Raw genomic sequence first — 275021 nt, forward strand, 5'->3', positions numbered from 1 at the left:
ATGTTATTTATTGTGCTTAAGCAAAGAACCAATCGTGCTGGCATTAAGAATAAAACAAGACTAGTTAACTTGAAAAAAAATAAACGATGATTGTGCTCAGATAGAGTTCAAACAATGAGCGTACTCTAAGCCTTAACACTTTGACTAAAACTTCGATTCAAAAAAACGTATGCCCAGGCATATAGATTAATCAATTTAACAAACTATGAGAAAAAATCGTCTGTATGTGACGATTGGAAAGCACCAATCTCATGAATAAACAAATCGGACTTTGGTAAAGGAGAGGAATGGAAAAGATACAGAAAGCGTATTGCCTATTAAATGTTCATCAAAAAGTCCTAAGAAATGTACTTTATTTTCTAGACGTAGACTGAATTTAGACGAATATTCCGATACATCCATATTTAACTGCAATTGCCTTTCTCCCAACGGGTGATGCATATGGTTACCATTGTGCACCCCCATCTCCATACGCCTATATATTGCCTATAGCCCAAATCTTGCACACCCTTTTATTGATTTATCGTTAGGAGTATCAGAAAATTAACCTCTGGATAAAGTATAAAACCACCAAAACTCGATGTTTATGCTCAACGAAATCAAAGACATAAAAATTAAGCAAATTTACTTTTATAATACATCAATTTGTTAAAGATTTAATTAAATAGTTTTAAAGGTCCGAGGAATTGCCTTCACTGCGTCTCAGAGCTGAGATCAGATTTATAAATCGGTCTATAAGGGTATCACAGTGCCGTAGTATTTCGTTATGAGGAATTTGAAACTTTTTTTTAGCGCGGCTTTTTGTGTGGATTTTCGGGGAAAAGGAAATTATTTTCGCTATTTGCGGGACGTGCGCAGTCTGCGCGAATCGTTAACTTAGAAAGCACTGTTCGCTAAACATGGAGAATATATTTTGTGCTCGAGGTGAGTAAGCACCGCGAACCTTTTATAGTAAATGAGCTTGCAAATGCTTAATTCTTGTTTGGCGCCTTTTAAAGCTGAATTCAGTTCAACTGAACATACTGCTGACGTCACGAAACACAATTAAATTGTCCATCATTTGTATTTCATTTTTCGCACTTCTCTGCGTTAATGCCGAGCCCATAGAGTAATCATTGTCAATACAACATAACACATAGAATTCGATGTTCACTTAAATATCTATAAAATATATTATTAATATTAATGCGCATCGTATTAACGTGTCTGCTTAATAAATTAATTATGTGAGTCCCCGCAGATATCCTTTGATGACACTGTCATTTTCACGCTCTAGTAAATGAGTTTCCGTTAAGTAATTAACATTCGTTGCAGAACAATATATTTTCAATGTTATTTTTTAAAAAATATATTATTTTTTGGTATTTACAATGATTGTATACTCCGTTGTGTTATTGCCGCTTATTGGAGAAAAATGCAAACAACATGCAGGCCATAATAGCGGCTCAAAACAAAGAACATGTTCTGGTCTCAGTTTAAAGGAAACTCTCCATTACTTTAAACTTTTCCAGCACTGTAGAGTATATAAGCGTTTTAGCAATGTCCGTCCGCTTGTATGTCGCCTATTCCTTAACGATCTTGGGAACTATGAGATAGTTGGGATTTAGCATGTATGTAGGTTCTAGTATACCTGCATAGTTTAAGATCATTTTAACAGAAAAAACTTTGGTTTCGAGGTTAACGCTACTTTTAATCATAAAATTTTAATGTTTGTTAATATGAAACATTATTCACAATTTATTACCATGGATTAAGTGGTTTCAGAAACAGATGGCTCATTTTAAATATACATATTTGTTATAACCCGACGGGTTCAAATTTCATAATCAGAATGAAATTATATATCAAATGTAGCCGAAATGCTCATTCAGCCAGCAGAATGAGGGATAATAAGTATAAAGGGTTCAAATGCCGCTAACGGTTGTTTCTATTACAAAATGCAGAAACCAAAGCAAGCAAAAACTGATAGATGAGGGCGGAATTTGATCCGAAAACTTTTCCCAGCTCTACAAATTTCTGGCAAAAATATAAACTATGCGTAGGTTTGCGGTGAAGGCTCTGTGCACAACCATCCGCAGCGCATAGGAGCACAGCGCCTACTGGCCTCTTCATATACAGGCTATAAATAATACGCTTACGCGCTTTTGTGTTTTCCAGACCCTTTGTATCGGGGATGAGGGATCAGCTACCGAGCATTGGGAGCAGAATGGCCGAGAGCTGTATTCTGGGCGATGTGATATGGAAATTACACCAGGCAGGGAGTGCCAATTTAAGTTCGGGAAATGGGACAAATACCTAGGCTGTTTTGCGGACTGTCACGAAGTCGGCGCCCTGTAAACCTCGATACTAATGCCTTATTCTCAGGAAACTTGTACATATATTGTGTCTGACTATGACATTTTTGTTCACTTAAGCTAAAAGTAAAAGATTTAATATAAGGTTATTCCCAAATGAGTTATATGTTAAAAATTAAAATATTTTATATGCTTCATTATTGTATATATGTATTCAGAATCGGATAAAAAAAAAGTAAAAAAATATAAAAGACATCAATTTTCCAAAGACCCAAATAAACTTGGAATCAAACCATGGACCTTTCTCCCCTTTTAGGTTTCCCGATATGCGTGCCGAATGCCATCAATCGATTTGCATAAAAAGGAACAGCTTTTTAATTTGTTACAATTATTGGTCGATATGATGCGCAAGTCCCCTTGCCCCTTCGTGGCTACAATTATTTAAACTTTTATGTCACATTGCCAGAAGCGATGGCCCAGCACGAAACAAAATCCAAAGGTCCACATTTATTTCCCTTTAAGAAATTAATAAATACTATTGACATGCAATCATAAACACTTAAAGAAAAAACAAGAAGAAACGCTATAGTCGAGTGCCGTGACTATAGATACCCGTTACTAATTTTCACAATTTTAAAATATTCATTATGCCAGTGGAAATTCACAAAGCGCCACATTTTGTCAGAAAAAACATGTTTACTAACTAATGGGACGTCACTGCCCATGTGAGACCTTATAACCTAAATTTCTTCATAAATAGAGAAAGAATGTTCCGATTTGAAAAATCTTTGTAATACAAGGTCAAACGAAGACATACACTAAAATGTTATGGACGCCACAGTTTTCCACGGTTTGTGGGCGTTAGAGTTGGCGTGGCCTTGAGCACAACTTTCTAGCTCCTTATAGTTTGTGAGATATTTGCATTTTCGGTAAAAGTACATTATTTTCAGGAAGGTAACTTCAAGCTCCCCATACTAAACTTCGATGGTTAAATGCTATACCACTACGCTTTAAGAGCATTTTAAAAATTGAATTTTTGTATGCTTTTTGAAATCTGTTTGGATAATTCTACGTAACGGCTTTTGTTACTAACAACCCTGTATTTTCGAATGTTATATATTTTGTTTTGTTAAATTTCTTAAGGCAATAAGACAATCTTTTTGAGTCATCCCACTCGGCCCTTGCAATAATTTTGGCTCACTACTGCGTTTTTCAATTTTCATCTTATGACAGACAAAGCTTCTGCAGTTTGTTGTCACTGCTTTTGTGTTTCCCCCTGCTGCTTCCTATTGTGATGGTCTGTAGAATCTTTTGCATCGTTTTTCCTTTTTGTAGAGCGCTTTTCCACTTCAGCAGTGAGCTATTCTTTGGCAGCACTTAAACGGTGCCTCAATTCGCACTTCACCTACAGAAGAGCACTTGCCACGCCCCCATCTCGAAGCAGTCTATCCCGAGTGCTTTCTCAGATCGAGGGAACCGAATGACAATCAATGGGTCCGAAGGGTGGAACTTAACAAAAACATAGCATGCATTTCGGGGCCTTCGCCAATTAAAAGTGCTTCCCACTCCTAGCTTGCCTTTTTCATTCAAGCGCCTGTCTTATTTGTGTTTAATTAAAATTCTTGTCTTTCTTTTCTGTGCACTGTACATTGTTTATTGTTTTAATAGAATTTATGATGCTGTTTGATATTATATTAACTAAAAGGCTCATGACTGACTGACTGTTCAAATAAATAGCTAAACTATTGTTGGCTTGGCTTACTGCTTACTATTTTTTACCATTCCATAACTTTCCCCGTATTCGAATGTGAAGCTTTTATATCTCCTACTGGTGCAATGGGAATACCTCATTAGAAACTAATAAAATAAAACACTTGTTCGACTTATGCAAAATATATTTTTCTTTTCATACTTACCCGATCTGCCTAGTTGCTCTTTGCCTCAGGGCTACTAAAGTGTTCAGCTTCGTTAGGTTTGTTAAGTGCTAATAATTTGAAATAACCTGCACTTAGATCAGTATTTGGTCATTTACTTTTTGCACAGTTTATTCTCACATGCGATTGATCGTTTGTAAAATATAATATTTTTTACGCGGCAGCTTATTCGTTATTTTCCGAGAGGAACCGAAGATAAATATTGAATGGGACAGTCTGCGGAGAGCAAACCCCTTTTGCGATTATATGCCCATCACAATGCAGAACTATTATTATCCTCGTTAGTACCTTAATGGGAATCCGCAGAACTTCCAAGGTTCTGACACGTGCCAAAACTTTTCAACTGAGAAAGCAAATCCTGTTGAATTTTCAAAGTTAAATTTCTGCCCCGATTAAAAAAAAAATAATTAGAATTAAAGCTGATTAAAATCAAAATAAGTCTAAAATTATTAGCGAAAACCCAATGAAAAGCCCTACAGCGCTTATAGCACTTTAATGGCTTTCCCGAATAGGTGTTTTTTCTTATTTACTGGAATTCCTTTCATTTAGTATACGCACGCAAAACACACTGTCTAAATAACAGTTCCCGGGCACTAAACGGAGCCGACGAGTAGCACGGATAGAATCGGAGACGTGGTCGAACTGTCAAAAGCTGTCGGAGCCGGGACTTACCGCATTTAAGGCACTTTGGCCCGTGTATTTACGTTTCTTACTTATTCTAGACTGCAGCTTCAGCTTTTCACACAACCGAGCTTTGAACAGTTCGTCTGAATCGTCCGTTTGCAACTGAACGCAGTCGCTGGATGACGGAAAATGCATGTCTATCTGGAATCGGATTCGAGTTCTCCATCGAAGTCGGGCGGAAAGTCCAGAAGTCTTCCAATGAGAGACAAGGGCCGATGTATAAAGTAACTGATGCCGGACACTCCCAGCTCTAACGTTTGGCAACCCACTTCTGCGAATTATGTTCCGGAATATTAAGATTGAACATTGAAACGCATAAATTCGTCCATATTTTCCCGAAAGCTGCAAGGATTCCGGCGAAATGACAGCGAAATTGGCCAAAGTGCAGTTAGACTCTCTCAGCTCTTTTCAAATGCTGCACACTTCGGTTGATTGGAAAATTGGGAATGCCGTAGGTTCGTATAAGGGGACTGTATGGTCCCCGTGAACAAGGCCCCTCTTCGTCGACCTCTCAGTAAAGGAATGAGGAATATTCCCAGTTTTATATACGCTCTTAAGTAAACGTCAAGCACTCTTAAATAGGTTGCTGTACAACAAAAGCGCGACCTTCCAGCCAAAGAGCTTGCCATAAAGCTCTCAGTACGGTGCGTTTCGAGAGCCGTTCTCTCTCGGCTGCCGTGCCTCTCTCAAATGTGCTTCACATTTTAAATCCGCAACTGCTGACAACTGACGTTGTTCCTCGACGGGCTACGCACCTCGATTTGCACCCAGAATATAAGTGATAGAAAGGCCGAAATAAGCATGTAGGGTTTTTGATCCTACAAATGCGAATGGTTTTTTTTTCTATCTAGCCACAATTCCCACAAAACCCGGAAAACCAAAAATACAAAAATCTCGGGAACTATTAATGCTAGAAAATTGTGCTTATGAATACGTATTTAAGAGATGCCACTGCAACTTGCCACGGGCCACACCCACTCCGACGCCCACAAACCGCGAAAAACTGTGGCGTCCATAATATTATAGTGTGTGTTTTTGTATGACCTTGTATAATATATTTTTGTTAATATCAATTGATTTACCAAGGATTTTTCCAATCGGGACATTATTTCGCTATTTATGAAGAAATTAAGGTTATAAGGCCTCACTATCAGTTACTCAACATGCTTTCTCTGACAATAGGCGGCGCTTTGTGAATATTTAAAATTCATTTTTAATAAAATTTTTAACGAGTATCTTAAAGTCTCGGCACTCAACTATAGCGTTTCTTCTTGTTTTTGGCTTAGAACCAATCATGATTTTAAAAATAAGCGGGCATTGAGATTTTGGATAACGCCAAATATTAACAATCTTTGCCCCTGAAAACAATAAAAAGAAAAACAATTTATTCCGATGATTGAGGAAATTTTATATTTGGAGGAATGTTACTAGCAATGAGGCCGACAGGCTCTTCTGAGAGATACAGAGTCGCTTTTGACTGTCGCATCTGTCGCATTCGCGCCACCCTTCCCCACTACTGATTAATGAAACCAAAAAAATCGATTTATCTATATGTCGCTCCCACGCAAAACAGCGACTGGCATTACTGCCAGCAACCAAGCTTCGCCTTTCAATTTCCCTAAAACCTGATAAAGTTTTCATGCTCATCCGCTTACAAATGATGCACCTAGGCACTTGCTCCAAGCATGGAGCCACGTTACGCTGGTTCTCTGATCCGCCACACCCACTCCGACGCCCACAAACCGCGAAAAACTGTGGCGTCCATAATATTATAGTGTGTGTTTTTGTATGACCTTGTATAATATATTTTTGTTAATATCAATTGATTTACCAAGGATTTTTCCAATCGGGACATTATTTCGCTATTTATGAAGAAATTAAGGTTATAAGGCCTCACTATCAGTTACTCAACATGCTTTCTCTGACAATAGGCGGCGCTTTGTGAATATTTAAAATTCATTTTTAATAAAATTTTTAACGAGTATCTTAAAGTCTCGGCACTCAACTATAGCGTTTCTTCTTGTTTTTGGCTTAGAACCAATCATGATTTTAAAAATAAGCGGGCATTGAGATTTTGGATAACGCCAAATATTAACAATCTTTGCCCCTGAAAACAATAAAAAGAAAAACAATTTATTCCGATGATTGAGGAAATTTTATATTTGGAGGAATGTTACTAGCAATGAGGCCGACAGGCTCTTCTGAGAGATACAGAGTCGCTTTTGACTGTCGCATCTGTCGCATTCGCGCCACCCTTCCCCACTACTGATTAATGAAACCAAAAAAATCGATTTATCTATATGTCGCTCCCACGCAAAACAGCGACTGGCATTACTGCCAGCAACCAAGCTTCGCCTTTCAATTTCCCTAAAACCTGATAAAGTTTTCATGCTCATCCGCTTACAAATGATGCACCTAGGCACTTGCTCCAAGCATGGAGCCACGTTACGCTGGTTCTCTGATCCTCCAGTTCGGCATTTCCTCAAGGGCTTGCAGCAGACTTCTAGTCGTCTGAATCTGGTTGGGGACTTGACACGGCAAATCAATTGCTCGCGACACGACTAAATCTTTTGGATACACGAAAATATGGTTGGTGTGTTCTGCCCTTGAAGCCTTAGGCATTAATGTAGAGATATACTGATAGACACGACCATAGAAATAGACGCAAATGCAGAGCTGGCGATTAATGGATCGGTTGCCAGAAGGTTTAAGTGATGGTGGAAAGGGACTAGGGCAGGCATTCATTACAACAGGCAATTTTTAAGGTTGTTGCACAAGCTGCATGCTAGTGCTGCATACAACCGTCGAGCACACTACGCCGCAGAAACAAAGCTTTGTTATAGCCGTTTCTAGTAGAGTAAAAAGGTATATTGTATTCCTTAACGTCTTAGTCTCGGGAACTATACGAGCGAGAATGTTGGATCAACTTTCCAGAGCAGCCACAGCCACATAAATCACACGATCAGCGACAGCAAGTTTGAGCCGATTATATAAAAAAAAAAGTTGGGCTGGACTTTATTTCTTCCTTTTTGGCAATACCAATCTACACTCCGGGGCTTAGCAACAACTACTTATTTTAAAATGAACAGAGAACGATAATGTAGTAAAAGGTGCGTGGCCGTCGAGACACCTAACAATAGCCGTGCAGTTAACTAGTTAAGTCCGAATGTCAATGAATCAGATATTTTCCATTTCCTCTGCTATACCAAATTAATCTTACTGTGAATATGGATTCATCTACGAGTATGTTGCTTTAATTTAATACAACGACTGTTTAAAACCTATTTCATTTATTAGTGTTTTTTCCTTCCAACTTTTATTATATAAAAGTAGTCAGTCGAAAATATAATATGAAATGCAGTTTGGTATCAAGCTTGGAAATAAAACTATAGGTATTTATATTTATGTTGGTCCAATTCTTGTAGAAAAGACAAATCATTTAAATAACGCTATACTGGTAACGCTATAGTATCATATAAACATCCTATTACTCTGTTATGCACTGGGAAATAAATTTTCTACTAGCATCTGGTGGCTAATGTTTGTTTTTACGTAAGCCTTAATCAATTCAAAATTAATTAGGGAATGGAAATTGATTAAATTTAATATTACAAAAAACTTGTAAGACTAAGTCTAGAAGTGGACATTCTACTCCGACATTCCTGAATGATTTCTATTCTGACTCTGTGGGTTTGGCATTCCCAAGCATTGAGGAATATAAAACATAATGCCTAAAAGCAGGCACTGGTTTCTAAGCTGACTTACTTGACTGCGTCCAGTAATCAAGATGAATTAAGGTCCTATCCATATCGTTCTATATAGGCTATTGAAAATAAATATCAACATTAGATATGAAATAAATAAAAAACCAAAATTAATGATCTGAAATTAAAAAAAATATTTATATTTAGGAACTTAAAAGCCGAATTAAATATGTACATAGAAGATAAATGAGGAAGAATGTTACCTACTTGCAAAAATTAAAAAAGCACGAAATCCTAGTATTTGCCTTCACCAGTTAAAGCAAAAAGTTGAATATACTTGTATTTTTTATTTAAAGCGATTCTTTTACTATTTTTTGCTATTTTGAATTCGAATTTAAAAGAGTTCAAGGGACCCCTTAATAGGAATACAATGATAGCTTGATCTAGTCTCACACAATTGCATTTAGTAGAAGATAATGAAATCATATTTAAGTGATGGCTGTTTCTATGCGCAACAAAGTTTTAAGATTATAAGCTATCGATATCAGATACCTTGATCTACAACATTATCAGGAACTTTTTCGTATTTTAAAGGCGATATTAGTGTGACTATGTACTTTGCTTTGAATATCACTTTCAAAATAAACCTTTAGCTGTTATTTTAAATATTTACATTTTAGAAAAAGAATCTAGTCAATTTTAAGGGTTTCCACGAAATATGAATGGATATAATGATCAAGATATCGTTGCGTCCAACAAGAGAAGCTGCAATTTAACCATGCGTTCGAAGGCACCACTCGGAAAGGATCGACTTCATAGCGATCTTGACTCAGAAGGCCACTTAGTCCGCCGTGTTATGACAAAATATGAGTGCAAGCTCGAGGACGAAGTGGAGCAGCTGCAAGAGGCGCTTTTCAAAATCTCTTCTCACTATGCCAAAGTTCAGTTTGGACTGCGCCAAGTAATTTCGGCATCATCGTGGGAGAGAGACTTCCTGCTTAAGGACCTGGAAAGATTGACAGCTCAGGGACTGGATGGAACTGACCACAGACATGGGGAAACCCTCTCTACCGCAACTAATGTTCGCGCAAAACAAATCAATATACTCGGCGAGCTAAGAGGACATATCGACGACTTGGTCGAAGAAACTGGTTGCCTTCAGGAAGCAGGTCTATAAAGACATGTGAGAATTCCATGAACAAAGCTACATATTGTCACGTTAGTGAGCAATCCGAAAGCAATAACCAAGATCATAGAAATTATCAAAAACATGAAAAAATGTTTAGAAACTTACGAATTTTGTTCATTTCTGTTTTTCACATAATAAACAGGATATATATTTTAACTTAAATTTTTTTCTTTACCCTTTATTTTTATGTTAACTATTGTCATATCAAGTTACGTTATATCAAGTTTTAGTTTGGCAAATACTACCAATCATTTTTTAATGAAATTAATTAATAATATTCCAAACGTATTTTAATGCCGCCTCCGTATGTAGTCATGCTATCTATAGCACCCACAAAACGCGGATAACTAAAACGCAAAAATCTCGGGTACTATTAGCGCTAGACAGTTGGGATTAAGTGTAAGATTTCACAGCACCTAAGGGTGGTCAGGGACATTCTGCCATATCCCACAACTATTGTCATATCAAGTTACGTTATATCAATCGCAAAAATCTCGGGTACTATTAGCGCTAGACAGTTGGGATTAAGTGTAAGATTTCACAGCACCTAAGGGTGGTCAAGGACATTCTGCCATATCCCACAAGCCACGAGAAACAGTGGCTTTCATAATATTAAAATTTAATTTTTGACATTTGACAAATTTTTTCCTAATCAGAATTTTATTATTATTTCAAAATATATTAAAAAACGTAAGTTATAATGTCTCACAAGGTAAGAAAAGTCACATGCATTTTTCCTGCATGGGGTGGTAAAATTTTTCACTGCGTAAATTTTGCTAATGAATTTATTATTTTAAAATTGGATAACGCAGTTTTGTTATATGTAACTAGAGTTATTCTCAGTATGTAAATGTTGTTGTGGCCGTATAGTGGTAGTAGGCGGAAGATCATTTTTTTTTCGCGGGGCTCCCTTTGCTTTACGTGCAAGTGACCACCTCCCGCCCAACCGACCGAGGAGCGGAGCCGTCTGACGTACGGCTCGAAACACGGGAATAGATCCGAGTGAATTATTATAGTTACGAAGAAAAGTTAGTTTTGTGCTGAATAGAGTAGTAACGAAACTTTTAACGTGCTAAGAAAAGAGCTAGAGCCAATTTTAAAATGGGTATTGTAGCTCATACATAGTAATTATGCTTTGTGATTTCATTTCGGTGTGACAAAACCATTTCAGAGCAATCTTCAGCTTTTTATTGCTCTCCCTTAGAGCCCGAACGTAGTCAAAGACAGAAGCAAAAAACAAGAGGAAACTATATCCCATTACTGTTTTACACAATTTTAAAATATTCATTTTGCTTATGGAAATTCCCAAACCGCCACCTATTGTTGGAGAAAGCATATTGATTAACTGATGTGAGCCCATGTGATGCCTTATAACCTAAATTTCTTCATAAATAGCGAAATAATGTTGCGATTTAAAAAAAATCTTTGGTAAAACGAAGACATACACTATAATATTATAAACGCCACAGTTTTCCTGCGGTTTGTCGGCGTTAGAGTGAACGTGGCCGGATGAAAACTAGGGGCAAGTTGCAGTAGCATTTCTTAAAAACGTATTCTAAAGCACAACTTTTTTTTGTTTTTCGGCGTTAGAGTGGGCGTGGCTTGATCGGAAACAATTCGCAATTCGCAAAAACTACATGTTTAATCCGAACTATCTAGTACCTACAGTTACCGAGATATCAGCTTTTCTAGAAAATACGCTTGGTGGGCGTAAGAGGTGGTGTGGCCGGATAATGGTACCACCATAAGATTCCCTGGAATCTATGGATTATACATACTAAATTTCAACCTTCTAGCTTTAATAGTTTCTGAGATTTCAAAGATTTTAGTTTTTCGTTATTTGTGGGCGTTTGAGTGGGCGTCGCAGGATGAATAAACTTGCCTATAAACTGCGTATGAACCTAAAGAATCTTCATGCTTAATCTCAACTTTGTATCTCTTATAGTTTTTGAAATCTCATCGTTTATACGGACGGGCGGACGGACAGACGGACATGGACATTTAATAAATATTTCTTCCTTCTTACTTGAAAGGAGCATCGAAATTGTTTCCTGCTTGTAGAATCTAGACTGGACGTGACTTCCACTAACTTTTATAAAATATAATTAATTTCGACTATAACAGGGGACATTATACAAAGCCATATAAATCTTTTCAGTCCAGTAAAAGCAAATTTCTTCTTACCAAGCCTATTTTACCTTTCTTTTCCAATTTTAAAATGGATCATTTTTGGAAAATGTTGTCTATTGTAAAATTAGTTTTTGCAGAAAATAACAAATGGAAACTCGGCAGTCGAGTATCGCAACTGTCAAAGTATATATGTATAAAGATATAAGTGCCAAGGGACTAGAATAGTTGGAGTGTACGAATACGAAAATTTATAATATTATGCTTGAGTCGATTTAGAAAAGTAAATGTTTTGCATACAACTTTCTCTAAGTATCTCCCGCCAAACTTCGGCATTTCAAATATATAAGTGTTCAAGGGCCCTGATATTCCTGACATTTTGTTGAATGAAGTACTTATTTCTTTGGTCAATATCTTTCGACATATAAATAATTTTACCTAATATTAGGTAAAATATAATAATATAAATAAGCCAATCTAATTGTTTAGCCTCGACAGCCGACGATGGTCATTGAACCCAACTCCGGAAACTACATAGTCGAAATCCCAGGCAGCATCCCTTAAGCGGCAATAAAACACGGCTAACAATGAATTCATTCAGCCATCACTGAATGGAAAACCAGTTTTATGCTGATTTGTGGCCAAGGCAGATTTCTGCGCATGCGCGGCGCTATTTTTTCGGGCCTTGAGGGTTTGTTATCTGGTTTGGCCAAATCTGTTGATAAGGGTTGTTTACATTTAGGTATAGCTATGCCTCAGTCTGCCTGGGGTACCCTGAATTTCTTATGATATTCAAGTTTCATTAATGGCGGCGTAGCAGGGCTACCCAGACCCGATTTGGTCCAGTTCGCCTCAGCATGCCCACATCTGCGAAACCTGGGCCGTTCCAGTGTGCGAAGATCTCAGGCTGTGCCGCATGCGGTGTTCTTGTCTTTTGTTGGCTGCTTATATTATATGACGCCTTCTGTATCAATGACACGGCATCTCTGAAATTCACGTAAACAGGGTTTTACAGAGATGAATGAATATCATCTGGTCCTATGATTAAGGTTTCCGCGGGCAAATCAGGATAGCATGTTAAATATAATTTAAAATTAATTAATTAAAATAGAGATTACTAACTACGTTTTCTACCATATATATGGTATTTTATTGAATAACAAAAATAATTACAATTGTCGTTCGTATGGTTTCTAAAAAATTATAAATATATATTTCGTTGTAAAACTAACAGTAATATGATGGCTGGTTCACTATAGAAAAATAGTGAAATAGATATATTCAATTCTTAACTCTTCAATTTAAAAAGAAGAAGATATTAAAGGTGATCAGCGATCTGATTCTGATAGAATAATAGTTTCATGTGATGAGACGTTAGCGTCAGTGTGATTTACAGTTGATCGCTTAAAACAATATTAACATTTGAAATTTAATTACACTAAATTCCTATTTTACCTATTTTCTTTGTTTTCGTCTTTGTGTTGTCTTTTTATTCAGTTTTGTTCTTTGTAGTAAATGAGAGCGAAAAAATGGTATAATCTCTTTATAAAACCATTCTTATTTGTTTGATCTTTTTGGTATGGCACCGATTTGGCATTGGCAATTAAGTTAACATTTCTTATGGCAAGGGAAGTTGAAACGAATGTCAATAAATGCATCCGTTATGAGTGCTTTGAGCAGCTGCATTAATCTATAATGAGCTTTTTTTTTGATAATATAACTTCATATCTCTCATATCGTCTATTTGGTGGACCCATCGTTCTGCTGAACTTGAACCAGCAACAGAAGAATGCGGTTCATTAGATTGTCTGCTTCCGAGTCCTCCATGCTGTTAAGCTTAGCAGAAATAAAGCCGCAAAACTTAGAATTAAGAACCTCACGCACAGTTTGTGGCGGCGGCAGATCAAGCCCTCCAGTGGCAGATGAACCCTGCTGCTGCCGAAGATGACGGTGCTGCTGCAACATCTGCTCCTCATAGTCGTCGTCATCGATGACAGCATCGCCATCGCCATTACCATCATCCAGGGTGTCCTGATCGGCTATGCGGCGACGCTTGCGCAAAGAGGTTATTTCGTCCACGCCAGCATTGGTGCTCCCACGTGAGTTCGAGTCAAGGATCAGAGGATATGGAAAGTCAGCATCAATGGCATCCAACTCTTCAACAACGTCGTCATCTCCACTTCGAATCGAGCTGGCGTCCATGTCATCGTAGCTGTTCTGCAGGTGTTGGCGCTCGTTGCGTGTTGAGCTCACCCGGCTGTCGTTGTGAGCCGGGTGTTGATGAGCGGGCAGTGGAAGTGGTCCACCGCCAGAGCTACTGCCACTGCTACTACTTCCAGCTCCACCGCCCTCAGTAAGCTCTAGCTCGGGTTTCACGTAGTAATCGCAGTAGTAGTCATCGCCGCTGACATTCAACGAGGAGCACTTTGAGAGATTTAACACTGCGGCGGACTCGCTGAAGGACGAAGAAAGCTTCAGGGCCACCGCTTTTCCGGCTGCTCCCAGGCTGTTATTGTTGTTATTGTTGTTGTTGCTTATATGGGCATAAGCGTTCAGGCTGAGATCGGTTGCATGCGATGCGCCCCTGAAATATTTATAAACAAAGAAGGAAGCGTTACATTGGTATATCTATCAATTAAAAATAATCACTAATCGCTGAACGACTATTCAACATATTAGCCGCTAATATTAAAGTAAGAATATAATAATAAAAAAGTGGTTTTTGTTTTCTTTTTAATAAAAACAGAAGGACTCTATAGTAGACTGCCGCGACTACCATATACCCTTAACATTGTTAGCCAAATTCAAAATATTTATCTTAGAAGAAATTGGCAAGGTGTACAATTTTATTATTGCCATCTCTTACTAGAAGTATAGAAACGATCTACAACTATAATGCCTTCTATTTTACTTTATACTCAAACGACTCCTAATTGGCACATATACCTTAAAATCAGATGATACTAGCGTTTACAGATAAAGCCGATGCCCAGTCTATGCCTATAAAACTAAGAAACCTTCTAATCATTAAAAAAAATTTTAAACATAGCGGTAGTATTTGGCTATAGTACAACTTAGACATAATTTATAAGTTATACAAGTGGGTACATATGTGCCTTGAGACCATTTCAAAAGTCATATTTACAGCATAAAAACTTGTCAAATTTTTCACATTTTTAAGACCTCAAAAAAATCCAAACGACATTTCAACGCTATAATGAATGAATTTATAAATATAGGGAAAATAACTAGAAATTATTTTAATGTCCCAAGCTAGCAGTCTGGTTTCCTGTCTCAGCCCGCGTCTCAAGTTTCAAAAACATTTTCCCAGGCAATGCAGCTGCTTTTGCCGGGTGCTCGAAAACGCTGAACGTTTCTATTTTAGGCCTTCCCCAACTCTTGAGGCTTTTGCCAAATGCTGCGATCTGGGGGAGTTCTCTGAGTTCCTTTGAGTTCTGAGGAGTTCCCTGCCCGGTTGCAAGGTTGCTTATCACAAAAAAGAGCCGCAGGTAGTTGACAATTAAAAAATTTGAAAGTTGATACATGGTACACGACCAAAACCTCGCAGGACTAATCGCACCGGTACACATTTTCACATGTTCGACAATCGGGGCCGGCTATATTTGCTTGGGACTTTTAAGGTCTTGACTCTATTTTGGTTTGGTTTCTTTTCGGGTTTTGAAACGTTTGGCTTATCAATGTTTGCTTCCGCTCAGTCGCAGGTCCAATCCATTTATTCTAGTTTGTGGCGTATTTTGCTAGGTTTTTGAGCCTTGCGGTTTCTTATCTTAGATCTTATTAACTTGCACTTTAAAACCATTCAAAAAATCCATTTTTTTTATATAATGAATCATATTAAATTTTGTATACTGTCAGGTTTTAAGGACATCACAGCTTATAATAACCATCCTTAAAATATAAATCAACTGTAAACAGAGCCTTTTATAAACAAAAGTCTCACGATCCCGGGAACCAAAGGGCAAAAACAGACTAAATCCCACTATCCTTCCGTTACGTATTAGCTTAAGCATTCTAAGACAAAAAATAGCTGGACAGTGATTTCGGGACGTGGTTCGAGATTCATATGATGGGCATGACTGAGAGACAAACAATTTTAGTAATTTCGCAGCTCATTTGCTTATTAAATCATAAGTTTGACTCAGCCAGAGCTCGCCAGAACATTCATATCAATGTGGACACGAGTGTGTGAGTAGAAGAGATCCAGATCAAGAGAGGACTGAGCACAGAGTGAATGTGGGCATGGGCATGGGCATGGATCTGGGAGAGGGATCCAGACCTCGTTACCGGATCGGAGCAACCCCTTGGCCGGGACCGATCTGTCTGGCTAATGGCCGTGGGCATATTTTTTAACCCTGGTCGAAGCCAGTGCGAGCGATTCGTTCAATTGCTTACCCATACACCGATCCATATACACATATGCTCTGTATATATGTATGTATAGTCTGAGCCTCACATATTTTTCCCTCACCATCACCAACCCCTTTCTCGCTCGCGAGAAACTAACTTGGTCCACTCGCAATCCGTATTCTTCAGTACTGATTGTCATTTTCGTAGTGCTCTCATTAATTTAACGCTCTCTCGCCGCCTTCACATAGTCCCGAACCCCTCCCGCAGCACTTTTCATTGGGCTTGCGCCTGCAGCTTCCCTCAATTTATTTTTGGTTCAAGTAGGAACAAGTCTGCGCCGTTGTATAATTTTCACTCTTGCCGAGATCTGTTTTATGGCTATGGCTGGGGCTTTAGCTGCGGCTATAGCTCCAGCTCAAGCGCTGTTCGAATGGCCGGGCCCGTTAAGCTGTCTGTTATCAGCTCAAAATAATAAAAATTTAAATATATACACACACCATGGATGAGTGTGCGCGGGCATGGGTCGGGCCGTCGACTGCTTGTTGCCCATGTGGGTACAGTCAATTGAAAGGAAATGGCCTTATTTCATATAAATATGTACATAAAGTACAACACACATACACCCATACCCGCAGCTCGAGCACGGCTCCATATGAGCCAGAACATTGGACGGGGCAGACTCTTGACTGAGACCATTTGCGAGTCTCTGGCCCGGTCATTCCTTTGTTCGGGTTGGTTTTTTCCACATTACCGCTCCTTAGTGTATACCCATGCATGCTGTATTCGCTATTCTTTTTCCCCGGCAGATGTTTTCTCAGATACAAAACTGAGATTTGTTCGCCTGGATGGGAGTTTATGCAAGACCACAGGGCTAAGGAATAAGTGTTGTGTATGGAGGCTTAAAAGGAAATTATCTGTGACGCACGGAAATTTTAGATTTGGCATAAGTAGGTCAACTGCATTTTAATGTTTAAGGCTTGTCTGGTATATGGAATATTCTATTATGAAAATACCAATTTTAAAATTATCGGTTCAATTAAATTTGGTATGTGATGTATTGTAATTTTACAATAATGCTGGGATGTTTACAAAGGAAAGTGTTTATATTATTGCTTTATGGTATTAATTATTTTATCCTTTCACAATTTCGCGTGTATTTTTAAGAACTTATTAGCTCTAAGTAATGACTCACATGGTCATATCTACACTGAAGACTTTTATAGTGAACTTAAAAAGAAGTGGCTACTCCCATGAAATGATAAGCTTCTTGGAATTACCCTGCACTAATTTTTGATCGAGTCTGGCTAAGCTAGGTTCACGTTACTTATCAGAGAAGCAACTGAATTATTAGGGGGAAATGACAATTTTCAATCTATGAGGGCCCTTTCAACTTACATACATATATACAGGAGCGGTAGAAGGGAGGTTAGTCATATAGGGAGTGGGCCTGCTAGGCTCAAATTCGCAGCTCTCAGTTCAGCATGAATCAAGCCAAGTCTGACACACTAATAAAACAACAAAGAACGATACAAAACTGAAAGCCGTTATTCACAACGAGAGTTGCACTTTGACCCTCGCTCATGACTCGATATATTGGCCATGGCTTATCGATATCACTGAAATTCAAGTCAACGAATAGAATTTTGGTGCAAGTAACATTGACAATTTAAAACAATACGATTTACCGATATAAAAAAATTGAAATAATATACTTAAGAAGAAAACTAGATTGCCTCTGACGTATTAGATTTTTGTTTTTAAAGCCACTTTAATACAAAGGATGATATTTGTTTGTCATTAGAAAAAAAACAGATATGTATAATACAGATATAAAAAACTTAAAAACTTTCAACAAAATTTAAATGTTTTTTTTTTTAGATGTTGTTTCTTTTACATAGAAAAATTTAAAAGTCCCAAAAAAAAGAGACGCGGGTTTCATCACTAGTTTTCGGCTGGTCGATTCTGGTTTAATTAAAATATAACAAAATATAAAAACTGAAATCTATGAAGAAGTATTCGTCTCTTTAAAAGGAAGCCAAACTAAAATTCCTTTAATTCCTTTAGAGGTCTTCTAGTTCTAAACTAGAGTGATATTAGCTTTATCTTTTGAAGACAGTCAGCGGCATAACCAAGCCAATATTATTCGAGATCAACATCACCATGCACAGTGATATATAGAAAAGTGTCGTAAACCTAACAAATTAAAAATTCAGAAGATATATGTATACATATACATACTTTGAATTTGACTGTAGCACTTTATCGCTCTAAATGTGTCCGTTTTGCACTTACTTTCTCTCTCTGATGACGTCGCGCAGGAAGTCCATTGCCTCGTACAGGCTCCATTTGGGCTTAAAGCCGTTCCCCATAAGCTTGACGTGGGCCAATTCACGGCGATAGGATTCCCGCAGCGACTTAAAGGCCCGTGCTACGCGTCGGCCAGGAGCGTTGAACTCGTGACCTATGTGCTCCCAGGCCCGATTCTTCTCCTCCTCGGCGCCCTTAAAGTTGGGCAGTCGTGAGTCCCAGAGAATTGGATTGTCGTGGACCATTTGGATGAGCTTCAGCTTGTCGGAGGCGTTGCGGCGCACCACTGTCGAATATAGACATGAATGCATACACATATGTACATATGTATGTATAAAAGTTAAGAATTGTGGAATTGTCTCTACTTGTTTAGACTCCTAAAGAACTCGATTAAATAGACATAACTTAAAAAAACATTTTTTAAAAATGGTTGCCATATTAAACATTAAACAATTCATTATTTTTTCAGACCACTTTTACGGCACATATACAGTAAAACTTCTATAAATCGAAATTTTCTAGATTTAAGATTAATAAGTTGATTGAGCAACGAAAAGTTAAAATTAATTTTTCTGATAGTGATTTATGAACGATCAATGCACTTCGTCTTAAAAAAATTAGTGATATTGAGTGTTTACTGTGGGTAATAAATCTGGGTACACACGTTTCTTGATCTTCTGCGAGGGCATGACAGTGGCGGCGGAAAGGGGGTGGGGTTCCCCCTTAGGCTTCATGTCAAGGGCGATAGCCGCTGCGGCGGCACTCATGTCCTGCAGCGATTGGGTGGCGGTGGGCGAACAGCCACTCACGGGGGCCATCAGAATATGCTAGAGGATTTGGATCTGCAAGCTTGTGTTGGTACGGTTCTCACAGTACTCACAGTTTTAGGACGCGATCGCGAGCGGCTCGAAACAGGGCTGCTACCCTCTCACGACCAAGTTTAAACGGCAACTAAAAACCAAGACCAGAAAATAACAACCACCGCGGCGAGCGGGCTGCGCTGCCCCGCAGTCGACGTCAAGCCGGCGCAGTTGCCAGCAAGCCCGCATTTCAGAGCCAGAAAATCACGCGCGCTCGACATGAGAGCCAGCGCTCTAAACTCTCTCCCGCTCTTCAGTTGTGGCTTGCTGCCTCCGTTCCCGTTATCTGCGCCGGCGTCGCAGCCCCTCTACTAGCTGATCAAGCCATGTAGGTCTAAAGCGCTCTCTTGGCGCACAAGAGAGCGCGATTGGACTCTCCAAGTGGAAAACGCCGTTTAATCGCAATCACAATCGCAAGCCACGCCATGGAAAGTAAAAGCGAGCGAAAAGCAGAGACACACGCACACAAACAAACAACCGTGCGCAGCAAACAGAAAATGTGTGTAATCCAAAAATCCGTTGACGCGTTCGGCTTCGGTTTTTAGCGGACGAACACTATACATGTATAGTGTATGTATACTACATGTTTTCGATTGCCCTTCTTGGTGGCTGTTTACGGAATACCCTGCACTTTTAGCTTATCAGCTGTGGTTGGAATCTGAGGATTTCAGCCCAAATTGTGAAAAATTAACCTCTACCCCAACAATTCCCGCAGAACTCAAAAAAATTCTCAGAGGGAAATCTATTTATGTACATATGTAAGTATGTATGTATATGTATATGTTAAGTTCCTGCTGTCGAATTTCGATAACTCAATCTTAAGCTAGTCGCCAGAAAATTAGGATGCATGTTCTACATGCATACATGTGTATGTATGTATGTATGTATGTACACATGCATATAGAATACGTGTGCATAATTCCTATTTTTAAACAGTTTACATTTTTTAAACTACCTATGGCTGAATTATTTTATACATATGTACATACAAATGTTCATACTTTTTTTTTAAATATTTCTTAAAACAATTTTTTCTAAATATTGCGAGAATTTTTGTGCAAAAAACTATGAATTTATTTATAAATACATAAACATGAATATATCAAGCTTAAAAAATGGTTTTTGGCGAATATACATACATACATATACAGTGCCTTGCAGTTAGCTAAAAAAAGTTTGAGTCGTTATTCCCGCTACACTAAAAAAATTTGTTGTTGTTTCAAAGCTGTCCTGATCCAGAAAGTATGCATATGTACAAAATATTAGCTGTTAAATTACAAATAATAAGTTAAGTAGAATCTGCTGCACGAAATAAGCACGAAAAGGCTGAATATTTTGTTTTTGTTATATAAGTTTGTTTTATAAGTTTTTTGTTTCTATGATTATGAAAATCGTTTTAGTTTAATAAACATGCTAATATTCCCTATTAAAAAACTGGGTTTACATTTTTTTAAATATCTTTTTTAGTTTTTTAGTAACTGCACGAAATAAACTGCGAGCCACTGAATGTGCCTAAGTTGCTTAGCGCTACACTCCAACTTCACCTTGCTAGGAGTTTTTAAAATAGAACGTGTGATTCATGTAATTATGCCCGGAGATTTCTGAGGGCTAAAATGGATAAAGTTTATACATATGTACATCCATATGTTGAAATGTACATACATATGTATATGTATATATGTATAGCTAAACATATGTATAAGTATTTATTTACATCGAAAAACATAGGAGGAACGACTAATATACGAATGGTCCGATCATAACAAGTAATACCCCAATTGTGAAGAAAAATAAGTGTAATCGTACATCCACCTAAACAATACACTGTCCCAAAGTTTCTTATTAGAGCAATAGAAAATAAGCGGTATACAGAAGCTAAAATATTTTGTTAGTATTAAGCCAGTCCTATTGATCCTACCCTTTTATTGTTGAGCACGGGCAATACAATATGAAATCATACATTTTTATTATTATATATTAAGCATCAGATGCGTTATTTTATTACTAAGCCTCAAATATATGCTTGAACCGACATAAGAAGGGGACTTCGTTTTCGTCACAGTGTATTTTTGTGGCCTTTTTCTTTCGCTGCCTTCGTTCGCTGCAGTTGTAGAGTCCAAGTTCAGTTCATTATCGTATTTCCTCGTTTGTAGAATTTACAAACGAACATTCGGATCACACATGTTGGTCTTGCCAAAGAGCAACAGAGAGAGGAATAGAGCGCTGAAGAAGGACAGCAACTGAAGAAGTGCGTGTGTGTGAGAGAGTTGCAGCTCAGATAAGAATATGACCATCTGAGGTTGTCTATTTTGTCCCCCGATCATTTAAGCCGCTGAAATCCAGCAACTGAAATCAACAACTGAACCGTCGGGGAGGCAAATGGCGAACGAAAAGTCAGAGCAGAATGAAAACGCTTTGTCTGTAGGTAATTTATGCCTAATGAACTATTTCCGGCCAAGTGTCAATTAATGTATTCTGTTTTGGGGCAGCACAACGTGCCCGCACAAACGTTGTCACGATCATTTTTCTGGCAAAACTGTGCGATCCCCGCCCTTTGTCCGCCACCCCCACCCTCTTTCTTCTCGGCCAGGCGATAGCCCGCTTCCGTTGCAGTTTCCTTGTCTACCCCACTCTTTCTTGATCTGAAGATCTTCTTCAGCGTCGGACACACCCTTTTGGTCTTCGAATTCTTCAAGCCAAGTTGAAACTCTTGCAAGCGAAATTGATTCTATACGTCTTACGCCTTATTAAGTTTGTATGAAAATGGGTAAATATGCATATGGTCTAAATAGACTGAGTAGTTATTTCGGGGCACTGAAACCATCCATTTGCTTTAAAGAATTATGCATACAAATTTGAGTGACAAAGAGTTTTGGTCGGTGAATTTTCTACATTTGGGAATACCTCTAGTGCCAAAGTAATTAGTAAGTAAATTCAAAGTTCGATTAGAAAGACTTTTCTAGCTAAAAAGCACTTTTTAAATTACTCAAAATAGTCTAATTTTTTACAATATAATCTTGGAGTTACCCGGTCAAAGTTGAGAAATAAGATAAGATATTAAACTTGTACAATGGTTTTATAAGTACTAATATTCTGCATTTCTTTTAGCCCTTAGCCTTTGACGAATATCTTCAAAATATCCCACAGGTCAGACCTGTGTAATCACTACATGGGGTTAGGTCCCAAAATATTCCATGTTTTGGATCGTTGTCGCCTGCCAAGTTTACCGGTAGTTTGAAGAGCTTTAAGGCTTGTCAACATATGCTTGACTATAATATTTAAGTAGGTGTTTGTTTTTAACAGTAATTCATCTGATCCAAAAAGATTATACTTCCATTCGACCGCGAAAATGACATTATCTCAAAAGGATGTTGAATACAGAAGATGCTATTACATCATTTAAGAAAATTTAAATACATTTTTTTAGGTTAAGAACGTTTTTTTTCGCTACAAGGCCGTTAAAATTATTACAGTGCAACAGCCGACGCACTGTGTCTGCAATACAGTTTTTCGGAATTTCTCATTTTTCTAGCAATTTTATATCTATAAGTTGGCACCTTGACTTTTTATAAAATCCCGTCAAACTTCTTAATTTGGGGTAATCAAGCCCGGAAATTCAATATATATTTCTATACAAATTTTTACAAAAGTTGTGAAAATAACCTGCGGCACAAATTTTTATACAAATTTGTATACCTGTTACTCGTAGAGTAAAAGTGTTTACTAGATTCGTTAATAGAATGTATATAATATGTATGTATTATGATCAGTATAAATAGCGAAGTCGATTAAGCAATGTCCGTCTTTCCGTCCGTATGAACGCTGAGATCTCAGGAACTATAAGACATTCAAAGTTCAGATTAAGCAAACAGATTTTTGAGGTGCGTACGCAGCGCAAGTTTATTTCACCCAACCACGCCTACTCTAACGCCCACAAATCATTGAAAACTAAAATCGCTGAAATCTCAGGAACTATTAGAGCTAGAATGTTGAAATTAGGTATGTATAATCTTGAGATGCAAGCGCATCTTATAGTGGTACCATTATCCGGTCACACCCACTCTTACGCCCACCAAGCTCGAAAGACGGTTTTCGCATTTTGTAGAAAAGCTGATATCTCGGTAACTTTAAGTGATAGAAAGTTCCTATTAAGCATGTAGATTTAAATGATGCCCCAATTGTGAATTGGTTTTTTTCCATCTAGCCCGAAAACCCTGACGCCCACAAAACCCGTAAAACCAAAAATGCAAAAATCTCGGGTACTATAAAAGCTAGCTAGTTAGGCTTGGGAATGCGTATTTATCAGATACAAAAGCAACTCATTCGGTCACGCCCACTCTAACACCCACAAACCGCGAAAAACTGTGGCGTCTATAATATTACATAGTATGCCATCGTTTGACCTTGTATGACATATTTTTATCAATATCTATCGATTTACCAAAGATTTTTCAAATCGGAACATTATTTCGCTATTTATGAAGAAATGTAGGTTTTAAGGTCCCACATGGGCAGTGACGTCACCATCAGTTACTCAATATGGTTTCTCTGACAATAGGTGGCGTTCTGTGAATTTTCACTAGCAAAATGAATATTTTAAAATTGTGTAAAACAGTAACGGGTATCTTATAGTCGCGGTATCTTATAGTCCAAACTTTCTATCTCTTATAGTTACCGAGATATCATCTTTTCTAAAAAATGCAAATCCATCTTTTGAGCCTTGTCAGCGTATGAGTGGGTGTGGTCGGATAATGGTACCACTTTAAGAGGCGCTGGCATATAAAGATTATACATACTGAATTTCAACTTTCTAGCTCTAATAGTTCTAGAGATTTCAGCGCTTTATTTATTTATATTTTTTATATTTATTATATTTATTATATTTATTTTATAGTTCCTGAGATCTCAGCGTTCATACGGACAGAGAGACGAACATGGCTCAATCGTGTTCTCTACTGATCCTGATCAAGAATATAAATATAATTCTTTATAGGGTCGGAAACGCTTCCTTCTACCTGTTACATACTTCTCAACGAATCTAATATATAGTTGGCGCTTAAAGCGCGTAGTTCTTGTTTTATTCGTTGCATCAGGTCATACTATACCATTTTGGAAAGCTCATTTCACGCGCTAACACGTGTTTGATTGATTTTCTTTTCTTTTAAGTCGTTCGTGTGTTATAGCGTTGCAATCATGGAGCAAAATAAAGAGAAAATACGGCATATTTTACAGTACTACTACGATAAAGGCAAAAATGCATCTCAAGCCGCCAATAAAATTTGTGCGGTTTATGGACCCGATACAGTTTCCATTTCCAACGCACAACGATGGTATCAATGTTTTCATTCTGGTGTAGAGGTGGTCGAATATGCGCCACGCTCCGAGTTTTTGCCAATAGGGAAGCGAGCTTCTATGAGAGATGCATTATGAAGTTGGCATCTCGTTGGGAACGCGTCATCGAACAAAACGGCGCATATTTGACTTGAATCGCATTATTGTGACCAATTTTATACCGCAAGACTTTTTTGACAATTTAATATATAAAAAGGACACGTGTTCGCTCCTCTGACATGAGAAGGTTATAATGTCGAATTGTATGAAGAAAAATATTTTTTTATTGTAGTAAAAAATATAAATTCAAAGTAAACTAAAAGTATATCTTTCGTCATGGGATAAGTCCTATGCAATGCGATCTTTCCTACCTTTTATTTTTGTCAACTGTTTTTTTTATTGATATTAAATGTCCTCAGTATTAAAAGTATATCAATACTAAAAAAAACTAACGATTAACAATCTCATTTGTAAGTTAACATTTTTTACAAGCGAAATTATCTTATCGTGTTCGGTTAAGTATATCGAACCCCCTGGATATTTTCAAATAGCTTCATAAATATACATATGAAATTTTAGTCATACCCTACCGTCGGTTCTGTCTTATCGTTAGGGACAAGACTACCGTGGGTTTTGAGTATACATGATATGCGGTTCAATTAACATAAAGAGACAGGGAAAAGTGGAAAACAGGGAAATAAACAAACTATAAAGAGAGAATCACCTCTCTGAGAAACTTAAAACTCCATAGCCACACACAGCTGTAGATTACGCCACAATTGTATTTTGAATGGGGTTGGGTCAAAATTTAAATATTCCGACAAACAGACACCCATAACAACAGAGCATTAAAAGGCATCTGATTTTTCGCGCGAGCCGGATCGACTTCATTTCAGATTTGGATTCAGTTTCGACTCAAATTCAGATTTGTTTTTGACTTTGAGCTCGTTTTGCTTGAATTGCCAGGGGTTCAAACCATTTGCGTATTCCCGGCACCCAGCCATCAGAAATTTTTGTATATATTGTTGTAGCTGGTCTGGGCGACGACTCCATAGATTTTTCCACATAAAAAATGTTGGTTAAAAGTGATTTAAAAATGGTCTGGATTGTTCCCTCGCGCGGTTGACACAATTTTATGGCCCGATAGAGTTGATTTGGGTAGGGCTGGAAATGAAATGTGATCGCTTCATGATTTGTTTTTGGGCTTATCGAAATGATGAGCAAAATACAGTTGCCATCGTTCAGGCTCTTATTTATGCGCTCCCCCTACCAGTTCCCGTTTTCTATACCTTTTGACCTGAGTCAATATTTATAGCTTTCTGTTTGCAGCCAATTCTTTATTTGCATTAACGAAGTGATTATATTTTGTACTAAGCTGTAAAGGAGAAAGAGAAGTCAGCGACAGTTCATACGAAATTATCAAGCTTTAACACATTTATCTCTCTTTTGAATATTATATAAAATATAAGTATTAATGACAACGATACAAATTAGTTATAAGCCATCAATAACATTTTTACTCGTAATAATGCTTTATTTACAAAAGCACTGCATTTCGAAAGTGAAACAATTACTTAGAGCTATTCAAAATCTTCGAAGGCTAAGTTGCGATAAGACGAGCTTATATTCGAATTCAGCAATTTTTCAATATGTCAAATCTTTTACTCGCATACTATAATAAGACCAATATAAGAATTATATAATTTGCAACTTCGCTAATCAAAAGCTTAAGCAAAATAAAACTGAGGGAACAAATGTTGTCAATAAAAAGTATCAGCCTGTTGCGGTGAATTCAAAAATGATAAACTAATTATATGAGCTGGAAAAACAATGTTGTGGTGCATAATATTCCTAACTATTAATGAATTCAATGAATCCTTACTCCTTTATTTTCTAATTAAAAAAAATAATCTTATGTTATTAAAAATATAAAGGATCTCTATAGTGGAGTCCGACCACTAACTGACACTCCACTAACCAATTTAACGTCATCTGTACTTTTGATTGCGCCCTCTTTTGGTAGAACCTTCAACTGGCGGTGACGTCCCTGCCTACGTAAAGACCTTTAACAATACTTTGGGCGTTATCCTGTTTGATTCCGCAAAGCCCATATCTTTCAAGCTGAACTGATATACAAATCCCGTTACTCGTAAAGTTTCATGTCCGCCTGTTCGACTATCCGTCTCCGAAACCATAAGAGAGAGGAAGTTGCATTAATATCTTTTGATAATTCGATAGATATTAACAGAATTAAGTTATACAAGATCAAACGAAGGCATTCGTAATAATATTATAGGCGCCACAGTTTTCCGCGGTTTGTGGGCTTTAGAGTGGCCGGATGAAAACTCGTGGCAAGTTGCAGTGTCATCTCTTAAATACGCATTCTTAAGCACAACTTTGTATCTCTTATAGTTTCCTAGATTTTTGCATTTTTGGTTTTTCGGGTTTTGTGGGTTTTTGTCTTAATTCGCATTGGGAGCATCATTAAAACTTATATGCTAAATCCGAGATATCAGTTTTTCTAAAAAATGCGAAAACAGTCTTTTGAGCTTGGTGGGTATGGGTGGGTGTGGATAAAAATTGGTGCTTAATATCATCTTTGTATCTCTTGTTGCTCCTGAGAACTCAGCGTTCATACGGACAGACGGACAGGCGGGCATAGCTCCATTGACTTTGCTATTGATCCTGATCAAGAATATATATTCTTTAAAGGATAGGAAACTCTTCTTACTCCTTTTTACATACTTTTCAACGAACATACTTTGGTTAACCATAACGGTAAAACTGGTAGTCACGCTACAAGCCCATAGGTATTGTAACATTCCAGAAAAGTGTATAATACCTTTAAAAGAAAGTATTATACTTATAATATTTGGTCTGGAAACGAATTATTTTTAGCTTAATGCTACCCAGAAAAAGTCCGGTGCGCTTATGCTGTTGTAGTTCCAACATGTCCCTTTGGAGAATGAGAACACAACGCTTTAATTAACAATTTAGATCAACATTTGGGCCACCAAAAACAAAGACATGAAGCCGACCCCGCCGCGGTACTGATGTGACCTAAAAGTCATGTTGGGTGGGTATGCTGAAGTCGGGTTAGTTAGCAACCAGTAAACTAGGGAAGGGCGGGTTGTTTGGGGAAAGTGAAGGACCCTCCGTTCGGTAAAAGCTGTCATGTTCCGAGCAGGCATCAGACAACTGCAACAACAACTTATCACTCAACAATCGGAGGCAGGCCCCAGAGGAAGAAGGACCTTCCGGAGTCGACTATGCGAAGTGGACAAGTAATTACAAGAGGATATGCCAAGAAGGCGCACTCTCGTATAAAAGCTTTAGGGGAGCAATGGAAACTCTTGGAGTGGCCGGGCTAGTCTATTGCGGTTACCATCAACATTTAAATGGGGGAATTGGAAGAGGAAGTAACTAAGTAAAATCAAAATTTCCCGGCTTTCAGTTAAAATGCGAGTACGGTTATTATTGCTTAGTTGCGTTCTTGTAGAAGAGAAACGACGTAGACATGAGAGAAATTATAACTTTGACCAAGCTGTGGAAGCTGTGTTGCTCCTGACATGTAAGCCCGTCTGTCATAATGAAGACAAGTTGCCCGCGGGAACAAACAACAGCGACAAAAAGTTGAGCAGGAACTGTGCCAACATGTGCCGAATGTTTTTGTACGTTTAAATTGGGAGAAGCTTGAAAAGGAAAAGACAGACCTGTCTGCCGGCACCAGAACACGATGTTGAATTCTGAAGTCCCCGGGATGAAATTTACCTACAACTAAGGTATTAAGGATTCCCGTTCTACCTATTTAATGGTCATTCCCCAAGGAAAGCTGCAGAATGTCAGTAGATGCACCGGACTCATTTGTATCTTAATGAGAAAAGGTGTACTAAATTTAATCTAAAGACCTCGAAATAAAAATAAACAAGAGGAAACGCTATAGTCGAGTGCCGCGACTATAAGATACCCGTTACTGTTTTACAAAATTTTAAAATATTATTTTCCTAGTGGTAATTCACAAGGCGCCACCTATTGTCAGAGGAAGTATGTTGAGTATGCTTATAGTGACGTCACTGCCCATGTGAGGCCTTATAGCCTTAATTTCTTCATAAATAGCGAAATAATGTTCCGATTTGAAAAATCTTTGGTAAATCGATAGATATTAACAGAAATAAGTTATACAATGTCAAACAAAGGCATTCATACTAATATTATAGACGCCACAGTTTTCCGCGGTTTGTGGGCGTTAGAGTGGGCGTGGCCAAATGCATCTTCGTGGCAAGTTGCAGAGGCATCTCCTAAATATGTGTTTCTAAGCAAAATTGTCTAGCTCTTATAGTTTTCGAGAGTTTTGCATTTTTGGTTTTTCGGGTTTTGTGGGCGTTAGAGTGGGCGTGGCTTGATCGGAAAAAAATAATTCGCATTGGGAGCATCATAGAAACCTACATGCTTAATCCGAACTTTCTATCACTTATAGTTACCGAGATATCAGCTTTTCTAGAAAATCCGTAAACCCTCTTTTGAGCCTTGTGGGCGTATGGGTGGGTGCGGCCGGATAGTAGTACTACTATAAGATGCGCTGTCATCTAAGGATTATACTTTCTGATTTTCAACTTTCTAACTGTAATAGTTCCTGAGATTTCAGCAATTTTAGTTTTTTGCGATTTGTGGGCGTTAGAGTGGGCGTGGCAGGATGCTGTAATAAACTTGCGCTGTCCCGGGACCTCAGGAATCTTTATGCTTAATCTCAACTTTGTATCTGCTATAGTTCCTGAGATCTCAGCGTTCATACGGACGGACGGACGGACGGACGGACGGACGGACGGACGGACAGACGGACAGACGGACAGACGGACAGACGGACATGGCCCAATCGACTTCGCTATTGATCCTGATCAAGAATATATATACTTTATAGGGTCGCAAAAGCTTCCTTCTATCTGTTACATACTTTTCAACGAATCTAGTATACCCTTTTACTCTACGAGTAACGGGTATAATCACTTTTTTATCGAACAGTACATCCTCACATTCGTTGACATAAGTATCTCCTTATCTGCTTTTCCTTTAGCTGCGGGTCTTGTATCCTTATTTGTGCCCCTTGTTCTCAGTTGTCCATCTTCTTTAAGTTTTTTTTGCAACCCGCAAAAGTAAACATGCACCCAAAGCGCAATATAATTATGTGCAGTATAGGGAGGGCGGGAAGATGAAATGATAGACTCGGTGGAAAACGAAGTCCAACTTCCGTACTGGATTGTTTTTAATTCTTCCGTGCTCAGGATCTGTTGCTTGGATGTCTCCGAACGTCCTTGCCATGCTACTGCCTTTTCATTCTGGCCTTGGCTGGTAGACGCGGTTTTCTTGATTCTTCAGTTTGTCTATTTCACTGCCGTTGTATGCAGTTGCAGCTTGTTTGAACAACATTTAAATTGGCTAAATGGTTTTCCATTTGCTCAACCCTAACCCCCTCCTTTGGGTGGAGTCCAATTTAAAACTAACCGACACGCGATGAAAATGATGTAGGAAATAGGGAATTTCGTTTCCCTGCCACCATGTGGTTAGTGATTTCTTTGCTAAGCCCAGGCGCCGAAGCCTGGGCCTTATAAATTTTTAAACAAAAAAATTTTATGCTTAAATGGTTAGGTAAGAACTTTATTAGATTTACCATTCATGTTGGTATTTCCGGCTAGTACCCTTTGTAGCTTACGTCTCGAATGCGGCTTCTGGCGAATTCTTTGAGAATAAAATCCTGTCTCCATTATATAAACAAGCCCCTTTCCCAGTGCACTTTGTGAAATATTTCTGCTATCGAACTTAATCCCTTACGGTTAAATGACCATGTAAGGAAGTATTTACAAGCAAAACTATAGCCGACATGCTGATGATTTTCGTTCAACACAGTTCTTTCCAATTACTTGGAATTCATAAATTATGCATTTATTATATGACCCGTATAAAACAACATCACCGATGATTCTCAAGCAATAAAAAGATTGCGAAGTGCATTCCTTTTTAATGAATCCGGAGTAAACTTGTCTGACAAATATGTGCGTTTGGTGCTCTCATGCCAGTCCTTATTCAGAGACTGCCAATGGCCACCACTCGTGCCCATTGAAAAGGAATCAATTTATGAGACAAGCTTATTTACCTCAAATTGTTATAAATCGAATTTAAAGAAGATAAAAGTGCTTGGAATGGCGGAAAATGGAAATAAAAATGCGTGTAAAAATATGATAAATTGCGCATACGACGTGTATGCAAGTCTGAGAGAGTAAGTATGCATTTAATTGCCATTTTTATCAACATTTCGGTTAATAAAGTTGGCATCATCGCTATCATAATAACGCCGTTAATTTGTGATTACTCTACGCCCGAGTGTTTGCCGAACAGTTTCATTCAGTAGGTGGCAGTATCCACATAAAAAGGGTCGGGCCAAGTGGCTTGTGTATTACGACTATTGAACTTTATGCGTTGTAATTTGATGATAACGCTGCAAATAAAATAATGCTTTGGTGGCAGAAGATATATGGACACCAGAAAAGTTTGTAGTGGCTTCATCCCGTTGCTATAAATTATAGAAATATTCATGGATGGCAGGGAGAGGACTCCGCCGTGCTTGAGTAGGATTTACTACCCCATTTTGGCCTTTCATCGCACTACAACGAATTAAATTCAGCTCTTCATGGACCCGGGCTCCGCTTGCGGAAACTTCTCACCCAAAACTTCCCTGCTTTGGCAGCCATAAATTGTAAATTTAATGCGCCTACAGAGGCCTGCTAAGTTCATCTCCAAATCACAAAACCCTTCAACGAACAGATAAACACAGCTCAACCTGCGTGCCAGCCATTGGATTGTCAAACAATTTTATTGACTTTCTATACAAGTATACTTTATTCCCAACTGTCCAGACCCTGAAATTCTTTCCACCGGGAGAATAAACAGCTCTGCGATCCAGTTTCATTAGTGGGAAAGGAAACACTTGCGTGTCCGACCACAGGTTTTGGATCAATGGCCAGGGCCATTTAAAAATCACAATCGAAAATCAAACTCTGGCTTTCGCCCTTCTGCACATACAAGGAATATATTAGAAAACTTCCTTGTCTGACCGGGCGGGAAATAAGTTGTTTGAAAGTTTTCACTCTACTCACGGTTGAAGCCAGATCCGGGCATCTTTAAAATCGAGTAACCGAGTATTCACAAGCAGGCAAACTTCCGACTCCATGCGTTACTTGTCAGAGCCTCACTGAACAGCAAATTGACATATGGCCACCAAACTTGAGCTTGGCTCTCGCAACTTTGAAAACTTGCCGCCTTCCAGTTGTCAATGCTGATTTCTTCCACTTGTCTTCGTGTCTGTTTTGCTTATGGTAGTGGTCAACAGAAAAGCTGGATAAACTTTTCATCCGGATAAATCCCCATTTTTGCTGATCCTGATTCGTTTAATTTACGCTTTAAAGCCGAACCGTGTAGTCCTTAACTTTCAGTCTTCGCATAGTCCATGTTTTGGGGGAAAAGAGAATCGCCCCTTAAATTAAATTACGCATTTAACCACGTTAGTCTGGATTACTTAGACTAAAAGTGCCTGCTGGATTACGATTATTCCGGTTGCATGATGACGATAGCCGTTGAAAGTGGAGCAGTTGGATGCTGCTACCCTTCGATTTTCTTTATCATATGGAAAGGAGAATGCTAGACTCGCTTAGGTTGGCCAGACACATCGGAATCCGCGTACTTCGTAACATACTACAATAAAGGAAATTTATAGCCGCCAACGTAACAAATGCTTTGAAGTGGTTTTTACTGATTAGTCTGGTGAATTGGCTTAAAAACGTGTGGCTAACACAACCGAAGAAAGAAATGCAGAGTTGTAGACGTAAAAAGGGATATTGGCAGCTAAACCACTGCTCCCCTGGCGTTTGACGGCAGAACTGAAATTGTAAGAGTGATACGGGGAATGCACAGCTCTACCCACTTGCTTAGTTTATTGGCAATGCGCTGCTAATTGGCGGTTTAGTAGTTGCAGCTTGTAATGCCTTTGAAAATTTGGCGTTACAGTCACAGGTCACCGACCGACGATGATTACCACGTTCCCACCATGATCCCGAATGCAAAGGGGTAATCTTGTGCTTCCCCGCACATTCAGATCAACGCCGGCACGAATGATGATTGGCAACTGTTAAAATGATTAGAGGGAGCAAAAATGTTGGTTTTTCCGCGGGTCTATAAAAGTGGTGTTAGTGTGCGCAGGACGCACGGAAGTAAAGGTGCTGCTCCTATTTAGTGCAGCTCCTCGGAGTGTGAACATTTAAAAGTTTTGCCAAGAATTAACGTCGGGTCATACTCAGCAGGTTACCTCCACTAATGAATGTGCCTTTGGAAGGTAAGTAATTAAAAACGATGTATGTAATTAAAGTGAAATAAAAACTAGATAATTTGGGTTGTTTACGCTTTGAAATTTACCAATATATAAATAATAATAAATTAGATAAATATTTCCACATTTTCACATTATAAAGACTGCTTTTATAATCGTTTGACATAACCTAAAACATCTTAATGTTGTCTCAATAGCTGCCTTAATTTATTGTCTTGAACTAATTGTAACCCTAAACTATAATAGTTTTAGATGGAGTAGTATTTTATAGTTAAAAACAAGAAGAAACGCTATTGCCGCGACTATAAGTTACCCGTTACAGTTTTACACAAGTTTAAAATATTATGGGCAAAGCGCACCCTTTTGTGAAAACAGCAAAAATTTATAATACAAGATTAAGCGATGACATACGCAATTATATTATGGACGCCACAGTTTTCCGTTATAGTTGGCGTGGCAGGATGCTGAATAAACTTACGCTGCGTATGGACATGAAGGAACTGTCTGCTTAATCTCAACTTTGTATCTCTTATAGTTCCTGAGATCTCAGCGTTCATACGGACAGACGGGCGGACGGAAGGACAGAAGGACATGGCCTAATCGACTGCGCTATTGATACTGATCAAGGATAAATATACTTAATAGGGTTGGAAACGCATACTTATACCTGTTACATATTTTTTCAACGAATCGAATATACCCAAAATATTTTCTTTTCCTTTTGTACATTATTGACGAAAGGTTCAATCTTAATCTACATGGGGCAACAGCATTAATTACTCGGACTTTCGGTAAAAAGGCAGCGAGGACACAAAGGAGGATTACATATGAAATTTTTATTTTGAATGATTCCAGTTAAGCAGCGTTGGACCGAAATTCAGTTTTGTTTTTAATATAAACAGCACGTTCTTCGTGTGTTTGGTCATAGGTAAGACAAGGAAAGAGCCCGTAGTTTCACACATTTCAACATAAGAAAACTTTGAGCTTTATTAACAGCACCATTTTTGTTTAATAACAACATCTAAATCGCTAACAGCATATATACTATCTTAACCGCTATAATAATTTATTATGGCTGATTAAATGTCAGTTGTTGTTAACATTATTAAATCGGTAAGTTACAATTGGAATCAATTTAAGTAGTTAGCAGAAAGCTATCAGTGATAAACTCGACCGTGGAAGCTGTGGATAATATCTAAGTCTTTGTCATCGGAGTTTATGTGATAATAAAATAAATACAAATAGATAAAGGGATTTTTTCCCTTTTAAAATTTTATTTCGGACGTTCAATTTCAATCTTCTATGGCTCAACAAGATAGTGATATCCAGATACACATTAAAAAGATTTTTAAAATTATTGGAAATATTGTGGAGTTCAAAGTCTTTGCTAAAGTCTTTCTCAAGATAAATAAAATTAGACCACAATCTTAAAAACTGGTTGGGCACATATGTATAGTCGAGATATTTTGCGGGCATTGCTTTCTTTCTACCATCACTAGCAACCTCCATCATCTTTGGTTTTAAGCGAGAAGGTGAGAAATAAGACTGCTGATGTTGAGAAATAGGACTGCTGATGCTCGGCAGAGGTGGCCGAGATATCTGCCGGTAATAATCCATTAAAACTATTTCAATTTGGATTTGGGGTCGAAAACATTTCAGGAATAAATCGTAATGGACCACGGCATCTCGAAAGAAGTTTTTTCTACTTAATTGACCACGACGAACCCTTCAGTTCATATTTTGTTTTGAAAATCGAAAATAACTTAAACCCTACACTCATATAAATTAAATTTTTCTTGTATGATTAGATCAATATAATGTTTATATCTTTAAACCAATTCTGCACATGAAGCATACATATTTTAATCGCAGAGATAAAATTTCCGCATCCAGGCTAACTTCTCAGCGCTGGGTTTTCAGCCTTTATTTATATAACTTTTGACTTTAAGCACTAATACCAAAACTTACGCCAAGATACGGAAGACCAAACAAATGAAGTTTATAATATTTTTAAAATGGCAGAAAGAAACTGGCATACAAGATCCATCTGTTTGTAGAACCTGGATCTAAGGCATATATCTGACCCGTGTAATAACAAAGCTCTTTTACCATTTATATCTACATAAGCTGAAATGTAGCATTCCGGTGAAAAAATAAATATAAATATCAGAATATTTAATTATAGATCGATATGTTTTCTTTTTCTATATAAGGTCGTAATAAGGTCATATAGAATCTTCTGCACCCCAAAACAAGAAGAAACGCTATAGTCGAGTGTCGCGGCTATAAGATACCCGTTACTGTATTACACAATTTTAAAACATTCATATTGCATGTGGAAATTCATAAAGCGCCACCTATTGTCGGAGAAAGCGTGTTGAGTAACTGATGGTGACGTCACTGCCCATGTGAGACCTTATAACCTACATTTATTCATAAATAGCGAAATAATTTTCCGATTTAAAAAATCTTTCTTTAGATATTGACAAAAATATGTTATACAAGATCAAACGAAGACATACACTATAATATTAAGGAAGGGAAGGTAAGAGTGGGCGTGGCCGAATGAAAACTCGTTTCGAAATGCAGTGGCATCTCTTAAATACAAATTCCTAAGCCTAACTAGCTAGCTTTTATAGTTCCCGAGATTTTTGCCTTTTTGTTTTTACGGGTTTTGTGGGCGTCAGGGTGGGCTGGGCTAGATGGGAAAAATTAATTCGCATTTGGGGCATCATTGAAATCTACATGCTTAATCTGAACTTTCTGCCACTTATAGTTACCGAGATATCAACTTTTCTACAAAATGCAAAAACCGTCTTTCAAGCTTGGTGGGCGTAAGAGTGGGTGTGCCCGGACAATGGTACCAAAAAAGACCAAAAAAGTCTTGCGGATTTTTTTTATTGAATTTTCAATTGATCATAAAATTTGTTACAATAATGCGATTCAAGTCACATATGAGCCGTTTTGTTCGATGACGCGTTCCCAACGAGATGCCAACTTCATAATGCCCCTCTCATAGAAGCTCGCTTCCCTATTGGCAAAAAACTAGGAGCGTGGCGCATCTTCGACCACCAGAACGAAAACGTTGATACCATCGGTGTGCGGTGGAAATGGAAACTGTATCGGGTCCATAAATTGCACAAATTTGATTGGCGGCTTGAGATGTATTTTTGCCTTTATCGTAGTAGTACTGTAAAATATGCCGTATTTTCCCTTCATTTTGCTCCATAATTGCGACGCTATAACTCACGAACGACTTAAAAGAAAAGACAATCAATCAAAATCAATCCATGACAATTTTCAAAAAGGTATAGTATGACCTGATGCGACGAATAAAACAAAAACTACGCGCTTTCAGCGCCAAGTAGGGAAAATGCCGCAATACTTTTTTGACAAACTAATACATACTTAATTTTAACTTTCTAGATCTAGATTTTAGTTTTTTGTGATTTGTGGACGTTAGAGTGGGCGAGGCACAATGCTGAAGTAAACTTGCGCTGCGGAGGTACCTTAAAATGTGTTTGCTTAATCTTAATTCTGTATCTCTAAGTTCCTGAGATAGAGATTGCTGATTGATACTGATCAAGAATATATATATACTTTTAGGGTCGGAAACGCTTCCTTCTACCTGTTACATACTTTTCAAGGAATCTGGTATACCCTTTTACTCTAAATGTAACGGGTATGATTATAAGTATATAGGTATAAACTGTATAAAAAAAAAACAATAGTCTATAGGAAACTGGTTCGATTTTCACTTGACTGTTCGTTGGCTCTACGCATTTTTCCGTTCGGGATCAAGTCAAAAGAAGCCGAACACTTTGTCAGAACTTGATCACAAATAGAGTGTTGCACTTAACATCTTCATGGCCCTAATTCGAAGATTTTTGTGTGCTTTTTATACCCGTTACTCGTAGAGTAAAAGGGTATACTAGATTCGTTGAAAAGTATGTAACAGATAGAAGGAAGCGTTTACGACCCTATAAAGACCCTTAGGAACACGTATTCAAGAGATGCCTCTGCAACTTGCCACGAAGTTGCATCCGGCCACGCCCACTCTAACGCCCACAAACCGCGGAAAACTGTGGCGTCTATAATATTATTATGAATGCCTTCGTTTGACCTTGTATAACTTATTTCTGTTAATATCTATTGATTTACCCAAAATTTTTTAAATTTGAACATTATTTCGCTATTTATGAAGAAACTAAGGTTATAAGGCCTCACATGGGCAGTGACGTCACTATAAGCATACTCAACATACTTCCTCTGACAAGAGGTGGCGCCTTGTGAATTTCCACTAGCAAAATTAATATTTTAAAATTGTGTAAAATAGTAACGGGTATCTTAAAGTCGCGGCACTCGACTATAGCGTTTCCTCTTGTTTTTATTTTACTTGGTGTTAGATTTTGTGCGATACTTCCCGAATGATCTAGCCTCCAGTGTGGAATTACTTAACAACAAACGAGAAATGTATCCAAATTGATTTTAAATATAGACCTTATAGACGTTTCACGAAGCAAAATATGCTATATCGTATTCGTTGATACGTTAAAGGTAGAAGTAACCTTTTTGAACCATATCAGAATCAGATCAGAATCACTAGCCTAGTATGAGCTTATTACTATAATAAAGTTTTATTAAATCAAAATATTTTTTTTATCAGTACCTACTTTAACAGAAACCTAAATTGTTCATAATATAAGGTTTTTTTTAATCTGTTCTTTCTGTCTTTTACTAAAGGACCTATTTGAGCGCATTGTATAAATTGGTTTTTTGAGAATGGTTTCTATGAGAAAATCTTCTCCATTTATGATAATGATCTGGAAATAAAATTGGGGCGAAAAATGTAATGAAACAGGAATTTGGGTCTTGTTTTTTTGTTTTTGTGAATATTTTTGGAATTTATTCCTTGTTTCCATTTAATCACAGCGCGAATATCAATCTGCCTTTTTCATTCTCATTGATTAGCATTTCCATCTCGCCGAAGTAATAACGATTTGTTCCACCAATCGAGGTTTCGCCCCAGTCGTCGAATTTGCATGCCGCTGAAAAGCCGGAAGGCGTCAGGGAGAGCAGCTGGAAGTGCACCAATTTACTAGCAAGTCTTTTTTGCATGAGAAATTTTCAATTAATATGCGCAATTGCTATAGAGCAGCAGGCGAGTGCGGCCACGAGAGTTTTAGAATTTTTCGCATAGAAATTTGTTGCTTGGCAAGCCCCGAAATTCGCCCCACGACAGAACTCCCAACATCCCCAATAGCTATGTACGTTTCCGATTTAGGTTTATGTTTTCGTTTCCTTTTTTATGGCAGAAACACGCAACATTTCGTATTCAAGTGTAAATTGCATTGCGATGGAAATTTCAAGAGATTTTGCATGTTTAGTCCGCTGTCGAGGAGACAGAGAGAGAGACAGTGTTGTGCCAGGTGACACCACTGTGACACCATACGTGGCGAAGGAGCTACGAAAGTTGTTTGCCTCTTTTGACAGTCGCACCACCAAGCATCATTCATCTATCAACCCGTCAGCTTATTTTTTCGGCCATTCCTTCATTCCTTCGCGAGAAATTAAAGATGGCAAAGCCGGGCTCCATTTTTTTCACAGTTGTGGCTGTGAGATCCAGAAGTTACATTTTGGGTGAAAGTATCCTTTCCACAAACTTCATTTCGGAAACAAAACGACGTAAGTGCATTATGTACTGACGTATGGGCATTCGATTCTATCAGAATAATAGCAAAATAATAGAATGAAAGATTGAAATGATTCTTTTTCTTAAAATCTTGAAATAAAATATTATGGTATGTAGTTCAAGAAAATGAAAAATAAAATATGTTTTTTTATTAATTCAGATCTATAATGATGTTTCGAAACTATAATTAAAATTTTATCTTCTGTATATTGAAGGTGCGTATTGATGTTTAATTCAGAATGTTAAATTTAGTTCAATGGTCGAGACACATAAATTGTAATTAGACTTCAAACCAAAATAAAAAACACGAAATTCGTTTGAGTTCTTATTGACTCTCTTCCAAAGGCTATTAAAAATGTGTTTGTCTTTTCTGCTATCAGTTGCACTTTTCGTAAACATTCAATATTTCCACACAATTGACTCAGCCTTTAGGACACTTCGGTCCCCTGCTGCATCACCCGTCCACCATGATGCAATCACTGAATTCATGATTTATGCAGTGCACTTCCAAATAAATCGATACTGCGAAGTATATGTAATCAGCAGCTTTATTTTTTGCTAATTTAGCAGGACAATCACAAAACAACTGCTTACGCTGCATGCACAGATATCGATAGTAGAAACAAGATCAAATCATTGTAAAAGTCAAAAAATAATGCGACATGAAATTAGTGAGGAAATGGTATTCATACATCAGCTGCAGGAATATAATTTTTTATATATTTATATTCACTGGAATCTGTTCAGTGTCTTCTGAACTTAGCCTAGCGTAATTAACGGGAAACAAAATGTATGGTAACTACCAAGTAACACTTATTATGAGTTGCAAAATTACAAAACTAGTGTAAGGAATATTAAAAGGACTCGTTTTACTTTGCCGTCTTGGGCTTTACGGAGCGGTTGCCTATGTTTGGAAGCTGGTATATAATAATCTGTCCTTACTATTTAATTACAGTTAACTCTCTTTGTGCGCAACTTTTATAAACATTAGTTAGTCTATTGAAATAAAAAGTGTCAGTAATTCTGATTCAGTCCGATAGTAGTACTGCATCCCAAACACCCCAGAATCGTATAAATTCAATGAAAATAATACAACAATTTATTTTATTGATGACGATTTCTATGTGCCACTCGGCCATTTTTGTGCATATGGAATCATGTCGGCATCAGTATCAGCTACATCATCATCAATAGAGGGCCAACAATATCCTTACAATGGGCAACAACACCGACCCGCGACGTATGGCCAAGCATTTCAATTGCATTATGAAGCCGAATTTGATGCACAGCACACAAAAATCATTTGGGAGGGCAGCAAGTCACCTTACTGGTAGTAACCCAGGTAATATAATACACTATTTCGTTAAAGCTTAGCCATGGAGACTTCAGGCCGTCAAACAACAAATGTAGCCAGACACAAATTGCAGGGCATCAGACAAAGCCCATTCACAAATATGGTCATGTATACTTTGTACACAATAATTCGCCGAGGCTCTTTCAAGCGATGGGTACACAGCCGTTGTTGAAATTTACAATTGCGATTCATCAAAAATAGATTAGGTTTCCATTGCAACAATGCACATCCATGCCGACATGGCCAGGGAGGACACTCAACAGATACAAAAACACGGTCCGGGGCTCTGTTCCCCTCAGCTATTTCCTGAGCATGCATAGTGTATTTGTCATCGGTCGGCGGTCGGATTGCTCAAACAGAGTAATGTTTATTGTAAATCAAATATTCAGCCTGACTGCTTGATTGCGCTCGCAGCGGCTACATTGGAACTTTCTTTGGTAGCTACAAGTTTGATATTTTATCTGCGCGGATCTTGGTAACGGTTTCAATGTAGTCCCTAAGACATTTGTCGGGCGGACGAGGTTAAATATCCGAGCAGAGAGAGTACACCAAAGAGCCGTAAAATAAAATAAAAGGATAAAACTTTGAACTTTAAATAAATTTTTTGACTTTGCCATTGCTTTGAAAAAGTTCTTAAATAAAACAGAATACAAAAAAGCCAAAAAGGCGGTGTTGGCAGAGATGGCAGAGGAGCCGCAAATGGAAACAGCAGCAACTAGCACTCTTATAAGCAGCAGAAAATTCGCTGAAATAATGGGCCAGAAGCCTTGGCATTAACTTGGGCTAAAGCTAGCTCCAGGAGCATTCATCCAGATGCAAGTGTGTAAGCGGGATGGGTGAGAATGCGCATAAAATTTAAGGCTCCTGCCCGCCGCTTGCTGGCAAGTTTTAGCTGCATTTTCTGGATGAAATATGTCAAAGAGGATGGTACATCCTCGACTATGTTGCATTATGAATGCCGCATAACTTAAGCGCATTCACTGCATCATGGCGTAGCGTACGAAGTTTTCCCAAACTCGAATGGGGCATCTTAAGCTTTAAGGCCCGTGCTGTCGCATCTCGTAACGATCCCTTGGACCCGGTTGTTGGCAAGTTTTCCTGCCACTTGCCACAACAGGCGCTCATCGGAGTGTTTGCTCAACGCTTCGAAATCTCTGCCGTAGGAATTCCCTCCTCCTTGCCGGCTGCAACTTGAAGCCTTCTACTCATCGGCAAAGTTTACCATCTCAGGCGTCCGCAAGTGTCTTGCGTGCGTGCTGTGTCCTCTTCCGGTCAATCGCTTTGTAATGTCCTGGGCACTTGACCTGCAACTCGGGCACGAGTTCTGGAATTGAGTCCGCAGGACGTGCCCAGCCTCATGATATTACGTGAATAAGTGGGTGGATGGAAAGTAGTTACATCGCAAAGGCAATGGCTCGTGGGCGATCATAATGAGCTAAGAATTTTTTGTCCTGATTCCCCTTTACCTTCTAAGACTCGAGCCTGCATTTCCTGTACTCTATCACTAAAAGTGCTCAGTGGCTAACAGTTCCAATCATCTTCGCCTCATCATGCCGCTTTGATTGCTATAATACGTAAATCATAGATGCTGCATCTTAAAGTTCCTCAAAGCTACCTTGGCCACAAACCACCCCCCTCATCCAATCCGCTTTTCCGGATTGACAGTCTTCCTTTAGTTTTACGCGCTGTTGAAAGTCTTGAAAAAAAGAAAAAAAAGAGCCCAAGGACGCACGTCGTGGTCTCGGATTCAGCTAGAGTCATCTTTGCATTCTGGCATCCTTGGTGGGGACAACGCGTGCGCGTGCCACACGAAAATCCTGAGCATGCCACAGATGGTGGAGCATCAGCCAATCTCTTGGTAACTGCAACTGTTACTATCGATATCCAAGATGCCATTTGGGAATTCGTTCAGGTGCTTTTACCGTTACACACTCTGCATAATGGTGCTTTTTAGCCCTACCGACTGCGAGTCGTAGAGTTAGGTGGCACCTTGAGATTTTTAAGCCAAACTTCGAAATTAATATATGCTGTGCATTGGACCCACTCAGACCCGGAGAGTTGCCATCCTAAACTTTTCGCTAAAATGTTTCGCAAAGGGTATCCAAACTGCGTCGGCACTTGTGTTTTTGCATGGCCCTCTTGCACAGGTTACCATTGTAATTTACCAACTACATCCGCCGCACTGCCTGCCTCATGTTGTCTCCTGACTGTTACCGTCTCCAGTCCCTACACGAATCCTACTGCGCTCCGAGCAACTAGCAAGGAGCCACATGCGATGGCGGCAACCGGATGCATGCCATAAAAGTGGCATATTTGCCGCATCCTGATGACAATAACTGTTCCACGGCAATGTCGCTTACCTCTTTGCCCCGTTGCCAGCTGCAACAATGCGCAATTTTTTCGGCTTCGTAGAAACTAAGTTCTTCGTTCTATGGTGGCGTTAGTGCTGTTTAGCAGGGCTCGTCATCGTCAAATACGATACAAAATGAGCAAGGCTAAAAGGCCTCTTACCGAATGGTAATTCCTTATCTTAATGGGCCGTCATTAATAACGAAGGGAAATCAGATAGGAACAAGGAAAGCCAACTCTCAGAGAAACCTCCTTCTAATATACTTGCCTAATTGAATTAACTGCCCCAAAAATTGACGACAAGAACCCAAACGAGCCAGGCCTAGGTAATTAAACAAGAACGGGAGCAATGGTAAAATTTGTGTCGTAAATTTTCCGAGCTAGAGGGGACAAGGGGTAAAGATGACAAACAATTGAAACAATGAGAAGTGGGCAGACAAACGGTAAAGATCCCAAAGAGACAGGTGTGACCATCCTCAAGGACAAGCCCCAGGTGGGTGGGTGGTGGAGCCTGGAAGGACGTGCCAACTTCATTGCCTGGCAACGGCTGGCTGTCGGCACTTTATCAACTGCCGGTGGCATTTCTCAAGCAACTCGCCGACTTCCTCCTTTGCGCACTTTGCTGTTGTACTTTGCTTATTGTTATTTTTGATGGCGAGGAAAAGGTGGCCTTGGTTCCCGACCCTTGCACTCCCATCTTTCCTATCCCTATTGCGCCCGTGTGTTGGCTGCTTTCCCAGTGACGGCAGAAGGTTCTGTGAACAGGCGAGGAAAATTATTATTTATAAACTGTTGATTCTGCCTCTGTCTTACACGAGACAAAACCTGGCAGCGGGGAGCTCAGACCAGTTCCGCCCCTTACCCCATGAATAAAGTTGGCGCTGGTGATAGAACAACTACCCAAACCTGCCCAGCTCCCTTTGTGGCTACCCCTTCCATTACCGTTTCGGGCCTATTGTTTGATAGTTGAAAACATTTCGCACGCTTTTGGCATCTAACATGAAAATTATTGCGTCTGCACTGCCTTGACAGCTCAAGTGCACTGTACACAGCTACTCTGCAGCTGATGGGCAGGCAGACAGATTTTGCCTGCATTTTTAATTAAATTCAGGCCACTGGAGCTGTACAAATATATGGGAGGGCGATGAAAGCGCGAGCAGAGCAATTCAATTTTTTTCTCGCTCGTTTACGTTTCAATAAACAATTTTTATCTATGTACCTCGCAAATTACGCCACAGGGTTTTTTGTCTAGAACGCGCCAGTAAAGCTACGCAGTTTCAGGCGTTTTTTCAGTTTTTAGTTCTCAGTTTTTCGCTTCTTGAGACCCTCATTTTTGCTAACGAGTTTTCGCTTGATTAAGGCTGAATCTCCAACGAAATAATATTATTTCAGCAACTGAGAAATGAGAAATGGCTTTCTACAATTTTACTTAATGTCTGTCGTAGCTTATTATCTACTCCTGAACTCCATGAAATGTCTGTTTTATGTGGACGAACTCCACTTGAGCTTCCAAATTAAATGCACTGCAGTCCTCTGGACCCACGCATGAAATTCCATAATGAAATTGTGCAGAAGCAGAAGGGCACCCTATGGCCATAGGCCTGTCACGTGCCAGCCATGGTTCCTCGTCTGTCGCTCATCTCACATAGATTGTTCGGACTGGCAACAGCCATCCTTGTGATGTCAATTCTGTTTGCATTTTTCGCATGAAACTGACGTTCCATTTGTTATAATATGCATTGAGGCAACCTTTCGATACCTTTAAATATTTAAAAGGCATTCATACGTTGGGAGAACCGTTGAAGGAGCCAAAGGCTCGCCTGCATCGGCAGCAGCCCGGTGTCTTCTTTGGAGGGGAACTGCGAATGGCTGCTCGCCTCCGGAATGGGCTCAGGCTGGTAGTCGGCCGTATGTGCACATTATAGCCGTAAGAATGCCATCGCCGCCAAAAGGTTCCCCCAGACGAAAGTTCTGCATTGGTCATGGGCGTTGACACATGCAACAAAAACAAATATATCGAAAGCGAAGCTTAGTACCGGAAAGGAATGCAGAAATCGAGATCTCCTGCGATACCCACTTATATTTTGAATTAATACGATTCCGTGCTGCATACCAATACTACATCGGGTTTCCATCTCAATAGCAACAAAAGGATTTGGCTCCGTAGCCGGGTGTATTGGGGAGAATTATCTTGATATAAATAATACTTGCCTCGTAAACCTCTTCGCTGGTCGTTTTTCCCTTCGAAATGACTGTTTAGAGCCAAAAAAAATTAGAGCTTGTGTACAAAAAGCCTTTAAGACTGATACACACGTTCCGTTCGTTCCCGTTAAATTAAACAATCAGCACTAATTGGAATTTGAACATTTCATAAAAATGCGCGAATCATCTTCACAAGTGCAGCTCAGAGTGTAGACGCCACTGTTGACCCAAAAAGCGATTTAAGCTCGGGGGATGGCTTTGTCAAAGCCTGAGGCGGGTGTGAAAAGGGGTGAGCCCAGGCTTTTTGAGTGGAATAATACCAAATAAATTTTTTATGTTTTATAAAAATTATTTCAAATATTATAAGTTACCTGAGAGACGTGCAAAAAACCCCTTTGCGGAGCCAATGTCGCAGGCATTCACCTCGCTAAAGGTGGCAACTTTTAGCATGGTTTGGAGGACGTGGTCCTGATGAAGCACTTTTTGCGGGAGGTGTGGCATCTGCGCGTGGCTTTCATACATCAATAGATAAAAGCACGTATTAAAGAACTATCAGAGTGTGTTTTATTTTACTTTGGATCCGTATTCGCCCCCAGATCCGCGTTTCGTTGCTCACTGGGATAACACTAATTTCACACCACTAATTACTTTTTCAGCAAGCCTTTCTCCACCCCGGACATTATTCGTAATTATGAGAAGTCAGTTTTGCTACTTAACTCTGTTGGGAAATATTGCAATAAGAATAACACCATCTTTTTTTATTTATAGGGATTTCCAGAAGTGAAGGGAACTGAAGCTTTAACACAAACCAAGAAAGCTAAATTAAGTACACAAACTTTTGATGGAAACGAGGTTACCATCTTCAAACAGGAAAATTATGATATTAATTATCTTTCGTTGCATCTCAGCATTTAAGAAAATGTTTAATCCTAGCAAGCTATTCCAGTTCTTTACCTTTCTCCTTACGGCAGGTACACACACGCCATACAAAGGTTGCTACAAGCCATAACACAAACTTACTGCACCACTTACTTACTCATCAGCCGCATAACGATCTTCTTTCCTTGTCTCATCCCAAAAACGAGTAAAAACAAGAAGAAACGCTATAGTCGAGGGCTGCGACTATAAGATACCTGTTACTGTATTATACGATTTTAAAATATTCATTATGATAGTGGAAATTCACAAAGCGCCACCAATTGTCAGAGAAAGCATGTTAAGTAACTGATGGTGTAACTGATGGTTATGTAACTGATGGTCACTGTCCATGTGAGGCCTTTGATTTTAAAAAGCCTTGGGAAATCGATAGATATTGACAAAAATGTTTTACAAGGTCAAACGATGACATACACTACAATATTATGGATGCCACAGTTTTCCTCGGTTTGTGGGCGTAATAGAGCGTGGCAGGATGCTGAAATCAACTTGTGCTGGGTATGAACCTTTAAAATCTTCCTGCTTAATCTCAACTCTGTATCTCTTATAGTTCCTGAGATCTCAGCATTCATACGGAAACGCGGACGGACGGACAGACGGACAGACAGACGGACATGGCTCAATCGTCTTCGCTATTCGTCCTGATCAAGAATATATATGCTTTATAGGGTCGGAAACGCTTACTTATTCGTGTTACATACTTTTTAACGAGTGTAGTATACCCTTTTACTCTACGAGTAACGGTTATAATAACTTCTATGTGGAATACGAAACAGTTTTCGGCTCACCCCTTAGGCCTGGTAACAAAAGTCGAGCAGGAAAATAGAAAAAGTTGGAGGGATTTTAAATTGAAAATAAGCTGGCGGTCCCAAGAAGCATAGATTAAGCTCAGAGTTTAAGAGGGCACAAGAAAATGGAAGCAGGAATGGAGGAACTCAAAAAAGCGACAGTACACCGCCGTAATAATCGCTTTAATTACAATTAAAACCGGACTATAATCATTTTGCGATGTTGTTGTTACTTGTTACCGTGAAGATGAATGGCTGTCCATCCATCCAGACAGAAGGACGGCTGGTGAGTGGGCGAGACAGAGCAAAGCCAGGGCAAGGATCAGGAAGGCAGTCGCAGACGTGAAAGTTGAATGTTACTATAATGCTAATGACGTTTAATCGCTTTTTGGCTTAAGTCTCTGGAGAGCTCTACAATTTGCATAAAGCTGAACCATTTAGTGGCCATGCCAGTTGAATTTTCTCGACCTTGACTCAGGCCCGAAAGATGTAAGTCTTAAAGTAAGGTGATGTGCAGTTTTATTTATCGTTCTATTTAAACTGTTTTGATCTAAAAATTATTTAATACATTTTAATGATAAGCTATCGTACGCGTCAGAGTTGTTTTATATGGCACATAATACAGACTTGATTCATGCAACCCTCTTCATTATGTTCACGTGGGGTCACGCTGGGAAGGGAGCTGTAAAGAAACAAAAACTTAATAAATTAGATCGAAATTATCTTGACATGTCAGAAATGGCTTGAATGTCTAGGTAAGTTATTCGCCCATATAGCCCTTTACCCGTTGAAAAGTCCCCAATTAACAATTCCCATCATGGGCAATAAATCAATTTTTACGACCATTTCGCCTAATTAAAAGCCTCAGAAAATATTAGCCGTAAAAAGTTTATAGCTACACTCGAATAGCTCCAGAAACTCTCTCCAAAAGTGCTGCAAAGTATAGCAGGCAATTAGGCGCCGCATAAAAACCGGGCTGGAAGCAAATGACACAGGATGAAAAGCAAATATTATTCTGGGGGCAGATGAGAGCTAAAACGAAGAATCAGCCGGGGAAAGAGTGGAAAGTAGAAAGATTCGACGTAATGGCAAAAATGCACTGCATTGACAGTTTTCAAACACTTGGAAAAATAGCGGAATGGGTGGCACTGAAACACACCTGTTTCGGCATCATAGCCCATTTGACCCCGTACAACCCACCCATCGGCAAGTGGGTAGGATAAAGTTTGAGCTCCAATGGAATGATGTGGAGAGAAGACCTAACCGCTTGACACGTTGTTAACTTTGAGTCTAGAACTATGCAGGGTGGCAAAAAATTCATTGGGCAAGCGAAGGCAGAGAGAGGGAAAGAATGACAGAATGTGTGTGGTCTCCGTAAGAGGAGACCGGCAGGTCGGGCGCAAGATGAACTGGCAGAGGACTATGTGAAATTTACGCACTGCTAAATAAGCAATTTGCAAAATGTGGAAGCCAATAACATAACAAATGATAACACCATCGGACGGATTGTCACCTCTCTCAAAAGAAGGAAAATTAATACCAAGGCTGTCGCTTGAGGGGAGAACAATTGTAAAAATCTATTGTTGCTGAAAAATCATTTTGGTTTTGCCTCACCTTACTTGGAGATTTACTACATTATTAAGACGGGAAAACAACAGCAAAAAAAATTACATACCCAAACGACTGTCAAAACTGAAAAATATTTAAACTGAATACTAGCTAATCATATGGTGAAGTCTAGCACCTTCCACCTTTGTCCTCCGTGACAAGCCACTATGCAAACTGGGACCAAACTATGCCCATCGTACGATGCTCTCATTGTGAAAATCTTATTCATTGGCTGGGAACCGCAGAGCGAAGGACAATAACATGCCAAAGGTATAATGGACAAACTCAGGGCTAAAAGCGCCCTTTAAATATTAAAGCCAAGCATTTGGGAGGGCATTTCACTAGGCTGAGCATTTCTGGACCTAGGACAACGTAAACACAACCGCAAAACATCAAACTGCAAAGCAGGAGGTTGGGATCCACCAGAACCGGACCAGACTTCGTGGTTGGAGGATAAACACAAAAGCGTATAATTTTCATCACACCTTAGGGAAAAGGGGTGTGTGGGGTTCCTGGGGCACTACGAACGGAGGGTGGCCAACACCTACGGCCTGGAGGCTGAAGCTGATGATCATCATCCCAATGGGAGTGACAAGGGTGATGAGTGGAACGGCTACGGCATTGACAGCGGGGATAGCGTCTGTTTATGAAAATAACATAGACAGGGACATAAAGGGGTTGCAGTGGAGCTGGACGCATAATTGGCGTAGGACTTCTTTGGGCCCCTTGCACGGCTTGTGAGTCTGGGGCAGACGTGCCGGAAGTCAACTAAACACAACCGCAAAAGCGCAATCTCCTTTTTGGTGACCAACAGCAGCGGCCACATCCTCAGACCCTAAACTCTTATTGCGGGCTTGCTTTTGTGTGTTGGTATTTTCGGATAATTGATCGGCCCGTGTTGTTGTCCCAGGCGAGGCGTCCACTGTTGCACTCCCAAGTTGGACATTAAGTTGCGGCTTATGCTCTTACAACTTGACTTAATAACGCTATGGTGCAACTGAAATCATTCAACTGACCCCAGAGTCCCTGCGTATTTCCGCTGTTGTGGTGCCATTTTGTTCGCTCTTTGGTTTTACGCATTTGGATTCCGAAGGGGACGTGTCTGGTCGCCGTCTTCCTGACCGGAACTGCAGCTGCGGAGCCTTTTGGAGGTCAAGTCGGTCCTGCGGTCTCTTGCTGACCCCTTCGCATGCAAGACTTCCAACTGGTTTGCCAGTCTGGCGCCTTGAAGCACAGCATAAGAAATAATAAATTCCTCATGCTCACTAGGAAACGTGTCAATATGCAAAGTGAATATGCGGTTGACACACCACACTAGCAAAATAAAGATACTATGGTTGGGGCTCAGTTGAACAAAAAAAGGTACCAAATTGCGAAATCCGAAACGCATTATCGTTCTGAAGTATCTTTTTGAATTTACGAAACCAATAAAACCGAACAAATAGAAGCAAAAGCAATTGGGGAAATTTTGAATATTAAAAACCTTCAGCCTTCAACCGCTCACAATAACTGATCCAAATGTCGGCTGAGCCGTCCTCTCATTTTTTGTTAGCTATTAATCAAAGCAAATAGCTACTAGAAAGAACAAATATTTAATTATCACTCAGCCACAACGGCAACAACAAGTATATCCGACAATAGCACTTCTGAAACTTGCACTGCCTATTGCAAGAAGGATAGCTTGAGCTCACGGGACAGGACTGAAATATTGTTATGCTATGCCAGCTCGTTCTGGTTTCTTTGCATTTCATTAGGAAAATGCATAAACAGTGAGCTAGTTGCCCTCCTTCCTTCTCCGCCCTTCTCCTTTCGCTTCCTGCCCCTGGCTTACTCAAGAGTCGCTGCATACCGGCAGGACCAGTTTGTTAACGTGTGCTGTCAACATGTTCTGTTGTGATTTGTGGGACATATTTCCAAGCCTTCAGCACAAAGTGTCTAACACCGAAAAATCATTCATTTTGATTGAGACGAGAGACAAATCATTCTGGCAGATAATGTAATTAGTTTATTTTTGTCAGCCCTCTCTCCTGTCATAATGATGGTCCCTCTATTTAGTTGTAATTAATTGCAGGACCCTGAATAAGAAATCTTTCATGTCACTGTGGCAGCTTGAATTTCCAGCGGTTCATTTGCTATTTCGATTGGTTTCTGTTATTTATAACCGCTAGTATACTTAATTGAAAGAACATATTAATTGAAATAGCTTTTGTTCTTTTACTTTGGTGCTCAATTATTTCATCATCATTTCGTGTGAGTTTAGATTATTCCAATTCCCAAACCGATAATATTGTCTCTGAATACTCAACATGGAAAAACGTGTAGTAAACTTGAAAAGAAATCAGATTTACTTCATATCGCATATCATTTTTATATACTCGCATACTATACATGAAATTCTGCAGTCTGTATCTTAGTTAAAAACATTAATTGCAAGATGAACATTAAGCTGGCATAGCATATACAAAGGTCAAAATACTTTCTAAAAAATCACTAAATAACCTTATGTACCGACGACTGCTAGCCTAAAAAAGTGCTGAACGCTAAGATCGCTGTGAAATGAAAGTACTTTCATCGCATCTCAAGTTATTATATTCACAAAAACATGGTTAAAGCCAATCTTAGAGTGTTTTTTAATAAATAGTAAAAAAAGAAAAATGCTATTGTCTACATCACAGCCAATGTCAAGCCTTATAAAATAAATTTGTTAATAAATAATTTAAAAAATGTTCTCATTTGAAAAAGTTTCGGCAAATCGAAACCTATTGACCAATTTAATCCTTAACCTTTTATACCCGTTACTCGTAGAGTAAAAGAGTACATTAGATTCGTTGAAAAGTATGTAACAGGTTTCCGACCCTATAAAGTATATATATTCTTGATCAGGATCAATAGCGAAAACGATTAAGCCATGTCCGTCTGTCTGTCTGTATGAACGCTGAGATCTCAGGAACAATAAGAGATACAAAGTTCAGATAAAGCATGAAGAAGTTTACTACAGCATCTTGCCACGCCCACTGTAACGCCGACAAACCGCGGAAAACTGTGGCGTCTATAATATTATTATTATAATTTAAGGAAATTAATGGAAATTCACAAAGCGCCACCTATTGTCAGAGAACGCATGTTGAGTAACTGATAGTATCGTCACTGCCCATATGAGGCCTTAAAACCTACATTTCTTCATAAATAGCGAAATAATATTCCGATTTAAAAAAATCTTCGATAAATTGATAGATATTGACAAAAATATGTTATGCAAGGTCAAACGAAGACATACACTGTAATATTAAGGAATGAAAACTGGTGGCAAGTTGCTGTGGCATCTATTTAATATGTATTATTAAGCACAACTTTCTAGCTTTTCCCGAGATTTTTTGGTTTTTCGGGTTTAGTGGGCATTTAAGTGGGCGTGGCTAGATCGGAAAACAAATTCATATTTGGGGCATCATTAAAACCTACATGCTTAACCCTAGCTTTCTATCACTTACAGTTACCGAGATATCAGCTTTTTTGGTGGGCGTAAGAGTATGTGTGGCCAGATAATGGTATCCCCATAAAATGGTATCTCAAGATTATACATACTTAATTTCAACTTTCTATGCTTTATCTCAACTTTGTATCTCCTACAGTTCCTGAGATCTCAGCGTTCATACGGACAGACGGACTTCCATCGACTTCTCTATTGATCCTGATCAAGAATATATATACTTTATAGGGTCGAAATCGCTTCCATCTACCTGTTACATACTTTTCATCGAATCTAGTACACCCTTTTACTCTACGAGTAACGGGTAAAAGAACTATTATTTGTTGGACCTGAGATCCACATAGGTAATCTGCAGACAGTTGATTTCCCCTAATGTCAATCCATTTTGTTGTTGTTATGTACAAGCAAATGACTTGAGTCAACTCGTAGTCGAGCATCAATGCCGTTAAGGATTCGCATCGCTCTAAGAATTCGGAGGTCGTTTGAAAAATGGAAACAGAACACAAATAAAGGATATTAATTTAGTTAAAACATGTATTCGTTGTCTAAATGAACAAAACAAAGAGATCTCTGAGTTTTTTAATTTTCAACTTGATAACAAACTTTTGACTTTCATTTCTGGCACTGGAAACTTTTCAGCCAACGCCAAAAAAAAACCTGTGCACCCTTCACTCTAATTGTCAAAGTGCCGTCAAAAGGGGAATTTTCAGTCTAATGATGATACAATTTTGAGAAAACTCAAAGAAAGTTCTCTGCATATCCAAGAGGCAATCAAAATTATTAATTTAAAGTATCGCGTTGCCGCTGGGCAAATGGTAAAACGATAAAATACCTGCGAATATTTTGGCTCGTCCTTTGTGCAATCTGGCGCCAGCTGACGACGATTTTATGCCTGATTGATATGCAAGATAGTTCTAGTTCGAAATATGAGGAGGGGACAAGGCCCTGACCGGACAATAACTAGCTGGAAAACGCAACTACAGAGTTTTATGATTGCAGTCAAGGCACGTCGAGGTAGAGATGTAGTCCTGCATCAGTTCCTGTTCCTTTAAGATGCCCTGCGGCCATTAATACAAAGGAGTTTCGAGACATCGACGATGGGTCGTGTGTGACTCGGCGTTTCCGCTCTTCCGCTACTGCTCAAACCGTTCACTTCTGCGGGCTAGCAAATTTGAAATCGCAGAAGGAACCAATAGCAGTCATCAGCCAACAGCGGAAGAGGAAGCTAGAACGAGGCGCCTCCTGCACTGCTGCTTATTAAAAATACAGGACTATCAGGAGGAAGAGGCAAGTCCCAGACTGCCCTCAAACCCTCAACTTCGTGCCTGCCATTAGATGCCCCTTCTTACTGCATAAAATGCCATATTAATGGCTGTCAATATTGATACTGCTCATAGTTATAGCCATCGATATGTGCTTCGGCACAGGCATTGACAAAGGCACAGCATCCTTCTGTGTATCAGTCATGGTGTGGCCAGAGCAGTTGCATTTTCCAATTTCCCAGGGCCAACGGGTATTCCGGATTGGTCCAGTGCGTCTGACAGACGGAGGAAGCTGCCGGCCTATAAATTATGTATGTATATATGTACCTTCCTAATAAATGGAAGCTGAATAGATGCAGCTAAATATTGGGTATTTGACATTCGATCACCATTATGCACTTCCTGACCGACGCAGCTTCTGTTGCCAGATGTCGGATTTGCTTCGGAGCTTGTACATATGCTCGGGGTAACTGCCACTGGCAACTGCAGTTTCGGTGGTACTTGCTAATGTTATTGTTATTGGCTCTGTGGCTTGGGCCTCGGGCTTTCCCGTTTTTGTTGCCTTTTCAATTTGGGCGTGGCCCTACAGATGATTCACAGATATAATTATGTTGGTTGGCATATGCATTTCATTAGATGATGGAAAGGATTCTACCGGGATGTAATGCCTTCAACCACTGCGGAAATTAGTTTGCTATAGTATATGAAAGTCTTATACAGCTTACTTCGGTTTTAGCTTTCATAATTTGGCTATTCCAGTTTGCTTTCCTACGCTAATAAATTAGTTTTAGCACTAAATTGGAAACGTCTCTCCCAATGGCAAAGTCCGGCAGTGTCCGGCTCACATCCGTGTTTATCCGTTTCCCGTCATAAAATATTAGTACAACACAATCACTATATACCCGAAAATGCAAACCAGACAGGAAAAGTGCTAAAGTCAATAGGAAAACAAAGGCAAATCAAAATCAACAAAACTTACTCTATGTGAAAAAATTTGAAAGCGGGAAACGATGGCCGCATATTAATCAAATAAATTTATTCTGATTATAAAAGGAGCAAAAAACATTGGGTTCCAGTGACGAAATCCATTGCCGCATACACACAGACACAAACTCAGGCGCATACACGCACCCCTCGCTCCACTAAGTGTGGAAAAACTGATTTCGAAAGTTACGATCCTAAGCCGCCATTCGGCCCCTGACCCAGCCCACAGTGGCTGGCAAAATCCATTAAACTTTTACGACTATTGTAAACATTAACTTGCATATGCATTTTATGTGTGAAGAGGAACGCGCACCGCAGGGTATGCAATACTTTTTAGCGCCGCCAGTTAAAACTTGCCACATTGACTATGGCTCCGCAGGATTGGATGGGGTATGGAATTCGTATATCAGCATCCTCAGACATTGTAGCCAACAGAGATTTGATTTTTGAGCGGAAACTCTGGAAGGTCAGGGGAAGGGTGTAAAGTGTTTGGGAATCTGGCAGGCTGGCACTCTGAAAGTCAGGCCCACAGCCAGGGGGCAAGGGGCCAGGGTGCAGAAAAGTATACATCTATCTAGACAAGGAAATGTTAAGTTTATTCACTGTGAATTCCGCAGAGCCGAAATTGCAAAGCGTGGAACTGCAGTGATGGGATGCTTGGGGACGAAAAATATTGTGCAAAGAGATTTAAATTGTCTTAAGCTTTGCCTAATCCCTAAAAAATACTTCAATGTTGACTGTTGGTTTCTAAGGTTCGATTAACGTTCCATTCGGTCAAAACCAGTTTTGTAGCCCATCGTGATTTATGGCAAATTTATAATGTTGTAAGTGCCAACAAACTTGCAGTAACTATACATAAAGGTCTGACCAACCACCCACTGTGTCAGCGAACAATTGGTCAACTGCCTCTTTTACCGCTTATCTCGTAAAACGGTTCCGTTGGTATGAGAGGGAGAAAGGGCTTTGAAAGCAGTACATGGGGAAAGGGGGCAACCAGCAACGCCATCCAAAGGGCTGACACCAAAGGCGTTGCACCATAAATACTACGAAATCATAAATACACACGTCCCATGAATGTGATGCTTTGAAGTGCCGAGTGCAAAACTATTCGCACAAAGGCAGCGGCTGTATACAGATTCAGAAGCGAATTCGTGTTCAGATACAGATACAGTCGATGGAAGAGGGCTCGATCCTACAGTCTTCCTATCCAACCACAAACTTTTTGAGAATGTACACGGTCTTCCCACGTAATTGACAACTTGGCTGCTTTAACCATTCATTCAAAACTCAAGACCGCTCAATGCTCAATGGTTGATAAACCTTCGGAAGGGGCTAATTGCATATACCTCTTAGCCCCAATGTGCCAGGGTGTTAGGCAGTCGCATCTTTAGATTTTACCATCCGACGAAACTCTTCAACGGTCCATTGTTGTGAAGTCGGAATACGAGCATAAGTCTAAAAGCAATGCTGAGAGCTGTGCGAAATAGGTTGGTCGCTTTTTGTTCTAACTCAAATTCTGGCTCATTGTGCGTAGCCAGTTCGCTTTTGGCCCTCCATGCAATTGGTCATCCGAAGGGCGTGGGGAAAGACTTGGCTACTGTCATGTTGTACGGTCCTAGGCATTTTATTTATGGGTGAAATGCTCTCAAATCTCCAAACTTGCATCGTTCTACATTCTGTTCCGTAGTATGTGTCTACGTCTACGAGAGTCTGAAGCGCATTTCAGCTTTTAAACTTTTTTGTGACCCTAGAATTCTGAGTGTAAAAAAAGTCGAAATTTAAATGTGTGTGTTGCTAAATAAATCGGTCGGAGCAATAAATTTGTGCGGAACGCCAAGTAGTTCAAGAATTTCTGTACGCCCTTAAAAATGTAGTTTTTTCTGCCTCAACTTATCTAAATGCTTAGCTTATGGGATCGTGGTCCTGTTGTTTGATTTGCTGGAGCGCTCAAGCAAGGCTTCTGGTTACCAGATCAATTAAATACATTTTTTTGGTCAAAACACCAAACATTTTAAAAATCATACTGAATTAAACCTATTACTCCATTGTTTGAGTTTCTTAGCAGTATAACAGATATCTGATAACCGACGCAACCGATTGTTAGTGTCGTTGTTAATTTTTCAATTTTCACGAGGACCAAGGATACCAAAATGCAACATTATGCAATTGATGACCACATTCCTATCCGCAGAGTTAGTTAGTAACTAAACTAACTAACTAAAATGTTTGACCATTTTAAAAACTGTTCAAGCGATCTATGTAGACACTTCTTTCCAATCATTTCTGCCATCAGGCGACTTAGTGACCTAGCCAATGTCCCAGCTTTCACCAACGTGGGCTTATTGAAAAATTAACAACGACACTAACAATCGGTTGCGTCGGTTTTCATATATCTGTTACACTGCTAAGAAACTCAAACAAAGGAGTAATATGTTTAATTCTGTAAGCAAAGTATTCGAAGGCGTAGGAAATCCTTATCCTGATTAAGATTCCTCTACCTGTTACATACTTTTCATCGAATACATTTTACTGTTAATCTACAAATAACGGGAATAAATACAGTCCAGAAAGTCATTGCAGACAGAGAGACAAAAAATTGAAAACGAATACTTTCCTATTACCCACCTTCTATTAATTTTGTATGTAGTTTTGAAGGTTAATTTTTAACTGTCTTAAAAAACCGGGGTAACAAGAATTTAATTGTTTTGAAAAACTCACCGTTCCATATTAAATCATTTTGGAGTGGCATCTGACCACGATATTCTCACTTCTCAGCTATTAGAAGCAGCATCTTGTTCATCAGCTCGTTCGCTACAGTCTCATGCAAAGTGTTTAGTCTGGCGGCGAGGAAATCCCCGAACTTCATATAGAGAAGTTCCCTAGAGGTGGGTATGTGGCGCGCCTGGGAGTGAGATCGGCCCAGGCCCCTGACGCAACCACCGCCCTCTCCGATATAACTGCTTTCGGCCGATAGTCTACCATCGGTGCCCATCATTTCGCCCGGACCGACTACTGGAGAGCAGTGGGCAGTCATGTCATCATCCTCGTCGAAGTCGTCTAGATCCTCCTCCAAGTCCCCAGCATCCGCGTCGATAAGCTCGTTGTTGGCATTGATTATCAAATGGGGCGGCGAAGTGGCATACGATGATGAGTTTTTGGGCGTGGGTAGCTGCAGCCGAGACTTCAGTTGCTGTTTGGTCTGCGGGCGAATAGTGGCCAACTTCTTCCGAGTCGCTTCTGGGCCATTTTCGGATTTTCCTTCATCTGCACACCCCGTTTCCGGTGAGCCTGGCTCGTCCTTGATGTAGATGGATGGCGAAGAACTGCAGGAGCGTGAGCTGGACAACAACTGGGCGGGCGAGTTGTGGTGCACGGCTGTGGGCGTGGTCAGGGAAAGGGAAGTAGCCAGAGGCTGTTTTTGAAGCGAAGTCAACGTCACGTCTGGCTGTAACTGAAGGGCTTGAAGGTGCTGGGCCTGCTGCTGCAGAGCAGCTGGCAACTGGCTGAGACTAAGATTGGACATGCTAACTGCTGGAAGACTGCTCTTTAGCGCCGACTGCGGCTGGGGCTGATTGTTCGGGTTGTTGGGGTCACTGGGGGCAAAGTACTGGTACTCATCCAGAGCCGCGCTGCTGCTGTTGTTGTTGCTGCTATTACGGCTGTTGGTGTTAATATTGTTGGTGCTGCTGCATGTATTCACAGGGGTGGGATCCAGAGAGCCGTGTTTGATGCGTTCGCGGGATCTAAAAAGATAAGCGTCCAAATTATATTTCGGAAACACTTCTTTCTATACATAATGGCAAAGCCCGTTCTACATAATTAATTTTGTAAAGAAAGCTTTTCTTTTACTATTTTTCTCCTTTACAGAAATTGAAATTTTTTAAAATTATACCCCAAAATCAAGAGTATTTGAAATTTTTACTTAAATCTAAGAACTATTTCGGTGGATAGAATGAACTAAATCTTTGGAAGTGCTCTGCTCTTTAATTATTTTGTGATTTATTGACTAAAAAACTAACTTCTTTCTGTATAAGAAAAAACAGAAATCGTTGATGTTAACTATTTCCTATGATGAACTTGAGGAGCGCTTTGTATACTGAAGAAGCTTATTACACTTTATCTTAGGTTAACCTGAGACCTGAGACCACACATTTATATAATTAGGGAAATGTATGTCGATGTATTCTAGAGTTCTGGAGGTATTCTGGAGGTTCTTACTTTCGCTCTCGAATGACCTCCTTAAGGAAGGCCATCGCGTCGTAGTATTCCCACTTGGACTTAAAGCGCGTGGTGCCCAGCATCTTTTCGTGGTTAAGCTCGCGACGAAAGATCTCACGGAGGGAAGTGAACGTGCGTTGCACTCGCTCCCCGTTGACGTTAAAGAGCCGACCCAGCTCGTTCCATTTGATGGCCTTGCGCTTGTCGGAGCGCTTGTAATGGGGCAGGCGGCAATCCCAGAGGATTGGGTTCAGGCGGACTAGCTCGATGAGTCGGCGCTTCTCGATGTTGTGGCGGGAGAAGGCCATGGTCCTAAGCTCTTTGCTCTTTCAGTCGCTGTTGGCTAAACTGCAACTACCAAAGAGGCCACTGCGCATGACCCGTGTCGCTGATGCTGCGGAGTAAACAAGGAAATGATGTGAGAAAATCGTTAATATTACCTTACGTTAATGGTTGCAGAACCCGCACAGCTGCATACTTTTCGGCGCCTTCTTGAGCGGGGCTTAGGGGGCTCAAAGAGGCTAACGCACTTGGAGTGCAATGACCCCAACAGGTAGGGGTGATATTTGCTTTCGAAATCTCATCTGCACAATTAAATACAATTGATTTATGTGAGACTGAGACAATACAAAAACTCAAATATTGCTGTGTTGGCAGGGGGAAACTGCTGGTGGCAGACCCTCCCCGCCAATTAAAGTACGCACATACATATGTATTTTGGTTGTATACACGTGGAAGTTCACATAAGTGGCTGTTAGCTAAACAATAATCAAATAGTGTAAACAATTTCGTTCTGAGAATCTGACTCGGCGAGAAGGTATTTACATATCCACTTGCCGATCGAGGGGTTTCAAATATTACTGCAGATCTGTGTGCTAGCTTGTATTTCTACAGGAGCTGCTTAAATCACTCTCTCCCTGTTTTTAGTCGTAGTTTTCTATCAATTGAACTTGCAACGCGGACACTCATTAATGGGAACACACTGGCGACTATAAATAAATGTCTGTGCTCTTTTTTGTTACTGCCACGCATTGCCTGTGATACCAACATTGAGATGTTCACTTAATCACTTATTTCGCATCGACTTCTTTAGATTTTCGTGGAACTTTACACAAAGGTTCGACGCAATGACACTAAACCAAAAACATTTGCTCACTGTTTTGTTTACTGCCTCCGATTCCACTCTTGCTTTGCCCCGATTGCTCTTTATTAACAATATGAGCAGCAAAGTCGGGGAATTTATTTCAATTTATTTCAATTAACAATAAATGCGGCTGCTGTTGTGCGCTGTAGTTTCTGCCACTTATTGGGGATGTTGCCGTTGCTATTGCTGTTGCTGTTGTTTTGTGTTGCGAGTGGCTCGAGGGCCTTGCCACAACTATTGGCTGCCACAGATACAGATACATTTACAGATGTTCGGCAACACTGCAAAATGTACCACACTCATACACTAGCCGGGCCAATTTGTCAGTGTGTGAGTGCGTGTATATACACACATAACATAGACGGGCGGACGGAGAGAGGCTACAAAAGCAACTATAAAAGCGAAAGCAACCAAATGAAAACCGACGAAATCTAAGCTCAACGGGAGGCCGACTTGCGATTAGCACTAGTGGCACAGCCACATTTTGGTACATCTACTTGCCACTTTCCACTTGTCGTCTCTCACTTCGCCGTTCGTTGGCAGCTTCCTAGCGGAAAGTGCGCCGCTGCTCTCCTCGTCGATTTTCACAACTGCAGAAAATTGGCGGCGCAGCAGCCGCCGCACAAAGAGAGTAAGCCAGCGAGAGAGCGGAGAGCGCCAGCGCCTCGCTTTTCTTTTCTTCGAGACCAGAAGCACGTGAGAGAGACAAATGCAGTGAGAAAGAGGGCGGAGGATGCTTTTGTTGTTGTTCCGCCTTCGCTGATGTAAACAATCGGAGAATTACCGAGGACCTGCTGCCAATAAAATGGTTAGTTACACTACACAACAAACGATTTAAGTAACTAGAATTTTATAATTAAAATCTATATCACCATGAACAATTAACCAACAAATACAATTATTCATAGGAAAATAAATGTTCTCTTTATAACTTTATTTATTTGGTGGCAATTTTGATTGGATTTGCTTATTTGGATTTATCATGATGCTCCTACGTCAAAGTTCATTGTTTTTTCTTACATAGAATTTTGTTATCTTTAAAAACCTGTTACAAGTAGATCCAAATTGGATGCGTAAATCTCATAGTTAACTCATTGTTATTATATACCAAAACATTAGTTAAACGACATGTCTTTTCAAAATATTTATGGGGACTAGGTAACAGAACGTTCCTATTTTTATTTTTAAACAAGTAAATAATATATAATAATACATAGAAACTGTGTATAGAGTAGGTATAGTAGATAATGATACCAGAAGTTGTTTCTAATTTTGTAAGACAGTGTTATTTAATTTTGGAGAGCACTTATCGCCGCTGTGGTGCCGTTTGTGGCAGTAGCACGTTATCGTCTCTCCGTGGCGAGTGAGTAATCCAAAGAGTGATAGCAATAAGTGAATTGTGAACAGAATTTGCCAACGACAAGCGGGAAAAATAAAAATATCTAGAACCCTGGATTGGGAGAGCATCCGCAGAGCAACAATTGAGCTGAAGCAACAGCTTAGTGGGGAGAGCGACTCAGAGAGCAAGGGTTGCACTTCGATTTTGGTAGCAAATTGTGGGGAAGTGAGCGAGATGGGGTTGCCCGCTCACTGCCGTTAACAATGGTAGCCAGTTGTTCTCTCCTCTCTCTGTTTAGCATTTATCATCCTATTTTGCTTCTCTGCTGATGCGGACATTTAACAATGCGAACAAACACAAACACAAACGCTGCGCGCACACACACGCTGGCAAATATTCAATTTGCCACTGCTGCAATCAACTTTATTACCCGCTGTTGCTCTTGTTTACTCATTGTTGTCTCCGTTTGGTCATCTGAAAAAGAAGCTTTAAAACGAACAGGCATTTATCAACCGCACCAACACAGCATACCGCATTTTCGCTATCCCCTTCCCCTTTCCACTACCCTTGCCCCTTTAAAACGAAAACATAACACAGAGTCCAGAACGAACATCACATACACTCTGTTTGATTTGACTTATCAGTATGCGTTCTCTTCGCTGATGAATCTGCAATCAAGTCGAACACGGTACCCAGCCTAAATTAAATCAATTACTGCAATGTAAATCCCTGGTACACAAATATTTTCGGAGAGGTTGACATGACGTCACGGGCGTGGCAGATTGGCCTAGTCGATAAGATGTGGGAACCGAGGACAAGGCTCTGTATGAGTTTAAATATATCCGAAATACTCCATGGGAATGAGGAGATGGAATACTTAATTAACTCTATTTAAATCTTAAAAACTTAGATTTAGGAATTTAAAATAGTTTTGTAACCATTATTAGGAATAAATGTAAGTACATAATTTATATGAGTATATTAATAGTATTCCAATATTCCAAGAATTTAAAAACTTTTAAAACAGAATGAGGCCCACATTAATCCAAATATGTGAACATCTATTCTGGCGTAAATTCGAACTGCGTAGATCTTATATTTGACCTCCCATTACCAAATACCTACATTTTTCCGTTGTCCTTTCATTTATTTTGTTGATGACAAACAAAAACAAACAATTTTAGAGCTTAAATTGTTAAGCCAGATGTGTCGGATAACTGAGAGTGGATTACGAAATAATTATAAGTCATAAATGGCCATAAAATGGAGGGCGAAGATCGCAATAATATATTAATAATTAAATAAATGCAAATTAAAAAGTATACATAAGTATAGCTTATTATTTTTCTGATTACTCAATTTATTTTTCACAGTTAAAAGTGTTAATTTAATTATTCAAATTAGTAAATTTAATTTCCAATACTGTGATATATTTATTCTTATTATTTTTAAAGATGTAAACAATATTGATTACAAAAATCCTACTTTGTCGGCCCGCAAAGTTCTGCATAACCCCAGGCTTAGTTCGCTTTATTTCTATCTTTTTTTATTATTTTTTTATCAATGTATATCAAATACATTATTTTATAAAAATTCAGGTCTGAGGCCGACATGTTGATGCACTTTCCTGTCAATCATAAATCTATGGCATACCAATAATAAGCAGACATTTCCTTACAAAAAATTCATAAAATTGTTAAAATTTCTTTAATTGGTAGATGATGTATTAAGTTGCGGAACTTATATAAAATGCATAGATAAAGGGAGTGAGTGCCCTGTCATTGCTTAATTTCCGCCAGCCCATATTTCAGCATATATGATCCCAAGCAATTTATACGCTTCACTTGTTTTGGCAATCGAACAGATGATGGCAGAGGGCGGGACATTGTAAAAATTCCATAGGCATGTTAAATCAACGAAACATTCTCCTGCTAATTTAATTGCTGTCTATTGGAATCCGACAACGCCGTGTATCTAGGGGCCCCAAAAGGTTAATTGAGATATTCATCCAGTAAAACCTCAATTAATAAAATAAAACGAAAACAGCTCATTGATACAAACTGGCTCCATCGCAAGCTGGCAACTCATTTGCTTAAACGTCAATCTGGTGCCTCCCCACTCGTGAGTGGATTAGGTGGAGCAAGTCGATCAAGATATTGCCTAAATGGATTTTTAATGGAAGCAGTAGGCAAAATGATAGCAGTGGAAGTGGGAAAACGAAAAAGTCGGTGAGAAAATCTCTTGCAAAGCAGATAAAAACAAACTGTGAGCCCCTGCAGCCGAATTTCGACCTCCAGATGTTCTCTAAGTCCCCAGTGGCTCCAAATTCCTCATCTTTCAGAGCCCTATCGGCTTATGAGGCGGACGGACTCAAGCCGCTTTTGCCTTAAATACTTCACCTCAATTTGCTGCCTCAGCTTTGAACTGCTTTGCCCCAAACGGAAAGACCTGGGTCAAGCTACTAGCTCGGCTGCAGCCATAACTTTAAATATTTTATAAGTTTGCTTGCGAGTTCCTGCATTTGGCTCTTTGTGTGCTTGGCTTTTGACGGCTTCGTGTGCTCCTGTTGCTTCCGGTTTTTGGGCAATTGCTAATTGGGCCTGCCAAAAGAGCCGGCCAAACGAAATAAATTCCGAGACCAACCTGCGCATTAAATAACGAGCAACGTCAAAGGAAAAATCCTTTCTTTGGAGCCTAGGTGGCAATTATTACAATCAATTGGTAAATTTCACACAGTAAAATTCATATTTTTATTATCATCTATATCTTTTGTTTTTTTTTTCATTGCAAAGGGTTAATATGTCTATTTAATATAACGATTATAGCAGGGTTTATAATAATATAATTTTATAAAACTTCGCTTTGTGGGGTATTCAAACTGCTCTTAAATGATTTTTTATTATAAAGTTTTTAAGCCGCATTTCAGAATGTAATGAATTTTCAGTCAGCGAAATGTTTTAATTTTTTACTTAAATTTCACTTGTTCCTTTTCCACAGCATACTTTTTTGCTAAATATAATATTAAGCAACCTTAATTTCCTTAAACTGAAACAAACTGTCATTTTTATATTTTTAAATTAAACACTAGTAGAGAAAATGAATATATTAGATTCGTTTAAAAATATATATCACGAAGAAAAAATATTTTTAATAATCAAAAAACGATAGGTTGTCAAAAAATTCTGTATTTCGTGTTTAGAATGGTTAATGTCAATTAATATCATGTCGTCTAGAAATATAAATTATTTTGGAAAGGAAAATATATAACGTATATATCAGAAGAAAGGGCCAATATCTGTTTATATTGGATTTCATATCTTATAAGTATGTCAGTAGTATGAGACAAACCTTAAGGGATCTATTTCCTATCGAATATTCAGCTTGAACACCTTGATAATTATTTTGGCCTGGGCTAGCTACTAAAAGTCAAGAGCTCAATTACCTAACTTTATGTTTGGCGCACAAAAAATGTTTTATTTACTCTTTTCCAGATGCTTTTGGTCATTTTCCTGGTTTTCGACCAAGAGCCAAGAACCTAGAACATAGTGCAAGGAGCAACGACTGGAACCGCTACAATATTGTAATTTGGCCAGCAGTCCGCAAAGCCAACCAAAGAAAACAAAGAAATCAGAGGAAAAATCAACTTTGTGCAAATAAATGCAAAATTATATTACGAAAAGTTGACCGTAAAAAGATGCCAGCCCAGTCGACCGAGTGGAGCTGGCGGGAAGTCGTTGCACTCGGAGTTCTTGCTCCCGGCCTTCTGCTTTTTGCCTCCTGCTCCTACCCATCCCCCTTTCTCATCCTCTTCATTGTGCCTCCAAAAGAACACCCTTAATTTGAAAATAGAATTTGGTCCTCTTGGCGAGGGCCAAAAGTTTTTTCCGCTTGCCTTTCGCCCATTACTTGGCTATTGATTTCAATTCCATTTCCCCCATTGGGGCCAGCTCCTAGGCGAAGTCCGTTTTTTTTGTAAGGATATTATTTAAAGTGCCATTTTAATCCCGTTTTGTGGTTATAAGCTAACGAATTGCAAGGAAAGAGGTCTCAACTGATTTTCATGAATAAATTTTATTATTCCATATGCTGGGAGAACTGAAAGTCTACGTATATATTGGATAAAGGTAAAGGAGGGAAGCCATTCAGACGAGACAGGAATCCCTGTCCGGCTTAACTTCCCAAGAGTACTAAAAGGATCAATTTGGTTCAATGTGCCTAGGTTCGGGTCAAAATACTAGTGGCGGTAGCGGTATCGCAGGCGGCGCACCGTCTTGTACCGGTAACCGTCCTTGGCTAACTCGGTGCCCTCTTCAGCGGCTTTTGGCTCGGCCTCAGCAGGGGCAGCAGCTTCGGCGGGTGGCAGGTACTCTCCATTGGGAGCGGCATCGGCAGCAACCTCCCCTGCGGTGGCCTCACGGCGGTGGCGACGCAGCTTAAGCCGGCGCACGGTCTTGTAACGGTAACCATCATCTCCGAGAACGGTTTTCAGTTCAGGAGCCAACTCCACCTCCACAGGCGGCAAGTACTCGTTGCTGGGCTCCGCGATTTCGGAAACGTCGCGGCGGTGACGGGAACGGAACTTGAGCTTGCGTACGGTCTTATAACGGTAACCGTCGTCAGCCACTTTCGTGTCCCCGACGGCGACGGCGGCATCTACGGGAGGCAGATACTCCTGGCTAGGTGCGTTCTCGACTGGTGGAAGGTATTCCTGATTGGGTACCTCGCGGCGGTGTCGCAGCTTTAGGCGACGCACGGTCTTGTACTTGTAACCGCTTTCGGAGAGCTGTGCAGCCTCCGGTTCACCTACAGGAGGCAGGTATTCTGCGGAAGGCTCCACTGGATCTGCAGACTGGGCCGCGGCAAATGCTACCAGGCATAAGGCAAGGGCGATAAGGAGTTTCTGCACAGAAGATGGGATATAGAGTAATTGAAAGGGTATTCCTTACATGGTATTCTAAAGCCAAATTTAAAGACTATGATATGTTAAACGTGGAAGATGGTCTTTGAGGATAATCGGAGATATTATATTTAGCTGTCTGAATATAACTCACCATTCTGTGGCTATAGTTCTCTCGGAGATTGTCGAACTATTCGAACTGACTGAAGATGTTGCTTTGTCGCTAGTATTGAACCCAATGATGCTTTGCTCCAGTTCAGCCGGCGTCTTTATAGCCGACTATGACTTTGCTGTTGGCATAATGTTTTCATTACCATTTTCTTAGGTGGGTTGAACATGGCCGAGAAGAAATCATAGCCGGCGAGTCGAGGGCTCATCAAAACCACTTAAACGATGACGGTGATTTGGTCTTGGGTCGCTGAATTTGTCGATCCGCATTCGGCCACGCACTCAAGCACAATTATTTTTGGATCTGGTTTTCGATGTGAAGTGTCTCGCCCATTTGTGTGGCAGCAATGATGAAGCTAATATGGAAAAAACTCTGTTGGAGGCAGTAGCAAATGGATCTCCTGATTTACTTCTCTGCGTTCAGCCAGCGGCATGTTGACCAACAGTCTCTTCACAAATTCTACACCAGTTTATGATAGTACTCCGACAAATCTCTTGAAATCTGACCTTGAATTTGAATACATATTCGCCAAGATTGTTTCCTGAATCATTGAGAGCCTCTTGAGGTAAAAATGATCGAGCGCTCGCTTGCTATTCTTGTTCTGGCAAACTCTGCTCTTATGAGCTGGTACGTGCATCTGTCCGGCCACTAAGCAATAAAGCACATTATTTCGAATGGCTCTCGGCAAACACAAGCAACAGGCAAATATAAATGATGATAGCGGCAATCGAACATTACAAAAATATGCAACTCGTCCAAAAATAATGCACTGAACAGGCTTTTGGCATTTAATTGAACCTCTCCAATTGCCCTCTGCATCCCAATCATTTGATTGCTGAATAAAACGACTTTTGGCCAGTCGACCAGAACCCTTTGCCGGATATGTTTTGCATTAAAATGAAATTAAATGGATGCAGTAGCGATATTGTTATTGCAACAAGCGTTGCTTCTGAATATTTAATAGACATTGAGTATATGTATATATGCGACGGGGCACATTCATAATTTTTTCGCCAACTTGGACCGGCTACAAGTCAACCCAACCGAAAGTAAGTTATTTTGAGAAAGCTTACCATACAAGTCATATTAGGTTGTCAAAAAAGTCTTGCGGTATTTTTATTGAATTTTCAATTGTTCATAAAATTGGTTACAATAATGCGATTCAAGTCAAATATGAGCCGTTTTGTTCGATGACGCGTTCCCAGCGGGATGCCAACTTCATAATGCCCCTCTCATAGAAGCTCGCTTCCCTATTGGCAAGAAACTCGGAGCGTAGCGCATTTTCGACCACCTCTACACCAGAATGAAAACGTTGATACCATCGTTGTGCGTTGGAAATGGAAACTGTATCGGGTCCATAAACTGCACAAATTATATTGGCGGCTTGAGATGCATTTTTGCCTTTATCGTAGAAGTACTTTAAAATATGCCGCATTTTCTCTTTATTTTGCTCCATGATTGCGACGCTTTAACTTACGAACGACTTAAAAGAAAAGACAGTCAATCAAACACGTTTTAGCGCGTGAAATGAGCTTTCCAAAAAGGTATAGTATGACCTGATGCGATGAATAAAACAAGAACTACGCGTTTTCAGCGCCAACTAGCGAGAATACTGCTAGACTTTTTTGACAACCTAATATATATTCTTAATCGCCATTAAGAGCTGACTTATTCCTTTTTTAAACCTTTTTTGATCTAATCCAGTTATGGCATCGAAGTAGTAAGTCATATCAAAAAACTATAACATTTAGAAAAAATACTAAACTAATTTTGATACATTTGAGTATAAATAAAACTGCAGTTTTTCTGGTCCCATAAAATATATTCCTAATCAGACGCACTTTCCTAGGAAAACTAGCCATGTTCGCACGCATAAACAACGAGATTAGGAAAACATAAACTATTAAGCATTCAGAATAAAGTGAAAGTTTCTTCAAATGTTGGCCACGCCCATCTACTCACAATGCCCCAATGTCTGAGGCCGCTTTAATGTCAAACCTAGACTCTTTACCGACCGTAATTAAATTAGGATATAAAAGTGTGAAATACTTTCCATCTTAAGCGAGAATATATATCAGTTTATATTCTATTAATTTGTATGCTAAATTAGGCTGAAAAATTAAGAAATAATTTTTTTGAATTTTATCTTCTAGCTCAACAAAAATAATAGATTCCTTTTAAAAATCATTAGGTTAAAGCGAAGCTGAATCTCAAGCTTTAACGCGTTGATAAGTTTTCGGGTGTTATGCTTGAACTATTTCAATAATTTTTTTCAATTAAAGGAAATCTTGAAATTAAGCTATTAGCTGAGTGTTTATTTTACTGTTCTTACAAAACTGTTCACCAATTAAATTCAGAAGTAAGCTATAAAAATATTTAATTGACTTGAAATATCATAAATGAACTCGTCGGCCGAATTCCGGTTCACGGACCCAATGTGCTTCTCGAACCCTCAAACGAATTTTAAAGGAAGGTCGGTTTGCCGGCTCCTCGCGTTATCTGCTTGTGCGTGGGCTCACTTATCGTTGCAGGCGGCAATCTGCTGGAGTGAAGGGCTTAAATGGGCCCATGTGTGCATACTCCTTGCCTTTGACATCGCAGACTGCAATGATAATGTGTCATTAAATTAAAAGCTTTGCAAATATGCCACCTACCGGTCTTAGGTTGCGCAGTGGCGACCTCTCGGCCCAACTTGCCCCACACACGCGCACCACTCCCCTAACAAGCACTCCTAACAAGCTGAACCAAACACCACTGAGCCGCCTGGGCCGAAATTTCATTAGCGTTTCTACTTTGTGGCTGTGTTGAGTGTGCTCATAAAACCAAGATGCCATTGGGAATCCGCCGCAGGTTTGTTAGGGAGCTTGTTTGTGTGTCTCCTTCAGATGCAGTAAGCAAAGTAGGCAATTAATTTCTTAATTGGCGTGAATATTGTTATTCAAATTGATGGCAGCCGACACACAGAGCCGAGGACGAACTGCACAACGATCAATTTCCGGAGCAAATTGAGTTCGCACTGTGTGCCATGCAACGGACAAATTTGGTCAGTTGAGTGGATTTGGCACAGTCTGGGCCAGCATTATATTACTCAAGAGATGTGCCGTGCTTGGGGCCGAAGCTTTGAATTTTGATTTCCATTAAATATCCTCTGGGCAGTGACATTACATATATGTGATGAGATTTATTCCCCTGCTCCTTAACAACCCATTTTGATAACCCCTTTAATGGCGCCATTATTGTCCCTGTAATAGGCTTACCCTTTTACCTTGGCTTTTGGGCTGCGTATTTGCATTTGAAATTTTATATATCCTTTTAGTCTGAATGCGGCGCGCATTGTTTTTATGCTTTCCACATGTCGACGATATTTTTCTTATAGTCCAAACGGCCATTTTATGGCCTTTTGATCATTTCATTGCTGTCATCAAAAATCACAAAGTCCTTCCACGGTCCCACCATCCTGCTTTTTTGTCCGTCTCCCATCTCCATACCGCTGATTTGATTTACAAAAAAGGCCAAATGCGATTGCATAGACTCGTTGGTGGTACAGATATTGACTGGCGTGGCTGCAATAATCAAGAGGTGCGAGACGTGCAACAGTGCGTATTATAAATTTGGTTAAACGGCTCGATGCGTCGATGGTGTGGTCTAAATGAAAATACGCTTTCACCACATCTCCAACTGCATGCATGTGTCTTCGTGTTCGTGCTGTGTGTGCATTTGAATAGATCTCGATTTTCAGTTTATTTTTTCATCCTGCTACCATACCACCTGTGCGTAAAAAAATAGAGAAAATTGTGAATTTATTTAATAACTAAAGCCTTTTTTGGCGATACACGTGAAAAGCAATTTGTGTGAGCTTCTTGAAAATGTCAATTTAAAATATAAGACTAGTCATAGACAGGGATCTTTGTGGATGGAAATTATGGAAATGGAAAGACTACTACGACTTTTAGCACCTTTCATCGCAGTCATTTCTACCAACATCCGGAATGTCATCATCACGACCGCACAAAGGGTGGCCTGAACTGCTCTCCCTTCGCGCCTGCTTAGCACATGCTGAAAATGTACGCTTAATTCCCCAAATCCCTCGTCGCGACCATATTTTGCCCTGTTACTCTAGTCGGTGCCAAACCATATTTATATACTAGTGGCCTTCGCTTTCGCATTCGCATAATGCGCGGATCATTTTCTTAATTGATGGCGATCGGCTTATTATGCCCACATGCCCAACAGTTTGTACAGAAAATTCAATTTTTAAAAATGACGCCCGCGCTGCGGCTGTGTAAAATATATTCGCGATAAAAGTTAATTTGATTTTGTGACCGCATGTTAAATTTTCAACTATTTGACTTTGACAAAATTGCGGACTCAAATTGCATTGAACAGGCGTAGAACGTGGGCGGTCAAGGCGACCAGTGGACGGAGCAACCAGAATCATTAGCAATTTCGGTTTTCATTCTATTTTGCAAATTGAAATTTCTGTTAATTGGTCTGCAGAGTGCCAGAGAGGAGGAACAAACCATTCGAATGAGAAAAAAAATAAAATGGTTTCAAGGTTCGGAATGTATTTGAAATAAAAGAACAATCTGAAGGGCTTTCAAATAGCCTATATAATTAAAAACAAATAAATAATTGCAAGCCTTTAGTGCTTTCTCATCTAGCACTCCCAAATCGCCCAATTTCGTGACAGGCTTATGAAAAATGCATGCATGCAACTCAATATCCGGTCGGCTGTAGAGGCCAATCCTCTATGTCACGACTCGCTTGCTGTAACACTTTACAGGATTAAGCACTTAACAACAATTTTACGCACGCATTTTAAATTAATTATGCATTATTTATAAATAAATAAAATGCACACGCACCGAAAACTTTGCAAATGATGTGCAGTCATCCGCCGGATTCCTCTTGACCCCTTGTCCCTAACCGGCGCACACTCCCACTGGGTTTCCATGGGTTCCCACAGGATGCTGAGGGACATTGCTGTAGAAAGCCGCAGGACGAACATGTTGCGCTTAAAATACTTTGCTAATTTTTCGCTAATATTTACCAGGTGGACGGATGCCAAAGGGGACTTCTCCTGCGTTGCTGTTGCTGCTCTGGTCCCTTGGTTTGGTTTGCCTGCCTGTCGGAAATAACAAATATTTAAACGTATTTAATTAAAACTCACAAATGAAACCACAAACGCAGAGCGCGCTCAACGGGCGCCAAAAATGGCTGGAGCTCCTTTCTGTTTCCCCTAATCGTATTGCCCATTTCAGGCATTTATTGTTTATTTATATACCTTTTACCTTCCAATTGCATTGCATCAGATACTTTTAGTCCGAAATTTTATTTGAGTACCAGTGCAGCAAAAAAAATTTTGTGGCATTCTCCAAAGCGCTCATGTGAGATGGGTGTTTTATCGAATCGATACAACGAAAATTGCATCCGCAAAGGCAGCAGAATATGGCCATTAAATACCGCCATTTCTACAGACATATCATCCGTACCACAGCATTTTCACCCGACAGATTCATATCGGCCATGTAAAGTGCCAATCTCTGATAGATGCACCATGTTTACACTCAGGTTCCGGCTTGTTGGCGTAAAGCCGAGCTGCATACTTTTAGGCTTTCCTTTAAAGCGATCGCATTTGCGGTCCGTTATGGCGATTTCTTTAAAGCTTCTATTGATTACAAGCCAAGTGGGGGCGGAAGAACTAGGAATGAAAATTGTGCAGAGAGCTTATACTCGCCATTGCTCTAATGGTAGCGTGTGAAAAATTGCATTTTTCCGCATATGTGCGCAGGAAAGACACAAAAGTCAAATTACAATCCTCTCTTGCAATATTTTTTTTGCTTTCCGGCGACCCCTTCCATCCAACGTAAGCATTTGATATGCTTTTAAAGTGCATAAATTAGTGCTGGGAAAAGATTGAAATAGAAGGGGTGAAGGGAAAATCCAGGCAAAACAATTTTATTTTCTCAGTCGACGCCTTTGTGGACCATCCAACGATGGCAATCCTCCTCTTGGCTTATTCCGGACCGTCCCATTTATTCATATGTGATGCCTGTGTGTGTTTGTCTGCATTATCCAAACAACTTTTGTCTGGCTTTTTGGCTCTGAGCTGCGATTTTTTCGACCCGCGTCGGCTCTGGAAGGCTATCCAAAGGCTTAGAAATTAGAGAGAAGTGGAACAAGACATAGAACAAAGGTAGGGGACAGGGGTTAAATTCTTTGCCATTGAACTAACCAGGTTAGCAAACAGAGTGGATTCTGGTCTTGGGACTCTACGGGAAACCCAGTCCGAGTCGCCAAAAATGTAGAAAGATATACGCTTAGGAAGGACTTCAGGAGTTTTCACTCGGGGACTGAGTCCTTCCAAAGTAAGGAAGTAAGGAAGAAGCTCGGGGACCGGGCCAACATCAGCAGTTTCTGGATAAATATTTATGAGTCCCAAAGCTCATCCCGTCTCAGGACTCGAGGATTTGTCTGTGGGGTGCAAACCACATCTCAATTAAGAATACCAAACACGTTATGTTGAACATCATTGCATTTTTAATAAACAGGAAAGGGACAAATTCGTTTCTGTTTTGACTTATATTAACATAATAATGTTGGAAGCTTAGCAGCTAAAAGGCTTAAACACTATGTGCGACAACGGTTGTGCGGGTTGCCCGCCTATCTGCGATGACATACAATATTATGATACAATTGCATTTACATAACGACAGTAATTGTGACAAATATACAAATATGTGATCATTATTACTCTATATATAGTATATTTACAAATATCACAACAATTTGGGCATTGTGTCTGAATCGTTTGCGGTGATTTAAAATCGGTACGACGTTGGGTAAAATGGTGGGTAGAAGGGTGAAAAGTTAAAATAGAGTCTGTTCTGAGCTCTCTCTAGAAGTCCTGAGGCGCAGAGAAATAACAGATCCGCACGTCCGCAATAAGGGCAGGCAGTGCGGTATCCATTTAATTTCCATGCGCAATCTATTCATCTCTCTCACATAAACGTGTTAGCTAAGAAGGCAGAGGAGTCGTTGTTCTATTCAGAGGAGGATGTAAAATCGGATGAAGTTCAAGTAAGAGGAATACGAATGGGGTTATAATACTTGGCTAAAATGCTGTTGGCCCTTACAACTTCTCGGAGAACTCATAAGGTGGTGGCTGACGGCCGTTGTCTACCTTGAAGTCCGGTTCGAAGGCAGGGTTCTCGTGCTGACCCTGGTTCTGCATCGCATTGGCAACCCCCTCAGCATTGTTGCGAGACCTGGCTATCTGCGTAGAATTGCGCATGCCGTAACAAAAGTAGATCACGTAGCCGATCACTATCCAGATGAGGAAGCGAATCCAGGTGTTCAGGTCCAGCTGGAACATCAAGTACAGATTCGCAAAGACACTAAGGCAGGGAACAAACGGCACCAGTGGCACCTTGAATGTGAGCTCGATGGTCGATACCGGCTGCATGCCGATCACCACGCAGATTAGGATCAGTACAAAGCCTACCACGCTAAGGGCTACGATCCCGCCAGTGCTATCTAGGTCGAACACCTTCTGGAACGAGCACCACACTAGGCAGAAGATGGCAAACACCACGATGCCCACTTTGGTGATGGCCGAGGTCATAGAGTTGGGCTCCCGAAAGGAGTTACCATTAACGAATTGCTTGAACACGTTGGGAGCCTTTACAGACACCAGCTTGGTCATCTCCTCGTCCTGGTAGCGCAGCACAAGCACGCAAATGGCCACGATGGTGTAAGCGAGCAGTGTACCGATGGACATCATGTCCACCAGCTGGTCCAAGTTGAAGAGGAGGGCCATAATTGCTACGTAAGATTAGGAAGTTATATCAACTGAAGGAGGTTATTCCGCAAGCAGCCAACTTACATGCAAAAATGCCGGATACAATTGTGGCCAGAAGTGGGGTCTTTGTGTAGCTGTGGACCGTGGACAATTTTTTGAACAGGATGCCATCCTTTCCCATAGCGTAAAGGATTCGGGGCAGTGGGAACATGGCGCCCAACAAACTGGTGCAGAGCGCGAACACTGCTCCAATAGTAACAATCCATTTAATGGTGTACCATTCAACGGCATCGAAGGCGTGTGGAAAGGGAGCGTCCTTGTCCTGCAGATAGTAGGGTAGCATCATTGTCAGCACCGTTGACACGCCAAAGTAGGACAGGAAGATAATGATCAGTGAGACCACGATTGAGAGCGGAATATTCCGTTTCGGATTAATGGCCTCTTCACCTGTGGTGGCAATGCAGTCAAATCCCACAAAACCATAGAAGCACTTGGCCGCTCCAGCCATTACTCCGGCAATACCAAATGGCATGAAGCCACCAGTGCCGAAACCCTCGGGAACCTCCGTTTCCGGGATGCGCCAGTTGTCGGCGTTGGCATTCATGCCTCCGGCCACAAGGACAATGGCAATCGTTACTAAGTTGACAGTGGTGAAGATGTTGTTCAGAAAGCTGGACTCCTTGGCGCCAAAGGCCAAAATAGCCGCCAGCAACAGCACCATGCCGAAGGACAGGAAATCCGGATAGTCGCCCAGGAAATCCACGTCGATGTGCATAGATTCGTTCAGTGCCTTCGACATGTTATTGTCGATCAGTGAGTCGAAGTAGCCGCTAAGACCGCGCGCCACTGAAGCCGTGCCAATCACATACTCAAGAATCAGGTTCCATCCTATGGTGAAGGCCACGAATTCTCCAATGGTTACGTAACTGTATACATAAGCACTTCCCGCCTTCGGCACACGAGCGGCAAACTCCGCATAGCAGATGCCAGCGAACGCAGACGCGATGGCCGCAATCAGGAAGGAAATGGTTACCGCTGGTCCAGCAATGTTATAGGCAACCTGGCCGGCCAGAACATAGACGCCTAGTCCAAGAGTACTGCCCACTCCCAGTGCCGTTAGATCAAAGAGGTTCAGGACTCGCGCCAGCTGAGACTCCCCTTCGTTTACGTCCTCCGTCTTGCGACGTGTCAATGCCTTCCATAGATTGGTCATGGCTGGAAAGAAACGTATGTGGAAGAGATCGGTCAACCTTGTCAGCAATGACTTGAATATCTTATCTCAACTATTGCATTTTAAAGCATGTTGAGCACTCAAAGCATATTCCAAAAGTAATCTCAACCAAGATAAGTAGCTAACTATTGTCATTGTTTATTAAAATTTCTTTTGTACCAAAGTTAAACAAACCGGGAAAATCTTAAAAGGATTTAAAATCTCAATTAAAAGTGTTGCATAATCTATATTCTGTTCGGCTTTGCTTTAATTGGAGGGAGGAATTCGTTTCTCTAAACTGGTCCTGCCAAAGTGCAATAACTCGTGTTCAGATAAGTAATTCTCGATAAATAAAGTTCTGCGACTGTCGCTGACATTTTTCTTACTTTTCATGCTTGCTCGTCAATGTGCTTACGTACAAGCATTACATGGAAACACTCATTCTGATACTTCATTCATATATCCATTTTTTTTTAATTAAAGCAAATTTAATTTTAGCAAAATCGTTATTTCATAGCAGTAGAATATCACTGAAAAATTGTTGAATAGCTCAATTCAAAAATGCATGACTGAGTCTTCAACGGATAGTATAATCATAATTTATAAATAATTAAAAATGAACTTGTTGCGCACGTACCCCACCTATTTATGGGGTTTATAATTAAATTTAGCAATAACGATAATTTCTAGTTTTTGTGGTTTGCCAGTTGGTAACTCGGATCGGAAAACCGAGCCATAGAAATAATAATATTTACAGCATTGTCGTACTAATCGGCCTAATCAGCTAAGCATTCTATAACTTTTTTCACATTAGTCGGCTTTACCCAACCCCCATCGGGCGATAAGCCGCCTTAGGAGCTAGAGAAGCACGCGCCAGGTATTATCTTATCGTGCACGGTTCAATGAAGAAAAGGCAGTTTAACTCACGAAATCGGTGTAAAAGCGAGGACCACTTGTCGTGGAGATAGGATTGTCTAGATTTCAAGGGTGCCAAGCGAAAGTCGACCTCCTTTGTTCTGCGAATTGGTGATAAGCTTTCGGTGTTGCCAATTAAAAGGCGTAAGTACCCACAAAACCAATGGATTGGTTACAAGTTTATAGTGAAAACTAGCACTGATATCGCTAAACCTGTTTCTTCTGCCTTATCTATCGATCTAAGGCTGACAGGTAAAAACTGTAGAAACAAGTGTGTATCTCTGAGCTCCAGTCGCGAAATATAAATATCAATTAGTCTGTGAGAGGGTCCACTTGAACCAGTACGCTCAGTTTGAAATATCAAGGCAGTTAGGCCGAACGGCCAGAAAATCTTTCTCTATGCAATACACTAATCTTCCTAAATAGGAACAGCCTAAAACTATTCCTTGTACATGCCATGACTGCGTGTCAATTTTATTTTCATTTTTATAATTCACGTTCTTTATTTTGATATAAGGTCACGTTGGCTGCGTTGCAATTATAAATTACACAATTTTATTATCGCGCCATTAAGTTTACGATCATTCTCTTTACTTTCAGACGGATTGGGGATTTGCCATGAAGATAACAAATCTAAGGCCGAATCGCCAGATACTGAGCCTGTTTTTTTCACACGTCAAAACAAATAGTCCCTCGTCCCATATTTATTGTGAGGATTGAGTCCTGTCAAATCCTGAAAGACACATACTTTTCCCTCTTTATATTCCCGCGGACTTGAATCAAATGCGCACCGTTTCACTTCGGCCTCGCTAAAAACTTTCAAAAAGCTGACGAAAATAACTGCCGATCAAGTTACCGCGCGCGGCGCGCTGCAAAGTGCTTCTGATCGTCGTGTGCTGCTGGCGGATCGGTTAAAGCTTTGGCTTACGAATTGGCCGACGCGTCGCCAGATTGTTAACAACTTTTTCCCAACGAAACGAAAGCAGCGGCGCCCTGGGTTTCCGGTTCAATCCGATTTGCGTCCGAGGGCATTTTCGCATTTATATATCGATGCGATGGGGTCGACCGAGACTCGGCGACTCGGACTTGAAGCCGTATGTTGAACTCGGCCAACAACTCCAAATTACATAAATATGGCACCTGATAGTGGGTATTAGCAGCTGCAACTGCCTTACCGGCCTGACGTCACCCCGATAAGCTATTTTTGACCGACGCTCGTGCCATTTGATTAGCCATTGTCGAACGGTTCGGGCCCACATTTATTTGCGGTCTGTTCTACAGGCAGACGCAGCCCCTCCCGCCCCTCTGAAAGCCGCCGCGGGCCTTAAGCACACTTGTACGCCAAAAAATGCGAGTCGAGCTAGCTTTGCCACCGTTAGCCATGACTTTTGTCCGCGAACTCGGCGTAAACTAAATGCCTAGCTAGAATGCAAGACACTGAACGCTCGCGGCAATGGTCGACATGATCGCCTATAAATCGACCTTGACCCAGTTGGATAGCCATCCCCCTGCCTGCAGCTCACAGCTGGAAAGTCACTCATGTGTTCTGGAAACACATGGCACCTGATCTGTTCGTGCTCTCAGTTGGGCTGCCTTCGCGATAGAGAAACACTCTTCGGGTTTAGGAAACAGCTTTGCACACGCAGCCCGGTTATTTTCCACACCTCGACTTGGTCTAGACCGCTCTTTAGGCTAGTGCGACTCGGAAATCAAAACAAATTTATCAAGCTTGAGGGGGCTTTTACCAACCAATTTAAAATTCCAAGCTGCGACTGAAGCCCCATGACCAATGACTTGACAATACTTACTTGAAATATAATACTTATACTTCTTGACTGCAAAGTGTGGGCTGAAAAACAAACGAGACCGGCTCTTAAGGGGGCAGAGGTGGGAGATGCGGGCCAGTCAAACTCGAAAAACAAATCACGGAGCTGCAAACATCTCAAATCTCGTTTGAGTTCACAGTCCAACAGTAGGCCTACTTTTTTTTAAACTGAATCCCCAGCAAGACATGGATACCAATCTCGAAACTGCGATTACATGTGTGCCAATGCAATTCGATAAGGGGTGGGCGAGAATAAATTGAACTGCGAAATCACAGCCTCTCTGTTCGCTGTTGTCAGTACCACTCTTCTCACTTCCCGGCGAAACATTTTGACGTCAGATGGTCGTGTTGTGACGTCACAGCTGCCCGCTAAATGATGGTCAGTTATGGAGTAATTGATCGCTAATTCGATTGAATTGCCTGCAAATATGTGAACTGTCCATTGACTGTGGCTAGATATTTTCACACCTTCACCAGACCTCTTTGTCTGTGTCGTGGACTTGGGCACTCGAGCCATCGTCACCACGAGGGCACCACTCCGTGTCCGTTATGAAGCAGCTGTCAGCCGATATCATTGGGATTGTGGAATGCACAATCGCTTTATGATACGCAAAGTATATTTGCTCTTTAATTTATGACCCCCCAACTGGGGTCTAGCATTTACGACCCTGATACGATTGCGTTTAGACTGGCGACCTGCCCTTACTAGCTCACTTCTCAAACCACTTGGCTGGCTCGTTGAAAAAGAAAACTCCATAAACACTTCCTTTTCACCACTTTATGGCCTACAATTAGCAGAAAGGATTGTAAATATCTTCTCAATTTTATTTCATCTTTCCTTTGCGCTTGTTGGGATCGTAGCATGTTTATAGCGCTCCCCAGACGGATCATAAAAATTAGTCAAATTGTATAATCCCACATATGTACGTTATCATCCCCGGTGGCAAGATCTTGGCAGATTAATCGCTAGAGAATTTTCGGGACTGCGAAACTCCAAGAGGCTTGAAGAGTCAAAGTCGGCCTCTGGCGTTTCGGCGGGGCCATATAATTTCATTCGCCTAATATCTGATGCAATTAAAGTAGGCCCTCATTCATTTGACAAGACCTGCGATAAGAGATAACTGCACTCAAATAAGTAATGCCCATGTTGTATTTGTCCCACTTGGCCGCGAGCTGCCATGTTCTGCTGCCTCTATCTCAGCATTATCTAGCGTGGGTGCCTATCAATTCCTTAGGGCGTGTTCGGACTGTAGAAGAACCCAGCGAAAGTCATTAATGCGGGAATAGAGCCCTTCCCCCAGACTAATCTCCCGCCATTAGCGCTCCATTTTGATAGACATTTAATAAATTGCTCACTTTTAAGCAAATAAAAAAAGGCTGAACTGAACACTAAGGCAAAATTGGTTTCCCATTATCAACACTCTGTATTGACAGTTATGAATGAGAAATATGTAGACAGTTAACTTGAGTTTGATTGATTGGGCTTTTATGCGTCTTATCACCATAGTTCGATATTATTCGAAGTTATGTTTTTGTTAAGGTTTCTGGTTGCATGTACATCTCCTATTACCAAGATTGTCGTAGCCAACCACCTGGCTACTCTCAACCCCAAGGAGGAGCTTAATTACTCCAAAGTCAGTGAACTCGCCAAATTTTTATGCTGTTTCAAAAAGTTTCAAGGTGCCTGGGGAAGAACTTTTTGCATACTTCATATTTTGGCGAGTTTTCATTAGCCAAAGAGGGAGCTCGACTGGTGGGGAAGCCTACCTGCCTATAACAATGGGCTCCGTTTTAATGCGGCTTGTTGAGTGCTCAGTGTTGCTTACAAATTGTTTGTGACTTTGAAGCACCGCATGCTGCTGCCTTTTTAGTGGTCTGTTGAGCTAAGGGGAAAGGGGCCTTCAGTTGACTTGACATTCGCGGGGGCAACTGCAATTGCAGGGCGAAATAACTACAAGAATGGAAATTGCGGCTTATACGGGGGCGCTAGAAAGCAAGTCAAATGGAATTAAGTGAATGAAGAGTTTTAAGAATGAATCACAGCCTTCTAAGTACACACAAAGGCTTATATCCCATCACACTTATCGCACTAATACTCGCTATCACCACCAGATACGGCTCTTTGAAATTATTAGACTTTATATAAATATATTACAATGAATTTTAAGGCAAGGTTAGATTGTTGAAACTATTGATGGGATCTATGATTTCGGGGACAAGACCCAATCACTCCTAACCGCATTGTTTTATCAGTTCCGTTAATAAACTTCAGTTTTCACAGCCGTTGCCAAGTGGCGCTTAACGTTTTAATTATCATTACTAATCAGCGATACGAGGGATCCGTAAATCATCACAGCTCTACTGAGCCACTTTTAGAGTGAAGTCATTGCTAGTGACCTTGCCTCAATCCAGCGACAGCAATAACTAGCCCCTACCATAGTAATAACCAAATCATATCGCTTTTTAGTTCCGGAAACTAAACAAAGCTAGTTGTGCCAATAAAAAAATCATACTTTTAAGGTAGACAATGGAACACCCTTGTCAATACATTGAACCATTTGCCGTCGTTATTCCATCTACCGTAATAGCAACAGGTATCAAAATTAAGTAATATATATTTTTTAAATACACATTTTTACTGTCTGTCTAGATCCAAGAAGTTACAAAATATTTTAAAATTAAAAAAATATATATTTTTTAGAGTTTTAAAAGTACTATTGAAAAATATATTCCCCTTTAATTAGCGTATTACAATGATGTCATTAACGCCGAAAACTTTGCGGAACACAGAGACATAAAGAAAGTCCAAGTAGCAATCAAAATTAAGAATAATGGAATAAGGGTCAACTCTCCAAAACCGGAATTACCTTAGTTTAAGAAAACTTTCTGGGTTTCGGCTTTATAAGGTATGTACGAGTATGTAACTTTTGCGAGATTGAAAAGTAGCCCGTATTGAGATTGGAGCAATTGACAGTCAAACGACACTTTATTCGAAGTACTTTCCGTAAATCAATTGCGCTTTTATATTATACTTACTGCCTGCGATAAAAGCAGAAGAATAAAAATACCTTATTAATTCAACTCTCTCAACCCGCGCGCTTTTCTCCCGACTTGTATTAAGCTAAATGCGGCACAAAACAAACTGCAGTCGAAAATCTCAGCGTGTTAGCAAGTACGACAAGGCGAAAGGGAAAAGGGAATCTGATAATGAGGGAGCTGAAGATTCACAAAGAAAGAAACGGGACTATACAGTAGGAGTCAATTCGATTTATCACATTACATCTCTTTACATTAGTTTTTTTTAAATACTACTTCAAATCTTTTTCTTAAAAAAAACAACTTAAAAAAATACTGGCACAGTCACCATCATCACCGCTCTCCAGTTTTGGAATAAAACAGAAAATACAAATTTAGGAATAATTAGACAAATGAATAAATATGACATGGTTAAAATGTTTTACATTTGAACTGCCTAATTATAATCTTTGCACTGCGATTTTATGAATATTCTTTATAATTGTATATTATTACCCATTTTAGCAAAGAACAATTAGGTTTAGCGATACCTTCTTATTGGTGTATTAGCCTTTGTGATCGGACCTCCAGAAAGGGCTTTTATTATTTTGTCACATATTCGTCACTACTTGTTCTGCCATCCACAAAGATTAGAGGGTGAAAATCTAAAATTTCACTCAAAATGATAAGCATCCAGGCGTAAACGTTTAAAACGGAAGGCGCGAACCTCCATTAGCAAAGAGTTTATTTTGGTGGGATGTGTCCCTCGAGCTCACAGCGAGCCCATACATTTCTGGTTTAATTTTAAATATTGCTAAACGATTAAATTGATTAACAAATGTTCAGTGAAAATTGAATTCGGTTTCTTATATTGCTTCATAATTGAATTAGAGTTTCATCGGCAAGACCCTTTTTATTTGTCTTTGGCCGCGATAATTTTAGAAACAAATACAAATTATTCATTCTAGTTGCTTCTCGCTATGATAATAACCAGCAACGAGAATTCCTCTACCATTTCTCAAACACGACATAACAACAGACGCGAATGACTTCCGGCCATTTCAAATGAAAATAATAATCCCATTTCCCCACCCCGATTTGCGAATCCTACCTACACACATTAATTAATTATATAAAATCAAGGATTTAACAAAAAACTTACCGATTAATGTCGGTAAATTCTTTTTTTTTTTGCTGTGTTTTAAAAGCAATTATGCAATAAATACCTCAAAATGTTTGCACAACTTTTAATTATAAATGTTGAATTGCTAATTTAAAATATGGCGAATGGAAATCGGCGGGCGTCAGCCGCATGAAAGACTAACCCGCAACAACTCCCCTCATGGGGAGAGTTTTTATAAACGTTACTTGCTGAATGAAGTGGTATTTTGTACTCTTTGAAAGTTTTTAACTGCTAGAAGAAAAAGTTCCGACCCTATAAAGTATAATTGCAGTACAATCTCATTCAGAATCACTAGTCCATTTGGTTTAGCCCCGCTTTTCTGCATACTTAATTGTTACTTTTTTATCGAAATATTTTCGTATTTTCCTACATAACTTTTTGCTTTCAAATTGGTGATCAAAGTAACCGGTATCTTATTGTCGAGGCAGAAGTGCGCTAGTTTTTCACCCAGACTTCGGTGAATACAGTATGCCCCTGCACGTGACAGCCTTAACCTGTTTTCGATGGAGCGCGGGGTAATGCTAAAGCCCGGGAAAACCCCTTAATTATAGAATGTGGTTTTTATACATATGTAACCACGGCCAATTATATAAACGAGGAATTTGGTACGAGTCTGTTCCTTCACATTCATACCTAATTTTTTTTACTTTTCATCACTTAAGGCAGTCACAAAACGAAACATCTGCCAATGCACATAACCCCAACCGATTTGATAAAAAAAATAACTTGATATTTTGTCTCTTTACTTTTGGGGAAATCTATTATATTTATGCTTATTCCAGCTGTGTTATTTCTCTGTGGCTTCAAACGTGATTTCTATGCATTTGTTTTTGTTTGATTATCTATCTCTTTAGTTCATTGTCTTTGAAGTATGCCTGCAAACATCATATTTTAAACAAAGATTGGTATTTACAAGTCAATCCAAGCCATTTCAGCAATACTTTGCCGACGCCAACTAATCAATGGGTTGTCTATGAAGGAAAGTATATCTAGGGTTCCGTCCCAGGAGAACATGCCATGAGAACAAACTTAACAAGTGATTAGCCGCAGAAAACTTTTCAGCATTAAAGTCTCTTCCCCTTCCGCCGCCACTTAATCATTTTACCAACAGCACAGTGAAACTAGAGAACACACTTTAGAGGCTTTTTGCGCATAATTTATTATTACGCCTACATTTCGGTTAGTTATTCCTAGACAACTTTGAATAAATTAGCCAAGTAATTCTTCCTAGAATGCAATACCATTACAATGGAAGTAGAGCAGGCCCCGATTCTTTACTCCATCAACTTCCTTCATCGCATTTGGCCTTAAATTACAGCGAATTTCCATACAGACAAGCTTATGTACATACCACATACACTTCAGTGATATTTATTATCTGATTCATTCCACTTCAACATTTAATAATCACAAACGTTTTTTAATTTTTGCTGTTTTTGTGGGGTGCGATGCGGAAACGTCTTTATATTGCTCAAATTTATACGTTTGTACCGGTTAATTAATGTAAGCAGGCATGACGCTGGGCTAGTCAGTAATTAACGAGGTAGTCTGAGCTGTCTAAATGATGCTTAACTGGACGCGCTTATTGGTTGCGGGAGTCAATATGCCTTAGATGAACTGACCTCTCAAGGTTAACTTCCTATACCCAAAACATTATGTGATAAATACTGTATACAAAGGGTTAAAATGTTTTTTAAAGCGTAGATAGAAAGAATTTATAATCCTAATATTCTGTCGCCTGCCAAAATTACCTTTTCTGAAAAGTGAATCCTATTATCGTAAAATATTTAACAACAGACCTACAAACCCTAAGACCATAACTTCTGAATGCTAATTATAATATTAAGCTTATTTGATGAAACATACGTTGTTGCACTTTTTATACCTGTTACTCGTACAGTAAAAGGGTATACTTTATTCGTTAAAAATTATGTAAAAGATAGAAGGAAGCGTTTCCGACCCTATAAAGTATATAGATTCTTGATCAGGATCAATAGAGAAGTCGATCTCTATAAGAGATACAAAGTTGAGATTAAGCACGAAGATTCTTGATGTCCCCACTCAGCGCAAGTTGATTTCAGCACTCTAACTCTAGCACTCTCTTCAGCCCACTCTAACGCCCACAAATCACGGAAAACTAAGATCGCTGAAATCTTGGGAACTATGAGAGCTAGAAAGTTTAAATTAAGTATCTATAATCTTGAGATGCCAGCGCATCTTACGGTGGTACCATAATCGGCCACCAAGCTCGAAAGACGGTTTTCGCATTTCGTAGAAAAGCAACTATAACAGTAACTACAAGAGATAGAAAGTTTGGTATCTAACGCCCACAAAACCCGGGAAACCGAAAATGTGAAAATCTCGGGAACTATAAGAGCTAAAAAGTTGTACATTAGAATACGTATTTTAGAGATACCACTGCAACACGAGTTTTCATCCGGCCACGTCCACTCTAACGCGCACAAACCGCGGAAAACGGTGACGTCCATAATATAATAGTGTATGTCTTCGTTTGACCTTGCATAACAAATTTTTGTCAAAATCTATCGATTTATTAAAGATTTTTTAAATCGAACAATATTTTCCTATTTATTAACAAATGTTTGTTATGAGGCCTCACAGGCACAGTGAAGTTGCAATCAGTTAGTAAACAAGCTTTATCTGACAACAACATTTTAAAATTGTATAAAACAGTAACGGGTATCATATGGTCGGGGCACTCGACTATACCGTTTCTTCTTGTTTTAACTGTCGACAGTACAATATTTTTTAAATAAAATTAATATAGTATGTATAACATATAATTGCTTATATTTTTCAGAAATAAGTTAAATAATAATAACAAAGGCACAGACAGTGAAACTATCTGTACATTACTCTTTGTAACCAATTTTACGTGAAATGTATAAATTACTTCTCCAAATAAGTTTTCGTTTTGTAATTAAGATAATTTTGTTATTTCATTGTCAGTTAGCTAACATGTACAAATATAAAAACTACTCTTCGGTATCAACTCTACATTTTAAAGTTTTTTATGACTTCTTAAGTAATTATTATATATGTTAAGATGGCTGAAAATGAAATGTGGCAAAAACACACACTGCCGAAAATATTTGGTAAGATTGGTATTATTGGTATTGGTATAACTTTATGAAAGTCTATAACTCTTCAATCAATTGTTTAACATTTAATAAATTAATGGATTTTTGTGGCGGATTGGATGAGGTCTAACTAGTTTGATACTAGTGTAAACCAGCTTCTATGATCCCAAGCAATTTGTGTATCGCAAAGCAGTACCTCTACTTCTCGTCAGTCCCCGGCAAAACAGTGATCTCTCCGTGTAGATTCTTCAAAATTCACACACCAAAGCGAGGTTAATTTTATTCCAGCCAACCGTGCCAGCGAAAACACCTGTGGATCTAATCGAAACAAAACCCGACCGATTGCGACAAGCGCTGACGATCAACTCAAGCGAGCTATAGACAAAAGCCCGGCAAGCTCACATGGAGAGGTACTGAGAACCATCGACCAAGCAATTTGCTATGAGAGGGCTTGACAGCCGCGCAACGTCCATAATGATGCTACGCTCACCTTCACAATTATTAAGCATAACACCAGATCTTAATTGGTACAACTCACGAACACCGGTACAAATTGAACTGTATTGGTTGGTTTTAAGTACGTAGTTAAAGTTTGTTAAATATAATATCTACAGAAAGTCAGTTACATGCCAAACTGGTCGCGCTGCTTTGAGGTGTCTGCGCGCGTATCATCCTTGTCGGACTTGGCGCTCTGCTGGTAAACCAAACCGTCCACGCCAGGAATGGTATTGCATCCCACACAAGCGTGCAGGGTTTCATGGATAAAGATGTTACAGCAGGTGCAGAAAAACTGTTTACAGAAGCTGCATCTGAACACAATATTTTCGGAGATTGTGTCGGCGCAGGCGTAGCATTCCCTGATTCCGCCGTCAATATAGGAAGAGGACGCAGGCATCGCCTCCAGCGGCAGTTCCTCAAAGTTAGGCACCGGGAACAGGTGGTGGTATGATCGCGCCAAATGCGGCGCGGATACTAGGGTGAGGCCGCAGGATTGACACTCTACGGGCAATTCGCAGTACTTGCTGTTGCACTGCGGGCAGTGGTGGCCAGTAGTGCTCAGTTCACTGGGCTCATCCATGTTCTCTATGTGGCACATGCACATGGAAAGCGGCGCGTCCTTGCCCTCCACTTCGTTCTTAGTGCGTGGAAAGCCCATGCGAATAAGAGAGTTGTGTTGCGTTTTGGCGGCGGGTGGGGGATCTACCTGGGACATCAACTGGTCCCTGAAATGTGCGTAATCCAGAACAGCCCCGAAGGTACCCATCGTTTGCTGAGTAAGGTAGCGAGCCACATGAACATCGGCCGAAAGAGAAATGACCGAGCAGCGAATGCCCTCCCTCTTCAGCTCATCGATAGTGAAGCTTATATCCACAGGATCGCAGGTGGTAAGTGAGCCCATAATAATAACGATCTCGCGGGAGGCGTGAGAGGGCACTACTTTCAGCTTTTTCAAAGCCAGATCCAAACCATTCTGCAGCGATGGCTCGCTGCTAAGAGACACGTTTGCCAAGCTAAAACGGACGGCAAATAAGTCGGAAGTCGGGATTGGTACAATGAACTGTAACCCACCTCTCCAGCGCCTTAAGATGGACACGCGACGTGCCGGTGAGGTCCGTTACCTTCTCGGCCCGCTTTGCTTTCAGTGCTATTATCCCCAGCTGGCTGATGGGATTCTGGTCAAAGAACTCCTCGATGAAATCTTCTAGTAGCTTGACGGTACAACGTAGTCGCGTGGGCTTTAGGTCTGGCACACTCATGGACTCAGAACAATCAAGCACAATAAACATGTGGCGCATCATGCCTAGTCGGTTCTGCTTGGTCTTTTGTGCCTGCCGTTGGCGCTTGGCCTTCTGAATGATCTCCGCGATGGCTTCATCCAGCAGGCCATCCTCGTCGTCCTTGATTGCCTCCCTATAAAGATTATAAATGAAGCCGTACCACATAAATTTTAAAACCTTACCAAGTCTTCTCGTAGCCCGTCTCCCATCGGTACTCCTTCTGGTCCTCTTGCTCGTCATCGGCCATGTTTGCAGTCCTTTTGCGCTATCAGAATTTAATCGAATGAAGTAAAAAAAATTGCCCAAAAATGCATTGGCGCATTAAACAGTGTATACACACTGCCCATAATATAAATACAATCCGGTATGTTGCCACACGGGCTAAAGTCAGAATTCTGGAAATAATGATAACTCCAATTCCATATACTTAATACATAAATATATCATTTAAAAGTCTTTATATAAAACTCTTTCAATATTAGGTAAAAAATAATAAATATTTTCATAGATGAGAGCGCACAAAGTTACCCCATCGTTAAAAAATTTCACCATGCTTCGTCATTGGCTAACTAAGTGCACCGCCACGCGGGCGAACGGAAAAGAGCACTATCCTCAATGTCCGGGCATTTGAATTCGTGTGAGTATGGAAATTCGTGTATTTAAATGAAAAATATTCAAAAAACTAACAAAATTGAGAAATTTACTTAACGACAAAATCTTTGATAATTTGTACTTTGTCAATCCACTCATAATTTAACCAAGCAACATGAACATACAAAACTAAAGCGTATTCGGAGGCTCCGTTAGCCGAAACAAAATTATCACTAGAGCATTTTCATGCAGTCCAGCAAATTTAACGTTTGGCATTCAGAAATCGCGCGTACAATTGTGAGCAGCAGCGGCGCTGCTCGTGTTGAAAATCAGAAGTCAGTTAAATTAAAACTACCGTTTAAAAACTGAATTCAGTTTGATTTTGCAAACGAATATTGTTTATGAAGGTGCGTACGAAAGTGTTGTGGCCAAACCCCTTCTAAATATTTTATAAAACGGATGATCGGCTGACATACATACATATCCACTATCCACATAATTTGAGCGGGCAACTTGAAATTTAAAAGATTAATCAAAATTAAGATAAAAAACACTTTAAAAAAACCCCTTTTAATTCATCACAAGTGCGTATTAAGTATTTTATAAAGAATGTGATTTGCCTCCAGTGTTTAACTATAAATAAAAAACATTAAAATTTTTAAAAAAATTTATTCAAAACTTTGTATTGTAAACGGTGCCATAAAATGAATTTGGAAAGTTGTATAACAAGGATCTGAAAAACTTGATTTTATGCAGTTCTCAGTGTTTTCTTTTTGTTATTTCAAAGCGCCGCTGCATTTTGCTTCTGCCTATTGCAGATGTACATATGCTTAATCTTACCACACCGGGCACACACCGCAGACAGAGACCAATTGCGTTGCCACCCGGCCCAATTTCGCGCAAACACACCACGGCACTGTACTTTTTTCTTTGGCTGAAAACTTAGCAATAACAAATAATACAAATCTGCACTGTTTAAAAGATACAATCTTAATGCACTCCACAGAGGCTTGGGCGCAGGGGTCGTGAATAATGTTGGCACAGGAGATTGCACCCACTGAAATTGGAAAACACGCAAACATTATCAGAGGTGAGTGACCACAAGAAATTAGCGAGCCTTGCTAATTGTCGATTTTTTATTTTGGCATTTCAGCTGCCCAGGAGGAACTGGCAAATATGGACGTTCTTGTGTGCGGTCGTTGCCTGCGGGCTTACAACTTTGTAGAGGAATTTCAGGCCCACAAAGAAGATGCTTGCGAGAAGGAGAATGCAAACATGAAGGAGTCTCTCGACACCAAGCCCACCATCTGGGCATTTACCCTTTGGAAAGCCACACAGCTGAATACGCGCAAAGACGCTAACTCGGGCAGCTCGTGGGCTCTGTATCAGCATTGGGTAAAGCTAGAGGACAGCGTACGGGAGCCGTGGATCGTTGCCGGAAAGACTATACAGTCATTCGGAAAAATTGCCCACGGACAACTTCAGGACATGCCGGTGCGCATCACGAAGACGGTGGTCAACCCAAACAACAACAACACATCCAACAGCAATAACAACACGAGCGCCTCCCCTAATCGAAGTATTTTAAATTCTTTATAAAGTATGTAACAATATATATTAAACTGCATTTGTTTTGTCAGAATCACCGGCCGGTAAACTGCCCACGTTGGCCAATCAACTAAAGGACACGGAAAACGAAAGACCCAAGTCGAAACCGGGCACTCCAACTCTCCCCTCAGTGGCGTCCGTTGGAACAGTAAAGCCAAACAATCGCATAGCCATTCGCATCGATTCAAAGACAGAGCAACGCACTGAGGAGCCAGTGGAGAAAATAGTCGCCAAGCGGTTCAACCCGCGTCGCAAAACCCACGAGTATTTGGTAAAGTGGGTGGATCGATCGCATCATGAAAACACCTGGGAGGTGATGGCCAACCTTGAGCGAGTGCCGTACTTCCTACAGATGTTCGAAAAGCAACTTGCTCGACAAAAACTCACTAGAGAAAAGGGTCTGGATGTGCTGAAGCGTATGCAGCCGGCTAAAACAGATGTGGCTGCCCCACTCAGCCCGGTCCCAGTGCCGTCTCAAGTATCGCCATCCTCTCGCCCCTCGCGCACTTCTAAAACAAAGGCCATGGACTCGTTCAAGCAGTGGGTCAATGAAACTGGAGGCGGCGATGGTTCCTCCTCTCCCTCATCTGCCAACGAGGATGAATCCGCTACGGAACAAGAATGGCCGGCGTCGACGGGACCGGTTAAGCGCAAGCTTAACCATACCGACTCCAGCCTAGAGGGGAGCGGGCTAAATGACTCAATGGACCTAGAGGATCTCGAAGAGGATCTTCCGTCGCACACCGTGAAGCGTCTAAAAAACGGAGGGAGTTCTGTGCAGTTGAACAAGCCACGGGTTCAGTCCTCGGAAAAGCAACAAACTAAAATTAATGGCAATTCGGCTGTGTCTGTAACGGAACAAAGGATGGGTGAAATTATTTATACGGAGGACAGCACAAGCTCTGGCATGTTTCGCAAACCCGATATGCCCAACACCATACACCTGGTAAGAGTATAAATAATGTTTTTCCGCATCACGAGTTTACTAACGATCCACGTATCCCGTCTAGAAAAAGGAGAAGCCAGAGTGTCCCGTGCGGTATCTTTCGCGATCCGAGGTGGTTAGCAATTCAAGAGGTATCTTCCGTGTTGAAAATTCCGAAATACCAGGCACTGTTTCGTCTGCAGTCACGTCACCCCAGAAGATTAATACCGCGCCCATAGCTTCGGGCGTTGCCAAGCGCCTGCCGGTGTCCCGACCTGTACACTCTGGCACCAATTCTCCAATTACTGTGGGTCAGAGACAACAGGTGCTGCGTACTCCCGGCCAGGGTCTCTCAACATCAGCAGTCCATCGCCGTCCTGTGATGGGCGGAACCCCGCAGGTGCGTCAGAGTCTGCAGCAAGCTTCTCAGCGGACTCACCCGGGGGGGCGTGTCCTTCCACGCGCAGGTGTCGGGGCGCCGCAACAACGCCAACAGATACAGAGCTCTCAGGGCGCTAAAGCAGTAACGCCCGAGCAAAAGATTTTGCAGCTTTCGAAGTCGGGTGACTTGAAAGTTACCCGTAAAATGGTGACCCGGGAAGAGCTCTTAGCCCAGCGCTCCGCTCAGGCCCGACAGCGTCAGGTACTAGCTCAGCAACAGTCCTCCCAAATGCAGAAAGTAACTGCTAACCGGCAAAGAATAGCTCCCAAACCGGCGCTACAGCCAACGCCTTTGCAAATGGAGATAGAGGAGGAAGTAAATCAACATCAGGCTCAGCTGTGCCCAATCACAGGCAAGCTTATTGGCCAGGAGGAGACCCAGCTGCAAATGGAACAGGAGCAGCAGCAAGAGCAACAGCGTGAACAGTTGGAGGCCGCCGCACAAGCTCTTTTGGGTAGCGACCAACAAGTTCTCACCAACGAAGACGGCTCGGCTTTGTTGGTTCGAGGTGAGGATGGCACTGTCTATCAAGTGGCGGGGAAAAACGCAGAGGGGCAAACCATACTTGTCACCCAGGGGCCCGATGGAGAACAGCAATTTGCTTACGTGGCTGCCGCAGAGGGAGAAGACCAGGAGGTTCTCTCTCTTGATCACGCAGTGGCTGAGGCCGTTCAGGCCGGTGAGCAGGTTGAAACGCAGGGTGTCACTGCGGCGACAGCGGACGGCGAGCAAATTCTCGTGTCCATGACAGAGGAGGAGCTATCTCAGCATCAGATGCTTCAACAAGCGGAGACTTCTGCCCCAGGTACCGGAACTCCGGCCACGGCCCAGATCCATATCACGACCTCAGACAGTGATGGCACGGAAGCCCAGATACCGGCCGAGGTGGTCCAAGCAGATCTTCCATCACCGGGTAAGTTGTGCTGAAATGGCGTCTAAAGTCGATTTTTTTCTATAATTTTTTTTTTTTTAGGAGGCACTCGTCGCGTCGTTTTATTGCTGCAGGATGGCACCTTCATGATGACTGAAATGCACGAAGAACAGTTTAAGACGCTCAACATCCCGACGTAAACATTTGTTAATTGAATCCATACGTAGACCTAGGCGTAGTTCATAAGCCGGATAATATTGAAAGAACCTGATGTTGCTAGGTTACTCCCACCTTCAGGTCTGTTTGGTCCAAGCCATACCCATAATGCAGAACGCAAGTGAGCATGACAAATGGCTTTGGGCCGCGTTTGCCAGAGGTTTTAAAATCAGTATTTGGTTAACCGGAGAACGGGAACTTTTGCTGACCTTCTGAAAAAACTTAGTGCGTTAATACAGGGCAAACAGAGGACGACAGACGATGAAATAAATTATGCGAATTAATTACAACATTTTATCGTGGGGAAGCAGGTTTCTTCAACACGGGTCAACAATGCAATCTGTTTACTAAAATGATATTGGCCCAAGCCAGGTGATCAATGCGGTATTTTTGTACCAAACGTCGTGAAAGATGTTCTTATAATGCGTTATAGCAGGTTCGATTGTTTCTTCTTCCCCATGTAATAAATTGTTCATACTTAAAATGCATTTAGCTGACCCTAATACCCAATTCAATGATTGCGAAAAACTTGACTTCCTCATAATTTACAACTCGTAGTAACTTTAAGACAGGCAATTTAAGTTAATAAGTAATTTTCTCTATTGTATCCCGAAATGCAGTTCTTGCATTTTAGCAACAAACTATATAAGAAACCAGCCTTAGCTTTAGGGAAAATATTAATAGATATGAATTGTAAATTATTTAAGTACTTTTAATCTAGAAAACTAAAAGATCACCATGTTTATTCACTTATAACTTATACATAAGCAGATGAGTGTGAGCATAATGTTATCAGTCGGAATATTTGCAAAGCGTAGATTTTGGAATTTCCTTGATCATTGACATTAGTTAAGACCTTAAATGTATTTCTTCTGAAGCCGGCTTACATCCGCAAAGCCGCTTAACTAAAAAGTTAAAGCGAATATTTAAATTCACAAGCCCAATAAACAGAGAAATTATATCGAGTCAACTTTATTCACTATCTTTCTGAAACTTCGAAATAAAAAAGCCGACTGTGTCTGCATTTTCCCCGCTCGGTCCGAAGCGCTGCAGCAATTGCGACTGTGACGCATCCAAATCGGGAAGCGGAAGTCCTGGACCGCCCCACCGAGGAGTGGCATCCACCAAACGAAGATTAGAAAACTTCTTTAGCGCCCAGGCCACCATGCATTCACACTCGGTCTCTGTGACAGTGCAAGTGCTATACACGAGTATGCCGCCAGGGCGCAGGAGCTGTACTGCTTGACCGAATAGCCGGCGCTGGATATTAGGATACGACTGCAATACCTTAACGTGCTTTATGTTGCAGGATAGCTGAGGGCGGTTGCCCAGTCCACTGCATGGTGCGTCCAACAAAATTCGGTCGAAACTGGCAGAAGGAAACGGAGGCCTAGAGAATTTGTCAGTATGTGTAGCGTCAAATGCTACAGCCCTAGTGGAATCAAACACGTGCGCCGTAACGCTTTTGTAGTGTTTAAACTTTGGCAGCATGCTGCGAACGCGACTTGCTGAGTTGTCCAAGGCCACCACAATTCCATTGTCGCCCATTAATTCGATTATATGACTCGTCTTGTTGCCGGGAGCGGCGCACATATCCAAGATACATTCGCCAGACTGCGGATTCAATACGCGGACGCACACAATGGAGGGCAGATTCTGAAGGAGGGCCTCTTCGCTGCTCAGATCCCCCAGCGAGGGCACACCACTGACGTTTGTTTGCATTTCCACAGCAACACCTGTGGGCGGCTTGTCTGAGTTGTTGAACAACTGGTAGCGCTGCATAAGGACTTTTCCGGTCCCGAGAAAGATTTTTTCCGGGCTCTCGTAGCGAGTGATCGTTCCGCGCTTACATTTTCCTGTCAGATCTGCGTAAACGTTAACATTTTCTTGCAGCTGAGCGTTGGATTCCATGGCTAGGACGCCGGGAGCGTAAATGTGGGCACCTCGCAATAACGCAGCTCCGCAACTGGTGTCCACTACGATCTCCTTAAGTGTGGGATCGATGGAGGGCTTATTGAGCTGCATACTTAGCGGTTCAATGCACAAAACCTCAGGTAGGTTCGGCAATCCATAAACCTTTGGAGATTTCTGACCGTAGCGCGCCGCTATTTTTTCCTCCAATTTTTTTCGGAACGTATCAACGGAGCAACTAAGAGTATTCACGCGGTACGTAGTAACTTTGGGCGTATGGCAGAGCCACTCCAGTATTGGAGCAAGTGAAGCCGACTGGAAAAAAGGGAATCAACAGTTTAGAAATGTAAAGAACAGTATTGCCTATCAAGGCAAGCCATGTGCGCACGTGGTTTGTGGCTTACCTACATACATACATTCACGTTTAGAATTTCGCCCTCTATGAGGGGATTCCCCCAAAATGGAGTTTTCGGATGAAACATGTAAAACTGTGATATTCAGGTTCAAATCACAATGTAAGTTGGTAGTGGGGGTAATTTTCCAGATGTTTTTTTTCGTTGATGTCGATGCTTACCGATTCATCGATAATAAATGAATATATTTCCCTTCTATTTTATTTCAAATGCTAAAGAGGCAATTTAATACAAAGAGTACACAAATATATGATTTTTATTACCGCCGGCCTTAAAACTGATATGAATCTGGAATTTGAAAATTGGAATAAAAAATAAATTGCAAACAAAACCAAAATGAAATCCCCGAACATCACAAACTGACATCGAAATTTTTCAACTTCAATATACACAGTGTTTAGCTCATTATAAGCTAGTTCCAGCATATTTGAAACTGGAAAAGCTTGTAAAATTTGCATCTAGCTTACAGCTTTAAGCGATAGCATATTCTATTTAGAAATATAATACCCCACAAAACGTTTGCTTTGTAAAACAAAATATGCTTTCTTGAAAAGGGTGCTTGTTCTTTTTTTGGCGATATTTATGTGCATTTCATAAAGTCGTGAATTTATTTCCAATCGATATTTTGGGAGGCAAATGTGTGCGGAGACGTGAATTATTAACTAATTTAATTTAATGCAAACTTCAAGTTCATATTTATAAGCAAAGCTTTAATATAATATATATATAATAATAATAATAATAATATATATATATAAGAATATTGTTCACACATACTAAAAATTATTATAAATTCAACAATAAATCACCTCTGAATTAATGTCTTTCGGAAACTAACCCAATGGAAATTTAAAGACCTAATCCTAAATATAGCCGCCAATGATTTCTGCTACCCACATAAAAACATAATTAGTTTTTATGTTTTCTCTTATTTGGGTGTTGCTCGTTTTTTAGCATTTCTTTTTTTAACTTTAGATTTTTCTATTCTATATTAATCTAGCTTATACGGGCGTTCATCGCCTGGCATCATTGAATATACATCACATTAATACTAATATCGATTTCATTTTAGTGTGGTTCTACTTTCGATTAACCCACAGCGATGACGGCGCTATCTGAGGTAGTGGAGAAGAGACGTGGCAGCATTTCCTTATTTCCATATTTCACCACGGCGCTGTGAACTGTTGCCATCTCGTTCCGGCGCATTCATGTTGGTGAGTTTGCAGTTTTTTCAACGGCAAGTGTATTCTCGGTCCAGTTTTATTTTGCTCTGTGATTTTAGACATTTCCAAGCATAAGTTTTTAAAATTCCGCTACAATCCGCGTGCATTTTATTGAAGTAGTTGGTGCGTAAGTGTTTTCAATATGAAATCTGAGTTGTATGCGGAAGTGCTATTTTAATTTTTTTAAGAGCTTGCGTATCAATGTGGAGTACGTCGGTGTGCTCTCATTGGTGTGGCCACAGACCCTACACGCACACCCATACTTACGCAGCGATTGCGGCTGTGGTGAGTAATGGAGCATTTAGTATTGGAAGTCATCTGAACTTATCGTCGGCACTTTTCTTCCTGGTTTCCCGTATCTGGAGCCGGTGACTAAGATTTATTTAATATTAACTTGTCTAAAATAGCGTTGTTAATTATATAATAGCCAAGCATTTGCTGATTCCGCCCTCTGAAAACATTGAGAACAGAGGTCTCTGTTCATCGACTATCGAACGAGCCTTCTATCGATACATTACTTCCCATTATCTTTCTCTTCGCAATTCGGTGTGTGGTGTATTTGGCAGCAGAGAAAACTCAAGTCATAGGAAAATCCACTTAAAAGCTTCGTTATTCGGTAAATAAACGTGAATTGTGCTCCTAAAGAAATCGCATTCCAGTTAATTTATGCCCGTTTCATTTTTGTCGAGACTCAGTGATTAAAACTAATAAAACGAGGGACGCATTTCACCAACCTAGAAGAAAAAGCGTACGTCACTCACACAGACGCATACAGACACCCACGTATAAAGTTCAAAGTTGTCCGATCTCGATCCGAATCGGAACTAAGATTGGGATTAATCGCGAAAATACCATGAAATCAGAACCTGATGATAAAGTCGTCGCAGGAGTGTGATACGTCGGCTTAGTGCTTCCTTGAAGCTGAAATTAAAGGCAGTGCCAGGGCGACGCGACGCAGTTGGCAACCCTGGCGCCTGCGGGTGTGTGTGTTGGTGGGTTGCCCCGTTTCCCGCAGCTTGAAATTAAAAGCTGCTACGTGTAGTTTTTATTTTGGCTGCTTTCAGTTCAACTATCTTCAGCTGGCGTCAGCATCTCCGAATTGTAGAGCAACTATATTTCCGTAGTATCGGGGAGCGCCATTAACGTCATAAGATTTTAATTAAGCTGTTAAAACTTTGTTTTTAAACCTCCTGAGATTTTCATATGTTTCGTTGGCAACGCTTTGCTTTTTGCATGGGCGGAATGGGCGTATTCCTTGGGTTCGTCTATTAGAAAATTAATTGCAATGCAAAGCGGCAGCGATGACTCACCGCACAGTTTAAAACTTCCCCTCCGCCCAGTAAATTTAATGAAAACTGCAAGTTACCTGACCACTGGCCTTATCATTTACGCATCATTTAGCTTGCACGTTTATTTAATACGCCAAGCGAAGTGGGCGACGCAGGTTGGTAGGGAGCTGCCGAGCTTGACAGAGCCGTCATCATTCTATACTAAAAATCGATATCTTATCAGCGGCAGCCGTTAGCGAGCCATTCAGCAAGAGCTAGCGAATTGTGCTTTATGCATTCTCCCTTTCGGTCAATTAATAACTGAACTTAATTTTTTCTCGAACCTGGCACACTTACACACAATAATATAATAAAACAAAAACAAAAAAAAAATTTCGATAGCGCTTTACTGTGTAATATCAGGTTTATATCATGACTCGGGTTGGGTCTAATATCAACACGTCAGTGTTCGGGTAATATAAGAGATATTCAAAACATCACAACAGCTTTTCTACACTTTTCGTTCAAGCCAGTTAAAATAGCCTGACTTCTGCAGAACAGCTGTATAGTGCAGCAACGGATAGTGCCCTGCTACAACACATGATTTTATTGTCCTCTTTGCAGATTCTCCCAGTCTAAGCACACAAGTCCGCAGTTTGCATATTCTGATCGGTACTGCAACTCGGATTTGAACCTGTTATAATTCCAGCCAGCAAGCAGCGAGCAGGCCAACTAGAGATCCCTCTTCCTACTACTTCTGTTGCGCATCCAAAAGACAAACAGCAGCCATGGGAAACGTATTCGCGAACTTATTTAAAGGCCTCTTCGGCAAGAAGGAAATGAGGATATTGATGGTCGGTTTGGATGCCGCTGGTAAAACCACAATTCTGTACAAACTCAAATTAGGCGAAATTGTTACAACGATACCTACCATTGGTGAGTGTTTCAAAATTCATGTTTATTTTTTGTGTATCTAACCTGTTCCAATTTGACATAGGTTTCAATGTGGAGACTGTAGAATACAAGAATATTAGCTTTACAGTGTGGGATGTGGGCGGCCAAGACAAAATTCGTCCCTTGTGGAGGCATTATTTCCAGAATACGCAAGTAAGTGTATTTACGAGTTCACAAGAGATTCCAGTATATTCTAGATGATGTTAACAACTTGTAATGAATCATGCTGTGATTATTTAAAGTTTATTTTGTTTCAAGACGGGACTGAATTACTATCAGATATACAGAAGGTTTTACCTTGAGGTACGAAAATTTTAGTAACGGATGGTTCTTTCCTTCTTGCAGGGTCTTATCTTTGTCGTAGACAGCAATGACCGAGAACGTATTGGGGAGGCGAGAGAGGAGTTGATGCGCATGCTGGCGGAGGATGAACTGAGGGATGCAGTCTTACTAATCTTCGCCAACAAACAGGTAGGTTGTGTGTTACTTTAATTTATTGGTTGAATCTGGACCATTACGATACTTCTAATTCACCCCAATTGTCTTTTAAATCATTACAGGATCTGCCAAATGCAATGAACGCGGCCGAAATTACCGATAAGCTTGGCTTGCACTCACTCAGAAACCGCAACTGGTACATCCAGGCGACGTGTGCAACCAGTGGTGATGGGCTCTACGAGGGACTCGACTGGCTATCCAACCAATTGAAGAACGCTAATCGCTAATTAAACACACTACAACTAAAGCAACAATATGAATACAACTAACTCCGATTTCAAGCAAGCCGAAGCAGTTACCCAGCAACCACAACCACATAAAGAGCGGCTGAAGAACATCAAACAGACGGTAAACAGTGGAAATCGACATCAGAATTATCACAAAACAGCAGCGGCAAGAACACCAACAACAAGAGCAGCAGATCTTCGCATAACTTAATGGGCTCCTCTTGTCCGTATTTCCAAACAACTGAAATTGTTTATTGAATTGCAAAAAATAACCTTTCAAGCAGCATATAAAGAACGCTATAATTTAATTTAAATTCGTATACATAATTATTTGATGTTTAAAAGCAAAAAGAGAAACCCCAACCAATCACAAGAGAGAGGAAAACTATAGTATATGGTATAAAAATGTCTTTTTTAAGTTATTTTTGTCCCCTCCTTCCCCTCATCAATATATATTTCTTTTTAATTTTATAAATATAAAAGTAATATTAATGAGAAAAAACTGTAATTGTAATTGCTCTTTAAAAATACAACAAAACCATTTTAATTTTTAACCCTTTTGTTTCTTGTTGTCGCTTCGTTACGCAAAATCCATAAAAACTTATACTATATTTGAAAGGAAAGTACTATAACAGTTATTCAAAATAAAATTGAATATGAAAGAAAAGTGCCATGCTGAAGATTATTGCAATTCGTGCAGAATCGATTCTGCCTATCGATAATAAAATGCCATTCACCACAGTTGCTTATCAAAGTTGGGCAGCACTGCTTCGGAGACCAACGTTACACAACACTAATCGACCAATTGTCGAAAAATTTGTCATTAAATTCTGTAAATTAGCGAGATATTAAATAAAATAATAGCGCATCATGTCGGCCAAACAAAGTTCAAAAAAATTCAAATGGGCGCTGGATTTCAACGGGGGGTAAACGTGGCAGACATGCAAATTAGAACACAATTTACTATATTTGCCATTTTCTTTGCAGCAAAAACACTGATATTCCGTCGCCGTTGGGCTATAATCCTTCAGCCCTAGTGAACCAGAGCGAAGTGGTGCGCGATCAGCGTCTAGTCATCAAGAAATCCTGGGACCTCGCCCTGGGACCTTTAAAGAACGTGAGTACTCAGATCCAGGAGATAACTATATCTATAATTAAATAACCTTTGGATTTCGATTGGCCCAGATACCAATGAACTTGTTCATCATGTACATGTCCGGCAACTCAATATCCATTTTTCCCATAATGATGGTCGGCATGATGCTGATTCGACCCATTAAGGCCATCTTCACGACCCAGGTGACCTCAAAGATGGCCGAGGGTGCTCAGGGAACTGGACAGCGCATCGTATACTTCCTGGGCAACCTGGCCAACGTTGCTTTGGCTCTCTACAAGTGTCACAGCATGGGGCTACTACCCACCCACGCATCCGACTGGCTGGCCTTCGTCCAGCCCCAAACGCGCTTGGAATATTATGGTGGAGGCGTCTCCTTCGTCTAGTCATGTAGCTTTGCTTTATTTGATCATAGATAAATCTGTTTAAACTGAAAGTGTGGACCTATTTTTGCAGTCAGTCGTCTAGTATTTTCTTGGCTTCTTTTTTGATGTCATCCACTAGTTTCTCGCCGGGTGATCTGCGAAAAAAAGTATCATTGTATTTATTATTTGGTTTCAATTGAACAATTGGTTCAACATGGAATAAAAGTTATGGTGATTGTTAACGTATTCAAGCCATCTTAATTCGAACTTGGTCCCCACATTTACAATGGTAAACAATTGCAGCTATTTATAGGTATTATGTTTTCCTCTAGCTGGTTGACTTTTTATAAGCCGAAGCTTTATAATGAACAAAAACAAAACAGCTATTCAAATTCCTAATTAAGGTACATTAAAGATATTAAAGATTTCTTAGGAATCATAGGAATACGTTTTTTTTAATTATAGAAGACCGCTCAAAAGATTTATTTCAATTTAGTAACGCTCGCAATGAACAAATGTACACATGATTTTACTTGTTCTTGCTTTGGTCCACCAGTTCCTTTACTTTCTCGTTGAGACGCTGTATCAACTTCTGCGGATCATCTACCCGGGGAACCTGAACGAAATGGATGGATTAGAAAGATCCTTTTTAATTTAACGGTTCACCTTTAGCTTACCTCATAGTTTTGTGAGATGTAGATACCCGTATAAGCACCGGCGCCAAATGTTAACTGGAATAAAGACAATATAAATATTACAATGGGTGGTGGAGTGAGATCCTCATTATAGTTGTTCGAGGGAAAATGCGGATTGACCCTCTCGAGGGAGAGGACATCTCATGCTGACCGTAGAGAAGAACAGCACCCTTTTGATGGTCCAAAAGCGTTTCTTGGGGCAGCACGGCAAGGGAACCTCTACTTCAGGTGGGCAGCAGTTTTTTGCGGATCGGCTCTGCCCTCTGGTTTTTAACTTTAAAACTTGCGCCCCAATTCCTAATAGTTTCATTTTGGCTTCCATTAGAGTGCAAACAAGTAATTTTGAGAGGTTCGTGTTGATTTTCGAATTTTGATGGGTTTGGATTTGTGTACACCTGATGTAAGTTTTAGACTTGATTTTCAAGGAAGAGTTGATTGTTTTGGTTAATATAAGACTTATATAACCTTGAATATCATTAATGTCACAAATCCAAGCGAATACTTTGGCATATGTACACAGAAGTGTACCTGACCAACCACCGCACACTGAGCAAAGCAGACTCACATTCCATGAATTTTCATATTAAAAAAATGTTCTGATTTTTGATTATATGTACATATATATACAAAAACCCTGTTTAATCGCGCGAACTGTAAGATAAATTTGCAGTTTGCAGATTTACGATCTATTTAACATTACTAACATTAATTCTTTATGTTTACTAGGAATTTTTCATAGCTTTTAACTACAAAAATAATTGTTTCTTTTAGAAATATACTATTTCAGCCTACATTTTTATAATAGCGGGTTTGGAAGTTCTAGCCTGGATAAATATTTTTTGCGTGGCACTAGGAAAGGATGAACAAGTTATTTTAAACTTATTTTCGTATTATCATAATAATTGATTTTCGTTTGTTGGTTAAGATGTGCCCACTGTGCAGCAGCGAGTCATTGCCGCAAAAAGCTGACAGCTGTGTTTGTATCTTTAATCTCCAAAGAGTTATGTACGAACCTTATGTTTTTGGGGATATCCTATGCTCCACATAAAACAAAGGCTTGAAGCTCAAAAAAACTTACCAAAAACTTGAGCATCGTCGAATAGTTGAAGGAGCCCTTGTCGCCCGCACCCGCCAGTGTGAGAATCTTAGCAAAAATGAGAACGTGCAAAAGAAACGTCAGGAGGCGCGAGAGAGCGCGTTGTTTCAGCTGAGAGTGGGAGCGGGCTAGCGAGAGTCTGGCCTGACAGCAGCTGACTGGCCCACTGCGATTGTAGCTTCTCTGCGGTGATTAGATAATCGGGTGTTTCTGATAACGCACTTTCTCCAGATAACTGCAGAAATATGAACTATTTTTTACGGTTTTCAGTTTCGAATGTAAGCTATACACGCGACGAGCGATAATGAAACGAACGCAAGGGCAACGCAAGAGAAAGCAATGCGCAACTGGCCAAAAATAAAACCTGTTTGAGGTTGCCACCAGTTTTTATAAATATATTTATTTATTTATCCATTTCTGCTTTGGGTATAGCCGTTCTCTATTGTTTTAACTTTTTGATTTAACCGCCAAACATTGAAAACTTTCCAACACTGTCAGAATTTGGTCGTCAATATAGTGAAGCACCAACTAATTTTATTCGAAACCACTAAAAATAGGTATCGGTACCCAAAAAAACATACATAAACTTCTCCCTTTCAAAAGAAACAACATTGATGTGTTAATATTGAATCGGATTGTAGTATTCATTGATTCTAAACTAAAACTTATGCCTAGGGCTCCGCTACATCAGGATAGGACCGCCGGGCGGGTTTTCAGGTAGACGAATAGCACTAGGAAGACTGCCAGAACGCCCACAGCCGGCAGCACCACGGTCCGGATCTTGGCCTGGTTCTCCAGATTGTCCAGCTTCCGCTCCTTCTTCTGCTTGCGAGTCTCTTTGACCTTTCCCTTTAGTTGCCGCATCTTAGTCTGATCCAACTGTTGCTGATGGTTCTCGGAATCTGGTGACGTGTGAGTGCGTGGAACAGCAAAACAGAGAGCGATGTGCAAGTTCTTTCTTTCTCTCAAGAAGTTGTTTTTTGGGCCATGTAGCAGGCAGCTTTTGACAAGCTAAGGTATTGTATTAACATCAGGCATCTAAATGTCAGGAAGAAGAACGAGTGTTGGATTAGCCTATCATCTAGCAGGCAGCGTTTGACAGGGTAAATATTTGTATTTCCCACATGTAAGATATTGACAGACTGCTCTGCTAAAAATGTTGGACAGTTCCTGTCGAATAGAGCTTCCACTTTGGATGTTGGGCGCGCTTCTCATGCAGTTTTATATAGAATGCCAGTAACGAATAAATTTTTCATTTCATACGACTAACAATATAACACAACAACAATACTCAATTTACGATAATAGAGAAGGCCAAATAAGATCCACACAATATATCCGTTAATGAGAAAACAACTTCAATAAATTCCAAATTTCTCTTAGTTCTTTGATATATTTAATATATTTGTCTATATAAAGTGGAATATCTAAGTGGTAATAAAACGATTTTGAATGTTAGTTGTCAGTCAATGATACCCTGAATGATGTAATTTATAAATCAGGCAAGAAAGATAAATATAGACGAATTTTCTACGAGTGCATTGTGAAGCAGGACTTAGCCTTCCCGTGCTGACCAGTTTAGGTTACTAGCTTAAAGCGCGAAACGGCGCTGTGCTCGAACCTAACCCATATTTTCCTTTAATTAGCCTGCCGCCCAGTTAAGCCCTTTAACTGCGCCCCAAGGGCCACCGACATCAGATACGCCAGCAACTGTTGCACCTTCACCTCTAAATGCGATTTCGAAAATGTTTGAGCAGTTCGCAATGCCCTCAGCCTCAGGGGTCGGGTCTCTGCCGCTGCCGACTGGTCAGTCACTGCTTGATGAAGCAATAATAATGCAAAACGCTGGACGGTAACCGTGGCCAATCACTGCGACGCACTGCCAAGTTTGTGCATTGGTAATGAAGCCTTGCAGCCCGCCGCGCATTTCGGCATCTAATTTCGCCCATTACCATAAACGGCAATCCGATCGGTTTCGACACGGATTATTCGCAACTATTTAGTTGAGCCCCAAAAAGGCCCAGCGCTGCCATCCCGGCCGAGTCCTCTTTTCAGATTGGCCTCGATCCACACGTGGCTGTCCAAAAGTCATGTTCTGAGTTTCCTGGTTGTGGTCTGTTTCTGGTTAGCGCTAACATGACCATCGGCCTGTTCGTTAGCCTGTCCAACTATGTGTGTTGTCGTTGATTGGTCAGCCGTCTGCCTGTGTTTCTATCCGTCCTTGGGGCCTGGGAGTCCATTTCTTAGTTAAACTCCTTGTTTTGATTACCAAGTCGTAAAATGATGGATTACCGAGTTGGGATTTATTTCTTTTTATGGTCATAATAGATTATCTCTGCTCACTCATTGTCAGAGCTGCTGCGCTTCCACCGACCCTCCCTTCCAAGTCTCCTCCCTACTAATCGTTAGGCTCCGACAGGCAGACAGAGCCTACCGTTTGGTAAGCAGCTTTCGAGCCGAGAATCGTTGGATCATTTGGTAAGTTGATGGAACGGCCTAATCCCATGGCCTCCGATCGCTAGATGCGAGTGAGCGGGCGGATAATTAAAACTCTGCTAACCGGACTGTTCTTGAATTTTTATTATTTTCAATCCTTTTTGCATTGCCATAATTCGATGAAGTTAATAAGTAAAATTCAAACTTAAAAGGTAAATATTTTGAATTATTCAAAAGAAAAGTACTTTGAGACTTTGAAAGTCCCCCAGGGTTCATTTTTCTATAATATCTGTAAAACACAAATTCTGCTTAGGTACTCTTTTTAATAATCTTGTCTTTTCAAGAAACCCATAAATGGAGAGTTTGTTTTGTTTTTGATTTGAAAGCCTTATTCCTGTTAATAAACATTTAAATTCTGTAATTATTGATTTGAACACTGCAAATTTAATCATTTGATGCATTTTAATTATATTTCTCTGTAGTCTAGCCGAAGTATTTGGTATAGAAGTGGGGCGGAACGGCGATGAACTTGGCAAACGGAGCTGGCTTGATGAATGTCACAGCTCCGGCCGGATAGTATGTAATGGTGGGAGCCACCGCGAACGCTGGTACTGGAGCGGGAGTTGGGCCTGGCACAGTTGCCTTGGGCCGCGCCACATCCACCTCCTCGGCGGCATCGTCGAGATCCTCCTGCGCCTCGCTGTTGTCCACCAAGCGAGCGGTCTTAGGCTGCGCCGGCAGGCCAAACTGTCTTGCTGGCTTAAAGCCGGCTGCGGGGTAGGAGGCCGCCCTAAGCGGCTGCGTGGTCACGCGCACATCCCCACACACCATATTGAAGAGAGAGAGGCCTGCTAGGAGGCAGATAACCGTCGAGCTGAGTGCCATTGCGATGACTATGTGGCGCTGGGCGGTGAGATCGAGCTTTATACGATCTGTTTAGGATTCGGACAGTGTCTTCTCCCAAAACCATTTTTGACATTGACCCAAAAAGCTAATCAAAAGCAGAAGCTCGAATCACCTGATGCACCTGACGACTAGTGCAGTCGGCCCCAAATCAATATGCAGCCAATGTTCTAATATACCTCGGTTGGGCTCGCCATTTTATTTGGTCATTTTGCGGTGGTCAGTGGTCAGTGGTCAGTGGCCACCTGATTATGCATATCGCGGTTGTAATAGTTTAGTCACGTCCACGCCCGACAAACGTAAATTAAGCCATCTGCTCCGGCGGGGGCCTCTGGGACTCGGAGGAATGGGGCTTTTGACATAATGGTCTGCCCACTGATCGGGTCGCTATATGGGGCCCACTAGAAAATTATTTTAGATCGCGTGGCCTGGCCGGCCAGGCACTTAGTCATTTGTCCGGATCGCCGCTCGCTAATCAATACAAAGCGCCTTCATTTGGTCCATGCCAGTAGGACACTCCCCTGGAACACGTCGCAAAAATAAATTCGGCATAAGTTAGGCCCTCCTCCAGCGAATAGCGATGAGAAATGCCCAATAAATTCCCGCCAAATGGCAGCCACTGGCTGCCCGAGTTGTCTGGCCCAATATTTACAGCAATTTCAATAAAAATGCAGCAGCTAATTGATGTAATTAATTTATTAAATTACATTTGCCACTTTTTGCCACCGCTTACCCGCTGCCGATGGGAGGTATCCACCAGTGTCATCAAACTTAAAAGGCACTAGTCGGTGTTTGGCAGTCAGGCTATGGGATAGAGAAAACCACTTTTGGGTCGGGAAGGAGAGAGATACTTATGTATGTTGTCATTAGCATGTGCCGGCATCTACGAATAAAAATCTGTTGGTGCAACCGGGCAACCGTTTAGATTAGCGTTCAGTCATTGTTAATTGGTGAAACTCACAGTCAATTTGCAAGCCGAAATTGGTTTTCCATAGCATTGTTTGTGCGTAATCTCGGCCAGAATGGCTACATAATTGTGGCGAACTCTAATCCTGCTGGCATGCACCAGCTCCCCAGCTACCAAGCATCCGGGTTAATTTGCACAAATCGAGTCTGCCGCCCAAGTCTCTGCTCTTGCACTTCTCGGAATTGCAGAAAATAAACATCCATGCGAAAACTGGGCGCCATATTTCAAGGCAATCGGAGGCCGCACCAGCGTCCACGCATGCGTCGTTGCCCAAGCTTCAGATATAGACTCATATCCAGCTTCTGCTTCTGCCCAAGCTCATCCTCCAGCTTCATGTTCATTCCGATTTTTGCTCTTAATTGATGAGCTACGCGCACTCACAATTAATATTCGGTCTGGTCGAAATTACGGTAGTTGGTAGCCTGGCCAGAGATTTCTCTAATGCCCGCCCGGTTTCCATGCGCTATCACTTGATTTATTTTCTCTTTTAGTGACTTTTATTTCATGATTTATGCACCCACCAGGCGAACAGGGAACTTGGGGCGCAATATTAATATTATGTCCTGTACTGTATTGGAGATGATCATCCCATCCCACCTGACTGCAGTCTGACGGCAATTGTGCTGCTTGTCACGTTCCTGGCCGACGACGATCTGCTGACTCAGAATCCCCATCTCCCGCAAATGGAAATGTGGCAGATATAGACAAAGGCGGCGTAACGACAATTGCCCACTAATTATCGCCTCATGCGAGGCGCAGGGGGGACTGGGTTTGAGACTGGGGCTGGAAATGCACGGAGAGAATGTTGATGATCTAAACTGAGTTTATTATGTGCTCAACTACAAAAAGCCTTTTTATACCATCGGTTCGTAGAATAAAAGAGTATACTGCATCTGCTTAAAAGTATGTACAAAGTAGAGTCTTGATCAGGATCACTTGACGGAGTTGATATATCATATCTAAGTCTTTTATCCAACTTTCTTAATATGGTAATATGGGTGGTAATATTTGGTTTTTCTTATAAAATTGTACAAATCAGTATTGATTGCTGCTCCCTGTTAGATTCTATGATATTACACATTTTCTCTCTGTGTAGGACTGGGGATTGGTCTCTGAAAAGCATTCCTGGCGGGCGTGAATTGAATTCCCTGCATCATGACCGCGACGATGCTGATGGTGATGAATGGATGGCTCGCGGATTTCCACCTGTCCGGTGTTCGATGGTCACTGGTAACTACTTCATTTGGAAGGGAAAGGCTTCGCACTGGAGCTGGCCGGGTCGCGGTTTGATTTATGGCGCTGGAAATTAAAGTTGCGCACACTTCTGCGTGAGTTGCAGGAATGCAGCCCGCTCATTAGCCAGACAATGCGTCGGTATTTGGGTTAGGTCCAGGGAGTTATTGTCCGTCATGGTAACTAACGGCGCGGGCCTATGCGGAAGCACTGGGCTAGGATAATTGCATTTGGACGGGCTTGGGGTCCCCGCGTCCAGATGCCACTTTGAAACCCAACCAGCAACCATTCAAGACCGCTGACAAATTTCGGAGAAGCAGGCATACGTGGATGGCCTGGTGTTATGTGTCTGTTATCGCCACTGACAACAGGCATGTCCACACTAGACTTATTTCCTAAGCTGATTTTGATCACCAATAGAAGACTCATCCTCTGAAACAAGCCTGGAACATGCAGCGTTGCAATTAGCTTACACGCAAGAGTGTTTGGAATTCGAAGGTACATGCGATAATTCTAAAATTGCATCGACCATTTTCAACATACACATGTACATATATGTATACATTATTACGTGTCCTAATAGCTGCTATCTCCAACACGTCAAAGCAACGGAGAATCGCTCTGATCCAATGCAAATCAGCTGGCATTCCGATTTGCTAGCCCGCGGAGCGACTTCTCCAGGAAGTGCGGAGGGGAGTGGGCCAGCACTAATTAGCCACTTGCCAGGAGGTCAATGGAGCGTTGACTTGGCCACGTGTCCTCCGCCGGCGGCGTGTTAACTCAAGTGTGCACCGTCTCCGGTAGCTTGACACTTGAGACCTATGGCAGGATTCGCGGCACCATTGTCACCGCTGGCTTGGCTTCTTTCCGGTGGATGGCATTTCATTAGCATTTGCCTCTTATGGTTATTCATGAGCTCGTGGATCTGTTTGGTGTCCATTGCCGTTCTTTTTTGCAATTCTTTCTATCCTTAACTATTTCAAAAAGGTGACTTATAAAAATTACTGTAACATTACTTCTTATTCACCCATTTTCCCTTTAGTGTTTAGGTGCCTGCCTTTTATCAAAGTTTATTTCTCGAGGTTTTACATTCCGCCTACTAACTAGCCTCTATCATGCCTTCACAGGGCTCCCCGATTTCAAGTCAATATGTTCCGTGTGCATAACTAGAATCCAGAGATCTTCACGTTTGTACGGACGGGCTAGATCGACATTTCTGTGGATCTAGACTGACAGTACATATGTATGCATAAGTCCTTTTACTTCTCATATACTTTTTGAACGAATACAATTTAAAGATTACTTTATAAAAAGTAAGAAATATCAATATCATTTAATCAATTAAAAATAAAGAAAATCTCACTTTATATAAAAGTGAGTATTGGCACATTTAATATATTTAAACAATAAAGATAGGTGCTCTACACATATACACTATAAATATTGCATGTACATTTGTTAGAAATGTTTTAAAGATACATTTGTACAAAACTTCAAACCTTAATTATATTAAAAAGAAACATTACTAGTTGAATTGACAAATATGGTTAGTAAAGTCGAGATCTCCCTTTAAACTCGACTGCCCTTCAATTTAGATTCAGGAGAAAAGCCTTCTCTGACTTTCCACAACAAAATTTCTCCACCTTGTTGTTTTCATTGCAATCGATTGGCAAGTTCATGACACCACGTGGGCGACACTGAAATATTTGCCAACAAGCCGCCACAACATCGGGTTTTGGCTTATATTGTTGTTGCGGTAACTGGCAACTGGCAACTGGCAACTGGCAACAGGTTGCTGCTGCGACTGATATCAATTTTCAAGTTTGGTAGGCCAATTGGCGCTGCAAACGAAATGGAACGCAGCGAAGCTAAAATAAAATAAAACAAGAAGAAACGCTATAGTCGAGTGCCGCGACTATAAGACACCCCTCACTGTATTACACAATTGAAAAATATTCATTTTGCTAATGATAATTCACAAAGCGCCACCTATTGTCAGATAAAGCATGTTACTTAACTGATGGTGACGTCACTGCGCCTTCGTAAGTAGCGAAATAATGTTACGATTTGAAAATTTTCTGGTAAATCGATTTATATTGACCAAAATGTGTTATACAAGGTCAAACGAAGACATACACTATAATATTATGGACGCCACAGTTTTTCGCGGTTTGTGGGCGTTAGAGATAGCTTGGCGCGATGAAAACTTGTGGAAAGTTTCAGTGAAATCTCTAAAATATAGTTCCCGAGAGTTTTGCATTTTTGGCTATCCGGGGTTTGTCGGAGTTAGGGTGGGCGCGGCTAGATGGGGAAAAAATAATTCGCATTTTGGGCATCTTAAAAACTTACATGCTTAATCCGAACATTCTATCACTTAAAGTTACCGAGATATCAGTTTTTCATGTTTTTTAGTTTTTCGTTATTTGTGGGCATTAGAGTGGGCGTTGCAGGATGCTGAGTAAGCTTGCGCTGCGTATGGACCCCAAAAATCTGTCTGCTTAATCGCAACTCTGTATCTCTAAGTTTCTGATATAGTTCCTGAGATCTCAGCGTTCACACGGACGGGTGGACGGGCGGGCGGACGGACATGGCTCAATCGACTTCGCTATTGATACTGATCAAGAATATATATACGGTCGGAAACACTTTTTTCTACCTGCTACACATTTTTCAACGAATGATATAAAACTTGCTTTAAATCCAACCTGCCTGGAACGCAAAATTGTCAACTTTTTTGGCAATCAAATGAGGTTATGCAGAAATAAATTGTGTACTCGAACTTTGACTTTTTGCTGCTTACATAAGGCTGTTCTTTCCACCCGGAAGCTGTGTACCTCATTGCACGCAGTCAATCAGTATGAACATGGGAACAATGTCAACTCTTGTCCAGGGAATTTATCAATGCACGACATGAGTTCGGCTGGATCCCTGACCTTTCTCCACCAGACTGAAGATAGCCAAGTTCGGTTCTGGGAATAAATAATCAAAAGGTTTCTGGAGGAGGCATCTTTTCCACATTCTTTGGATTGGGAGGCCCATCGAGTGTTTGAACAAATCGCAGAAAACGGAGTGAGAGTGTCAGCAAAAACTAATTAGATGAGTCTTAATGCCTCGGTGACTGGCTGGCAATTGATGCTTTATAATGATTGCTATTATTCCTAACCATTTCTCATTTCGTTTTTTATGCAAATCACATAATGGAATTTGTTTAATTAATAATAAAAAAGTTTTTTTTACAAGTTGCATATTTTGTTTTGATTATTAAACAAAAAGCTTTGTCATTATGATGTTTTTTATTAAGGAATTTGTTTTACGTTTGTTGATTGTTTTTTATAAAGCTGATTATTTAATGTTTTTATAAGTGGTATTTAAAATTTATTGAATTGATATAGTCTTTCATTTAATATATATATATTTGGAATATATTGTCGAATAAATAAAAATAATAAATAATAACTCACTTTATAGCTCGGAGCGATGCTCACAAACCCCAATTTTTCATTTAAGGAGTCTTAATGTCGTCTAAGTGATTTGTCAAAAAGCCAATATAAATCTTCTTCAAATCTTTTGACTCCATTAATTTTTATTTTACAAAATTTAAACTGCTCTTATTTCTATAATAAGCTTAATTTGTGATAGTAGTGATTATTAGTAATAGTAGATAGTTTTGGCCCTCTAGACATTGATATTTTCAATCTTTAATTCAAGTCGATGGAACAGCCATAGTAGCTCGAGAATTGGGTTACCCTACTACGGATCTTTCGAATGAATGATCCAACTTCTTTCAATTGGCCAAATGTAAATGTTTTCAATCGTTCTTTTGCATAAAAATCACAATTGCTGTTGCAGGTGTATGGAGGTAAAATATATACCCTTGGGCATACAGGTTACACCTCAACAAAGACTGTTGCATGCCACCTAGGGACAGCAGAGAGAAATGCGAACCGTTTTCATCAAAGCGAGCCATCACTTGGAAGGAAAAGAGGCAAGTGGCAAGTGGCACTTATCCTACATGCGCCAAGTACGAAAAAGAAGCAGCAGCGTAGCGAACGCAGCTAATTTAATGGTCTGTAATTACGCGTTGCAGTTGCACTGAAAACTGGAGTTGCCTGTCTGTTGCATTCTATAGAAAATGAAGACCTAAGTTTGCCTGAGCAAAGTTTACGACGTGTTTACGATGCCTCAAATTAATGGTTGCGCTAATGCGTTACAGAAACGCGAAGTTAATTTCCGTTTTCTGTGCTTCTGGACTGGTTATCACGATCTCAGCCACATCCACATTCCCGACCTACTATTTGAGAAGAGTGGTAGGAGGCCTTGTGTCAACTGTCAGATCAGAAGGGTTAGCACAAATTTTTAGTGATTTTTTTAAGCTTTTTCCAGCTTAGTTAATCTGTAAATTTTCGGTGAAATGGAATCGGATCGTGAATTGCCCACTGACGATGCCTTGATGGAGTTGGAGGGGTTCGAACCGTGGGATAATGTTAAATCGTCAGCAAGCCTGGTCACACTGAAGCGGAGTTTGAGCCAAGAGACTATAACGCCACCCGGGGATGAGGTGGATAATCAAATCGAACTTAGTCCGGACGCCATACACTTGGGTCTGCTTGTAGAGGTTAGTACGGCCACGAGGGGTGAATGGTGGGTAATCTGAAATCCCACCTCGCAGAAGGGGTTGATCGAGTATGATTCTCTGGACATGCCCACCGACGAGGATGAGGTAGATGACTATTCCGAACTTTTGTCCAGGTCAACGGATCGCGGGGGCATAGCTGAAATAGTGAAGGAAATGCGTAACGAATTCATGGTCAAGCTAAGTTCTAAGGCAAAGAGTGTCAAGGAAATCCTGATTCAGGTAGGAGTGAAAATTTGTGCGATCCTCAATTATTCCTGTCCTCACTTTTTAAGAGGGGCCTAATGCAGCCTACTGAAGATAGTGCTGATCAGATTTTTGAATCTGAGCTTAAGGATAAAGTGACTAAGGATGATCCGGAGGAATCCGAATTTATGGACCATTCGGTCAATGACGAAGAGACAAACCTTCAACTAGAGGTGGTCGATCGGAACGATGAAATCTCTGGGCTCATCAGCAAAATCAATCAATTTACCTCTGGAATGGAGAAAGACCCGGACAGTGTGGACTGGGGTCAATTCAGGGCCAACCTTCTAAAAGTACATAGGTATTATGTGAGCACTGGCGATCAGGAGAAACATATTTTACCTGGGCTAGCTGATATCTACTCTGCACCCGAATCAGCTGACATTAGTAAGCCCTTGAAAGACATCAGCAGTCGGGCCAGGTACCTCCGGGGCACCATCAGAGGTCTCGAATGCAAGATGCTTAACCTGGACAATTCCTTTGATGTGTTTTGCGACCAGTTCGACCGCAGTTCAATTTCCAATAAGCGAGTGGACCGGGACGTGGTGGTGCTTTCGATGATGCGCGACGGGATAGGACTACGGCTTAGCCAATTGGAAGTGGAGTTCCGAAGTGCCAAAGAGCAATTGTTTAATCGAGGCCTAAGTCCGGAAAACCAGAGCGACCTCATTGCTCCCTCGAACAATTAACCAATATGCCCATGTCTGTATTTGGTATCATTAGAGTGAGCCAGTGGCTTTTCCTTGTGTTCTCAGCGATTGGTTTATAAACGCATTTGTAATAATAAATACATCATAAATAATATTAGGCTTCCTTCGCTTTGCGTCGTGCTTACAAAGTAAAAAAAAGTAAATAAGTGCTTGAGAGTGCCCTTGCCCTTAAGATTTCCGGAAGTTGCGGGATAGAGAAGTTAAATCGTAACAAATATGGAAAATGGTATCTGATTTTTTTCAAAGCATTTACTTTAATGCTTGAGTCCCAAGCCAGGAAACCATTTTAAACGGTTGAATGATACAAGTTAAGTGTGCTAACGCCCTATAAACTTGTAAAAGTAAGGAAGATTAAGATCGAAGTTAGAAGCCACATTTTAATTCATTGTCAATGTGTTGGCTTTGGTTCCTTATTCAAGACTTCTGCGTTACTCAACAAATGTCAATATGTATTAGTATAGGAAATTTACTTCTATCTCCCTTTTAATCTTTTATAGTCCTTTTTATATCGTTTGGGGGGAACTCTAAAGAGGGCAGGAAGTAGGCCCTGATTTGAGAAACAGTGTCATAGTTTTGATCAGACCACTCCTCCAAAATTGGTAAATGTTTAACTCTTTACCCTAGCGGAATGTACTCCGCTCCAGACTGACCACCACGCTACCGTAATGTGGCCCAAACAAAGCCTCAACTTCGTGCACGACATCCTGGTCCCAGAGAGTACTCCATCACCGAAGTTCTACATTCTGCCGGAGGAGAACAGGCTGCAGCTAGAGAATGTACAGAAAGAAGTGTGTCAGTACCGGCTGCATTTTAAGGCAGTTGAGGCAGACCGCTCCGCTGTCTGCGCGGAGCGAGTCAATGACCTGGCTGACGCCGTACAACTGTCTGCCCATCTGGAGCCGTCGGCTGAGTCGCAACGCGGAGGGCGACCAGAGGCAATGCAACGCAACTCTGTGCCGGAACTTCGACGTGGAGGTGGAAGGCCGGCTGTGGTCCCTGTGGGGCGGTCTGCATCCGAAGGCACCTTGGTTCGACGGGTCTGTCCGAGGGCGTCAGACGCTGGGATGCTGCGTGGTGGCATGCTGTGTGGCCAGCTCATTCCGGCGTCTTGGCGAGTGGAGCGGGAAGATCCTTGACGCGATCGTGGTCAACGGTGACCGGTATTATCGCGCCAGCGTGGAGCAGAGCCAGCGTTGGGACCACCAACTGGGTGTGGACGATATGTGCCATGAGTGCCAGTTTCAGGACCTTCGGTTCCTGGTGCAAATGGAGCTGGTGGCTTTCGGACATGTTTACAGTGCTCCAGCCAGTACCGCCATGAGTCTGCTGGAGGGCCTCAACTACTTCTTTACGCGGTACCAATACGGCGTGCTAGAGTGTCAGGAGCGGCGCTTCTCCTTCGGGCGCTCCTCTAGCCGTGATGGTGGCTACTTTCTGTTCGACTGTTCCGCGTGGGGCCAACCACTCTTTCCAGACGACATGGGCGCCTCCTATTTACTACTGGCCAAGCATCTGCAGATGCTCCTCTATTGCGTTGTGGTCACTCTTAATTTGCGGCGCCGAAATGTCGAGTTTCGGCTTTATAACGTGGACATGGCCCGCATGCCTATCGATTCGCATAACCGATATCACGATCCCGCAGAGAAGCATTTATTGATCTAAGCTTCAGGTAGCCGGTTCAGTTTTGTGGAAGGTTGAAGATAGAGATAGGCAATAAAATGAATTAATCTCTTAATTACCCAAAGATACTATGTTACAGGTAAGAGAGGTACGAGAGTCTCGATAATCCATATGATCATCCGATTTCAATGTTTATGTCCTTATTTGCAGAATCTGTCATACTCATATTGGAGTACTACGTCGTAATCTTTCCTGGGCAAAATAATCAAAATTTCTGAAAGTCCAGGGGCATCAATATGTGATCTTCAAAATGCTTCTTTTTATTCGACATAAAGTTGCGCTAAGAGGAGCCAATTCTTAAAGCGCCCCACTATGTGGATGTGGCCAAGCAACCAACTGACTCAGAAAACCAGTTTCGTTTCAAAACCAAAACAAAAGATTTCTTAGTTCTCTTTTTGGCTGGCAAGTCGCGAAAAGTTAAAAATAAAACAAACAAAACAAATAATAAATAAAAGTAAAACCTGTCCACTACGCAAATATGCAAAACATTGCACGGAAACTGTGAATCAGGCTAAGAAGTACAAGAACGAAAATAAACATAAACAAGCAAAGAAAGCAAGAAGCGCCTGGAAAGGGAGGCAAAATAAAATAAAACTGCATTCCGAAAGCTCAGTCGAATGCAAAATGCGAAAAAAGGCAGTGAGCCAGCTCGCAGCACGAGACAACTCAGAGCGCAGAACTTCTAAAAAGGGCAGCAAAACAAAGTGCAGGAGTGGGCAGAAATCGACCAAAAAGAAATCCGGTTTCGTTTTCAACCAGAACAAGGATCCGGGCATGGGCACGGGAAGCGGGAACAGGTAGAGGAACGTCCCTTTGTTGTGCAGTCTTTCGTATTTATTGCTTCGTTTTTGTTCTCCGCCGTTTCCTCGACGTGCGAGTGGTGTGGAAAATGCAGGGAGCGGTGTGGAAATCGAAGCTAACCGCGACGAAAACCCACTGCCAGGATAGATTGCAGGGATTGCCGGGAGACGAACTTGAAATTTAGACTTCGAGAGCAGGCGTCGCAGTTGCAGCGCTGTCGCCTTCGCCGTTGGAACAAGAGAGCCTCTCTGTGGGGAGCTCACTTTCCTCCTTTCCACCTCCAGGTATGCACACTTATGTAGTGTTAGTGAGAGCGGAATGCTCCCAATACAGTGCACACAAATACGGTTGCAGTATTTTGGAGGGTTGAGTGCAGCACTTTTTTCATCACTCTCTTTTTCCTCTTGCTCTCTGAAAGTGCGCTGGTAAAAAAATATTTATTGATTTTCGTTGTACTTCATGATGGAAAAAATCGCATGCGATATTCCTCTTACATTAGGCAAAAAATGATATTGGAGTTCGTTCGTCACTGCAGTTAACATCAGAGTACTGCATTTGCTCTTGGACCCTAGAAAACTTTCTTTAAAGTTTTCTGGTGAGAAATGCATCTGTGAGTTTGACACCAGACAAGACATGCCGTTATCGAAGTTGACCATTTGTTTGCCAGCCAAAGTTGTAACTACCAACTTCCAATAACTACCATCGCCAAGATAAGCAGCGGCCGAAGTTCGAGGTCGTTGTATTATCAACAATGCTCTCACGGCTCTTCACTGGAAATATGTTAAAGGAACTGAGTGCAAACTCGCAATTACAATAAGGGGACATGGCTAAAAAGTGAAATCCGTTAAAAAGCTATTGCAATGTGCGCGCTGCTATTGGTCACCTTTGGCTGTTGTGGGTGCTGGAGGAGGAGATAAACGCAGAAAGAGAGCGAAATTGGCAAAGTAAGATCAAAATAGAGGAAGAGCAACAAGAAAGCAAGATTAATGATCTTGGCCAAGGATTTTGGAGAGCTTGAAAGTCGAGAATCCACTAGCTACTTACTATAAAGTTACTTTCTGGTTTACCTTTAATAGTACATTAATTTAGTCAACATTTCTATAAGCATGGTAGTAGTCGCATATAGAATCTTCATTTAACTAGTTTTAAACATGTCTGGAGAGAACAGTCGAAGGTTAGAAATTAATAATTTTATATCATTAAGGTTCCAAAATGCTTCTGGATTCTGGGTTCCGTGGAATCAATTTATAAAGTGGCTTAAAAAAATGTGCCTAGTACATAACTCAACTAATCAAAGACGGTTTTGCAATTTAAATACACGATTTCTTAGATATCAAGGATGAGCTATAATGCGCAGATATAAGAGCTTTAGTTTATACCAACACATGCATCCTTGTTTGGGCGTTTCTGATGATTTCGATTTTGTACTTCAATAATTTTATTTTTTCCCATCAAATAATACATCTAATTTGAACAAAGCCTTTGTGAGAGAGACTCCACAAGGTAAGTATTTGAAGAAATTGAATTTTGCTGTCCCTTGGTTCTGGAGAGTATGCGGTACCTAAAGAGGATGACTTCGGGCGACTTTGCTAGACGTGTGTTCCAAAATCTTCGACATGCTAAGTCGCAGCACTATTCTGTCCAATTTCTGAAAGTGCTCAGCGATCGCATTGAGGCGATTCCTGACCATTATTAGGTTTTTAGTAGTCGACTCAATGCTGATCCCAGCGCCTTTTTCATTGGAAGGGTGTAGCGTAGGGAATGCTTCTTTGCTGATCTTATTTGATTGTCGCAAATTCATGTTGATTTAGTCTTATATTTTGAAAAAGAGAAAGATTGATGTGTATTGATCGTCTGATCTGACGATGTTTATCCAGCCTACTTTGAAATAGTTATTTACCTAATTATAAATATATTCAAGATCAAGGTCAATGACAGTCATGTTCTGTAAGAATAAATATTTTAAAAAAAGGAAAAAGGGTGGGTCTTATTTTCATAACAATTGCTTACATGTAGTAGAAATAAATCGTAGGGATTTAAAAAATTGTTGTAAATTATATTTTTAAATACCTGTTAATTAAGTTAATTAATTAAGTTAAAATCTTTATTAGGATCCCAAGATGATTCCAATTGGCTTGTGCGTCTGTCTGTCTAATTTCTCAGTAGAAATATTTGTTATTTTTCTATACCTCTAGACCTTTCAAACAGTATTTATAAAGTTATTAGAATATGATATAAAAAAAAAAATTATTTTAATATTTATTTAATAATATAACTCATGAAAATCGGGAAACTAACTAAGATTCTTATACCCGTTACTCGTTGAGTAGATTCGTTAAAAAGTATGTAACAGGTGAAGGAAGCGTTTCCGACCCTATAAAGTATATATATTCTTGATCAGAATCAATAGCCTAGTCGATTAAGCCATTAAGCCATAGAGTAGACACAAATTTGAGATTAAGCATGAAGATTCTTGATGTCCCAACGAAGCGCAAGTTTATTTCAGAATCCTACCACTCCAACTCTAATGCCCACAAACTGCGGAACACTGTGGCGTCCATAATGTTATTATGAAAATCTTCGCTTGACTTTGCATAACATTTTTTGTCAATATATATCGATTTACAAAAGATTTTTCAAATCGAAACATAATATGCTGTGTATTAGGAAATGTATGTTATAAGGCCTCACATGGGCAGTGACGTCACTATCAGTTACTCAACATGCTTGTTCTGACAAAAGGTGGCGCTTTGTGAATTTCTACTAGCAAAATTAATATTTTTAAATTGTATACAACAGTATGGGGTATCTTATAGTCGCGGCACTCGACTATAGCGTTTCTTCTTAATATGAGCTGGAACTAGACTTTAGAGATTTTATATATTTTATAAGGAATGGAAGATTTCATTAGCACGATCACTGCCCACAGCTCAGAGCTTAATTAGAAACGGAAATGCCAGAAAAATTGTTATTGATCAGCTGTCTATGAAGAATTGACAAGACAGCCACTAGAGGGGTTTTCGGCGACAACTTTGCTGGGTAATTAAAATTAATTTTCGCAAAACTCTCTGGCCTCTCTTCGCTTAGTGACTCCCCTCGAGTTAGCTTTGGAAGTTGTGGCTGTGGTCTCCACTCGGTCAGTTGCCGACAGAGAAATCTAGTTTTCCCAGTTCGGGTCGTAATGATAAATGGTGTCTGGTTAGCGCAGCGCCAAAAGAGAAACAAGTTCACCTGCCAGAAGACAGCCCAAAAGCTGTCTCCAGTACACAGCCTTCAGCGGGAAAGTCTGAAAATTCTGCCTGGTCTGCGGACTGAGAAGTCGAGTGCGCTACGTGTTGTATTTCAATTAGAGTAAAGTCGTCCTATACCGTAATTAGCAACAAAGTAACTGGTCATGTATGTTTTCGCCATTATCATTTAAATTTATGTTATGGTCCTACACCCATACTACGTACGATCATGGGCACGGCATGCATTGGCCAATTTGTAGGAAGCAGTATCGCACGCTTGGTTTGTAGGCAGATTCCAATGGCACTCGATTGGATAGAAATTGGTGATTTTCAACCGTTCTGCAGGATAATCGCTGATATGGAACCAATTGCTGTCGCCTAAAAAAAAATTCTGAATGACATATGCAAATGCCAGGCTTTCTTTATATTATTTATCAAAGGATATTAAAACTTTAGTCGGAGGCTTACAACTCATAAAACTCGGCCTATACGCAAACTAGTTTCCGAGCTTAAAAAAATCTTTAGACTTTTACTTTCTGATTGTTTTTACTATTCTATCTTTTTTGCATTCTTCAGATTTGTACGGACTTAAAAAAAGTTTGAATTTTCTTTCTTTCCTTTTAAGCTTTTTGACAAATCCTTCCATTTTGTATCAATTGGGTATATTTGAAAAGTTGAAAAGCTATATCTTCTGATCAGGATCAAAAAGAGCTGAAAAATTGGAACTAAGCATGCAGAATGAATGGTGCCTTCGCTGCGCATGCCGGTCAGTCCTCTTTTAGCGAAGAAAAATGTGGTTAATATTCTATTCTACTACATGTTATTGAAATCGGAACATAATTAACAATATATTTTGAAATTAAGGTTACATGAGCATCAAAGTCACTGTCGGTTGAGTATTATTGCTTAGAGCTCGATATTACATGAAAATGCTGTTTAAAAATTAGACATCTCATTTACAGCTGCTACCAAACTCGTCTTTTTTTGGTAAGAGACTTATACCAATCCTTCTTGTTTTATTAATTATAGCACAGACAAAAGATACAGAGTCACTATACAGATACCTCATGCCTGACTTTCCTTTCCCTGGACATTGACTGTTCTTCTAATAAATGAAAATGTTTTTAATTAATATACTTCAATACGTCGAGTGGCATACACAGCCCCGGTCCTCCACAACAGTCAGCCCCTGCTCCCCGATCTGTACGCCAGGCCAATCCAACCCCCATGTCAGCACCCAATTCCTCTCCCTTTTCACCAGCCATCATTTCTTGTGTTCCGTTGAAATTTGCATCGCAAGTGGTGCAGGAGGGGCCTAAAAATTTATTGTTGAAACGTTCAAGTCCACTGGCCCGAAATTACCGCTTTTGCAGCCTTCTATGCTTCAGTGTGTTGTTATTCTTTGTTTGTTGTGGTTTGTTTAATTAGTTAAAAAATAGATTTAGAATCACCTGAGTACAAGTTCTACAGTGCCCTTTAAGCGCCCTGTGGCTGTTTCTATTTTTAGCTCAAGCGATGCTCTAGATTGCTAGTTTGGTCGAGTTTGCTTGTCTATCCCATATTGTCTAGTGGTTAGGATACCCGGCTCTCACCCGGGAGGCCCGGGTTCAATTCCCGGTATGGGAAGGATGATATGAACATTTTTTTTAAATTAATCAAATATATTTTTAAGAGTGTCAGCAGAACGTCTCAGCGGTGGTCGCTTTCTCATTGCTGCTGTGTAATTAAGTTTTCGTCTGCTTCCCGCCCACCGCAGGCTATTATTTTGATTCATATATCATACATATGTACATGCATCAATGTCCGTTTAAACTTTAATCTATTATTCAAGTTTCCATATTCATCTGCCGCTTGACGTTTCGTCAGTCCAAAAGTCTGGCTGCCAGTCTGGGTGCTTCTCCCATCTGATGGTTTCTGTCATCTGATGGATGATTTCCCGAATGAGGTTCATCATCAACTCACAATGGCCAGCGGCAATGGAAATCCCAATGATATGAGCACAAGTTGGGGTGTGGGGTCGCTGACAGGTTCGCCGCTACCATTGATTGCTTTAGATGCACTGCAGCATCCCCGCCCTGAAATTCACTCGAAGTACATTCATTAATCAATGTAAATTGTGATCCTGGAGAAAAGTTTTCGGATGCCACGTCGACAGAGCTATGTCTATTTCCCCATTAGGCCTCAGCGCTCCGACAAGACCACCCTTTGAGGACCGACCGCAAGCTTCAGCACCGAAATGGCCATTCATTTGCAATTTTAATCGAGGGGGACGTGGCCAACGGGGGCATGCAATATTATTTAAAAATGCACAATTCTCTTGTTGCGGATATTGCACCTGACTGTGCACGCAGGATGTGTGCATGCTGCATTCATGTCCAGAGGACTCGCATCGCAAATTGGCAATCGTCTGTATGCGGTTGAATTGCTGACAACACATCGAACCAGCCACCCCAAAGCCATCACATCGGCTTGCAGTGAGAGTGGGTTGTTGGGTGGATGGTTGGGTGAAGCTGACAAGAGGCTTCCAACTTCATTAGATGTTTTCTCGAGTCCTTTTTAGGGATTGTATAAGAGGAGTCTACTTCTCCGGGAACCATATGCCCCATCATCAACAGGATCGCTTTCTGGCCCAACCCTTTTGGGTGCATCCAAGACTGATGCTCTGGCCCAGGATCAAGACTCGGTTTGTTGCAGTCGCATGTTTCGGCAGGCAAAGAGCCATGGAGTGGGCCGATGTTGTTGATTTTACGTCCATGCACCTTTGCATTTTTTATGTTTTTAGTCCATATATGTACCACGAATACTGGAAATGTGGTTTTTTGTGCAGGCCAACATGGAGATGCCCGCTATTCATCTCACTCTAGCCATGTATATTGCACTTGTGCTGCCTCTTTCTCTCCGCAAAAATCGATAGCAACAAAATTTAAAATGCACTTTACTGTTTTCCCCGTATTGTTTGCTTTTTCTGCTTAAATGCAGCCTGCTGAAGTACGTAGTACGCCCTAGTCAGGTTCGCATAAATGCATGTGAGGCTGAGACACTTTTAACGGACCAAGTCAGGGAATTTGATCGCAAACGGCAATCAAAGATGTTACAGTATTTGTAGAAAAAGAGATTATCTGGAAAATTAAACTCGGAGGTCGATCCAAATGGTTAACAGTGAGCGTGGCCATTTTTACTTCGATTATATTTCCCAAGATCTCTGCGTTTTTATATAAACAGACGGACCGACATCGCTAAGCCTACTTCTCTAAACGTTTTCAACAGTTACATACTTTTTAACGAATGAATGCAACTCTCTACAAGTAACGGGTATATTTTCGGGGATTAAGGGCATAACCCAAGTATTTGTTTTAACATTAAATACTTTTTAATATTGATCCTTTTTGTGGCTTTAGAAATATCAATAGTGAAATTAAAATCAAAATTAATAAGCTTAAACGCAATTTATCCTTTTAATTGGTATATTTATATATATTTTAAAGACATTTTAACAATAAAACTACTGCATAACATAACATAAATTTTCTATAAATATGTTAAACAGGTGCATTTCATACTAGTGGGGGAAAATTAATGTTTATACCGCGTTAGTCGTTCTATAGTTATAAAAAATTATATTGTAGGGTTCCAGAAATAAATCTTTTTCGAGAATATTAATTAATATAGCTGTAGGATATAGTCATCCACTTTTGCGGAAAATTAGCGTTGAAATAAATGGTCAATTTTTTAGTTTAAAAATAAATTCAGACAAGTATCTAAAACCCACTTTCTACATAAAAAATTAAAATGTTTTTTAGAAAAAGTATGTTGTTGCAATATTATAATTATTTCAAGGGTTGCTAACATGTAAGTGAGTTAGTTAGCTTAGGGCTTGTAAATACATCTATACTGCAACTAAAGGATATTTGTGCGGTTCAAAAAACATTTCTGGACATATGTACCTCCTTGCTCAACTCATATTAAGCATGAGATGTTTCTTAACTGAAATTCAACCAGACAGAAGGACAGTAAATTTGGTGGGTTATTCACTCGTCGATAATCCAATTAAGGGGTCGCATTATCCATTAGCTATCAGGCACTGTTCATCGAGCGGCAGTGCGATTGCAGCCAATTTGTTTCGACGCCATGCTCCAGCTGCAGCGATGGGATGGCAATAGGTGCTGGCGACTAACGAACAATTAATTGAATATAACATTCAATTATTTTTGAAAAAGGATTGAAACGACAAACAAAGATCTGGTCTGGTCCAGCCCAGGGTGCAGGTCTGGCTCTGGGTCTGCTGGTAGCCGTAAACCGCATTGCATAAACACTGGATTTTATATACTACATATGTAGCTGAATGCATGTACCCATGTACATAGTACAAGGCCCTGCATATGCTCCACCATGTCCATGGCCGTTCCTCCCATTTTGGCGCTGCCCTGACCTGTACATGACGCACTTTAAGCCTACAGCCAGGACCCGTTCTGCCCCTGGTCCGCCACCCCTTTGGATGTCTCTGTCACACTCGCACACAATGAGGGGGAGGTCGCATGGAGTATTAATGAAAATTTCGTACATCGAATTCGCATCATTAAAAAAGGAAGACTCGAAATGCGCATATGTAAAACTCGCAGGGGATTTTTTAAGGGTTGCAAGTCGTTTGTTAAATAAAAACATTTGGAAATGCTGTATAAAAATCAATTTGGTCTGTGGGCTTTTTTTGCTGTGAATGGCAACAATGCGTGTACATAAAGAGCAGCAAATAACGGCGAGTATGTACACTGTGATGCATGCCATTTTCCCATGTAAAATTTATTTTTGTTGCGTTATTTTGACCGGAGTAGCAAGGCTGTGCGCCGAAAATAAAAAAAGGAGAGCCAAAAAGTCATTGTCAGAAGTGGGATTCGAACCCACGCCTACAGAGTAGACTGCGACCTGAACGCAGCGCCTTAGACCACTCGGCCATCCTGACACATGTCTAACGAGTGTTTCAATAGGCATAATCAGCGACAGGACCATTCCGTCTTTGTAAAACTCTTCTCTTTCAGCGAAATTAAAACAAGAGATCCTATTAATTTGGTCGAATAACAGAACATAAATAGATAAATATGTTTTTAAGAAACTTTTAATGCCCATTAAAGTCAGATTGTTGTGTCGCGTATTATAGTTAACCACCGTTACTGAACTTTTTGCATAATGGCCTTAAACGTACAATTGATTCTAGTCAGAAGCGATGAACGATGCTCGAGTGCAGCCAATCAGCCAATATCTATTTGCAATTAGCTTATAAGCGGGACCACGAGATCTGTGCATTGCAAATATAATTAAGGTTATTTACTCATTTATTGTATTGACAATGATTGGATGAAAAGTGAATTATACATTGTGTATTGTATATTGTGACAAAAGTAGCTGGGAATGGCAAAACTGAAATACCACCCACCCAAATATTATAATTCTCTCCCAGCAACATTTAATTATTGCGTAGACACGTAGCCCAATACATAAGTACTGGCGATTTATGTACTGCCAGATAGTAGGATACGTGTGAATTTATGGCCATCGAGTGGGGGTGCAGATCCCTTCTTTGTTTCTTGCTAGGATCCCGTATATGAGCTTACCACTAATTTCCCATTTCGACCCGAGTACATAGTCGACGCACAAACACAGCTGCAGCATACTTTCAGCCATATATTCGAGTGGCATATCGGAAGGCTATGGATTGGGCGGTATCTGGTTTGAGTTACGCAAAATTACAATAAAATCGAATAAAATGCCAAAAAATGGACATAAAAGTGTTGAACACAGCAAAAACAACGATCGCGAAAATAATGCGTTGCTGCTGATGGGCTTTTGCGAATGGCCCGCCCTCTTGGGAGGCGGGGGGTTTTATTTTGGTTGGTCAGCGGGTCTGAATGAATGCAGCGGAAAAGAGAGAAAAAATGAATAATAAATTGTATTATAATTTCTTTTTTATGACAGACTGGGGGACATGCAGTGACATATCCCCTACAATAACAATCCGACAGCAACATACCTCAAAGAAAACCCTTGGAGCTTGAAGACACATTAAGTTTTGATGTTTTTTTTTGTAATTAAGCACACAATTAATACAAACATAAAGAACTAAAAAATATTGTTCTTTGATTCTAAATTACAAAAGAGAATATATATTGATCATATTTTGTAGATCTTCGCTTGGCATACTTACATATATATAACTGATCAAAATTCAGATCGCAACAGGGATCAAACCGTAGAGGTCGTTGGAATCTCTGAATTAAGTTCTGCTCCGGACGCAAACTGTGAATGATTGGCGCCGAGTAAAAAAATAATGAATGCACTTTTTGTGAGCAAACGCACCTAAAAAAGAATTAAAAAACATGGCAGCCAATAACGGCAGGCAGAGACGCAGTAGGAGATCCGCATCCCGAAGTCCACGACACAATGGGCTACTTTGGGGCTGGAGATGGGCATTGGCATGGGATGCTTTAATGCACTGCTGCTGCTGCGGTGACTGTAGCCGCAGTCGACGCAGGCTGCTGTTGCTGATTATGTTGATGACGATGCGCAAACATCAAAATAATCGAATAAATTAAAACGAAAAGGAGGGAAATGCACAAAACTCAATCGACACCCACTGGGTGGCTGCAATAGTAGTGCGTTGTTGTGGGTGGTTGGACAGATAGGTGGACGGACAGACTGTGGACGGAATTCGTATTAATAGGGCTGCTAATTATTGACGTGCGTGGCCCAAACGCAAAACCAAACCCAGACCCAAAACCCAGCCCCGACCCACTTTGGTGGCGTGGCGCTGACTGCGTCGACAGTGAACGTGAACAACTCTCATAATGAGTTTTTTCTGAATGCAGTTTTGTTGCTGGGGCAGCGACAAATGTGGCAGTGCGTCGTGTCGGGGCAAAATCAGTTTCGAAAATGCTTTGTCAACAGCAACACACATTCAAAATTTTCGGTTTAGTCGCATAAGTTTTATTTTGCCTGATTTAGTACAACTTTACAACTTTGGCTCGCCACTTGATTCTGTGTTGGAAAATTCTCCTGATTTTCTGTCAAAAGGGAAAGTCCCCCTAACATGAGTGAGTGTGTTAGTGCCTGCGCGCCAGTATGTGTGTCTAGTCTAAGCCTAAGCGCATCATGTAACCAGCCCCAAAAAGGCAATAACCATCATCAACGGCCCACTGGCCAAACGTGGGGTGTGTTGTGTTTTGATGTAAATTATGCAAATACTACCCCTATTGCAGCACTAAACCGCAGAGAGTGCCCCGGCAACACCCACCGCTCACCGCCTCCCTATTTCTCTATTACGCTGGCGTCGACGTTGTTGTTGTTGCGGCTGGTGTTTGCGGTTTTGTTTTTGCCGCTAGTTAGCTGCGCTGGCCGATGCATCTGATTAACAAAATTAGTTTAGAAAACTCCGCTCTCGCGTTCGAAACAAACAAAAATTGGTTCGCTTTTTTCGACAAAAAGTAATATGATTGCGAATTATACCAAGAGTCGGGACAACTTAAAGAGTTGTGTTTGCCGTCTGTTTTTATTTTTGGAATACTAAACATGCTCTACAGAAGATAAAAGCCATGGTAGGAAGTGCTTTAAACGAAAGAATCTTAAGTGCTGTCGTGGAACGGATTAACATATCGCTCAAGGTTTAGTAAATTTAAATGTAGCGCCAAGTATTTCAGTATTTGTTATCGATGTTGTAAATCGTTAGAGAGATTATATTGTAAAGCTAAATGCGGTCACACGAAATGGTGAATTGTAAGCCAGAATCTCCCGCTCAGATTTATTCCGATTGGAGAGATCAAAGAGACTGGGAGGCGAGACTGCGGTATGTAAAACTGATTGTGAAAATAGGTTAAATCGGATATATGTATTTCATACAGAATAAAACATCGTCGTTTGTTTATGCTATTGTTCTACGCTACAAGACTGGCTTTCTTGTTTCGGTGTTGGCTAAGCAACGTTAAAGGCAACTCCCAGGGGATCTCTTTCGGTCGGCGTCATTTCTTTTATTCGCACTCCTTTATCGTGCAATGCCGACTTCACATTCACCCCGGCGGAGCCCCCGAATTGGACAGACGGGAGCTCCCGCAACTGCAACTACGACCACCGCGACCACATCAGCCGGCACTCCGAAGAATGTGCCGGGCTTATCGGGCGGTGAGCTGCAGCGGCCACGGACTCCAAAGCAACCGGGATTAATCCCAAGTGGTGCTCCAAAGCCTGATAGATCAGGCCAGGATACGGACACCACAACCGCCAAGTTTGCGGCGCTGATGGAGAGGATCGCTACCTTGGAAAGGGAGCTTCAAAAGGCGAGGTCAGGTGAAGGGCAAGATGCAGCCGCGAGGGATCCCGTTAGAAACGGATCAAGCGGTATAGGGAGCGAGCGGTGCGGCGAATGCGCCGCCATGTTTGAGCGGAACGCCAGGGCAGAACTTGAGTGGAAATCTGCCGCCATTGTTGAGTGGAAATCTGGCACCGAATTTGGCTGAGTCAGTGACGCCATTTTTACATGAACAGTTGCCGCCATTATTGAGTGGAAACCTGCCGCCACAATCGAGTGGAAATCTGGCAATAGGGCAACAAGTCACACTCAGTACAAACAGTACAACGTTAAGCTATTCCACACCATGCTGCGTGACGGCTACTGTGCAGCCAGCACTAAGCTACATGCAAGCTACGCGGGAACCTCTTCGCAACCTGATGGTACCCCCCGCAATCAACTGGTTCATACGGAATAGCTTCGCCGAGCACGTTAATTGGATGGACGCCGCGCAGACTGCCTGATCTTCCAGAGTTCGAAGGTCAGCCTGAGGAATGGCCAATATTCCAATGCGCGTTCACGGAGACGACGGCGGCGTATAATTGTACTGCGTTGGAGAACAACCAGAGGCTAGTGAAAGCCCTGAAGGGTGAAGCGCGAGCATCTGTCAAGTCGCTGCTTATACACCCGAATAACGTTCAGGCTGTAATGGATCAGCTACGTTTCCGATATGGACGCCCGGAGCAACTGATACGTAGCCAACTGGAAAGCGTGCGAGAGGTGCAGCCGATCCAAGAACACAATATAATAAAGATCGTGCCGTTTGCAACACGGGTCAGCAATCTCGCAGCGTTTTTACAGTCAAGCCCGAACGGGGAGCAGCACCTAGGAAATCCTACATTGATGGAAGAGCTGATCGCCAAGCTACCACTGAGCAAAAGGTTGGATTGGGCCAGGCACGCCGCCGTAATAGGGTGCTACCCAACTGTCGCGCACTTGAGCGAATGGCTAAACGAACTCGCTAAATTAGTGTGCACTATTACGAGCAGCAACAGCAAGGATCCTAAGCGTAGGGTATTGCACGCCAGCACCAGTCAGAAGGATCAGGATCTATTTGAAGATCATCCCAGGAGTTGCCCAATTTGCGAGGGGCAACACACTATCAAGGACTGTAAGGATTTCAACTACGCTACTCCGACTGCCCGTATGGAGTATGTAAGAAAGCATCGGATTTGTTTCTCGTGCCTGGAGAGCGGTCACATGTCCAGGTTCTGCAAGAGAAACAGCAAGTGCAACGTCTACGGATGCCAGATGGGGCATCACTACCTCCTGCATGACGGGGTGGGCAACCCCACACGGCCATCGCAACCCCACGGTCGACCATGGCCAAATGAAAGGAGCGATCGCGGTCGCATGGTACATGCGGGCGCTGACAGGAGGAAGGTGGACAAGCAAGTACATCAGCCAGATGATCTGGCCCAGAGAAGTCCACTTACGGCATCTGCACAGACGCAGGATGCATGGCGCAAGCGGGACGAAGGCCGTCAGCCAAGTGACGGGCATGGATTGCCACATCGGAACCTAAGTTGCGTCGATCCGGATGGAGGACACTTACTATTCCGTATTTTGCCCGTGACGCTGTACGGGGAGGATACGCAGCTGGATACCTACGCGCTGTTCGACGAAGGTTCGTCCGTGACCCTGATCGACGAGGAGCTCACTCGAAGCCTAAACCTAAAAGGCGAGAGTCGGCAGCTCAACATTCAATGGTTCGGTGGCAAGTCAGCGAAAGAGAACACAAAGATGGTCAGCCTCCAGATTAGTGAAGCGGGCAGACCGAAACGCCATGCTTTGAAAAATGTGTATGCGGTCTCTAACCTCAATCTTCCGATGCAAAGTCTGCGTCGGGAAGATGTCAAAGCGGCGAAGGCTTCTGCACGCCTGCCGATGAAACCGTATCGTAATGCGGTCCCGAGGATTTTAATCGGACTAGACCATGCGCACCTAGGAATACCTATGCAAAACAGGAGCTTCGGAGCAGGAGGACCCTATGCAGCCGCCACCAAGCTAGGATGGGTGGTTTTTGGTCCTGTAAGAAGTCAGATGAGTTCACCAATGCAAAGATCGTGCCTCCTAGCCGTCCCACAGTATGATCATCTCGAGAAGATGGTCAGCGACTATTTCGAAATAGAGAATTTCGGAGTGAAGCCGGCGCCACCAGTCGCAGCTAGTGGCGACGCACGGGCTTTGGGAATCCTGAACGAGACGACTAGGCGAGTGGGCGAACGATACCAAACTGGATTGCTGTGGAAAGATGATAAAGTGAGCCTGCCTGACAGCTATAACATGGCACTCAAAAAGACTTGTCGGCATTGAAAGGAAGATGAGACGGGATGACAGCTTTGCACGGGCCTACAAGTCGATCATGGAGGACTACGTCAACAAGGGTTACGCACGACGCCTGGAGCAGCAGGAAGTGGCAGCCGATAACCGGGACAAGGTCTGGTACCTGCCGCACTTCGGGGTCGAGAACCCAAACAAGCCCGGAAAGATCCGTCTAGTCTTCGATGCCGCAGCCAAAGTGGGCAATACATCTTTGAACTCAGTTCTACTCAAAGGCCCACAACAGTTCAAGTCCCTGCCAGCCGTGCTCTTCCATTTCCGGGAAGGAGCAGTCGGGGTCTGCGCAGACATAAAGGAGATGTTTCATCAGGTGCTGATACAGCCCCCAGGATAGATGCGCCCAGAGATTCCTGTGGAGGAATGGAGATGACCGGCGAGATCCAGATCTGTTCGAAATGGTTGTGATGACGTTCGGAGCCGCTTGTTCGCCGTGCTCAGCGCATCATGTGAAGACCATAAACGCTTCAAGATACGCCCAAGCAGATCCTCGCGCGGTTCAGGCCATCAATGAGTATCACTATGTAGATGACTACGTGGATAGTTTCTCGGACGAGAAAGAAGCTATCGCTGTATCAGAACGAGTAAGGAAAATTCATGCTGAGGCCGGTTTCGATTTGTGCCGCTTCTCATCAAGTTCGGAAAGTGTGGTCAAGGCTTTGAACCCACTAGGATCCAATAAGAACGTTGAATGGAATGAAGCGGAGGAGAAAATATTAGGCATGTACTGGCACCCAGCGACGGATGACTTTAAATTCAGCGTAAGTACCACAGGGTTCCCAGCAGCGTGATGACCGGGAGAACGCACCCACCAAGAGAGAATTCCTAAGTCTGGTTATGTCAACATTTGACCCGATAGGATTCTTGAGCTGCTTCATGGTAACCGCCAAACTATTGATGCGTGAGATTTGGCGGAGAGGAGTTCAGTGGGACGAGCCGTTGCCGGATGAGTTAGCCAAAGCGTTTGAGAGCTGGAGGCTGGAAATGGATTACGTGAGAGATTTCCGCTGTCCACGCTACTACTTTGGCACGGGATGCGTACGTGAACTGCAGCTACATGTGTTTGTGGACTCCAGCCAATCGGCGTTCGCAGCAGTTGCATTCTGAGGGCGACTTATGACAACGATGATGTGCGGTCCTATTTCGTGTGTTCCAAAACGAAATGCGCCCCGATGAAGACGATGACGATCCCGCGCCTGGAGCTCCAAGCAGCTGTATTAGGAACCAGGCTGATGGACACCGTAAGACGAGAGCACGACGTATCGATCAGCAGATGCGTGCTATGGACTGACTCTAAGACCGTGCTGCACTGGATAAGCAGCACCCACCGGCGGTATAAGCAGTTCGTTGGAAACCGGGTGGCGGAGATCTTAGAGTCAACGGAGGTGTCTCAATGGAGGTGGATACCGTCTGCCGAAAACGTGGCAGATGACGCGACGAGGCCACAGCGCCATGTGGACCTCAGCCAAGGGGCAAGGTGGATGAGCGGGCCATCATTTCTGCGGGAGTCGGAAGAACAGTGGCCCAAGCCATCTCCAAGTGATCGCGACAGTCCACACTCCGCAGAAGAAGAGATGCCGTGTGAGTTTACACTGGTAATTGCCAACGAGTTTATATTTTTGCAGAGATTTTCGAATTATAATCGATTGGTCAGGACCACAGCGTGGATCCTCAGGTTCATACGACGGTGCCGTGGATTGAGTGACGAGAGTGAGGCCTACGGTATTACAGCTACTGAGTGCGCGGAGGCAGAACGGAAACTGATCCAGCGCGCCCAGGCTGATACGTTCGCAGATGAAGTTCAAGGAAAGGCAGTGGCGAAAGGCAGTCAGTTACGAGGACTATCCCCTTACGTCGACCACGATGGAATCATACGAGCGCGTGGACGGATTGATGCCGCCGAATGCGTCCCATTCAACGCACGGCGCCCGATCATACTGTCGCACAAACACGCACTGGCAGAGATGATAGTTCGTCACTACCACAGGAAGATGAAGCACCAGAATCTAGACGCGACCATAAGCGAGATCCGGACCAGGTTCTGGATAACCAATTTAAGGAGGGTTTTACGGAGTGTTATGGCAACCTGTAACTTATGCAAACTCCGGAGAGTACGACCAATTCCGCCATTGATGGGTCCGTTGCCAGAGGACCGGCTGGAGCCGAATGGATGGCCATTCAAGTATACTGGCTTGGACTACTTTGGTCCGCTGTTTGTGACGATTGGACGTCGCACTGAGAAGAGGTGGGTCGCACTCTTTACTTGCCTAACCACCAGGGCTGTCCACCTGGAGATAGCCCACGATTTGTCAACAGATTCCTGCATCATCGCTATGAGGAATTTTATGTGCCGCCGTGGACCGGTGGTCAGATTGAGGAGCGACAATGGAAAGAACTTTATTGGAGCAGATCGTGAGGCCAGAAAGTTCGATGAAGTCTTCGAACCAGAAAAGATCCAGGATGAGCTGTCATCCAAAGGAATCGAATGGATCTTTAACTGTCCGCGAACCCAGCTGCCGGCGGCATCTGGGAAAGGATGGTCCAATGTGTGAAGAAGGTGCTCGCGCATACTGTGAAGGAGGTGGCTCCTAAGGAACACGTCTTGGAGAGCTTTCTTATTGAGGCGGAGAATATTGTTAATTCTCGTCCGCTTACCCACCTTCCAGTCACTGTGGATCAGGAGGCACCGCTAACGCCCAACGATTTGCTAAGAGGAGTGGCTAATGTTCCGGACCTTCCTGGAGATCGCGGAGAGCAGCCTGTCAAGTGCGCTACTAGGAAGCAGTGGCGTATCGCACGGATGATGAGAGACAGATTTTGGAAACGTTGGGTACATGAGTATCTACCGACGCTTGTTCCGCAGGGAGAAATGGTGCGAGCATGTCGAGCCTATGCGCCCAGGGAATCTCGTGTACATCTGTGATCCGGCCATCCCTCGTCGAGAATGGAGGAAAGGCGTCGTGGAGGAAGTGTACCCAGGAGCGGATGGAGTACCACGACGAGCGGCGGTACGCACTACCAATGGCGATCAAGCTAAGTTAATCATGCGTCCCATCTCCAGATTGGCTATCCTGGATGTGGTGAATGCAGTTGCTTCACCGGGGTGGGGATGTCGTGGAACGGATTAACATATCGCTCAAGGTTTAGTAAATTTAAATGTAGCGCCAAGTATTTCAGTATTTGTTATCGATGTTGTAAATCGTTAGAGAGATTATATTGTAAAGCTAAATGCGGTCACACGAAATGGTGAATTGTAAGCCAGAATCTCCCGCTCAGATTTATTCCGATTGGAGAGATCAAAGAGACTGGGAGGCGAGACTGCGGTATGTAAAACTGATTGTGAAAATAGGTTAAATCGGATATATGTATTTCATACAGAATAAAACATCGTCGTTTGTTTATGCTATTGTTCTACGCTACAAGACTGGCTTTCTTGTTTCGGTGTTGGCTAAGCAACGTTAAAGGCAACTCCCAGGGGATCTCTTTCGGTCGGCGTCAAGTGCCTTATACTATCCTTAAACTATTTAGGAAGGACGTTTTAATAAAATGAATAATTATTTTCAAACGTGAACTATTCTAAACTAGCCTATTTTAGAGCTGCTTATAGTGTATCATTTAAGAACTATTTGCAATCTTAATGTAAGGTTTACCAAATGGTTATAGCCACTAACTAACTTGGTTATGATCTAAAACAATGTGTTCGTGGCATCTAAACATCGACAAGCCCTATTGAAATAAACTTTAAATACCTGCAAAGTCTACGCTTCGCTTTAATTTTCATTAGAAGTGTGTGCGTGCTCGCCAGTGTTCCCCGACCTCGACGAGGTTTTGTTAACCCTTTTGTGATCTATTTTCTAGCTGTGGCATCGGGCATCGTTTCTGTGTCGCGAAGAGGCGACTCCCGACGCGACGAAGACTGTTCTTGAATGAAAGTCAAAGTAAAAACGGCCAAATGGCAAAACAACAAAAACCTAAACAAAATACAAAACGACACCCGAAGCGAATGGCACGATGGGGTATGAGGGGGTTGGCAACTAGAAAGCGCGCCGGAGAGCGCCAAACTTTGATAAGGCCAAAGCACAACAAAATGGAGGGCTTGTGGATAGAACGAGGGGCTTGTCGCCGGGAAAAACAAACAAGAAAAGCGCTTCGTTTAGCTTTCTACTGCAAAAAGCATAAAAGGACGTAACGTCGAGAAGGAATGCAACGCGAGAACGGGAACGAAAGGAGTGAGCAGTGGGCGGACTTTGGGTGACAGTGGGAGGAGGGTGGCTGCTCAGGTGCGTTTGCCGGGTTGAATGCACGGCGTGCCAGAGTGAGACAGCCGATGTCCGTTGCATTCTTCCGAAATCTCTCTCTGCGCATGCGCAAAGTTGCCTCTACTCGTGGATACGGAAAAAAGTGGTTGGCGGGGGATCATATGTAATGCGCACGGGTGTGGGCGGGGTATGGGACGCAGAAAACTCGGTGGGCTGGGACAGGTGCAATTTATTTATTTATTTCGATTCATTTCCGCTTTTGTGTGAGACTAAATGAAAACTCATTTCCCTTTGATGTGTGCTCTGCTCCTCTTTCACTTTTCCTCGGACTCGGGCTAAGCGAGATGGCCATAACCACCTCCGCATGGAGAGAGCGAGAAGGCGCCAGTGGCCGGCTCTTCCTTTCGCTCTCTCTCTGTTTTTGGGTGCTGCTGCGCGATAATGAAAAAGTGTAATGCACCAAAAAGTGACATAAGGCTGTAAATTAAGCAACAACAACGACAACAGGCTTAAACTCTGCCCTGTACATATGTGCCGTGATATACTTGCATACATAAAAATGTGTGCGGTACATAGGTGCGGAAATATATGTGCATATAATCGGTTATTTACAGTTATCTGCATATCCTGAACGAGGGCGAGCTACTGCCCGAAACCGGGGGATCCAGAGGGTGTCGCTGGTTGTTGATGGGCTCTGGCATTTATTCCGCGGCGTTTCATGTCCGTATGGAGTCCCCGCGAGGGCTTTTTGGGCCCTGGTCAACTTCTTTATGTTTTCCCATCATATTAAAAGCCTTTTCACTGAAAATCACAAAAACGGTAATCGCCTGACTATATGCCCACACATGCGATAATATGTGTTTGTGCAGGAGTCTGCCTCTGCGTTCTATTAAATTTATTTATTTTATGAAGTAGTCAAAGTCTTTATACAATATTTGCGGTCTCTAAAATGTATGTTTTGCTTATTTTGCTTACCAAAAATATTGATAACTTCAATAGAGTCTTTAAGAACTTTAGTTACGGTAAATTGGTTAAATAAATAGACAGAAGCCAGTAAATTAACGAAAAACGTTTTAAAAAATATTCTTCTTATAAAAATCTTCTTTAATATTAAAAAACACTTACGTATTTACGGTCCCACAATCAACATTTTTGTTGAAAATTCTAAGTTCTTGTGAACTCTTCCATTCTTTATCTAAATGTTGTAGAAATATAGTGGCCAATGCGTTGAAAAGCTTCCTCCTCGTTGAAAGAAAGCTTTACATAAACTCAATTTCTTTAAATTTTCTACGGCAACTAAAATAAAACAAAAGTCACCGATTTAAAAATCGTTGAAAGTGAATAAAAGTATTTGGAGTATTATGAAGTATACGACAGTATGGTTTGAACTTAAAACTTTATAAGCACATCTCCTTCCTTTCGGTATAATTGTCTGAAGAAAAGCTAAACAAAGTAGTTCCCAATGCACTAGAAGATATATAAATATTGTTCATAAGTTTGCTAATGCTAATTTAAATAAAGGCCGCGAGGGAAACCCCACAGCCAAATTCATCTTTATTGCGTTCTATTTCTTTTTCTGCTCTTTCTGTTGGCTCTCGGAGCATATGGTTCGAGGGAGCGGACCGGCTAAAATTTACATAGCCAAAGTCGACAAAGTCGCAAAAACCAACAACGGCCAAAACCGGCTTGCCAGCTCACACACGAACAAAACTCACCCACATATGCAAGCTCCACACAAGATAACAGCGATAACAACAACAACAGCCGAATACAACAGAAACCGGCTTTTTGTGTGACCTAATATTTAAGTTAACTACTTTGGCAAAAAGGCGAACAGAACTCGCACTGCTCTTTTCGCTCGCGATAAGATTCGCGCATATCAGAGGGAAAAGGGCGCCTTATCAGCAGATATGGCCACAAAAACAGAGAGCTTCGCCGTGGCAACTTCTTGGCCAGTTCCCTTTGAAGGCAAACAAAAACACAATGATTTAGCAGGGCGCTCTCCCATTGTCCCGATGTCAGCCCGTGGGAGAGGTGTACCTAGGGGAAAACAACAAATGCCAGTTGCCGGAGCAACAACTATTTGAAGATTGCTTTTTATTTTTGGATTGTGTATACGCCGTGTATGACCTGCGACGGTGATGACGCTGGTGAGGTACCGGAGTGTCAGGGGGAGGGTTGTCGACATCAGAATCGGAATCTGGATGCGAATGTAATTGCGAATGTGAATGTGAATCCGAAAAAAAATTGGAGGGAGAATGGAAGCTTTCGGTGTTCGCTCTCAGCCGACTTTTTGCACCGGCAAAAAAAACTAAGCAACCAGCAAATGTTTTTGTGCACACTCTAAGACCGCCCCTGCTGCCACCGCTCTTTGTTTGATTCGGGCTCGGATACTCTCTGCACTTGACGTGCCCTCTCGGCGAAGTGCTCTAGTGTTTTACATTGTTGTCGTTCGTATTGGCGCCAAACAAGAGTATCTATTGTTGGCTCTGCGGCGTTGCCACGCTTCACGTCTTAGATGGCGAAGTTGCCTTGCTTTGTGGGAGTCACACGCAGTCCGGAATCAAGCTGAAGGCTCTTCGACGTGGCGTTAGCATCTCCAGCCCCGGCAGCCCTCCTCTGTCCGAGATCCTCCTCAATGCGATCCCCCTCTCGATCATCCTCCCCCTCCCACTCCACGTACTGCACGCATCCATCACAGTCATAGTAGTCGCCGTATTCGTCCTCCTCGGATTCTACTTCCCATTGGCCGCCCACCATTAGAGCTAGCTCATAGTTACCCTGTGTGCGAATACTATGCCAGTCTAAAAGATTTTCATCGAGGTCATCTAACACCTCCAGCCGCCCGCACCCGCCGAGTACAGTATCTTCGGCTAAGCGATATGATGTGATATGATCTCCGCTAGCAGGGCCACTGTCCTGAGTTCGATTCCTTGTCGGCAGATGCCGTGGTCTGAAGATGGGGGTTCGTCTATACAGCTTCAGAAGGAGGGTTAGCGCCTTGTTCCTGGCCATGACCAGCAGCTGCCCCATCCACGGTTGCCGGCGACTGATCAGAAAAGAAGCTCTCATAGCTATACAAATGGTTGAATGTAAGAGAGTGTTGTGTTTTTCTGTAAAATTCAACCTTTCAGTGCCCCGAGATGTCAGTTAACTGTCTTTTTCAAATAGTGCTGCCTCAATTGCGTTGAAAAATTGGAGCAGATCACAATGCTTAAATCAAAATATTCCGGACACTCGCTTAGTGCTTGTCAGCAGAGCGTTCAACAGATAGCAGGGAAGGATTCTCAGGATGCTGGTCTAAGCCTTTGCGGAAAGCCCAGTTTCCTCGTCTGTCGAGGGAGGAAGTCCTCCGGTCTAACCGAAGTCGACAGCTTCACCGATCTCAGTCAGCCCCAACGCCTCGCTCTTCAGCAGACCAATTTGAAAATCCAGGGTATTATAAAGCTCCAGCAGCACATCATCGAGCTGGTGGATGATGTCGACAAGAAAATCGCAGGTGAGAAGAGCTCCAGGAAGATGGATGACTCGGAAAGTTAGGTGACCATCTTCTTGTGGTTCTTTTTCCAAATTCTGAAATTAAGCAGAGTAACTCCTGAGGTCAAGGCTGACGACTATTGTTGATCTGCTGCGATTCAATTGGCTTTATCATTTTGTTTTCAGTAAATATTTATACGTAAGCACTTTTGTTTAGTACTGCTGATAGCATCTCAGGCGCAACAAAAACGGAGTCTGATTAAGGCAACGCCGCCGATAGATATATATATATATATAGGATAGTTTATATATAGGACTTGGCATATGTTTCCATTGAGTAATATAGCCAGCTGCGCGAAATGCGGTCGAAGTATCATAGGTCCAGCTAACCATCAATTGTGCCATCAAATTATGTGGAAAATAGACCGAAAATATATTTGATTAAAAAAGTCCTGGGAGGTCTTCCTAAAGTACCATCATCAAATTGAGAATAAAAAGGAAAATGTCTTGGTTAACTATATCACTTGCTAGTTCTTGTCATCACCTCATTGGTGGAATTAATTTTGTAGATCTCAGAACGTTTTCAAACGAAGTTTACTATTCCTCTTAAGGCCCAATATGATTTGTTTGTTGACAGGAAGTGAGGACGTTCGACTGCAGTTGATTAACTCAGGTGTCCCGGTGACTCTAAATTCCGGATATATATTTTGGCACGTCGATGCTCTGCCTCCACTCCCGACCCCTGTGACTGCGACTGATTTACCCACTTCTAAGTTCGACCAGTTTCCAAATCGTAACACTTTCACGAGCTGCCGACAAAAGTAACCACAACGCCAGACGGTCAGCTGAGGGTGGTGGATCTGCGCAGGAGGAGGGTTAAACTGATTCCCCTGGGGGGCAGACGCAACTCCGTCCTCTTCCTTTTCCCCTTAGCGTTCTTCGAACCCACTCATGGCCGGGATTAACCCTCCGCGGGGCACTCAAAATGGGGCAACAAAACCTCAGCTGCAACGGCACGCGACGCAAGGCCGCAGTCGCAGCGACGCGTGCGTCGGCAGCGGGGACTCATGTGAGTCGCGCGACACGCAAATATAGTCGGGCGAGATGCATCTGTGTGCTCAGATGTAGATACAGCAGTTGCTTTTTTGCGAACTTTTTGCCGACGCTTATTGTTGCTTTCCCCCTCTCTCTGACATGCTCTCATTCTGTCTCTCGTACACATACGAGCAGAGTCTTGAGAAGCGCTCTCGCAGTACTTCTCTCTTCTGGCGCGGGGCGACTCTCTCACTAGCGACTTTAATGGGGGCGTGGGGGCGAAGCTCTCGTTTTCGTCGTCTTTTTGTGTTCGCTTCGTTTAATTTTTGTTTCGTTGTTGTTGGCTCAGCGCGAGTGTCCGTAAAAAGCTTTGTGCGCCAATCCCTCCCCTTCCTCAACCATCTCTACACTCCAAAACCCTCTGAAGAAGGTTTGTTCAGTTTCTTTTTGGCTCTCTTCTCTCTTCTCTCAACTCTCACGGCTCCTGATGCTGCCGCCGCCAACGCTGGCCGCGACCGCGACTGCGGCTTCGGCTTGGCCGCCGCCGCTTTCATGGGTTCTTGAGCGTATGCAAAAGATTTTTGCACATATTCATCTTTTTGGCCGTTTTCGGTGCGTTTCGCGGAGCTCGCTGGCTCTTGGAGTGTTCGCGCAAATTTCCATCATTTTTGCGCGCCCAAAGAAAACGTAGTTTCCGTGTCTCAGTTCTGGCTCAGGGGTTATGACCCAACCTTTTGGGATCTGGGCCTAGCCCTCAGCTTCTCAGGAAAATAAATTTGGATTTAATTAGCCGTGTAGATGATTCTGTAACTCCCACTTTCCTTACTGCAAACTGAACAAAATTCAAGGCAACAAAGTATTAAAATGACGAAGGTCTTCATATTGAAATTCATCCGTGACAGATTGTAGTGCGAGTAACAAAAGTTTGACTGTACATTATTTTCGGGACTTAAGTACACAGATGCCGAGTCCAAGTTGTGTGTTCGGAAAGGACAAATCGTATCTAAAGTGAACATTCTAATTGCCTTTAAGGCTGCAAGGATAGAACGTTGAGAGTTAGCCGCTCACTTAGCCCAATAGCAGAGCGAAGTATCTGCCGCATATACGAATATTGACTCTCCCCGATGCGGTTCAACAATTTCTGTTGAACTATTCCGAACTTTTGTGTTTTAGTAAATTGGCTTTGCCGGCGGTTGGTTCACTTACCGTGTCTTTTACGGCTAAAAGCTAGTTCTGTGTGTTCGTGTGAGTTGTATCGCTATCCATAAATCTGCCAGCACGAACTGTAGTCGCCGTCGCGCAACTTTTATTCAGCTGGCGTTGCCGCAGCTTTTTCGTCTGTTTCCCGTATTGCTGCACTATATCGTATCGCAGCTTAGTTTGGATGTATTTTGTCTTGTTTTCCCACCCTTTCACCCACTGAGACCCACCCTTTTGGGGGCAACGTTATCGGGAGCCTTGTTTCATCATCTAGCGGCGTTTTGAACTTGAAAATTTTGTTGTTCGTTTAGTTTTCCCATATTTTCCAGCTTTCCGGCGTTGTCCTTGCGCCGTCTCTCTGGCTCTCCGCAGTCCTCTCCGTTGTTTAGACATTGCGTGCCCCTATACAAGACACTTGTGTCTAGGGTTAGGAATAGAAGAGAAGTGGGTGTTGGGCGGGTTGTGTTTTGGCTGAGGATGAGAGAGCAGATGTGTCTGCGGCTGTTTGCCTCGCCGTCTGCGGGAGGCAGTGCCTGTGCCATGTGTTGAGTTTATTTGGGCAAAAGGAAGCGCGATAAGTTAAGTAGGGGAGGGAAAGGAACCAGAACTAAGACCTCAACAGCACGATGAGCTAAGTTTTCTTTGGCTGAACTACAATCTAATAAACTGAGTTTTTACACGTGTTTTGTGCCGCTAACAGTTTTTGGATCTCGACAATATGTGCCGAAAAGTGATAGTGGGCCTTACTTACAAAGTCACTAATCAGAGGTCTTCTATTCTATTCTATTGCAGGTGCTTTTTGACTGTTTGGAACATTTTTAAACATTACGTTAAAACGTTGTTGATACTTACTGAAATATTGTTTTGTTTAAACAAATAATAATATAATAATAATATAATAATACTGGCAGAATAATACGAAACGAAGGGGAACGAATACCATTCTATAATAATACAAATGTAATAAAATATAAAGCGACAACGATAACAACTTATTTGTCATCAGTTAACTTTTAGTTTCGAATGTTCTTCTAACAAAATAATATAATAATTTCAGTATAATTTAATGCAATCAATTCTACGACAAAATACAAATTTTAACATTAACTACAACAACAAAAGAAAATAGTACAACAAATTAAAATTAACTTTCAGTTGTATGAAAAAACAAAAAGTGATTTTTAGTTAGTTTCTCAAAATTTAACAAACAAAATTCACAACAAAATTTGGAATACAACAACTACAAACACCGCAACAACAACAACAACAACAACTACTACTACAACAATAACAGCAACAATTACAACCACTGCAACAAACAACATCAAACAACCAACCGATAACAACTGCATAATCAATATAACTAATTGAACGAATAACAAGAGTACATGAAATAATATAAGAAATTTGTAACCATAATAAAAAGTCTAATCAAATAAACTAAACCGAGAAATAAATCAAAGCGCAACAATTAACGAAAAACAAAACCAAAAGAACACAGCCAACAAACCAGCAAAGCAAATCAAATCAAATCAAAGCAAATCAAAGCAAAGCAAAAACGAAAAACAAAAATAGCACACACGAAATAGCCAGGAAAACATAGATACCATAACAAGAAGCAGCAAAACAAAGCAACAGAAGCAAACGAAAATAGCAACCGAAGCCAACACAAAACCTATCGAAACAGAATCAGAACCAGAAATAGCCTTACAACCCGCCTCCAAAACCAAATCCAATAGCAGAATTCAAGGAATATAACCGATAACTGAGACCGATAACAGGATAACAAATAGAAAATAGAGCAACGAAACAGTAACAGTAACAGAAACAGAAACAGCAACAGCAGAAGTGAAAACTGAAATTCAAAACCAAAAGCCAAATAAACAAAAGAGGAATACAAAAACGGAAATAGCCAAAATTTGTTAAATTTATTTTGTGTGTTTTTAACGGGAGAAAAGCAAAACGCAAAAAGCAAGAAAAAATTGTCCTAACGGAAAGAAAAACAGAAAATATTTGTCGTTTTTAAAATTGAACTCTTGTGTTGAGGTTTATATATTCGCTTTAGTCCTTAAATTTTGTGTTCGTCAAAAAACGGTCGAGAAAATGTTCTTAAAAAGTCTTGAATGAATCGAGCTGAGAAACACTTTATAAACTTTGAGAGGTGAAGCAATCAAAATAAAGGAAGCGGCAATAACCATTTCGCAAGTGAAGAGCAGCAAACTGTAGAAACAGCTTTGTGCAAAGTTGCGCAATCACAAGTGTACATTTGTGTATGTGTGTGTGGACGTGTTAGTGCTAGAAGTTCACGTTAGCAGAGGAGATAAATCGGATTGGAGAACATCACTATATCAATATATATCCATATACAAATTATCTAAAATTGTTCATATCGTGGCAAAAGCTAAATATGATCTTAAAGCATGTAAAATCCGTTTTCGAAAGCGTTTCGTACTTACAAAAATAAACTTAACATTAGTAGTGAGACAAAGATAAGCAAAAACAAAATAAAATTCCATTCAGATAGAAGGAACGTTCTAGGCTAAAAATAAAATTATATTACTATTAACGAATTCACAAGAAGGATCTTAAAAATATAGAGGCAAACGGAGACGTTGTTTTCTGGTATAAGTCGAAAATCCCCACACACCTATTAGCGTCATAGCAAAAGAAATCCTTCGAGGACTCGTCTTTACATGTCAATTTGGTAAGTACAGATCGTTCTACATCTTTTTTTTTTAAGCAAAGTATTATTTGTAAGTTGGGTAAACTTGGTTTATTCTTTGGCAGCGTCAAAAGTTTACTCGATCATGTCTGTCGTCTGCCAATCGATACTTCGGAAACTATTGAATTTAGGTTGTTATAACGCTGCTAGGATGATCTTATTGTGATACTACTCCAAAGTAAATGTAAAAATCTTACATTATTGATTCTGTTATGTTGCCTTCCGAATAAATTCTAAGAAAGTGGGTAACGTATAATAGTCAATGAGATAACTTTTTTCCGTTCTAAAGTTAAATTTAATGAATGAAAAGGCATATCAATGGTAAACCTACTAATATGAATATTAATAAACACTTTATTCTTTTCTTCCATGCTTAAATTACAATTCATTGCAAGGTTAAGAATGATAAATATGAAATGTTAAAAATTAAAGTTAAAGTCCAGTTAGTGCGGTCAGGCATGCATGCTTATGGGTTGGTAGAAATAGGTAATAAAATCGGGGATTATAGAATCCAAATCCGAAACGCAAAAACCAAAGCCATGTACGGCGTGAACGACTATGTGAACACGTGACGTATATAACAGCCCCCGGGGACCCACATGCGCAAGTGTGTAGGTGTGCCCACATACAAACATGTTTATACATATGTGCAATGCCTATGTACAGTGGGCTCACACGCATGCCTGTATGCACATCTACATGCAAATTTCACTTACGCGTAAAAAATTAATTATTGAAAAAATGCGCGACGGACCGACACCCAAGGACCGCGAGAAACAACTCCAATAACCGCCCACCCCCGTTGCCCATTGAAAGCTGGCGGGGTGGCGGTAGGAGTGGGTGGCCATCAGCAATCGAAACACAAAAACTGAAAGGATGAGCGCCCGCACCAGCAAGAATAGCAGCAGCAGCAGCAACACGCAAAAAAAACTGCCATTACACATATTTTAAATGAATTGAAATAAAATTCGTATATAAAAATGCTTGTAAGAGTGTGTATGTGGCCGGCGAAGTACAGTTGACTCCACACATTTCAACGGAAAATGGCAGGCAAGCAGTATTCGCAGCGACCGCGGCAGAGGCAGCGGCGGAGTCGGAGGCAGAGGCAGGGGAGAGGGCAGTGTGTACTATGGGGTTGGAGATGGGGAGACAACGAAAGGGGTGGCCTGACCGAACGGTCAGTTGCCGAGTGTCCTTCCACACGAGGATGCGCGACAGAGACGGAGAGTGTCTGCCATCCCCAACCCCTCCCCATCTACATCCCGCACCAGCCAGTAGCTGCAGTTTTTTTAATGTGCTGAGGTTGACAATGCGTCGCCCAAAAGAGCGCAATTATATTTTCGCTCTCTATCGTTGGGAATCTGCATTTGTTTCTGCATCTGCAGCTGTACGTGTGGGCCATGTCATTAATGACAAGTTTAATTTACATTCGCGAGCGTCTTTTCTCTTTTTTGAAGTTGGTGCTGCGCTTGCAGTTGGCAACAGTGGAAGCCGCAGAAGCCCCCACCACCCACCATCCACCATCCAACACCCACCGAATCCGCTGATCCGCGCGCAAATTGCATTTTTCGGTTGCATTCTTTTCCATGCCATTTCACTTAATTTTATTGCAGCTGCTGCGTATATTTCTCTGTCTCTGCGGGTTTTTTGCCATGTCATTGAATGCATTTCTAGAGTCTAGAGCAAACGTGACATGTCATTAACGGGGGGAATGAGCAGGTCTGCTTTTTGTATACAACATCAGAATTAAATGTAACACGGTGTTACTTTGGGCTGCCAAAGAGTTCCTCAGCCAACCAATCTTGCCTTAGTAACATCTAATCCCATGCGCACTTATGTACGTCCCCTTCACGCGCATCGGTAAACTTTTAGGTCCTTTTCAGACAGCTCTAATTATCCCCTCTAACTATTCAAAACCGCTATTCATAAATATTCACAACAAACATTCCACTCGACACATCAATGCGAGTCCTCTTCAGCTGCAACAGCAAGTGAAAGTTGCGCTAGGCAGCAACTAGAACGGCAATCAATGGGGCGAGTTGCAGGGAGGCTGCCAGATGTGCGAAGTGAAGGCTTGGGTGGTTCTCAGCGTAACGTGGATCGCGGGCTTTCGCTGGCCTTGGGAGAGTGACGGAATGGATATGCATATAGATAATCTGATGGGTGGGTGGCTGGCTAAAAAAAGGATTGATGCATTCATTCAGTCGGGCAACTAGGTCGGAAGTTGGATGGCACTAAAGTACCAATAAGGAAACGTATGGTTAGGTACACACTCGTATGTGATAGTTAAAAGACAGAGAAATGAGATCACACACATGCTGGAGGGGAAATGAGTCGAGTACCAGATGAATGGCCCTTTTCACCGATTGACTACGTTCGTAATTACTGAGTGGGGAAGGGTTGGAAAGGCTCCATGATGATTAAAGCCAGCCAGAGACTCATCTTTTCACTTGATACGGACTCCTCTAGCCACGCCCACGAGCACTCTCCACTGTGCCACAACAAAAGATGGAAAAACTTATTTCTTGTTTGTCTTATTTTATTCAAAATAAACGACACACAATATGGCGGGGTCGAGGGTTGGCCAATGCATGTCAATAGCCTATCGCGAGGCAGCACGGGGCGTATGCATAATATTTCCATACACCCGTACCAAGATCGCTCGCTCGCTTTTTCCTGAACGGGTGAATGGGGAACGGACTTGGGATTGGAATTGGGGTTGCCGGGAGCACTGGGTCTGGAATGGGCTCTACTATTATTCACATGGCGTTGTTGTTGCAATAATCATTTTGCCAAGCTATTGGATTCAAGAAGTTCAGGGGTATCAGGCTTGAAGCAGAAGTGGGCTGGCTGTTTTCGCCCAGAACAGAAGAATAAATAAGCTGCCAACCGTAGGTTATACACCTTTCTTCTTTAATATCTGCTAAAAATCTCCAGCTTTTGGTGTTTGGGAACAGGTGAAGCTGAATTAATCACGACATTTCCAAGCAAGAGTTAAGATTTAAAATGAAACTCTAGGCGCACTTGCAGCGCCAACAATATGAAGTGAACAAATGAAAACTCTTTCCATTTATGCAGGCACAGTCATGTGTATTCGTAAGCCACGAATAGAATGAAACAAAAACTTGCATTTAGCTTTTGCACGTGCATACTGCGCCCTGGCGCACTCTTGAGTTTTTCAACTTTCCTCTGGCCAAATTCAGAAATTGCGAGTGCTCGCACAAGTACGCTTTTTGTCTAGCCGACTATATAAAATAGAAAGAGCGCAGAAGTGCTGGGGGTATGCGGGATTGCTGGGAGGACAATGCAGCCAGACTTTAACCAGGTCCGGCCCCAACCCCGGCTCTCGTAAAAAATGCAGACTGCAGCCAGGAGGGGCGTTCCGGGCCGTTCACAGGGCGGCTAAAATATTTGAAACCTGCAACTGCATTTAAATGCAGTGAAAACTTTGTTAGTAGCCCGTTCCATGTTGATGCCCTCTCTCTTCTTTGTTGCATCGAATGTGCCTCATTTGATTTACAGTCAGCAGTTGTTGGCAATGTGAGGAGCGGGCATTTGGCTATCATTCAGATCAGCTAACAGAAGTACTGGCGTCTAGAATGTGGAACAAAAGCGAGTTCGGCCGTATACGGTGACTCGTTTTCGTTGAAAAATTTCCGTTTTAACTATCTTTTGTCTGGTTGCTGTCTGCGAAACTTTTCTGCCCATTAAAACTTGTTCCCTGCGAGCAGGGGAAAATTAAGCGAAGGAAAGCCTTCAACGTTGTATCTCACAGTTTTCACTTTCGGGCAAGGCAAACAAAGCAGAAAATGCGGTAAAGTTTTTTAAGCACGGCTGCAGTATTTTGAAACGGAAGTGGCTAGAAACGAGCAATACGCCGGCATATTTCTTCAAAAAAGTTTCACTCAGCTGGCTGTGTGCAAACAATAGAAGCCCAGGCCAACCCTCACCAATTTGAATTTGACACACTCCCCGAAGGGCTCTCAAAAAGTTGCCAGACCTAAAAATGCGCATACGCCCCGTTGCCCCAACTTCATTTGCTAGATCCAGCCACTACAGCTTGGAAAACTATGTCAGAAGTGATTTAGTTCTCGACGGGATTTTTGGCGCAACATCTGAAAGTGTTTCCGCTTTCCTGGCAGAATTGACAGTGCTAGGAAATAGTGTGCAGGTCATTGTTTAATACACTAAAAAAATTTTACGCGCTGTTTACCAATTTCCCATTCCCTATAACCTAATAACTTAAATGATGGACTGATAAATTCAGTAGGAATATTATGTTCAGTGGAAGAAGATACTTAGGGTCGGTGAAAAGGTGTGCGACCTGTGGTCCGAACTAATCCTATTACTTACAAAAATGACATTAAACGGAAAGACCCACGAGTTGTATACGACTGCTGAGGAGGTGTCTTCAGAGGAGACCAGCCTGGTCACCGATTTATGTGGTGAGAGGCTTTTATTGGGTGCGTGCGAATTTTCACACTTTACGCATGGATTGACCTGTAGGCCGACGGAAGAAGTGGAGTGGAACTACGCAGGGCTGCGTTTATTGGTACCTGCCAACTTTACTTGGGCAGCAGAAAAGGGCCTCTTCTTGAATACTTGCACCTAAGCTGTTGGCCTTTCGCTTTTTCCCCAGATTAAAACATATTTCGCTAAATTGCATTTCGCAGTCATTTAAGGTAATTGCATTAGACTCGTTTGACATGTTGCTTTTGCCAGAGAACGACAGAGTTGCATATTCACACAGATAGAAACGGAAGCCCGCTGATGTAGAGTCATAAAGTACTCGGACCTTATTGCCAGTAAATTCCCTTATCAGAAAATTCGGTTTGCTTTGCATCAAAAAAGCGTGGAAAACAAACGTATGTCAAAACTTGTTTTAATGAATAAAACTATTTGTGTTTTGTGGATAATCCCCGCTCAGAAGTACCTTTACAGACTCAATTCATATGCATGGAGCTATAGGAGCTCTCCTCGCCAGTTCAGCCGGAAAGGTAAACAAAATCAAATCGATAGGTTACTGAACCAAAAGGCACGGCGCAAAGACACCGACGAGGGGCGCAAGTACACCCCACGGGCGAATATGCGAGGCAAAACAGCTGAATGCATGGTAAACAACTCGCAGGAACCACGAGAAGATGAAGAGTAGGAGGAATCTTGGCAACAATGCAATAAAAAATGCTAAATTTAAACTACAAACTGCACGCCAGATGCACAAATAGAGAAAGATAGCCAGAGAGAGAGAGATAGAGAGAGAGAAAGAGCTAGAGGGAGTGCGAGGGATGGCAAAGATGAAAGATAGAAATATATCTCTGAAAGTAGCAAATGTCGTTTATTCTTGGCCATCTCAAGGGAAGATGCCTGCATGGCCGTCTCGCTGAGCATGTTCTTGCTCTCTTCCGAAATGGCATTTCGATTCTTTTTTTTCAAGCAGCATAAAAAATAACTTGTAATTTTTCGTGTTTTCCGTTTCTGCAGCAATGCAGAAAACTTGAAATAAAGCAAAAACCAATCAAAAGTAAACAACCAGAAAAAACGGCTGAAAAGACACGATGTCAGCAGCGCATACATACATGTGCTAGTACGAGTGTATCTGCTAGATTTGTTTCTGTTGTTTATATAGAAAATAAAAAGAGCGCTGTTTATTTATACAATAATGCATACACATCATACAATAATTTACTTTATATTTGTACACGCTGCCGGCCCTTCCACTGCTCCCTTTACAACCGCACGCCGCACCCCGCGAGATGCACCTGTCACTCGCAGTCGCTGGAACACCGCTTCTAACCCGGAAAGTAGCAAAATCAAATGAACAATTCGATATTTTCTGGTACGATAAAAGCCCGCAATCAGAGACTGCGGGGGTCGCTGCCTTGGGTGCGACGGTTGCGTTCCAAAGACATAATTGTCTTAACGGCTGTGGTACTTGGTCAGAGCTCCAAAGGTTTCGCTGATTTACCGATTAGAGTCAGGAGGTAAAGGGTGAGAAGTTCGATTATTTTCAAGCTAACTTTTCAAATCACAGTAACTAATATTCCTTATGCATTTAAGAGTCTTAGGAATTCCTGGGCACCGCAGGTGCAACTAAATACAGTGAAATCTACTTTTGTAGTTGTTGGTTTTCTTAAGAAATTTTTGTAACTATCTGTCTTTTTCAGAATATTTCATTCTAATTTATACGTGCAATGTATTTTAACTCAAATGAAACTAAAACTGTTTGAAAAAAGCATATTTATGTGGCACTCAAACACCGAGGAAAATATGCTTGGGAAAATTATATAGGCTCTTGTATAAAAATAATAAACCTCTGGTTTTTATATAGACTACTCCACTCTGAGATAATCAGTGTTTAACGATTAATATTTATATTTAATATCTATTCTAAACATACAACTCTTGAACCTTTTTTCAAGTCTGAAAACTGAACATGTTTCAATTAGTTTAGTTAGCAAACGACGATCTTTGTACAATCGATAAAGTATAGGAACATTGCTTGGATTATTTCAACGAACGTAATGGTCTTTTGTTACAACATCACCGTTATTGTCAAGAGAACAATTTAAGTTACGGATACTTTGACCGTTAGAACTGAAGGTGTACTAAGAAGACACTAACAGCATTGGTGGGTAACTTGTAATTGTTTAAGTATCAATTATAAGCAAAATATTTAAACTTTTTGTTGCTAAAATAATGGTTTACATGAAAAAGAATGTTTTGTGTTGTCTGTATTGTCTAATTTTTATTCCAAATTCGAAGTTAAAAAAATTAAAACTTCAATAGTACTTCTTGAACATCTAGCTAAGCTTTTTCAAAGTGATCTTTTACTTTCGGTGTTCATATGGCATCTGCGAGGTGGGGACTCGTTGCCACTAGGTCTATGCTTATTAATCGGGCCAGATCCTAGAGCGCAAAGGTAATAACAAATACGTAGATTATACTCGAAATATTATGGGCAGTGGAGTGCTGCGACAGAGGACAGCTATGCCAACTGCGACTACGACGTCGCTGCTACAACATTAGAGAAATGACAACAGCGCTCTTGAGAGAGCTTTCTGAGAGACTGCACTAACACAATGACGGTTGTGTGAGACACAAGCGGCACCCACACTCACGCAGGCTCACTCGCCGGCAAAAAGTTGAAAAAATTCGCGAATGTTTTGGCTAAAAAAGCTTAGAGAAACTCTCTGACTCTCCAGTGGTGATACTTGTTGGTGAGGGGCAGCTATACCTGGAGGTGGGAATAGAGGGAGGTGGGTGTTCGGGTTCTCTCTCTTTTGGCTCGGCAATTCCTAAGCTAAAAGTTGGCGCGCTCCCGCACACCCATGCAGCGCGCACTACTACTACTACGATTGGCACTGATACAGGAACAGGCACAGGGACAGAAAAAGAGAAGCGGCAAGACATGGACTCACACGGGACACACCAGCACAAGCACCAAAGGCAGAGAAACCGTTCAGACGACGAGGCATCGCTGAGAGGCGAGTTAAGTTGAATAGCGTTGAGTCTCATTTCGGGTTCGTACTCAGATTCGCGTTGGCTTCGCGTTCGGTTTGTTATTTTTTGGCATTTTGTTCGATTTTTCGTGCCGACATCTAATAAAAAAGCTGTACACATCGTACGTACATGTGCGGAGAGCGCTACCGTCGAGAATTTGTGAGGCAGCCATCAAAAATAACTAAAAATGTAGTCTGCCAGCGACACAAACCGAAATAAAACGCAAAAGTGCACCGAAAACAATCGCAAGGCGGGCTAAGTGTCGAATAAACAACGCATAATTTACCTGAGTGCCGCACAACTCTGCGTATACGCAACGACGTCGCGAGAGGAAAGAGGAAGCAGCAGGAGAAGGGGCCAAGTGGCAAACAGAAGTGTTATGAAAAAGCGCCAAATGAAAAGTGAACTGGCCCTTTGAAGTTATTGCAAATGCCACTGAGCAGAGTCAGAAGCAATTTCACGATCGTCTGCAGTTTGCTTTCTGCTACATTGCAACTGCAACTGCAACTGTATCAGCGTATCTGTGTGTATCTGCCACGCCGCTGCAGTGGTAGAGGTATCTATGCGAATTTCGGCTCGTTTCGGGGGTGTCTGTGTGAGCACGTGCATCTGTGTGCGCTGCGAAGTGCGCCTGTGTTCGCGGCCCGTTGCAATTTGCAAATTTTCACCCCTCCTTTACCTCTTCCAGCTGCCCCGTTCTGAGCTTCGACAAGTCGTGCCATTGCCTGCCGCAATCAGCATTTTGAGGTTAGTGTCTTTATACCCTGTATACATACTAACACATCCATTGGGCCACACACAGACTCAGCGCCCCAGTGTGCCAAACCCAAAGAAGGGGAACTGGATGGATTTTTGGTGCTCCTAGACATGGGTAGGAATTTAGATACAGATTTATTATAAGTGCCTGAAACTGGACTGACTTGATGGTCTGATATGAGTTTCGGGCCCCCGGAAAGGGTTTTCCATTAGGTGACGAATGCTTTGCATCTGCGATGGAAAGGCCACCAGTGGAGGTGAGAACGCCTTTATTATTAGGGCGCTGCCACCTGGGTTGAGTGCTACAACTCATATCCGGAAGTCAAATCAATTAACCACTTTTCGATAGGGCTGCAATTGTAAAGCACAAAGACCTTAAGTGGATTCCAACACAAGCAAAAATGTTTGCGCGTAAATCAAGTTGACAAATGCAAAGGAGATTCTCCGGGGGCGGAAAAAGGCGGAAAGGGGCAAACACAAAACGGCTCTAATGAGCAGAGAAGCTCAAAGCAGAAGGCGAAAACTAAAAGCAAGAGCAGCAACAAAAATTGCCACAAATCATTTGCAATTTTTATTTGCTTTTTTGCTCTCCGATTTTTTTTGCGAAATTCTCCCTGGGGCTGAATTCATTTATATTTTTGGTGTCTGGGTTGAGTCGGCCGTGGGTGAGGAGGGGGTGGTAGGAGGGGAACGGAGTCGAAAGAGTAGGGCACTTGTGTGTGTGCGTAGCCACGAATGTGTGCGAACGTCAGGCCATAAAGGAATATGATGAATTATAAGCAAAAACGCTTTTCGCACAAAAAACTAAAATTCACAAAATGTTCAGCAATAAAACAAGCAAAATCACTTAATTGTATGTGCGTGTGTGAGTCTGTCGTAGTTGTCTTTTCGTTTTTTCGGCTTGTGTAGCTAACAGATATGTACATCTCCAACTCCTAATGCATGTGTGGCGTGCTGGGTAAGGTCCATCTGCCGCCGAACGAGTTCGTTGCTGATGTTGGGTGTTGGGTGCCACACAACAGAGCCTCTCTGTTGGACGCCAATTAAATCTACGGGTATTTGCCAAAAAATAATTTAATGAGATAACGGCTTGCGAATCTCAGAATGCCTTCAAAAGCTGGCAGTTAAGCAACTAAGTGGGGGATAGTAATCCGCCATAAAGAACTTACTTCAGTGGGGCTCTTATCTGAATTCCTGTATTCAATTATTTTGGTGGGCCAAAAAATACAAGATACTCAGATAACCTCAGGCACCAAAGTTTTTTTTGCGAAACGCTCTCTGAAAACAAATGAATAGATGAATAAATGCCCATTCGGCTGTTTCTGTGAGTCACTTTTTGCCTTATTTTTCTTTTTGTCTTTATTTACTCTCACATCTCTATACCTGTCGCTATAGTTTATGGGCTCCCTCTCTCTCTCTCTCTCTTTTTTCTCTCTCTTTTTATTCTCTCTTTGTAGTGCGTTCTCTCCCCATTTCTCCTTGTCCTTCCCCTTCTGCGTCCCATCAGCTCACGAAGTGGTGTGTGTGAGTGTATATGTGTGGCAGAGCTTTCGTACATTGAATTAGATAGCTACACAAATTACGCTTAAATGTTTTGCCGCTCATTTTTGTTTCTGCTGGTGCAGCAACAAGCGCCAAAACTTTTGGCACTTTTTGTAACCTTGAAGTTGGTTCCGTTTCGCGATTTCCGATAAGGGTACATCATCTCTGTCCTTTACACGGCCTGTTATTAAGGGGAATTCTTAATTACTAGTTTTGGCTATATATGTACATATGATTGGATACTAATATAAAAATAAAAATTTATACAGAACAATAAGAAATACTATAGTCCAGTGCCGCGACTATAAGATACCCTTTACTGTTTTACACAATTTAAAAATACAAATTCATTTTGCTAGTGTAAATTACAAAGCGCCACCTATTGTCAGAGAACGCATGTTGAGTAACTGATAGTATCGTCACTGCCCATGTGAGGCCATATAATCTCATATAATCTACATTTCTTCATAAACAGCAAAGTAATGTTTCGATTTAAAAAATTTGGTAAGTCGATAGATATTAAAGAAAAATATGTTATACAAGGTGAAACAAAGGTATACACTATAATATTATGGACGTTGCAGTTTTCCGCGGTTTCTGGGCGTTATAGTGGGCGTGGCAGAATGCTGAAATAAACTTTCGCTCAAGAGTCTGCCTGCCTAATCTCAACTCTTTTTCTTATAGTTCTGACGGACAGACGAACAGACGGACATAGCTTAATCGACAAATATATTATAAGAAATAAAAAAATTGCTAAAAAAAATCTCTATCGAAGAACATTATTTGCTTTTTGAGCAAGTTCAGTAGAAGAAATCCTTGGCAAGTCGACATATATCGATATATTTGTTTTAAATTTCCTATCAGATCTGTTTGAATATGCTGAATATGGAATATGCTATACCATGGGAGTGCAGTGGTCGAGTTCCTTATAACTGCCCCTATAACAAAGACCGTTAAAGGCCTTTGGGCAGTGCTTTAGTAATATGGTGATGGGCACGTCCTCAATGAGTGTGCAGCCGAGCCAAACGAGATGCACTCTCAGCGCGAAATGGGAGCAGAGATGGGCGGGCAATTGCGGGCAGACTCCACCTACTTTACACCTGACGGCCTAGTCACAAGGCAAGACACACGCGGCACCAGAAGATACAAGTTACGCGACACCAGATATGTACATGCATGTGCACATGCTGGAGACACGAGTCTAAAACTGCAAGCTTTTCCATTGGCACTAAGCTAAAGCGTCATTGGCCACCGCGCTGTTGGACGCCATTCAAATAGAAATATAAACTGAAATATCATTCTCCCTTGTAAGTGGACCACGACTTGTGGGTGGGGCAGCTGTTGCAGCTGGAGACGGGCGCGTTGACAACTTTCACTGCCAGCGAAGCGTGAGCCAGAAATTGGCGACTTAATTTCGTTGGCAATAGTCAGCCGAAAAATGGAGTATTCATTTATACACATATAAGAAAACTTCCATATCTCGAACTTTCCCAACGAGAAGTCTGTTCAAGTCGTCAACTTGAACTAGATCCATTAGATTTTAGGGGTTTTTTTAAATTTAGTTTTTCTGATTCAAGTTCAATGTCTTTTTAAGCACCTCGTCAGGTGGATTTCGTTTGTTTACCCTACTCAATATTAAGCAAACTAAAAATGAACGATATAAAAAAGTTTGTGAGCGTTTTGCTTGATAGAATCCACAACGCTTCGTCCTACCCTTTTACTCTAAGATAACGGGCATAATCAGGATTGAAGCTTAATTTTAAGTTAATCTGAAGAGCTCTTTTTATCCGACAGTTTTCAAGCATTCTTAAGGCTAAAACTTCATACCGACAAACGAATGGAGTCAGATAATAGCAGCCAGAAATGGCTGGGTTGACAAGCCTATACTAAGCCTACTAAACAATTGAAGTTGTATCGAAAACTCACCCTACTTCCCGTAAGGCGTATCCTTGTCTGATATCCTTAGAATAAATTATTAAAATATTTCGCCAAAGCGTATTAATTGTAAGAGATTTTTATATTTATCTTGGATTTGTAGCGTATACGTAATATCCAAAATTTTATAACTACACGCAAACTCATACTAACTAACAGAACCAAGAACAGTACGGCTATCTGGTAAACTGGCAAAGGTTGGCCAAAGAGCGCGATGGGCCGCTCATACACCAAGGGAGGAGGAAAGGCGGTTTCGTAGAGGCGTTGTCGAAGATCGGGAGAGGGGCCAGCCAGCAAAACAAACAGATAGTGTGACGCGGAATCGAAATGGAAGGCGACCTGCGACGACAACGAACGCATAAATTGCAAATGCTGTTGCTCTGGCAATGGAGCGCAATAATTCACAAATAGCAACGGCACGGCGGCTGGGGCTGTGGATGTGGCGATGGCGTATACGTATATGTACATACTTCGACTGCATTTGACACGAAGTGCAATCGCTGGAGAACGCAGCTACATTGCATCTGCGCCTCCGTCCCTGAGTGCAGTTGAGTTCCAAGCAGCTCGCGTTCACTTGCGGGTTCAAGGTAGTTTGGATCTCTTCGCCTCTTCGGCACTCGATAGTCGATTTCCGATGGTCGGTTTCCGATTCTCGACCAAGGCTCTCGTACCTGGTCACCTGGTGGTTATGCAAAAATGTAGCAGGATTCGAACAGAATTAGTAGAAAGTATCGGAAGGTTTTGTAAATGACAACAGGATGGTCTTACGGCCAAGGAGTTGGTGTCATTGATGAACTATTTTTCTATTAAACTTTCTGTAAAATTATACTTAGTCGGTTTCTACCAATAAATATAGGATTAAGAAACTATCAAAAGTATTATTCGCTTATAAAGCAGCAGCAGAAATAGAAACTTCATATAACTTTATATATAAAGTGTAAAGATAGCTGCTTGATGTAAACCAATTTAAATGGCATTTGGTTTCTAATTATCGTTGTCACTTACTTATGAATCAGGAAACAGTTAGCACTATGCGGGCTGTCCCGGGGATACATTTCTGTCCTGGTGTTCGAGTATATCTGAGACCCTGCCCGTGTCTGCGAAGTGCCTGTGCTCCGCAAAGCGCACGCTCTCCGAGACCTTGATCCCGCATTAAAAAGTTGTCACGTCGTCGTCATCGTCGTTAAACAAGAGAAGTAACAGCACAAAGATAAAACCAAACCGAAGCCAAAAAGAAAAAGGAAAGGCGAGAGAGCCAGGGAGACAAGTGAGTCAAGACAGACCGCGGCAGAGCAACAAAACATGAGGACAGCCGCTTGTGGGTCGCCGGGCGGGGCTCGGGGAACTTGCTCGGGGGGAGGACCTCGGCTGCCTGGCATGCGGTGTCCATTTATGCGCCACTCCTCCCAATCTGCCGCTGATGATCTTCATTGTTTTTAATTTGCCAGGCATTTCTGCTAATGTCTCCGGCCTTTTCACTTTTTATGGGTATCGCAGTGGAGTTGGGAACTAGATCCGCTTTGCATACTAACCACATGGCGTAGTTAATGGTGTAGTTGATTTCTAATGGCAGTTGGGGGATGATAAAGGCATTATCAAATCAATCACCCGGTGTCCCCTCCAATAATTATCTCTCTCTTTGCAGTTGAACCGAAGGAGAATCGCATCAATTAAAGTATCTTGAAACCCATTTTAAACCAACAGAGACAGAGAGATAAAATTTCATTTCAATAAAAAAAAATCTAACGACTTTCGGAGAGGCGGAAGAACCAACTACAAAAACAAGTTTGTAAACCAAAATAATAAATAAGACACTTAAGAAGAAAGGAATTTTAAATTTGACCAACATGAAGAGAAACAAATAACCATCAGAAACCACAGCGGCGATAAGCCCAGCACAACTATTAAGGCTTAGATAACCAGCTGAAATGTGCAGCAGAATAAGTCAGTAAAAAAGGGACTTCGTTATAACCGAAAGCGACGCGAAAGTTACAGGCGAAATCTACTAGGACCCCAAGCTCGCAGCAGCCATTACCTGGACTTATCTATTGAGCAGAGCAGCAATGGCCATCAACTTTTCGGCTTCGTTTGCGGCCTGCATAGCAGCCGGCCTGAAGGTTCCGCGCCAGATTATGTACTGCATCACCCAGGATACGGGCCAACCGTACGTCCTCTATAAGGACTCACAAGACGCAGACCGCAACCCCGGCGCCATAGGCGCTAGTCCTGCCCAATGGGGCAGCGACATGTACCCCAACATCCAGCAGCAGGCACAGCAGCACCTGACCGCCCAGCAGCAGCAGCAGCAACAACAACAACAGCAAAATGCGGCACAGGCGGCGGCCCAGGCTGCAGCCGTGGCGGCGGCTACGGGGCAGCCGCAGAGTCCTCCAGGCGGAGGACAGGAGGCCAGGGACAACGGAAGCGGCGACGGTCGACAGCAGCAGGTATCCCCATCCTCAAGTCCGTATCCCTCGGTTCAGCAACAGCAACAACAACAGCAACGTGCAAACGGGGCCGCCGACGAGGACCCCATGAACCAGGTAAACTTCTTTTGATAGTCTTCGCCTAAATCCTGACTAATCTACGTCTTACATCGTTCCAGCTCGCCAACCAGCAGAACTCCGCGCCCAACCAAAACCAAAGCAGCAACGACCCCCAGCACTCGGGCTCCAATGCGGGCGAACCAGGCAATCCGCACGTCCAGCAGAACGGTGGACCGCAGAGCGACCCCGGCAACGGCTTTCAGACTCCGGACTATTATGCCCCCCGCCATGCGGCGCCGCAGGGAGGGATGCTGGCTCCGCCCGGCTTCCCGCCGCTGCATTATCTCAACAAAGGCGTGCTGCCCATGGAGCAATCCGGTGGTGGCGGAGGAGGCGGGGCTGGTGAGGGCTATGCGCTACCCGAACTGCTGCCGGCCCAACAAAATGGGCAGCAAAACGCCGGACCGGCAAACACCAATGCCAATGAGGGCGGTACCGGAGCCAACGGGAGCGGCGTGGGTGGTGCGACAGGAGCTGGTGTGGGCGTGGGCTCAGTGGGCGTGACATCCGGCGGGAGGACGGGCAATGGCCCAGGACGCCCACACAAGAACAAGCCGCACAGCGACCTGCGGCTGTTCAAGTGCCTCACCTGCGGCAAGGACTTCAAGCAGAAGAGCACTCTGCTGCAGCACGATCGCATTCACACGGACGCACGTCCCTTTCCGTGCTCCGAGTGCGGCAAACGTTTCCGCCAGCAGTCACATCTCACGCAGCACCTGCGCATCCACGCCAACGAAAAGCCCTTCACCTGCCCGTATTGCTCGCGCAGCTTCCGGCAGCGCGCCATTCTCAACCAACACATCCGCATCCATTCGGGTGAGAAGCCCTTCGCCTGCCCCGAGTGCGGCAAGCACTTTCGCCAGAAAGCCATCCTCAATCAGCATGTGCGCACCCACCAAGGCGAGCGACAGATACAGATAACTAACTTACCGATGCAGATGCAGATACAGATTCGAACAGGGAATCAGATAGGGCTAGTGCTAGGACAGACCCAAGCTAGGTGCAGCCAGCTGAGTCGCAGGCTCGGCTTGTCTCATTCTTTTTGGCAACTGATTTCCCTGCAAAATTCACTTCTCTCTGCAATTAAGCGCTCTTTTGGCTAAGCTATCGAAATTATACTATACTAATACTTTGTTGGCTCGATGACTCACTGATGGCAGAAGCGGAAGGCGAACCGAAAATTAGCTGGGTTCCCACCTTCTAGCCGCCGCAGCAAGTCAGCAGCCAGAAACCGAATCTTTTCCGTCCCTTAACAGAAAGCTAGGCTGCTCTTTCGAAGATTTGTATCTCGGCTGCGCGCCAAGTTTAAGCGCTGCTAACAGTTGGCCTTTTCTCGCTTGATTACTTCCATATGACTCTGCGGATCAACACGTCCCACTTATAGACGTCTCACCACACCTCATCTTCAAGAACGGGCCGCACCCGACGCTGTGGCCCTCGGACGTGCCCTTTCCAGGAGAGGACAACGACACCAAGGGGGATATTGCCGGCACGGGCGGTGGGTACCACGACGAAGACTCGCAGGGAACGCCGGACGGCAGTGGCGGCATGCACTATCCCTCGTACTTCAAGGACGGCAAGGGTGAGTACTAGTAGGCGGTGTGTTTGGAGACGGCTACCTTCTAATCAGATTCTCGCACAGGTCAAAAGATACTGCCAGAGGTGCTGCAGCACATCGGTGTAAGGCCGGCGAACATGCCGCTCTACGTGCGGTGCCCCATCTGCGACAAGGAGTTTAAGCAGAAGACGACGCTGCTACAACACGGCTGCATCCACATCGAGTCGCGGCCGTATCCCTGCCCGGAGTGCGGCAAGCGCTTCCGCCAGCAGTCGCACCTCACGCAGCATCTGCGCATCCACACCAACGAGAAGCCCTTCGGCTGCATGTACTGTCCGCGCTTCTTCCGCCAGCGGACCATCCTCAACCAGCACTTGCGCATTCACACCGGAGAGAAGCCGTACAAGTGCGGCCAGTGCGGTAAGGACTTCCGACAGAAGGCTATCTTGGACCAGCACACTCGGACCCACCAGGTAGTTGTAGCCTGGCCTCAACCCGCTGCGACGCGATTTCTCAGTGCCAATTTGGGGTTCTTAAAATAATGTTATAAAGTTAATCCTAACTTGGCATTGAGAAATTGTTTCTTAGAGCCAGAGTGCTAATCTATGATATTCTTTTCCCATCGTTTAGGGCGATCGGCCTTTCTGCTGCCCAATGCCCAACTGCCGTAGGCGCTTTGCCACGGAGAATGAGGTGACCAAACACATCGACAACCACATGAACCCCAATACCACCAAGGTGCGCCGCCAGCAGCAGCAGCAGCACCAGCAGCAGCAACAACAGCAACAGCAGCAGCAACAGCAGAACAACAACGCTGTCGCTCAGGTGGCTACAGTAGCCAATCATCTGATGAACGACGCCAAGAGCCTGGCGGCCCAGCAATTCCTCAACAACAACAACCCTTCGTCGGTGGATAACAAGGCCAACATCCTTCCAGTGCGCAGCATAGCGTCCAACGCGGCAGCCGCCGCCGTCGTCCAGCAGTCGGTAGTGAAGAATGAACTCTACTTTCCGCAGTGCTATGGACCTCCCTTCCAGCATCCCTTCCAAACCCAGCAGCAGCAGGCTCAGCAGCCCAGCGTGGCACACGCCAACGGTGGACCCACGCCGCCCGTTACCGTGACGGTGGCCAACTCGGTGGCATCCGGCGTAGTGGTGCAGCAGAACGCTTCCGCCTCCGTGGTGGCTCAGTGACATCCCACCACTGGAGCAACTGGGGCACAACAACAGCAACAGCCGTCTGCGGCGCAGCAGCAACACCATCCGCCGCCGCCTCCGCCACCCACATCGTCCGCCCATCACATTGCTGCAGCAGCCGCTGCTGTTACAGCGGCCACGCCCTCGTCTGCCCACGGCTCGCCAGTGGCGGCTCCGCAGACTGTGACGCTCTCGATCACACTGCCGCCGCCGCCGGCCTCCCATACGGTCCATCCGGGTCACCCGGGGCATCCAGGCCATCCGGGCGTGGCTAGCGGAGCTGCGCCTCCGCCCCCGCCAACTCTGTCACACGCGATTCCCATTCATCCACACATTCACTCGATATTCGGATCTCTATGATGTCACCAGTAGGAGAGAGGAGTGCGGGAGGCGAGAGTTCAAAGTTGAGGACACACACTATTTACCATATTTGATAGGTTCGATTAGTTCTCTAGTATTAGACGCATACAAATTCTCCTAGTTTTTAAAACTAATCTTATATCTAAAAACACAGTTTTGGTAATGGCAAACAAACGAACCGAGAAACAGGACGAGTACTAGTCTTTTTGAAAAGGACTCTAAACTCCTTTGAAACAAACCATAAACATGAAATGCAGATGGTCACTGTTTAAGAGAGGCAAGAGCGGACAGCCGGAGAAACGAGAGCCAAAACACAACGTTATACGATTCCTTTTTGATAGTTTTGTTTAAGCACCCCAACAACTTAAAAGACTACAAACACATAAAATATTTATATACACTCAAACAAAAACAAACACACGGACACTCAAGGAAGGCAAAGTTCGCCAGTCTTGATCTTTGATACAATCGACCGAAAATATACATACATATATGTATATTGGGCGTAAAATAGGGATAGCGCAGATATGGGATATGAGTATGAACATGTGGCGTGATAGAGACGGCAGCTAGGAAGAAGGAGGAAGGGAAAGGAACAGGGAAGGGGGAAACGCAGACGTTGGCGCTGAGCAATTTGTTTTTCGAAGCAGCATCTAAGTTTAGTTCTGTTCCTTAGATATGTACGAGTATGTCGATGTATTGGAATTTTTATTGAATGATTATGGATGATCAGATTAGGCTGGGCAAGGAGACTTGGCTAAGCCAAGGGGAAGGGCCGGGCCCCGAAACTCTTATTAGAAATTACTTTTCATTTCAACTGATATGTGATTTTTGAAAGTGTATAAAACAGTACTTGAATGCAATTTAACGATACGAAAAGTGAAGAACAGGCTTGATGTCTTCCCCAACTAATGTGTAATTTATGTTGAGTTTTTATTTAGTAATTAGGCATACGTTTAACCCAAAAATGTCCACACAATCACACACACACACACACACAAGGCAGACAACGGAAAGGAGCAGGAACATCATGTTTATGTTTTACATAGCAGGCAATTCAAATGTGACTCTTCAGGTGCCATACGAATGAACAATAGTCAAAAGATAATGATGGATAACACGTATCAACATTTTATCCTATACTCAAACCGTTCCACCACTTTAAGAACCACCCGACCCCACCATCCACGTTCATCCCCTGCCAACTGTGTGGATATAATCGACAAATTTAGTTTCTTATCAAATTTTCCAATGTACCGTCAAAGCATTTATGATTGTTATTAATCTTTTAGCATATGTTTCCTACATATTTATGTATAAAAGTATACATATATATCAATGTGTATGTAAAGAAAAACCGCGAAGAGCGAAATTAACTTTAGTTTAGTCGTTTCACCTTATCAAGTATCTACTCCACTCATTATTTAATAAATTTAGGAATTAGTGTATTAAGTTTCTATTGCAATCAAGGCAAGTGCTCCGAATACGATTTGTTTTCACTGTTTTAAGCTTAAAGATTTTGCATTATGTTTGGATATATTATTTAATTATTTCAATAAAACAATTATATGATTTATCTGATTTTCAGTTCGTATCATCTGTTTGATCTTTTTTTTTTTCATTTTATCCCCTTTAACATACCCCCACAGAACTCGGGGGCATCCCCGACTATTTCGACATTATGCAAAACTACGACTTTTTCGGCTTGGGCAGGCGTCTGGTTTTTGTGATACGAGTGTCGCTGCAAAAGTTTCGGCAACAAGGGCTTATTCAAAATTGTACATAGCATGTTTCGGCATAAAATAAAATTAAATGTAAATCTACCAGCAAAAGTTTTATAAATAGTTTGAACAAATTGTTTGACATTGTAAAATATTTAATAATGAATTACGGTAAAATTAGTCAAAATTTTAAAATCACCTTTTAGGCACATTAAATTTCCACATCAAAATCGAAAATCAAAAATGATTGCATGTTCTGGCACAAAGGCAGCTAACATCCAAAAATGATATGGTACCCAATATGGAGGCTTTTATTGGAATTAGACCAAAGGGACTTGATCGGAATGATCAGCATGATTTGCTATAAAGACATAAAGTTTAGCATAACGCTAAGCTGTAGCAAACCTTTAGGCCTTATAGACAAAATTTTATTAATTCTTTCGGCTTTAAAAATCGAAAAAGAAAAATCGATACAAACAAATGACGAACAGACACACGAACCTTTTGGCTTTAAATCAAAATTATGTTTAGTTTTAGTTAAAAAAATGATAATGAAAACGATTATATCAATGTAAATTATGGCAAATTATGCTATAATTCCAATAAAAGCAAAATTTAGACTGAATGTCGCTGTGATAAATGCAAATGAAAAACAAAACAACCTAAACGTAAAACTTTTGTACATTTTAGGCATTAACACAAAATTTAAAGCATACACTTAAACAAAAACAAAAACATATGTTTAGGCGCAACAAAATCTAGCATAAAGACAGAGACTAAGAACAACATTTTCAAACGCTCCAAATCAATTACCGAACATCCGGGAGACTATCGATCCCCCTATGATGTTCAGTAAATTGCGGTTCTTTTCCAACTACTTATTATTTATACGACTTAACTTTGTTTTATATTTTCTGTTTGTTGTCCTATTATTTCATTATTTCATAATTGCTAAAAGAAAAAAAAAGAAAGTTTCATAGCAAGGATGAGTTTTACGAAAGCTTCAAAATGGAGTACACCAGCTGCTTCAGAGAAATCTTGCTCTTGGAGTCCATCCAAGAGGCATCAGTGAGTGAAGACCAAAGACCACACCGGCCGTGACAAATATAGAAACTACATCCGTATATGGAGGATGTGAAGGATAACTGATCATGGGGTAACTTTTGAGATGACAGAAAGTAAGCCTGCATAGGTAAAGGGGGTACGACTTGACAAACCAATTAGACCAAACTGCAACATTATAAAACCCTGAATGACAGTCGAATGATACATAGCTGCAGACAGACACCGCAGAGATGAAAACTGCTGAGGAAGAAATAGGAAGAACACAAACAAAGTTACAAGCATACCTAACAAAAAACAATAGCCCAATTTAAATAACCAAGAGTACAAATACAAGTAATTTTTATAGCAGAAATTTTAATTGCAATATCAAAGAGCCATAATAAGTAAACATAAGTAACATGTAACCATAAAGCAAAGCCCCAAACAAACACAAACACTCAAGTAACAGAGGCATGGAAATATTTTAAACTTGGCACATCAAAATCGACGAAGAAAATCGAGCTTGAAAAAAGCAAAAAGAAAAAAGAAATTGATCTGGAATCTGCGTTTCGATAAGAAATCATGACACCTGAAAATCCAAAAAGAAAAACTAAACTAAAAAAATAAAGTAAAATCCTTTCTTCTTAAAAACAAATAACAGTAATTATAATATAATACAAGCGAATCAAATCATAATAACTACAATAACAGCTACAAATATTTGTGAATAATTAAAAAATGATCAATGTTCCGGCTTATACTTCAGACTCAGAATATAGTTTAATACCAGAGACAAACAAAATTCATAGAAAATGCCCACAACAAACTTACAACAGCATGAAGCAAACTCGAAAAGAAAATGTCAGGGATGGAGGGAAGAGTTTACTGTGAAAAGCCCGACCCTCCACCCCGCAATTTCCAGAAGCGAATGCATTATAATTGAGTACAGCCGCTTTCTGCAATAGTGATAATAGTTTTTAAGTCAACCACCAAGCATAAAAGCAACCAACAAACAAACTTAATTCAACAAACAGCTAAGAGAATGAAATATTAAAGCAAATAGGTAAATACACATTGAAATAGCAACGGTAAGCATTAATTTAAAACTGAGAAATATAAATGATACAGATAAAACCGGAAAATAATAGTATTTATAAAGGTACAAAGCCATGAAACAGCTGTTTGATTTGACTTTAAAGAAAAGAAGGACTTTATGTGAATTCGAAAAAAAGTTTTAGTTGAATTACCAAATATCCGAAAGCGAAGCGATTACCAAAGAGGAAATGATAAATGTCACACAACAACATAATAAAATAAATCAAATTCAAAAGTAAAAGCAAAAGCAAAGATCAATTTAAAGTGAAACAAATGCAAAAAATAAGAAAAATAGCGTATAGCATATGGAAACCCTAACTCTTATATTATATGTATGGTGTATTATATTTTTTAACCTAATTAAGGCATACTCTTTATATATACGATATATCTACTTATATTTGATGTAACCTTAAAAAGTTTGTGACAGCAGCCAGCTGCGGGAATAGGAGGAATCACAGACTTTTAATTGTATTGAACGCCAGTTAAAAGCTTTTGTTTTCAGAACAAACAAATCAGAGATTGCAAAAATGCATCCATAACCCGTTTTTGCTTTGAAGAAATTCAAAAAAAGAGAAGTGAAATGAATCCAAAACAACAATAGCCTCGTTAGTTGTTAATTACGCCTTAATGGCGATATTGATAAAAATAAAACTCTATATTCAAATTATTGCAGAAATCTGGACGAGACTGGCATAGAAAGAGTATTGGGTCCGCTTTTTCCTGATTTTCAGTTTAGCTGAACAAGCCAAATCCAGTTCCTTTTAAACACTAACACAGTCGCGTTTTTAAACTAATTTGAGTTCATTATCAATCCCAAAAGAACTAAACATTCTTTAAACATAAGCCTTGAGTTCTGGTTCTTGAATTGCAGTGAAAGGTCCCGGCCTCAGTCTATGCCCAGATGTACGTCCACTTTTTGCAGTAGACACAATGTGCCCATAGAACAAGTAATTTATTACAGACAGAAATCAAATAATTTATTTATATTATATACGAATTGTTGTTTTTGCAACAGGAACAAACCACAAGCCGAATGAAATAGTACCGAAAATATTTTACAGAATTTTTACAAGCAACCGACAAACAATAAACGAATTCAGCTCTCGAGTAAATAATAAATAGAAATCAGAATATCAACAAACAATAGCAGCGGTACTAAGGTAAATCAATCAAACAGCTTACAACTGAAAAAAAAAACAGCAAAAAAAATAGTAAAAGTCGACGCGGATCGACGAAAAAGCCGAAAAAATGAACTACAGAGGAGAACTCATAGTAACATTTACTTACAGACATTAAATATATTCCATTAAGTGTTAAGTGAAGTATGCAAATGAAATGATACATAATTTTAAAACTTGCTCGTGCTTGCGAGTGGAACAGAGTTTATCGCTATCGTGCGATGACTAACGATATCGATAACGTTAAGTTAAATAACCCGAAGGATCCGACTAGATCAGATTGGAGAACGAACCGAACACAATTTGTTATGTTGAGATTTCTTTAATATATACGTTTGTAATTATTATAAACAATTGACAGGGACTACAATTTAATAACTACCATAGAAATAATAACTGAGCAGAGTCAATAGAAACAAATTTTATTTATATTTATGCGAATACCAGCCTGCTCCGAAAGCGGGCGGGAGGCACTTATTATTAATTGTAACTCAACTCGAACTCGAACTGTACATAAGCAATCACAAACTGCAACTGCAAATGCAATAGTACCAACGTAAGTAAATCAATTATTTCACTAATTTTGCTAATGAATAGCTAATGCGCCCAGAGATCGGAATCCAGAAATCAGAATTCAAAGATACCAAAGGTACGATCGAGTTTCAAACATTGTCGCTAAGAGTTAATCAGCTGAACGCAACATATCCATGCAGAATGAATGTATGACCACTGCTACCATAGCCAAAATTGTAATTTATTTTTATCAGAAAGTGAGAATTTAATTGACGATTAACCGATAACTGATTTTTGGTTTGTTCAGCAGACCTTCTTTTAATCAAAACCATCAAATCAAAACAAAAACCAAAACAAAAATAGAATGAAACAAAGCAATAGTGATATACTGCCAGGATCAGGACCAGTACCTGCCCTGGGCCAGCCAAGCCAATAGCCTGATACAAGTAAATAACAATAAACCGAAAAAATCTTTTAATTTACAACGTATACAAAATGCAACGGATACCGCAGCAGCAGCAACCATAGTACAATAACAATACATTTTTCTTATTGACCGACTTTTATACAGCAGACACCCAAAGACCCAGCCTCCAAGACACGAAATTCAGCAGATGATGAATGAGATGTGATGATGGGAAACATAGCAAGATGAAAGGCAGATGCAGATTGAACCGAATCAAAATAAATAGAAAACAGAGGCGATTTAATAAAGTATACAAAAAGCATAAAGCAAGAACAAGCTAAGAACCTATATACATATATTTTTTAAAGAGGTAAAGCAAAACCAAGAGCAGAGTAACAATAGCTAAAGATTGTTAAGCATTTTTATATTTGAATTTGTATGATTTGAATTGATTGAATGTAAAAAGCAAGTTATACATATATAAATAAAAGACATAAGCAGTGAAAATCAAACCAAAACAATGTAAAACTTTTTTATATTACAAGAGACAAGAGCAAGAAAACAAAAATCTCACTTTCCTGGTAAAAATTTAATTAATTGGTACAAACGAAATAAATTAAAAAACAGATTGCACCGAAACAATAAAACTGGCTTACCGACATCAATAACAGCTCGTGATGTATATGATTATTAGTTTGTTCAATCGTTAGTGTTCATTTCCAATCTAAACCAATCCTAAGTTAATAGTTAACTTGTCGAACTTAGTTTTACACGAACAACTACAACTACAACCGGAAAACCATCACATTGTTTGAAAAACATAGCAATTAACAAAATACTTCTGACTAGCAAAACCATCATTGTTTCGGCTGAACCAAAAACGGGCTTCATAATACACCACTTAATAATTTGCCTATGAAATATGGTTCTCTAAATAATTCAGAAAATAATATTTACATTAAAATCTAGAGAGAAAACTTTTAAAGGAACATTGCAAACGTTAGGAAGCAAAAGTTTGGAGAAGAAAATTTGCACTTGAGCGAAAGAAAACGCGGAAAAGCGAAAAATCGAAAAAGCATGCTTTAGATATCAAAATCTGAATAAGAAATGGTGACTTAACCGCTGGCATTGAGTAAAAAATACAAGATTAAGGTCTTGATCAAAAATAAACAAAATATATATACCTTCTCGGCCTATTCAAACGAAAATTCTCGGAAAAATCAACTTATCTCGGTCATTCCAAAATTGATTGCACAAAACAAGGTATACTCGAGTCATGGCAACTACTTAAAGGCAATTCACGTTTGATTACATTTTCGGAGCAACCAAAACAAAAGTTAAATTTAAGCCAAATGTATAAGCATCATTTTTTACATACAAATTAAGTAAAACTAAATACTTTAGGTATTTAACGTAAGGAAAATGAAATGGAGGAAAAAAACAAGTCTTTAAGCATGATCGGAAAGTGAAAGTTTAGAGCGAAAAGCAAATCACGTGACTGAACGAAATTCACCATCAAGAAAATTAAAATTACTAAATCCAAAGACAAGCAAAAATTCAAAATTGTAATTGTTATAAGCAAATTAAAGCACCTTATATGCGAACATATATCCAGAAAATTCATTACACCAGCCAAAATAAAAGTAATCCCTAGAATCACACACACCCCTCCATAAAAACGATGCAACATGCAACCACCAAGCCACACAAAACATTATCCACCACACACTCAGACCCACACAACTTCCATTGGTTTAGATTTTAAGCATCATTTTTAACGTAATCGTCAGCAAAAAGAAAAATATACGAACTATAAAGAAAGCTATCGTGGCAGTCCAAAATTAATCGAACTCAAAAGAAATATTAAATAAGATTTTAAGGCAAACAAATATTACCGAGTCAAAAATAAAATATTTAAGCAAGTAAACTTATGCAAAATCTTGCGTCGTCTAGTTTAATGTCGTAAAGTTTTACTTTTTGTAATAATTAATTAATATTTAAATATATATTCTGTAACAAAGCAAAAGAAAGGTAAACGCAAAAGTATTGTAAACATCTATCGACCTACTAATTTCCAATAAATAGCTCACAAAAATGGAAATGGAAAAGCCAACGCCACGGCGTGTGCAAAAAAAAAAAAAAAACAAAAACAAAAATGAATTTCTGGCATCCAAAATATAGATCTACTTAAAATACGAACCCATATAATTATACAAGAAAATGATTTGAAATAAATTGAATCTTGTAATATAGAGGCTTTTGTTTCATTTAAGAACACATTTTCAATTTGGAACTCAGTCTAAAGATAGCATCTAGCAGGTCAAGTCGAACTTTACGACTCCGTCGTAGTCTGGTCCGTACTCAAAGATTGGGTTACTCTTCCAGGGGCGGTTGAAGCTGGCGGAGTAGCTAGTCTGCATGTAGCTGATCTCGTCCAGCAGTTTCTGGCATTTGAATCGCATGAGATAGTTGTGCGTCTTGGTAAGATTCCCAAAGGCCTGTAGTCTGTCCACATCCACCGGTTGCTGTGGAGGACCACTCTTCTCCTTCTCACCTTTCGGTTGCAGAAGACGTAGTCGAGGCAGCTCCTGAAACTCCAGAGTGTTCGTTGTAGTGAAGTTTCGCTTTAGTAGCTCATGGTCCACAAAATTCAAGCACGACCCCTTATTCCTCATGAAGTTCTGGTAAGCCTGCTTGCGTTGCTCTACGAAGAAGGAAACCGTGTCGAGAGCATCGAAGGGGAAGCGGTTGTACGTATCCTGGCAGAGCGACCGATGGTGCTCACAGCCACTCACCCAGATGCCCGGCAAGATGGCGTTACTCTGCTCCTCAACGGCATAGCGCCGCTCAGCCCAGTTCCCGATCAACACCTCCGGGCGGTATTGGGGCGTGGCCATGTCATCCGCCAAGGACTTTTGGTTTTTCCCATCCATGTCCCCGCGAATGTGTTGGAAAGGTCAGCAAATAAAAAAACAAAAACAAAAAGCAAAAACAACATCAAAATAATTATTTAATTTTAGGACTTCTAAAACTTAAAAAGCAAATCATAGCCTCCTCCGTACTTCTTAAGAAAACTAAAAAACAATTTTTTTGTGTCTTTTATTAATTTGTTAAAGTGTAAGGTTTACCACGAATTTCGGATTTATCTGCAGACTTTTCAGCTTTGAAGCCTTCTTAGTCGTCGTGAATATTGCAATTAAGAAAGATGAACCTATCCCGATCTCTCTTCCTGGTGGCTTCATCCGCAACTGCCCACTCGCCGATCTTTACGTTATCGGTCTTTGCCTTAGTTTTCGCGTAGAATTCGCCCCTGTAGCTCGTCAGACCGCCTGGAGGACGCTCGTTGGCCAGCTTGCACCGCAACTTATTGTGGACAAGGCTGCAGTTGCCATAGCTGGCGAGACCATCGGGTCTGGTTGGGATGAAGTTCGACTGACCAGCATCCTCCATCTTCAGGCACTGCTCCAGCTGCATCTTGGGGAACAGGTAGAACATCAGCGTGTTCATGGTGGTGTAGTTGTTGAGATACTGATCCTCATCGTGCAACGTCATGCTGGCGCTCTGCGAGACCTTGTTGCCATACATCCGGTTCCTGATGAGCAAGTGCTCGTGCACAGATTGGTTGTAGTCGAAGGGAAGGTACGTCGACTGGCTGCAGGTCAGGTGCTGCTCGCAGCCCTTCTCGGTCATCAGGCCAGGCAAAATCGAACTGCCACTAAGTGTTGACACTTGGAACCGATTGCTATACCAGTTGCCAATCAACACGTTGTTGCTGTACATGAACACCTTCTCTCTGGCATATGACCGTCGCTCATCCTTCGGGTCATCCTTTGCCTGCGATTTCATACCTATAAATTTATCAGTGGTTATATGAGTACAGATTAGTATTGTATAGTATTAAAATATATGTGTTTGATTGAAGGAAAACGTTTGGGCAAAGTGTCAGAAAAAGCTCCGGAAAAGTGTAACTAAATATTTGTGTTCTAAAGGGAGCAAAAGTTTCAAAATTTAGAGAAAGACTAACGGAACGTCATTGTCAAGAGTGGGGTACTAATTTTATTTAGAAAATTTAACTTTTCTTTTCATAGTTATCTCATAATAATTATTAATATATTTTGGAAACTTGCGTTTTCAAAGTTAGACAAAAATTCCGATAGTATTTTCGCTCAGCATCGCATCGATCCGCCCTCTCTATAGTTACAATGAGGGAATCCAATGCCAATTACCGGCACACAAACGTCACCTTATTGTTTATAAAGGATTTTTCGAAACACAAGTAATACATAATATCCAAAAGAATATTGAACAATTTAATGATTACATAAAAAAAAATAAATTAAAATTAGAGTGAGAAAGTTTTTGACCGTCCATCAGTTGGTCGCTGTTCGCCTAAATTTTTAAATAAATTACTTAGGTAGCGGTTGTTTTCAATATGACAAATGTCGTGTGGTTTGTATTGCATAAGTGTCGCCTGAAGGGTGTGAGTCGAGATAAGCCGTCATCTATATGATCCTATGATCCCATCGCTAAAACAAGAGGAAACGCTATAGTCGAGTGCCGCGACTATAAGATACCCGTTACTGTTTTACACAATATTTAAATATTCATTTTGGTAGTGGAAATTCTCCAAGCGCCACCTATTGTTGGATTAACTGATAGTGACGTCACTGCCCATGAGATGCCTTAAAACCTACATTTCTTCATAAGTAGCGAAATGATGTTCCGTTTTGAAAAATCTTTGGTAAATCGATAGATATTAACAGAAATAAGTTATACAAGTTCAAACGAAGGCATTCATAATATTATTATAGACGCCACAGTTTTCCGCGGTGGTTGTTGCAGTGGCATTTTTGAAATACATATTCCTAACTTTCTAGCTCTTTTAGTTCCCGGGATTTTTGCATTTTTGGTTTTTCGGGTTTTGTGGGCGTTAGGGTAGGCGTGGCTACCAGAGATATCAGGTTTTCTTGAAAATGCGAAAACCGTCTTTTGAGCTTGGTGGGCGTATGGGTGGGTGTGGCCGGATAATAGTACCACTTAAAGATGCGCTGGCATCCAAAGTTTATTCATACTGAAATTCGACTTTCTAGCTCTAATAGTTCGCGAGATTTCAGCGATTTTAGTTTTCCGTGATTTGTGGGCGTTAGAGTGGGCGTGGCAGGATGCTAAAATAAACTTGTGCTGTCCCGGGACCTTAAGAATCTTCATGCTTAATCTCAACTTTGTATCTGTTATAGTTCCTGAGATCAGCGTTCATACGGACGGACGGACGGACAGACGGACATGTCTCAATCGACTTCGTTATTGATCCTAATCAAGAATATATATACTTTATAGGGTCGTAAAAGCTTCCTTCTATCTGTTACATACTTTTCCACGAATCTAGTATACCCTTTTACTCTACGAGTAACGGGTATAATATTCTTCAGCATCCTTCTAAAATTGATCAATATTAAAAAAATATAAATATATATTTACAAATATCGCTTAAGATAAGATTATACTTTCTTACATTATCAGTTCACGGTCGGCATTAATGTTCTCTGGCAGTGTCCACGATCCTAGTCTTCGAGCGAGCATCGGAATTCAGTGAACCAGTTTTTCACAGTGCTACGAGTATATGATGGCGCTTCATCGCCATACAAAGATTTAAGTTCATCGATGCGATCTTGTATTATCACGACAAGATTTCCACGTCGAAATTAGTGAAAAATTTTTGCTCGAAAGTGTTCACGAGTTAATTAAATTTTTATGCCGAGGTAAGTTTTTGATTAATCGTATATCGATATCAAATGTGTTCACATATGGCAAAGTTGTATGGGGCTTTTATCGATAAAAGTCAAAAAGTTTTTTTTGGAATTAGCCAATTGGTCCTAATATGGCGAAAAGTGACCTAGGCCAGAAATATAAGTAACAACCACACGTGCCCCTATGTGGTGAGCTGCCATCGCTTTAATGTTTTTTTTTTAATTTATAATAATTCCAAAAATATTTCTAGGGACCACAAATTGTCCAAGGGTTTTCCTGAAGCCCGAACTGTTAATTTTACCGTTTCCATCTAGCCAATTTATGTGGGCACTAAGACGGTTCTTCGAGAAGAAACGGCAGTTTGACACTAACGTCACCAAATGATAAGTTTTAAATTTAATTTAAAAAATGTTCATGATCAAATAGCCAAACAAAAAAATATAACGATTTAATTGAAAACTGGAAAAGTATATATGTACATAGTATGTTTATATATGGTATACATGGTTGATTCATGCTCGTCCGTCGGTTCGTCCGTACGACCACTAATATCATTCACGCCCAGTTTTGGAGTGTTCTTATGTTGGTGTTTCCATTGGCAACCAATTATGTTAAAGAAGTTATTAATAAAATATGGTGATATGAACTGACGTCTTTATATCAACAGATGGGTCTATTAATATTGTTAGCTCCTGACAAGATATTATTTTAAAATTGGTTAACAGTATTGGGTATCTGGTAGTCGACTATTCCTTTGTATATATGTATGTATGTATACATATATGTATGTCGTCACTCGGGTGGGAGTTGTTAAGTTAAAAGAAGTAATCCCAATACAAAAAATCGCTCAGAAGAACCACTTTCTCAAAGAATCGTTGCCAGAAAATCGCGATAACGACATCCGTCAAATGCAGCTCACGGAAGGAAACTACTCAGTGGCCTGGGGAATGATGATTAAGAGGTACAACAATCCTCGCATCGTTTTCGCTCACCACATGAACTCCATCTGCGCGTTGCCCAGGCTGCAAAAGGACAACACGGATCCAATACGGTAGATGATAAGCACGGTCAATGTTTGCCTGGCTGCATTCCGCCGCGTCCAAGATATGGACGGGGAATCGCAGCACTGGTTGGCACATTACATAGCATCGAGGTTACCCAAGGAGACCCACAACGCCTGGGAGCACCATCAAGGAAGCGGTGCCATCGTTCCATCCTACAGGGAGTTGGAGTCCTTTTTGAATGATCGGCTGGACATAATGGATGCGATTGAGAACTGCAGCTCATCGTACGACTCCAGTGCTGGCCCAGGATGAACCGACCCGAGCAAACGAGTGCGAATGCACAGTGCACAGAAGCACTCCGGGTGCCTGTTGGTGCCTGTTACCACTGTGGCGGCGACCATATTTTGCGCCGTTAGACAACCTTCTTGGCCCTAGACTGCTACCAGAGAAAGGATATAGGAAGCATCTATTTTGGAATGGGTCTTGGGGGCGGTCGTCGGTGCAAGTATACAGTCAGCTTCGAAATCAAAACCTCAGCGTAATGCCACAGCGTTGGGATTATATACGAGGGCTCCCACTGGCGGATCCATACTTCTCTCGATCGAAGCGAGTCGATCTCATTTTGGGAGTCAGGCGAGCTCATAGCTTAGAACACACGCTTTGGATGGATCCTTTCAGGACTTTCCACTGTCAATCCGTTCTTAAGCGCCGTCACTTACCCACCTCTTTAATAATTAACTCGTTTCTTGCGCACACTTCTTGTTTACTTTCCCATACTAGATATTCTGCCCCACTCACCGCCAGGACGGACCGGACTAGCGAAGGTTTCTCATGTTAGGTCTAGGATTGGCGGGTGGTATGTTAAGTTTACTGCTTGTCCCAGTGTTCAGAAAGCTGGGAGCGATCAGATGCAGAAACAACTACACAGAACAACAATTGTTAATCCACACATTTTAGCCCTTCAAGAAACCCATCTATTAAACCTCTCCTCACTCTCTTCCCTAATCAATTATACACTTTACACTAGCGCCAACAATCACAACTCTTTTGGCGGCATATAATCCATAACTCCATCTCCCAAAACCTTACTTCGCTGAGCTCAGACTTTTTTGCTGTCGGGGTTAACATACACTCTAAATACAAATTCAATGTGATCTCTGCCTACATCTCACCTCCAAATCATTTAATTTCAATAACTTTGAAAATGTCTTTGATTTGCCTAATACTCACACACTTGTTTTAGGTGACTTTAATAGCTGACACCCTTCCTGGGGATCACCTTAACAGAACGCCAGAAAAGAATAGCGGACTTCTTAGACAAATCTGACTTCACGCTCTTTAACGCCAAATCCGCGACCCATTTCTCCACTCACAATTCCTTTACCAACATTGACTTATCATTCGCATCATCCCCAATAGCACCCGAGATCCATTGGGAAGAGTTGGACGACCATGTTTATCGACCCATCCTCTCCCCTCTTTCTATTCAAACCTTCTTCCAAATGTAAATCCGCAAACATGGACCTCTTTAAGAAGAAATCCCTCCTCCTTAAGACGACAATCCACCCAACCCTTAACCGCGAAGCAGCACTTCTAAAAAAATCATTATTCAAAATGCCCACTACTCAATACTCCAAGACTTTTCCCGTCCATCGCACAGTTCCTTGGTGAAACAGGAATCTAACTCTCCTCAAACGTTATAAATCCATTAAATGGAGTATCTTGAAGAGAGAGATTAATACCTGCAACGTCATCGAATACAAAAAGCAAACGCAAAACTCAAAATGGCTGTCAGAGAAGCAAAAAGGCCTTCTATCCGTAGTTTTACTACGGATATCAATCAGGCCTTGACAGAAGTTCCTACTCCATGATCAAAAACCTTCCTGTCCCTGTAAAACTTAGAATAGTCAACCACTTTAACAGCATTCTCTCTTCCCACATCCCCCAATCATTTAAACTTAGCCTTGTCCTATCCTCATATAGCCCCATTTACGTAAACCCAAATCATACACTACATCAAAAACTTTATGTCTATGTGGCTTCATTCTCTCTGTAGAAAAATGTCAAATCCACATCTGCCGCAAACACAACTGCAATGTTAAGATATTCTCAGGCGGTACCATTATTCCCAGCACACAAACTTTAAAAAAACTTTGCCTTACCATCAATCATAAATACAATTGGACGTCACACATTAACAAACTTATATCTGAGATCACTAAACCACTTGGCATTGTCAAACACCTCTTTTCTCTAATATCAATACAACAAGTCTTGTCCAAATAGTTAAATCCATTATAGTGTCTAAAATTGACTTCTGCCTCCTCATTTATGGTTGGGCACCCATATCTCAACTCAACCTCCTGGGTGCATCCGCTAAACGCCAACAAACAACCTACTGGCTGAGTCGGGCATCAACACCATCGAGCAAAAAAGAGTCTTTCTTACCGGTAAACTCTCCAAAACCCTCTCCCAGTCCAAAGATATTCACCTAAAAACTCTCATCAAACCCCAAAAAAGAAACTATAGATATCCCAGTACCAAAGATCTAATAATAAAAATCTGCAACTCCCATTCTATCCCAACTCTCCCAAAAAAATAAACTCTCCAAAAAATTCAACATCATTAAAGCCACAAACACCTCCCTCTATAAGTACAATAAAAATACCATTCCCCAAATCGTTTTCCAACAACTCTTCCACTCCCTCAAGTCATCCTATTTCAACCATAACTCCGTATACACAGATGGATCTAAACCCGATGGAATAACCACCTTCAGCATAACAAGCGAATGTGAAACAATAAAAAATACTCCTACCTATGTTCTGCTTGGTATAATCGAGTGAGATTGTAGCAATCCAGGAAGACATACACATATGCGCGAAGTTGCCAGACTAATATGCCATCTGTACCGAATCCCTTTCCTCAGTTTACGCTATTTTAACCATTAACATTACCCAACCCTTGTTCGAAATATGGTCATCGAACACTTACCAAAAATTAAGCTTATCTGGATCCCCAGTCACATGGGTATTACAGGCAATAATAAAACTGATAATACAGCCAAACGAGCTACCAAATTCCCCGTAACCTACACCCCAACCTGAACCTTAACGACATATCCCATTTTTTAAAATCACTCCTTCTAGAAAAACAGTCACAACTACGCACCTCCGCCTGGTACCAAGAAATACTAAACCTGTCAACGACTACTCAACCCCACAAAAACTCTGCCCTAAACAGAAGAGAACAAATCATTATAACCCCTTTCAGACTAGACCACACATACCTAAAACGCCCACTATCTTGACAGATCGAAGAACAGCTTGCGCCCAGATTGACATCCACCATATATTTTGTACCTGCCCCTACCTCTTCACGCAAAGATCCCTATTCCTCCAAAATACAGATCCATTCACCGCAATAGCTAACCCAACAGATAAATACTCTTTAAACGTTCTTAAGTTTCTAGACATCTCAGGTATCACCTCCCAAATTTAAGTAAATCACATATTTCGTACATATAATGCAAATAGTAAGCCCTTGTACCATAATATTTTGTATATATACATAGTTTAAATCTAAAAAAGCCATATTCCGATTTTAGCCGAGCTGAGCTATTGCTCTTAGCCAAATGTTGGCTCTTAGTTTTAACTAATTGTTAGCCTTAGATAAATAAATAAATCTGTAAATTAAGCGTGCAATTGATGGAGACTGGCATAGAAATAGTGATTAACTATGCAAGTGATTAAGTCCCCTGCCCCAACCATTGACAATCAGCTAGTAATTATGTACTACATAAAGTTTATTATATTTAGTAAATATTTGTTTCGCGATATTTCGCAGATAAATATTAAATATATTAGTATTGTTACCATTGCATAATTCGTTTTACATTTAAGATTTTGCCCCATTGTTATTCGATTTACGAAATCATGAATTGAGTTAAGATAATTCTCGTATTTACTTTGGTAAAAGGTGGCATTCATAAAACACAATAATGAAAGTTTAAATTCAATAGTGTCTAGTGCAGAGTACCAAATACTTCCGAAATATGTATGAATGTTTTCATTATGCTCGGTATTTATCTATATATATATATATATTCTTAAAGCTTACATTTAATAGCACAGATAGTTATAGTTAATTTCTTTGGGTAAGGTTTTTAAAGAGTGTTGAACGAAAGTGTAAGCTTGTCTTTAGTTTGTACATTCCTTTTAAGCGGACTCTATTGAAACTGTTTTTCGAAGATGCTGAAAGTATGCAACATATTTAGGAGATACAGATTTAACCGGGATTGGTAAACATTTACACTTACATATTTAAGGGGCACACATTTATTCATAGACGTTGAATGCATTTTCTTTGGTTAAGAATTCGTTTAGTATTAGTATAATCGATCATTATAAATTATTGTGTATCGCAAGGACCGATTTCGGACTCCACGTATACTAAACTGTGAGTAGTGTAGTTTAAGTTCCATAAATTAAGGTATACCTGTTTTCACTAATATTTTCATAATGTTTGGTGCAATTTATATTATTCCTTCAGACATTCATGTACTTTTTACTATTAATAAATATGCTTAAGTTCCTAATTATTGTTACCATTGTGGATGAGATGTCAGTGAATTGTGTGGGTGTAGTTCTGTGTGTTTTTGTATGATTTGCTTTTAGTATGCCTTCATGCGTGGTTATTGTAATGAGCCTTTGATTGCTTGCTCTGTTTAAAGAGCCTCTTTTCATTAAATTATTATATATTTTTTTCATATTTTTTGGTTTCTACATTTTTCATTTTTTTTTTTAATTTTTCTTGCCTTGATATATGAGGGTGCGTCAGTGTAGAGCTAGTCTGATCTTAATGTGTGTGATCAAGTAAATAATTCATTGATTGGTCCATTATTTGCAATCAGCGGCGAAAAGATAAATCACATTCAACAAAATAATGAAGACTATGAAGATGTCTTTGCAGCAGAGGTTGGTTGATCGAAAACAGACCGACAAATTATGTGATATGCCTTAGTGAATTAGTGAAATGTGTTCTATATAGTCGTAAGTGAAATGCGCTTCATGGGTCTTAGACTTCTGAGTTATGATATGAATAGAATGTCTTTGATATTTGTAGAGTTTAAGTAAATAATTGAGTCAACTCATGGTATTCTATTGAGTAATATTCCGTTTAATATATTTAAAATGCATTTATATTCTCTTGAGATGCCTAATGTTGACTACAACTCTCTTGATTCGCAAATTTATTTGTTTTGTCTTTTATTTAACGTGCTGCATCTGTTTTACATTCAACCCTGATATTGCAATTTTGTTAATTGAATGATCCATACTATCATGAATACCATTTCAACTAAATATACAAACGTAGTTTCGTAAATTACTTTACATTTGAGTAATCTGGTGCTGTTTTTCTGGTGAGATTTTTCATTTGGTAAGGTGCTTTATTTATTGTGACAGAAAGTGAGTTTATCCGAAACAACACTAACTATCAACGCATGAAATCTTTAAATATGAAATAAAATGCTTTTAGTTTCTAAAAATCTTTTGTCGATCCATCTTCACTCTCCATTTATTGATAAAACAGAGGTGATTTTGTCAAAATTGTTTATCTGCTAACGCGCTAGAGCTCAGATTTGCTTTACAAAAACTGATTGCTTGCTTTTCAAATACCGAATAAATTATTTATCAATGTTACAAAAAAAACCATGTTTAATTTCACTACGCCTTGCTTAGCTTCCATCTCTCCACACCCACTTTGACCCACATCCACTCTGTATCGATTCATCTTGGCCGAGACGTAGTTGATGAAAGCATTCATTCGCTGAACTTAATCGAATTCAGGAAACCGATAACTTGATTTACAATCCAGTTTGTTCGCTGCGGGGAGAAGAGGTAAGATCTGTGATAATCAGAAATTGGTGTGCAAGTTCTTTACAGTTTAAGTTTTATTTTTCAAAATTAAAATATTTGGTTCCACAAGATGAGATGCAAATAAACATAAATTCAAAATTGGCACTCCGCCCACTTGTGGAATGATCTGGGTTATGTGCTTAAAATAATATCACATTAAACTGTTTTGCTGTTTGCTGACATTTTTGTAGATTATTAAACACTTTGAATTGACTTCATTTGCGTGATGAGCATTAAAACTAGAGCAGCACTTACAGATAGAATGGAAATAGAAAGTAAATGAAAATTTGATAATTTAGTAAATTTTGTGCGCTGGACGCTGAGATATCAATAGTTTTGGGGACTTGTTCCAAATAGGTGAGCATCTGTAATTAAGTTGTACAAAGCGAACGAAAAAGAATAGTTCTAAACACGAATTGTCTACTTACATAATAAACACAATACAATACAGTTCACTAAAATAAAACAAAACTCTTCGCAATTTATGGAACAATGCAAAAGTTACAGAGAGCAAAGAACCAACCTAGAAGGTTACGTCGAAAATATGAAAATCCCTGCTACGCACAATCTGGTCAAAACCCACACTGTGAGTTAATTTGTTGCTAATTGGTCGAGTCAAATGTCAAAGTAAACACACACACGCTGCTCCTTGCTCCTGGTTCCTGTTCCGGCTTTTGCTTCTCTCTGGCTGAAATTCGCCACGCTCCTCGCTTGTTTTGGCATAGTTTTACTTTTTTTATGGGTTTTTTTGTTTAGTTATTTAATTTACTCGGCTTTGGGGTGCAAATCTTCTCTAGCGCTTGCGTTTTGTCATACGAAGTCCAGTTCAGAGCGGGTGCTGTACATCTTTCGCTCCATTGTGCGCTCGAACCACTTTTTTATCTCGGAAACAACCAGCACGGAGGAGGTGAGAGAGACCAGAAAGAAGATGTCGTACGGTGTGAGGGCTTCCGTTTGGAAAACCATCTGCAGCGGCGGAAAGTAGACGACCAGCATTTGTCCAATGATCGAAAAGGCTACGGCCAGCAGGAACATGCGGTTGGTGGTAAGACCGATGGTGAACACACTTTTCGTCTGCGAGCGGCAGGATAGTGCATTGAACATGTCGAAGAACACAAAGCAAGTGAAGGTCATTGTCGTGTCCCGCTTGGTCTTTCCCAGCGTCCCGTCGGCCATCTCACGCTGGAACACCCACAGCGTGCCCAGGACTATTATGCTTGCGCTTAGCAGAACATTCACCACTACGGACTTCGTGATCATGGGCTGCTTAACGTTGCGTGGTTTTTGCTTCAGCACGTCATGGTCCACGGGCTCCACGCCCAGAGACTGTGCCGGCGGACCGTCCATTATAATGTTGATCCACAGAATCTGCATGGCGTTCAGCGGGTTGGCAATGTCCATTAGAGTAGCCAGGGCTATGAGGGCCAGGGCTGCTATAGATGTACTCAGCTGAAAACGCACAAAGTTCCGGATGTTGTAGAATATGCCCTTGCCTTCCTCGATGGCGGCTCTGCAAGGGAAGAAATTCAGCACGGCTAGACTATTAACAGTCCAATTAGTGTACTCACATAATGGTGTGGAAATCATCATTGACCAAAATCATGTCTGCCGCCTCCTTGCACACATCCGTGCCGTTTTTTCCCATTGCAATGCCGATGTCCGCCTTCTTCAAAGCCACTCCGTCGTTCACTCCGTCGCCTGTCATGCCGACTATGTTCCCGGTGCGCTGCAGGGACTTCACTATCTCCAGTTTGTGGCGTGGCGATACGCGGTAGAAGACGCTCACGTTGTTGGCCACCTTGTCAAGTTGGTGCTCGTTCATTTGATCGATTTCTTGGCCGGATAGCGTCTGGTGGTGTATTGTATCGATGCCGATGAGATTCGCTGGAAATAGGGAAAATAAATTACGTAAAAAGCGGTAGACAAATACAGAATGCATAGTATTATTCAATCGAAACAATGTCAGAGCAATGGGTTGATGGTAGGTGTTGTTTCAAACAAATTGAACGAACGAACTTCCTCCGTCCTTGGAGCTCACTTCTAAGGTCTTGTAATCCGTTCACCTGGCACCACAGACGATTCCTTATGCCAAGGCAGCCAAGTTAATCGCCTTTCATTGCATTTTCCAAGCAATTGGCGCTGAAGTACATCAAGCAACAGGCTGAAGTTCCACGAAGTGGAATGAGGAGGAGGGCCACGCCAAGAGTCGCGTGTGTGCCGGCACAGCTTGAACCCAGTGACTTGGATCTTAGTCCCCGAAGAAAATTCAAAAACAATTGTTAATTTGTTGGGTGTGCTGGTAAAGAGTTGTTTGCTCCTCTAAAATTCCATTGAAACCCAAGCAATAAAGTTAAAAACTTAGGATGGAGCATCCACCTTCCCAGCCCGCCTCCCAATACCATTTCCTGCCTCCTTTCTTTTTGTACTCGAGCGCGTTTATGAAGTGCGCACAATTGCCGGCAGCAGCTGCAGGAGAAAGGACCAACAATAGCGCCAAGAGAACTTTTGCGAGAAGTCGCGTCGCCATTTTTCATTATGGCGCCCGCGTATTTGTCCTCCGCGTACCGAGCACTGCGTCTATGCTATCCGAGGGTTTGTACTGTTTGTACATAATTTTAGCCGGAGTGCGCTGAAGTAAATAATAACAATCTGCAACAAAAACAACAGGGTGGAAACAGGCCGAATGGAAAGATGCGCGGCAAAATGAGCAAAAGAAGACGTAATTAAAACGCATTCAGCGACTTGGATCCCTATTCGCTTGGTTCCCAGACAATTAAAAGCAGCCCGCCACCGAGTTGCTGCAGGAAATTACAGAGGTGGCCAGCAGCAGCGTCGCTATCTGGCCTTCACTTCCCTGTTATTAGGGTCTCCCGGGAATGTTTCAGTTCGTGGTTGTTTCCCGGTCTGCCCCCAGTCTCCTTGCACGGTACCCCAGCCAGTGAGGAGCCAGTATCCTGCAGACGTCGGTCGCCTTGGTGCCAGTTTAAACCAACCCGATCTACCATGATCGCCATTATTTCGGATGCCTGGATGTTTAACCGCTCAAAGGGTTGTGGAATACGGCTTTGGGCATCATAGTTTGGAAGAGACGTCTCTCTAGAGAAAAGTATATTGTATATGTGCTAGCCATTTCCGACTGCCCTTTCAAACGTCAGGTTAAATATCAGAAACTTTAGAAGCAATCAGATCGGCGGGGCTCTGGTCATTGTGACAGTATGAATCCATAAAGTATCTCACATTATTTACTAAATACTGTCATTTCTTTAATATTTGGATCACTCAATCAAGGATAAGATATTACAATGTTTTAGTAATGATCGTTATTTGCTATTTCTAGTCGATATATCGGGAAAATTTGACTAATAGGTGCCTTTCCTTTATTTCATTGGTTTGAACGACTTTATCTGACGAGTTATCTCAATCAATGAAATAACTGGCAATGCACTATTAAATTTGATTTAAAATTGCATTTTTAATGGCATATCTGTGCCAGCGCATCGTGGATGCGCCATTGACCACAAAGTGAATCATTTCTTTCCAATTTTACGCTCCAGTACCAGGGTCATCGGGCTGGAGATAGGGCACACGGGCTTCGGCGTTTGCCTGGCATCCACGTCAAGGAAAACTGCACTTCCGATTCGGTTTTCAATTTCTGCTGATGACAGCTAAGCGACTGCCGGAAACAATCTAAAGCTCCGCGTACAATTTTTGGCTTGTCACAATACACAGAAAAAATTGAATATGTAAATAGTGAAACATCACATAATTCTTTTCATGAATATTCGTTGTCAACAAAGTTACAATCTGATTGCACAATGTTTGCTGACATTGGAACAGCCTTAGATGCGCTGTCTTTGTCCGCATTCCGTGATTGCACCCAAAGCGAATTAATTTGCAAGTTTAAATAAGTTTTTCCACATTGAGAAACAGTCTCTGCTCAGTCATTAAAGTGATTTGAAAATCCTAATTCTTAAATTACTCTAAACTTATGGGAATATTAGAAGATTATATACTGAAGTTGGGAATTCAGCATAATCTACGAACAACTTGTACAAAAATGAAACTGGCAAACTTTGCTTTGAGCCCGCTAAGCAAACCATGTTCGTGTCGTTGCATATGTTGCAGAAAAAATTTTGCCTGAGCGGGGAGAAAGAAATAACAAAAAGGGAGCTAAGGAGCTTATGAAATTGTCACAAAGCGCAGCACAACCGCAAGCCGAAAGCAGGCAGAGTCCTGGGTGACCCGGAAAGCAAAAGTTGCTGCAAAGTTTATGAATACGAGTATGTCAAGCGCCTAAAACTGAGCAACAAGCATTATGTTTACCACTTTGAAAGCCGAACCAAGCCATCCAGATCAACCCCGCTGGGCATCGGAGTGTGAACGAGTGAGCACGTAAAATTGTGCACAATGTTTTAAAAAACAGGCAAAAGTGTACAAGGTCTCATTTGGTAATTGAATGCCTCGTACAGCTCATGAACCCGTCAAGAAAGTTTCTCTGCTAGTGCCATTTGCATTCGCATTGCCGAATATCGCCTTTGGAAGCTGGATGATGCTCCTCCAGTTTGTTAAACGAGTTCATGTACGTGAGGATTTCATTCGACCGGTTGCCGACCCCCTGCTCCCCCATTTGTTTCCTCCAACTCATGGCGATGGGAAAGATTACCGACATCCACACGCAATCAACATGCAGGATTATTTTGCCGATTCCGGAGTGCATTCCAAAATGCACTTCGCTAATTGGATGTGTATTACGGCGGAGAAACTCGGAGTGATTTCCGGACTATATATATATGGTCACCCTTTGAAAGAATTTAGGTAATACCAATTAAGAACTTTAGCTAATCAGCAAGCTAAGCCTTACAGACTTAGGAACATTGCACACCAAAAACAACTAGCAAATAGGTAGCTTTAATATGACGGATAATAATAAACAAAGTATCAGGCGAATGTTAGGGTCAGAGAGTGTTGAATCAAAGTCCATCTACGTTTAGAAGAACATCTAAAAAAGAAATATTTTAAATCAAATTCATAGAAGAGGCCAACTATGTTGATTTGCTTTATTTTTCATGGGGAAAGCCCTAATACATCGTCTATGCAGATGCTGATTTCTGCCCGCCGCAGAAGCGCAAATGATGAGCATCATGCAGACGATGAAGCGTCTGTGATAGATAGATGTAGCTGCGCGGAGATGGCGGTCTCAGTTAATTATCTCTGTCTGTTGAGGACGATGTCGGAGCTGTATTCCGTTCTTTACTCTTTCCTGCATTTTAGGATGTTTTACTTGGGGCGGCTGCTTCACCATTGAACACCAAAGGAACCAGCTACCTGAGATTGACTTCCCTTCCTATCTCCCTTTTTTCTACAGTCTTTTTGTCCGCTATCTTTTTCAATTTGGCGAGCTGGCTTTGTATTTGCCTGCTTCTCGCTCAGCAAGTTGAACTTTTTGATTTCCCAATACCAAACGAGTTGAATATTTAAGTCTGTACCTCAGGACATTAAAATACTCTTTACTAGCAGGTAGGTAACATATATCGGAGGCTACCCTGGGACCTATTTCTCGAAAGTGAGACTCCTTTACTTTGAGTGGAAAACTTTTGAACGCAACTAACCCACGTTTCTAAATAGAATTTCTCGCAAGAATAGCTTCTTGAGCTGGAAAACTTGAAACTCTGGCCACTGGCCCATGGTTAATTAATTATGTTTGCATACTACAAGACTGCGTGGCACTCACTCCAATGCAGAGCTCAATCCCTTGAGCAGAACTCTTCACTCGCTCACATGTCCTTGTCCATGGGCGGAGTTTGGACTTCATACATCCGCTTCCGAATACTCGTTTTTCTCGTGAAACATAAATTTTTCCTTGTCAAAGGGGCATAGTGGATGCCAGGAACGAGCCTTCCCACTTTTAATTATGCGGCCTGGACAAATTTATTTACATAGTTTCGGCAGTTCCTAAGGCCAACAGTTTGTGGATTACATAGCCAGACGAAGAAGCTACTTAAAGACTCTACAATTCAGTTTTGACTACACCTAAACGTCATGATTATAGAAGGGCCTTCTAAGGTTGCTAAGGAATCCAAGGAAAAGCTTTATCCGTATAACTATCGTGATACTGGTCAATTGAATGGGAAAACAAAGCAAACTCACCGATGGCCAAGGCCGTTTCCTGTGCATCTCCAGTGACCATCTTTACTCGCACTCCGCTCTGCATCAGCATCTCGATAGACTCCCGCACAAGGGGCCTCGGTGGGTCAGTGATGCCGACCAGACCGCAGTAGACCAGGTCCTGCATGGATCGGCCCTTGGCCAGTGCCAGAACTCGGAGGCCCTTGCGCCCGATCTCGTACGCCTCGGCTAGGAACTCAGCCTCGTTCTGCTTGGTCAGTGGAACCGTCTGGGTGCCGAACTGGTATTTAGTGCACTGCGGCAGCAACGTCTCCAGCGCCCCTTTGGCGAAGAAGATCTCCTCTTTATTGTTGTTGTATTTGTGGATGCATTTGACAGCCATCATTTTCTGTTCCGAGCTGAAGGGGTACTCCTGAATTCGAACGTAGTTCTCGGCAGTGGCGTACATGCCATTCTTCATTGCCACCGCCACGAGAGCTCCCTCGGTGGGCTGGCCTAGCAGCGTACCATTTTGAATGTACGCATTGTTGCAGACCGCCCCGATCTCTAGAAGGTTCGTGATGTTGGTCTTGGCCATCTCCACGTTGTTGCAATGGCGAATGTGGATCTCTCCCTGGTCGTTGTAGCCGGCGCCTGTAACGTCCGCCATGTATCCGTCAGAAGTAATAATAATCGTGGCCGTCATCTCGTTCTTGGTCAAGGTGCCCGTCTTGTCAGAGCAAATGACGTTTACGCACCCCAGGGTCTCTACAGTGGGCAGCTTTTTAACAATAGAATTCCGCTTAGCCATCCGCATCACGCCTAGTGCTAGAGTTACTGTTACCACGATAGGCAGGCCTTCAGGAATGGCCGCAACGGCCAGAGAGACGCTGATGTTGAACATCTCCGAGAGCGGCTTTCCCTGTAGCCAGCCAAGCAGCATTATGACGCCAATAATCAAGAAAGAGTAGAAGCTTAACTGGGCGCCCAGTATATCCATGGACTTCTGCAGGGGCGTCTTTGGAGCCTCCTCTGCCTGCATCATCTTGAAGACTTCGCCGAACTCGCTCCGCTCTCCAGTGCTGACCACTATGCCCTTGCCGTTTCCACACCGCACTAAAGTACCCATGAAGGCAATGTTCTTCATGTTGCTGTGGTCCTTTACGTTCGTGTTGTTCAGCAGCAAGTCGGTAATCTTGCGCGCTGGCTCCGTTTCGCCAGTGAAGCTGCTCTCGTCGATAGACAGGTCTACGGCCTCAAAGAGGCGCACGTCGGCGGGCACCCGATCGCCCACATTGAGGTGCACAATATCTCCGGGAACCAGCTCACGTGCCAGAAAGGTATCCAGACGACCTTCGCGCAGGCAGTGGCACTCGGGTGGCACCAGCTTCTTCAGCTCCTCCAGGCTCTTCTCGGAGCGGTACTCCTGGATGAAGGCCACCGTGACCACGATAAGTATAGCGATGGTTATGCTTACGGCATCGTCAAACTGCTTCATAATAACGGACACTAGGGCTGAGCCGAGAAGGAGCAGAATGAGCGGGTTCTTGAACTGCTCTATGTACTTCTTCCAGGTGGGGTCCTCTGCCACGAGCAGAAGCTCGTTGTGCCCGATGATCTTAGCCCGGTACTTGGCCTCCGTCCATTTGAGACCAGTCCGCACGTCGACCTGCAGTCGTCCGGCGACCTCGGAGGCGCTGTGGGTCGATGATTCCGAGGTGGATAACAGCATTTCGGGTGTGAGGGTCAGGCCCGTCTGGGGAGAGAGAATAGAATTGTTAAGTCTAAACTTTGAAAACATCAGAATGGTTTGAGGTAATTGATTACATTTCTATTGCATATAGTAATCAGGGTGTCTGCGCATGCAAAAAGTAACAAAGCGAATTTACTTAATAAACTCTTGACCACCATTCCCAAAACCCAAACTCCCATTTTTTTATTCCCACGTCCACTTAGCATTATTCCTGATAACAAGCTCATTGGCCAACAACATGCATTTACCCCACTGAGCTCTTGCTAATTTGCAGTTGTCAACAAGTTTATCATCCTTCTTGAAGTTTCACATAGTCTGGCAGGATACCCGCTGAGACACCCCTACCAAATCGCCTTTTTCGTGTTAGTTATCTGCTTTCCGAGTGGAAGGGTGTAAAGAAAAGAGAGAAGTTACTATCAGAAGGAAGTTTGGTCAACCGTATAATAAGTGAATTATTCTTGAAAAAACGGGAAAAATGTCACTTAATCAAATTTTGTGACGAAAAAACTATTAATTGATAAGAAAAAATATAACATTTTTTTTTTAAGATTATAACTCCTCCGCTATCAAAATTATTTGGCGAAATAATCTGTTTCCATTGCAAAAATGTATACCTTTTTTTGACTATCCTTTCAATTGTTTTTCTCTCGTTTTTACCATAGATCCAAATGTCGACGCCTCTGCACATTTTCTTGTGTTCAATGTCGGTTATTGTTCGAACTTATAAAGCTAATCAAAAGGTAAGGATTAAGGATTAAAAATTAGGATTGAAGATGACATGGTCAGCCCAATTCTTGATCGATTGAACTATCGTTTAACCGCTAAGCTCCTAAGCTCAGATTAAAAGTTATCGATTTGTATGAATCATATCACCGAATCAAACTTAAACAACTGCAAAAAGCTATCAAGAAACTAAAACAGTGGATAAAAGTAATTTCTTAAAAGCAGTTTTTAATTTTTGAGTATATCATTGGATAGAGCTCTTTCCTCTGAAGCCCTTTCCCACTTCTCCTTACAAGTCCAAAAGAGAGAGAGAGGAGTTAATCTGTCTTCAAAGTCAAAGACTTTTTATGTAAGCCCTGCTTTTTATCATGAATTCTAGTTAGACCAATTAAATTTTCATTTATATCTCGGATTCAGAGAATACAATGATTATGAATCATTAGGATGGAAGGGGGAGGTTTGTTTTAGTTAATTTGGCAAAGCTTCATGCATCATTATAAAAAACCCTGCTTTTGTGGCTTTTATAATTTATAATTTTTTCAGTTTTCAATTAGAACTTTGTGAAATGGAACCAAATGGAATAAAGGCTGGTGTAGAATTATTAAATATCATCAGTGTTATTATAATGTGTGGCCTAACCAATTAAACCAACCAATAGCTGAATACTACTATCATGGCACGGAAACTGCCTGCAGCTTGTCTGTCTTCAGTAAGAAAAGCCTTCCTCGTGGAACTATCCAACAACTCGTCCCAATTTCATGTCTCAAACTGTAGTGGCTTGTGTGTTTGTGGCCCTCTCGTTCTTTCATCACCGCACCCTGAGGCGGCAATATTCTCTTTTTGGGCTTGTGTATTCAAATGCCGAGCACAAAAAATTTTTCACAGTTGTCGCTTTTTGAAAGGTAAATAGATAGGGCTGTGTAAAGTGGAATTGTGCACTTAAATTGATGGCTCTCGCGCAAACATTCGAAAAAAAGTTGCGAAACGTGATTGGCATATTATAGAAGGGAGCCGCGGTGATTAGAAGTCTGGTACCCTAAAATTCCGGTATGGTAGGAGACTGGCTAGTACCTTCCTAAATTCCCACATTAACCATATCTCCAAACGAGATAATAGCTCAGTACCAGGCAGTCCCTTCCCAGAAAACCGGATAGACTTCACGTGGTGTGTAAGGGGATCTAAAAAAAAATTATATAAGCCCCGCTTAACTCATTTGCAACCAAGTCTTGAGCTATGAAGTCGGCTCAGATTAGCAATGCAAAAGTCAAGGCAGAACATCAACTACCAACCGATGGAAATTCCCATCCTAAACGCAAGCTAGTTCTGATCCGAGTCGGGGACTTACTATACGAATAATACTCTGTACCTGCTCCTCAATAAAAATACTAATGGTGCGCCTAGCTCTGAGCATCTTTCAGGGCTTCTGGAAGGATAGGAACTCATTATAATTAGCATACTCTCCCCGGACAGCCAGTGAACATTTACTTAAAAACGAACAGCCACCTCCAAACCCACAACAACCCAAGCATATGTGCACACAAAGGTATTTGTGAATGAGCACAGTATGAATATATGAATGTACATATATAAGTTAGTGGGAACCACTTACGTCAAAGGCATTGATGACTATCATTTTGGTGGAACAGAAACGACTACGATGGGACGAATTCTTATCATTAGCGCGAGGGTGGGTACCTTTTGACCCTCTCGCCAATTCGCGTTCGTGGATGCACGCCAATCGATTCTGGGCCCGGGCTGTAGCTTGTTCTATCTTTTCGGTCACGAACGAGATGTGAGCATGAATACTAAAGTTTGCCTGTCACAAATAGCACTTCGCACATGGTACGTGCGCTTAGCTCGGCAATGGAGCTTTACGGAGTGAGTGTTTCCTGTATTACAGCTGGTTGAGATCGCCCAGTTCCGAGTCAACCAGTAAGAATTCTCATTGTCAAGTATCGTTATCTATATTTGTAACACTTCTTAGCAGTCAAAAGGGGAAATCAATCCGCGAATCGATAATGAATTTTTAAATCTTTTAACGGTTTGTTGACAGCACCAGCAATCGATACTCCATTCCCATTTCTTCAGTTTTCGGCAAAGAATTGTAAAAACAAAAGACGTCTAACATTTATAGGCACACAGCTGCGGTCAAAATAATAGCACATATAGCACAATAGCACAGAGTACAAATGAACAAGGAATTAAAGTTTTGTGTAATTTTCTTAATTATTAACACATCTTTCCTCAGAGAAGTAAAATCATATAATCACATTACAAACGAATTGAAATTAATATTACTTTTAACTATTAAGTGAGTGGGTAATATAATTTTTATAGCCCGGAGATATTATGTTGACCACAACCGTATGCACAAGTTGGGCTACGCAGAAAATTCCGCCGCAAGGCAAAAAATAACTTAACAGTGGATATTGGTAAGCAGTAACTCGCTAACCGTACTCAGCACTTTACATTATTTTAGTTCTTAAACGTTTTTTTTTTTTAATTTGAATCTCCTTAAGCATTGAATTGATGATGAAGTCGCCAATTGGTTTTAGAAAATTAAAAAAGAAAATGGGAAATATGTTTGTTAAAAATGTAACATTTAGCATTTTTCGAGTTAACCAGTGTCCACTGTAGTCGCTTTGAAAATCGACGGGAGAATTCTTCCATTGGAGGCGACTCCGTCTGGCAAAGAATTCTGAAGAATTGTGTGCCAGTTTCTGCAGCTTGTTAGAAAATCGATAACGTGGCCAAGATTCAATGCCTTCCTATACTTGGCTGACTTTGATATGTCCCAAGACACGATGATTTCGCACTGGATACTTTCACCGGAACACTGATCTGGGATCGTACGGAGTTGGCTTATGATCGCTGCGTCGGAAGTTCGGAGCACGACTGAACAAGCAGTTATCGGGGCAGGTTGTTAGAAAATGAATTGAATGATCTGCGAAGCGGGAGGTGGATGGTAATAAGTGGGTGGGAGCAACGCCAGTTACTCGTACAACAGAGATGTGGACAGGCGAAGAAGGCGGCAGATAAAATAAAACCAAACTAACAGGCGACAATCACGATAAAAAACACAACAACACACAAGAGTGCCGCAAACAATTCACGAGAGTGTAAAAGAGGGACGCAGACACTAACAGGCGCGGGCATTCTCAGTCTTCTTTCAACTCACGCGATAGCTTGCGGGGGGTAAGGGGGAGTTAAGTAATTGTGTCACATGGAACACAGACTGTTTCTATTCACGAAAAGCGTATTGCTTTGTTTCACTTATTTGTTTCCCGATATTTTTGTTCCAGCAAAAATGACGAATGTGATCGAGCGACGTGTACAGACTGAGAGCGTGCGATCAAGAGCAGTGTAGCACCACTAACAGCACGGACGGTGCTGTTATGGCGCAAAAGGCATACGAGAGCCAGAGAGCAACCATTCCAATTAGATGTAGCCGCTGCTCTGTTATTACTGGACTCATGTACCTGTGTGGGTCAAGTTCAAATTGGAGTTGAAACATCTCGTGTTTTCTGATTTGAAGCGAAACTCATTTGAAGAGCACAAACTAAAGTACCTCATAAAAACATGCTCTACGAATTGTTAACAAATTGTAATATTTTTTTATTTATTGATTAACATTTGAACACACTTATAACTATTCATAACAATTGAAGTAGAACATAATAATGGTATAGATAAATAAAACATGATGTACGCCCACGTATTGAATTGATATTTATTTTGTACTGTTGTTTAATTTTTTGGTATTTTTACATTATACATGTTTTTGTAAGCAAATTGACATTTTATTTATACACATAATTTTGTATAGATTTTTGATTCTGCCTTGATGTGTTCAATGACAAAAGATATTCTGCTATCAAATCACGTAACTTAACCTTTAGCATCAGCTTTGTGAAGAGACTTAAATATTATAAAGGAATGATTTAAATTTTGTAAAATTAAGGTGCGTAGAATTTTTGTAGGTTTTTGGTAACTAAACAAGAGATTCAATGTAAAAATTTCTAATGAATTAAACCTCTAATCTTTTCTTTAAATTGCAATAAAGAAGGGATGGAATCAACTTTTTACAAGTTTAAAATCGTTTAAATATTTAGTAAAAAAAAAAAAGTATACAAATAATTTAAAAATAATGAGAATATTTATTAAAAAGTATAAAAATTATTAAAAAAATATTTTTATAAATGTGAACATATCGTTTTAAGATGATACGCTAGAAGTATTTTTCTTATTTAGTAACTAAATAATAATGATTGTTATTTTTTGCATTGACGACCTGCTTCGAAGCAATAATGCATGTAAAATATATGTATGTGAAATATTTGAAAAAAAAACTTAAAGAAATTTATGAAAAGAAACAAGCGAAGGAAATGCTTTATAGTGGCGACTGAAGTTTGTTTAGCTTATTCAACGAAAACATATTAGGTAATTAGAAAATTATTATATTATTATAGCGATGATAAGAAAACGTTGATTGGTCATTGAACGGCATTCATTTTATGAGCAAGTATCTCATAGAGAAGTGATACTTCTACTGCGTTGACCTTTCTTGTCCATAATAAATTACGTGTTTTATAAGGTCTCAGTATCATCTGCTTTAAATGCTCAACACGCGTCTATTAGTACACAGATGATAGTACCGATGGGAAACTGATCCACAGACCATCGGATGCTTGGCTTATTGGCGGTTTGGATTACAATTGTTTCGCTACTGCTAATTACTCAATTACACGAAGCCGCTATCTGCAGCGATCGCAATTTTCGGGAACGCCTGTTCATTGTGTTGTCGCTGCCTTTCCGATTTTTATATGCAAATGATCTCCGGACAGCGTGTGAGACTTCCTGATCGCTCGGCCATTAGCACCCTTTACAATGTTTGGGAACCTGCCACCGAACTGACGACCACAGACAATCGCATCGCACTTTCAGAGACCTCCGATCCGCGTGACTTGTTCCGGATTGCATAAGCGGCTGTGAGCGAGGACAACTAGGTGATTATAGAGATGATGCGGATTACCAAGCCTGTTTTCAATAACTGAATGGTTAGGTCTGTATGAGAGAGATTTCTACTTATAGATGTTCTACACCCACAAGATGTCTTACATCACCTTAAATTTAAACAATTTCATACTCAGATAGTTTTGTTCGTACCTGCAACATTCTTGTTCCCCTAAGGTCCTTTAATTCAAGTATTTATACTAAAGAGTGCCAAAAATGTATGATTGAGTCGTTGATGATTATCACCAATGACTACGCAAATTACTGCAATTGCTTTTACAAATAATAAACGAAGTATTATAAACGAGACAAACACATAAACTAAGTTATAAATAGTCCAGCCATATTGCATAGGATTGATTTACTAATGAATTCGGCTTACTTTGTAGAAATACTAAAAAATTTACATAAAATGCTATTTTCATATACTGCCGCGCACAAGTACATGTTTAATGAATTCTTGATTTAACCAAGTTTATTGTTTAAGAATGCGCCTCCAACTTACAATTTCGCACTAAAATGTGCCGTCTATTTAAGCCTGTTTGCACTAAAACGGGACGAAAATGCTTCATCTTCCTTTCGTTTGAAAAAATTAAAAACCTAAACCTTGCCGAAAAAAATGTATTTTTCACAAATGCTAAATAATCGTTTTATTTAAACAATGTATATTGAAATTTCATCGTGACAGTTTTTAATTAATTACCATTTCCATTAAATTGCTTGGTTCGAAGCCACTAAAACTACTTACTAGGTAAAAAAAATGTAATAATTTCATTCTAAATATTTCGATATAAAATGTAATTTCGAATAAATTTACAAAGTGTTTTCGTTAATTGATGATGTCGGAATGTCTGAGTTCATTAAACTACTTAAAAATATTAAAGAGATTGATAAAGAGTAAGTGTAGTTTTATTTTATACTATAACAACAGTAACCTGGCTTTACCTAGCCATTCCTTTGGCGGAAAGCAACGTTGACTAATGATGGAGCCTTGACAGCCGGCAACAAGAATCCTCTTGTGCACAAACTGCGGTTTCTGGGGCAGTTGGCATTGACTCGAGTTCCCTATTAATTTACGTCGCTTACTCGGAGGGACCCAAACAAACCCGGCGTTAAAGGTTATGGCTTTCGTGGGGTTTGAGCTCATTTAGGGGGAATGTTTTCGACACGGGCGATGCTTACAGCAATTTCCGGCATCAATTACGTGGCGATCGGAGTGGTCGTCGACGACGAGTAGAGCATTGAATAATAGAAAGTTTGTGTAAGCGGCTTATAGAAAGAATTAAAAAACTTACCAGAAACTTTTACGAATTTCTAATCGATACCAGCCCCTAAGATCCTGGCATTTTAATTTTCATGACCGCCTTTTGGCCTTGTGGCTAAAGCTTCAAAGTGTATGTCATGTCTCACGGTTAAGAGAACTTTTTGGCATTTGAATGAAATTGCACGTAGTGAAATGGTTCAACTAGTATTTCATTCCATGATCATACCCTGATGGGCTTGCCACAAAATCAATTGGAACTTTAAGCTGCATCCCACATTCGCCAATAATCTGGCCCTATTCCTCTCTGGGTTCTGTCTACGCTGGTCGTCTATGGGAAATTGCCATGCATTTTCTAGTTCAGTAATTGCAATCAAGCACCCTCAAATCGGAATTGTTTATTTTCACTACATGGGCTTCAGCTTGGCCCGGAGACTCGCTGTTGACTACACAGAAATCATTTTCGTTGGTTTAGTTAACCAAATCCTTACTATATACGCCTATTTGCTGTGCAAGAAGGGGATTGCCACAGAAGACTGTAAAATACCTATTACTGTGATACCAATTTCAAAATTAAATAGTGTAAGCACGGGTAATTTTAACAGCTCTATATTTTGGTAAAACCATATGCTAGGGAACATTTAAAAATTTCTAATTAACTTAGGAAATAAAATTTAAATATGAATGGATTAATATGGATAGATTTAAAAAAATTTTATGGCGTTCCCTAGGATCTACTGAATTAATCCAAACTTTTTAGCACCTAAGAATAATAATCAATTTAAATTCAAGATTAGACAAAGGTCCCTTCCACCACACTTCTTCGAATGTTTTGACAATCTAATAAGCAGATAAAGCAAATACTTCAAGTTGGGGAGGGCGCCCTTTATCATAACTATAGGTTAGAACTATACTTCCCTGTAACTGATTTATATTAAAAAAATTATCAGTGTAGGCTGGTCGAAATTCTATTTGCAATCCCGAAATCTCACTTCAGTTGATGCTTGAACGACAGATGGCCAACGATGCAGGGTTTTGCTAGATGAGCTCTCTATCTGCAGTTGTGTGCAGTTGGTCGGTGCATTATCCTTCTTATCCCTATCTTCTAAATAGTTTTCATTTGCTCCAAATTTTGGAGGTATATTTATTGCAGTTCAGGGAGCTTCCACTCGTATGAAAAACTGCACAGATTAGGCAATATTCAGCTTTAAGTAAGCCCACAAGCTCCGGATATAAACTTTTATGAATAATAACATTTTTAATACAACTCTAAAAGGGAAATAGTTCACCAACAAATTGATGTCAGATATAAAATTCGCCAGCGCAGCCCTAGAAATAGCTACTCAAGTACAGTAAACCTCCCGCTATAATTTATTTAGATTGACTGAAAAACTGACCACTAGACGGGACGCATTTATCATTCCAATGCAAGAGCTCAGCTGGCCAGACGACGACGACGACGACGACCAGACGATGGCGATGAAAATCCGTAGATGAAGTTGAGGGCGTATCCGAGCCACGTAACATGAAGCGATGGCCCGAAACTGTGCGTTACTTAACGGTCAGGAACCGAGCTCCCCGGGCGTAAAAAATGGGTAGCAAGTGCACCCATTATTCTTGGCCTCCGTGCTCGAGAGCCTGGGTCAATGGTTAGTTTGCATAGCCAATGCCTCGAACTCCCGCAGAGGAGGAGAGTTCTAACGAGCTCGCCGGATGTGCACAGAAAAATGCGGAATTCTCGAAAAATGACAGGCTTAATGGCGGCAAAGGAGGGAGTTCCCGAGGGGCGATGATCAAAACTTCAAGGACTCTGAAATTTTATTCAACATTCAATATTCGAAGAGGAGGTGCCGAGACAAACGCTAATGATGAGCAAATAGTCTCGTTAAAGATGTGAAGCGATGACTGTGCAAAATTTGAATGCCATAAATTTTGATAACAGCCGAGATATGAACTCATTGGAGGCAGCCGTTGAGTTTCGTCTAATGACTTGTGGAACGCATCGAATCGATTCCATTAGCGAACCTATCGCAAATGCAACTTACTTGGCCCAAGGCATTGAAAATTGGTTCAAGCCGAGAGCCACTTTAATGCACACAGAGACCCGGTCGAAGAACCACAGTGCCACAGTGGAGAAACCAGCCCATAGCCATCTTACCCACATAGTTTATGACTTGTAAGCAGCTTAGCCTAATGGCTTCGTCCGGGCACATTGTTTATGCCGCAGGTCCTACGGCGGCGACCCAGCATTTCATGCATCATTAAGTGCAGCTCACTGGCAAGTTAAAGCAGCCAGTCTTTAAGTTACACCCTTTTCCTCCGGAATCGAATCAATCTCGCGAGCATAGGCGAGCCAAGCCAAACAAATGCGGCGAATTTGATTTGCAATCCAATATAGGTAACGTCGCTTGCCAATTTCCCAGGCGCCCTCGCTGGATCTCTGCTCCTAGCGTGTGGGGAAGCTCCTTCATGGAACCCTTAAAAATATGCAGGCCGTCACTTTTGGCCCCGAAACAGAAATCTTATTAAAAGCGGAGGAAGGAACTTGAGCGGTAAGGATGGAGGAAATAAGGGTGTCTCTTTCAGACTGCACAGAGAGTTACCCTTGGTTAATTCCCAGTAACGTTTCCCCTTTCAGTTCCACTCACAATGTCATAATCACACGGGTCAGGAAGTTTGCCAGAGCTCTGGGGGAGCACTTCTGTTCGAATCCATCGGTGAAAATACATTGTGCTAGACAGTAGACACTAGCAGCAGCAATAGATTGAACTCGATCTGATCGATCGATTGGTATTTGCATATCTTCCCGCGGAGCACCCCAAGTGAAGTGTATGGGTATTGTTCGTAATAGAAAATAATAAATCTTGAATGACTCAAATATTTGCTACACTCCTTATTTTTCTCGCTCGAATGTGTGTGTACTCTGAAAAGAATAACAGAACAAGCTCCTTCTGAGGAGGCAAATGGGTGGCAGGGCCATTACAATAGTTTGCAACGCCTCCAGCGGGATGCCAGCTTGGGGAGCAGTCTCCACTTTGACACTCGAGAGCCGCAACGAGATAGAAAAGACAGACGAGCAGCATGACTGGGAGATGGGAGGCGGGAGGTCTCGTCTTGTCCTGGAGTCGCATTCTCGGAATGCACAGACGACGGTTCACGGTGGCAAGGCCAGGAGTCGCACACAAATGGGTGTTGCTTCCCAACCTCACCAGAGGATACCCACCCTCAATCACGATTCCCACTTGAAGCAACTTTTAAGTAATACAAACAAGTATTCTTTATAAAGTAGTTCTTGCAGCTCTATGGAATATTTGGCATCATATTATATTTCCTTAAAATTGAATTATTCTTAAATTAGAGATTATTTATCTGTCCTTAAAATAAATATGCCACATAGAAAGTGTTACTGAGCGACAACTTAAAAAGTTGATAACTATGGTTGGAAACTGCTGTCTGAGTAAGTCGACCGCGCCCATCCTCAACTCCCTTCTGAGGATTCTTCGTCGCTTTGCTAGAATGTGTCTCTGGGGAGGTAAATATGCAAATCGTCATTTCAGTATCACAGCGCAGAAAACAAAGCCAAGATGAGAGGAAAAATGGAGATAGAAGCGGAGCAATAGTGACAGTCTTGCATTGACTGTGCGCTGAATTTTGTCTGTTGCAAGGTTCACTGGTTGCACAATTTCAGAGAAAGAGGAGTTGTCATCCATCCAACTTACTCTTTCCTCAGAGGAGGACAAAGGCAGGCTGCAGTTCAAAATGTGTGGCACTTCTTGGTGACATCTGCTGTCGCAGTTGCGCCGCAGCAAAAGCTTGTTGTCGTCTCGCGTGATGATCACCATTAACTCGTCAAAGGCTGTACCCCATTAAAGTGACAATAGTTGCATTAATTCCAGGGTTTTGCTTAGACAAAAGAGTTAATTAAGAATTGTGCAACAAGATGCAGTAGAAGCGCAGAAGAAGATAGACATTTGGTAGTGTTACTAATTAATAAAATACATTTCTAGCTTCAGCCACAGGCATTGCACGGTACAGGAAAAAGTTTGGAAAAACTTTTGGTACTCACAAACTTTTAGCCCATAAACACCAGATTGTTTGAAAGAGGAAGGGGCTCTCCTGAGCCAAAACTTGGTATCAGCGAAAATTAAAAATTCACAATGCAAATATGGTCAAAATGTTATAAATGAAGACCATAAATATTGCAAGTGGAAAACGTAATATTTTCCAAATTCAGCAATAATAAATATGAGACCATTGAGTCTCCTGAATTGCAATTAAATTGTAAATTCCATTCCGCCTTTCAACGGCACTCGCAAGTGAAATTTATGCGTGGCAGGCCCTGATAATTTACATATAATTGACTGGCGATGTATGGCCGGCGATCTGCCCCTTTGTCTGGCGTCCGGCCTTACATGCAATTATCTGGATGCGGACTGGATATCCTTTTGTGTGCGGGTATGAAAATGAAAATTCATGCACTCTCAAAGCCCACTTTCCACAACGGACATCAGAATGGCCACTCCCTCGGTTCCACTCGCCCACCTTTCCAGCAGAACCTAGGGAAATAATTTTTTCCCTTTCCACCGAACTAAGCCTTGCTACTTTTTCAGTTTTTTCCGCCTTCTGCTAGTTTACGTGAAAAACAAGTAAGAACGATGTCTAGTGAAAAGATAAACCAAGAATCTTTTACATCTCTGTATTGGTAGATCATATAGTACATCACTGATGAAGAAGTACAGTAGAAGTGGAAGCTTAGAAGCAGAGAATTGAGTACTGGGAAGTTCAGTGCAGATTTTTTCTGTTACTGATCGTAGAGTAAAAGGGTATATTAGATTCGTTGAAAAGTATGTAATATGAAGAATATGTATGTAGAAGAAAGCGTTTTCCACCCTATAAAGTATATATATTCTTGATCAAAAATTGACAAAGTTGAGATAAAGCATGAAGATTCTTAGGCAGGACAAGTTTAGTTCACCATCCTGCCACGCCCACTATAACGCCCACAAATCACGGAAAACTAAAGTCGTTGAAATCTCAGGAACTATTAGAGCTAGAAATTAAACTAAACTATTAGAGTTGAAATTAAGTGTGTATAATCTTGAGATACCAGCGAATTTTTGGTGGTACTATTATCTGGCCACACCGACTCTTACACCCAACAAGCTCGAAAGAGATCGAAGAGATAGAAAGTTCGGATTTATGATGCTCCCAATACGATTTTTTTTTTCCCATCTAGCCACGCCCAAAATTCAAATGCCTTGGGAACTATAAGAGCTAGATAGTTGTGCTTAAGAATACGTATTTAAGAGATGCCACTGGCACTTGCCACTAGTTTTTATCTGGCCACGCCCACTCTAACGCCCACAAGCCGCGAAAAACTGTGGCGTCCATAATATTAGTGGCATTTCGGTCAATATAAATTGATTTGCCAATTATTTCTATTCTATATTTAACGGAACATTAATTCGCTATTTATGAAGAAATGTAGGTTATAAGGCCTACCATGGGCAGTGACGCCACTATCAGTTACTCGACATGCTTTCTCTGACTATAGTCACTCGCTTTGTGAATTTCCACTAGCAAAATGAATATTTTAAAATTGTTTAAAACAGTAACGTTCATCTTAAGACGCGGCGTTTCTTCTTGTTGCAATTTAAGATTGTGTGTTTTCTAAATTAAAGGAATATTTGTGTTAAAAATAAACCCTCAACCTTCTGAAAAAGTGAAGTTGTGTTGCTTAATTTTCCACTAACAACTGAGATGGGTATCCCGAACCGTTATAGGAAATATTTTAGGGACAGCAGACCTCCTGGCCAATATTAATATTACATTTTTAATAAATCATGTCTTATTTGTTCCACCGCAAACCATAATTTATTTTACAGAAGCGTTTCTGCGGAAGCGTGGAGGAAATCCATTCTAACTGCAAGAGGCATACGAGATTGTATATTTGTCGCCATTGGCAGGGAACTAATTTGTTTAGTTTGTCAAAGCGAGTTCTAGCTACTTTTCTCACTTCCTTCCCTGCAATCAATTGCGTTCATTTGCAGACGAGGTTCTCTGGTGGCCCATTTAATTTCATTTTTCAATTAGCAAAATCAACAGTGGAAAAAAGGTAAAAACAAAGCATCCCCTCGGCGCTAGTTTTAATTGTATTTACAGCCATGGAATAAGAATGATGATTATGTTTACCCAATGCAAAAAGCACCAGCACTATGGGAGTACGAGAGGAATGTGTGGAGTCTGTGAAAAATCAGGAACACAAACAAATCCTAGCTAAGGATCCCACCAATCCAAGCTAAATCCTGACGAAGGCTATGTACTTACACATATATATATGTCTCATAGCTTAGTTCCAACTTTGATTGACATTCTAGTTAAACCGAATATCTTATTTAATAATAATTATTTACGCATCCACAGACCGCAGCTGCACATTATTTACTTTTAATTGCCTCAATCGCCGCAGGCGGACACGTTTAATGCACAAAACGTGTCCGATGGTCAATAAATAATCCGTGACAGAAAAGTCCAAATTAACTCAAACATAATTGCGAGAACACGTTTATTAAATTTATGGCCATTTCATCAGCCAAAGTTCTCATAATCAGTTCGACCAAATAATCAAATAATCCGAAGAAGTTTCACTTCTTTCACATAATCTGGATAATTATTTATTGATCGTTCCAGCTGTTTGCCTCAACTTGGAACCGAACTGAGGGAATCGAAATTAATCAAAGTAAACTATTTAAGTTCACGCTGTTTAATGAGTAGAACTGGACAAGAAGAGATCCAAGTAAAAGTATGAGATCCAGGTCAACGATTTGCAGATAGCAACAAAGTTGAAAAATCAATACAGGAGCTACTATGCAGCCAATTGCACAAGAAGGGAAGGATAGGAAAGGAAGGCGGGACTAGCCCTCCCTGTAATCAGTAATTTCTGGCCACTTACATCATCTGGAACAAGTTTGCAACTCCATAAAGTTCGTTCCCACGTCGTCTCAGCCAGGCCATTCATCCAGAGCAGGGAAAGCCGTTAAGTGCCCTTCCAGCATCCCCAGACCACATTCCAAGGAATCCACAAGTCCTCCATTAGGCAAGCATGGCGGAAAAGCCGCAAAAAGTAATATGCCAGAAAGAAGGGCGGTTCCGGGCGGTTCAGAGTGGGAGGGGAGAGCTCATCGACTTGGGAAAAGTGTTGATTTAAAGCCAAGCACCGAAAAAGGGCGTAGTTAAACAAAAGCCTCGCCCGGCTGAACCGAAATCAATATTGATGTTCGTTCGATTGTGGCAATCTGAGAAGGGGGCCTTCGCCCGTCTGGAAGGAGCAGAGATGGACTCAGGTAGGAAAATATCGGCTAACGATGCAAATTTACATCAGTACTTTCAGAGTTGCCGAATCCGCAGACCACTAACCGGCTGATTCACTATATATTCCAATCCCTGCATGGTGTCCTTTCAACCGAACGCCTCATTAGCGACCATTGATAAAAACAGGGGCGTCAATCGATGTGTTAACCAGGACGCAAGAACCCTTCGGGATGTCTTAACAATATTCAAGGAAATGAGCTAAATGATGATCTTAGCTGTCAGCATTCTAGGATAGTTTCTACTTTCTTTGAAAGTGAAATGTGTAGTTTGATACAATGCAGTGAAATTCCATGCCACTTTGGAAGACATTTGTTGTCATTTATTTAGATTGGAACTTCGTTTAAAAGGCTGTGCCTAAAAATGTATGTAGCTATTCTTAGCTTTTTGGCATATTATATTTTTGGAACTAAAGATTAGAAGGTTGTAAAGTGTGTTTGTTAATCACACAATCTTCACACTTTTTCTTTGAAGAACGTGTAAGTTTAGGTTTTAATCAAAAGCGAAAGTGCTGCTTGATAACCAAAAGTGCGAATAAGGTTAATAATATGTAAGGAAATATTTATTTGAAAATTGTCTAAAGACCCAAAATCTCTATGTTTTTAGTAACATGAAAATTATGTTAACCCAACGATAGAGATTATAATGTAAAAGACGAATTCTCGGACACCTTGGGGTGAAATGCACACGACACACAATGAAATTTGTATTATCTACCCTTTCTTGCCTTCTCCCAAGACTTCCCCATCGTGCTTTTGCTCAGCGTGTTTTGGTAATTAGTTTTGGTGTGCATTTTTGTTATGGGAGTTTAGCTTAAGTGTCTTTCTATTGCTTCTCACCTTGCCAGGATTAGTCATACAGAGTTTCTCTTCAGCTTGATCTCAAGGGTAAAAGGAAGATGTACTCACCAAAAGATATAAGATAGAGAATAAGCAAATTTAGTATGAATTTAAAATTAATTTATATGATCTACCAGAAAACCCCATTTTTTAAGCTTTTTAAAATGGAGGAGTACTTAGTATTTGAAGTATTTTATTTAGTAAAACTTAAGTAATTATAGTTTAATATATTATATCTCTGAAGAAAGTTAATTTCTCCAAACATTATTATACAAAATGTTGGCATAAACTAGAGAAAAAAATAATGAAGTTAATTTGCCGGAAGGAAGTTATTTTTTGGACGGAAACCAAAAGATGGTTAAGCTTTTCCTCCCGATAGCCTGTCACTACAGTTTTTCCATGGCCCGTCAGCATTGTGGAACGTGGCACGTGTGTAATTAATAAAACTGAAATGGCCAAATTATGCAGAGCCACGTCAAAAGGAAATGCGGAATTCATCGAAGGAGATAAGCTCGTTACACAAACGCAACAATTATAAACAAGTAGCCCTGCCAGATCTCATCACCGTAGTCGGAATGAGTCCGAGCACAACGATCAAAAATCGTCTCTCACCTGGTCGACAAAGTCTTCATCAGACTCATTGTTATCCTTTTTGGCAGCTACACTCCCAGGCCGTACATCCTGCAGAGCATCCCGCTGCTCTTTGACGGTGTCGATATTCCTTCGAGGGCTAGGCTTACTGCCGGAGCTCTTGATCTTCGGATGGCGTTGGCGAAGTCCACCAGAAGTCGTCGGACTTTCAGCCAGGAGCGGAGAATCTGGAGTGACGGACACGACCCGACTTTTCGTCGTTAAAGGCCTGGGGGTCTGGGACATTTGGGCGAATTTATACTGAAGTAAGACTCAATGAAGCAGAAGCCGCCGCCTCGTCAAGAGAACTGAACTCCAGCAGTTCCATTCCCATTAATGTCCTACGCATGCTGTCCTGCTGATAATGTCCATAAAATCACCCGGCTCCGACCCATAAGTAATCTGATTAACGGCCAAGTGGGAGAAAGAGGTCGACGCTGTGAGAACATTTACGTTTTGCCATATGGACAACCCGGATTTGTTCCTATAGTAAAACATTCTCCGGAAAGTTGCACAACTGCATTTCGCAGTGCCTCCCACAGAAATATAGGGGAATTTAAATTTCAAGAGAATTCGTTTCAGAAGGAGTGGAGTTGATTTATTGAGTGGGAGGTGGACGCATTGCGTTCAACCCTCTGATATGCACAGGATAAGTTATTTATTGTAGTTTAAGTGTCGTCAAAGGTGGATGTTGGGGGTGGTATGGGCAATAAGACCAATGCCAGAACTGAGGTCGTTGGCTGGGAAACCACAGCGCATTGAGGTTTCCTCCAGACCATAACACGGGGGCATCACCGGGTTCCTAAGTGACAAACCATATTGGAGGAGCTTAAAGGTTTAAGCTCCATATATGAATTTGTGCAACCCCCCACGCTTGCAGTTTTCGAAATTACAAAGTATATAAATTCTTGAAATTGACTTTCTTATTTTACTTACACTGACAAAAATATGCACTGATTTCCCCTAAAAACTAGAGAAATTAATTCAACCTTATGGAACTTTGTTTAATAACATTTACATTGTATATCAAATAAAATCATTTATAAATTTCTCCATCTATTAACCCAGCATTCAAGCCCAGAGAGAAGAGCTGCAAAAAGTCTGCAAGCTTTGCAGGGAAAGTTTTAAGCTGGGTTCGGGAGAAGCAAGGAAGATAGAGCGCAGTCATAAACAGGCAAAACTCTTTCCAGGGACTGCCGAATAAAAAGTTTTTCAATTTAGATTTATAAACCTACATAACGTTGGCAATTGCCGTACAAAGCTGGCTGATGTGTTTGAATAATAGCGAAGGAAGTAATGGCTAGCCGAGCAGTGAACTTTGTCCACGTTCCGAGGTCTTAAATGGAAAGTGCTTTTCGGGCATCAAGGTAAGGAAAACCAGAAAAAAATTACACTGCATCTAATTTTCGAGTTCACCTTTCGAAGCAGCTGCTGGCAGTTGCACCAGGAGAACTGCAACCGACTTTAAAACCAGGAATACGCTTGCTAAATGTTGCCAAATACTCGGATCCTGGTCTTACTCCACCCCTCTCACACAGGACTAACCGTATTTGTATCTGTTTCCCAGACTGCGTGTGGTTGTCCGCTGACAGACATTAGCACAGCTTATACCCCGCCGCACTGCCAAACACCCTGCGTCTAATGCATACAAAAATTGCGAAAACTGAAAGCTCAAAGTGGGATTTTACTGCAAGCCCCGGCCAAGGGAAGGTGCTCTCTGCATATCTGTATCTGGCAGATACCAGCCACAGATATTTTTATAAACTTCTCGCTTCTGTTGCTCCCGATGTCCGTTTATCCTCCTGTCTACCCAGACCTGGACCCGGGGCAGACAATGCAGATTTGGCCAGTCGAATGAAATTCGTGTCATTCTGCTTACGTTCACCACACACATATTTTTCATTTAAAAAAATGTGAGTTTCCACTTTAAGTTTAAGCTCGGCCTGAGCGTGCTTCATAAAATCTAGACTCCTAAAATTCCTTCTTGAATTTCCTACTTTATCCTTCACTAAAGAGTGTAGAGGTTAGAAGCAATTGTTTTCTGTGAGATTTATATGATAATCGAGCTTCAAATTTTTGGGATTTGTTACCAAATCAAAGACTCAATTTTGCATATCAATGCATAGGCTTTGCCAAGATACTCATACGACACGTAAGCCAGGTTGAATGGCTTAAAATAATGGGTCGTCCCTTCCTATGTTTGTAGTGCCAATTAGAATGAGATTATAAGATTTGTTGTAACAGCCAAACGGGGGCCTTGTTATACCAAAATACTCAGACCGTCGATCAATTCTTTAGTTGTACTCTAGTGTCAGGGACACCGAAATAAAGATAGAATACACTTCAATGATATAAACCCCTAAACTAATGCCTTATAAAAACCAAACGCAATACTTAAATGGGAGAGAGTGTGGCCCCAAAATCAATCAAAATCTATATAAATGCTTGAAGTTAGATTAAAGAAAATAATTGTCGCGTGGGAATACTGTTAGCCTCGTGGTCGAATACGTGGTCTAGTTTCAAGATGTTGTTCTTCGTAGCACTTGGTAAGCTCAGCAAACATTTTTTAAAAGGTCGGATGTATCGCTCCTGTCTGCAATATATGATGTTGACACAGACGGCACCAAATCCAGACGACACATATCAACAGTCTGGCACAGGACCTGGTAAGCTGCTGCGTCAGGGGAAAATATTGTGGAGTGGGGGCAGAAGCTGGGATCCTAGTAAATATGTTACATTGCTCCTCCTCATCTCATCGCTTTATCGGTGGCCATTTTAATTGTTTTAACAGCTTGCATCCGCAGACCCGCTGCCTACAATCGCAGTTTGCTTTGCACTGAGAATTAAAATATCTTAAATTTCTAGACCTTCTTTCGGATACATTTTTAAAAAGCTTTAAGAGAAATTCAAAAAATTAAAAAACGTTTTAGGATTCAAATATGATGATAGAAAAAGTCCAAAATTGATATATATATAATGTATAAAATAATTAAACAGGCTTTCTTAAGATTCCACTCATTCCATCCACATAAATGATATATTTAAGAAGTTATTCCAATGGTCACCCATGGTACATTTGAGAGTGCTTAAAAGACAATGTCGTTGAGTTGGAAACTCTAAAAACATGTATGCTGAACATATCAAAAAAAAGATTATAGATTTATTCAGAGTGTAGCCACATTTTTTGTTTTAAAACGAAGAATGTGGAATGTTGACTGCAGCTTGTACGGGTCGTCGTTGCTTTTGTGGCAGTAAGTGTTGTTGGTACTCGTGGTCATAACTTCCCATTGCACAAGCAGCAATCATTGTCATCCCATCTCATGCCGCTTTCAGCCGCCTCATCATCATACTCGTAAATTCGTGGGCTTTGTGGTCATGTTCGTCCCACACGTTTTATACATGTTTTTGGTTCTGTTTGTGCAACATTCATTTCCATTATCTCAATTTCTTTTTACATTCACTCTTGAAGAGAGGAAGGACTTGCAAAGTACCAGCTCAGCCCTTAGTATTACTCAACAGTTTGCCAACCCAAAGCCAAACTTTGTAATGCCCAGATTAAAGTTGTCGCACCAACGCTAACGACCCTGCTATAGGGGTAATGAAAATTGATAGCTAATTAAAATGCTCGAAAGCAAACCACGGAATATCCAACTGACTTTATCAGAATGATATTATAGGTGGGGACAGTTCTGATTCAGCCCCATGCCACCAGGGAAATTATGACGTTCCAAGCCACCCCAAAAATTATCAGCGGAAGTGCAGAATGTTTGACTTTTTGTGCGTGCTTGTGTTGCAGATAGAGCTTGGCAGGATTTTAGGTGAAATACGATGACAGGATTGGCAGAGGATGGTTGGCTAACCCACTGAAAATGTCAACGAACAATGCACGCCAAAGGCATCCAGCCGAATCGAAATCCACTGCTAGATAGGCCGGAATTACGACTGTTTTCTTGTTCCCATCCTAATTCCCTCATCCTTATTCCCAATACCAGGTTTTTGCTTTGAATACGTTGTTCTGATGCCGCCCCTTTCTAAGATGGGGATAATCCTTTACAGGCTTCCCATTCCATTCGTTAGGTCAGAACTTAAAGCAGTCCCCTCCAAGCGCGGGCAACTTGAACGGATTTGCAACTGGGGATTTGGGTTATAGACAAGTATATCAAACAAAATTAACATTTCAAAGTAAAGAAATACTTATGGATACACCAAGATCGGTTTTACTTATGTTTGTTTTATGATTGAACTGCACAAAAGCAACAGCCATGACAAAAGGTCCCCTAAGGACCGACAGAATGGGGCCATGAGTATTAATCAATAAATTCATTTAATATTTTTGGCCTCTGTGAGTGGTTGGCCCTTCGACAGGATGGCCCGGGGATGGCCAACAGAGGGTGCCAGGACTTCGAAAAGTGCAACCACAAGGAACTGAAAGGACGTGCGTGCGTCATTTGTGTGAGTCAAGAACAGAAGAGGTTGATATTTCTATTCATATACATATGTCAAATTCATGAGGGTAATCCTTTCTCCCTTTAACTTTGGGGCACATCTTTTTATTTCACTTCCGGCTGGAAATTCATTCAAGGTCTATAGAAATCCAATAACTCTTTGTCCTAACTCATCAAACATATCAAGGAAATTCAATTTTCGTCTGTTGGCGTGTCTGTATTACTTCAGACACAAATCCCCTTCCAACACTGTGCAGGCAAACCTAATGGTCTTCACAATCACATAATAGTAAAACCAAATGTGCTAAACGTTCTGCTAATTGGAGGTTATTTTTACGAGCTAACGCAGAATGGATTTAAGAATGAATTTGGTGCTCTTGCCAAATTTATAATCATGCAAACTATGTTTAGTAGCAAGCATTTCTTTAAGGAGTGCACCTGAGTCCCTCACAGTGCACAAAGACTAGAAGGGGATTCTGAGATTGGAAATGTCCCAGTTGTAAGTCCGGGTGAATGCGTGTTACTCTGCAGCAGGACATTCGATTTTGTAATGTAAAATATTTCTCATCCTCCTATTTTGTATTTCTATGTACGTCACTCGTGAAGGGCACTTGCCCAGGGTATAAGGGAACATGCCTCATGCCACTTCTCAACTTCTTGGTATGAGATGTAGCTAAAGCGACGGCTGTCACCTGTCTCAAATACGAGATATATCTAAATATTCTGACGACAAATGTCATGAAAAATGGGTATTATTAATATACATTATGCATAAAAAACTTAAATATGAAAAACCAGAACAAACTTTTTAAAGGAACAACAAAACTTGCTCGCAGCCAATGATTTACCATAAAACTCATTAAAATTATCTTTTTTTTGACGAAAATCAATTTATCAAAAAATTTTTGAGATATCGTAATAGCTTATTACGTTTGGATTCAACGATGATGTTCACAGATTCAAATTTGTAGGAATTCGAATTCCATGATTAGTTAGTTCCTAAATCGGTTTATATAATATAATACAATACAAAATTTACTTTTTTAAATCATCATTTAAGAGTGAAATCATCTTAATAGATGTATCCAGGATACTAATAAGGTAAAAGAATGGCCAAAAGGCATTAAGCGTGCCAGAAGAAAGTTAAGTTTTTTAGTCTCTATGTCAATCAAAATTATTTCAGCCCGTCATATCAAGGTTAAAGACTTGCCCAGCCTTGCGAACGGTTGTCTTGGGAAAATTGGATTCTACGTGGGAACAAAATATGTTTTCCTCTCTAGCAAGACCCTTCTCGAGAATTATAAAGTTGTCAACAGGAAAATGTTTACTGAAAATGTTTCCTTTCAAATGATACTTGCAGCTGGGTCTTGCCACGACCAGACTACCGCCCTCCTCTGGATAAGTTCAACTGTCATTTGCTGCTTGTAGCCTCTGAGAAGCAAGGAGCTGTCTGGCTTGATAAAATCTCCAAAAATAATATAAACTTGTTCCTGATTTATTAAGCAAGTTATTTTATATGATTAGTTTATGGTAATGGTTCTTTTGAGTGTCCTCCAAAGCCAAAGGAAACGTAATACAGATTAACATGTTGCATGCATAAAATAAATTACGCTTACGATTATTTAACGAAATCGAAATATCCATTAAGTGATTAATAAAGTGACGATGTATATTTATTTTCGGTTTTTGCTGTTACCATAAGTGTTTCGTGAATTTTTAAAGTACGCAACAGATCTTTTCAGATGAAAGTATATAGTGATTTGTAAAACTTATTTTTATACCCGTTACTTGTAGAGTAAAAGGGTATACTAGATTCGTTGAAAAGTATGTAACAGGTAGAAGGAAGCGTTTCCGACCCTATAAAATATATATATTCTTGTTCAGGATCAACAGTGTAGTCGATTGAGCGATGTCCGTCTGTCCGTATGAACGCTGAGATCTCAGGAACTATAAGAGATACATAATTTAGATTGAGCATGAATATTTTTGAGATCCATAGAAAGCGCAAGCTTATTTCAGCATCTTGATATGCCCACTCTAACGCCCAATAACCGCGAAATTTAGTATGTATAATATGTATAGATGTAAGCGTATCTTATAGTCGTACCATTATCCGGCCACGCCCACTCTTACGCCCACCAAGCTCGAAATACGGTTTTTGCATTTTCTAGAAAAGCCGATATCTCGGTAACTATAAGTGATAGAAAGTTCTGATTAAGCATGTAGGTTTTTATGATGCCCCCAATGCGAATTTTTAAGAGTGCGTATTTAAGAGATGCCAGTGCAACTTGTCCCTAGTTTTTCTCCGGCCATAACATATTTTTGTCAATAAGGCCTCACATGAGCAGTAACGTCACTATCAGGTACTTAACAATATCCGACAATAGTAACGGGTATCTTATAGTCGCGCACTTGACAATAGCGTTTCCTCTTGTGTTTATTCTGGAAATGTTGTTTCACGGCACCCTGTCAGTGAGCTTACCAAGCGGTACAAGATGGTGTGCTGTCTATTCCTGCTGGGTCCAAGAATTGCTTCTTTGCGGGTTTTTCTTCGGCTATCTTCATCACCTCGTTTTGACTTCTGGATTTCAAAAGCTGGTCCACCCTCTGCTCTTTAATTTGGCTTTTTTCGCATGCTTACAGGCTAAAGGCAGAGACAGAGTGCCACGACCCGAAAAGCAGCAGCGGATTCGCCTATTACACGCTTCTTTTTTTGGCGAAAGACACGCTCTTTGCAATAGCTCATACTCGGGAGGAGCTCCTAAACTAAGTTTCAGTAGATTGTCTTTCGGGATGGGGGCATAATCCTCTCTTGTATTTAGGGAAAATTCGAAAATGGTTATATAAGTAGGTGGATATGAAATAATCCAAAATCCGACTTCGGTCTCCGTTCAGTTATGGAATCGTTTCAGCTCCTGTTGTCATGCTAATGTTCCCCCATCGAAGTCAACGCTTCTGGCGGCTGTTTTTTTATCCTTTCATCTCAAGGCTCCGCTTGCCAGCCTTGATTCAATATAATTTTCCTGAAAACGCCTTTTAGCCGGATGCCGGTATCAACCAAGGACCCTCTTAGCTGTTTTTCTACGGGTTTTCAAAGGATCGACGACAGCCGAAAACCGAAAAGTGGGGAAGGATGGAAGCAGTCGGGAGAGGAAGCCAACCAACAGTTAGTGGCTTTATGCTCCTTACCCATTTTGGAATTTTGCAAGCAATTAATTCAATTTGTAAACTTTACGGGCCGCAAAACATTTTTGTGGATAAATAAAAAAGCTCTGAATGTTTCGGGTTGCGGCTGCTCAAATGGGGAACGAGAAGTCCATCTTTCGCAAAGCACTTCAATTGGAAGGTAATGAAGGTGCAGGGACTGCGAAAGCAATTATCAAACGACAGTTAAAGTGTATTTGCACACTGATAAGCTCTTCGATTGCTCTGCCTGGGACGCAGGTCATAATAAATACGAGTACTCTCAAAGTTGGGGTATGATAGCAAACCAAAAGAGAAAAGCCCCCAAAAGCATTTCGCTTTCAGCTATGTGCGTCACCTGTTCGGGACGTTCGTTGGGCAGAAACTGCATTATAAGCCACGAATAAAATTCGCAATTTAGCGTCAGCATTTTCACTACACAATTGCATTGCACGGATAGCTCTAAAGGCGGAGCTATATGTTTTAAGGGAAACTTTGAATCGCCGCCCGCAGGATGCGAATGAGTTTTCCCCATTCACCCTCTCTGTGTGGCAATTAAAAGTGCAAATTATATATTCTCAGGCAAATCCGGAATGCAGCTTAAAACAAGTTTTTACTTTGAACCCGTACCTATAGAGAAACGAGAAAAGGCACGTAGACTCTATGGCGTCCAGCTATCACGAAATATTCCGCTATTAAAAATTGCAAATATAATTTAATGTCTAAAAACTTGTAAAAATATAAATAAATATTTTTCAAACTTAATGATAAAACATAGATAAATATCAATTGGTATTAATTTTATGTCACACAGTCAATAGTCAAGAATCCAATTAAAGATATGTTTCAGTAAATTGTTTTATATTAATAATCGCATCTTGGTGTGTGTAGAGTAAAACTGAATAAGTAATATAGACAAAATGGAACTCCAAAGGATGCCCTGATCCTTCAACCCTTCGACAGTTGAGTTGGGGCTCGGAACTTTGCACATTGTCATCCCATGTAAATGCACAAAATTATTCTGGTGAAGACTAAAGGGCTGGCCCGCCCTTTCCATACCCTTGCAACGTGGCACGCCCGGAGGAACGACAATGCATAATAATGCAGTTTGTGTATTATGATTATAATAAATGCTCTTAAATGCTGCCCGTCATTTTGCTAGCTTCCATTTGTTCAGGAAGTTGGGGAAATGGGAAAGCGGAATTGTGTTGGATACAGGATGATAAATATTCTTGGCCGTGCTATAAATTCATTTGTTCTACAGCACTTTATGCATAAATTTGCATGTCACAAAAGCAGTCCTAAAGCGAGTCAGCTCCACAAAAGAAGACGTGCAACAGAATGATGCTTCTATGCTTCAGCCAGGTCTAGGGTAACTCCAACGCTGTACTTCAAGGGTCCACTGAAAGGCCACTCTAAAATGTAAATTACCTTACGAGCAATTATAATACGCCGAGCCACAAGCAAAATACTTCTTTTGGCGATGGACAAGTAGGTGATGGGGTATACCTAAAAATATATATTTCTAGCCTATTCTCACCCTTTACTCCAAAGAGCAAGCCTTGATTTTTGAATAAGGGAAACAGAGTTACTATCGTTTTATATCCTGGGATTCCACTATAGTCATATAAAAGTTGGGTGGTTGCAATCCTGATAATCGGAATATCTTTATGTAGTACTCGATTTCCTTTCAAAGTTCTCAAGCAAAACCTCTTATTCGCTGAACTCAACTACAACAAAAAGTAATACGAGGATTAGGACTTGACCCCAAAAGTGGAACTGAGCTCAGGCAAATCGAGTCGTAAACGTGTTGTAAGGGAAGTAACTGAATAAATCTAGGTTAGATTGCAGTGACCTGAGCCTCTACAAACATACCCTAATGAGGTGCATGGAGCATAAGCGCACGAATGTGCTTTAATTGGTTGCAAGACCTGAATGGAGCATGAAGCGACCCAGAAATGAGACTACAAAGTTATTTATGTTTCCAGAGAAGGGTATAAAGAAATTTTGAGATAAAATAAATAGGTTTTTAAAAATAATATAATCGGATGTGGTTATAACCCTCAGGTAAAAACCAAGCGATACGTTCCAACATTTCGGCCTGCAAAATGGTTCACAAGGAAAGTGTCCAAACATCACTGACCAATCAAAATTATATTTTCACCGCCATTGTAAGCCGTCCAAACACACATCATAAGCCCCAATGGGATTGACAAGCCTGTCGAAGCTTTTCACCCAGTGAAGAAGTACACATCGATACAATTTGACGTGGACAATATGAGCACAGTGTCATGTAAGACCCGAAAACAACAGACAGAAAATTTCTTTAACAAATATTTCTCAAAATTAACTAAGAAAAAAGGAATTCCTTATATCTAACGATGATTTTTAGACTTTATATGTTTAGAGAACAGAATGCGCAAGTTTATAAAAATTACCCGCGATCTGCCGAAAACCACAAGTATATCCATACGTATTAGGTATACACTATTTCATTATATTAAATTATTGTAATTTGCTACTCCTTATAGATATTCCTAAAATCACTAAAAAATCAATTTTTTAATTTTGATTTCGATGTGCGGATTACACTTTTTGTGTCGCTCACACACTGTAGCGGCTGTTACGGAAAATGTACCTGGCATAGTACATCGTGACACCATTAGCATTGCTTTTTTATCGTTAATAGGGGGGAGGTTATGATTGACACGGGTCTGACGCATTATTGATTGAAAGGAGGGTTGGGGTCTGCAGTCTGCCCGAACCAAGATGAATTATTAACTAGTTGCGGAGGCGGAATTATTGATTTTTCGATTGATTTTCCTGAGTCTTTCCGAAGTTTTCTGGGACGGCGTCTTACTCCAAGCGTAATCTATAGTGCGGAAAATTGATGACATTGAATTAATGCCGACTTCGGCTTATCTCCTAAAAGCGGCCTCGACTGTGTCAACACAACTTCCATTAATTTTGGACCGCATTAGCATTAGATACAACTTCCGATGAACAAATCCGCCTTGCTCCTGCTTCCCCACCTGCGAGGACCCTTTTACGTGAGTTTCCCACTCGACGATTAAAAGTCAACAGCGATTTGTCGGGGAAAACCCGTGCAAACGGCTCTGGGGGTTGCCACAAACACAGAATATTTCTTTGTCGCTTATCGATTTTTCAGCTCTTTGTTTTGCTTCGTGCCTCGCTGAATGTGTTTGGGCCTAGCAATCCCCACCAGCCACAAGTTGCAGGCGCCGAAGAAACCTTGTCCCAGTTCCCCCCGAAAAGAATTGATGCAACGCAAAATTACCTAATGAATTTCATTACCAAAATATCCTAATAATCCAAATCGTAATTTCATACCTACATAGACATTTAGAACTCACCTCGATGACACTGTCGCTGCCCAGGCCGCAGATCTTGCTCTTGGCCAGGTTCTGCTGTTGCTCCAGCTGATTCTTTCGCTGCCTGCGTTGCTGCTGCTGCTGTCTGCGGGCCGCCACTGCCTCCGCCGCCGTGGGGGCTAGTCGAAGGCCTCCGCCGCCAGGGGCGATGATTACCTCGTCGTCGTAGTCTTCGTCCAGGCCCAGAGACGCGGGCACGTTTACACTGAGCGCAGCCACATTTGTGTCTGCAGCCGCGTCTAGTTCTACGTCGATTTCGGCCGCCGTGTCTGGCAGCAGGTCCAAATCGCTGTGGAAACTCAGATCGAGGTCTTGGGGCAACTTGACGTACTTATTGTGGCTTTTCATTGTTGCTGCCTAGCATGAGTCATGTGGCCGAGGCCGCGCGGGGATTACGGGGGCGAGAGCCGCAAACCAAAACAAAAATAATCACACGAGCACAATCGATTTTTTCGCCTCGGTTTACCGTGTCAACAACAGCCCGGATGGTAAGACATCGTCAGGCTTTCGGAACGGAGTGCGTGTTTGTTCGCGTCCAACACGTTTGCAGGCTGCTTTTAGTGTGGCCATCATTGCATTGTGCCAATATACCGCCCACCGAAAAAGCCCCAAGTGGTATCCTTAAAAGTACCGCTCAGTTCGGTCACGCCCCAAGAATATTTTCTGTAAAAACTAGATTCCATGTTAAATGCATCCTAAATGCATCTAAACTTTTAGTTGTTTTGTAACAAAGCCTGAGAATGTAAAACTATTTTTATAATCCTTTTAGGAACATTGTTTAGTTAACGATATATTTTTAAAATGTTGTTAGGTATTATTAAGTGCAGGTTTCCCTTGGGCCACTTAGGATTCCTAGCGAAGAATTTCTGGAGATTTACTTTGTAAGCTCTTAAGTATGACGGACTAAACTAATATTTACACAACTTCACCTTTACTCTTAACAAAGGATGCCTTTGAAAAAAGAGAAAGTTTTTTTCCATTTTAAAAATGATTAAAAGACGGTGTTCTTCTAAGGAGAAATCTTGGGACGGTTTTTAATTGTTGGAACTGAACATTCGATTAAAACATCTTTATTAATAACTTTATATGTAGATATTACTCGTACACCTACATACTTATTTCTGATAATGGTAGTGTGTGATCTATTTTGTAATTATGTGAAATAAGTAAAAGGTGAAAGACGGTGACACTATAATATATTTTTTGTTGATCAAGATTCTTCGATAGCTATACAAGCTAGGACCGTGGTCTGGCACAATAGGGTAGGATAAAAGCTTACGTCACTGGTTTCAACAACTGCTGCTGTGAAGCATATTTACTTTAAATTTCCCTAACACATTGAAGAGTATCTCATGGTCAGAACAGTTGACTAAAGCAATCTACTTCTTTCACCGCAAAAGTTTTTAGTAAACTATCGCAGCCAATGTATCTAAATGAAATTGAAAGCTTCAAAATGGCTAATCTTTTCAAATGTTTCAAAGTTCTTAAATAAGAACTAAAATTGATTAAAAATTTAATTGATTGAAACATTTTTGAGAAAATTTTTTAAACGCTCATGAATAGTTCTTCTAAAATTTTTAATAATTTTTGTTTATAAAGTAAATGGTACGTAATATATTCTGCTCAGCTGTACAGGAACCAAAATATAAAAAGTTGTAGGAACTGCAGTTTCCTCCTAAACAAATACTCAAAAATAGAATGTAAGTTTCTTTGGTGTTTAAAACGTGGGCTTAAATAGACCCAGTGGCGACCTAAAATAAGAAAAAAATTTAGCTGTAATCTTACCCTTTTTACCTTGTCAAGGAATTTTTCTATGACAGTTATCAAATCCAACGAAAAGTTCTAACATTTTGTTATGAGAACTGTTTGTGTTCGTATTCTTTATTCGAAAGCAGTTTTAATCATTAATGGTGTGTTTAGTCCCTTTATAGTTAATATCATTTAAGATTTCATCCACAATATTACTTAATCTTGCAATTGCATTGTTAAAAATAAAATTCTTATAGAGGAAAAGCATCTTTTAACCACAAAGTGTCCTTTGCTTTGTAGCTTTTCTTACTTCTTGTTCGGTCGATTTCCTTAATTATACGAAAGTGTACTCAGCGACTGACAGTTGCCGAAATATGTTGCTGATGCAGAAAAGCCTCGATACAGAATCATCGTGCACTCCGTTGGACTATACTCGGATGTAATGTAATCTTTACGGAATATCAAAAGGATTTCATTTAGCTATAAAATTGTATACATAAATATAAATACTGGTCACGTACGAATATCGCGTACTTATGCAGCTTTGTCAGATGTTGTTTATAATAAATATATCATAAATGATTCACGCTGTACCACATTTTTCACGCTAATAACTAAATTTGTTGCATTAGATGGTAGCCATAAAGGCTTTAAGTACATTGGTTCGTTGTCTCCATCCTCCTAATCGACTAATAAAATAAATAAAATTACTGGCAACGTATCAGAGCCTTCTCTCAAAGGACCCGCCGTCACCCGTCAGTAAGGATTCCGGAAAAGATCAGACTAAGAAGGGTAAAAACAAAAGTCAAAAGTGATTAACAAGATGGAGATTTAAGCTTCAGAAGCTTTTTTAAGCAGGAAAAGGCTATTCAGGGCTTGAGGCTTGGTCACCCTCTGTACTCATCGTTTGCATCAACTTAAGCTAAAATATTCCCCGGTCTTACAAGTCTAGTAGAAAAATTAATCATGGCAAGCGCTTGAGCGTAGCTTAGTCTACCCTCTACATAGTGGTTACTTCGACTATTGTTGCTGCTCTTGCAGCTGCTGTAGCAGTTGTTGCTTCGTCTCCGCCTTTACGGTCTTGTAGCGGTCCTTTTCCTCCGTGTTTTCCGGCGGCTCGCACTCGAAAGAGGCCATGGAAAGAGTGTTCTCATTAAGCACTGCGCTGTGTTGAAGGTAGGCTATGACGTTGGGCAGCTTTTCGAAAGGACACTTCACTTTCTTCCACTCATTAAACTCCATCACTTGTTTGGCCAACTGAGAGCACTTGTCGAAGTTGATATGATTGTTAGGCAGCCTATTTAAAAAAAATGAATTCTCGATTAGTAATCTCAGGGGTAAACTATAAAGCTAACTTACCGGTTGGAACATCCTTCGTTCAGAAAGTACAAGTCCTTAACAAATAAACTAAAGAATGGAATGATTATGCGTTCGCGTTCCTCAGTAGCACCCTCGGAGCGCCACATTGCAGCTTTGAGTGTTGAGCGATAGCTGTTGAAGTTCGATGTTGGATCCATTTGATGTTCCAGCACGGAGAACTTGGCCGATTGCACCTTGGCCCACTGGTTATTAAGGTGGAAATCGTTACCGTCAGAATAATTTAAATATTGCAAACTACCTACCGTCTTTTTAAGTCTGCCTATTGGAGCCAGATTTAGACCAGCTATTATGGCCATCAGACTATTAAAATTGCCAATATTGAAGCACTCGCGGGCTGTCTCAATCCAATACTCTATGATGCGCACACGCTGCTTCTTTTTAGGGTACTGTTAGGGACACATTGAAAAAACCGTATTTATTATCTTCTGCTCATACCTGCTCATCAAAATACTGTTTACCCACCTTGACAATCTCGCTGGCCGTCAAGTAGCTGAGACGATTGAACCATTGCACATACGACTCCAGATTACGGGTCTTTTTCATGTCGTTCAACGAACCACCGGCACTACCACTACACTTGCCTTTGTTGCCTTCCTTGCTACCATCCTTGGTTTGCTGTTGGTAATCCTTTGCAAAGGCCTGGACAAATTCCTCAGGCCCGATATGCGACAAGCGTTCCAGTTCAATGGCAGTCAGCTGGTGGGCCAATTGTCCACAGCTCGGACACATGTCCATGATGCCGAACACTTCATCCGGCTGGGGAGTGGTGGAGAGCGAGTTGGATGCAGATGCAGAAGAGGTATGGCCGCTGGAGGAGGAATTGGAGGTGCCGCTAGCAGATCCACCGCCATTAGCCCCGTTGGCATGAGTAGAAGTGCCAAGAAGTGTCTGGAAGGCACTTTGCAAGTGATGATGATGTCCGTGGTGGTGGTGCTGCTGTTGCTGATTCTGCGCCTCTTCGGAGCTGAGCGTCTGCAGAAACTCTTCATACTGCTCTAGCGACGTCAGCCGGGAGACCAGGAGCTGAAGGATTCGCGACACTTGCTTCCCCAAAGAGTTGTCAATGTAGACGCATTTTCTTGCCAGAATACGCACCTGCTGCATCAACCGCTCATCTCTAAAATCGTAAGGGAAAATCTCGATCCATTCCGACAGGAGTTTGATGCAGTGTTGGGCAGAACGCTGAGTAGTCGTCCGCTGCTGTGGACGCGGCTCCAGCTCCGTAATGGCAGTGACCGCCGACGCTGATCCCTTCCGCTGGGTCAGCGGAGAGGCGGAGTTGATGCTAAACAACGTAGACCGACCGGGTGGCAACTGTCCGGCATCGTCCACAACATCTCCGCTTGCGCCCACATCCTGCTGCTGCTGTTCCCATGTTTGGGAGATCTGCGCTAAAAGCTCGTGGGGGCGCACAAAAAGTCTAGCGCTGAGGAGGAAGGCGAAAACAAAACCCTCGTCTGGATAATATTCGTGAGTGGGGACCATGTGGGTAATAAGCGATAGCAGCGGACCCGAATGTAGCCGTCCCTCGCAGTATACCAGGTGTTCGTCCTTTGCCTCTTTAACCATGACCCGGCTTTGAGCCGCGCCATAGCTCAACGGCTTCTCGGGCGGCTTTTCCGGCAGTGCAATGCGACGAAGGGCGGACAGAGACTCGTGGGCGTGGCAGGCGCTATTGCTCCTTTGTGTCTTCAGGTCCGGCAGTGTTTTGTGTGTAATTGACGTGGTCGTGGCACTAGATGCACCAATCCCAGGTGCTCCAACAGACCTCTCCTGCCCTTTGAGATTAAGGTTGATGTTTGCGCTACCGGTACTGCCGCTACGTCCATTGGTGGCACTGCTAAGGCCACCGTTGCTCGACGACATCTGGGCGCTGTCCAATCCCAATCTAACGCATGTAAGCCTATAGGCTAACGATCACTGCGCGGGACGCATCGAATGGTTTAGCGGAGAGCTGGAAAACCAAAAGAAGCGAAACGTAAGTCAGGTCGGATGAAGGATAGACAAAATGTCCTAGTTCTTATTTCTCACTTTAAAAGTTTAAGGGTCATTTGTTAACGTCCATCCACAATTCAGAAAAGCGTAAAAACCCTGTTAAAAACACTTGACCTAAATATTGCGAAACAGCGTATAATAGTATAAGCCCTATTTTCCCTTAATGAACTTGTATTTGTCTCTTTTTATACTAATATTTAACAATTTTGGCCCTGCCTATCTTTTGGTGCCTTATTGTGGAAAATTGAAATGGATGAACAACTATGGCACTAAATGCACCCATGCACAATGGAAGAGGATAAGGAGACTACCACAGACCAAGGTACTGAGGACGGTCGGGCGACTAAACTGTTATTTTGTAATGAAAACCATCCCGATGGTGGGTTATCACAGGCCACCGAACAGCACCCATCATCAAAGGCAAAACAGAGTACGAGAATTACAAATATTAATTAACAGCAAAGAAAAAATGTCGAAATATGGGTCAACAAATTGGTCCCTTTCGGGGTGAAGTGGAAGGGGGCGGAACGGGCGGTCTGAAGACGTTAATTGAATTACCAAGACGCACAGCAAAGAAGGAGTCCAACCAACACCATCACATTCCTACCGCTGACAAACAAAAAGGGCCGCATTTCCACTTTTCTTACCATATTGCACGCTTCATAGCACAGTGGGTAGAAGCAAAAGAGAGGACCAGGGGATGAATTATTAACTGCAGACCAAACAAAATCAATTTTCAAATAATCACCAACAACAACTAAACACAGCCAAAAGCAAATTAAAGTCTATATTTATAACGTTTTACCAGTATATAGTATATATGGCCAGCAACACGGCAGCAGCAGCAGCAGAAGCAACAACAACAACAACAAACACGTGAAATGCACTGCCTATAAAAGCTTAAAACAACAACAACTGCAAAAACAATAACAACAACAGCCGCACCATAATTTGTATACAAAACGAAGAAAGAAGAAAAAGCAGAGGCAGCAATGACAGACGAGAAACTCTAAGGCCAGCGCACAGTGGAGCGAAATAAGTCTAGGAATTACTAATTGGCCAGTAAAACAAATTAGGTAAATGCCTTTAAAAAATGTAAATTCCTACACACTAATAATTATTGAAAGAAAATACATTTTACATGAAAGCAAAATTTACATTTGTTTTTTCTCCGAGCTTTTGAAAAAGACACAGGGAAGACCCAAAAAGTGAATTTTTTGTAATTTGATAAGTGGTCGGCTCCACTGTACAAGGTGAAAGAAAGGCAAAGGCCGACGCGTGTGGAAATGCAGGGGAAAAGCCAAGAGGCCAGATAGAAGGCAACCAGCGTAAGATGGGGTAGGAGAACGAGAGGCAGAGAAGGAGAGGAGGAGAGAGTCAATAAATGAGGCCGTGGCCCGATCCGAGCTGGTGTTCCCAATTGAACCAGGACAAGGGTCTGATTGGAACAGGCTCCAACTAACGCTTACCTGTCGCAGCTCCCGAGCATGTTGCAAATGTCCTGGCCCAGAGTCGGAGTTCTTCTATCGGCGTCTTGCTCCTAAAAAATAGGGCAAGGAACACGCCAGCAAAGAAGCTGCTGTCCTGGCTGCACTGCAGGGAAATCAGGACATTCGAAAGTGGAACACTCGCTGCTGCTGTCGTGGTCGTTGTTGGAAGAGCGGAAGGGGTGTTTTAGTGGGCGGTTTGTGTGTTTGCACGGCAATTCACACTACGCGAAGTTTTAGCTCACCACCTTCGCACTGTCACTCACTCACACGCACCAAGATGCAGGCTCACATCAACGCACCCGCACCCCCGCAGCATAGACTCAGCAGCGGGTGGGCAGAGGCGCGACAGAGAGGTTGCATATGGACGCCAAAAATAATAAGATCGTTTTTTGAGGCCCTCGGCGCAATTAATTTGCCACACAACATGCACTGCGACGCTTTTTCCTCGGCCATGTACGCGTCTGAACTTGTCTGTGTGTATATAGTGTATATACAATGTATGTACGAGAGCACCGACCGGTTTGTTTGCTACGCAGAATTTTCCATCTGCAAATGCGATGCTACAAATCACTTGAAAACTGCAAAGTCGAGCCTAAGAAGATAACGCCAAGTCTGAATAAAATTACACAAAATGTAATGCGACGGCAGTTGCGTGATTTTGGCTAGCCTTTCGCTTTTATTGCATTAAAAATGCGCAGCGAACCGAACGTCGCGTTTTGTTTACTATGGCTGAACTGCTCGTATTTACCAACACTGCGCGTGCTGCGACTTACGGAACTATATAAACGGTATTCCTCAAACTTATGTATTTAATATTGACAATTAATCTGTTCATATCTAAGTATATTTTCGTGGACTCCTTTGTTAACGAATGCCATTCTTCCGATATAAAGTAGAAATTTTTTGGTCTCCGTTTTGAGTTTAATTTTGTAGTGAAAATTTGACAATATCATATGTCAACATTTTATTTTAACAAATAAAATGATAAAAAAAATTTATGGTATTTTCATAGTATATTTTAGTAATAAAATTGTATAAACATATAAGCGGCCACACTGCTCAAGTGAAAAGTAGCAGGGAAAATGGGATGCGAAAATAACTGAGATTCAGGAGAATATAACCACAGGAGGCAGGGAAACATAGTCGCCACAGACAGCAGGACACACACGGACCGCCTAGCACAGCCGACAGTCAGGCAGGAGATTCTGGCATCAAGAATAGTCCACCGCTTCGCGTCCGCCTTTGCAATTAAATGGCAAATGGGAGTGCGACTGAAGCGGCGGCCACGGCCACCCCGCAGCAGCGGATTGCCCAAGCAGCGCAGCAGGCGCTCCTGCCAGAGGTGACGGTGTCCTCCAAGGAGAACGCCTCCTCGGCTCTAGGTGTGACAGATCTCGTGGCAGACGTTTGCATCCATGGCCGCGGTGCTGACTACTCCAGCATGCGGTCCTCCACGTCCACGAGTGGAGCGGGATCGGGAGCAGCCTCTTCGTCTTCGTCCTCGTTCTCATTTAAACACTTTCTTAGCAGCACGGGTACTGTGACAGCTCCAACAAGCACGGTAACATCGGCTGCTGTGCAGACATCTACGGGCGCCCGACCCAAGGTGCCCCAGTCAGCCTCCGCCTCCCACATGCAGCCGCCGGACGTGAACGGCAGCAGCGCATCCTCCAGAATGAAGAGATCTCCGCGCTTCAGCTCTTTTGACTCGCAGGCGAGTCTGGCTGAGTACGCATCCTGCGCGGGAGCTTGTGCCTCCACCAGCAGCGGTGGGTCCCAACACCGCTTGAGACCGGATCTTCGGTTGAGCCATGACGCCGTACAAGATGCACTTGACAACGACGACGACGATCACGTGGCTTTGGCCCAAATGCGCAACACTGGCAGGCATTACGACGAGCGAATAGATGATGGTGAGTGTTTGATACGGCTTCCGGTTGATTGCTTGAGCTCTCCCTAACGATCCACTCTTGTAGATATTTTCCCATCCGCCGCTTCCAACCAGCAACCCGCTCTTAGCACACGCTACGTACCACGCTCGTACTCCAACTACGAAATGCCGTGCCCCTCAACATCACCGCGACGTAGACCAACTGGAAACCGCGACCAACGTCCCACGCGACTAGTTTTATCCACAGGCCCCAAAATGAAGCTTGACCTTCCCCTGGAATCGTGCAACGCAGCGAGTGGCGGAGCAGGCCCTGGTGTTGCTGCAGCGTCTGGCTTGCCTGATTTCGTGCAAGATCACCTGCCAGATGCTTGGTGCGCTGGTCAGGATGCCCTGAGCTCGCCCCCCAACTCGCCCCTAGGAGGTGCTGAGGAGTCGAATGGGGCAGTAGGACTACTGCCGTCGTCCCTCGCACTCAGGGGTCCTCTTTCTGCCGCTCTCCCTGGTCCGCCCGGCGATCCTTCTACCAGCTCGACCGTTAAAATGCTGCCTGACTTCCTATCCGACGGCCCTATAATTCACTCGTCTCAACGATTGGCCGACGTGGCTATTGGGCTGCCCTCCAATTCCATTGACTCGCCTCCTCAGGAAGCAGTTGGTGCTTTACAACTTTCGACTCTGCGACAGGAGAATGAGCGTCTGCAGCGGGAGCTGCAGGAGGCTCGAGCGGAACTTAATGTTCAGACCAGGCGGGCCAGCGACTTTGAGCAGCAGCTACTGCAGCTTTCCGAAACCGCGCGGCGACGTGAGGCTCTGGCAACGACTAACACACAAACCACGCAGCATCTGAGACGCCAGTTGGCCCAATTGGAGGTGAGTGCAACTATCGAGGATGCTGTCTAATAATTCCACAAATTTTATAGTTTAATTTTTATTAAAAAAAAAAAAATTAAAAAGCTCGTCATCAGCTTGCTCAATGAGCCAAATTGCAAAGTTATTATGACAGTCCCATGCACATTTATTAGCTTTTATACATGCCACAAAAACGATCGATTACAAACGAATTTGTTTTGAATTATAAAGAGATTTTCGAATTATTCGCTTCTAAATGTTTTGGTTTATATATTCTTTTTATTGTAGAAAATGTCTCTTATTAAATCGTACCTGATAGTTTTTAGCTTTTAATTGTTTCAACATAATCAAAAATCTTTGTTAAAATCCTCTCATTTCTTTAACTTTTTCAGTCGGAGCTTAGCACCTTAAGAGGCAGCGGCGGGTCTGATTGTGCCGCGGGAGGAGTCCCAGTTACTACTCCTGGTAGCGAAGGCAGCGGGATCAGCTCCATTCGACCGTCCAGAACGCACCATTTGTCAAGGGATCTTTTGCGAGCCGCGGACACTGCGGAGCAGAACCTGAGGCAAGTCAAATCAACAAATAAAGACCAATCATCCTAACCAGCCTTTCCCTGCAGGCAACTCCTGACAGGCGTTGATAATCTGCGCCAGATGGCGGCCAACTTGGAACAGCCCGCCCAACCAACAACAACGCCCCGAAGTCCCGACCTGTACACCGACTTCAACTGAACTGCCCGGGATCGGCTCATCGGAGGGGCTCAGCTGATATTGGTTATTGTTGTTTTGTGTAATCACTGTAGGCCACGACGCCGCATAGAGCTTGTTTTTAGAAGACGCAGCGAATATTTTATGTTTCCGTATAATCTGTTGCATTGGGTTAAGAAAAGTCGGAGGAGTCTGTAATGGATAGGGAGGGGCAATGTGAGAATCAAAGCGCAAACTCGTGATGTTGGTTGATAAAGCAAAATATATAATTCGTACTTCATAAATCGATATAGCATATTCAAGGACCTACCTAATATCAACGGCTAATGTAAATTACACTAAAATGTTAAATGTCCGCCACCCAGATCAAACAGCGCCTTGAGTACGGGCTAAGGAGCCTGCGCAGCGATTAGTAAGGAGCGATAAATGCGATATATTTTTTGTTAAAAACAAAGGATTACCTGTGCACTTCAGTAGTTTGTGCTTCAGTACATAGCAAACAAGAATTGAAATAAATTATTATGAGACAACAAGCTGTGTACACACTGTGTGATAGCAGCGCTTTCTAACCAGGCCCCCTGCGGGAGTGCGAAGGCTTTTCCACAGCCTTGACTTTGCTCCCCAATCTGATAACAGCGACAAAAGCTGTCCGTCAACCGAGCTTTCTCCGCTTGCAATCGAACGAGCTGCGTGTCCGCCGATCAGTTGGTCGACTGACGCCGTAGCGTGGACGTGTAGATCATCTGGTGGTGCTTTGACTGTAGTGCAAATAGTGCTGCCAAGTGCAAAATAATAAATATACATAGGTATATACCGAGAAGTGTAAAAAGAAAATTAGAAGAAACTGACACTAGAAATGATGTCTAAACGATTGTTGGGTGAGTTCACTGCAGAATCTGGGAAGGATTGATATATTCCGGCAACTGCTGGTGTGTTGATCTAATAGAAAAATCGCCTGTTTCTTAGCTAAGAGCCACTTTGGAACTGGAATATATTTATAAATTTATATCGGTCGATCGGGGTTTGTAGATATTGAAATATATTGTGGCTTTTTGTGTTTTTGGGAGAGAGTGAATCGAAAAACTATTTAGTAATTATGTTATTATGCTGTTGAATGTTGAATGTTGAGTGCATATTTGAAATACCTTCGAAAAAAAAAGGTTAGGTGGTTTCATTTAATGGATTTTTAACAATAGGAGAATGTGCTTTGTAAAATGTATGAAATGAACTTAGCTACTTTTTGCCAAAGAGTATTGATCTTATAAATTTAAAATTTACAAAAAATAATTTAATTTGGAAAAATATTTGGAAATGTGTAATGGCATAATTATTTTCTTCGAGTGTACCTTCCTTAAAGGTAAAGCTAATCACGCCTGGTCCACGTTTAGTCGAATTTGGGCGACTCACAGATAAGAGAGATAAGCAAGAGCTGATAATTTGACAAGTGGCACGCTGATAATCGAGAGCTATTCCCAAGCGCACTGGGATTCGGAGTGGCCTAGGCTGTCAGCGGGGGGCCAGTTATTATCAACTGGAATGGGGATAGTTGCTTAGTACTCATAAGAGCCAATTGTGGTTCCCATAGCGCATTTGAAGCTGGACACGGACAATTGGAGGCAAATTCAGGGCCAATGACCCCTTACAATTTGTTTTCACTTCTAGCTGGAACTCGATCACACGTGGGCAAGTGCAGCTGCATTTTCTGTTTGGTATTAATACGCCGGCTAAACACTTGTTTACTAGGAAATTGCGTTTCAGTTTAATTAATAACAACATTAACTGTAATACTTCGCCAGCTGTAAAATTAAATATGTCCTATGTAGGTCAAAAACCACATTACCTGCACTACTTTCTCCAATAGATACGATAGCAGGGGCTTACATCGCCTACTAGATACCCATAGCTCTGTTAACTCAATTAAAAAAAAATGCCAAAGTCTAAACACCCTAAAATATTTCAAGCACAATCATTTTTCAAATGCTTCTGTGTTATTTGTTTTAAAAGTTGTCAAATATATAGCGAGCATATTAACTTATACTCTCCAAAACTCAAGATACGAGTATATGCTTAAGAAAAAATAAAGACGTCGAACATTTTATTGATAATTATACCAAATAAAAGGGAATCATTTATAAATAAAGTATAAAAAACATCAAAGGAAGCGTTAACAGAAACGGGTATTTGATAGTCGCAGCACTGGACTAAAGAGTTTTTACTTAACTCTATTTTAAAGCTTAGGGGTAAAGAACCGTCGCCTTGAGCCACCAGAAACATGCAAATGACTTTTATTTATTTTGCGGGTATTAAAGCGGTTAGTACCCTTGTGGACACACCTTTCCGCTAAAGAAATCAATAACAAGTCACAATTTCAAAAATACAGGTGTGGTGAATTGTGAAAACCTGTAAAGTTTATATGGATCCTGATCAAGATGTCTAGCCTAGTCGCTTTTCATCTGTTCGGCCTTTAATCTAATAATGATAATGATAACAAGAACAAATTTATGAATATTATTATTAGTGTAAAGAAATTACCAATAATTATAAAGTGCGGACAATTTTTGCTTAGTGTTAAGCAATAGCTACAATGGCTATTTGCTTAAAATCTATTTTATAATATGTAATATGTATGTGTTATATAACAGTAATGGATAGATGGATAGCAAATAATATGATATTTGTAACAATAATGGCTTTTTTGACTTAAACGTTGTTGTAAAGGTTTATGGGTTTTGGGTATTGGATAGTTGTGGTTATATTTATGGGAGCTACTATTTCATCTAAAGTTTTTTGGAGGAATTTACGTCTGTGTTCAATGTAGGTAGGGCATTCTAGGAATACGAGTATGTGTGATAGGGTAAGGTTAAGGTTACATTGTTGGCATATGGGTGTAGGTGTTTTATCAAATAGGTGGCTGTGTGTCAGTTTAGTGTGTCCCATTCGGAGTCTCCTAAATTTAATGGTATCTATCCGAGATATAGTTGGATTTTTTATGTTTTTTTTTTTTTGTGAGTTTGTAGTGTACAGATGTGTTTTTCCATATAAGGTCATTTTGGGCTTTTATGTGATTGCTGATGTATTTAAGGATATTTGTTTTTCGGTATATTTACATTCGTGGAGGATGGCTGCTATTTCAGCAGTGAAAATGGATGAATAAGGTGGCAGATTTTGCTGTGTTATGATATTTTGTGTGGAAGTTACGCTGTAGGTAACTCCATTGACAGACTTGGAACCGTCTGTGTATAAGAATGTGTGCTGTTTGTGGGTATCTTTTATTTCTTGGAACTTTTGATTGGTGGTGTGTTTGGTTTTGTTGAAGTATGTAAGGATTTGTTTATTTAAGTAAAGTTATAGGACCACGCTGGTGTGGTTTCTTTTTTAATTGTTATGGGGATACGGTATAGTAATATTGCTTTGTAGTTGTCAATCGTATCTTTTATTGTTGATGACAATTTTGGGATTCGTTTTGTTTTTGACATATTTTTAATAATCTGTTCTAGGGGCGTTTTCTTAGCGGTGGAAATCATTTTAAAGTTTTTTAATATGGCCTTTTTATTTCTCTGTTTTATAGTGCTTATTTTAGCTTCGTATAGCAGGTTGTTTATTGGTGAGGAGCGAAATGCCCCGAAGGATAGTCTAATAACTGAGTGGTATATCGTTTTTATTTTATTCAGTTTTGATTTGGTGCCTTTCCGTATAGAAATAACCCATTATCAATTTTTGACATGATAACTGAGTAAATTACATAAATAATGGTTTTAATGTGTCAGTTGAAACTTGTGCTTTATAATATTTAGTCTTTTAGAAATTTGTATCACTATCTGTTCTATGTGTACGTCCCATTTATAATTATTGGTTATAGTTATACCTAATATTTTTAACGATTTTTCGTTTTTTAAATTGAAAGTGCTAGCTACTTTGAAGTTGCATTTCTTCTTGCGACAAAACTGCAAATATTTGATTTGGGAATGGAAAAACTGGCTCCAGAGTAATTGCACCATTCTTGAATCTCTGTGAGCAGTGGGTTTATGTTTATTGACGTATCTCTTCTGTGTATTTTATATTTGTATAGTCATCTGCGTATGCTGTAAATTTGAACGATCTGGTGAGACCTATGATTCTATTGACTTTGTTATAGGCAATTGCAAAAAGGTGCAAATGGTGATCCTTTTGGGATGCCATTTTCAAGTGGTAAGGGTTGGGATTGTATGTTTTGAATTTATACGCAGATTTTTCGGTTAGTTAAAAATTTTATTTATATTTGATCATTTTTCGTCCTAATCATAATCTAGCGTTGCTAGAGAGTCTGATACCGATTTTTCCTTTCTGAAGCCCATTTGACGACTATCAAGTAGTTGGCTATTGTTAACTAGCCAGCATAGTCTTTTAGATATTTTTTATCCATTACCTTGTATAAACAGCTATTTAAAGATATAGGACGTTATGAAGGAAGTTTTGTTTGAGTCCGGTTTTAATATTGGTATAATGTTGCGTACTTTAAATTGCTGTGGAATGTGTGCGTTGAGGATATTGTTGTAGAGTTTAAGTAGCCTTTGCATTACCGAATCTGGTAAATGTTGTATCATTAGTTCAGGGGAAGCTAGAGAGAGGTCAATATGTGTAAGGGTCTGGTGGGAGGTGAAGTGGGTGTGGGAGCCATTATTAAGAGTGGTTAGAATGGATTGGTTTATAAATTTGAATAATAAGGTTCCTCCTGAGTTATTATTTTGTGATCCCCAACTTTGTGCATGGTTCATTGTTTATTGTGTGGATTTTTTCAGAGCAATTAGGGCTTTTACAGTAGGCAGAGGGGTGTCCAAATCTAAGGCAGTTAAAACATCTCATGGGGGGTGGAATGTATGGTCGTATATTAACTACTTCATATCCTAGGATAGGGTAATTGTTGAAAAAGTTAGTAAAATTAGGCCGGTTTCTGTTGTTTAATTTGTATTGTTGTTGTCTTTTTTTTAGTATTTTACGGACGTCAATAACATTTTGAGGTTTTAGTTCGCGTGTTCTTTTGTATTTTTTTTTATTTGTAATTAAGCACGAAGTAGCTGAGAATCGGGTGATCTATTTACAGATTAAGTTGATAAGCTGTCGCTTGGAGCGTAAGTTAGTTGCACGTCTTTACTCTTTGAAGCTCGCAGTGAAACTGAAATTTATGAATATGCAATTCAGCAATAGCTAACCAATACCCTACCCTTCAGCTCAAAAAAGTCGGGTCCTTCTGAGATCCACGCTCCGTCAGAGGTCGAGCTCAACGCTGCACTCAAAGGCAGCGGCCGGTGTGGTGAAGCAGACGCAGAGCGAGATGCCCGAGTGCGACCATCGACCAGTGGCGTACGAAGGTTCCAGCTACGAACAGATCCTCAAGACGCGACGCAACCATCTGACACCCAACCTGCTGGCGCACTTCAAAAAGCCATTGGTGATCCACGCGGGCCACATGCAGTGGTTGTTCGATCACGAGGGACGGCGGTATTTAGACATGTTTGGTGGAATCGTCACTGTGTCCGTTGGACATTGTCATCCGTAAGCAACAAAAAATTAAACTAAGTTCGAAATATAAGTTTATTCGTGTTGAAAACAACATAAATATTTAGTAGATTACATTACTTCGAGTTTTAGATAACAAAACGTCTTTTTGCCGTTCATATCAACCAAATCGTTTCTTTTATGCTAGTTTTATTTGAGTTATCAAATCTCATTGAGGATCACTACTAACTTTCTGCTTCTGTCCACCTTCTTCATTCTTTATTGGCACATCTCATATTTTGAACTTTCCTTTCAATCCATGCCTATCCCTTAACTACTATTAGAAAGGTGAACCAGGCGTTAAGCGAGCAAACCGCAAAACTGTGGCACACGACAAACATCTACATGCACCCCAAGATTCACGAGTACGCCGAGCGTATGGTGGCCAAGTTTCCGGGGAACTTAAAGAGCGTGTGCTTCGTGAACTCCGGCTCGGAGGCCAACGACCTGGCCATGCTGATGGCGCGCCTACACACTGGCAACCAGGACATCCTCTCCTTCCGCAACTGTTACCACGGAATGTCGCCGTACACCATGGGCTTGACGGCTCACTCCACCTGGCGGTTCCCGCTGCCGGGAGTGAACAATGGACTGGTCCACGTAATGAACCCCGATCCCTACCTGGGCATTTGGGGAGGGTCGAAATGTCGTGACTCGCCCGTGCAAACGACCCGCCAATGCCAATGCACGGAGGGTTGCCAGGCGGGTGACGCGTACTACAAAGAGTTGGAAGAGACTTTTAAGTACTCCCTACCTCGCGGCAAAGTTGCGGCCATGTTCGCAGAGTCCATCCAGGGTGTTGGTGGTACGGTGCAGTTTCCCAAAGGCTATTTGAAGCGGGCCGCCGCCCTGGTCCGTGCAAACGGAGGGCTTTTTGTTGCCGACGAGGTGCAGACTGGTTTTGGACGAACCGGCGAACATTACTGGGGCTTCGAGGGTCACGACTTCGTGCCCGACATAGTAACCATGGCCAAAGGAATAGGAAACGGTTTCCCATTGGCTGCTGTCGTCACCACTCCCGAAATAGCCGCCTCTCTGGGCCAGGCATTGCACTTCAACACCTACGGAGGCAACCCCATGGCCAGTGCCGTGGGCATCGCAGTGCTGGACGTGATTGAGGAGGAGCAGCTGCAACGCAACTCATTGGAGGTGGGAACATACTTCCTCAAAGGGCTGGCTGAACTGCAGCAGCGTTTCGAGATCGTTGGTGATGTGCGGGGCAAAGGTCTCATGATCGGTGTGGAGCTGGTAGGCGATCGAGAAAAGCGTACTCCCCTGGCCACGCCCCATGTCCTGGACATCTGGGAGAAGTGCAAGGACCTGGGCGTGCTCTTCGGACGTGGAGGTCTTCATGGAAATGTAAGTGAGATCTATTCGTTGGGCGAAGTGCGTTCTAGTCGGGGATCTTCTGTCGTCATTCTGCACATCTGACTAACACTATTACCCCGATGAAGAGTCCCCAAACGAGCTGGTCTCTTTGGATGCTCTTTATCCGGCGAGTCATCATTTCCTCCTGTCTCTATCGGTGCATCCTTTCGTGCATTTTCACAGGTTCTGCGCATCAAGCCTCCCATGTGCATCACTCGGGCTGACGCGACGTTTGCCGTAGATGTGCTAGCCCGGGCCATCACGGAGTCCGGGAGTCGCGGAGATTAACTGATGGGTATCCAGATGGGCAATGGGAGTACATAAAATAGATGGAGTATGATAGGAAGGTCTTAGTTGCATTTATTAGGCCAGAAAATAAGTGAAGTCCCTTAGAAAATAAACCTTATTACGACTAAAAATTTGTTTATACTTTGTAAAATATTTTTAAGAATTGTTTTTTATGTATCAAATTTTTTAAACATAAAAGTATCTTTAAAAAACATTAAGTGTTTTGCACAAACCAATCGGTTGACTTTTTAGTAAGAACGTTATTCCCCGTAGCTAGGCACTTTTTCGTCTGATCAAAAACTTAAGGCCAATTTATAAATTTAATTAGTAATGGAAATTCATTTAAAATTCCAAACACCTAATTTAATTTAATGCATTTATTAAATTAATAAGTTTATTGAAAGTATCTTTTGTTGTTAAAAATCATCCAAATCTTGTTCTTAATATTGACACATTTTCATTTAGTGTTACTCATTGGAACTCAATTCATAAAAATAACTTCTACCTTCCACAAAATACATACTAACTGATAAAATATACTTTTACTTGATTAATTTCCCAATAAAACTATTACCCGATAATAAAAATATGTAAATGATGTTTAAGTTACTAACTTACTTACAAGATTTCTTATACATTTTGTTATCATCAGTTTAAAAAATGCTAAAGATTTTTTACATTTTAAAATGGCTAAAAGTATGCAACACAACTAAGGGATATAGAAAAATGTAATATACGTGTAAAAAGTCGTGGCAATGTCATATACAATCAGAATATTTTTATCTAAAATTGGTAATTCGAAGGATAAAATCAAGGACTCTCGTGGTTTATTCTATTATCAAAGCAAGTTTAAATTTAAAATTGGCATGCATGGTTAAAGCACTGAAATCATTAAGGTTTTGTCGAAAGTTTGTCACAGCTACAATGGGAAAAAGTGTGTCATATTTCAAAGTGTCATACCTACCTTTTCTAATCAAAATTTCTTCAAAATGCACGTCATTACAAATCCAATCGGCTTAAGGTGAAAAAGATTTCTTCCTTCTGCAGGTTCTAAGCCTGAGACCTCCCCTGTGCCTATGCACCGGAGATGTGGAGTTTGCCCTGGAGAAATTGGAGGCCGCCTTTAAGTTCCACATGAGCAAAGGCCCCCGCAGCTGGAGGAACAGTCCGCTAACGAGATAGGCTATGTGTACATCATAGCTCATTTATTCTCTTCACTTACAAACTAGTAATTGAACAACGTTATAGAGCAGCATTATGACCTTAAATCGAATTGTAAAGTGAACATTTTCTGAGCGAGGCTTTGACTTAGTCATTAACATCCTTGGCAGAAGGAAACTAATTGTGATGTGGAGCGTAACACCCTCGGGAGCACTTTTGAGGGAAGCTTGTGAATCGAGTCCGAAACGTACAAACTGCTTAAACTAGCGTAATGTTTGGTATCGATGGCATTGCCTTGAGCGCAAATAAATAAAATAACATTTTAATCCCTCGCTTAAGCTAGTTAATGCAAAAGAGCAGTCTTGTCCTAAAGTCCAGAAGATTCTCTTGGGCTGGGTGTTCTGCGGAAGCTCTCAGCCCCATGTGACTCCTGCTAGACCTGTATGTCTGGGTGTTTGCCCTCGTTGTTGTAATCAGCAATTAGCAGGGTCTCTGACAGCTCCTTCCTCGCCTTCTGCAAGACCCAGAACATCAGGACCACTCCGCAAATTACCTTGAAGTGAACAAGTGAATTGGGAATATCATTTATGTCAGTTTATATTTTCTATTTTTAATAAAGCTCTGCAAATATTAGCATGTATGTTTAAACAATAAGAATAAGTCAACTGGAAGTAATAATAATAATATTTGATAAATAACTAAAGTTTTAATCATAACTTATTTAAAACTACTATAAGCCGGAAACAAAAATGATCGTTTTATTTTTGTATTTATAGGCATTATCTCCCAATGCCAAGGTCATTTAACATTAACACCATTTTCCTTTTCTAATATCCTTTTTGAATTTGATAACGAATTTATTGTTTCGATTTACCTATGATCTTATTATACACTAATCCCTTTAAACATATTGTGCACTTTTTGCTAAAATCTGATTGTCAATCCTATAGAAGTCAAATTTATACATATCTTCCTTTTTCTGGTGGCTCAGTTCTATTATTTCAAGATCAAGCCAATCTGACCGCAGAAACTATTTGTAAGCTATTTGTTCATGTGAAGGATACAGGACAAACTCTAAATCTAAAATGTAACAATTTTCAATTTTAATTATAAAAATAAAGTACATTAAAGTACTCCTTTTTTTAATGATAAACAAAGTAAAGGTATCTTAGTAATTAGCGCTTACGCCGTTCGTCAGTTAAGGGCGTAGAAAGTTTTTCTTATTTTCACGGCCAAGTCGTAAGTTCTTTTTTAAATCGATTTAATTTTTTACTTTGAACTGATTAACTGTTTTAATAAATCTGAAATGTGTTCAGGATTTATACTTTTGCCAAATCTTGATACTTTATTAATTATTAAACGGAGTATTTGATTTTGAAAGGGAGATGTTAGTCAATTATTCTCCTCTAAAAACTAAAACTAAGTTTGACCAACACTTTTGGTATGGGCATATCATTTGATACTATCAGACCATATTATCAGAAGTTTAGCGGCTATATATAGTAATTGCCTTCGCACACTCACCGGGTGCGCTTCGTCATAGGTATGGTCCGAAAGTGGTCTGTCCGGCGTAAGTAACTGATATAATTTAAATTTTAATTATTATGCGAATCAAAACAATTGTTTCTTTTCAAATTGTCAACAAAATAAAAGGTTAATATGTATTGTATCTTATGTAAAGAGTGATTAAAACCGGGAGCGAACTCACCTCAAACACAAAGCTAATATAGCCCGTAAGCTTGGTCTCATTGTCGTTAAGCACCTCGTGCATGGACCTAAGCGTGGAGCCCAAGTAAACATTGATTGTCTGGGCTGGGAGCAGCCCAATTACTGTGGCCACGTGGTAGTCTCTCGTATTGATGGAACTGATCTACGGAAATAATAATATGTTATACAACTCTGTAGCTATAAGTGTGTCTTGCTTTATTTGAACAAAGTCAGAGTCGCAAGTGATGAGGCTTTAAATGTAAACCGGTTTTAAGTTTAAATTGGGTTTACTTACTCACTAACGCCACCTCATCCGTGTAATTACTTTTCTCAGGGGTTTCACATTGAAAATTGTAATAACAAAAAGAACACTGTTCCCAATACAGAAGTGGTCTTAGGTCAAAATGTTAAAACAGAAATGCCTCAATAGCTTTTCGAATAGCAAATAGCATGCATGGAGTTCGTACTCAGACCATTTAAATTGATATCTTCTAATAACAACAATAATTCTTAACCTTTGAAAGGTAAACAGTCTTATCTACGAGGAACACTTACTCCAAATATCACATTCTGCACTCCGAAGGGAATGGGAGTAAGCCGTGTGAAGAGAACCACCCGGAAGGCCTTTGGTCCAGATATCACGCGCAGAATGGCTCGCCCCGTGTCATTCTTGATCAGTCTGAAAATTGAATCAGTCGAAAAGATCTAATTAGATATGCTAATAATTTATAGATTAACTTATAAAAGAGCTACTTATAGCGATGGCGTTCATCTAGCCTACAATCAGGAAATCATTATTGGGGCTGTAAGCGCAGTCGACCGTTCAGCAGTTGGGAAATAAACTGATTTCGTGTTACCACACAATTAGTCAGCTATTAAGGGGGCCTTTTCGATTCTTGGTTTCATGTATATGGTGGGGGATAAACGTTGTTGTTGGAGGAAATTCGATTTGCTCCTATAATTGGTAAGATAGATACGCTGGGGAGGTGTGACCACTCTAGTAATTAACAGAAGTGTAAAAACTTGCTCTTATCAGCTTTTACCACATGCAATTATTTATCACATCGCGCCATAAACATTTATAAATTCCTGATAAGGCACTAGAAGCCAGCTGAGCCTCTGTTCGAGTACAAGAGTGACGTGTTCAAATAAACTCAACAAATGACATATCGAGTTTTAATATATAAATGAACCAAAAAAAATAAATATATGACTTTTTAGGTTTACACTATTAATTCGATGGAATTGCTGGATATGTCCTTATCACCGCGGCATGCCTTAGGCAATTTGTTTTTCGCCTTCGAGGTCAGGCAGCCGGCGCCTATCACAAGATTCGTCCTGGTCCGCGACAGCCTTCAATCGTGAGAATCTGGCTCGGCCAGCCGGCAAGCACACTTCGATCGCCTGGGGCTCGGTGGGGCAGAGGTCTGTTAGAACCTCCACGGAGTAGTCATCTCGAATGTGGAAGGTGTCGCCGAGCTGGCAAAGGATGCCTCGGAACTCTGGATAGGCCTGGCAGCAGTCATCGGGAATCGAGATGGACAGGTGCAACGAAATCACGTTCCCGGGAGTCAGGGGGTAATCGAGGAGTTTCCGACTCGTGTCTCGTTTACCAAGGCCTACGTGAGAGACGACGATTGGAGAGCAGCTGTACTTGCGGGCCAGTTCGAAAGTCTCAGCTGGACTTCTACGGCTTTTGGGCAGCACCCGGAGCTCCCAGAGGTATCTGCCTAAAAGGATTAGGTAGGCGGCATGCAGTTCTAGAGGAGTGCGCACAGCACCCTCACTTCCAGAGGACTGAATCAAGGAGCACAGATCGCGTTGCATGTCCAGCAGTGCACCATAGAGCATTTTCTGGGGCGGAGTGAACCGGCCTGCGCTTGGCCAGCATCTTGCCAATCCCCCTTCGTAGCCACCATACTGGCAGCCAGCATTCATCTGCCACAGCCCATTGCCATCTAATCTGCAGCACACCTTTGACTCGTCCGGTTGGCCGTAGCGCATACGGCACATGTAGTCGAAGGATGTGGCCAGCTCATGGGAGCTGTGCTGGGGCTGGGCCATCACCTCCGCCATGGAATCTGCGGCAATAGCGTTAGCCCGACGCAGAGCACTCAGCTCCCGGGTTGTCTTAACTGTGCGCGTGTACTGGGTGATGTATTTCGGATTGCACAGAGACATTTTGGCCTCTTGGGCTGCCTCTTCTACTATCCGGCTGACCAAGCTCGAAGGGTCGGGGGAGTGCCACAGCTCGGGAGAGTGATCTTTTAGTAGCCAGAGCAAACTTTTTTTTATCATGGCGAGGGGCAGAACGTCGTCAACGTGGTGCATTTCGCTGTAAATCGTAGACAGCTGGGAGTCAACATCCTCGGGAAGAAAGAGTAACGCTCCAGTCTTTCGCTTTCGGGTTCGGTAGAGAACCAGGGCCGCACCTGGTCTCAAGCAGTCGCAGAGATATAGTAGATCAGATTTCTGGCGCAAAGGGCATCTTGGGATAGACTCGGCACCAGCCACAACCAGGACGTGCGCAAATATTCGGTTAAATCCATGTGTCTCCCTGAATGCATCTTTCGCGTGCATATAGGCATTGAGATCATCCAGGACCATCTTTCGGTGTAGATCGATCTCCTGCGGCACCAGGACGGCGACAGAACTTGGATCACTCTGAAGGTATTCTGCTATTGTGGCAAACTGGCCGCCGGGAGCGTCATTGGAAAACTTCTCGATCAGCTCGGGCACAGGGAGCGGGCGGATTCTCTTGGCAAACTCTGAGGGCATGACCGATGGAAGCACCATATGGACATCACTCCGATCACAGGTGGCCACTGTGGAGCAAACACGCTGCAGCTCCCGCCGGGAAAAATACTTGAAATTTCGAAGCAATCGCAGCATTGAAGAACCGAAGAAATGGATTTTGAACAGAGGGTATATATTGACTTGATAGAGGACTGGGAGACTGTTGGACGATAGGGTGCCCTGATCTCCATCACACGGCTGACAATTAGTTTCATAGTATAAGAACTCTTAAAAAGATATATGGGAGCTCGGACTTTTGGTGAAATATGAATAGCATTTACTTAGAGCAAAGGAAGTTATTTTAGGCGGTCTGGCTCATATGGCTTCATTTTCCAGACTTGAAAATTATATAAAATATATGTATGTACATGCGAGTATAAGCCCTGTGCACGAGTAAAAACGGTATAGCTTAGGTATAATTTAGATTATTTTGTATACATTGTGACACGTGATTCTTTCATAGAACAAGCAGCTTGTGCCTCATTGTCTCTATCTAATTATACCCGTTACTCGTAGAGTAAAAGGGTATACTAGATTCGTTGAAAAGTATGTAACAGATAGAAGGAAGCTTTTGCGACCCTATAAAGTATATATATTCTTGATCAGGATCAATAGCGAAGTCGATTGAGCCATGTCCGTCTGTCCGTCCGTCCGTCCGTCCGTCCGTCCGTCCGTCCGTCCGTCCGTATGAACGCTGAGATCTCAGGAACTATAGCAGATACAAAGCTGAGATTAAGCATGAAGATTCTTGAGATCCCGGGACAGCGCAAGTTTATTACAGCATCTTGCCACGCCCACTCTAACGCCCACAAATCGCAAAAAACTGAAATTGCTGAAATCTCAGGAACTATTGCAGATAGAAAGTTGAAATTCAGAAAGTATAATCTTTAGATGACAGCGCATCTTATAGTGGTACTACTATCCGGCCACACCCACCCATACGCCCACAAGGCTCAAAAGACGGTTTTCGGATTTTCTAGAAAAGCTGATATCTCGGTAACTATAAGAGACAGAAAGTTCGGATCAAGCATGTATGTTTCTATGATGCTCCCAATGCGAATTGTTTTTTTCCGATCACGCCACGCCCACTCTAATGCCCTCAAAACCCGAAAAACCAAAAATGCAAAAATCTCGAAAACTATAAAAGCTACACAATTTTGCTTAGGAACACGTATTAAGGAGATGCCTTTGCAACATGCCACGAAGTTGCATCTGGCCACGCCCACTCTAACGCCCACAAACCGCGGAAAACTGTGGAGTCTATAATATTATTATGAATGCCTTCGTTTGACCTTGTGTGACTTATTTCTGTTAATATCTATCGATTTACAAAAGATTTTTCAAATCGGAACATTATTTCGCTATTTATGAAGAAATTAAGGTTATAAGGCTCCACATGGGCAGTGACGTCACTATAAGCATACTCAACATACTTCCTCTGACAATAGGTGGCGCCTTGTGAATTTCCACTAGCAAAATTAATATTTTAAAATTGTGTAAAACAGTAACGGGTATCTTATAGTCGCGGCACTCGACTATAGCGTTTCCTCTTGTTAGTTATATTATTATTATATTATTATATTATTCTTAAATTAAATTAATTTTAAGACCGCTCTGGCTCATTTTAGGATTTTCCCAAGAAAGTTTCTCACCTAAATCACTTGTTTACTGATATTCCTTTGTGAGTTTTGTGAGAGACTGGAAGTTCTACAATAATTAAAACAAGTAATCCAAAATGAATCTTTACTTAACTTAGAACACAAGAGAACCTAATTCCTAAAACCGATCTGAACAAGCGATTAAAATATTGTTTCCCAGTATATAAGACTTCACAAACTAATGCTGAGAATTTCCTAAATTTCCGCTGTAATTTTTTTTATTTATTTGCACAGTACGTAACGTTCTTCGTCACAAGCATGTGTACAACTTTAGACTCGATTATTCAAGTAGATAAAATGTTGGGTAATAGATATTTCAAAGTCAACCAATGACAATCGTCCAGCTCACTTCAGGCTATATTTAAGCTTTTCACTTAAATCCAGAAATCGTTTTTCCATAAATTGTTTTTTAATTATATTATTAAAAAAAACGTGGAGTGGCATCTTGGAAATCAACTTAATTAGAAAAATTTTTGATAATATGGCAACTTTAGGATATATTCTGTCGGCAAAAAAGTTAACAAAAATTAGAGATTTTAGACTGTGACTGGTGTGATATAGGTATAGGATATAGGATATAGGAAATATGTGTTCGGTTACTATCATACTTATCTGCGTATACATACTTGAAGAATATTTGGAAATTTGAAACGATTTAAACCTACTACTAAAAGGCTGACGGATGGACTTGCCTCCTTTAATCCTTAAATAAAATGCATAATGAAAATAAATATTTATGTATATAAGTATATCGAGTTGAGCCAATACTAATGAGTCAGCCAACTAAACGGCTTTCCATTGTAACACGTTTATAAGCTTGAAATGCAAGTTAACGACCATACGACCTACATTACTCACCTTTGCACGGGAATACGGTGCCGGCAGCTGCGAATTGTGGCATGAGCGACGGCGATGCCTAGGTTGGCGCCCAGAATCACGATAAGCCAGCCTCGAAGGCAGCCAAACAGATAACCGGCGGTGATCAGCAGAACGAAGTAGCCCACCACCACGGGGAAGCTGACCAGGGCGAATAGCGCCATGTAGACGGCAAAAATTATCCAGGCGTTCTGCATCTCGATCCAGAAGAGCAGTTGGCGGGCATAGTCTCGTGTCGCCCAGCCGATGAAAATGAGGGCACCCAGAATGGAGGCGGGCACCAAACAGCTCAGGTACCAATTTCGGGTAAGGAAGCCGTGAATGCGACCCCAACACGAGTTGCGCTTCAGGCTGCGGAGCACGGATGAAGAGGAGGAGGAGCGTGTGCCTCTACGGATTGGGGCGTTGCTGGATATGAAGGGTTCGTACTCGCTGTCCTCAGAAGAGTCCAGTGCAAGCAGGGCAGCAGTGTCGGGGATTTTAGCTGCATTGCTAGCCGATGGTTCAGACTCCAGTACGTGGGAACAGCTGACCTGGATCAGCTGTGCGGGAGCATTGGAGGAGGGGGCGGGTATTGGCTTTTGCATGAGGCTGCTGTTACTAATGTTGTTATTATTGTTGCTCGCATATCCGTGCGTGTTGTTGTTGTTGATGTTGCGACAGCTGCTGGTCTCGAAATCCAGCGACGACATGACCAGGACTTACTAACTATCTTGCTATCTATGGTGCTACCTTTCTTTGATTTCTCTTCCACTTGGCGCTGCGGAATTTCACTTTTGGGCACCAGCATCCGCGCTTGAACAGATGTTTCTGAATTTACGGGCGCATGTGTGTGCTTGGTGTCACATATGGCAAGGCAACCGAGTTCCAGAAAGCGTTGTTGTTATTGTCTGAATTCAATTAAAAGTACATTTTTTATTGTTTATTTATGTGCCAGACATTTCGATTGGAGCTTCAAGTTCCCGCAGCATTTTCGTTTAAGACCAATTGCAATTTTATTTTCGCTTTTATTTAAACTCGGCTAACTAATTTTCGGAACTTACAAACATAAATTGTAACACTTTAGCCGTCCGGAGCTACTTCCACCACACACTAAGACTGGCATTATTTCTCTATTATTTATTATTTTTCACAATTAGGCCGAGTGGAACAAAACAAACCGATTCCATCCGATTCCACTCGGCACAAAGTCGAATTGGAACGAAGCGCGGCACGAGAGAGGAAAGTTCTCTCTTTCAACGAAAATGTTATGCTATGTTAAGATGTAATCTTTTTTGTAGAAAATCTTTTTGAAACTTTAACATTTCTCCCTTCCTAGCTGTAAATCCAACTAATGTTATTTGGTATATATGTATATTCTAACAATTTAACAACAATTGCGCGGCTATAAAGACTTTAAATCCTAACACCTATTTCGCAACTAGCGCCAATGTGGCCGAAAACAAATTGATAGAATGTAAGGCGATAATGAGTTCTAATTAGACGATCTAAAAAAACATATTTATTTTCAATATTTTATGGAAGCAATGCCACTAAGGATAGGAACATACTTTAAAAATAATTTATATATATTAACCAAAGAAATCTCAATTAGGGAGATAAATCGGATCGCCAAGAATAACAGATTATATTAAAGGTTAACTCGTGTGATTTTAGAACTTTCTATCATAATATTTCATAAATAGAATATACTATAATTATTTTAAACAGATGGAATCGCAAAATTAAAACTAAATTTACTTATTTCATTTTAAAACCAGAAAAAGGTATATAAAGGCGATAATATGGACCTGAATTGAGCACCTTATGGTTAATTTATTTATTATAATAATAAATAATTATTATAATAAATAAATAAATCCTAAATTAATCTATAGCCCATTTATTGTCTTACATTTATACTTTTGGGTAAGTTCAACAAATTTATTTGTTAGTAACTATATCGATACGGAAATTTAAGACATCGAAAATTTGAATAAAATTGTAACTTTATCCCGAGCCTGGCCACACTAAACGTACAGCTGAATGGCCGAAATGGAATTAAGTAACGACATAGCGTGATATACCGCAAAAATATGCTAAGCAGGCGGTCATTGTTGGCCCTGACCAGTGGATGCCTTCGGCGCTCGTCGACGCAGCAACACATAGCTGGTCAGATAGAAAATGACCATGCTAGAAGCCTGTTGCCCGCATACTCGGATGCCGAGCGCCTCAAGATCTTGCAGGCAATCAACGAAAATGGCATGGATCAACTGATCAGGTAAGCGGAGACCGTTAATCATAAATTTCCTCTAACTATTTTCAATGTTTAATTCAGCTTCGACATCACCAAGGCGAGGGCCACCAAGCTACACAACTGGAAAGTGCGCCACGGTCCGTTGAAGGAGCTTAGTGACATCCTTTACATAGAGGGATTCGGTTTTAAGGTGGCCACCAAGTTCTTTAATAGCCTGCTCGCACCGGCGAATTGTGGAAATCCCGAAAAGAAGCCAACGGCAGCGCGAGTAGCGCCTTTCATAACACCGTCAATGGACGAGGGACAGCGTCAACGGATATCATCTGCCGTGGGCGTGAGAATCGGAGTGACTAGTGTAAGCTGGGCGCGATTGGAGATCGGAACCAACGATTCACCTTCTATTCTTACCCACTGGCAACACCACGAGCTGAATGATAAAAAACTGCACTTGTCAGAGCTTTCCCGGCGCTGTCTTTACGTCTCCCACCAAATACCACAGGCAGACTGCTACGTTATGGAAAGTCCACAGATGGCGCAGGCCACTAGCAACCCGGGCAGCATTGATCAACAGAACGTGAACATCCAGAAATCCCAAGTGGCCGCCATCATGAGCTACTCATTGATGGCCCGGTCGGATACTGATGAATATAAGGCCAACAACCTCTACTATATGCGACGGTTTCTTTCCGCACGTCTTTTCAATCATTTGGTGGGCACGGAGCGTGTTTCCTCAGAAGATACAATATTGGCCATGATGCGGACGCACTACGACGTGGAACAACAACTCCCCGGATCGGAGTCATCCTTTAGTCTGCGCCAACAAGTTAACTTTCCTGATGAGCTCCGCCTAATTTTCTCGCAGCAGGAACGGTACCAGCGCGAGCTCCTAGGGCAGGCCTTTCTGCTTGGTTTAGCTTTTACTCGGCTCGTGCTCCTGCAAGATCCGCAGAGCATAGCATTGGTATCCCGCACGTCTAAAAGCTCCCTTCCCCGCGAAACGACTTTTAAAGCTGGTGCTATGTAATATTAAGAAGGCTTACATTATTTCAAACGTTCTTGCTTTGTATTATAAACCATCTTATCAGTAAATTGAAAATGTTAATTAATAGGGTTTGGAGAGTGTAAGCTAAAATAGCTAATTCATCTAGATAGATTGGGTGTTTTGTATATTTTTATTTGGAATTACGGCAACTTAGAATTTCTTGTTGACTACAATTAAATTTCAAGCTTAAAATGGCGTACAAACAGTGCTGATGAATAACGTGCGTAATTTAAGGGACCGAGACTATGAAAGATAATTGGAAATCTTTATTTGTTTCTTCTAAATGTTTTTTAGTACTGCGTTAGTTGTAATTATTACGTTAAATAATAAAATATCTTGTTTGATTAAAATAAATACTATAATAGCCTGGCTCCTATAAAATTCAAATAGAATACAATGGGAAATCATAAAAATGATTGTAACGATTTTTAACTTTGGGTTGCATTAATAATCTGATCATGAGTTAAAATAAGTATGAAGTATTAAAATAATAGTGGTAGTAAAAATTATGACAGTCCGATCGAGAGTTACCTTTTAAAGCAGAAGTTTAAAGTATTAATTAGTTCATAAAAATAGTATTAATAGGAAATAAAAATTGAAAAATATATGCAAGTTTGCGAGGAGTAGGAAAACATTGTTCGATTTATTAAACATTCACATACATGGTTCAAAAGTTATAAAAAATCATATTTGTATTTATTTTTCCACAAATGTATCGTATTTTTAAAAGCTAATCACGCTTTCATACTCGGAAAACAAACCTTTTCATGTGAATGAAAATGAATGCTTGGTTTAGCTACTGAGATAGCTGCACCCAGAAACAGAGAGCCCTAGACATCTCCAGCTACCGCCCAGAATTAGGGCACTTCTCAATCTAAAGCGTAGATTAAGAAGAGAGTATACAAGAACAGGAGACGCCTGTATTCATCAGATTTATAATCGGTTGGCAAACTGCTTAAGCAAGGGAGTCGCACGAAGAAAACGAGAATCTATAGATAGTTTTTTTTGGAAAATCTAGACACAGACGCTAGTTCTAATTACTCGCTGTGGCGTATCACAAAACGGTATAAGGCTCTGCCCACCCCAAGTTAAGCCATTAGAAACCCTTCAGTCGGCTGGTGCCGTACTAGCCTAGAACAAGCTGAAGCGTTCGCAACCTTGAACAACGCTTCAAGCCGTACGACTATTCCCCTGAAAGAATACGTCGACAAGTTGAAGAGTTTGTGGAATCTCCGTTTTAAATGAGCCTGCCTGCTAACCCTGACACATTGACAAAGGTGAATGACCTTATAGGTAAATTATCACCGAAAACAACTCCAGGTGAAGACTTTCTGGACAATAGGATAATTCGACTATTACCAAATCCAGCCTTGCAGTTCCTGGCGTCGGTATTGAACAGTGTACTAACTGTTGGATACTTCCCGAAAATCGACGACTGACGTAGACTCATACAGACCTATTAGTTTTCTGCCATCCCTGGGAAAAATCATGGAAAGGCTGATTCTGAACAGGATACTACTTACGATAATGTCACCAGTGCGATCCCGGACTTTCGTCTTCAACATGGAACTCCTGAGCAGTTGCATAGAGTTTTCACCTTTGATTTATCTGCTGATGGATACAAGTCGTCTACCAAACCTATCTCTGCTGAAGTTCTCCACTTATAGTAGTACCACTATAAGATACGCTAGCATCTAAAGATTATACTTTCTGAATTTCAACTTTCTAGCTCCAATAGTTCCTGAGATTTCAGCAATTTTAGTTTTTTGCGATTTGTGGGCGTTACAGTGGGCCTGGCAGGATGCTGTAATAAACTTGCGCTGTCCCGGGACCTCAAGAATCTTCATGGTTAATCTCAACGTTGTGTTATAGTTCCTGAGATCTCAGCGTTCATACGGACGGACGGACTATTGATCCTGATCAAGAATATATATACTTTATAGGATCGCAAACGCTTCCTTCTATCTGTTACATACTTTTCAACGAATCTAGTATACCCTTTTACTCTACGAGTAACGGGTATAAAAAGGAATACAAAAGCCGAAAATCGAATTAGCCGAAAAGTATGCTTCATTAATTGTTATAGAATAAGACAGTCGTGCTGCGTGCTCCGCTTTTCAAGCTGACATAATCTTCTAAGGCTAATGCCAAAATTTCTTCATAAATAGCGAAATATTGTTCCGATTTGAAAAATCTTTGGTAAATCGATAGATATTGACAAAAAATGTTATACAAGGTCAAGACATTCATTATAATATTATGGAAGCCACAGATCTCCGCGGTTTGTGGGCGTTAGAATGGGCGCGGATAGATGGGAAGAAAACAATTCGTATTGAGAACATCATAAAAATTTACGCGTTTAATCCGAACTTTCTATCACTTATAGTTATCGAGATATCAGCTTTTCCACAAAATGCGAAAGCCGACTTTCGAGCTTGGTGGGCGTAAGAGTGGTTGTGCTTTTCTTCATATAGATTTCAGGGTTAAATAAAAAAGATAGATAATAGATAATTGGTTAGCGTTTCTTTTTTTTAATTATCAGAGAATGTTAGAGGGTAATGAATATCTTAAAATCGAGACAGCGTTTCTTCTTCTTACATTTAGAAGTTGTTTAGTTTTCTATTTTTTGTTCGTTTCGGCTAAGCTGAAGTCGTTATCGGTGAATTCGTGAAGAGGTCTCGAGTGCGTCGGTAAATTCCAAGCCCGTGTGTTCCTTTCGCGCTGTAGCGGAGCACTGGCTGCGGGAGTGCGACGCCCACTGGGATTACGACGACCAAGGCTCGGAAATTGACCTAGTTCATTTAAGTCGGCGGTAAAGGCGGTGTGGTCAGTGGCTGCGTAAGAACTAGATGCGATGGAATGGCGGCTGCTAGAAGGAGAGATGTCTTGAGATCGGTTTTCTTTCTTGACCCTCGACCCTGGTAGCGTGTCGATAGAGGACTCCTTGGATAGCGAGGGGGCGTCCGAATTAATTATCCGGTAGTTAGGTTTTGTTTTAGGTGGTATATGTTTTCCTGGGTTTAAGGAAATAGCAAGGTGTCCGCACAGGAAATCGCTAAAGCTATAGGCCCATCTAGTCACCATACTCTGGGTACAGTACTTGGTGCGGTCGTTCTCCTCGTGGAACTGTAGGCAGTCAATATAAATTTAATAATCATCTGGGAAGAAGACAAATTCTTACCTGACATGCAATCTCAGGCGTAAACTCAAAGAAGTCCTTCTTGAAAAAGGCGTCCGTTACGAATTTGTTGATATTATCATTAGGCAAACCGGAAACATCCATCACCTCCTTCTTCAATATGAACAGCAAGTATTGGATATCGAGCACCTGAATACTCTGACCTTCGTCTCCGTAGCCGTCATCTTCGCAGGACAAGTACCGAAAGCAAGACTGCACCATCGCAATATTTTCCGAGGGTGTGAACACAATGAGAGGCTTGTCTTCCAAATTCTTGGTCAAATAATCGACGATGTTTCGGTATAGTTTAGCCATGTCCTTTTCCCCCAATGCATTGGGTGGCAGCGGAAGGTTGTGAGTCGTGGACGAGTGGTGCTGGGCATCGCTGCCCTGGCCGAAAATGATATGGCCTGGGTCAATCATGGTGCTGTAGATAGAGTGGATTCCTTCCTTCAATGAGTACTCGCATGCCGCGAATTCGGCGGGCACATATACCTCGGTAGTTAGGGCTTTGGTAAAGAAGTTGAAAGCAGCGAAAACGAACTTGGCGTTCTCCAGATCTTTGGCAAAACAATTTATTGATCAGTTGAATGTAAAAACCAATTTGCATGGCTTACCATGGGACTTCTTTGCATCCTTCACCATACGCTCGGTGGTAAGTTTCATGTGCATCAAGCTGTCGGCGGCCTCTTTCTTAGCCTTGTCCACCTGGGTGACTCCCTCGCCGTAGCAGTTGAGGCGATCCTTCTGAACGTGAAGGTTGGCGTCCTTGGCGCCAGAGTTGTATGGTCCCCGCTGCTGGGTGGTCATTTTCTGAAAGAACGAACCTTAGTTTTTTGTAGGCCAGGGCTGATTCAGGCGGAACCTACTTCCCATATGCTGCCGCAGTGCGAAACAGCCTGTGCCAGTGTCATTCGGCGACCCTCGGCATTACGGGCACGCCACTCGGTAACGAACATCATAAATCCATTACGTTTCTTAGGGGCCATCTTAGCTGGGCCTAGCTAGTTTAAGGGGCGTGATGCTAAACGGGGTTAGTGCGGCAAACGTCGAACACGTGTGCCTGAGCAGAGATAGCGACGGACGGTAGTAAGTAATGAATGACCAGGAATGTGGATGTATTTGGCCCAACAAAAATTGTTTTCCCGTTTTTGCGTGTTATGTTATTTCGAATGAAAATAACGCACGAAACAAATATGAGCTGCGTCGTGAAGCGGTCCAATTTGCTGACGCGAGAAATTTACAGTTGCACAAAACACTGCCTGCTAGAAAATAAACAAAAAAGCAAGTTGTCTCTCCTCAACGCTTAACAGCACTGGAAGGGTACTCTAAAATATAGATTCCTTATATTTTGTTATTACAAATCAATATTAAAAGTTCATACAGTGGCTCCAAGCTTATTTCGTGCAAGAATAAATCGAAGCTTAAATTTGATAATGCTACTAAACCAGCAGAGATATCAAGTAATGTTAAAAATGTCGCATATTATTCAAATAATAACAAAAGTTTTTACTAATTTAAAAAACAAAAGAATTTTTCATACAAAAACTAAAAAATAGGGCAATTCTGACGCACAAGCTTATTTCGTGCAAGCACTTTAATGGTAAATAACTCTAAACTGCGACTTTTAAATCCATTTTTTTCTTAATACTAGTAAAAATATATTAACAAAAGTATATTTATAAGTTTTCGAGTCTGGGGGCACCCAAAAGTTATGGATTAACGAGGATTTTCAAACTATGGCGCCACGAACAACTTTTGAGCAAAGCGAATTAGTCCTTAAACATTTTAAGGATGGAAAAGCCCAGGAAATGGTTGCCTCAAGCCCTGGTACAAACCCATACATAACCCAAATGCTTTTTTGCGAAAATCGGGTGGCAGATAAGGGCCGTGATGCTCCGAACACAATTTTTAATGACCACGAGGAGAGACGTATTGTCCGAAAAGTGAAGGAAAACCCCACATCAAACAAAGGTTTAACTCCTTCCACTGCCCGAAAATCGGCTGTCAGCACCGTCAGCATGGCCGCAGGGTGCATGTTTTCCGTTATATCGGACAGATCAGCCGACACTACCAAGAGAAACACATGACCGGATTTTTTAAATGCAAGTCCTGGCAGATGCATTACGCTCCGGAGTCCGCCCTAACATCTTACACAGTCCACCTACCAGGAATCGTAAATCTTGATGGCCGTCATCGTGAAGGCACCTATGGGTGCACATCATCCACAGCAGGAACAAAGCTTTTAAGGGCCAAGTAAACTAAAAGAAAAAGGAATGCAACAGTGTTAACACACATTTCTGCAAGAAACACCGATGTCTTCAGTGCAAGTGGACATTGGAGCTCCACAATTAATCCAAATGCCACTTGCGGACAGAAGATGATCGCTTTCTGCTCGAAGTGGAGAAGCTGATGAGCGACATTGAAGATGGAACTGTGCCGGATCGGCTTTTGCTAAAGGAATTGGCCGCTCTAATACCGGTGCTCTAGCAGATTCAGGATTACGATCCGGAATTGACATGATTTAATCTTTAACGACCACAATACCTTTTTTTTTAATACCGACGGTTAAAAAGTGTTTAATGGCGTCTTGCAATGCAACGAGACTCAACTAGTAGATACTAAATACCAAAATTAACTCTTTATGCAGACTTATGTATATCAACTTTGTTTTTTTTTTTTTTTTTTTTTTGGTGTTTTTTGTGTTTATTGATTTAAATTAAATATTTTTGTATAAATGTAAAAATATATATCAAGTTTTAAGCAAAATTACTTTCAGCATGCATGTAGTCACAGGTTGTCTGTTTAACCATAAACCATCTAATTGTTTGCTGTCCCAACTAACACATGTAAGATTGAAAGCGGAGAGAATTTCGCAAATTAGGGATCTAAAAGCACGTCAATAGCCGTAATTGTGGTAGAGAACAACAGTTTTTCAACGACAGTTCTTATATGCTCTAAATTTATTGATCTGATTTTATTGAACAAACATATGTAGCAGTATTTAAAGGTAAAAAGTACTCGAACTAATAAAAGTAGTTGTAAAAAAAACAATGGCAATATGTTTGGGAAGCGTCTGGATGTACCAGATACCTTTGGATCATCGGATTGCTGACGCTTTGCCTAACTGCCGTTCTGACTGTCTGGCAACATTTGTTATACTCATTACTCGTAGAGTAAAAAAGTATACTAGATTCGTTGAAAAGTATGTAACAGGTAGAATGAAGCGCTTTCGACCCTATAAAGTATATAAATTCTTGATCCATATCAATAGCGAAGTCGATTAAGCCATGTCAGTTTGTCCGTCCCTCCGTCCGTATACACGCTGAGATCACTAAGAGATACAGAGTTAAGATTAAGCAGACAGATTGTTGAGATCCCTACGCAGCGCAAGTTTATTTCAGCATACTGCCACGCCCACAAATCACGAAAAACTAAAACCGATTAAGTCTCATGTTCTATTAAAGCTAGAGAGTTGAAATTAAGTATTTATAATCTTAAGATGCAAGCGTTTATGGTGGCCACACCAGCTTTTACGCCCACCAAGCTCTAAAGACGGTTTTCGCATTTTGTAGAAAAGTGTATGTGTATGTCTTCGTTTAACCTTGTATAACATACATATGTATATTGGTCAATATCTATCGAGTTGCCAATTATTATACCCTTTACTCGTAGATTAAACGGATATATTCGATTCGTTGAAGAGTATGTAACAGGTAGAAGGAAGCGTATCGAAGTCGATTAAGCCATCGGAACATTATTTCACTATTTATGAAGAAATGTAGGTTATAAGGCCTCACGTGGGCAGTGACGTCACTATCAGTTACTCAACACGCTTTCTCTGACAATAAGTGGCGCTTTGTGAATTTCCACTTGAAAAATGAATATTTTAAAATTGTGTAAAACAGTAACGGGTATCTTATAGCCGCGGTACCCGACTATAGCGTTTCTTCTTGTTTTTGAATTGAATTTCTTGTTTACTTGTATCAATTCTGTAACATTCTGTAATAACAAAAGTTTGTAATTTAATGCGTCTCAACAACTATGATGACTATAACAAATCTTATTGTATAAGATAGTAATAAGTATGTATGTATATTAGATACGTTGAAAAGTATGTAACAGGTAGAAGGGAAGCGTTTCCTTCCCTATAAAGTATATATAATGTTGATCAGGATCAATAGTGAAGTCCCTCCGCAGTGCAAGTTTATTTCAGCCTTCTGCTACGCCCACAAACCGTTTCGTCCATATATCTGACAATAGGTGGCGCTTTGTAAATTTCCACTAGCAAAATAAATATCTTAAAATGTTATAACAGAGTAACGGACTATAGCGTTTCTTCTTGTTTTGTTCATAATATTTCATTCAAGAGGAATAAACAACGTTAGTTGTGGAGAAAATACTACCTATCACTAGATTTTGTTTCTTGGCAGGAACATATGTCAAAATCATTGTGACATCTGGAAGTTTACCTATCTACACAGGAAGACTTCGAATCAGGAAGTCGAAAAGTGAATGCTTCCGAAGTTCTACCATTTTTATATGCTGAAAGCAAACCACCTCAAAAGCTTTGAAGGATCCGCATCCATGGATAAAACGGTGCGGGAGAAACTTTATCCGTACGATATTCTCGCATCAGACTAACTAAATCCCGCTTCGAAGTCGTGACTTCACATACACACGCAGACAGAACTCCCTCTACGATTAAAATATGACACTCATACACACGAGTACATATGTAATAAAAATAAAGATCATTCGTGTACATTAAATAAAATACAGGAGAGGTCCATTAGAAGTAACCGTTCTGGTGGTACTGTTCATAGTTGCCCGATGGCCACTCCGCGTGGGCGTTAAAGGCAGGTTGAGGTAAGCAGATGTCCTGGCTGTGTTCATGCATATTGTTAGGACTCAGGTAATAGATTGAATGGGTGCTGGATGTATGGCCGCGCAGGTCGCAAGAACCGATATCCGATGAGGGGGGTCTATAGTATCCGGACTGGTATCCTTGAAATTGAGGGGCGCTGTACAGCAGGTGAGTGTAGTTTGTCTGCGTGTATATAATTTGGGGAGGTGGAGTTGGCAACAAGTATTGACGCATCTCATTGTGGCGAGTTAGTCGGTTATCGTGGAGTGTGACCATCGGAGAAATCGGCCGAGGTGAATCTAGCGACGAACTTTGCGAGGAGCTAACAGGAAGTAGCTCTTTTTGGTTCAGTGGAAGTTTTAAATCACCTCTACTAACCACTCTCTTCGCCTTGCTAGACTTATTTATACGTGAATTATCTGTCGGGCTCTGTGCAGGTTGGGTGCTACTTTTCGAATATTTCCGAGAACGGCTTTTACTGTTGATGGATCGGCTCCTGGAACGCTTGCCCGCCTCAATGTTTACTGGGCTGTTTTTACTTTTTAAGCGCGACTTGGATGCGTTTTTGGAACCTTCTCGGTCAATAATCTTTGTTGCTTTGGATCTACTTCTAGACCTTTTTCGAAAATGTGTTCTTTCTGTTCGGGATTTGCTTTTTGAACGGTCAACTTGGCAAATCCTTTCTCCCAACTTTTTTCGTTCAAAGTTTGTGGCTGGCCTGGATGTCCTCCTAAAACGAAGTCGTGGGAGGTATAATGGCGAATGTCGCCGGACGTGCCTCCTTTCCAAGTCGGGCGATCTATGTGATCTATGCCTAATGCTGGGAGAAGCATCCCTGGATCTTTTGCCTGGACAGGGATATCGTTCGGAATGAGAACGATTCCTACGATCAGGGCTTCTGGACCTGGATCTAAACCTGCGTCTAGGAAACGAAGGTCTAATGTGGCGATCCAGATGGTCCCTGGAGTTGCTCCGCTTCAGAGTTCGTATGTTTTCTCTGGATTGGCTCCAACGGTATGCTGGGATTGATGTTCTCTGGGATTCGGCTGAGTTCCTTGAGGCGCTTCTTCTCCTGCCTCTGAACTTGGGGCTACGACTACCACGTATTCCATGCAATGAAAAAAAACTTCTGCCATATGATTTGCTACGCGTGTTGTTAGGTTCTGGATTAAGTTGTTTGGCTCTTGTTACGGTAGCTTCGTAAGAGAGCTTTCTATTGTTACAACCATTGCCCTTGTGTCGTTCGGAACTCTCTTCATGACTGCTTGATGCTTCCACCTGGAAAAGTCGATAATATTCAATACTTCGACCGGGACTCGTTCCCTGAAATATGCTTTCTTCACTTGAAGCAATTTCTCCATCGGATAAGGGATCATTAAAGCTGTCACGAGAAACCTCACGGTCAAGTCGTAATCTTCTAGTGAACAATGATGAGTCGTCTGTCAGTGAGATGAAGGGTGGTGGTGGCGTAATCGCAGGTTTCTTTAACACAACCGAGTTGGCCTGCTCCTCATCCAGAATATCCCCCAGCTCGTCCAGGACATCCCACAAATCATCACAAAAAGGCTCGCTCTTGATATGAATTTCCTCTAACAGCTTATCCTGCTCACTAGTTTCCGCTTTTTGCAGATCACCTTTCGTCTGCGACTGGATCTGGACGTCCTTCGTTTGCGCTGGATCCTGCCTTGGGTCCATGTGCAGACTCTTCTCGGAGGACGCTGGCTGCACATGAGCAATCAGATTATGTTTCGGAATCTCTTCACCTTCTGAGGGAATGCAACAGACCGTTGTTGGTTGAGATACACACCATGCACGGAGGCTTTTCTTTGTTCCGGACCACAGAGTTACAGTTCTTATGGGATATGAAGGATTCTTTAGCTCTCCTGGCTTTTGTTATTCTGTTTGAATTAATTTTATTGTTCACCATTGGCGTTAAAGTATTCGATACGTGCTTGATTGTAAATATTTAATTACATAATTATCGAATATATAAGTGGTATTCTTATAATAATGTAATCGGATCCCATTTCAACATATTTTCACGTCTATGGAACGCTTTCGTTGCAATCGGGCTATTCAGCTAACCCACTTTTGGGGAAATTTTTCTTATTTTTAAGATATTTTAGCCTAGGCGCTATGCGAACCTTTTAATGGTTATTTTTATAGGTTTAAAGAAAAAAAAGTTTTAAGGAACCAAAACTTAGAATAATTGTTTGTAAAATAGATGGTCGCAATATGCAAAAACTTTGTCGATTAAAACGGATTACTATCGGAAATGATATTGACAAATCACTATAAACAGAACACCCCTAATGAAATTGAACGATTCAAAATTAAGAGTTCGGCGCTGGTCTCCCTGGCAAAACGTGGCATCACCGAGAGCGGCTGATATTTCCAACACTGGTGCGTATTACAGAACAGATTGCACTAACAGCACCGAGTGCTTCCACTGGTCGAATACCACGAAAGGAAAACACGTCCACGTACGTTCTGAAAAGTCGAGGCGAGAATTTGGCAAACGTTTGTGTTTGGTATCTAGGGCTTCCCTTGGACACAGCACATCGAATTCATAGTGAGGGCCACGAGATACAGGAAAGAGCCGCGCAGTTCAGCGCCGAGCAACGTCGACAATTTTTTGTGTCCCAAGTTAGAAATTCCAATCCGAACTGTTCGCCATGGCCAATCCAGCAGCAGGACCCTCCAAGCAGGAGATCGAGTCGGTCTTCAGTCGGCTGCGCGCCCAGCCAGCCAACAAAGTAAGTGCCCTACTTTCGCCAGTTCGCCCTTGAGGCTCCGACTAATGGGGCACCCCCTCTCCTTTCTCATCCTTCGTAGTCCTGCTTTGATTGCGCGGCCAAGGCTCCCACCTGGTCCTCCGTCACCTACGGAATCTTCATTTGCATAGATTGTTCAGCTGTGCACCGCAACTTGGGCGTGCACCTGACCTTCGTGCGCAGCACCAACTTGGACACCAATTGGACCTGGCTACAGCTCCGCCAAATGCAGCTGGGCGGCAACGCGAACGCGGCCCAATTCTTCCGAGCCCATAACTGCAGCAGTACCGATTCCCAGGTCAAGTACAACTCGCGGGCGGCCCAGCTCTACCGGGATAAGTTGAGCGCCCAGGCTCAGCAGGCCATGAAGGTGCATGGAACGAAGGTGAGTTCAGAGCATCGATTGACTTGCTACTGCCTGTAGTTCTGTTAAACTAAACCACCTAACCAAATTTTGCTTCACTGCTCTGCCTGCTCCCCACTCCTGATTTCATTCCTGCTCCATGTCACACTCACGCCAACCAATCTGCAACCAGCTGCACCTGGAGCAGACGGATAAAAGCGAGGGCAACGAGGTCGCCAAGGAAGAAGATTTCTTCGCACAGTGCGACAACGAGTCGGACTTTAACGTGCAAAACAACAATGTCAGCAAGGTATGGCGCCCCTTACACGCAGGAGACACTCGCACGCTTTTGAGTTCTTTTAGTATTAGGTTTATAGATTTGTCTTGAATTCTGACTTACTTCTAGCAGGATCTAAAGCCAGCGACCGCTGCTCCCGTCATTAGTTTAGAAACGCAACTGGGAGGCGCCCCCAGCGTGGATCTGCTCAATTCAGTGGTGCCGGCAGCAGTACCTTCTTCCATAGGTGTGCGCAAGGTGCAGCCTAAGAAGGGTGGAGTATGTGTAACCTCCAGCAGTAAAAAGCATTGACTAATTGTTTGCCTCTCTTCCAGTTGGGTGCCCGAAAGGTGGGTGGCCTGGGAGCTACGAAGGTGAAGGCAAATTTCGCAGACATCGAGGCTCGGGCGAACGCGGCAAATGAGATGAAAGCTTCAGTTGCTACTGCCCCTCTGGACAAGCCGCAGTCGGCGGAGGAGGAATTAGAGACGGTGGCCAGCATGCGATTAGCGTACCAGGAGCTTTCAATGCAGAAGACTCGTGAAGAGGCCAAGCTCAAGACTATGGACCCTGCCAAGGCCAAACAGATGGAACGTCTAGGTATGGGCTTTGGTTTGCGTGGATCTGACATGGCCCACTCTGCCCTCGGCGATATGGAAACAATTCAGCAATCGGCCGCCCCTAAGACAAAACTTTCTTCTTTGGAGAGCGATAACTTTTTCACCGACTATTCCCTATATGGCAACAGCGGCAGCGGAGGTGTAGGCTCTAGCGAAAAACGGGAAAGCTCAGTCGGCGGCTCCAGTAAACTGGACAAGTTTGAACTTGATGCTTTGGGCTACGAGACCATAGAGCCAATTGCTGGCTCCCACAGCAATATCTCGTCCATGTTTTCCGGGAACAATGACCATGACAAGCCCAAAACGTCGGCGCCCGCCAAGAACAGTAGCGGATTGGCCGTTTCGTCCTCTTCCAGTCACAACAAAGGGGGAGCTAGCAATGACCCTGTGATCGCCCAGCAGAAATTCGGGAACTCAAAGGGCTTTGGCTCAGACCAGTACTTCGCCAGCGAACAGTCCTCGGCTGATATTAGCGCGAGTTTGAATCGGTTCCAGGGATCGCGAGCCATATCTTCGTCAGACTACTTTGGCGATGGAACACCTGGTGGCAGTTCCGGCAATAGGTGTAAGTAAAGCGATACATTCAAATGGAGTGAGAATTGCGAGGTTTAATTTATTTGGTATTTTTTTTCATTCAGCTTCGTCGGTCAACTTTAGTGCCCCCGATTTGGATGTGGAGAGCGTGAAAGAGAGCGTTCGTCAGGGAGTACACAAAGTGGCTGGTCGTCTCAGCAATTTGGCCAACGACGTGATGACCTCCTGGCAAGACAAATACGGTTACTGATATCAGCAAAAGAACATTAGTGACCCGCGCATGAGACCCGGCAGCCGGAGCAGTAGCCGTGGTGGCGGAGGAGAGTCTAATTTTAACGTTTTTATATATTAGTCACACAGCAACCGATTCGCGATTATGCAGAAAGTTATAAAGGATTCCAAGCAGATAGCCCTTAGTCTAGTATCACGGGAGCAATCATTCGCATCGTATGCCTCGTATCGTTCTTGTAAAAATTAGGAGAAGCCGAAGAATCAGAAAGTAAATCAATGCAGTAAAACCAGCTGTACAATACGCGTAGTGTCTTTTAAATATACTATATATATGCTGCAATTTGTATTCCGATAAGCTTATTTTGGATTTGTTTCTCGATTATCATGAAATGAAGTAAAGGAGTGTAAAATGAATAAATTAGAACTGCATAGCAAACATTCGAAGTTGAGGAGACATTCCGGAACCATGACTTTAATTGCGAAATCCAAACAATTTCCATTTGGTTGAATTGAATTATAATTTCATAACCCCGGCATTTAACTGAAATGAAAAAGTTATTTATGTAATATATACGAGTACATATATAAACCGTTTTATTCACTGAACATAAGATCTTTCAAAGACTAGATTTAAAATGGACCTTGGTGTGGTATTGGGTACACATTTCTTATCCGATGCTATAACGCAACGAATAGGCTTCAAGTGGTTTTAACATTAAAAAAGTTCAGTTTGCACATCTGTATCAAGGCTTAGATATTAAAATCAAGAAGGGACAATATGGACAATCAGAAATACCATTCGGTTGTACTAAAAAGAGTCGATTCAGTGATGTCCTGTTGAAGATCACCTACGTACCCTCTATTATACATCACTGTAACCGTCCCCAAGTTAACTCCATTCCAGTTTTAGTTTCTTGAACTCTTTAAAACATTGAAACTAATCTAATGAATTTCTTAAAGAGTTCCAGCTGCTAGGGCCAACGACTCAAGATTAAATTAAAAAATTTAAATATTTAAATATTTAGGTTGGTTTTAACGACAAATTGGTAAAGGTTCATTATGTTTTATTGTGATAGTATATTTAAGCTAACGGAAGGTTTATATGACCGAAAATGAGGGCCCTGACGCTCTCCAGAAGACGGCATGAGTTGAGAAGATGGTCAATTTCAAGGCGATCGCCACAAATGCAGACGGGACGTGGGGTTTGCCCGATGCGAAGGCGTATTAATGTTGCCCGCTTTCCAAGGTAGGCAGGCAGAGAAATTTTTGTGAAGGTATTGTTGATGGAAAAACATCTGGGGTCATATACCCATTCTCTGATTTGTTTGTCCTTAGTTTGTATTATTGCATTATTTTATATCTAAACATGTTAAGTTTATTATGAATCCCATATTACGAAAGCATAAAAATCAAACTGAAATCAAAATATAAAATCGAAATATGTAAAAACAGGGAAAAGTTTATTTAGTGCGCTCAAAGATGGAGAATTTTGCTAATAATTACAGGAGAATCTTTTTAGACTGATTTGATTGAGGTGCCCCCGGAAAAGCAGGGCGGTAGCAAGATGCGGTTGATCGTCTGTCCAAGGATTAGTGGCGGAACTTGCTGGGGTTGGGACGGACGCGGCGGGCGGCGGACTCGGGAGAGCCGTAGGCAATGGCATGGCTGGTGGCGGATCCGCCCTCGCCGGTGCTGAAGGAATTGGCTATGGCGATGGCACCGCCGTTGGTGCCTCCAAAGTCAATGGGGAAGAAGGTACCTGCGGGCAGGGGGGTGGCTGGCTTCTTGGAGGGCTTGCCAGCAGCAGGAGCGGCAGCCTTGACAGGCTTCTTTGCAGCGGGACGACGGGCGTTGATGGGCTTGATGGGCACGGTCAGCACCTCTTCGTCCTCCTCAACGTCGTCGGCCACGGCGTTCTCCACCTCCTCTTCGTCTTCGATGGCGGCGGCCTGGGGCTCTTCGTCCTCCTGCTCCAGCTCGACGATCACCTTCTTCTTGGCGGGAAGATAACGGTTGGCTGGCACAACAGGGGCCACTGGAACAATGGGTGCGGGGGCGGGAAGCTCAGCCTCGGCAACGGGCACAGGAACGGACTCCTCTTCAGCGGCAGCGGCGGCTTCCTCGGCAGCAAAGTTGAAGTCGCGAGGAACCTTGGCGGCGTCATCAGCGGTCTCTGGCTCGAGAGCGGCTTCGGACTCGGCTTGGGGCTCAGGCACCACGTCGGCATCGATGGCCACTTGGACTACGGGGGCCTGGTCGGGGTAGGCTTCGGCCACGGAGCTGGCACCGTGGGCATCGGCGGCAGCCAGAACGTCATCGGCCTGGACACCCTCAGCGCTGACCTCGGATTCTGCGTGATTGCAATCTTTGGTTAGGAAGGGCGTGGTTAGTGCTGGCGGGGGTTGGGAGATGGATGGGCGGGATACTTACCCTTCAGGTAGGTTCCGGTGGCGACGGTCTCACCGGCCACAAGGGCGCTGGCAGCCTGGGTGGAGCGGGCATGGGTGCGTCCGGGCTGGACGTACTGCATGTACATGAAGCGCTGTTGGGGCGCCGATCCGTACCACTCGGCGGCTGCAGGCTGCTGGAGGTAGACCATTCCTGGAACGAGGTATTGCCGATCTTCAGTAGGGTAGCGACAAAGATGGGGATGCAGATGATTTGATTAATGGGTATGAATGAATGAATGGGTAATCCTTTGGCCGGCGGACTCACTTTTCCTGGCGGGCAAAGCGTCCATGCTGGCCACGAAACCAGCGATCAGCAGCAGAGCCAAGGCAGCACTGAACTTCATGTCGGACTGAATTGAGTTGCGGATGAGAAGCGACTACTTTATTAATCCTTGGAAGGGCGGAGAGTCTTAGTTCGGGGATTTAGGATACGCGCACTGATCACGGCAGGAGCTAAACTTGTCACTGAAGTTTCCACCAATGAAGTGATGTCTGATCACGGCAGCGCGTTAGATTTATATACGCAAAGCGACAGGCAAAAAGGCCAGCACAACGAGCATAATGAGAGGCGAAATGAGTCGAAAAAAATCGGATATACCCATAGACGGCGACCGATCCCTGCTTAGTATGCAGTATGAATCTCTGTGGGAACGTGCGAACCATCTGCCTGACAACTCCAATCGGTGGATGACGATGCGGAGTCCGTACTATCGAATCTGTGGATCCATTCGGGGGTAGCACTGGGCCAATGGATCGGACCTGGATCGGCAAGAGTATCCACGCCGCCGGGGAACACATGTGGGCCATAAAATCGCAATTGGCAATTTAGTTTTAAGGTCATTCAGAAGACTCGAAAGGCGGTCGGTATCGAGGTTTATGGGTGCGTGTGCGCCTTATCGCCCAGATAGAAGAGCGCCGCCTAGGGTATAAAAATAGACAGCGTAACGCATGCGTTGCATAATCAATCTAAAGGAGAAGGATCCCGGCAGTGATTCACCACTTTCCTGACGTCAGCAAAATTTCTGAGGAGGCGCCAGAAGGTGCCTCTCAATTGTCAATTACTGCAAATTCCCCCCGCTTCCATGCAATGCAATTCATGGGAATGTGGGACTTCGATGTCTCCTGAGGCATCAATCATACGCACAGCAACGCTGACTGACGAAAATCCGTTTTAATACTTTTACTGTGAAGCAGGGATAAAGATGTTTAATTAAGTAAATGCTTTAAAGTTCTGATTTCTATATAAATATCTCTGATTCGGCATTTAGAAAGATCAATGCATGAACGTTATTTGGGTGTATTTTTCAAGAAATTATTATTCTTAATATCTTAGAAGTTCGATCTCGTTATGTATCATTGTCATTATGTCAATAACTGAGAAGTGCAGAGAACCGATCCCTTAAGTTTTTTCTTAAAATAATGGCGAACAGCTTTTGCTGTCCGTCACATCAAAGGTGGCGACGACATCTGCGCAGTAATCGCATATTGAATGGATTTTTTGCATATAAGCCCACTGCACTTAATAATGATTCAGGAAAAAAGACATTTTTGAATCTTAAATTTAATAATTATTTTACCAATGCCTTTGGTTCACCCATAAGTCGAAAATAATCAGCTTAAGAAGTATTGCGAAATGAAAAGACTATAACTAATGATATGTAATCCAAGACATTCAGGCCACCCACATGCGTAGTAAGAAGTGCTTTGTATTTATGCGACTTGCTTAATGGAAAACCATAAACACAGTTCTAATTATCATATTTATATTCAAATCCTACCTGTTTTCTAGAACACAAAACAGTGAACTCGTGTGCTCCGCATGACAATGATCCATATGGAGATAATTATACGCAATAGTTGACTTTGCCTGGCGCAAAACACAAAAACAGCGATGAAGATCTCTCCCTGAAAGGTGAAGTTTAAATGCTCTTAACTGTTGTCACTTCTATGAACAAACTATAACAAAATGTTCTCATATATTTAATAATATAAAATTATTATAAATAAAATAAAACGTTATTTCTTAAATATCTAAATTTTACATCACTCAAGCTTTATTTTCAGTAAATATTATTATTTTTTAGTGAAAACAACGGAGGATGGCTGCAGCTAATTGTCCTTAAACTTTGTAAACCAATTTAAAAACTATACCCATGAGATATATATACATAAATCGAATATAAATATCCAACTCTTTAACTGTCATAGTTTCTTAGTTATCGACGTTCATACCGACGGACACGCGATCTTGTCTATGTTTATCTTAAACATTATTGGAATTAAGAAGCTTTCTTTTCCCTGCTTTACTTTTTCACGATAGATATTTGTATGCTTCTTAGTACGACGGACTACCTTAAATACTATTTCTTAGTTTAGCTTCATTTTGAATACCGTCAGAATTACTTTTACTTTACCGTCAGAATTATGGTTTTCACATTTCCAATCATTTCTGCAATAAAAATGAAAATTACTTAGGCAATCAATGTTGTATTGACCTTGCTGGTACCTTGCCGTACCTAAATATGTCTTAATTTCTACAAAAGATGAGAACGAAACAGAGAGATTAGTTGAAAATGTGTTTTTCTCAAGACAGTCTCCGGATAAACCTAAAATGTTAAATACTTTAAAATATTGTAAAACGTAACGTACAGTAGAGAATCAACAACCGTTAATGTTGATTTTCACATTTGATCTAACTTTAACTATTGGGAATGATTATATTAATAGCTTTATAACCGATCAATAATATATCAAAGCTATTTGATTGCAGATATATTCCTTGAATGCCAGATAATTACGCTTTCGATGACCAGCACACGCTTTACTCTTTCAATAAACTTATTTTTAAGCAAGGTTTTAGTTTTATCTTTATTCTTCGGGTTTTTATTTTGAACTGATTATTTAAAATTCTTAATACAAAGCAATAAAACAAAGTGAAATGTACTTAATAAAAGAGTCTTCGATAGATAAACACATATACCCGATCATATTAAAATGACTCTGGGAAAACAAAACAAATAAAAATACAAACCAATACAATTTTATATCCTGTTCAACACCTGTTTATCAGAAACCGTCTTTGGCTATTTATGCAAATTTAGGATCTTCCTTGGCGCGTTTGCTGGTTTTACGTTCCATTTAATTTCAGAATTTGGAACACCCAAGACCATTAAATCGAACGTCCACAGCACTAGACAGTGGAAGGTCGATACAACAAGCGCGAAGAGTGGCCAGAGGGAAAACAAACCACCTAATGTTCGACATTATTGCCGATATGCCACCGGAATTTCAATGCGGCGTAGCTTAAAAGCCATTTGGTGTCGATTGGCGATTAGACGATGCTGAAACTCAAGTGGGTTCCCGTGGCAAAAATACGACACTTTGATATTCATCGAAAGTCCGGGTAATTATGGCTCCGGAGCCCACTGTACAGCCTTACTTCCGCACCATGCCATCGATGCTCTCTTTCCCGGAAAATTGTATTAAAAGCGTTGGTCTGACATTTAACACTTGGCATGCGGTTTCCGCCGGCCTCCAGTTGGTCCATTCCAGTTCGGGGACCTCCCCCTGACGATGCAATTAATCAACGCAAATTAAAATTAACTTAATTTCAGGCAGCTCGACATCACGGCCAGTCCATCGTATTCGCATGCTGGTTTCCATGACGCTTAATGCCAATCATATAGTCTAGTCTTTAAATTTTGATATCCTTTTGAGTATAATATACATTGGTATTATATTTAATTCATACTAGGTAGGATCTCTTGACTTAATAAGCTTAATTTCCACTATCTAGAGCTGTGCTCGTAATTTTATAAATTTCAACATTAACATTTACTTCTTAGTTTGATTCAGATTGACTTATAAGGCATATAGATTGGAGCTTTTAATCTCTCTTTGAATTAATTTTAATCATTTTAAACTCTACTCTTCAACCGAAAATATAAGTCTTTACCTTCTTTATATAGATGTTTGTCATCCTCCTCAGATCCCCAGATCCCCGGGTGTCGGCTGGGTCGGGCAGTGATTAAGTGCAACTAGCTCTGGTCACCGGACACCGGACATGTGACACCAGCTGGGCCACAATCCCGCGCTGAACTCGCCAGAGCTCATTTTTCTCCCAGCCAATGGCCAAGTTGGCAATTAAAGATATGTACATATATCGGTCTCTCGGCACTCAGTGCCTTTTCTGTGTTTTTTGTGGATATAAATTGTAGAAATAGGAAAAAACGTGCAACAGCTGTTTACCGCTTGGCCCGGATCGCGTACCCGTAGTGGTAATCTGGGCCGGAGGAGGAGGGCGAACTGGCGCATGCAAAGAGGTTGCCATTTTCACTTCTACGACTTTTCCAGAATTTATTTTCACACTCTCGAGGACAACTTTTGCAGGGGGCCAGATGGCCCCGGAGTGTTGCGTCCATCCTCCAGCTCGGCGACCTCCTCCAACTCCTGCTGCTCATGTGCCAGGTCCTTTTCCTTTTCGCAGGCGACTCCTCTAAGTATGTGAGTGTCGCAGTAGCCAAGACGCTGCCATGTTTCGCCTTGTCTGCTGCACTTTAATGGCTTCATATTTCCTGCAAAATTAGAGAAGTTACTTCTGCTTACATTCGAGTCGCTCTTGTCCCCGGTATCCAACTTGGCTTTTGGTTCTTTGTCTGTTGCGAACTTGGCTTTGTTGCAAGTTTCTCGCTGCTCATTATGACCGGGGCCACGCACACTCCCCGAGTCTACTCCATTAAACTGTAATTTTTGGCAACATTTTGGTTTGCATAAATCTTTGCCCAACTGCAGCCGGTCCTAGTCCGCATCCTGCCAGTCTCTGGTCTCTGGTGTCCTTGTGGCTCACGCTCGCTCATGTTTCAAGTTTATTAAAAAGTCCTCAACATATTATGGTTACTTAAACTATTAAAATAACAACGTCTGACTCCCTGCGTAAGTGTGGTCTGCTGTGATGTGAGGTATCCTCTGGGCTTACTGAGCCAGCCCGTCCTTTGCTTGAGTCCTGTGCCGCAGATAATGTGTAAATAATTCGAGTACCAACAATGGGAATTATTGCGAGTGGGACCGAGATATCCATCTACAAGGCCGGCAACCGCTCCAGGCCGGATGTGACACCTTTCTCCGGGCTAATCACAGGCAGTCCTTTTGTTCTGGCCTCCCACTTCGATTTCCATGTCACTCCTGATGGGGGGAAGAAGCCGCAAATCTGTACGAAGCTCATTTAGAAAGTTATTTGGCCAGTGGGAGGACCCAGAACAAGAACCTCAAATAAATAGAGGCGGATCTGGGAAAAGTGGCCGGGTGGTTCAGGAGAAGGAGAAGACGCCGCACAGAAAAACAAAACAACTGCAGTGTGATAAACAATGGAACGGTGGCAATCGGTTTTGCGGCAAGTGTTCTTTCCGACGGCTGCTGGGTTCTGCTGCTGGGTTCTTCCCGCTCTCGGGAAGCCCATGATGTAGGGGCGGCGATAAGGCCACGGACCGATGGCGATTGCGTCACAGAACAAATAACTTACCGAAAAAGCCGCAACAGCCCACAATCCTATGCACATCGGCAGGAACCAGTGACCGCTAATGTTTAGCCACATGTGGGGGAGGCGGGTGGACAAGGTCCACTTGCCAGGCTTTCGGAATTGCATTGTCAAACTATCTCTTAGGTGGTATGGAAATTTCTCCTGAGCAAAAAAAGGAAACCACCAGGGGCACCAGCTATCGAAGGAACATGTGTGGGAGTCCCCACATGCACATTCCCTTAGTTAATTTATTTTAATGTACAATTTTTATTAGGTTTTCTCCTGAATAATTAAAATAGTCATGGAAGGTAAGAAAATAATACGTGTATAGGTAAGCCTAAAATGTAGTCCTCGAAAGTACGACTGTAGGCACCAAAACACGTAGTAACAAAGCGCATCGACTTGTTTTTGTACAGAAAAATAAAAAGCGATGTAATTATAAGGCTGCCCCGTGTGTATGCATCTATCTAACTGCAGCATTAAGGTTAACCACACATTGTTTTTCTCAAACTTTTCAGGTTCCATTTCTATTTCTATTTCGCTGGTTTTAAATACAATTCGAAATATGTACAATACTTTCAAACATTTTAAAAGTTTATTTGCTTTGGCGACACTTTTTATTATTTGGTTTTTACTACTAACTACACTTTGTACTACGTAGAGTAGTAATATTCTCTGATGGAGGAATAATTGAAAAGGTTAGGCTGTGTAGTTTATTTTATTAAATATTGACTTGTACCTTTGAACTGAAAACTTTATTTTCAGCACAAATTTCCGTTAAATTTAGACTTTCTATAATATTAGAAAGTAAGGTCTTAATTTCAAAGCTCTGCCAACAAATGGCTTTAAATTACAGAAGTCCTTTTCTGTTGCTATCATAATTAGTTTGAAATTAACAGAGAAGCTAGCAAAAGAATGGGTATATGATAGTCGTGACACTCATTTAGAGCGTTTCGTTTTTAAATGTACGTCCTTTTCAGTGTTACATGCTTAAGTCATTGATTCCGAAGATCAGAAAGAGTCAATATCCTTTGCTTTGCTTCATCGATATTAATTGATAAGTTTTAATAATTTGGTAATATTTTAATACCTTTAGTTCGCATTACTAAATTATCTTCGTGCTTATGCCTGAGTACTGTCTGATATTTTAGGATTGTACAGTGAAGCACCATAAATCTTGAAAATAATCCTAGCTTTTCTAAATCAAAAGTCAGACAACTGTGTTTTTCCCTGTCACCAGCATACCCTACTCCCCCACGAAAGCGGAAGTCATGTCGTGCTGCAATAGATGCCGCCACCGGTCTCAGACAGTTTTTTCAAGGCAGAAGCACAGGGACCGGAGTTCAAGAACCAGGCACTCCGCACTAGTCACAGGCCTCGACGTCTCCAATTTTTCAAAGCGATTGCAACGTTTACCAAGTCGTACACAAAAGTGAAACGAGGTAGAGCGGAAGTGTTTTCCTGCTTTTCTTTCCCCGACTTTGTCGGCCTTTTTGTAGTGGGTGAAAGTCTTTTTAATTGAAGCGGCCTGGACACACACCGAACTGGATATTTTGAATTCAATGATGCGGCAGGCGGTCAACGCCTTTGACTGTCTGTACGAAGCTGGATCCTTCACAGGGACACCAGCTAGGCCAGCTATAGCAGTTTGAGAAAAAACGGACGAGACCGGGCGGAAGCAACTATGCCGTATATGTCATTAAAATTTACTACAATCTATTTTGCTTGCTAATTGGCACTTGGCCATGTCCTGCTGTGGCGCCCTTTGCCATTCCCAAGGTCCAGTTCGTCTTCTTCCGGGCCATAATCGTTACTTGCACCGGCAACTTCGGATGGGCAATTAGTGCCAAGCATAGGCTAAGAAAAGCAAGTGCAACTCAATCCCATCCAATGCTCCGTGGGCGTTTAATTACCTCCGTAACTGTGCTGGGTCTTAGCACTTGCATCCCGTGCAAGATCAAGGCATTAACGCAGCATGGCCCAGAAAACCATAAAAGCCACGTCATACTTTAAAGGCAAGTCAAAAGCAAGGCTAACGCGAACACCATAAATCCATTTAAAATGCGCATTAGCATATGTCAAGGGCGAGCTGAGCTTACGCCTCATCTTAGTCACTTCCCGTCGGTTTGTGGGGAAGCCCACTGAAGTCCTTGATGCACAGGCCTCCCACAGGACCCCATTACATTGGATCGCTAAATTGCTAATTACGCGGCGCCAGCTTCCGAGGGACCAGAACGAACGGAATGTGACTGCAGCACAATGAAAGCAGGCGAATGGACCTTTTGTGAGTGCGAAACTTATAAGAAAATATTTACAGAGCTCTTCAAAAACTCTGACTCATTAAAAATAGGCAAATGGCTAATGGAAAATTAAAGCCACTGTGCCAGCAAAGCTCAAGTCGTAGAAGTAAATAGACACGATCTGAAAATCAAGAAGAGGATGTATGGTCACTAGTAAGAACATTTTCTCAACTTATTTCTACTAAAATTAAAATTTCATCTACCATTATGAATTCTGCACTATGTTTATTAAAAAGGTCTTAAGAAGATGGGTATGACCATAATAAATAATAAAATATTAAATATTTAATTTTATAAAGTTATTGACTGCGTAATCATGGGGCAGTGATAGACGAATTTTATTGTTCCTTTCCGAACATGCCTAACCAAGTTAATTTTTATTGTGGTTAATTCTGTAATCTAGCTTTAAATAATATGGAATTGAACTTCAGAAAACACTTTGGTTTTTATTTTGAGACTAATGTCGGCGATCATCCATCGAGTGTTGGCCAAAACACGCAATGAAAAGCACAGTTACAAGCAATAACGTGACGGAACCCTCAACCGTTCTACTGACTTCCAATCGTGAGTTGGGTGATTGAAATGGCTTTGTCGGTTGCGAAGGGAGATTCGAGGACTCTGTCCGCCCGGTACTCCTTCACTGTTGTTGCAGCCAGCCATCCACCCAGCCAGGCTTCCAGCCAAGACCCGACAGCCAGCGCCGGCGATAAAATAAATTTGCATATGAATTGAGAATTAAGAACATTTTGCACATCGTGCATCGAGCTCCGCCTTATCTGCTCCCCCGTTGCCATCGGTTTAGGATTGGACTGGGACTGCATGGTGGGAGGGGGGAGTGTGGCTGTTGGCATTGTGGCTGCTGTTTGGCCTTTGAATTAGAGCCCACCCACACGTTCTGGACCCTCCCTGCGACTCGCTCTCTTCCGATATTCCTATCAGCATAGTGCGAATGGCTTATTTCCATGTTGCCTTTTTGGCCGCTTTTCGGAATTTGCATTTGGCCTTTTTGTACCATGATTTTTATGCGCCGTGCTCCCGGAAAAAGGGGAAAGAAAAACACCGAAACAGCAACCACTCGTTAGGCCATTGAAATTGAAAATGTTTTTCGACTGATGCGATAAGAATGGGCACATAGTGGAGAAATGATATTGGTTGGATAGGAGTCCGATTATGGTTTTGAGGCATCTCAAGTTCGGTAGTTCTTTGAACGGGTTAACTCGAATTTCGCCAAAATCATTGCCATGGGTAAAAAGAAGGAGAAATAATTGAAACAGGGCGAATCGGAATGTTTATACTAGTTTCTCGGAAGGTAAATGGTGTATTGTATTCTTTTAAAGTATGCAACAGGTAGAAGGAATATTCTTACTGGCTCAGTCGATCTAGCCTTGTCAGTCCTCCTGTCGAAGTGGTTCATAAAGGATTCATGTGCTTAATAAAACAAAACTGTAAAATAAATAATAAAATATTTTTAATTTGATATTGGAATTTGACTCGATTTAACTTGAAACACCTTCTCGTTCTGGCTTATATTTAATAACATATCTTGGTAATTTCCTTTTAGGATTACTTATTTTTCCATCACAAAATTATAGTTAACTTGAAGATAACTCTAAAACCTAGACCCCTGTACTGCCATTTCCCTGAAAGCTTAAGAGTAATTACCCTGGTGGAAAATTCCAACGGCAGGCATTTGGTATTTTGCGTGGGTTAAAAGGTAAAAATCATTATCAGTAATTAGCATTTTTCAGGATCAATTCATAAAAAAATCATTTTAATGAACAAATTATGGCTTTTATATCTCTTTGTTTTCAAGGAATTTATCGAAAAAGTGAGATTGGATTGGTAAGGGCCTCGACTGAGATTGTTCCTTCATTTCCGGTGACATAATGAGGTAAATTTCCTTCATAACTTCCTACTTTATGTTTTGATTTCCATTATAATTGGTATGCCATTACCTACTAACAAATTAGATGAATTCTGATTTAGTAAAAGTAATGGTTCAATTAATCCGTCTTAATACAGATTAAGACTATATATACACTATCAAGAGTATTGAACATATTCTCCTACGTGATGCTTACTTCTTTAACAAGTCCAATACAGTGTAGAATTTTACTGTAATGAGGTCATTAGTTTAAATCGATGTGAACTATTTAAAAACAACAAACTAAAGTTATATTTTTAATAATACCAGAACCAAGTGTGGAAGGGTTTTGCTTTAAATTAGATAAGAAATAGAATATTATTCATTGTTTGTTTAAAAAGGGCATCAGGAGGAATTAGTGTAAAGTATTTCCTGACTGTATGTCCACTGCAAATTGCCACCTCTATATGGACAGCATTCAGTGACTACGTAAAAGTAGATACGTAGGTGCCCGCGGGATATGCATTGGTAAACTTTTTGGCTTTCAAACACCCACAGCAATCGAACGCTTCGTTGTGTCTTTTTACGCTGCTTGTATTTGGGAACCGTTTGCAAAACTTTCGTCATGCTCATAAAATTGCTCGTTTAACTCATTTAACTTTTTGTGTTGGCTTTCGGGCTTTGAATGTGGGCGAGAGAGTGTTTTTTTTAGAAAGTTTGCATAAATTGCAGCAACAAGAAAAGTTAATAATGCCAGCAGGCAGGTCGAGCTGGGGTGACAATGAAAATAATTCAATTAAAACACTTTTGCCAGCTTTGGGTCCTCCGCCATCCACCCCTTAACCTCCAAAACTCCAACCCTTCCTGGCATGCATGTCAAGTTACAATTACGCCGAACCAAATTAACACGTAGACGGGGTGGAAGGCGGGAGGGGATGTGTGTGGATTGCCCGCGAGGCATTCTCTGCATAAACTTCCCACTACTGGGCGGTCCTTCTGCGGGCAGGATCCGTTTGCAATCCCCCTGCTCCTCCACCGCTTCTGGTCCTTTGAGCCAGTGCGACATCTATGCCATGTTTACTTTGCTACTTAGACTCATTGTTGTTGCTTAAAGCCGCAAAGCGGCATCGCTTTCAGGGAATTTAAATGTTCGGCCTGGCCAAGTCCCACAAACACTCGAAACCGCTACTACCCACTGCCCATGTGAGTGTTAAGTGTATTTTTTTAAGATTTGATTGGCTCGCCCAGGGATTAGGTTTCCGTGTCATGCTGATTTCGGATGGGCCAGTTCCTGCTGCTGGATCCGATCCAGTTTCATTTTCTGTTTTCTTTAATAACCCTTTGTCCTGTTTAGTCTTTTTAATTTAATTAACAATTAACGGATTTATCATAATCTAACTGATAAATGATTCTTCGTACAAGGACAGCTTTTAGCTTAAATACAAAAATAAAGCTTGAGAAAGGTTGGAAAGAATTTTAGTCTCGGTTTCTATTATGGTGAAATGTACTCTGATATATTTTGAACTTAAGAATTTTTGTCTTCCCTTTGATTTTAATAAATAACTTTTAGCCTTATAGAGGAGATATTTTGTCATTGAGATCAACTTCCACAATGGAGATCACATATAATAAAGCTTATGTAAGCCCTAATTGTTAGTATTTAGATTTAATTCCCAAGGGCATCTAAATCCAAAATCGAGTTTAATTGGGTCTCACTCCAATTGGTCGGCAATAACATTCCATTTTATGTCACTTAACCCTTTTATGCCGTAGTCGTGGTTTGTGATTTTGCAGTCATTTGGGTCCATAAAAATTGCTTTTCCATAATACTGAACGGGCCATATTAAAGGGCGTGAGAGCGGTAAAAAACACGAATTGATAGCGCACCGAGCTCATGCTCGTTAAAAATCAATCCCCCAGTGGGGGCATGTGGCAGGCCCAGCAAAGGTGTAGCTGTCTGCCCCATCACCCCACAAACCCATTGGTCAATATGCGCGACTATAAGTCTACATAAGCGCCGAAGCTGCCGTCATGCTGGGGATATCTTTTGGTATCTATGTATATTGTCTCTCTCTGTTGGGATTTCAGGCTTCGGGCTTCCAGGGTGTGCATATGTGTGTGTGTGTATCTGAATATATGGGAATTTGTTTTGTCATATTGCTGCACCCCTCATCCTTCTTTCACTATGTTCCCTACAGTTCAAGGCGGTACTTAAGTAACCGCCTAAAATCTTATGCTAATATTAAATTTTGGAAAGTGAGGGAACTATAAAAAGGGCAGTGCGGCGCCAAGTGAGATATAGGCTGTGGAAGACTTCCAACTTATATATGCAGGGCATACACAGGTCGCATATCAGCTGGACATTGTAAATTTTTTCAGTAATTCTGCATGGGAATCACCACAAACTGAGGCGCAATGAAGCGCAACATCCACGCGACGTTTCCAATCTACGCGGCATCTGTACAGCTGTATAGCTCTGACCATGTCCAGCGCTGTGACCGTGGCCATGACTCTAGCCCCCAAAAATGTGTCCAATGTAACGCCACAACAAAGAACGTTAATTGACGCCAAAATGCTTCTGGATAAAAAAGGCAAAAACTCCGATCGAAACTGAAAAGAGGCAAATCGCCAGCGAGGCGGAGCATCTGAAAAAAAACAAATTGTTCAGTCGGGCACAATTTGTGGCAGGACAGCAGTCCTGTGTCTTGGCGGAGTTTGGTTGGGTGAATTTAAATGTTTCTCTGCTCGACCCATCCCGAGTCCCCACCGAATTCGATCCCATCCGACCTGAGCCGCCCCAAACCAGGGGTTCAAGTGGCCGTATTAACCCTTGAGAGGTCACTTGGGTCCCGTCCTCTATTCATGGATAGCCCACTCCGACCTCCTCACTGAGTGGGCGTTGTTGAATCAGCACACGTGATTAATGGCCTTTAATTATGTCAAAGCGCGACGGAAGCCTCCGACCAGGCCCCGAGTGCAACGGTGCGCCGGTTAAACGCTTGACATTAAAAAATTGACACCGTTCGGGGTGAAATGTCGGCAACGTTTTGGCCTTCCTTCTCCTACCTCCCCATGGGCAACCCAATCCTGACCGATGTTTTTGCCTGTGACAACTGTCTGGCACACGTAACCGAGTTCCCTGCGAGTCTTTTGGGTCTGCCCCGTAACAAATTTAAAATACACATCCACACCCACACCCACACTCACACCCGCAGCCAGAAGCAACTCCTTTGGCCATTCGTTACCAAGCCGTGATTGTGTGTGGGCGTTTGTCTCGCTTGTCGCTTTTAATGAAAGCGTCATAAATTATGTCGCAGTTGACGAAAGCAACAGAGAAGCTCCCGTCTTCGTTCAGGTTGCGGGGTCACTTAGCATACTGCATGTGTACGGGTATGTCCATGCGAGCAACACATGTGAAGGACTTGATGAACTGCTGAAATGGCAGAGGATACCAAACGCTTTAAGTATGCATCGGACAGAGAGGCCGAGACCAGGACTAATTTTACCTATAAGGTTAATAGGAATAAGAAACGATAAAAGTTACTATGAGGTATATATATGTATACAAAATACTAAATGAATATTAGAAACATTTGTTTCTAATAAAAATAGCATTTAAAACTCCCAAAAATGGTTTAAAATCAGCCCAAATAGAGGCGAAAGAAAATGGACCAAAGTTTATTCTAAATTGCTTCAGGGAAACTGTTCCAAATTCTTTTTAAGGTGCATAATTAAAAATGTTTACAAGGCTATAGTTCTCCATCGACTTCGTTTATCTATTATAAATACTCAAACCCATTTTAAATACATCGCATCGGTCAAACTGTGTAACCCCAAGGACGACGTTCTTTTCAGTTGCACCTATGTCAGAGCCTTGTTGGGACTATTTCCGAGACTAACACATATAGATATTCTTGATCAGCTTTTCTTAATATTTAAATTCCATTCGAATTACTAATAATTACGTTTTTAAACTTATAAAAAAAATTATTTTTTAAAGGTGCAACAGTCACGTCTTTTCGACCTCATCAAAAGGTTTTTCTTTGGCCATTACTGGTCATATATTATAGAATGAATGTGAAAAGTACACGACGGGACTTAAAAGTAAATATTGGCCAGTTGTTAGGCCATCTAGTCTGGGAACCTATAACCACTTAGCCCGTTCATACTCTTATTTGCTTATGCACATAAGTCGATTTCAGAGACCATTTTCTTCAACCAACCAAAACGGCTATCTAAAATATGTTTCATATTTCTTTTTAACTAGAATTTACTTGACACAAAAAATCAACTTAGAATAGCACATACACTAGGTAGCTTATGTATATTGTAAAGAACAGTATATAGAGGTTGGTTTTCCCATCGGCTTTCAGCACCTGCCACACGTTATACTCCGTCCACTCCGATTTCGAAATGGTTTCATTAAAATCTTCCACATTTTGAGTCCTATCGGTCTTCAGGGCAACCTTTCTAGGTCTGGTAATCTGCAGCACCCGCTGAGTTGTTCGATGCTCTACGCCCGGTGACTTGATCGCCGGAAGGTGAGTGCTGCGAAGGCGATAGGGCGGACTTGTGGTGGCTAGGGAGACGAAGGTGCCTCTCTCAGAGATCAGAAGACCGAGCAGAATGATCCAGGCCAAAGACATGCCCAGCCTCGGATGTTGTTGGTTGCCAGCAGTCTGAGATCAACGGGAGAATGCTCTCTGCGGGATCGACGCTGCGCGTTATTATCGAAACAGTTAGTGAATGGCGGTTCTGTTTTCTGTTTGCACACCTCACAGGTGTTTTTCGAGATACGCTCGAACAGCTAACAGTTCTTTGGGAGCTCATATCTAAGCCATGCCTTGACCTTCCGAACTCTCGCATTCATTTCCCATTCAGTTTTCGATTACATGTGCCAGACGGCTGAGTCAAGGAAGGAGGTTTCAAATCCGAAAAATAGAAAAACTGGCCTCCTCGTTACTTTCAGCTGAACTTATATTGAAGCCAAAAAAGAGAACGGCCGCTTCCATCCTCTGCTTTTTGATAAATCAAATAATTACAAAAGTCGAGAGCAAGACTTCCCTTTGGTATTGCCGCAGCACAAAAACAGAACTTCAAAAAAAGTTTTGCCAAAAGGTGAGGCAGGCGAAAGTTTTGCCAACGAGCAAGAATTACATTTAGGCGCATTTAGGAGGCAGCTAGGTAAAAGGACGAGATCACAAGATCCGTGGCGACAGCTAGATAGACGAAATGCGTTCCGAGATTCTTAAAGCTGTTCCAGTCGCTTGAAGCATAAAATCATATTTGGCCACAAATTTAATGCAACCTCAGCGTCGGCGGCAAAACTTTTTTGCCAGCTCTGCAGGCCAAAACTTTCGCCTCGGTCGATGTAGAAAACGGCTTTCTGTCTGTCTCCCGTCCTACTGGATGCCCCGACATCCTTTGTACCAATTCGAGTTGCAGAACTCCAGCGAGGCGTGTGCAATGCGCCACAGCTTGGGTAGGCCTTCGAGCAGGCGCCGCTTTGATGAATTTGTTCATAAACGGGGCCACGCCGAGGATGCCGGGATGACAATGCCGAACATTTTAATTTCGTTCCATCTTTGGCATGGACAGAAAAAAATGCCTTCAAAGTGTTGGTAGCTTCAAATAGTAAATATTTATTTAATTATCTTATTTTGGAAAGTGTTAAATTGGGATTACAACTTCTACATTGTTATATATTATGCGAAATAAGGTATATAGTTAAGATAATAAAGAATATTATCTTTTTTTTGTCTTATCCTCGAAGCTGATTGATTAGGCGGCGCTGCCTCGCCAGGAGCTTCTTCATCTTGCGTTGCCTTTTCTCCTGGCGCTGCTTCCTCTCCTGGCGACGACGGCGCTCTCGGGCTAGTCGACGGCGGCGCTCCCTCCTGCGCCTCTTGGCCGCTGCCGACGAAGAGGACGACGATGAGGAGGTTGTCGTAGTTGTGGAGGAGGCGGTAGTGGTGGTAGTGGCAGACGAATCAGTGGTGGTGGTTGCAGAGGAGTCGGTGGTGGTTGTAGTCGAGTTCGAGGCCTGGCCCAGGTGGAGGCACAATAGCACGCCGAAGACAAGAGCGAATAGGAAACGCATTGTGATGTGTCTGATCTGGAACTTTGGGCTGGCTTATATACCAAATCTGGGGCAGAAATGAACTACGATGTAATCAATAAATATCTGGTTAGTGATCGACAGTCTGAAATGTTTGCACAGCTTCTCGTTTTCGACACTGGCTGCAGCATGATCTCAAATACTGTTGGGCCTTTAAGGTCGGGTGGGTTGAATGGAGGTCGACTTTTGTCAGAATGGGAGATTTTTCCCATATGGCAAACAGGTATTGGAATGTCTAAAAATTCCAATCTGTCTGCCCGCTTTGCCAGGATTAAAGCCGGACCATTTACTCTTCCATACTATCCGATAGGATACCCATCTTATAACACCACTGGGACTTCAGTCAAATCAAGATGCGCTTCTGTCTTTTTACCTCTGCTCTGACCTTGAGAAAATACTGGTTAAAGGGAATATTCAATTTTGGAAAAATGACACAGGGAGAAGCCATAAGCTTACCCTTTTCTAGTATAATGAGTAGTAGTATAATGAGTATAATGTATTCCTTGAAGAGTATGTAACTAGAGAGAAGTGTCTTTTGATATATATTTTGATATATATTTGATATGATCAGGATCAATAGCCGAGCCTATTAAGCCTTGTTCGTCAGTTGTCCGTCTGTCCATCCGCCTGAATTAACTATAAGATTTAAGGTACTATGAGAGATAAACAGATGGGATTAAGGATATAGAGTCTTGGGGTTTCTAGGCAGCTCAAGTTTCTTTCTGCATCTGGTCACCTAGAGTCGGGATGCTAAGAATGTTGGGAATGTGCGTACATATTCTAGAGATGCTAGCAAACCTCACGAATGATTCATCATTAGGCCACGCCCACTGACCTTTCTAATATGTTTAATGCTCCTCACGGACAGTGACGTAACTGGCAGTTAATAAACATGCCTTATATGATTCTGGCAATAAATGGCTGCAGTAAAATTGTTCAAGACGTCAATTTCTAACTTTATACTTGTATTTTTTTATTTAAGCTTGGCTAATCATGGACGTATTCAAAAAGTGATCTTTGCGACCATCAACAAAATATTTAATCGAACCAAGTAGTCAGCATTTTTCTTATTTTCAATTGCATTATTTGGCATCTAGGAAAGGCTTCCCAAGCTATCTTCATCCACGCAGCTTCTTGATCTCCTTGCGCTGGCTCTGCAGGCGATTGCGCAGCCTCTCAGTCTGGCGCTGCCTTCTGCGCTCCCGGCGCTGGCGCTCCCTGGCCAGTCGGCGGCGCCGTTCACGCCTTCGCCTCTTGGCTGCCTTCGAGGAAGACGACGATGAAGACGATGAGGAGGATGATGTGGTCGTGGTGGTGTCGGAGGAGGCGGTGGTGGTGGTGGTGGTGGTATCGGACGACTCAGTGGTGGTAGTGGTGGTAGTGCTTGAGCTCGAGGCCGAGGCCGAGGTTGTGCCACTGCCCTCCTGGACGAACAGGAGGCAGACGAGGACGGCGAGGACAAGTACGAACGAGAATCGCATGTTGAGTGTGTATGGGCTGCCAGATTAAAAGCGCTTTTATAGGTAGATATCCGTCAGGTTCTTGTATCTAACTTACTTGTATCTTACACTTTGCTTTCATCTATGTTTGCTCAGCTTTACACTTTATGTTGTTTTATTTTCATGGCCAAATATTATTTATTATTCTTTTTTAAACTTATTGTGTGTTCCACATACAAAAAACAATTAAAAGTTCGTCATACTTTTGTCTAAATATTTGTTGAGTTTAAATTAGATATTAAAAATAATTTTCTAAAATTCCATGACGTATTTATAAGTACGTAAGTATGTAAGTTTCGAGAAGCATTTAAGTTGTAATAATGCCCAAATAACTTTTTCAATCTTTCAGTTCCCTATATACCAATCTGACATGGCATACTAGGATAGTAATCACTCAAGAACAGAGTTTCTTCTTTTCTTCTTTTCTTCTTTTATTTTTAAATGAAAAAAATGTAATAATATAAATACATAAATATAATATATAAATGTAAGCCATAGGCTGGATCTTTGAATTATTATATGATCCACATACATTAATCAGAGTTCAGCGATTTTTGCTTTAAATTCTCTATTACATAATAAAAGCAATTAACGCAATAATAATAACACTTATTAATATAACCGTTATTCAAATTTAATACAACGAATAAATTTAACTGGGCTAGTTCCAAACGAGATGAAGAAGTTTTAAGATGCTTCTTAAGCTAAAATGAATTTGTATAATAATTAAAAATTAAAAAGGATTAAAACCCCAGGGAGTGTCATTTTTAAATAAAAGTACGGAGTGTACGAATTATCGCATTTTTATCATTAATATATTTTTTTTAAATCTCTATATTAGTTTTAGATATTTTGTTAAATGTTCGTGTCTATATGGCTGACTGCTTTATTTCAATTCTTAATTAAGCTTAAATTAATCCTGAACATGAATCTGTCATTTTTTATAACATTCTCCCTTGATTTAAGAGTAGGTAAGTTGAACAGTCGAGTTAAGTTCACTGATAAATTTTAGGCATAGCTGTCTGGATTGGGTTTACATTTTTTTTCCAGTTTTTAACAAAAATGTAAATGAAATGTTATTTTCAAATGTTCTTTATTTTTAGGAATAAAATATTGATAAAAAAAAAGATTCGAATTTCTTTGGTGTGGCAAGGCTCCTGGGCTCGAACAGGAATCTATCCCCGGCGGTTCTGGCGCCGTCTTTGCTGGCGCCTCTTACGTTGTTGCTGGCGACGACGCCTTTGGCGCTGTTGACGCTTGCGACGCTGACGAGCCAGGCGACGCCGGCGAGCGGCCGCCTTCCGACGCTTAGCAGCCGCGCTTGAGGACGAGGACGAGGTTGTGGTCGTGGCAGCCGTGGTCGTAGTGGTGGTGTCGCTTGAAGAAGAGGACGCCTCGGTCGTATCAGAAGACGAAGACGACGACGCGGTGGTGGATGTGTCTGAAGTGCTTGAAGTGGAGCTCTCGGTGCTCGAGGAAGTATCCCCGTAGCTCTGCTGGGCAAGCAGAAGGCAGCCGAGGACGGCGAAGAGCAAAACGAATGTGTAGCGCATTCTGATCGATTGTAATAAATTTATCGGAAGATCATTTATTTATACCAAATCTATGCAGGAAGCTAATTCGTCAACCGCCAGTGCCGAGTATGTCATGGGACCCATATTTCCATGGGTGGCTTACATTCATAACAGACTACATACTAGCAAAGTGTAAACGAAAAGCACTTCTGTAGCTCAATCTGAACAAACATCCCCAAATAAAAGCTAATAAGTCTGTTTACAAGCTTCTGGCCAGCAACCATCACCATATGCTATAAAAACCTGAGTAGTTGATCAATTTCATCAGAAACACTCAACATGCGATTCTCGTTCGTACTTGCCCTCGCCGTCCTCGTCTGCCTCCTGTTCGTCCAGGAGGGCAGTGGCACAACCTCGGCCTCGAGC

The 275021-nt window shown here is 41.4% G+C and overlaps 38 protein-coding genes, 2 long non-coding RNA genes and 2 other non-coding genes across 75 annotated transcripts in view; 19 read left to right on the plus strand and 23 right to left on the minus strand.

Moving 5' to 3' along the window:
- The first annotated feature begins 9270 nt into the window (after window positions 1-9270).
- On the plus strand, window positions 9271-9949 carry LOC108116747 (RUN domain-containing protein 1). The gene has a single exon (XM_017228766.2). The coding sequence runs from the start codon at window positions 9335-9337 to the stop codon at window positions 9791-9793; it is 459 nt and encodes a 152-aa protein (XP_017084255.1). The 5' UTR covers window positions 9271-9334; the 3' UTR covers window positions 9794-9949.
- A 3105-nt stretch (window positions 9950-13054) lies between these two features.
- Window positions 13055-19567, minus strand: LOC108116783. 3 transcript variants are annotated; one of them, XM_017228829.2, is made up of 4 exons: window positions 19488-19567; window positions 19272-19449; window positions 18593-18893; window positions 13055-14516 (listed from the first exon to the last, which is right to left on the minus strand). In XM_017228829.2, exons 2-4 carry the CDS (start codon window positions 19423-19425, stop codon window positions 13673-13675), a joined length of 1299 nt encoding a protein of 432 aa, XP_017084318.1. In that variant the 5' UTR covers window positions 19426-19449; window positions 19488-19567; the 3' UTR covers window positions 13055-13672. The 3 variants fall into 3 exon arrangements, with proteins under 3 accessions (XP_017084318.1, XP_017084317.1, XP_017084319.1); XM_017228828.2 differs by having other exon boundaries at window positions 19272-19562; XM_017228830.2 differs by lacking the exon at window positions 19272-19449 and having other exon boundaries at window positions 19488-19526.
- A 27428-nt stretch (window positions 19568-46995) lies between these two features.
- LOC108116731 (myb-like protein AA) lies at window positions 46996-59636 on the minus strand. The gene is made up of 4 exons (XM_017228748.2): window positions 59209-59636; window positions 58053-58446; window positions 56553-57577; window positions 46996-47175 (listed from the first exon to the last, which is right to left on the minus strand). Exons 2-3 carry the CDS (start codon window positions 58358-58360, stop codon window positions 56599-56601), a joined length of 1287 nt encoding a protein of 428 aa, XP_017084237.1. The 5' UTR covers window positions 58361-58446; window positions 59209-59636; the 3' UTR covers window positions 46996-47175; window positions 56553-56598.
- Window positions 59637-64587: 4951 nt separating this feature from the next.
- LOC108116738 lies at window positions 64588-65694 on the minus strand. Its single transcript, XM_017228756.2, has 2 exons — window positions 65587-65694; window positions 64588-65435 (listed from the first exon to the last, which is right to left on the minus strand). The coding sequence occupies exons 1-2, from the start codon at window positions 65587-65589 to the stop codon at window positions 64770-64772; spliced, it is 669 nt and encodes a 222-aa protein (XP_017084245.1). The 5' UTR covers window positions 65590-65694; the 3' UTR covers window positions 64588-64769.
- Window positions 65695-72118: 6424 nt separating this feature from the next.
- On the minus strand, window positions 72119-85075 carry LOC108116759 (cationic amino acid transporter 3). 5 transcript variants are annotated; one of them, XM_017228785.2, is made up of 3 exons: window positions 84848-85075; window positions 73487-74617; window positions 72119-73425 (listed from the first exon to the last, which is right to left on the minus strand). In XM_017228785.2, exons 2-3 carry the CDS (start codon window positions 74613-74615, stop codon window positions 72734-72736), a joined length of 1821 nt encoding a protein of 606 aa, XP_017084274.1. In that variant the 5' UTR covers window positions 74616-74617; window positions 84848-85075; the 3' UTR covers window positions 72119-72733. The 5 variants fall into 5 exon arrangements, with proteins under 5 accessions (XP_017084274.1, XP_017084273.1, XP_017084269.1 ...); XM_017228784.2 differs by lacking the exon at window positions 84848-85075 and adding an exon at window positions 80421-80489; XM_017228780.2 differs by lacking the exon at window positions 84848-85075 and adding an exon at window positions 80220-80483.
- Window positions 85076-85171: 96 nt separating this feature from the next.
- Window positions 85172-86910, minus strand: LOC108116763 (general transcription factor IIH subunit 2). The gene is made up of 3 exons (XM_017228787.2): window positions 86612-86910; window positions 86221-86562; window positions 85172-86162 (listed from the first exon to the last, which is right to left on the minus strand). Exons 1-3 carry the CDS (start codon window positions 86674-86676, stop codon window positions 85274-85276), a joined length of 1296 nt encoding a protein of 431 aa, XP_017084276.2. The 5' UTR covers window positions 86677-86910; the 3' UTR covers window positions 85172-85273.
- Window positions 86911-86993: 83 nt separating this feature from the next.
- On the plus strand, window positions 86994-92047 carry LOC108116758. Of its 3 annotated transcripts, none has more exons than XM_017228779.2 (6): window positions 86994-87066; window positions 88027-88110; window positions 88174-88599; window positions 88661-89574; window positions 89639-90908; window positions 90969-92047. In XM_017228779.2, exons 2-6 carry the CDS (start codon window positions 88053-88055, stop codon window positions 91064-91066), a joined length of 2766 nt encoding a protein of 921 aa, XP_017084268.2. In that variant the 5' UTR covers window positions 86994-87066; window positions 88027-88052; the 3' UTR covers window positions 91067-92047. The 3 variants fall into 3 exon arrangements, with proteins under 3 accessions (XP_017084268.2, XP_017084266.2, XP_017084267.2); XM_017228777.2 differs by lacking the exon at window positions 86994-87066 and adding an exon at window positions 87073-87427; XM_017228778.2 differs by lacking the exon at window positions 86994-87066 and having other exon boundaries at window positions 87670-88110.
- LOC108116762 (tRNA (cytosine(72)-C(5))-methyltransferase NSUN6) lies at window positions 92039-93684 on the minus strand. The gene is made up of 2 exons (XM_017228786.2): window positions 93410-93684; window positions 92039-93308 (listed from the first exon to the last, which is right to left on the minus strand). The coding sequence occupies exons 1-2, from the start codon at window positions 93473-93475 to the stop codon at window positions 92055-92057; spliced, it is 1320 nt and encodes a 439-aa protein (XP_017084275.2). The 5' UTR covers window positions 93476-93684; the 3' UTR covers window positions 92039-92054.
- An 852-nt stretch (window positions 93685-94536) lies between these two features.
- LOC108116764 (ADP-ribosylation factor 1) lies at window positions 94537-98502 on the plus strand. 4 transcript variants are annotated; one of them, XM_017228790.2, is made up of 5 exons: window positions 94537-94620; window positions 96522-96833; window positions 96895-97004; window positions 97197-97322; window positions 97412-98502. In XM_017228790.2, exons 2-5 carry the CDS (start codon window positions 96686-96688, stop codon window positions 97574-97576), a joined length of 549 nt encoding a protein of 182 aa, XP_017084279.1. In that variant the 5' UTR covers window positions 94537-94620; window positions 96522-96685; the 3' UTR covers window positions 97577-98502. The 4 variants fall into 4 exon arrangements, with proteins under 4 accessions (XP_017084279.1, XP_017084278.1, XP_017084280.1 ...); XM_017228789.2 differs by lacking the exon at window positions 94537-94620 and adding an exon at window positions 94627-94752; XM_017228791.2 differs by lacking the exon at window positions 94537-94620 and adding an exon at window positions 94896-94914.
- LOC108116766 (ER membrane protein complex subunit 4) lies at window positions 98341-99126 on the plus strand. The gene is made up of 3 exons (XM_017228792.2): window positions 98341-98502; window positions 98564-98693; window positions 98762-99126. Exons 1-3 carry the CDS (start codon window positions 98447-98449, stop codon window positions 99074-99076), a joined length of 501 nt encoding a protein of 166 aa, XP_017084281.2. The 5' UTR covers window positions 98341-98446; the 3' UTR covers window positions 99077-99126.
- Window positions 99068-101209, minus strand: LOC108116767. Of its 3 annotated transcripts, none has more exons than XM_017228796.2 (4): window positions 100829-101209; window positions 99733-99786; window positions 99589-99671; window positions 99068-99210 (listed from the first exon to the last, which is right to left on the minus strand). In XM_017228796.2, the coding sequence occupies exons 1-4, from the start codon at window positions 100841-100843 to the stop codon at window positions 99147-99149; spliced, it is 216 nt and encodes a 71-aa protein (XP_017084285.1). In that variant the 5' UTR covers window positions 100844-101209; the 3' UTR covers window positions 99068-99146. The 3 variants fall into 3 exon arrangements, with proteins under 3 accessions (XP_017084285.1, XP_017084282.1, XP_017084283.1); XM_017228793.2 differs by lacking the exon at window positions 100829-101209 and adding an exon at window positions 99902-100228; XM_017228794.2 differs by lacking the exons at window positions 99068-99210; window positions 100829-101209 and adding an exon at window positions 99902-100270 and having other exon boundaries at window positions 99492-99671.
- Window positions 101210-101465: 256 nt separating this feature from the next.
- On the minus strand, window positions 101466-101837 carry LOC108116741 (single-pass membrane and coiled-coil domain-containing protein 4 homolog). The gene has a single exon (XM_017228759.2). The coding sequence runs from the start codon at window positions 101708-101710 to the stop codon at window positions 101534-101536; it is 177 nt and encodes a 58-aa protein (XP_017084248.1). The 5' UTR covers window positions 101711-101837; the 3' UTR covers window positions 101466-101533.
- A 1574-nt stretch (window positions 101838-103411) lies between these two features.
- Window positions 103412-104167, minus strand: LOC108116744. Its single transcript, XM_017228763.2, has one exon. It carries the CDS (start codon window positions 104165-104167, stop codon window positions 103766-103768), a length of 402 nt encoding a protein of 133 aa, XP_017084252.2. The 3' UTR covers window positions 103412-103765.
- A 6573-nt stretch (window positions 104168-110740) lies between these two features.
- LOC108116739 lies at window positions 110741-112066 on the plus strand. 2 transcript variants are annotated; one of them, XM_017228757.1, is made up of 3 exons: window positions 110741-111000; window positions 111055-111240; window positions 111294-112066. In XM_017228757.1, the coding sequence occupies exons 1-3, from the start codon at window positions 110797-110799 to the stop codon at window positions 111951-111953; spliced, it is 1050 nt and encodes a 349-aa protein (XP_017084246.1). In that variant the 5' UTR covers window positions 110741-110796; the 3' UTR covers window positions 111954-112066. The 2 variants fall into 2 exon arrangements, with proteins under 2 accessions (XP_017084246.1, XP_017084247.1); XM_017228758.1 differs by having other exon boundaries at window positions 111309-112066.
- A 468-nt stretch (window positions 112067-112534) lies between these two features.
- On the plus strand, window positions 112535-114118 carry LOC108116737. Of its 2 annotated transcripts, none has more exons than XM_017228755.2 (2): window positions 112535-113742; window positions 113805-114118. In XM_017228755.2, exon 1 carries the CDS (start codon window positions 112749-112751, stop codon window positions 113634-113636), a length of 888 nt encoding a protein of 295 aa, XP_017084244.1. In that variant the 5' UTR covers window positions 112535-112748; the 3' UTR covers window positions 113637-113742; window positions 113805-114118. The 2 variants fall into 2 exon arrangements, with proteins under 2 accessions (XP_017084244.1, XP_017084243.1); XM_017228754.2 differs by having other exon boundaries at window positions 112535-113733.
- A 5121-nt stretch (window positions 114119-119239) lies between these two features.
- Window positions 119240-119311, plus strand: Trnae-cuc. Its single transcript has one exon. It is a non-coding gene; the product is annotated as a tRNA-Glu (tRNA).
- A 3248-nt stretch (window positions 119312-122559) lies between these two features.
- Trnal-cag lies at window positions 122560-122642 on the minus strand. The gene has a single exon. It is a non-coding gene; the product is annotated as a tRNA-Leu (tRNA).
- Window positions 122643-125721: 3079 nt separating this feature from the next.
- Window positions 125722-128330, plus strand: LOC121530020. The gene is made up of 3 exons (XM_041818355.1): window positions 125722-126064; window positions 126212-126397; window positions 126487-128330. Exons 1-3 carry the CDS (start codon window positions 125722-125724, stop codon window positions 128328-128330), a joined length of 2373 nt encoding a protein of 790 aa, XP_041674289.1.
- A 1205-nt stretch (window positions 128331-129535) lies between these two features.
- LOC121530021 lies at window positions 129536-130906 on the plus strand. Its single transcript, XM_041818356.1, has one exon. The coding sequence runs from the start codon at window positions 129536-129538 to the stop codon at window positions 130904-130906; it is 1371 nt and encodes a 456-aa protein (XP_041674290.1).
- A 316-nt stretch (window positions 130907-131222) lies between these two features.
- Window positions 131223-132110, plus strand: LOC108116736. Its single transcript, XR_001772860.2, has 2 exons — window positions 131223-131677; window positions 131733-132110. It is a non-coding gene; the product is annotated as an uncharacterized LOC108116736 (long non-coding RNA).
- Window positions 132111-134699: 2589 nt separating this feature from the next.
- On the minus strand, window positions 134700-135785 carry LOC108116734. Its single transcript, XM_017228752.2, has one exon. The coding sequence runs from the start codon at window positions 135683-135685 to the stop codon at window positions 135128-135130; it is 558 nt and encodes a 185-aa protein (XP_017084241.1). The 5' UTR covers window positions 135686-135785; the 3' UTR covers window positions 134700-135127.
- Window positions 135769-136293, plus strand: LOC108116735. Its single transcript, XM_017228753.1, has one exon. It carries the CDS (start codon window positions 135824-135826, stop codon window positions 136151-136153), a length of 330 nt encoding a protein of 109 aa, XP_017084242.1. The 5' UTR covers window positions 135769-135823; the 3' UTR covers window positions 136154-136293.
- A 3277-nt stretch (window positions 136294-139570) lies between these two features.
- Window positions 139571-160022, plus strand: LOC108116768 (zinc finger protein 768). The gene is made up of 6 exons (XM_017228797.2): window positions 139571-141029; window positions 154426-155323; window positions 155386-156226; window positions 156711-156908; window positions 156957-157360; window positions 157515-160022. The coding sequence occupies exons 2-6, from the start codon at window positions 154844-154846 to the stop codon at window positions 158076-158078; spliced, it is 2487 nt and encodes an 828-aa protein (XP_017084286.2). The 5' UTR covers window positions 139571-141029; window positions 154426-154843; the 3' UTR covers window positions 158079-160022.
- A 6603-nt stretch (window positions 160023-166625) lies between these two features.
- Window positions 166626-167334, minus strand: LOC108116770. 2 transcript variants are annotated; one of them, XM_017228800.2, is made up of 2 exons: window positions 167197-167244; window positions 166626-167105 (listed from the first exon to the last, which is right to left on the minus strand). In XM_017228800.2, the coding sequence occupies exon 2, from the start codon at window positions 167074-167076 to the stop codon at window positions 166714-166716; it is 363 nt and encodes a 120-aa protein (XP_017084289.1). In that variant the 5' UTR covers window positions 167077-167105; window positions 167197-167244; the 3' UTR covers window positions 166626-166713. The 2 variants fall into 2 exon arrangements, with proteins under 2 accessions (XP_017084289.1, XP_017084288.1); XM_017228799.2 differs by having other exon boundaries at window positions 166626-167334.
- Window positions 167335-167560: 226 nt separating this feature from the next.
- LOC108116769 lies at window positions 167561-170144 on the minus strand. Its single transcript, XM_017228798.2, has 2 exons — window positions 169914-170144; window positions 167561-168249 (listed from the first exon to the last, which is right to left on the minus strand). Exon 2 carries the CDS (start codon window positions 168245-168247, stop codon window positions 167576-167578), a length of 672 nt encoding a protein of 223 aa, XP_017084287.1. The 5' UTR covers window positions 168248-168249; window positions 169914-170144; the 3' UTR covers window positions 167561-167575.
- A 4796-nt stretch (window positions 170145-174940) lies between these two features.
- LOC108116771 (calcium-transporting ATPase type 2C member 1) lies at window positions 174941-212327 on the minus strand. 6 transcript variants are annotated; one of them, XR_001772861.2, is made up of 5 exons: window positions 211766-212327; window positions 183219-184932; window positions 178640-178955; window positions 177595-178581; window positions 174941-177038 (listed from the first exon to the last, which is right to left on the minus strand). XR_001772861.2 is itself a non-coding variant. In XM_017228803.2 (5 exons), the coding sequence occupies exons 2-5, from the start codon at window positions 187283-187285 to the stop codon at window positions 177882-177884; spliced, it is 2754 nt and encodes a 917-aa protein (XP_017084292.1). In that variant the 5' UTR covers window positions 187286-187734; window positions 188506-188552; the 3' UTR covers window positions 177077-177881. The 6 variants fall into 6 exon arrangements, 4 of the variants coding, with proteins under 4 accessions (XP_017084292.1, XP_017084290.1, XP_017084293.1 ...); XR_001772862.2 differs by having other exon boundaries at window positions 174941-177060; XM_017228803.2 differs by lacking the exons at window positions 174941-177038; window positions 211766-212327 and adding exons at window positions 187262-187734; window positions 188506-188552 and having other exon boundaries at window positions 177077-178581.
- On the plus strand, window positions 188792-189366 carry LOC108116773. The gene is made up of 2 exons (XR_001772863.2): window positions 188792-188847; window positions 188955-189366. It is a non-coding gene; the product is annotated as an uncharacterized LOC108116773 (long non-coding RNA).
- Window positions 212328-213631: 1304 nt separating the features above from the next.
- LOC108116780 (ras-GEF domain-containing family member 1B) lies at window positions 213632-219125 on the minus strand. Of its 3 annotated transcripts, none has more exons than XM_017228817.2 (5): window positions 219024-219125; window positions 215375-216866; window positions 215155-215298; window positions 214892-215094; window positions 213632-214829 (listed from the first exon to the last, which is right to left on the minus strand). In XM_017228817.2, exons 2-5 carry the CDS (start codon window positions 216776-216778, stop codon window positions 214553-214555), a joined length of 2028 nt encoding a protein of 675 aa, XP_017084306.1. In that variant the 5' UTR covers window positions 216779-216866; window positions 219024-219125; the 3' UTR covers window positions 213632-214552. The 3 variants fall into 3 exon arrangements, with proteins under 3 accessions (XP_017084306.1, XP_017084305.1, XP_017084307.1); XM_017228816.2 differs by having other exon boundaries at window positions 218377-219125; XM_017228818.2 differs by lacking the exon at window positions 219024-219125 and adding an exon at window positions 216944-217191.
- A 300-nt stretch (window positions 219126-219425) lies between these two features.
- Window positions 219426-222374, plus strand: LOC108116774 (cell wall protein AWA1). Its single transcript, XM_017228805.2, has 4 exons — window positions 219426-220310; window positions 220374-221158; window positions 221530-221702; window positions 221757-222374. The coding sequence occupies exons 1-4, from the start codon at window positions 219650-219652 to the stop codon at window positions 221866-221868; spliced, it is 1731 nt and encodes a 576-aa protein (XP_017084294.1). The 5' UTR covers window positions 219426-219649; the 3' UTR covers window positions 221869-222374.
- Window positions 222375-222450: 76 nt separating this feature from the next.
- On the plus strand, window positions 222451-230522 carry LOC108116776 (alanine--glyoxylate aminotransferase 2, mitochondrial). Of its 2 annotated transcripts, none has more exons than XM_017228808.1 (4): window positions 222451-222722; window positions 227052-227376; window positions 227664-228738; window positions 230083-230522. In XM_017228808.1, exons 1-4 carry the CDS (start codon window positions 222701-222703, stop codon window positions 230215-230217), a joined length of 1557 nt encoding a protein of 518 aa, XP_017084297.1. In that variant the 5' UTR covers window positions 222451-222700; the 3' UTR covers window positions 230218-230522. The 2 variants fall into 2 exon arrangements, with proteins under 2 accessions (XP_017084297.1, XP_017084298.2); XM_017228809.2 differs by lacking the exon at window positions 230083-230522 and adding an exon at window positions 228931-230057.
- Window positions 230207-238428, minus strand: LOC108116777 (transmembrane protein 64). Of its 3 annotated transcripts, XM_017228811.2 has the most exons (5): window positions 238277-238423; window positions 237216-238123; window positions 232459-232582; window positions 231905-232066; window positions 230207-230749 (listed from the first exon to the last, which is right to left on the minus strand). In XM_017228811.2, exons 2-5 carry the CDS (start codon window positions 237923-237925, stop codon window positions 230630-230632), a joined length of 1116 nt encoding a protein of 371 aa, XP_017084300.1. In that variant the 5' UTR covers window positions 237926-238123; window positions 238277-238423; the 3' UTR covers window positions 230207-230629. The 3 variants fall into 3 exon arrangements, with proteins under 3 accessions (XP_017084300.1, XP_017084299.1, XP_017084301.2); XM_017228810.2 differs by having other exon boundaries at window positions 237216-238423; XM_017228812.2 differs by lacking the exons at window positions 230207-230749; window positions 231905-232066; window positions 232459-232582 and adding an exon at window positions 236485-237060 and having other exon boundaries at window positions 237216-238428.
- Window positions 232690-234888, minus strand: LOC108116775 (xaa-Pro aminopeptidase 3). The gene has a single exon (XM_017228807.2). It carries the CDS (start codon window positions 234793-234795, stop codon window positions 233182-233184), a length of 1614 nt encoding a protein of 537 aa, XP_017084296.1. The 5' UTR covers window positions 234796-234888; the 3' UTR covers window positions 232690-233181.
- Window positions 238429-239238: 810 nt separating the features above from the next.
- LOC108116790 lies at window positions 239239-240865 on the plus strand. Its single transcript, XM_017228839.2, has 2 exons — window positions 239239-239493; window positions 239551-240865. The coding sequence occupies exons 1-2, from the start codon at window positions 239309-239311 to the stop codon at window positions 240491-240493; spliced, it is 1128 nt and encodes a 375-aa protein (XP_017084328.2). The 5' UTR covers window positions 239239-239308; the 3' UTR covers window positions 240494-240865.
- A 2154-nt stretch (window positions 240866-243019) lies between these two features.
- Window positions 243020-244975, minus strand: LOC108116729 (protein maelstrom). 2 transcript variants are annotated; one of them, XM_017228746.2, is made up of 4 exons: window positions 244559-244972; window positions 244307-244502; window positions 243693-244249; window positions 243020-243637 (listed from the first exon to the last, which is right to left on the minus strand). In XM_017228746.2, the coding sequence occupies exons 1-4, from the start codon at window positions 244676-244678 to the stop codon at window positions 243131-243133; spliced, it is 1380 nt and encodes a 459-aa protein (XP_017084235.1). In that variant the 5' UTR covers window positions 244679-244972; the 3' UTR covers window positions 243020-243130. The 2 variants fall into 2 exon arrangements, with proteins under 2 accessions (XP_017084235.1, XP_017084236.1); XM_017228747.2 differs by having other exon boundaries at window positions 243496-243637; window positions 243698-244249; window positions 244559-244975.
- LOC108116728 lies at window positions 244711-246292 on the plus strand. Its single transcript, XM_041818357.1, is given in 3 exon segments — window positions 244711-244778; window positions 245637-245945; window positions 246044-246292. Coding segments are annotated over 3 exon segments (546 nt in total). The 3' UTR covers window positions 246213-246292.
- Window positions 246293-248023: 1731 nt separating this feature from the next.
- Window positions 248024-250521, minus strand: LOC108116791 (serine/arginine repetitive matrix protein 2). The gene has a single exon (XM_017228840.2). It carries the CDS (start codon window positions 250249-250251, stop codon window positions 248482-248484), a length of 1770 nt encoding a protein of 589 aa, XP_017084329.2. The 5' UTR covers window positions 250252-250521; the 3' UTR covers window positions 248024-248481.
- Window positions 250522-250934: 413 nt separating this feature from the next.
- On the plus strand, window positions 250935-253941 carry LOC108116781 (ADP-ribosylation factor GTPase-activating protein 2). Of its 3 annotated transcripts, XM_017228820.2 has the most exons (7): window positions 250941-251039; window positions 251096-251312; window positions 251392-251715; window positions 251867-251983; window positions 252080-252229; window positions 252286-253135; window positions 253209-253941. In XM_017228820.2, the coding sequence occupies exons 2-7, from the start codon at window positions 251232-251234 to the stop codon at window positions 253352-253354; spliced, it is 1668 nt and encodes a 555-aa protein (XP_017084309.1). In that variant the 5' UTR covers window positions 250941-251039; window positions 251096-251231; the 3' UTR covers window positions 253355-253941. The 3 variants fall into 3 exon arrangements, with proteins under 3 accessions (XP_017084308.1, XP_017084310.1, XP_017084309.1); XM_017228819.2 differs by having other exon boundaries at window positions 250935-251312; XM_017228821.2 differs by having other exon boundaries at window positions 250938-251312; window positions 252083-252229.
- An 833-nt stretch (window positions 253942-254774) lies between these two features.
- LOC108116782 (translation initiation factor IF-2) lies at window positions 254775-256256 on the minus strand. 4 transcript variants are annotated; one of them, XM_017228827.1, is made up of 3 exons: window positions 256051-256256; window positions 255766-255936; window positions 254775-255685 (listed from the first exon to the last, which is right to left on the minus strand). In XM_017228827.1, exons 1-3 carry the CDS (start codon window positions 256127-256129, stop codon window positions 254925-254927), a joined length of 1011 nt encoding a protein of 336 aa, XP_017084316.1. In that variant the 5' UTR covers window positions 256130-256256; the 3' UTR covers window positions 254775-254924. The 4 variants fall into 4 exon arrangements, with proteins under 4 accessions (XP_017084316.1, XP_017084315.1, XP_017084312.1 ...); XM_017228826.1 differs by having other exon boundaries at window positions 254775-255700; XM_017228823.1 differs by having other exon boundaries at window positions 255766-255957.
- Window positions 256257-269716: 13460 nt separating this feature from the next.
- On the minus strand, window positions 269717-270337 carry LOC108116743. Its single transcript, XM_017228761.2, has one exon. It carries the CDS (start codon window positions 270108-270110, stop codon window positions 269757-269759), a length of 354 nt encoding a protein of 117 aa, XP_017084250.1. The 5' UTR covers window positions 270111-270337; the 3' UTR covers window positions 269717-269756.
- Window positions 270338-271082: 745 nt separating this feature from the next.
- On the minus strand, window positions 271083-273079 carry LOC108116787 (protein new-glue 1-like). 2 transcript variants are annotated; one of them, XM_017228836.2, is made up of 2 exons: window positions 272986-273073; window positions 271083-271507 (listed from the first exon to the last, which is right to left on the minus strand). In XM_017228836.2, exons 1-2 carry the CDS (start codon window positions 273061-273063, stop codon window positions 271226-271228), a joined length of 360 nt encoding a protein of 119 aa, XP_017084325.1. In that variant the 5' UTR covers window positions 273064-273073; the 3' UTR covers window positions 271083-271225. The 2 variants fall into 2 exon arrangements, with proteins under 2 accessions (XP_017084325.1, XP_017084324.2); XM_017228835.2 differs by lacking the exon at window positions 271083-271507 and having other exon boundaries at window positions 272531-273079.
- Window positions 273080-274157: 1078 nt separating this feature from the next.
- LOC121530000 (putative uncharacterized protein DDB_G0271974) lies at window positions 274158-274666 on the minus strand. Its single transcript, XM_041818287.1, has one exon. The coding sequence runs from the start codon at window positions 274632-274634 to the stop codon at window positions 274257-274259; it is 378 nt and encodes a 125-aa protein (XP_041674221.1). The 5' UTR covers window positions 274635-274666; the 3' UTR covers window positions 274158-274256.
- A 237-nt stretch (window positions 274667-274903) lies between these two features.
- LOC121529984 (protein new-glue 3-like) overlaps window positions 274904-275021 on the plus strand; it is a 558-nt gene continuing 440 nt past the window's right edge. Inside the window, exon 1 of the mRNA XM_041818214.1 lies at window positions 274904-275021. This exon is cut by the window's right edge and continues 440 nt beyond it. Within this exon, the coding sequence (XP_041674148.1) occupies window positions 274935-275021 (87 nt within the window). The 5' untranslated portion in view covers window positions 274904-274934.

The sequence above is a fragment of the Drosophila eugracilis genome, unplaced genomic scaffold (assembly GCF_018153835.1).
Source record: "Drosophila eugracilis isolate 14026-0451.02 unplaced genomic scaffold, ASM1815383v1 contig_2154, whole genome shotgun sequence".
NCBI classification, from domain to species: domain Eukaryota; kingdom Metazoa; phylum Arthropoda; class Insecta; order Diptera; family Drosophilidae; genus Drosophila; species Drosophila eugracilis.

What these genes read in the sequence shown, in the direction of transcription:
- LOC108116747 (XM_017228766.2), top strand. Translation starts at nt 9,335, where the DNA reads ATGAATGGATATAATGATCAAGATATCGTTGCGTCCAACAAGAGAAGC.
- LOC108116783 (XM_017228829.2), bottom strand. Translation starts at nt 19,425, where the DNA reads ATGGCCCCCGTGAGTGGCTGTTCGCCCACCGCCACCCAATCGCTGCAG. An exon ending in CTCGCAGAAGATCAAGAAAC is followed by an intron (nt 18,894 to 19,271) that starts GTGTGTACCCAG and finishes TATATTCGACAG; the next exon opens with TGGTGCGCCGCAACGCCTCC. An exon ending in GACGTCATCAGAGAGAGAAA is followed by an intron (nt 14,517 to 18,592) that starts GTAAGTGCAAAA and finishes TAAATATTTCAG; the next exon opens with GGGCGCATCGCATGCAACCG.
- LOC108116731 (XM_017228748.2), bottom strand. Translation starts at nt 58,360, where the DNA reads ATGGCCTTCTCCCGCCACAACATCGAGAAGCGCCGACTCATCGAGCTA. An exon ending in GAGGTCATTCGAGAGCGAAA is followed by an intron (nt 57,578 to 58,052) that starts GTAAGAACCTCC and finishes TTATCTTTTTAG; the next exon opens with ATCCCGCGAACGCATCAAAC.
- LOC108116759 (XM_017228785.2), bottom strand. Translation starts at nt 74,615, where the DNA reads ATGACCAATCTATGGAAGGCATTGACACGTCGCAAGACGGAGGACGTA. An exon ending in TGTATCCGGCATTTTTGCAT is followed by an intron (nt 73,426 to 73,486) that starts GTAAGTTGGCTG and finishes AATCTTACGTAG; the next exon opens with CAATTATGGCCCTCCTCTTC.
- LOC108116763 (XM_017228787.2), bottom strand. Translation starts at nt 86,676, where the DNA reads ATGGCCGATGACGAGCAAGAGGACCAGAAGGAGTACCGATGGGAGACG. An exon ending in ACGGGCTACGAGAAGACTTG is followed by an intron (nt 86,563 to 86,611) that starts GTAAGGTTTTAA and finishes TAATCTTTATAG; the next exon opens with GGAGGCAATCAAGGACGACG. An exon ending in CATCTTAAGGCGCTGGAGAG is followed by an intron (nt 86,163 to 86,220) that starts GTGGGTTACAGT and finishes CGTCCGTTTTAG; the next exon opens with CTTGGCAAACGTGTCTCTTA.
- LOC108116758 (XM_017228779.2), top strand. Translation starts at nt 88,053, where the DNA reads ATGTTGGCACAGGAGATTGCACCCACTGAAATTGGAAAACACGCAAAC. An exon ending in ACACGCAAACATTATCAGAG is followed by an intron (nt 88,111 to 88,173) that starts GTGAGTGACCAC and finishes TTGGCATTTCAG; the next exon opens with CTGCCCAGGAGGAACTGGCA. An exon ending in TGCCCAACACCATACACCTG is followed by an intron (nt 89,575 to 89,638) that starts GTAAGAGTATAA and finishes TATCCCGTCTAG; the next exon opens with AAAAAGGAGAAGCCAGAGTG.
- LOC108116762 (XM_017228786.2), bottom strand. Translation starts at nt 93,475, where the DNA reads ATGTTTCATCCGAAAACTCCATTTTGGGGGAATCCCCTCATAGAGGGC. An exon ending in GCGAAATTCTAAACGTGAAT is followed by an intron (nt 93,309 to 93,409) that starts GTATGTATGTAG and finishes CCTTTTTTCCAG; the next exon opens with TCGGCTTCACTTGCTCCAAT.
- LOC108116764 (XM_017228790.2), top strand. Translation starts at nt 96,686, where the DNA reads ATGGGAAACGTATTCGCGAACTTATTTAAAGGCCTCTTCGGCAAGAAG. An exon ending in TACAACGATACCTACCATTG is followed by an intron (nt 96,834 to 96,894) that starts GTGAGTGTTTCA and finishes AATTTGACATAG; the next exon opens with GTTTCAATGTGGAGACTGTA. An exon ending in ATTATTTCCAGAATACGCAA is followed by an intron (nt 97,005 to 97,196) that starts GTAAGTGTATTT and finishes TCCTTCTTGCAG; the next exon opens with GGTCTTATCTTTGTCGTAGA.
- LOC108116766 (XM_017228792.2), top strand. Translation starts at nt 98,447, where the DNA reads ATGTCGGCCAAACAAAGTTCAAAAAAATTCAAATGGGCGCTGGATTTC. An exon ending in GCGCTGGATTTCAACGGGGG is followed by an intron (nt 98,503 to 98,563) that starts GTAAACGTGGCA and finishes TTTTCTTTGCAG; the next exon opens with CAAAAACACTGATATTCCGT. An exon ending in CCCTGGGACCTTTAAAGAAC is followed by an intron (nt 98,694 to 98,761) that starts GTGAGTACTCAG and finishes CGATTGGCCCAG; the next exon opens with ATACCAATGAACTTGTTCAT.
- LOC108116767 (XM_017228793.2), bottom strand. Translation starts at nt 100,072, where the DNA reads ATGGAAGCCAAAATGAAACTATTAGGAATTGGGGCGCAAGTTTTAAAG. An exon ending in ACATCTCACAAAACTATGAG is followed by an intron (nt 99,672 to 99,732) that starts GTAAGCTAAAGG and finishes CATTTCGTTCAG; the next exon opens with GTTCCCCGGGTAGATGATCC. An exon ending in GTGGACCAAAGCAAGAACAA is followed by an intron (nt 99,211 to 99,588) that starts GTAAAATCATGT and finishes TTTTTTTCGCAG; the next exon opens with ATCACCCGGCGAGAAACTAG.
- LOC108116741 (XM_017228759.2), bottom strand. Translation starts at nt 101,710, where the DNA reads ATGCGGCAACTAAAGGGAAAGGTCAAAGAGACTCGCAAGCAGAAGAAG.
- LOC108116744 (XM_017228763.2), bottom strand. Translation starts at nt 104,167, where the DNA reads ATGGCACTCAGCTCGACGGTTATCTGCCTCCTAGCAGGCCTCTCTCTC.
- LOC108116739 (XM_017228757.1), top strand. Translation starts at nt 110,797, where the DNA reads ATGGAATCGGATCGTGAATTGCCCACTGACGATGCCTTGATGGAGTTG. An exon ending in ACTTGGGTCTGCTTGTAGAG is followed by an intron (nt 111,001 to 111,054) that starts GTTAGTACGGCC and finishes CCCACCTCGCAG; the next exon opens with AAGGGGTTGATCGAGTATGA. An exon ending in TCAAGGAAATCCTGATTCAG is followed by an intron (nt 111,241 to 111,293) that starts GTAGGAGTGAAA and finishes TCACTTTTTAAG; the next exon opens with AGGGGCCTAATGCAGCCTAC.
- LOC108116737 (XM_017228755.2), top strand. Translation starts at nt 112,749, where the DNA reads ATGTACAGAAAGAAGTGTGTCAGTACCGGCTGCATTTTAAGGCAGTTG.
- LOC121530020 (XM_041818355.1), top strand. Translation starts at nt 125,722, where the DNA reads ATGCCGACTTCACATTCACCCCGGCGGAGCCCCCGAATTGGACAGACG. An exon ending in CGTTAGAAACGGATCAAGCG is followed by an intron (nt 126,065 to 126,211) that starts GTATAGGGAGCG and finishes TTACATGAACAG; the next exon opens with TTGCCGCCATTATTGAGTGG. An exon ending in AACCTCTTCGCAACCTGATG is followed by an intron (nt 126,398 to 126,486) that starts GTACCCCCCGCA and finishes CTGATCTTCCAG; the next exon opens with AGTTCGAAGGTCAGCCTGAG.
- LOC121530021 (XM_041818356.1), top strand. Translation starts at nt 129,536, where the DNA reads ATGACGATCCCGCGCCTGGAGCTCCAAGCAGCTGTATTAGGAACCAGG.
- LOC108116734 (XM_017228752.2), bottom strand. Translation starts at nt 135,685, where the DNA reads ATGAGAGCTTCTTTTCTGATCAGTCGCCGGCAACCGTGGATGGGGCAG.
- LOC108116735 (XM_017228753.1), top strand. Translation starts at nt 135,824, where the DNA reads ATGCTTAAATCAAAATATTCCGGACACTCGCTTAGTGCTTGTCAGCAG.
- LOC108116768 (XM_017228797.2), top strand. Translation starts at nt 154,844, where the DNA reads ATGGCCATCAACTTTTCGGCTTCGTTTGCGGCCTGCATAGCAGCCGGC. An exon ending in ACGAGGACCCCATGAACCAG is followed by an intron (nt 155,324 to 155,385) that starts GTAAACTTCTTT and finishes ACATCGTTCCAG; the next exon opens with CTCGCCAACCAGCAGAACTC. An exon ending in GCATGTGCGCACCCACCAAG is followed by an intron (nt 156,227 to 156,710) that starts GCGAGCGACAGA and finishes TCCCACTTATAG; the next exon opens with ACGTCTCACCACACCTCATC.
- LOC108116770 (XM_017228799.2), bottom strand. Translation starts at nt 167,334, where the DNA reads ATGGATGGGAAAAACCAAAAGTCCTTGGCGGATGACATGGCCACGCCC.
- LOC108116769 (XM_017228798.2), bottom strand. Translation starts at nt 168,247, where the DNA reads ATGAAATCGCAGGCAAAGGATGACCCGAAGGATGAGCGACGGTCATAT.
- LOC108116771 (XM_017228801.2), bottom strand. Translation starts at nt 212,131, where the DNA reads ATGAAAAGCCACAATAAGTACGTCAAGTTGCCCCAAGACCTCGATCTG. An exon ending in GCAGCGACAGTGTCATCGAG is followed by an intron (nt 184,933 to 211,765) that starts GTGAGTTCTAAA and finishes CTCTCTCCCCAG; the next exon opens with ACGGGCCTGACCCTCACACC. An exon ending in GATGATTTCCACACCATTAT is followed by an intron (nt 178,582 to 178,639) that starts GTGAGTACACTA and finishes CTTCCCTTGCAG; the next exon opens with AGCCGCCATCGAGGAAGGCA.
- LOC108116780 (XM_017228817.2), bottom strand. Translation starts at nt 216,778, where the DNA reads ATGTCGTCGAGCAACGGTGGCCTTAGCAGTGCCACCAATGGACGTAGC. An exon ending in CGGCCAGCGAGATTGTCAAG is followed by an intron (nt 215,299 to 215,374) that starts GTGGGTAAACAG and finishes TGTCCCTAACAG; the next exon opens with TACCCTAAAAAGAAGCAGCG. An exon ending in TAGGCAGACTTAAAAAGACG is followed by an intron (nt 215,095 to 215,154) that starts GTAGGTAGTTTG and finishes CTTAATAACCAG; the next exon opens with TGGGCCAAGGTGCAATCGGC.
- LOC108116774 (XM_017228805.2), top strand. Translation starts at nt 219,650, where the DNA reads ATGGCAAATGGGAGTGCGACTGAAGCGGCGGCCACGGCCACCCCGCAG. An exon ending in GCCAGTTGGCCCAATTGGAG is followed by an intron (nt 221,159 to 221,529) that starts GTGAGTGCAACT and finishes TAACTTTTTCAG; the next exon opens with TCGGAGCTTAGCACCTTAAG. An exon ending in ACTGCGGAGCAGAACCTGAG is followed by an intron (nt 221,703 to 221,756) that starts GCAAGTCAAATC and finishes CTTTCCCTGCAG; the next exon opens with GCAACTCCTGACAGGCGTTG.
- LOC108116776 (XM_017228808.1), top strand. Translation starts at nt 222,701, where the DNA reads ATGATGTCTAAACGATTGTTGG. An exon ending in GATGTCTAAACGATTGTTGG is followed by an intron (nt 222,723 to 227,051) that starts GTGAGTTCACTG and finishes CCTACCCTTCAG; the next exon opens with CTCAAAAAAGTCGGGTCCTT. An exon ending in TCCGTTGGACATTGTCATCC is followed by an intron (nt 227,377 to 227,663) that starts GTAAGCAACAAA and finishes AACTACTATTAG; the next exon opens with AAAGGTGAACCAGGCGTTAA.
- LOC108116775 (XM_017228807.2), bottom strand. Translation starts at nt 234,795, where the DNA reads ATGCTGCGATTGCTTCGAAATTTCAAGTATTTTTCCCGGCGGGAGCTG.
- LOC108116777 (XM_017228811.2), bottom strand. Translation starts at nt 237,925, where the DNA reads ATGTCGTCGCTGGATTTCGAGACCAGCAGCTGTCGCAACATCAACAAC. An exon ending in CACCGTATTCCCGTGCAAAG is followed by an intron (nt 232,583 to 237,215) that starts GTGAGTAATGTA and finishes TTCAATTTTCAG; the next exon opens with ACTGATCAAGAATGACACGG. An exon ending in ATATTAGCTTTGTGTTTGAG is followed by an intron (nt 230,750 to 231,904) that starts GTGAGTTCGCTC and finishes GTTCACTTCAAG; the next exon opens with GTAATTTGCGGAGTGGTCCT.
- LOC108116790 (XM_017228839.2), top strand. Translation starts at nt 239,309, where the DNA reads ATGCTAAGCAGGCGGTCATTGTTGGCCCTGACCAGTGGATGCCTTCGG. An exon ending in GGCATGGATCAACTGATCAG is followed by an intron (nt 239,494 to 239,550) that starts GTAAGCGGAGAC and finishes TGTTTAATTCAG; the next exon opens with CTTCGACATCACCAAGGCGA.
- LOC108116729 (XM_017228746.2), bottom strand. Translation starts at nt 244,678, where the DNA reads ATGGCCCCTAAGAAACGTAATGGATTTATGATGTTCGTTACCGAGTGG. An exon ending in ACTGCGGCAGCATATGGGAA is followed by an intron (nt 244,503 to 244,558) that starts GTAGGTTCCGCC and finishes TCGTTCTTTCAG; the next exon opens with AAAATGACCACCCAGCAGCG. An exon ending in CGCCTGAGATTGCATGTCAG is followed by an intron (nt 243,638 to 243,692) that starts GTAAGAATTTGT and finishes GACTGCCTACAG; the next exon opens with TTCCACGAGGAGAACGACCG.
- LOC108116791 (XM_017228840.2), bottom strand. Translation starts at nt 250,251, where the DNA reads ATGGACCCAAGGCAGGATCCAGCGCAAACGAAGGACGTCCAGATCCAG.
- LOC108116781 (XM_017228819.2), top strand. Translation starts at nt 251,232, where the DNA reads ATGGCCAATCCAGCAGCAGGACCCTCCAAGCAGGAGATCGAGTCGGTC. An exon ending in TGAAGGTGCATGGAACGAAG is followed by an intron (nt 251,716 to 251,866) that starts GTGAGTTCAGAG and finishes ATCTGCAACCAG; the next exon opens with CTGCACCTGGAGCAGACGGA. An exon ending in AAAACAACAATGTCAGCAAG is followed by an intron (nt 251,984 to 252,079) that starts GTATGGCGCCCC and finishes ACTTACTTCTAG; the next exon opens with CAGGATCTAAAGCCAGCGAC.
- LOC108116782 (XM_017228822.1), bottom strand. Translation starts at nt 256,129, where the DNA reads ATGAAGTTCAGTGCTGCCTTGGCTCTGCTGCTGATCGCTGGTTTCGTG. An exon ending in CGCTTTGCCCGCCAGGAAAA is followed by an intron (nt 255,958 to 256,050) that starts GTGAGTCCGCCG and finishes ACCCTACTGAAG; the next exon opens with ATCGGCAATACCTCGTTCCA. An exon ending in CACCGGAACCTACCTGAAGG is followed by an intron (nt 255,701 to 255,765) that starts GTAAGTATCCCG and finishes TCCTAACCAAAG; the next exon opens with ATTGCAATCACGCAGAATCC.
- LOC108116743 (XM_017228761.2), bottom strand. Translation starts at nt 270,110, where the DNA reads ATGTCTTTGGCCTGGATCATTCTGCTCGGTCTTCTGATCTCTGAGAGA.
- LOC108116787 (XM_017228835.2), bottom strand. Translation starts at nt 273,063, where the DNA reads ATGCGATTCTCGTTCGTACTTGTCCTCGCCGTCCTCGTCTGCCTCCTG.
- LOC121530000 (XM_041818287.1), bottom strand. Translation starts at nt 274,634, where the DNA reads ATGCGCTACACATTCGTTTTGCTCTTCGCCGTCCTCGGCTGCCTTCTG.